The sequence below is a fragment of the Molothrus ater genome, chromosome 2 (genome assembly GCF_012460135.2).
Source record: "Molothrus ater isolate BHLD 08-10-18 breed brown headed cowbird chromosome 2, BPBGC_Mater_1.1, whole genome shotgun sequence".
Classification (NCBI taxonomy): Eukaryota; Metazoa; Chordata; class Aves; order Passeriformes; family Icteridae; genus Molothrus; species Molothrus ater.
The window spans coordinates 65,596,644-65,885,001 of record NC_050479.2 but is presented as its reverse complement, the minus strand read 5'-3'; the positions used below and the strand labels follow the sequence as shown (position 1 = coordinate 65,885,001).

At 37.6% G+C, this 288,358-nt stretch overlaps 2 protein-coding genes across 10 annotated transcripts; both read right to left on the bottom strand.

Annotated features, from left to right (window-relative positions):
• Positions 1-98,035: 98,035 nt before the first annotated feature.
• POSTN (periostin) lies at positions 98,036-129,192 on the bottom strand. 8 transcript variants are annotated; one of them, XM_036390679.2, is made up of 24 exons: positions 129,040-129,192; positions 127,464-127,562; positions 123,659-123,723; positions 122,267-122,424; positions 121,484-121,648; positions 120,532-120,678; positions 119,505-119,646; positions 118,714-118,926; positions 118,416-118,550; positions 116,805-116,953; positions 116,127-116,263; positions 115,259-115,389; positions 113,534-113,664; positions 113,263-113,365; positions 112,822-112,889; positions 112,225-112,270; positions 110,078-110,125; positions 106,868-106,963; positions 106,192-106,281; positions 104,510-104,587; positions 104,014-104,094; positions 101,837-101,923; positions 99,785-99,826; positions 98,036-99,261 (listed from the first exon to the last, which is right to left on the bottom strand). In XM_036390679.2, the coding sequence occupies exons 1-24, from the start codon at positions 129,159-129,161 to the stop codon at positions 99,221-99,223; spliced, it is 2,574 nt and encodes an 857-aa protein (XP_036246572.1). In that variant the 5' UTR covers positions 129,162-129,192; the 3' UTR covers positions 98,036-99,220. The 8 variants fall into 8 exon arrangements, with proteins under 8 accessions (XP_036246572.1, XP_036246539.1, XP_036246581.1 ...); XM_036390646.2 differs by lacking the exon at positions 101,837-101,923; XM_036390688.2 differs by lacking the exon at positions 110,078-110,125.
• A 17,627-nt stretch (positions 129,193-146,819) lies between these two features.
• On the bottom strand, positions 146,820-278,876 carry TRPC4 (transient receptor potential cation channel subfamily C member 4). 2 transcript variants are annotated; one of them, XM_036385845.2, is made up of 11 exons: positions 278,377-278,876; positions 227,862-228,266; positions 207,292-207,810; positions 183,411-183,747; positions 171,571-171,710; positions 163,368-163,681; positions 161,488-161,683; positions 159,673-159,867; positions 151,525-151,566; positions 149,670-149,759; positions 146,820-149,379 (listed from the first exon to the last, which is right to left on the bottom strand). In XM_036385845.2, the coding sequence occupies exons 2-11, from the start codon at positions 228,237-228,239 to the stop codon at positions 148,663-148,665; spliced, it is 2,928 nt and encodes a 975-aa protein (XP_036241738.1). In that variant the 5' UTR covers positions 228,240-228,266; positions 278,377-278,876; the 3' UTR covers positions 146,820-148,662. The 2 variants fall into 2 exon arrangements, with proteins under 2 accessions (XP_036241738.1, XP_036241747.1); XM_036385854.2 differs by lacking the exons at positions 207,292-207,810; positions 227,862-228,266; positions 278,377-278,876 and having other exon boundaries at positions 183,422-183,525.
• Positions 278,877-288,358: the final 9,482 nt, after the last annotated feature.

The window sequence follows — 288,358 nt, the reverse complement described above, 5'->3', positions numbered from 1 at the left end:
CTAATAAGACCAAGAATGGGACACTGAGTGCTACATAAAATGTTGCTGCAAGTAGGAATCCTGAGGTGCTTACAGCATAAAAAAGACAGATCCCACAATTCAAACATAGGTCTCTGTGTTTTAAAACTTATGAAGTCATTATCTCACAGTGTTTATTACATGATCCAATATTGTGTGATCTGTGTGCTTATAGGGCATAATGCAGTCCTAAACAGAAAAAACTGTTTATCCCAGAAACAGCAGAGCTGATAATTTGATCTACTCCTCAGATATCTGAAGTTTCCCTGTCTGACCTATTTTGGCTAAAATATGTATGTGTATGCCATGCAGTACATGCCAAGTGGCTGAGACATCTAGATCTCTGTTTCCTACTGCACACTGATGATTTGTGCTAGTTTATTTAGTTCTGACTTGTCCTGAGCAAGATGGACGTGCAATGTGAGGATAAATCAGCTTCAAAGAAGGAACAATAAGTTCAAGGCATCACACCATGTATGCACATCATAAAATGAATTTGCAGCATGCAAAATTAATCTCGGGCCCTGCTGCAAGTTCACAGGTTATAAGCATAGCCTGTAGAAATATGGAAAGTAAACCAAATGTATCCTACATGTGTGGAAAGCACAGCCTATGAGTTGTAGTCACTGTTTCAGGATATTCATTGACTGTTTGACTTGGACTTCTGGCTGCTGAATTAAATAAAATAATAAGCAGAGAATCCTGACTTTTCTAGTCCCAAATTACATATTTATTTGGTCTTTGTGTTAAAAATTAGATAATTTGAAGATAACTATTGTCTGTGCCTGGTACTATCTACCTTTTACAAAGATAACTGCCTTAGGATTGACTTCACAACACCAAGCCTGACAGAGTTCAAGAAACATTTGGACAACACTTTCAGGCACATGGTGTGACCCTTGGGGACGGTTCTGTGCAGGGCCAGGAGTTGGACTCCGTGATCCTCATGGGTCCCTTCCAACTCAGCTTATTTTGTGATTCTTTAAGGAGAGAAAGTAGTTGCAATCTTACCTTATTAGGCTGTGTGATGTTTTGCACAGCTGGCTGACTTTCCTGGCTCTGTTAGGGGATGTAAAGAACCTAATAGTTCATTTTGTTCCAGCCCTTAGCTCTTAGCTTAGCTCTAAGGACAAGTTTCATGCTCTTTTTATCTGTCTTATGTTTATCTGATTACAGGAAGGAGATTAGTAGTTTGTTTCCCACACATATCTTGGAATTTTTACTCCATGAACTACTAAGATGGAGCTTTACCATCTCTCCTGTGTATTCTCTCACTTTAGCTTTAAACCTGTGAATCTATGAGCTTGAATACTTCCAGCTCATGTGACCTCTTCAAATCCTGGGAAAATGCACCAGATTGCTCTCTCAATTCAGCCCCTCTGTAGGGCTGTGGGTCTGCCGGTGCTAGATGGCAATCCCATAAATCCCTTCTAGCCCTCTGAGCTGGCATTTTTTGTTGTCCTACTTGGCCTTTAGCTATCCTCTGGCTGGTTAAATAGCTGTGGTGGCTTGCAACCATTTGCCAGCCCAGCACCCAACCAGTAGTTAGTTTGCTCTTGCATTTGGATAGGGGAGAGGGTTGGAAAGACAGGAGCTGTAAAGCTTGTGAATTGAGATGGAGACAGGAAAATAAATTACCAATTACTGTCAGGGGCATGAGCAACTCAGCATGGGGAAATGAACTTGATTTATTGCCAATTAATAGAAATATTTTGTCGCTGATTTGGGTATGGGAAACAAATAAAAAAGACACACTCCTCCTTTCCCAGGCTCACCTTCCCTTCAGACACTACTCCTCCCTGCCTTTCCATCACCACAGGTTGCATTCAGTAGTGCCTTCAGCCAGACAAATAGTGATGCAGGATGCAAGTTTTTGTCTGCATGTGGAGGTTTCTGTTCAACACTCTTCCTTCTATCTCATTTCCTCTGGGACTCTTATGGGCTGCCATCCTTCAGGTACATCCTCTCTGCCATGGAGCATCTCATCTTCCTGCTGCCTCTGTTGTATCTCTCTGATTCTGTTTTCCTCTCACTGTTTCCTCCTTCTCTTTGTCTTCCCTCTTCCTCTTTTCCTCATATTTTGCCCATTCTTTAATGTGTTTTTCCTGGGGCACAACAAACTTGTCTGATGGGTTCTGTTTTGTCCTGTGATGAGTCTCTTTTCCCAAGGGCAGCCCTGCAGACCCTCCTCTACCAAAATCTCAACACTGGCCCCCAGGACACAAGCCACAAGATGCCTTGAATGCTATAGAAGCAGTCAAGATTTTTCATGTGAGAGTATGGAAGAAATATTCTGACAGAGAGGGTTTTAATCACAGCATGAGGAATGGGCACTGATTTAACACCTTCATGCCCAGATGTGGTGCTGGAAAGGGATCAAGCATCTGCAGCATCTTATGCCTCTCAGGACAGTCTGGTCATCAGCCTGTCCCATGTAAGTGGAGGCAGTTCTGTTGTTTTCCACTGCACCTCCATGAAGGCTTTGTCCTCTGAGATGTCCTAGAAACCAGCATGGTCTCTGCAACTCTCAAAGTATCCCATGGTATGTGTTTGTTAATTTGCACAGAGGTATGTGTAAAATAAAGACATATACATATTTTCAAACAAAGATAACATACAATATGAAATCTGAAAAACAGTGTGCCATAATGACCCAGAGTCTCGCCCTGTGTCCCACCCTGGGACACTGAAAAGGGATATGAGGTGAAGCTATTTTACCTTTTGCATTACTTTTCATATTTAATAGTTGGATAAACATTTTAGAATAAATATTCAATCCAAATTGAACTCAGTAACAACAAACCTCATTTTAAAGATGTAGTGAATTTCTGACATTTGGAGTAAACATTACAGAATTCAAACACAGACTTGATGTCTCCCTTTAAAGAACTGCTCCTCCAAAGCATTTGTTTTTAATCATCCTGCACTGAAGTCTACAATTAATAGCAGAGATGCTGTTTTTTAATACTCAGTTTTATATGCAATATTGCTTTTCTTCTCTGGAACCTTGCACACAGATTTTTTTAAGTATGTTGTGTAATACATAATTTGCCAGTTTTCTGTCAAGGACAGATGATTTGTTAATCACAAGTTATTTTTTGAAATAAAATAAATTGCTGCTGTTGTGTCAAACTGTAAAAATGTCTAGGTTTTATTTGTCTGAGAATTAAGTTTTAACAACCTATGCAATTTCTACACTCACTGAAATCCAGTCTACACTTTAATGTCAATTTTTTGCATTACTCTAATTTCAGTACCAAATATTTATTTTCTTCCTGAGAGAAATTCTAGCCTCACCCTTTCCATCTGGACAACTAGCAGAAGTGTAAGGTACATGTGGAATGGTATGAGAAAAAGTGTCTTTACTTCAGCCCATGTAAATCATCACTGGCCAGAAGGTGGCTGGAGGAGCACTACAATCTCTTAGCAGAAGTCTGCAGTTAAAGAATGTCTTAGTTTTTAATGAGGCTTTCAGTTCTATAAGGAACTGGGATGAATCCTCATGTATTTCTTTTTCATGTCTCTGACTGAATGGAAAAGTACCCTCAGGGAACATTGTTACAACCTTCATTAAATTTTATAAAATACATCCATGAACCAGGATTCTGGGACCACAGACTCTGAAATCAATTCAGTCTGGAAGACATGTTCATATATTAAAAAGCCCATATTTTTGGTAAAGTTTTGCAGAACTTAGAGCTAAATCACAAATGAAGACAGATTTTTATTTTACATATGTTTTGTTACCACAAACTATAGACAATTTGTTTGGGTCAGTGGGAAGCAGAGAAGTAGAAACCTAAATAAGGCCTGTGTACTTCAGTGTAGTGAGTGACTGATATGTTCATGGGAATTCAAACTGGGCAGAGTTGAAAATAATCAGGCTTTACAGAAATACTTCTCCATAGGGACAGGTAGCTTGAATTATCCCAGTATAATTTGAAGCTGATGACCAATCAGTTGGCCACAAAAGGCACATATACACTTTCAAGTTTTTATGCTCTCTACTCTTTCATCACTGCATGGTTCACATTGCAGAATTGTGAGTTTAAGGTTAGGATTACCTCTGCAATGGGTCAGGTGGAATGGATCCTGACAAAACTACCCATGTGCAAACTAGGCAAGGATCTCCATGGAAAGCCAAGACTGTCCAGCTGGGATCTGAACTTATTTACTCAGGGAAAAGAAGCTTCTGGTTTTAGGGTTATGGACAGGAGGGGCAATTTCCTGTCTGCAAAGGTAAGTTCAACAACAAAGCTTAGAATTTTAGCCCATCATTAGCAGATATCTTTAATAATCATCTTTTTCTAGGTTTATATACATATATGTTTATATAGATTTTTAAGAGGTGTTGCAAAAACACTCATTAAAGGTAGAGGTTTGCCTTTCCTATTGTCTTCCATTTCTGATTTTTTTAAACTCTGCCCATTGTCTTGCTACAAACTGCTTTGTTTTGTTAGGAAGAAAGGGTTTAATTCATAGAGTGCATTGTGGGTAGTTCATCTATGGTTAATACAGGATCACTAGTATTTCATTTGTGTGCATGGAAACCGTATAATTGAGGAAAGTTAAAATACAAACACAGACAATTGTGTCACACAAACATTTGAACTGCAGGAAAGTATTTTAACAGGCCACAGATTCTACATGCAGTTAAAGTGAATCCAGCAGCCTTAGAATCAGTAGAAAATAGCACCATTAACCAGCACATTTCTGCCAGAATAATTCAGTTAAGCAGTTGATTAAATGCAGTATTCATGGGATAGTATTCCTTTACTGGTAAATGGAGCAACTCACCCTAAATTGCAGGACTGTAAAACAACTTCATGATCTTATGAATGCTTTATGTGTCATAAGCTTTATGTGTCATAAGAAGAAAAAAACATTTTCAGACAATGATGATTATTCATCTACTTGTCTCAGCTCTATTCAGATCACGTGTAGAGACATTACTTATTTACTAAAAGCTTACAAATTGTTGTTTGGAAAAAATTTCTATGTGATGGGGTTACTGCTGTTTACCAAGTCCTCAGCACCTTTTAAGGCCCTAAGAACTACCTGAGAGTGCTCACAGTCTCAAGCAAATGTGATCAGAGAAATTTGATGGAAGAGGATTAGCCCAATCCTGTTAATTTGCTTTTGAAACAAGTCAAAAAGCTTGGCAGACACAATGGTAGGGATAAAGCACGCTGATCAGACTGCCTCTAAGAGGCTATTAATGTATTTTTCATAACCAGGATAAATCTATAAATAAGAGGAGTGAAATTAAGAGGTAATGCCAAGAATTTGAGCAAAAGAACTTACTAAAAGCGGGTACTGTTACAAATGAGGAACAGGAAAAGAAGCTATGGTTAGGGACAATGTAGTGCTCCTACAAAAGGTATCAGATTCTGAGCACATGTTCTGTTGTAGAAAGCAAAACAGAGCATTCCAAACTAAATAGCACAGGAAAGAATATAATGTCATCATGCTGTCATTCAGGAGGAAAGTACTTCAGAAAAGTCTCTTAAAATAAAGAGAAAGATGTCCCTCAGTGGTGCAATAAAACTAAGTGTACAGCATTTTCTAGGACTCCATAAATTAAAGAACTTGAAGAAAAATAATGGGGAAGTGAAATGACTGAAAAGAAAAAAGAAACACAAAGCCACAGTTGGCAATGGCAGCTATAAAAAGAGACTAAATAGTGGAGGCGACACAAGAAAGAATCTTCCTAGGAACTATATCTTTGTCTGAAAGGCTTAACAAGCCACACTTTAGGACACAAACAGGAGGGTAAATAACCAGAATTTGAAATGTTGAATTTCTGCATCTCCTATGAAGGATTAAAGTCTTTCTCTAAGAAGGACTCATGCTTACCACAGAAAAAAAATGCTGAAGACAGCAAAATTACAAAGGTGACTTTTTAAAGTTTCCACAAAAAAATGCATGTTAACTCAAAATGCCAAGCACCTCTCATGGGATGGGTTTGTCTGCTACTTTTCTTCTCCTCCTCTATATTTTAAGGCTTAACTGCATAATGCGATGTTATTTCATCATGTATATTCAGGGGGAAGCATTTGCCTTTGGATCTGCCTTTCTTAGGTAGTTGTCACTCCTCATCTGTAATGCCAGAACAGACAAGGTAATAGATACCAACTTTTTCCCAGAGCAACATGTCCCTTACACAGTATGCTCCTACTTCTGCCTTGCACATACTTATTTTATTCTCTGCTTCAGCTCCACAAAACAATACTGGCTTGAAAGTAAGTTTAAAAGAGATTTTTGTTTTGCAGTCTACAAAAATAGCTCGTTTCTGTGTGAACTTTGGATGTCTTAATATCTAATTTTAATCTTGGTGTCTTTTGCTTTATTGTAGCGATCCTTGATCATGACTAAATTTTCAGTTTCAGGAAAATCTGAGAGGTAGAGTTTCATATGAATAATATCTAGGGTAAAATTGAAAAATTAATTCAAGATCTTATTCTCTCAGATGAATGTTTGGATCTCCACTTCCAATAAGCTAAATAGCTGAAGGATATATTTAATTCTGAACATTTTTTAGAAATAATTCTATTTGAATTTCTTTTGCCAGTAAAATAAACAAAAGCAGCCCTCCATCTGCATGCAATGCCTAAGGGATTCTTTTATAGCAGAAAGCTTTTAATGGAACTCCATCTTGAAAACATTGTATAGAAAAAAATTTCTAGATTGGCCAGCAATGCTCATCAAGAAGCCTAGCAGAGTTTTGCTGGACCTTTGCAGTCCCTGTTCCCAGAATGCTCCCTTGCCTGCCTGGGCATGCGTGTCCTCTGACAGACACCCTATATGCCAGTGTGTGATTCTCTGAGGCTGTAGCACATTCCCTGGAAAATAATCATCTGGATACACCCAGTAATTTTCAATGCATATCCCTTCAGACAATATGTGTCACTACCTGTCTTCCCACCTAAATAAGCTATTCTGTCCTTTGCTCAGGCTGCTTTTTCTATTCAGTGCTGCTTGTATAATGAGACAGGCCACATCAAAGCACATCTCCCTGCTTCACTGAGCTGAGTTTGGGAGGGGCCCAGATTAAATGGGAAAAAACCCACAGATGACAATGTGAGTTTTCCTGTACATTTTGAATTATCCTTTGGTTTATTTTTAAAAATCACTAAATTAATAGACAATGAAATGGCCTAAAAAGAGGAAGTTATCTTTTCTCTATGACTGCTGCTTAATGCTCAATTCTAGTTACGAATTTTTCATAGTAAGCACACATCCTGTCTTTGCTCTCAGATTCATCCTTAAAATTTAGATCTATTTTGTACTGTCTCTAGTTACACTTTCTCTGTTATATCTGGGAACATTATGTTGCTTGTAGCCATCATACAGGTTCTTTAGCCACCTTTATAAGATGAGGAGTGATTGTTCCACAGCTAATCACCACAGTGGGAAGTAAACCTATAAAGTCACTCAATCTACTGTTCTATCTTCTTTTCAGAACTGTAAGAAAACATGTGGGGAGGTGCTGATCTCCTCTCTCTGGTGACCAGGAAGAGGTCACAAGAAAATGGAATGAAACTGTGTTGGGGGAAGTACAGATTAAATATAAGGAAAAGGTTCTTCACTGAGAAGGTGGTCAGTCACTGAAACAGCCTCCCCAGGAAAGTGGACATGGTACCAGTCCTGTCACAGTTCAGGATGTATCTGGATGATGCACTTAGTCACCTGTTGTAATTCTAGGTAGTCCTGTTAGTACCAGGGAACTGGACTTAAGGATTCCTGTGGGTCCCTTCCAACTTGGGATATTCTATGATGCTATGATTCTTGTAGTTTCTAGATTTATGAAGATTCTTGGCCAATAGATGGAATATAGAAGTCAGCATGTCTGATGGGGAAGAAAAAGCCAAACCAAATTTTACAGTTCTTTCTCAAGTACTGTGCAAAACTGGGGTCTGAGAAAAGTTCAGTGCTGGTTAGCCACAAAGCAAACACCAGCTTCTGAGAAACAGATGGAAACGGCACGTGTGAACTTATATGTTTGATTTATATAAAAGTCAAAGGCTACTGGAAAACTTAATAACAAATAAATTTCCTAGGTCACTCCAGCTGACCTTGCTTCTGGACATGAAGTAACTTCAGGCACCAAGACCAAAAGAATCTCATGTTCCTGCCAGTTGGGCAGGGACTTTTGGACTGGCTTCCTGAGTTGATGTGCCCAGACTCTGCCTAAACTGCACTTCAGGAATTTCATTCTGGTTTGGTTTGCATTGTTATTGTTTCAAAACAAAGATGCAAGAGATGTCTTTTGTCTCTGGCCCTGCAAGTCACAAGGCAGACTGTGGAAGAAGGAAGAAAACAACTCTTGCTCATGCCTGAAATACTGATTCACCTAAGCTAAGTGATTTCTTTCTGTGCTGACACTTAACAAAATCTATTTGGAGAAAAAGCAGCATAAACCTACTGATTTGTTGTGGAGTGATCCTGTTCTTCTTGAGAAAATGAGTAAAACATTATCATGGAGAGGAGAAAATCACTGGAGAGTCATTTAATTCTCTGCTTGAGAGCCTCTGATGACACTGAGGGACAGGATTGAAAACAATTGGAACATGATACAACATTCCCTGAGCTTGTCCTAACAAATAAGCTCCAAATCCTAAAAGAGTAGCCAAGTTACTATGTTTGTTTGCTGCCACATTGGACCATAAGGATGCTGTTGAGAAGCTGTTGGTCTTTTAAATACTTTCTTCGTTGTGTTCTTCATTGTTCTGGGACAGCATGGGCAATATTTCTCAATCACCAAGTTCTTTCCTTAAAATATCTTCCTCTTCCTCTTCCTCTTCCTCTCTTCTCTTTCTCCGTCTCCTTCTTGAAATTATTTTCCTTTGGCATTATGGATTTTTCTTCTGCAAAACTAACCCAATCCAGGAAGTGATCTGTCTGCAGAACTGTTTGCTGCAGGTTAAAAATCGATACAGTCATGCAGCAAATGAAACTGTACTATCATCTTCTCTCCATGAGAATGCCTTTTCTTCACTTTCTGAGAAAGAAACAGGATCAAATAAAAACTTTGCATCTGAAAAGGGAAAAAATAAATGGGAGAAAATATGTATGTGGTCTTTTTTTGCACTCAAGACCTAACATTAGAAGACAAGCTGTTCTATTTTCAATTTGTATAGGCATATTTCTGTATAATTCTAGTCATAATGAAAGTGGAATCTTGCTTAGTTAAGCAGAAACATACACATATACTCATCCACGGAGATTGGTGGTTATTTTGCTTATAAGAGATATTCTCCTTAAATGTCCCTCTTCTTCAAATTCTGGTGTTTCTCTTTTTCCCCTTGTGCAAAGCATTTTATTCCTGCCAGAAATAAATCTGACTGTGTCCAAATTTATATGAATCAGAGCTTGGAAAATACACCAGTAGTTTTACTGTGTCTCTTGAACAGTGTCCATGTGTTACAAAGTGTTTAATAGGGTACTGAGGTTTGTTAATTTCACTTTTATTCCAGTTTAAAAAACCACCACAACAACCATTTCATGCATACATAGAAGATCAGTTTTCCATTAGCCCAAAGCTAAACAGTTTTTTCTTGAAAATTGTAAAAGCAATTCCTATCTTCTACTAACAAACAATGCTATCTTCCCTTTGGCAAATCATGCCATAGAGATTTCCAGTATTTTGTGTAGCATAGAAAATAAACGTGTTGACATATAAAAGCAACTGTTTCTCCTATTTGATTTACTCTTTTTTTTAAAGTACAATAAAATGATGCTGATATGTGAGCTTGGTAAATTAAATTGATAATACAGATTAATGTCTCCTTCTAGTCATTTTATCACATATATTGTGGCTCTGGCATTTTATTATGTCTTAAAACATGCATTTTGATGAAAACATCAGACTTTGCTAAGGGAAAGATGAACAGTACATAATTTACTTTACACCTTTCCTTTTTTCATGGCCACAAGCAGTACACAAAGTTTATATACTCCACAGGAAACTTTAAATTGTGCTTAGATGGACCTAAGTCTATTACTTACAGTGCCAACTTTCATTTTTAATTAAACTCTTGTATAAATTTGTGAATTTTGGTTTATATTCATTTATGCTGTAGTTCATAGACAGCATTTAAAGACAGTAGACTTCTTTCCAAATTTCTCCAATTAAAAATAAGATGATCCTGTCCCTCCAAAGTTAATTAAAATGTTCATGTTGGCTTTGACTTGTTGTTTACTGAAACCTGAAAACACATGCAATGTCATAGCCAAGTAGTTATGTCCATGTGGATTATCATCCTTAAAACTGAAAGGAGTCTACTGAAGTAGAAACTACAACATCAAGGAAAAGGCAACACTTTCTGACTTCCATCATAGAATTTTGGTTCAGAAAATTGTGGAACAGTATCAATGGTTCAAATAAAACTTCTAAGTGCCATATCACTTCAAAAAGCCAGTTTTTCAAAAAGCCAATTTTTTAAAAAGGGATGAAAAGAAGGAGCTGAACAAATAAAGTTTTGTTTCTCTGTAATGCAGGATTTTGAATAATCAACATCAAAGTGAGCTGAATGGCATTATTTTTTCCTGAAGAAGAAGTGTGTCTGATTATGCCACTGATTTTCTTTTACAGCTTTATTTTTACCACTGTAGAAATAACAGAAAATCAGACTGGAAAGTATTGGAATTAAATCCCAAAATAGCCGGTTGGAACGTGCCTGGGCTTGTCTGGCCCTTGCTGCTTGACCAAGGGCAGCAGCTGTGGTGGTTTCACCTCAGAAACACCTTTGGCTGGCTGGATATTGCAGCTGGGCGCTTGGGACAAGTCCAGGCATGCAGGAGCTCAGGTTTGCCTCTGGCAGAGAGGCCTCAAGGCGAGGTGAAGGAAAGGGGTTGGTTCTGATGGAGGGTTTCCATCCAGAGCTTTATTCCTGGCCCACGGGCCTCTGAATCCAGCAACAGCTCCAACAGAACCAAGAACCGCGTGGTTGCTGTGTCTTTTAACCCCAGGGAGAGGGGGAGGGATGGGGTAGGGATCCCACCAACCAGTGAGGTAAGGGGGGGAAGTCTCAGAGGACAAATGGCACCTGGATGGCCCAATGTCCCCAGGGCTGAGAGGCATCTTTTGAACTTTGCCAGTCACACAATGCCCTTTCTGGAATGCCAAGATTGACAGACAGCTCTCAGCAGGAGGCAAGGGGAGGGGAAGGGAGAGGGTATTGGCACACCTGGGGAAAGAACCGGGATAACTGAGACAGGCTGTTACATCACACCGCAACAGGAAAGGATTGACAAAGGTGATCAAATCTAGTCACTCCTGAAACTGTAGACAGAGGAAAAAATATCCCCTCACACACATATTTAGTTTTATATTGAAACTAGCTAGATTTATTGTCCCTCATGCTAGAAAGATGCTGCTGTACCTGTTCATTATGAAACCTCTTACTCAGTTCTTCCATGAAAGAAGTAGGGATATTTAAATGAAACTTTCAATTTCCTATCTCCAGCTAAAAGAGATGTCCAGTTCATCCCCATGTGATGGTGTGTTACTGTTGCCCAGTAGCTCCAACACTGGCTGTCCATTTTGGTGTTTACTCCCCAATGAGTCTGCAGGAAGAACCCTTTCTCAGTTATCTAAGCAAAGCAGGCCAAGCTCATTTAATCTCTTTGCATAAACCAGGAAAGGGACAAGGTGTGAGTGACCATCACAAAGTTCTTCTCTTCTTCTGTTCTGATTTGAATTAATTCTGCCTGAACAGAGTCTGATAACTGGTCTGAAAGCACAGCTTGGTCTACTGTTCAAAGCAGCAAGGATATTTCCTTCCTCCATTAGAGGTCACAGAATCTCATGCAAATCCCAGTCAAATCCAAAGAATATCAGGAAAAAATATCACCAGGTTAAATAAAGTTATTCTGACATTAAAAGGGAGCTGAATCCACAATCAAAGTAGTCTCTCCGGTCTGTTGATGAGGAATTTAATTTTTTCAAGCAGCAAATATCAGGAAAAAAAACATCATTGCCAAACATAGAAGCTGTGAAAAACATGACTTCTAAATTTAAATGGAAATTGGACTGTTGAGGCTCAGCATCTGTTTACTTTTGGCAAAATAAAATACTGGACTGATGCATTTTGCATTTTATTCCTGTAGATTTGGAAGAATTAGAAATACTTTTGAGACTTCACAGTCAGGAGTGTTTTCATAGCCCAGCTTTCAAGTTAAATAGACACACATTTTGAAACATATGTTCACATTAAAATATTCTGAAAAATGACAATGACGTTCACAAAATCTAAAACTGAAAACAACAAGCTATTGTTAAACCTAAGTACTAAGAACTCTGCTAAATTCCTTACCAATCAATTGGCATGATCAAGCTTTTTCCCAAGAAGACTCATTCATGACCGATCAGATTCTGGATTTATCTTTCTTACCAGGCATTACTCCAAAGAGATTGAGTAATTTTCTTTAGAATTTGTGAGAGAAGATATGTTCATCAAGGGAGAGCATAGTAGTGACTGTTAAAGTCAGTTTACTGAGGGACTTTCCAAAACCACTCAGATTCATTCCAGTGTCCTGTAGAAGCCTTGGGCTAGGTTATTTATACCTGTAACCACACGCTAGTAAAGTTTCCATATTCCTGCTAGCTCTAACAAGGGAGTTTCAATGAAACACAAAGACATTTCTTTATGGAAGAAGGATTCCTGGTGAAAGAGTGTAAATTATGTTTGCACTGTTGCAGTGTGATGCCATTTCCTGTTTCACCTATCCCAACCCCCCAGGTGTGCCAACCTCTCCTTTTCCCTCCCCCGTTGCCCTCCTGCTGAGAGCTGTCCATCAATCTTAACATTCCAGCAGGGTCGTGGTGTGGTTGGCAGAAGTTCAAAAGATGCCCCTCAGGTCCAGGCTCATTGGCCTGTCCAAGTGTCTGTATCCTTGGGCCTTCCCCTCCTCCCACCTGGTTGGTGCCTCACCTGTCCCTTCCCCTCCCCCTGTCCCCAGGCTTAAAAGGAGACGGGACCATGCGGTCGGGATTCTGTTGGGAGCTGTTACCAGATTCAGAGGTCTGTCATCCTGGAATAAAACTCTGGATTAAAACTCTACAGCAGAATCCTCTCCTTTTTCTCTTCACCGTCCCCTGAACCTTTTCCACCAGAGGTAAACTGAGTTCCTACCATGCCTGGACTTGTTTCGAGTGCCCAGCTGCAGCACCCGGCCAGCCAAAGGTGTCTCTGAGGTGAAACACCACAGCTGCAGCCTTTGGCCCAGCAGCAAGGGTCAGATGACGCCAGGCACATCCCACCTGGACATATTGGGATTAAAATATTCTATATTGCACAATAACCATAAGTGTGTAAGTGGCATGTGTCTTTTAGATTTGAGTTAAAAATACAGAAAAGAAAAATCATTGTGTACACAATTAACACAAATCACAGTTCTGACTGCTTTGTTTTGAAGTGAGTGGGTCATTATCCTCACAAATACATATATCCCTTTTGCATAATTTAAAATTGTATGCAATTTATTTCTATGAAACTTTAAAATATCTCTCTGCACCATATTGTTCCAGTCTTCTCTCTTGCATAGAGGAAAGAAAACAAATATAGGGTTTTTTCAAACTGGAGCATCTGTGAAAGGTATTGACACCATTAGCATCTACAATTTTCACTTCCTAGTGAAGAGCCAGTCTTGAACTTCCAATACTAAAGATCAACTGTGAAAACCTCAAATCAATGGATAGACTACTATGTGAGAAAAATGAGATAGTGAAATTTGGCAGGAAATCAGAAATTTTTCAAGTTCATAGTATTTTTTTTCCTTCCTGTTCTTCCCCCTGCCTGATAACCAAATAATAGAGCAAAATTTCAATGGGCAAATTATTTTCTGTTATACTGCTGGAAATATAGAGGGTCAATACTGTCATGGCTTCATTTGCTTAAGCCCCTCTAGAGCCACACACAAAAGACTGACAGAAAAAGGCTGTTGCTGAAGGAGCTGGGATGCCCTCCCAAAATCTAGATTTGGCAATATATTTTTATTCCATCTCTGAAGTAGCTCAGAAAAAACAGGTGATTTCTACAAATACTTACAGTGTGATTGAGAGATAAAATTATCCCCAGCATAACATTCAGCTGTTCTTTGAGGTATGTTTATAGATTTTACATGCCCAGACACAGAAGATATTTTCCAACATTCATGCCTGATCAAGTCAGAGTTGGTCATCTACTGAATGATTTGTTTTTACTTGATTTACTTTCATTTGGATGTGCCAAATAGTCTCCACCCAGATAGAAATCTTGGTGTCACAAAAAAAGTGAAATTCAAAGGCATGTGAGGAAGAAATGTTTTATGCACAATTGCCATTTAAAAAACATACTTAGTGATTATTTGGTCTTTAGTGAAACCATGATCATCTGCCTATGCTTAAAAACTAACCTGTGCTTAGAAACTCCAACAATTTCTTGGCAAATGGACTGACATAAGAATAATTTTATTCTTGCAAAATATTGCTTAGAAACTCCAACAATTTCTTGGCAAATGGACTGACATAGGAATAATTTTATTCATGCAAAATATTGCAAAGCATAAAGAAAAGTAATGGACTTTTTAATTTCTTCTTGAAATTATATTAATTACATTAATTCTTAACACACCCTTGAGATCCATTAGTTGTATCAACAGTATAGTATCTTAACTGGAATGACACTTTTACTAACAAATATACTGTTTATATTCCAAACAAAAATTTAACAGCTGGCACTCCAGAATATTGAGTTTGTAATGCAGGCAACCAGGCTCATAGTTTCATCCACTACTTTCCTCACAGTCTGCTTTTTTCATTTTTTTCCTCCTTCCTTGGGTTTTAATTCTCTTTGGAAATTAGATAACAGATGTAGACCGTGGAGAAGCCAATAGCATGTGTTGTTGCTTTCCTATGCATAATCCATCAGTGCTTTGTCTGTGGCTGATCAAAAGTGATGGAAAACATGGTAGGAGATTTTTATGACAAGCAGAAGAGTCATGTAGTCCAACAACGGCAAACTTGTCTCCTTTGAAGTCTCCAGAACTTAAAAATGTGAACAGTGTCACTTTTCCAACCTCAAGCTGGAATCAAAAACATTCAACAGGTGCTCACCACATTGAAGGACTCCAGGTCAGGTATTTACTCTACCCCCCTTCTGTAAATAAAAATGTTTAAAGTTGGAAGGCTTAATTAATCTGGATCATGAATGAGTAATCAAACTCAGCATTGAGGTCTCAACATTACTTTTAATGATCAGAATGATATAAAGCAGCTAGTGAATTTGGCTTACTTGATTTAGTGAAAAGTGTGTTTATTTCTTATATTCTGTGAACAGCTGTTGGTACATCTTATCTCTCTTGCATTAATAGCTTCTGCCTTTAGACAAAAGGGGAGCAGCACAATTTCAGTGCCTAGAATTGTTGTTCCCATATTTCATCTCCTTTTCTCCTTGCAGGCAGCATCAGAGTAGTTGAGTTGTCAAACAGTGATGATAAGTGCTGTGAGGTTCCCAGACAGATATTTCCAGTCTCCAGATTTTGGATTATTCTGGTGAAGTTGTTCCCTCCAAAGAAAAAGCACCAAATTGAGACTGTTCTACACTTCACCCTTTGAAGACTGGTTTCTAAGGTTTGGAGCAATAGATTCAGTTGCTTGTAGAAAGTAAGCATTGGAAGGGGATTTAAATTATTCTCTCACTTGTTCCCCACTTTACCACACATATCCGGAGGGCCAGATTAGCCCTTCTGTTATTTCTGACAGATGTCTGGGAAATGCCCAGACCCTTGAATAATCTGCTCTTGTTCGTTCATTCATTCATTCATTCATTCATTCATTCATTCATTCATTCATTCATTCATTCATTCATTCATTCATTCTCTAATTGCTGGATCACTTCTACTTCTGTTCATTCCAAATTCCTTTGTTTCATTTTTTCTGAAGTTTTGTATTTTTAGATATATTTGTTTATTTTAAGCCTCAATTTTCTCTCCCTTCTGATTTTTTTTAAAGTTGACTTTATCCTCACTGTTTTTTCGGATTTTATATCAAAGGCTATATTTTATAGATTGCTGATGATTTGTGCCAGTTCTTTTAAGAGATTTGGTGCTCCAAGGAAGGGAATGTACACCATTTGAGACCTAAGCACCACTGACTCATGTGGAAGGACTTCATATTTTAAACATGTGAAGCATTTGCCTGTTCAAAGACTCATGATGAGGAGTTGTCTATAATTGTGCAACTGGTTATTCTATCCATTTCAGGGCTTTGATTTTGGTTGTTTAGAGTTAAATATTAGCTTTTTTACAACACAGATTTCACTTGAAAAGGTAATTTTGAATTCTGTCTCTCAGTTTGCTTGAATATGTGAAGATGTGACTCCAGTGTGTATGAAGGTTTGGTGTGACCTAATTGCAGCTTTCCATAACAAGAAGTCTACAGGAAAGATGGAGAGAGACTTTTTACAAAGGCATGCAGTGACAGGACAAGCGGGAATGGGTACAGACTGAAAGAGGGTAGATTTTGTTAGGAAGACATTCTGAACTGTGGGGGTAGCGAGGCACTGACACAAGTTGCCCAAAGAAGTTGTGGATGCCTCATCCCTGGCAGTGCTCAAGGCCAGGCTGGATGGGGCTCTGAGCAATCTGATCTAGTGAAAATGCCCCTGCTCATGTCAGGGGCTTTGAAACTGGGTGCTCTCTAACATCCCTTCCAACCCAAACCATTCTATGATAATCCACAAATGTACAGTGTATACTCCAGCATCACTAATGAAAATATTAGTACTACTAAAGTTTGGAACGGACATATTCTTCCCTTACACACTTTTGGGGATGTCAGCTGAGACAGTTGTCTCCTTTTGCATATTACCTATCCACAAAGTTTGTTAAATTTTTGTAAGAAAAAATAAGTTATTCTTGACAAATTGACCTTGGTGGTTATATAATTCCTTGTTCTCTTTTGCTGTTTTTCTCGAATTTGGTGTTAAAGCAGCTGGCTTGTTAATCCTTTATTCATTCATTTCTCACTTTTAAAAGAAAACATTTGTTGTCCTATTTGGGTTCAAAGATAAATGCTAGCAGCTTGGGGTTTATATACCCCATTTTTAAAAGTCTGCTTTTATGAACTACATTGGGCCCAACCAGCTCCTAACTTTCTTAAATTTGCCCTGACATTTCTTCTTCCTGGTTTAGTTACCTGTTTGCCAGTGCTGCTAAAGGTCAACACAATGACTTGGTCAGAACTGACAGGTGAAGGCATAAAACACTTGACCAGTCTCAGAATATCTCACCTGATCTTCCTACTGAGTAGCAGACTGACTCTTTTCAGCTTTTTTGCTCCATAGGGTATTAATCCCTTTTGTGTCCTTTGTTGAATACATCCCTTTTCTTGCCTTATCTTTCTGACCAAGTCCAAGTTATTACATGGCACCAGTTACACATCCTGTTCGAACTTTCTCCATTTCCCCTTTCCTTCTTACCCTGACATAAATTATTTGAATGAGAATGAATTTCTACATACCACAGGGAGATTACAAAGATGTTTCAAATTCACTGTCTTGGAGACAGTATCTGTGTTACAGTAACAAATCTTACTCAGAACACTTCCAGACTATAAATTATACATGTCTTTGATCAGCAAAAATTACTGTAGAGCCTGCTAGAGATTACTGGTGTCTTGTATAGAAAGGCATGCTCTTGAAAAGTTGGGAAATAGATTTGGCATAAAAAAGCCCTGGTTAAACAGGGGAGGATTTTTTTATTTGTTTGTTTGGTTCAATATTATTTGCCAAGCATCTCAATTCAAGTAGAGAGGATTATGTGAGTCTGTTAAATGTTAAGTAAATATTTAATTTACTTAACACCCACACATATTCTGTGTGATGGTCTAATTTAATAGTGTTTCATTTCCTAAATCTACATCCACTTTCAAAGGCGTCAATTTGAAGTCTTTGGGAAGTTCTTTTTTAAAGTACAAAATATTTGCTAAGTCTTTCAACTTACTATTTTTGATTCCTATGAAATTACTTTTTCCTTATAAACATTATTTCCCCCACAAAATCATTGACATCTGCAGGAGATTTTTTGTTAATTTTCATTAATTATATTTACTTTCATAGTTTTTATGTTGTTAGTTTCCATTCTATAGAGCTTGACTAAGGAAAAAAAAGTTACTGTATTTATCATATGCTATTATGTTTCTTTTACTTTATTTCTCTTTTTGTTTAGCAACTCAGCAAGATGTTTGCTACTTAATAAAGTAGTAAAGGCTTGAAATTATTATCAGTTCATTCTCTGTGAGCTAGTGAGGCTTTTAAAGTTTGCAATTGAAAATCCATTTGGTAGTACCTGAGCCTTTATTCTTAATGTTATATGCTCGATAAGATTTTTAGTCTCATCAAGTTGTCATCCCCCCCATCATTCACAGCTGGAAGCAAGTGTGGAGCATCATTAGTTGAGAGAAATGAATTTGGTATAATGTGCCCACATTCAGCAATATGGCAAGAAAGGGTAGTGATGGGTAGGTCCATCAATCAGAGGGCAAACTCATTATAACCTGAGAAAACACGAAAGGAATTTGACGTCTGCTGTGGCACACAGAAGACAAGAGGACAAGCATAATAAGAGATTTTCAGTAGATCAAAGTTTGTAGCTTTTATAAGCTTATACCACTGGAAAATGATTGCACTTTAGTCTGAGTAAGCAGGAGCTCGTGTTCATTTAGTTATTAGGAGTATTTAGATCTCATTCATTCTATCCTGTCTATCCTTACAGATTCATTTTGTGTTTTGCCAGCTACTTGAAGAGACATAACCACAAACCATTTGGTCACAGGCTGCTTTGAGCACCAGCCTCCTTTTGTACAGCTCCAGCCTTAATGATAACTGTGCTAAAAATAAGCATGAAAATGACCCCACATGGTAGCACAATCACTTTCTTGGCTGCTAGTTAAAGCTGGACACATTTATCTCACACCTTGAAATGTCTTGCCTTTCCAAAACATTCATCTTTCTTGGACCTGTTAGCATGTGTAATTGTTTAACAGTCACCCCTAGATAATGTTAAAAAATTCTGATCTAGAAATAAGTCCCACTAAGAGACAGAACTGGATCTGAAAGGGGAAGGAGAATCACACTTGGGAGGAGGTGACAAAGCATGGCTCTTACAGCACTGTGTGTGCTGTGTGGAGCTGTACCTACAGAGGTAACTGAGACTGGGTGAAGAGTGGGAGATGCGGACTAGGGGAAATGTGGGCAAAACGAGAAAGGAACAGAGGAGAGAAAGGTAAAAGTGAATTATTCCATGAACTGCAACTGAATTACAACAGTATTGGATTAGACCTATTTTGTGATGAACTCATCAAGTAATGGAAATGCTTTGTTAAAATCAAAGCTCTCCAAAGGTTATTACAGACATCAGTTTTCCATGTCACAGTTCTGGAGGTTTGTAACTTCTCTATACTTCCAGAACCAAAGAAAGAATCTGCATCACTTAAAGTCTGTTTCCATTACCTTTACTCCTTATAAATTCATTTGCATTGTTTTTTCTCTCTGGGCTCTTGTTTGTCTGAAGCATTCTTTGCTCTATGGAGTGTGTAGGAATAACAGAACGATGAGATACAGATTGCTTTCTTTGGATTAGTTATGACGCCTTTCAAATTATTTTATAGAACTTTTTATAAAACTTTCACTTCAGCAACAACTCTTATTTTTAGACTAAAATATACCATAGAGACCTTTTCTGTAACTGGAAGTGAACTGGGGTGCTGAACACTGCCAACTTTCCAAAATCTAAAGAAAAGTCAGGTACATTACTTGGCTTGTCCTGATCACATAATTCTTCTCAGTACACTTTTAAAGAAATTTCCTAGGAATACGTTCTACTGTGCCATAAATCTTAAAGTTATAAAAAGCCATTAATTGATCATGGAAGTAAGATCGTGCAAACTATGGAGAACAAATTTGTGTAGGCAGGCCAGAAAAAACAGAAGAGGGTGCATGCAATTTTCCAGATTTTGCATTTTCACTATTCTACATAGTACTGAAGGATGTGTAAACAATATTCTGTAATGTGCACTGGTTTCCAGAGCTGCCTTTGTGCTCTGAAATTATTCAGAAGAATATATGACCATTTCTTATCTTTTCCCAGATTCTGCTTCCTGATTGTTGCTCTGTTTCACTATGGATTTATTTCATGATTCTGCTGACATACTGCATTTTTGGGGAAAAAAAACTGTTTGCTGAGCATTATTAATGCCATGGTTATACATTTCCCTCAGGGGCCATTAAATGTGTCAGTAAGACATGTTAGAGACTATAGTCTGGTGTTTGACCTGCTTAAGCAAAGAGATGGCAGCAATGGATTACTTGATTACCTGTAGACTTTAGGAAACCAGCTGATGTAACTTTTAAATATTCTTGCTGGAAAAAAGAAGAAGTGATGAAAGGAGCATCAATTTTTAATGGAAACTGATAGGTCATATTGGCAAGTGGAACTGAACTCAAAGGATTCGACAAATCAATTTTTGCCATTTTTTAAGTGGCCAAGACTTGGTCTCTGGCCTTTTAAAACAATGTTCTTATATGATTAATAATCCCAATGGCTTCTGATGGGTGGCTATGCTGAAAATGAATGACCAAAAATTATTTTTTTTTCCTGAACCAGGAAATTTAACTTATTAAGCATAGGATCAGAATATTTGCCAGCATAGGTGACAAAACCAGACCAGTTTCCGTGCACTTGCAGACATCTGAAGACTGATGCTGGTACAGAAAAGTTCCTATCAAAAATAATGCTTGCAGAGAATTAGATCTCTTGGACAAAATTATTTGTCATTGTTTGGTGTTAAAAGGAGTCTCAGCTGCAAGCATCCTTGCAATGGTGTCTTCAGCTTGATGAGGTGAGTTTCACAAATCACATTTCTGTTCATTTTTCATAACTCAGCTGGTCATGGTCCTACATTACCAGGCAAGGTCATACATAATTGCTTCTTGTAGATTCTCTAAACTACATAAAAAACATCTAAATATCCAACTTAAAAGAAACAGTCATGCTTCTATTGACTGGTTATAATTAACTATCTATGCACTGTTCGATCAATTATGTAGCAGGAGTGGCCTTGGAATCTCTGTTAGACTACAGCCAAGACATTTATCAGTACGTAAAAGCATAAAACTTGGAGTAACCCAGCAGGACCTACTGGGTAATTTGCCCAATGTTTCTACCTGGAGAACTCCTGTATCAGCCAGTCAAACATTTCTGAAGGTGGTGCAGAGTTCAATCAGTCACCTATTTTTTGGTTGATCTATTGCCTGAGACCAGGCCCTTATCTCTTCTAGGCAGATAACTAGCTGGAGAGTTCCTGGACCACCCAAGAAGTTACTGGCTTGGATGCACTGGATATATACACAGATATAATCCCAATGCTCAGCCAGACCAGGGTTGCACCTAAAGAGAAGCCTTGAATTTCATGCTCATAAATCACTGGCAAGTTGAGTTCCATACCTTTTGACATTTGTGTGAAGTGGGAAATGAGTGCTGTGAAGGCTGAACTAAGTGTAGCTTTATGGTTGTCCTTGTGATGAAACTATGGAGTAAAAGAAACAACAGTAGGTATCAGAATATTTATAATGGGGGATGGGGTCCTTGCAACCCTAAAATAAATCAAAAAGTGCTGAAAGGCTGGGGCGTGACTGTGGGGTAATTCAGAGGAAGCCAATAGGAGCTTGGGGACTTAGTGGACCTGGTGACTCTGGCGGGCTGTGTTTAAGACGTAGTAATTACCAGGTTTAAGTGAAGTGAGAAATAGAGAACAGACTACTTTGTATCAGCCACAAAACTTGTGACCTCAAGCTGTCTGACTCAAAGCCAGGGGAAAACTCCCATGGACTCAGTGACTTTTTAGGAGTTCTTGTTTTATTATATAAACAATGAGAGCTTGGTGCTGAGTCTTTGCACATTTCACTGCTGAAAATATTTTGTCAAGTCCAGCAGTCTGCTTCCATTCCAGAAAATTACCCTAATGTTTTTTCTTTTTGTTCTAATAAAACTTTTTCTGCCTTTAGCTGAAATGCTAAGGGGAAGCATCTAAATTTGTTAGTGTAGTCTAGAAGGAAGAGCAAGTAAGATAAGATGGATTGGTATCCTGCCCACCAGTACAAATGGGAAATGGCTCTCAGTAGCTCATGACTGGGCCCAAAGATATTAAAATAAAACTTGGCCATGTTAGAAACTTCTGGTGAGTACATAGCAACACTTTTAAAATGATACAGAACTTCAAGAGACTAAATATGTTGGCCATCATAGGTAGGCTTCTGTCAGCCTTCCCTGTGCTCCAAAGTCAGCAGCTTGACAAATATAAGTAATAGTCACATGGGGTAGAGGGTTGTCTGAGTCACAGGCATGTGGATGGACCATGTGCTTTTGGTTACTAGCTAACTTGATTTCTGCTATCCAGTTGGCCCATTTTCATTAACCAAAGTTGAATCCTGTATCCTCTGCCATAGAGGACCAAACATCTACATATGTTCCAGTTTCTCATGACAGTAAAAGAAGAAAAAAATCCAGTGAAAAATCATATCCAGCAGACATAATTGAATAGGCCTTCTGCCTTCCAGATTCATATGCTATGCTCTCCCTACATTGGAAGTCAAACAGTTTTTAGCATTCTTCAGCAGCATGTCTGTACAATCAAGGGCAAGATTTTTGGTCCATTGAATTACTTTAATAATTTTCTTTTTGCCCCTAGCAATAGGCAGAAAGAAAAATAACACTGTAATTTGCATTTGTCTACATCAGGAGTTCAAACTGGAATCATAATCAACACAGAAGCAGCCATTATGGACTTAGAGAGACTCCCTTTCCATATGAAGTTTAGGAGTTCTATTTCTAGCACTTGACTGTGATGCAGTATACCTTGGAGTTCTTACCTAGCACAAGAGGTGCTTGCTTGCAGGTCTGTGTCAAATATTGCACACAACTGTACCCAAAGCATCTATGTCATTGGAGCACTGAACGTCCCTGTGCTGACTCTGTGCAAGGGGGATGAATTTCAGAATGAATGAAAACTTAAACAAAAAGTGAATGAAAACTGTGCTGCCTTTTACAAAAAAACCCTGCAATTTCTTCCATTATTTTGTTTTTAACTTGAAAAAAAGCAACGTTTTCAAACTGAGAACCAAAACAACTTCTCTTTCTTAATTATGTCTTAATACCCACTCCACAGATTTGTAATTTCTGCAGGTAACTTATATGTGATTGAAACACTGAAAGAACTCTTCCTTTCAGGAATTCTCACTGGACCTATGAACTCAGCAATTATGTTTAATACTTTTCTTTAGAAAACCACTTTTTTTTTTTTTTTTTGACAGGCCTGGCAGCTTTTTCCACCTTTTGGATGTATCCAGTGCTCCAGAAGGCCTTGATTTGCATGGGTGAAGTGGAGAAATTTTATTAACTAATTAAAAAAAAAACTCTAAGGAAAACTTGCAAATTTTGAAGGAGTCTTCTGTTAATTTTTGGTTTTCTCTTTTCATCCATTTAGTTTCCTGCTTAGTTTCTAATAATTGACACCTATTTTGGATAATTTAAATATTCATATTCATTTATTTTTAAACAATGAAGACAGGGAACTCAAATAAATGTACACAATACTCCATACATGAAAAAATTTAAAGCAAGACCGACAGTTTTATCGATTTTCCATACAAGAGCCTGCGCTACAAAATGAGGATTGCTCTGAAGAGATATTGTTTCTATACACACAGACACAGAGAGCAAATAAGCTATTGTTCATTCCTTATAAGAATATTCAGGGAATAAAACTTCTGATACTTGGGTCCAACCTGTGCTCATTGAGTTTTTTGTTCTGGTGGTGTTCAGTAGCTATATTGTATTTGACTCCATTTTAGAGATGTAATGCTTATATGAACTGGATCCCAACTAAAACTTCATATTGAAAGATCCCTCGCCCTATCAACTGCCTCTCTGGCTAGTGGAAGTAGAAGTTACATATAGACTATTTTAGCTGTCTGTATTTTATCCAGGTCTGTTTCATGTGTTGTTCTTACACCATGAATGCTGCTCCTGATATTGAGGATGAACTGTATTTTTCTAAGCCAAGGCACTAAATAAGGGCACCCTAACATTAAGGTTCACTTACTAAAATAAAAGTGCTTATTCTGCTTCACATCCTAACATAGAGGTTAGCAGAGTACAAAGTGAAGAGGTGAGGTTTACTTTTGTCTGTTGAGGTGACTGAAGGTTAGAAGAAGTCAGATCATTGTAGTAGGTGTCAGCATCTATTAGAAGAGGGATTACTGCTGAAAGCCCTGGGAGGTGCCTCATTTCTTTGTGCTGTATTTATCAGTTTCCCCCTGCCCCCAACCTGCAACTAGATCTACATGAGTAATGAAAGTGGGAAAAGGAGGCATGAGCAAATAAAACGAGTAAATATTTTCTAAAACAAAGGGCAGCGGTCTTCTTCTTTACCCTTGGGCTAAAGCAGAATAATCTAAAAAATGCCCCAGAAAATCTGAAGTGGCTCTTTAGTTGTAACCACCAGTGGCAATGAGCTGCTGTGGATGCAAAGCAGCTTCCTGAATCTGCCAGCACCCATCTGAGGGTAAGCAGAAATGTCACTTAGAAGTTAAGAGAGATGTTGTTCTCTTTGGATTGACATTCCCCATTTCAATTTTTTTTCCGGTGTTTTTACCATGTGTTTCAGGGTGATGAGAAGTGAAGAAGTCTACATTTTCAGTCTGTGATGTGTCCTAAATCCTGCTGGCTCAGGGTTTTTATGTGTGCAGACAGTGGCAAGACATCAATCACAGCAGCTGTCCTGCACCAGTCATTGACACATGGAGATATGGGAGGGTGCTGATATAGACAAGAACAGGGAACCATTGCTTATGCATCCAGCATGAGATCCTCTAGCTCAACAAAGACTGAAATTCAAATGCTGGATGGTTAACTCAGTAATTGCATATTTTATACATACAAAGTGTTTTTAAAGATGTAGTGAATAGTATGGAGATTCTGTGAAAATATCACATATACAACTGTTCAGTAAAAGTCAGAATCAGGGAGAAAAAAATGTTCAGTTGTGTGGAAAAACGGGCAATAACTGTAAATGTGGTATCTGCTCTGTGAACTCTGATCTGCTGAGGTAAAATGCTGGGATAAAGGAGAGTGTCTCCTCTCTGAGGTGCTGCATGGACTCCTGGGGTCATGGGTTCAAGTTGTCTTGTTGCTCTTTTTTCTAGGACCCAGGATAGTCTGTGACTCAGTGCTCTGAGTAGAATGCGGGCAGTCAGGATAGTTCAACAGTTAAGAATGAGGTCTGCTAATTTCACCAAGATCCCGGGATACACTGGAGATTATGTCTTTTAGAGATATCCAAATAAAACCCAAGGAAATGGGTTAAGTTTTGTGTCTGAATTTGTAGATCATAGTTTCCTAAAATGAGAAAAACTTAGTGCAGTGGGTTTTAACAAAGCAATCCATAGAAAATACCAATTCTTGACTTCGACAGCTGAAAATCACTCTCTACCAATAATACAGGACTATGAAATTTATATACATGGATTTATATACATGGATTAGTTTTGTGTCTCTAATTTAAAGATTTTTAGAATTAATCCTATTTCTTTGGCTTCTTTGCATTTGGCTGCCCATATTTCAGTCTTTTTTTCACACTCTGGAACAGAATGGAGTACACTGCCTTCTGTGTTCATGTGTGCTGGCTGAGAAGTGTCAATGTCATTTTTCTTATCCCATTGAGACTGGATGAGTTGAACCAGAACTTCCTCAGAATTTTCTTATATCATTATTCATGTAGGATGGCTGATAATAGAAGCTCCTTTCCAGAAGGGCCAAACAGGAAAACAAACCTCTTTGCAATTATGCAATGCTCACATGGGAAAACCAAAGCCCCTCTGTTTGTGTTGCTTCTCAAAGCAAGGAAAAATCCATCCACTAAGGGGAGATAAAAGTCTCTAAAATTTGCATTATTAACTGGAATATTGTTTAAATTCAAAAACAGAACTTAAACCAAAGATTTCTCAGTAAAAGTGAAATATTTTTCAGAGAAGTGCACATGCTTTAGAGAAAACTGTTTTTCTGCCAAAATAAAAAGCTCCACCTAATAAAAGATTCCCACACTTAATGATTATTCCTTTTTGTTTCACTGTCTTGCTAAGTAAGAACAAAGCACTAAAAAAGCATGACATGAAACTCTTTTTCTTACAGATCACAGTAGGCATGGGAAAGGTAGGCAGTTGGCTACTGATAGCAAATCATTATGGAGAAAAAAAATCCAGTTATTCCGTCCACTTTATAGGGCCTGGGAACTTTTGCTGAATGCTGCAGCTGCTGAAGGACTGGAAGGTGTCCATGGGAATAGAGAAATAGTTTCATTATCAACTGTATCTTTTCATAGGATGCCTTTGAGTTAGAGCAGCAAGAGCTAGCCTATCCTTTTGAGGTGAAATTCCCTTTTTCTTTTCAGTTCTGAGGTCCACAGGCATTCTGAGGTGCTTAAATTTGCTTTGTCTTTGTGTCTTCATTCAGGTCCCTCCAGACATAACATCATGATCAGGAGGATGGTGTCAAGTATGTCTGACATTTTCTCCCATTACACTGTGGTTGAAAGCTGAGGAACCATTTTGTGCTGGATGCCTGCTCCAGGGAAAATTCTGCATGATAGCGCAGCCTGCACAGCTACAACATGAAATACTCTTTATGCCTGGAAGCAGATAGCAACCACGTAGTTTATAAAGTTCCCATTGTTGTAGAGTCAGAAACAAACAGCTGCACTCTTTTCCTTTGAGACTTCTCCAAAAGGAAGGAAAATGATGTTCATTTCACCATGATGGGTACACAGTGATATATTCCCATTGGTTCCAATAGCTGCAGTATCTGATATCTTTCCCACAGAATCAGAAAATGCTCACCTAGGCAAAATTGCAACCCACCACTTGTTGAGAACATCTGTGAAATTAAGATAGCAAGTAAAAATTCTGAAAGGAGACTAAGATGCAACAGCAACAAAAGGATTTGTGAGAGAATTAGAAGCAGATACCACAAGTAATTTTCGCCTTCTCCACAGTGGAGATATTGCTTGAATAGAAACAATTTAATCATTAAACCTGGCTTTCATCCTTACAAATGCTTCAGAATATTTCTAAAAGACTGTTCTTTGAAAGCACTGAAGTATAAATATGGCATCCAGAGCAGATGTGCAACAGTATTTTTAAATGTGGACATATTTGTTTGTCATGTGAAAAAATGGGGGAACTATATCACTGCTGGATGTAATTTATCTGCTTTTAGCTTTGACTACACACAGGTGGCACAGACACCCTGATCCTGTCTGCTGTTGAAGTCTCAGTCACCCACTGAAGTCAACAGGAGTTAAAAGTAGTGTCAAGGTTTGTCTGAGCAAAATAATAAAGATTATATATTGAAATGTATATGTCACTGTATTTTGTATATATTATTTATAGTAAAATATTTAAGGTTAAATGTGTTTATTTCCTAGGAAAGACAATGGGAATTAAAGTGCTGGATAGTTCCTAGATGTTTGTCTGATAAGATTTGTGTTGGGCTCTGTGCCCCTCCACCTCCACCGATCTTAGCAGAACAGAAATTCAGTATTTCCTGGAGTACGGATGTTTTATTACCCCATATTAATATATGTCTTTAAAAATGGTGGGAAAGCTGAAAGTATTTTCAGCTGTATCAAATTTGAGTAATATCTCATTGCTATGTAGACTATAGGGGAATTGAACTTGAGCCTGCTGGAGTCAGTGGACAGGCTCCAGCTGAATTAAATGGGCTTTGGTCAGATCCAGAAAGGCAGTAGGGAATTGCAATCAGACAGCTTAAACTTATCATAAGTTTGTCTTGGAAATTCTACTTAGAAACGGCTGTCTCATCTGCACACAGAAAGACTCCTCAACTGCTGTCTAGTAATAGATGCTTTCATTTTTATAAATGAGATAGATATATATATAGATATATATATATATATATATAAGTGAGATAAATATAGCTTTTGCACTCAGTGTGATCTAGGACCTGCACTAATCCTAAATGTGTGGAATTTGAATAATAACAGCAACATCTTCACTGGTGTGACATTCACTTTACAGACTTTAAATGGCACTTTGACACACACAGTGGATTTGGACTGGTTAGAGTTTTAATTAAATTATAATTTAACAGACTTTGTTTCATTAATGTTTACCAAAAATGTGATCACAGCAGGAGCTCTGAGAAAGATAATTACTAATCACCTCTAGTGATGCTATTGCTTTCATCAAACATGTTTTCAGAACACTGTATGGCTTTCCTCGTGCTGTGGAAGTGTGAAAAATGTCTTGTGCTTTTAAAATCTTTTATTCTAGGTTTATACCTACTTTTACTCTCATGTTTAACTTAGACATGGTAATACATTGCAAAACAAATGTAGAGAATATTCCCTTTTTTTTGGTAATTTAACTCAGTGTTTTTCTGAAGGTGGCATGTGCTAAATGTAAATTCTTTGTCTCAGTTCTAATCAGACTCATTTTAATGACATTAACTATTGTAGAATCTTTCATAAATATGAAAAAATCAGTCTACTTACTAAATGAGTAAAGTTTTGGAACAATAAAAATAATAATTTAAAAAAGCAATCTTGCCTCAATTAAATTTTGAGTGTATGTAAGCAAAAGGGAAGGAAGTAAGAAAAGACAATATGTATTAAAGAAGTTTTATCATAGTTCAAGATACTAATTTTTTCCCTATTTAATTAAAAAAAAGAAAATATGTTCTGTCTGGTTTCTATACTTATTGTGACTCATAAAATAACCTAATATTAGGTAACTTTTTCCTTTGACTGTCTAATATGAAAATAAGAATGGGAAAAGAGTAGAATGGAATAAAGACAGTAACACCAAATCCAGGTTTAACACGGTAATGTTTAAAGTTTAAATATCTTACATTTAGATAATTTTTATTAACCATAAAGGTATTTTTTACTATTTTACATCAGATATAAGGTTTTAAAATAATTTTCCAGGAGTTCATATCTATACCACATTATATTGCACACAGATGGAAGGGTGCTGCAAATATTTCTTGACAGGTGTTTAAGATATGTGGCTGGTGAGACAGGACCTGCATTGCTGATGGAGAAGACGACCTGTGATGATGGACCTCCCTGTGAGGGGAGATTTTGACTCCTACACCTTGCCAGTGTATTATTCATGGCAGCAGTGCTGGCTTTGGAGACAGGGCAAGTTTGGCATGGCTGGTCTGCAGGATACGCAGCGAGACCACAAAAGATGGGAAATAGATTTCTGCCTGCCCTCACTGAAGCACAGCTTTCAGTCGGCAACCCTTGTGAAGGCTTGGTTATCTCCATTTTGGTGTCCCTTGCAGGACAGAATTTGCTTCACAGATGCAGTACAGGAGCTTTGGTGTTTAGCTGCTGGGATGCTTTCAGATATAGGTCATGGATTTCTGCTAAGTTTCACCTGTCACCCTTTTCAGAATGAATCTATTTAAATCTCTTTGGTTATAGATTTTTTTTTTAATGTGTTTGGCCTTTTTATTTTTTTGTGTCCAGTAAAACTTTTTCTGCGGTTAAAGCATTAATATCATCTCCCTCCCCTTAGACTCTTTGTTGCCCAGTAAAAAGTGAGTTCATTCTCCAGTTTTTACTTCACTAAGGGTGTTTATATTTTCCTTAAGCTATACCCTACTGTCTAAACATAAATTTTATACTTTTAGGTCTTTACGTCTGTCAAGTCTGGTAGAACTTGGACCAATGTATTCAAAAATTTGAGGTTAATAGATATAGAAAGAGATTATATAATCCTACTTTTTTTTTTTTTACCTAGGAAAACAGGTTGGAGAAGTTATTTTCTAAGCATTTTCAAAATGATGAAAGGGCAGTTAAGATTTTGAGAGAGTTACAGCAAAGTTTGCATTTCTTTCTTCATGTAGTTTATAAGAGGCACCCATAGATGCATACAGGTCATCTTGTAGATGTTTATGACAGATGAGAGAAATTCAAACTATTACAACCACATGTCATTATGAGGATTATTTTGCTTCCTTCCTGTTTTTCTTTCCTCCAAACTGTGTGCATTTTAAAATCAACAAAAACTCACTGTGTCCAGAGGGAGAATTAGTTGCAAGTGAACAGTTTGGGACAGGAAGACCACTTTTACTTTGGATGCTATTTCATTCACAGCATGGGAACAAAAATATATGTGGGGACGATGAAACAAACTGACAGATTTTTAGCTTCACCATTTGCTTTTATGTGCCCTGCTTTTGTTTAGATTAAGCAGACTGGAAAGCTGTTTTGTACTGTGTATTGTTTTCCCCATGGTAAGCTTTGGGAGACATTCTATGTCATTTTCTTGGGTGCTGCCACCCATGATGATGCCTACTTTGAAGTGTCATCACTCCTAAATTCAGCAGCGGCAGCTTTCCTTTTCCTTTGGAATACAGAAACTAATTTATCTTCTTAAAGAGCTTTTATTAGTTCTTCTGTCTCACACAAGAACAAAATGTTTTCTCAGATCTCTTTCATTTTCACAACCTATGATATTTTCAGCCTCAAAGCCGTGTTAGGGATATCATTTTTCTCTCCTGACTGTGTAAGACACTGTGGGGCCATCTTTCTAAAAGATGCCCAAGTCCTACTAGAGAGGTAAACTCTAGTTTACCTTTTAAACTCTTTGAGGGACTAGAAAGCCAATAAGACAAAAAGGGAAACTATGCAAAGATTTTAACTGCAGACCTATTCACTGGACCCAAATGAAGGCCAACTAATGAAAAGAGCTCCTGTTCTTCTATAGTCCCAAGTATTTTGCCTTGTGACTGCCCCCTCCCCTTTTTCTAAATAATACCATGTCGGATTGATTGAGCTTGAGAATTTTTCACAGTTTAGATAAAAATCCTTGATCCAGGTGGCTGCAGGGTATGCATACATCACAGTGAGCTCACAGTGACAGTGACCAGCATATTTTGAAAAACTACAGTAACCCGTCTTCAAATGATTAAGTAAAGCCTTCAATCCTTTTTCACCTCCCCTAGATTCTTATGTAGGCTGACAGCATCATAGCTCCTTGTTTATTTTAAAAAAATTTATAAAAAAATTTATAAAAAAATTTAAATGTTTATTTAAAAAATGTGCAGGTAACAGTCAGTGCTAATTACAGGCTTTGCAAAAGTTATGGAAAGCAGGAAGGCCTTTAACTCTTTATTCTAACATGTCTTCTTGTCAATATAGGTGTGTTCTGCAGAATTTTCATGTCCAAACAAGCATGCTGAAATGTGGACTCTTTGCCACTTTTCTTTTGGAGTATATCAGTACCTCAAATCTCCTTTCAAGGAAGTTGTTCCTGGTATTGTGGTGAATGTAAATATTTATCAAAGTTTCATACCAGCACTTCTGATTCAATTGTTTATATTGGCAGCCTCAGAGATGACTTTGTATTTGAGGAGCTGGTGATCTTGAACAGGCTTTTTCTGCTTGCTGGTTTGGGCACTGTGCTCAGAGCTGGGGCAGCTGCTGCATGTGAAAATGCAGGTGGGCACCGGGGACCCCCAGGTGCTGTGCCAGGGGAAGCAGCCTGATCTGTCAGGGGAAGTTAGCTGATTCTGCTGGTTATGCAACAAGAGCACTGTGGCATGGGAGAGAAGAGTGACCTCTCAGTGGAGGGAATCTGTGCAGCATGCAGTTGGATAAAGTTCCCCGGAGTCCGTCTGATGCTGCACAAATGAGGAGTTCCCAGCATGTGGAGGGATGGAAGATTTTTCACTGCCTATAGTACTATTGCTACTCATATTATGAAAACTGCTATTGTATTAAGCCATTTTTTGTTGGGCCTTTCTTGTTGAGATCCAGAAAGGACCCTAAGGAGTCTCTCCCTCCTTATTCCCCCACCACATGCAGAAGTCTCTTTTAACACACAAATATATTTGCTGCCTCTCCATTATACTGCAAGTTCATCATGATGTTATAAAAAAAAATGGGTGTAAAAACTGAAGACTTTGTTTCTTGTATTTTGACCATTTTCTAATTTGCAGACTCTCAGAACTGGTTAACTTTCCTAGAAAGCCTTCTTTCCCTTTATGGGGAACAGATCTGATAATTCAGTGCAGTCTGATTTTTTGTTTTCTGTCTCCCTGTCTCATGTTCCAGCAGTGTCTGTTCTCCAAGATTTCCTTTCATTAGTTGAATTATATGGCTATAGTATACCCAGCAAAAACTTCCTGGACTGTTTGACCTTAATCCAGCAATGTGGTTGATGTTAAGAATGCAACTAATCCTAGCAAAATGAATGGAGCTATTAATGAATTTAATCGTGTTTCCAGGTGAAAGCTGGTATGAATTATCCTGTTGCTGTCATCCCATGCTACTTGATTGTGCAGGCAAAGTGCTAGAATGAGCCAGCCCTCCAATGTAAAATTTTATTCACAAAATATCCTGAGCATAAACTAAAAGGGATGCCAAAAAAGACCTTCAAATATAAGAAAAATAAAGTGAAAGAATGACCCAGGAGGAATGCTGGGGCACATTTTTGGTATCCATACAACCGAGAAGCTTAAGGTATTAATGAAATTATCTGAAAAGGCATCTATATCCAATAATAGGGGTTTTTTTTACATAAACTCCACCATGTTCCAGATAAAATATTCTTTTTATCAAGTTATGTAGCACATTTACCATGAAATATAGTGTTTTAAGATGCATGCAGCTAAAGGTGTAACACAGAATCATAGAATGGCTTGGGTTGGAAGGAACATTAAAGATCAGCTAGTTCCAAGCACACTGTCTTGAGCAGGGACATTTTCTGCAATACCAGGTTGCTCAGCACCCCATCCAACCTGGCCTTGAACACTTACAGGGATAAGATTTCCACAAATTCTCTGGGCAACCCGTTTACTGGAACCCTCACAGTAAAGAATTTCCTTCTAGTACCTAACCCAAACCTACCCTTTGTCAGGTTAAAGCCTTTCCCTCCTGGTGCTTTCACTACATGCCCTTGGGAGAAGCCTCTCTCTTGTGTTATAGTATTTTCAAGGTGTGCTGGGTGAAGAAATGGATGAAGGGCAGGCAGGGCTCAGAGGGCTGTAGTGAATGGGATATCTGTTAAAGGGTCACCAGCAGCATTTTTTCAGGGGTCAATTCTAGGGTCAGGTTTGCTCAATACTTTTAAGCAACAATCTGGAGGCAGAAGTAGAATGCATCATTAACAAGTTTGCTGATGATACCAAACTGGGAGATGCTGTTCACTCTCTAGACAGACGAGAGACTGCAGAGGGATCAAGATATTTGGGAGCATTGCGAAATCATTAGTGGGATGGAATTTAACAAGAACAAATGCCGGATTCTGCACCTGGAATGGAGTGATGCCAGACACAAGTGTAATCTGGAAGACGAATATCTGGAGAGAAGCCTGACAGACAGGGATCTGGAGGTGCTGGTGGATAGCAGGCTCAATATGAGTCAGTTGTGAATTTTATTGCATGTTATTACTAGTTATTATCTAGTGTAAGCTGCCATCTGGGGCCTTTACATGAAGAACTAATGAATTTGAAAACCATAACACATGAATGGGGTTAATGAAAATAGAGCTTTTACAAATCTCTCCTACAGACCATGTCTGAAGTATATGATTAGCTTCTCACAACTACACAAAAATCTGTATCAATTTTGTTGAGTTTTGTTTTTGTTAATGACTGTGACCGATGTCTCTGACTAAATCACCTTTCAGTCAAAATGTCTACAATGAAAATGTTTTTGGTAGTGGTGAAGAATAAGTAGATATTATCACCTTTTTCTCTTGTATCTAAAGATATTTTGCAGATCTTAACAGCCAAAGAAAATTCGTGCTAATACAAACATTTTTATTCTATGAGGTAGTTTTGTTCTGCAGAATTTTTCTGACTGAGGCTGATTCTAATAAAGTTGATTTTTGAGAAACAGTGTCAGGCAGCAGTAAAAATAAATAATGTACTGTTTGATTCAAATTCTATCTGGATGCAGGCTGTTCCCAAATTCTTGTCATAAGTAACACCATCCAAAATACTGGTCCTTGCTTCTAGTCATATTCCAAGTGCTTTGGATGGTGTTGGAGTGAACAGTGGTGACTCATTTCAACATAGAGTCATCAGCTGGACCTGCAATTTAGACTTCAGGAAAGCATCTCACAGATGCCAAAGCCACATGTTTAGTTGATTAATTTATATTTGAGGAGAGAAGACTTCTTTGGAACCCCAGAGGAATTGTCTTCTCTGTTTTCTCCCCTGCATCCTTGCGGCCCTTGTGGTCCTTCTGACAAAGAAGAATGGGACACACCTTTGTGAGCTGCCAAACACTTACTAGCCTGGAGCTGGACTCCCTACTGTCCTCAGCCTATCATGAGAAATACAGAAATATGACCCAACAGATTTAAGCACCTTTGGGAAATCTCCATATAAAATAGAGAAAAATGCCTTCCACAAGTGGAAACGATCTTCCTTTTTTAGCTTGTGAACTGCATTTAGTGCATGAGCCCGTGGTGTGTTCCTTGCTGCAGGGTACTGGTGGCATCTTTATATAATCACTGTGAGGGTGATATATAAGTGTACACCTGGATGGAGCAGATGGTGATGTTGGAGATCTGCATATTTTGTGTATGCCTCCTTATATAAGGCTGATGTAATAGGATTATCCCATCTCCAGTTTCTTCATAATTTTGTTTCTGAATGCTGGTGCAATGCATTTGAAAAGCTGTTGTTTTGTGTCACCTTCTGACATTCTATCCATGAAGGGATGAGATTCCATATCCAGCATTGCAAGCCACCTAGACTCTCTCAATTTTCTTTCAATTTGCCGTGAATTACAACTTTGTATGTATGACAGCAAATTAGCACCCACCCAGTCTAATCTACTCTGGCCTGAAAATAATTTTCAGTAGAAATAATACTTCTAATGAGAAGAGATATGAGACTTGTAAGGAGCGGTGGATTCATTGCTAACTAAGTACATCTTGGGATCAGTTTAGAGTGAGAAGGATACTGGTCTAGGCTTTGATCTTGACTGCATGTGCCATAAGACAGGCATATTTTCCTCTTGCCTCCTGAGAACCTGACTAGGATTTGTCAGAATTCACACTTCTGATCATGAATACAGGAACTGTAGCCTTGGTAAGGCAGTGAACTATGTCCTCTGACTGAATTGTCCTCAGCATAGTGCAAAAGAATGTAAATAATATTTTTTTCACTGAGGCAAGTGGCAGCAGACTTGCAGTCTCTTCAAAGTGTTAATTTTTTTAATTGTCCTTTTTAATACAGAGCCAAACACTTAACCTGATACACTGCAAAAATGACAGATGGTCCTACACAATTTTGCAAGTGCAAAAAAAAGTACATGATACAGTGCTTTACTCAAAAATTGCTTCTTAATTAAGACATGCAGTAAGATTACTGTTTAGTTAAATTCCAGGTGCCCCAGCAAGCTGTGTCTATTAGACATATGTCTCCTATCTAAATTGACTTGAATGCAGATGGAAATTTGGAAACATGGAATTTCTTAGAATACTGTTTTTCAGTTCAAATTATTAGACTGATGTCATTCAGGGCAGACTCAAATACAGAGTATTGAAGTCTCTAAGGAATAGAAGTCTGGCCTTTTCTAGTTAAGACAGTTCTAATCATACCTTCATCAGTCATCTAAAATTTATTTCTAATGACACTTTTGAAAATGAAATAAATAATATTTCAGCATACTTTAAAAATTATTTAATAATTTAATGGAGGCATTAAGAACAGCTTGAGCACAAAGTAATGACCATGTGGACTGGAGAAAAAAATAACAGGAATGTGAAGGGGAAGTGTGCACATTGGGAAGGTTTGCAGACTCATGGTTGGATTGTAATTTACTTCTCACACCACTTTGAGAGAGGCTAACCTGTAGCAATCTCTTCACTGGCTGCTGTTTGTAGCCACGTTTGGAAATAAAATCAACATTTGTATTTTTACATATAACAATACTTTGCATGATAATGAAGCAAAGTTTCGTTTCAAAGTTTCATTCTCAAAAATGAAGAGAAGTTTCATATGCTGAAGAGTTAACTAGAAACACTTTATCACTGGGTGTCAAGGAGTTTTTTTTCACTTGCTTTCTTACAAACATTTATACATGATATATCCTCATATCCTCATAGCTTCTCCTCCGCTTTCCTTATTATAGCTGCTATAGTTAAGGTATGGGATTTAAACCTTAACATTACAGTAAAGGTTTTATTAACAATCACTCATTAATTACTTCAGGTACAGAAAAAAAAAAAAAAGCTTAAATTGAGGCTTTGGGCTCAAGAGGAAATATGAAAGCTTTGTTACTGAATTTTTGGTTTGAGTTTTTCTGGACGGCAAAAAAATCTGCTTTTCTCTAGTGTGCCAAATTAATTCAAATTGCCTACAGTGGCAAAAAGAATACAACAAATAATTTATACTAATCAAATAGCATGCTTTAGCTAGCTCATAGCTATGCTGTGACACCCTGTGATATTTGTCTACCTTAGAAAATTGTCCTTTCTTCTGTTCATTACTACATATTAGGCCTTTGTTTTTATCATTGGTGCAAGTGCCACTTGAAATTTAACTCTACAAGTAGATATAAATCTTCCTATTGATAGTAATCAATCTGTTTCCATTTAAGTCTTTCTCTTTTTTTTACCTCTTAACCTTTTTCCTTTTGCTTCTTCCTTTTCCTTTTCTTTTTCTCTTCTCTTGTAAATTTAGGTAGTCTGTAAAGATATAGACTTAAAATAAAGTCTTTTGCTTGTCAAAAAGAGAAAGAAATTTTAGAAATTTTTAGTTTCTCTAAAATTCTTTATAAATTTTCACAGTTGCGTAATTGAATTTCTCGGAATTTCTCTGCACTCACTATGCTTGTAGGGAAGCAGAAATATGAAGAGATTTTGTTGATCTAAGTGTAACAATTACTGTAGATGTATAAGCTGTTTCCCATCAACTGATATTTCTAATCCCTCTATAACAATGAAACTTTTTTAAAAGTTATGTGATAAAGATATTCCCTGGAAGTTTGCAGGGTCTGTCTGTGTCACCATAAGCTATGGTGCACATCTATGAAGCACAGAAACCTACAGACAACACAGTCTTCTGTGTAATCTGCTGGAGGAACTGGAAGAACTTGAAGTTTGTTATTGTTGTGTACAACTCAAACAAATAGCAACAGAATTGTTAATTTTTTTAATCCAGAAAACAATAAAGCTGATAAGCTCCGGCCATGTCTAAACTAGGTACTTTCATTGAATCTTGCAAGTCCCCTGTGAAAAAGTTGGCAATATTTCTAAGGTTTGGGAGAAAATAAGCAGGGAACAATTTAAACATTAGCCTGATTGAAAGATGTTCTGGAAATTTTCCAGGAAGTAAAGAATAGTAAAAAATAAAACAGTCATGCATAAAACTTCATAAATTATTTACTGAGAGATGAAATTTCTCTAGAGGCTTCTTTGATGAAATAAAGCAGTTATGAGAGCTTGGTCACTTCATCTTATGTGGGGCAGGTGAGAGATTGCTTACAGCTCTGTGAGGAGCTGTTGAGAAATGTAGCTGAATGCTCAAAAACAAAAAGACAAAGTTCAGAGCACAAAATTCTGATGTTCATCTTATGGCTGTGGGTTGCATAGTTGAGCCTATTGAAGTACATCTGAAACTGTTTATCAGAAAGAGCTCTGTTAATTGGTTCTACACCTTTTGGGTCCTAGTGTCATACTCTGATATCTAAAAATATCTTAAAATATCAGTCTTAAATTATGGTCTATGTGGTTCTTCAAGGTTCAGAATAGCTTTTCTGTCTCAGTTTGAATATCTTATGCTTTCTGTGTAAAGGGTTCTTGTTGTCAGCAGTATCTCTTTCATTTGAATCTACTTTTAAATTTTTCTTTTCAAACAGAGGTTTGATGGGATACTGAGGTCTACATTTAAAAATGGAATGCTGAAGTAGTGCCACTCTAATAATTTAGATTTCTACAGCTGGGAGGAAGCCTTCTGGTTTGTTCTATCTAACAAGGACAATTTTATTATTCACTTAATAATTTTCAGTCAACATGTAATTATAGTGGTTTTGTTATTCTTGGCAAGATATATTTCCCAGTCTGGCCTTATTCTCTATTCTAATGTGGTGCTTGTCAGATAATTTGTTTTCTAACATGTTAGACTGAAACATTCTTCAGAAGTGGTAAATACCATTCTATTACAGAGGAGATTGTTCTTTTTGAATATATAAAGTCAGGACCATACTACAGGGTAACAGTTTTGCTCCATGCCTAATTATGCCAAATGGTTTGCATTCTGGGAGACACCATCAATGTTAAGTTTAGCCCATTTCATCCATGGAAATTAACTATTACTCTCTTAGTTTTTAATCCTCTAAAATCTTAATAACTTAATGGCTTTCTTTAATACTGGGGAGAATATAAGTAGAAAGGAGGCAGGTGCTGTGCTTGCAGATGTAACCACACACTTAAGGGCACATTTTCCTTCCAGCTGTGCAGTTTGGCTGGCTGGTGTTCTGTCCAGTGAATCTCTACATTAGGCAAACACTGCCTGCACTTTATGAGAGTCAATATCTCTGTCTCATTTCCTCACTTACTGTGGCTGAAGGGAAAGTGGACCTAAACTTCAGCCCAACCAGTGGTGGATACTTTTATCTATTTTGGATTCCTTATGCATTTAAGGTATTATATTTCCATATATGCCAAGTAACAGTTACTCAATTCTACAGGAAACTACAGAGAAATCATACTACAAAATTTTCTTGATAATACATACATAAACTATGTTAAGTTGACCAGGTTAACTGTTCAACTAGACTTCTAACTTGCTCCAGGGAGTGGCCGAAACAAGGTATTTCAGATGCTGAGTATTTTTAATGTGCATTTAAGGAAAAACACTTTTTCTGTCTCTAGTCAATGTAGAGATAACCTTATTCAGTGTATTCTAAAATCTACGTTAAATGTTAAATTCCTATCTAGGGTAAATATTTATGCTATTACATTTGTCAGCAGAAAAAACCCATAGATCCAGGATATTTTTCTTTACATAGGAAAAGAAAAGCAATATTATGCACATTTGCTTCAGAGTAACACAAGTCATAATCTGGAAATTTTATCTCAGTTGCTTGCAGAGTGATCCTAAATTATTAGTTAGTCCACATATTTACTTTAAGATAACTAGAGTTAAGTGAAATGAATATTAAGTGAGATAATCCTTAGTTAATTATTCTAATCTAGTAATTGGATTAGCACTGCAATTCTGAGTCTGTTAAAACTAGAACAAAGATTTAATAAAGCAGCTGATTACAGGACAAACAAGGAAAGCTTGCTAAGAGGTATTCACAGGGTTGTTAAAAAGTTATAGTGTTGTTGAGGTGGTAAATCCAGCCAGGTACATGGGAAGACCAAAAAAATTAAAACAAAAAACCATCTAAATGAAGGAAATATATTGTTATTGAACAATATATTAAAACTAAAGAAAATGTCTTTGTTCCATATTTTGTAGTGAAAAGAAAATTAAAATATTTTTCTCACTCACTTTCATCAGAGTCCCTGGTGAGATCCAAACACAAGAATAGATCTCTGACTTAAAACATTCTTTCATATTTTCTGCCTGTATTCCTTGGGAACTTTTACTGCTTGAATATATGCTTTGGCTCCATTCCCATTAATGAATATAGGCTAAAAGACTGTCTGTGTGTTTCAGAACAGAAAAAGCAGGTTAGGTATAGATATAGATTTTAAATTCATAGTTCATTTGACCTTTTAGCCAAACCATGCAGTGGCAGTGACAGAAAGTCTCACAAGTAACCAGATAAATCTCTGTAGCTCTTGTCCTGAAATGGAGAAGGACAATATGGAAAGAATTGCTTCTTCTCAGACTAGCTCAGATTCCTGTCTCAAGGCTGAATTAAGCACTAGGTAGACTATAACAAACTATAGAGATATAGACTCATCAAAAGTTTCAGTACTTTGAAAGGAAATTTTAAGGATTACCTAATCTAAGCCCTACCTTGGGCAGGGACAGCTTTCACTAGATCAGGTTGCTCAAATCTCCACTGAAACTTTGACTGTTCCAGGGATGGGGCATCCACAACTTTTCCAGCTAGGCTTCAAAACCTGTAAGCCAGGCAGATATATCAAGAGACCTGCATGGATGAACAAGTTGGGATATTTCAGACTGATATTTCTCTATTTGATAAATATTTGAATAAAATTTTCACCTGCTCATTTAACCTAATCTTCTATGTTCTTCTTTATCTAATGCTGTAGCACAGGGAGCTTTCTAAAATATATGTCAGTTTCAAGGAAAGAGCATAAAAGATTTCTAATTCCTTCTTCATTCTCACTACATCAAAGACTAAAAAAAAGGGTCCAGCCTGACAGCACTGGTCTCCCTAGACAACTTGCAAATATCATAATACAGAAAAAACCTCAAGACCACTTTTTTATTATATTCCTATACACAGCCTGCAAAATTAGATACTGAACTGCTTATTCCACTCTTTTTACTGAGTGTCGCGTCTTTCTGTACATTGGTTCGTCTTTAACAGACACAGGGAAGAGATGACTTTACAGCACCTCTCTCTAAATTAACATTTATATCTCTGCAGAGGTCTGGAAACACAGAGTGTGCTAAGCTGCCTGTAATTTCCAGCTTGGCAAGATGAGATTTTTTTTGTCCATTTGTATGTACCTGTTAGACTGGGCTAAATGCCTAATTTCTGCCACATCTACAAGTCACCATATGGTCAGCACATGTCATGGAGTCATCTCTGCGGGAAACTCAGGATTGTTTCATACATCTTGTAGCTCTTCTTGGAGGAGAAAGAGGGAAGATTCACAATATAATAATATCTTTTATCCCTCTATATTTTCCAAGAGGTCATAAGATGAGTTTGGAACTGTGAGCTCCTAGTCTGAGTGACAATTCAAAAGAAAAATGTTAGGAAAAAGAAACCATAACTTTATTCCAATGTGAAGATACACACACCCTCCTACTGATTTCCCATTCTCACTGCCATCTGCAAGTTGAGATTTTATGAAGTATTAAATCATGAAAAAAAATATATCTGACACATACACCCTCTTCTAGAAATGAAGGGCCAAATTTTGATAATGAAAAATAGAGTTGCAATATTGATACTTAGACAAAAGCAGTTTAAAGGAAATATGTCAGCTTACTTTGAAAAGGAATGTTTTTATGTCTTTTTTTCTTTCTCAGAAAAGAAAAAATAAAGAAGAAGCTTATCACATTATGGGTCTGTTGGGACAAAAAACCCCTCAGACTTGGCTTGATGAATGTAATGTTTTTCAAACCTGAAGTGATACATCAACTGTGTTTTCAGAAAGACAGTTTTTACTAGGAAAGCAAAATTGAGCTCATAAGTTGGTCTCTTGCATAAGCAGTGCTGATTGCAATTTATATCAAGGATGATATTTACACCTCTCCAGCTGGGTTATCTAACAACACAGATTCAGTGTCTCACCTGGGAAAATTCCTAGTTTCATAAATCCCTGGCCACACAATTGTAGACATTTCCGGGGACACACTTGAACTGTGCTTTATTGAGGTGTAAAATTGTGAGGAAAAAGCAAGTTTCCACTGATTGAGTAAGCTGCATGGGAGTTAAATGCTTTCCTGTCCCATTTTACCTTTAAATTCAAGTGTGAAACACTTTGAAAATGGATTTACTGTCTCCAAACACATTGTGAGAAGAGGTCCTGTTCTGCTTCCTTCAGGGGGTTGAATACTGCTTTGGTGTGTCTGGAAATCCTAGGAAACAGTCTAATCCTACCCTCAGGAGGGAAACATGATCCTGGAGGCCATACCTTCTGTACTTGTTGATACTTCCCTGGCTGCTGGCCCAGCTCCAGAGCATGCTGGCAGGAACAATATTTTGTTGTATATTTGCAGTATTTTCTAAATTTCAACAAGGAGATGTCCTCACTTTGGCTGCTTGCATGTCAGATCCACACACTCTATGTGAATGGCACCAGTAAGGACCCAGAGAAGCTGACTTTAGTCACAGAGTACATTGTAGTGGTGCAACCCTCCCTGCTTTATTTTATTCCCACTAAAAATTTTCTCTTAGAAAACTAAATAATCAGCTGAACCTGAGCTCAGCTGCTGAATGGGCAAGGATGCTGCCACTGTTGGGTGGATGGTGATATGATGATGATCATATTATTCTTATTCTTATTCTTATTCTTATTCTTATTCTTATTCTTATTCTTATCATCTACAACAAAGTTCAACTTCTAATTAAGTTACCTGATTAATTTAATTTATACTATAAGGTTTGATTTATTAATGGGTGGGTTTCCATGAAAGAAATAGGAAAGCTTTCTCAGTTGCAATATAAAGACATTAAGCAGACACAAAGCATATTAGTGGTAAAGTCAATATTCTCATGTTAAATACCTCCTCAGGTTTAAATAACGAACTGCATACTGTCAAGGAGGGCACTTCCCTTTTGGAGTTACTCTATATTATTAAAATCGTGAATATTCCTTGATTAGTAATTATTTAGAGACACTATAAAGGTGAATTAGTCTTCCCAAATATCTGGTGACTGCCCTGATCACTGCCCGGTTTTGGGTTGTGCTCTATATGAGTAATCAGTACATTTCAAGGGTTTTGGTTGTTCTGTGATACAGAATGAAACTATGCAATCCAACTGAAAACATTTCTTTCCAATCTGACAAAAATTAAGGTATTTTCTGACTTTGGTGCAAGTGTTCCTCACTTGTCCCCATGTAACTAGAACCAGGATCTAGCTCTAGAATGGAAATACCAGATTACTATAAAATCTGAATATCCCCCTTTGCATGGAGATCATGGATCACCACCCCAGTGGTGATCTCACAGACATCTAAAGAGTGAGCTTGGTCCAAGTCCTTGTGCTTTATATTTCATGTTAAAAGCCCTTCACTGAAACTATGCAATGTGGAAAATATGCATTATTTAGGTATACCCTGACATATGTGACTGATTATGGTTATTAGCATATGTACATATTTGCAAGGCAAACGGAGCTTGGCTTCAATGATACGTGTCTTCTGATTTATTTTGTAGGTGTACTTTTATGCTTTTTAGTCAAATGTTTATAAAACCAGTGATGAATGGATATAACTTCACCAGTTTGAGCATTAATCCGACCAGGACACAAAAAAGCTGATTATTTAGTTTTCTAAGAGAGAATTTTTAATGGGAATCGGATTAGGCTGTGATTTTTCCATCACTACACCTATTTATTAGCATAGCAAATGTTTTCACAATCAATATAGTCTTTCATCAGTAATGAATGGAAGCAAGAGAGGCTTTGCCACAAGTTTTTCTACAGGTTTCAAGTTTACTATAAAGTTACATCCAGGCTGATACATTTGAAGGTTTATGGTTTAGTGAATCTTTTCAGTCATTTCTCAGGAGTAACTAGCAGGTATAGGCTGTTACCTTTACTATTCATCACTTACGACAGTGCAGACTAGACTGATAAATATTAAATTAGAAAGGTCTGTTTACATCCTCTAATACTACAGCTATCTGTGTAATTTGTCTGATCTCCCTTCATTTTTCCAACTGTTAAAAAGGCTACTCTAAACTGAATGTTTTGTCTATTGGTGAATGTAGAAGGACACACTTCCTCCAGGGCAAACTATTTCAGGCAGATGAGAGGAGGTGAATCATTCCACTGACTACTGAGAAAGCCTGAAAAATGAGGTCAGGCAAGACATCATAATTTTGATAAATAAATAAATTTGAATTCTGCTTTAGAGAGGAAAGGCAATACCTTTTATTAGTGCAGTATTTCTAAAGCCTTGAACACAGGATGGAGGTGTCCATGTACAAAGTGAAAACTGGATGTACTCAATGTTACTCCACAGTAACTTGCTCCAGAAGAAAAAGACCCCAACCCCATCCTTGGGAGCATAGCCAGAAGTAGCATTTCTATATTTGCACGTACTGAAATAGTAGTTTCAAGAGGTGATGTTTCTGCCAAGCATTTTCCCTTGTGGAGCAGAAGGGTTCTTTTCCTTCACTAACCTCTTTGTGTGTTCATGGTTAAGGACAGTGCACCGGTGCCTACCTAGATGTGACACTGAGGTTATGTATGGTAGCAAGTTATTTGTTGGTGCCATTGACTTTTTCTTACATTGTTAAATTTTGTTTTTATTTTAGTGTGTCAGTTGCTGAGTCATGAGAGAATGTTTTAATCTGTCTTCTGTGCAATTTCTAATTTTTCAGGGTTTGAGGACCCTAGGTTTAAGCAAATAATGGGTCTATAGAAAAAAGTCACACCTTTCTTTGTCTTACAAAGTCAAACACTTGGAAACACTTTTCATCGGACCTTGAAAAAGAGAAGGCAGATCAAGGTGCATGCCAGTCCACAGAGAGGTAAGAAACAAGACACTGTTCTTTTATCTCGACACAGATCTCTTTGCCTTTTGGTCTCTGTGATTTTTCCAGGATAATTTACTTTCAAAACACCTACACACATTGAGGGGTAGGATTATGGGGAGAAGAGCATTTGATCTTGCTTTGTGCTAGCATGAGCAGAGGTGACACAAGCCTACCCCCCCACTTGACTGAAAGGCTGATGGAATTGGGATAGCCCTTCAGCCACACTGTCCCACTCATGCATACATGCCTTTCTTTGGAATTGTTGTTGTCTTGTGCTTATGGCTGGATTGTTGTACTGAAGCCATTTCTAAGATTTTATCCATTTCTAAGATTTTATACTTCTATCTTTGCTGTTCAGCGTGCACACTCTTCAGCTATTTTGGCACAAGTTTCCTCCCAAAGCAGTGTTGATCTTCTATTATATTCTATTTAAAATGTAACTGAAACAACTGCAAGTCTGAGAAAAACATAGTTCATAAACTTACTTGAAAAATAGGGCCAAACCAGACATTTTCTACAATCCTTGAAAAATTCTGGTTTTGATCAGTCAGTTATTACATTGTGATAATACCAGTTAGCAAGTACCAAATACCAAACCTTGTACTCAGTTTTGTTTTTCATGTTTCTGGAGGAAGTTAGTAAGGATGATGAAATGATATGCCTCTTCCCAAGTCTAGCTAGAGCAAACTGTTTGGATTAAGCTTAATGCCATGATTTAGAACTCCTATACTGGCTGTTTTGTAGAGAAGTTCTAAGGGTACAACTCTGTGAAAAAATAGCAAAAACTCAATTTCCTGTGACCCTATGGGTCCAGTGCTTTGAGAGGTCATAAGTTTCAGAGCTGTTTCCTCTCAGTGCTTGCCTATGCTGTCTGTGTGTTGATGAGACCTGTTGCTCTGCCAGAAGAGAATTCCTTTGTCTGAAGGTAGTGCTGGAATTGGAGGTCCAGCCCTAAGCCATCTGCTTATGAATCAGCTTCTCATATTGCTCCGTTGCTCTTTTACCTCAAGTGGTATGTTAAGCCTAACACATGTTAAATGGTGATTGAGAGGTTTGCTTTAATCCTGAGTTAATTAGGTCCCCCCCTTGCCCCGCAGACACTTCTGTTTGTTTGTTGTAAGTGTATTATTAGTCTGTTGGCCAAAGGAGCGCTGCTATTCAATCCCCTCACTGCCTCAGTGAAGTAAGGACTTGAATGTGTTTAAACTCAAGGCAAGCCTGAAAATGTTGACAGAAAAGGAAAATAGTTTGAAGAACTCCAGTCCTCAGTAATATTCCTGTTGTATGGAAGTAATATTCCTGTTGTATGCCTGCCATTTAGTATGTCAACCACCTGGTCCCATACTGTGGCAAAGGATTGACCTCACTATACTTGATCTGGCTGCTACCTGAGACACTGTGATAAAAATATGCTTTGTAAAAAAACCATGAAGAAACCACCATCAAGAAACATGGAAAAACAGTGCTGTTTTGCAACTCTTTTAAAAACTCCTTAGGAACATGAGTTACATAACACAGAGCAAAATTATACTACCAAGTTCTGATATAATATGCCGACACAGAGAGGAAAGATACAAGCACATGGTACAAACCAGAATCTTGAGGGAAAAATCAATCTTTGGAAGCCTCTTGATTAATTTTTTTTTTCTTATTATGAATAACTTTTATTCCTTTTTTCTATTGCAATGACATGTGGAGAGTTTTTTAGCAATTTCCCTCATTGTGGATTCCTTTTTATATGGAATGTAAAAAAAAGCCAAACAAACCATGGCCTATATATGTCACTTGGATTTGTATATACTAGGAGAGATGAAGAAAAACCCTCCTATAATGACAGAAAAATCACTCAAGTCAAATTCATAGACAATTCAGACAATTTGAATATAATTTAATGGAAGAATGAAAACTCAATGTTTTAAGAAAGAGTAATTACAATGTCCTGCAATTCATTACTCCTGAAAACATGGTAGACCACGACTAAAATTTTGATAATAGCTCTTTATAATTACACTTTTCTTTCCATATTATAACTTTTGCTGGAGTAGGTACTAATAAAGTTTATGTCATGCAAATGTATGTTGAAAAATAAATAAGCCAACCTTAATTACACTTAATACTGTTTTTTTTACCATTCTAATCAGTAGCCTGAGATGCCTTTGTTGTGTTGTATACTGGCTTGTCCATATCACACAACCCTTAATTATATTTTCAGTTGCTGTGAAATATGTGGTAAAGTTTTATGTTTTTAAAATTTATTTCTCTCCCACTTCCAAAGCACACACCTCTAATTATATCTACCAGTCCATAATTACAAGAATATATAAAAATTCCTGCATGATGCAAAGATTTTCATGACAGCATATGAATGGATATCACAGAACAAAGCAATAAGGGAAACAAATGCATTGGTAAAGTCTCTAGCTATGCAGTTTGACCTTTTCTTTAAAATCAGAGATTGATGGGTTTTGTTTTGAAATTGATAATTTAAATATAAAAAAAGCAAGTTTCAGATTCAGAAAAAGATGAATTTAATACAAGAGTTTTGGCTCTGTTTTTTCTTTTGTTTAAATGTACTTTATTAACCCAGGCTAACTACTACCTTCTTGTCCTTCTTAAATTCAGAAATGGCTTTTGAAGGGAACTGATAGATATGCAATGTGAATGATGATGGAAGCAGGACTAAATTAAGTTTTGTCATGTGTTCCTGGTGCAATTCACATCTTTAGTGTGATTTCAGAAGGATTTTAGGAAATGTGGGTATAAAGGTGGCTGTCTTATTTCTGTGTCATAAATGAGGCCAGGAGATAGATTCCTGTGATTACTCCATGTAAAATAGCCGAGCTTCTGGATTCAACTTTCACAAGAAAACTATTGTTTGTAAGAAGTTCTAGGTGTACTTCAGACACCTATGGAATCAGGCAGGTTTTTTCCTTCCTTTTTCTTTACTTAATAACAGAGGTTATAGTCTGCTTCATTTGAACCTGTTGATCATTTGAAACACGAGCTGAAGGTTCATCCTTGGATCTGTGAGATGGCTTGTCAGAGGGATGGAATTTCTGTTGTAGTATACAGAATCACTGAATGTTAAGGACAATTGTGACAGGTATGAACTGTCATAAAAATATTTTGTCTGTGGACTGGATGGATCATATATTTTTCTACTTGGGCATTTCCCTGTTTAAGTAGAAATGGTTTGCAAAGCACAAAATTTAAATCTACTCTCTTCCCACCAGCAAAATTAGAAACATTTTTTGGTAAATCCCTAAGTAATTCAATGACACTTAAAAAGCAGTTTTACAGGGCAGTAAGTTGTTTAAAAAGTAAAGTACAGATAAAATAACCATTTAATTTGATAAATCACCAACACAAATATTAGCTAATTTTCAACTGGGTATTCTAATTAGATCCAGGCTTCTAAAAGCAGGAAAAGAACAAATAACAGTACTAATGTAGGGTAACATTCTTGTTCAATTACTGAAGAAAAGACATTTCATAGGATGAAAAGTGAGGTACTATTTGCTTTTTTCCCCCACTAGTTACTCTAATTTGCCTTTGGTGTTACTTATCCTATTTATTTTTAGAGACATTAGAATTTATGTTTTTTTATTTTTCATTTTATTTTTCTAAAATGAAAGAAAAATTGTATTATCACCTAATTTTCAGGTGATAATACAATTTTTCAAACCTTCATCTGTTTTTACGCTGTGAGCCACATTTACAGATTATGCATTGCAGATTTAGCAGTCAAAGACCATGGATTAAAATGTCAAGTAATGTATGTATTTCACCATCTGAAATGGTAAGTATATACATGAATGAGTATAATTGGCTGATAATTTGATGAAGCAAGCAAAGCTGGATTCAGATGGGTCATCTTTAATCCTCTTTAGTTTTAGTACAATAAGGTGTTTTGGGGAAGAAATAAATAATTCAGAAAATTATATCATTTTCAGTGGAGTCCCCATGTGGATGGTTCCCCTGAGATCCAAAGGAAAAAGAAAGAGGTAAGGAATCAATGAATCATCTTCTAAATTTATTCTTATAAAGTTGCTTAAATCATCAAAACTGCAAACTTTTACTGTCATACTTAACTTTAATTGCATTTCACCTAGGATATTGAAGCCATATGTCTCACAACACAAAATTTAACCGCCTCAATATGATGTTGGAAGGAATAATTTAGAAAGGGGACAGAACTCCAAGTAACTATTCCTGTTAATCATCAGAAGTGTTTGAGAATAATATTTACATTTTCATTTTTGCAGAACATGTGAAATGATCCTTAGGCATCAAAAGCATGAAGATGCATCATAGTTTGTAAAGCAATACAGTAAAAAGATCCTGGAAATGATCCCTCACCCCTCACAAAAATGCTTCCTGTAAACAAAAGCATGAAGAGAGGGCATTACCCCAAAGCAGGAGAATATTTGTAATTAAAGTTACTATTCTATTTCTTCTTAAGTTATAGCCTGGAGAAATAAGCAAGTCTCCCACAAAAAAAAAATTAAAAAAAAATTCATTCTCCTTATTAACTGCTAAAGCTTGTATGAAATCACTAGCAATATTAATAAGAAAAGTTCTTATAACCAATTCTATAACCAATTCATTGCTCTTTTGTAGACATTTAATGCAACATTTTGAGAAAATATGCTTCTGGTGAGCTTGCATTTTAATAAAAACCACCCCAATTCTTCTTCCAAAAAACTTTGTATCACAGTATTTAAAGAAAGAGCATATTTTGAGAAAATGCTTGAAAAAATATTAGAATTCAATTATGATTTTGCAAGATATATATATATATATATATTTATATATAATTGTCTTAATTTTCTAAGTTGAAATATGATCTATTTTTTTTCAAAACTTGTTTCTGTGTAGGAGAAAAAGGTCAATTTTTTTTCTTTAAAAATAAAGATGTTGAATTATGAGATGTTTTAGTCATCATAGAAGTGTTTCTAACCGTGGGTTTATGGGTAGCTGGTGTTATTGTTCCCTTAGCTTGTTCAAGGGATATAAATAAGGACTAGTCAAGGGATATAAATAAGGACTGTCCATTTTACATGAGAGGATGAACACCTTGTGAGTTGCTTCCAGCAGAGACAGAGGAAGCCTGCAATGCTAACTAAAACTCATTGTTGCTAAAAATTTTTATTCAGATAACCCCCAGTGGCAGTGTGATAGAAATGTGTCTAAGTGTGTGTTAGAAAACAACAGTGACAGCAAATTTGTAATTTTCATCAGTGTCAAAACCAAAAATTAAATGGCCTTGTTAGACTAGAAGGACTAGAAGGATAAGACTGGAAGGAAAAGGAGCTTATGCTATAATTTTTAGCTAGTATGTCTTTCCTGATGGTCAAAGAGAAAAGTTATGGGGTTTATTTCCTTTGGTAAAACAACTGAAATTTACAGGCCCAAAAGCAGTTGACTCTGTTTACTGGGGACAAGTGAACTCATGCTGATCCAAGTTTTCTGTACTTCTTAGTCTAATGGGAATCCATAAAACAATTAGGGCCTCTTAACCTCTTTGAAGCCAAGTTATACCAGTTACATGGTGGCAAAAGTAGGAATGCAAGGCTATCAAAAGACATAATATGAAATACTAAAAAATCAGTTGTTTGTAAAGGAATGAAAACCCTCTTAACTAGTTTTTAAACCAGTTCTTGAAAGTTGAGAAAATGATGGTACTGTCATCTGTACTTTACCATTGGGAAAACAGAGTGGAGTAGAAGTCACTCATTGCTTAATTGTAATAATGGAAGGAATTTTAAAAATCATTATTTTAAACCCTCTGCAAACAAAGTCTAAGTCTTTCTGCAACTTGGAGTAATTTGTAAACACAAATTGTTAAACAGAAACCTTGAACAATCTTGAATTATTGGAAAAATACAACTCTGAGGTTGGTTTTCCTTGCTAATTTTTAGCATTTTATTATAATCAGTCATCTGAAAACCTGAGATGCACTGCAATAAAGTCCTTTCATGTGGACCACGGAATACCAAAAGTCAAAGTATTGCACTGGAATGCTCATGTTATTCTCCAGTTAAGCCCTTTGTGGGGTGTTTATTGCAGATATTTGTATTGGATACTGCAGGCAATGTTCTCTTTTCTTCCATCTCTGAGTCGCAGATGTTGCCTATTTTGCTTTTCAATGTACCATTCTCCTTTTGGGAAATAAGAATACACAGCATTTCTGGCTCTATGAGAGAGAGCAGTTTTCCAGTAAATGAACAGCACATAGGAAAAAAACAGTATTTCACTTTCTCAATGGATAAGCAGCAAGATCTTTCCAAAATTATAGCTTAAATTCACAGAATTACTTTAAGTTTGCAGAGTGGCTGCTTGCCCTAAGACATGTTGAGGTAATGCCAAATGCCAGAGTACTTATATACTTTGAAATAAGGTCCATATTCAACAGACTGCTGGTCTTTATTTCCATATTTACTTCCAGTTAAACTAGCAGAAAGATGGTCTGAAATAAGTTTGGAACCTCAACAATTTGAACTTGTCTGAAAAATTTCATTGATCATATGTAATGGATTTGTTCACATGTTCTTACAACTGTAGAAATGTATTTTGGATATCACCTTCTGGTTAGGTGGAAAATTTGAGATGAAACCTTTTATTTTGGGAAGAACACATTGTAGTTGAAGATACCATTTACTAGCATTGTTAAAAGTCCTTGATGCATATCTCCTGCCAGACTGGCTTAGACAGCTGTTAAAGGATTTGCCCAGTGCCTATGGAAATGAGTGGAAATAATCTCACTGTAATGGTTTCAGTAAGTTTTGCTGGTTGAGTTCACCACCATGTTATTCAGTACCTGCTCACCTCTGCTTCAGGCACTTCCTCACCTTGCCACATGTTTTAACTTTTCTCTATCACATCTATGCAACAGAGAAAAAAGAAAGGAGTGTTAAAACAGGGTGGTGAGCTAGGAACAGAAATGAATCATTCAGTGCCCTAGTACTCTGCTGTGGAAATGCATTGTGATTGAACACAGTGGAATAACTTGAGTAAGTGGTTATGCCAATGGAAAAGCAATACAGTGGGTCTTTTTTAGCACTTAGGAAAGGTTTTTAAAAGAAGCTACTCTGGATTTTTGGCAGTTCAATAGGATTTTGCCATAAACTTTATTTACATTTCCTCTGCAGTGAATGGAGAGCCTGGAAATAGCCTTTCTTATTGCCAAAAATATGTGAGTATTTGTATATAGATGTAGTAGACTGAACAACATGTACATTAACGATTAAATTTAATTCCTGATGAAAATCTAGCTGTACTTGCCTGTGATCACTTGGCATTTACTGAGTGAGGCTTGTTAATGATTTCCATTGTAATCACACTTCCACTGGTCCAGCATCGTAAAAGAGAGGGGTTACACAATCCTGTACCACAAACAAGGCTTTATCACAGGTTGAGGAAAAGCAGCTGTGATTTTCCGGTTCTTGGTTAGAAAATCTTGAGAAGAACCTGACTGGAAAAGGGAATGAAATGCTCTGGAGGAGCAGAAGGGATCATAGAATAGTTTCAGTTGGAAGGGACCTTTAAAATTACTCTTCTCCAAGTCCTCTGCAATGAGCAGAGACATCTTCAACCGCAATTAGCAGAGACTGCTCAGAGCCCCAATCCAAGCTGACCTTGCCTATTTCCAGGGATGGGCCATCTACTACTGCTCTGGGCAACCTCTCCCAGTGTTTTACCACCCTCATAGTAAAAATAAACAAACCCTCACTTTTTATAGCTAACCTAAATAGATCCTCTTTCAGTTTAAAACCATTATGCCTTTTCCTATCACTACATTTATTTCTTCTTGTCAAAAGACCCTCTCCAGATCTTTCTTAGGGCCCCTTAAGGTACTGGAAATCTGGCATATGAGTTTTATACATCAGAAGACAGTCACCCATACTATATAATTGTATATTTGGCCAAGGAAGGGAACAAGACAAATCAGAATGATAAAAACTATATTTTCTCTAGGACCATAAAATAATTCCTAAAAAAAGTTTGCCTAAAACTCAGCTGAATAATAAATCCTTTTCCATATGGATGCTGGAAAGGGATTTGACAATGGCTGGCTCAAGGGGACAACCACCAAAGCAAGTCTTATGTTAATTGAAGGGAATTTGCTTAAAACTCTCTCAGTATTAACCTATTTATGGAGAGTGACTTATGTGGGCCTAATTCCAATATTTTACAGCTTTAAAGCAGCTTCAAAGAACTTCTTGTGTGCAGTTAATAAAAAAATTTGAGATTTCTATATAGACTACAATGGGCAATTTTATTTTGCATAATTACACTACTGGAAAAATAGCTGGTTTTGATTTGGAACTCACTGAAATAAACCCCTCCTTGTTAGGGCTGGACCTGCTTCTAGTCACTTCTTCTACAGAAATGAGATTTCTTTTCAAGTGTGATTGATTGGCAGTCTTTGATATTATGATTAATTAAACATCTCATCCAGACTCCTAAAGGTAAAACTCAGTACAGCTTCAGTTAATCTGAGGATGTTGATGGAGAGTTGCTATGGAAGCACTGGGATTATACATTTTCTTTGTGTATAAACCATCAAGTAGAATTACAATGCTGGGGATATTAGGCAATTTTATTCTGTACAAGCAGACAGACGAGTAGTTTGTCTACAGCTGTTGGTGATATTGTACAAAAATTCAACCTTCTCTGAATTCCATTTTTATGCATGCAAAATACATTAAGTGAAAACTCATTTGAATTGAACAAGAAAGAATCACACTTTTTGTTTCTTAATACCAGAAATGCCCTGTTTGTTTTGTATACCAGCTGTTTTCAGTCTTAAAGGGAAAGAGCCCATAACTTGCTGCTGGTGCCTGGCTGCAACAACTGCTTTTATTTTGTACCTCAAGACATAAAATAACAAATAGTTAAGGATAAAACATTGTAATCTGCTGTGTTATGGTCAGTTCCACGAGGAAATTACATCTGAAAACAAAAGGCAAAACCTCTACCCTGAAAGATATACCAGTCCCCATCAATCCCTTCCCCTCATTTGACTCACAGGATGTGACAGTATCTAGAAATCATCTGTTTCCAACTTTTTCCCACCTGCTTTTCAATCTGATGCAGCAATATACTTCACAGTAGGAAAATCTGTCTATCAAAGAGAGCTCAAAAGAATTCTGTAAACCAGGTGACTGTTATAAGTATTGAAGCAGGACTGTGAGAAAATGCTTCACTATCCATGGCAGGATTTAAAGTTCCTTATGAAGGTTACTAATTTAACTGTCTGTGCTTTGATGGCATGGATATACTTGAAGTGCCATCCCACTAAGTGCTATATTTTTGGCCAAGTAAAAAGAATGTAAGTATTTCAGTTATCTTTGATTCATGTTTTGAAGGTTTTGCTGATTTTTTTCTGGGATAGAGCTAATTTCCTTCACAGTAGCTGGGATGGAGTTGTGCTTTGGATTTCTTCTGAAAATAGTGTTGAAAACAGGAAAATATTTTAATTATTACTGAACAGGGCTTACACCTTGTCAAGGCTCTTTCTGCCTCTCACTCCACCCCATCAGCGAGTGGGCTGGGGTGCACCAGAAGTTGGAATGGGACACAGCTTTGACTGCTGATCCCAACTGACCAAAGACATCCCATATCTTATGGCATCATGCTCAGTGTATAAAGCTGTGGGAAGTAGAAGGCAATGTTTCAAATGATGGAATTTTTCTTCCCACATTCCTATTACATGTGATGGGGCCCTGCTCTCCTGGAGATGGATGAACACCTGTGTGCCCATGGCAAGTGGTGGATTAACTCCTTGTTTCACTTTGCTTGCGTGTATAGCTTTTGCTTTGCCTATTAAACTGTCTTTGTCTCAACCCATGAGTTATCCAGTTTTTACCCTTCTGTTTTTTTCCCCCTATTCTGCTGAGAGCAAGAGTGAATGGCTTAGTTTCTGGCTGGGGTTAAATCATGACAAAGGCCCACTCAGGTCACAGGCACTATGGATGACTGGAGTTACAACTAACCACAGTTTTGCTTTCCTAATCTTTGAAAAACTTTCGCATTTTTCCTTCCAACATTCTATAAGCATTATAACTCTGAATATGGTTCTCATGTGACTGTCTTGTTTATGTGTTTCTGCTTATCTTCTTATCTGGGCTTGCACAGACCTCTAATGAATTTTTCCTTTCCTCCACAACACAAAGCCTCAACATATGTTTGAAGGGGATAAATAATATTGACATATTTCTTTAGAAAAATACAGAGTTAATTTTATTAGCTTTGACATGGCCATTGTTTAAGAGGGATGTTATTTTTAGTTCTTCCCAGTCTCATGGACCCTGATTTATTTTCTGGTTTACTGGAATGCACCCTTGGACATAAACTATAATAATACGTGGAAAACCTGATCTTTTCTGAAAAGGATACATAGCTGATTTGTCTCTGGTTAATGCAATTTCCCATCAAAACTTAAAATATGTAAAAATATGATGTTTCATATTGACATAGGATGGATTTTTCTGACCTGCTCAAATATATGAGGTACATCTCTCACTGAAAATAAAATGAAACCTCAAGCCTGTTAATGAAAATTAAAGCATGAAAATGATCCATTTTAAAATCATGTTAATGTTTATTAGATTTATCTAATATTTTTTCTATTATTTTAAGATGAAGACTATTGTTCTTTACATCAGCAGCTGATAAAAGTGATCATGTCAAAGGAATTTAGAAGTAGGAACATTTATTTGCTTAAAGACACAAAGCTGATAGGAAGGCAAGGAAGTATCAGTCCTGAAAACAAAGATGGAAAATTGCTAAGGAGAAAGCCTGTATCAGGTGGCAACTGTACACTTCATCTAATATCAATGCCTCTGTACTTCAATCATGATTTTTAATAATCAATTTCTTGATGATATTGATAAGACATAAGTCCCTTTACTTCATAAATCATTGAGAAATCAGGTAGGGAGTGTTCATTTCTGCATTACACACTCTTGATATACTGGGATGAGGGGGGAAAAGGCATGATCTGTCCAGAAGGCAAATCCTTCTTGGTGTCAGGTGTAGAATTTTAAAATAATTTCAGTTGTGGAAAGGTCTGCCACAGATCATCCATGTTCAGAAGCCTGTGCCCTGTAGGTTTGGCATGCAGCTGGCAGGAGAAAGAAGAACCTCACCTCAGCTCCCATCCCCATCTCTCTGGCCCTGAGAGCTCTGTAGCCACTTTTGGTATGACCACATTTGCTCTGGCAGTGTCACCAGTACCTATGCTGGTGCTCAGAGAAGGATGGCCATCCAAAGGCCTCTGCACTCTTTCTCTGCCACCCCACATGTGGGTTCCTAGCAAGAAACACATCGGCAGAACAACAGGTCTAGAACCAGACTCTATTCCCTGTAGCAGGAATTCAAGGCCACACCAAACAAAGCATTCTGCTGTAGCTAGCACAGGCTTATTTCTTAAGAAAACCTCCAAATCATAGGGTGATTCAATATAAAATGAGATTTTCTTCAGTGCTTGTTCATCTTCTGCCCCGTTTCCTGGTATGCTGCAAAAGAGGTGCGCAAATGTGCCCTTTCCATCAGGGGAACATGTCCTTTCCAAGTCAGTTAATACCCTTAACAGGATTTGAAGATGAATTCTGGGTACAACTGCTTGCTATATACACAAAAGTCTTTGAGTGAGCTGCTCATTTAAGGGTGTTTTGAAAGTTGTTGGATTTACAAGAGGAAGAACTGAGACGTGCCCACATGGCGTTTGACACGTTTTTAGGTAAGAAAAAGTCTGTACATTCAATTTATTTTCCACATGCCAAGAACTTTGATATCTTCATGTAAAATAACAAGAAAGACATAAAATATGAATTAGTGCAGAAGAATCAACATCTTTGTTTGCTCTCCTCTGGCCCAGAAGTTGACTTAAGTCATCTTTTCCCATTCTTTTTCCATTATAGAAGTTCTACGTGTACACATGTCTCCACATTTGCTATTGACATTCATGATACTCACATATGGCAGTCATTAACTGCTGCAAAAATGTACCACAGTTGATTTAATTATTTTTCTAGAACATTACTTGAGGAATTCAGGTACAAGCACACGTTCCTAGAGGCACACTCTATACTTTGTATCACCTTCTACTGAGGAAAAATACATACTGAATTTTGGAAATAAAATTATATACCTGACATGACTGACTAAACCACATCTGATGAATTTCTCAATGGAAACATTAAAGGCAGACTCAGTATTTTGCAAGCAGACAGATTAAGCTGTAGTCTTGCAAAGAAAATTAGGGAAATATATCAAGCTCAGAAAACTGGAGGGATCCTAACACTTCCTGATTTCAGAACCAGTTCACTGGTACACTATGCCACTAAGAAATACTCTTTCTTTGTGTCTTTTGACATCAACCATTTTTGAATACAGGTTAAAATATGGCTTTCCTGACCCATCTCTCTGGATTGTCACTTACAAGATTCTTCTCTATCACCAATTTTAAAGGTCCACCTTTATGGGTAAAGATCATACAGTTTTTACACAGCTTTTGAACGAGACCAGTTTCCAGGACTTCTCTTCCAATAACATCTCCCTTTCTCAGAAAAATCCTCAGGATTACTCTTGCATGTCCTAGACTCCTACTTGTCCATATACCTCCTTTTCTCCCTGCACCTGATCTGACCCTGGAACTGAGGAATACTCTTCAGCTGATGCCACAAGACCCTTGGCTAGACTCTAACCCCTCTCTAAACAAAAACCATGGAATATCATAACTATGTAAACAGAAATCAACACTGCAAATAACTCCCCAAGGCCAGTGGGAACTTGGCAACATGATCAGCCCTTTGTCTGGATAATATTGTGGTCTTCTGGGTAGAGATTAATTGATACAGAACAGCAGAATCCAGCCTTGTATTTTTTTCAAGTTGGATTTCTACAAATGTTAAGTTAAATAATGCCTGTACTGATATGGTGTCTCATTATGAAGAAACTTCCTTTGTCAAATTTTTTCAGAATTTGGACATATAAGGTCCATATAACTAAAGTGAGGTAAGAAAACTTTTAAACTTCAATCACCTGCCTCTGTCAATCTGAATATTAACTCTCTAGTGCAGTCTTGCTGCTTGAGCTCTCTGTGTATTTGTCAGAGAGTAAGAGGTAACTCCGGGATTAGTGAGAGATATCACAATTTTCTTTCCTTCTGTACTTCCTTGTCATAAAGCAACTGTCCACACTGACTTGAACAAAACTGAGATGCTGTCATAGTAAAGTTTAATGAAAAAGTGTTCGTGGATTTTGACACCTCTTAATGTCATTGTCATTCTGTCAGAAGGGAAATTTATGCGTGCCTGTTAGACGCATTTATTCATTTATTTCACATTTTCAAAATGGCATCTTTCACAATTTTTTCCACAAAATCTTTTTCTCTATTCCAATTAGTTCTAATAATGTATGGAAAAACACAGACAATTCTAGAAAACAAATAATATGACTTTTCAGTGACTGTCTCTAATATGCCTAAAATGCTACATATCTATCTATATAGACATAGATATTTCTATTTCTATCTCTATCTGTATCTATTATTGATAATTTGTCAACAAAACTAGTTTTTATGGTTATCTAAGTGGAAACAAATGTTTACAATGTTCCTGAAAATTCCTGGAAACTGGAAGAATTTTTTTATCCCCTTTAGGGCTGGTAATATAGTTCTATGAGTTTATAAAATACTTTGTTAGGCCAGTTTACATTTTGAAACTCCCACTTTGTTGCCAAAAGTTATAAAAATAGTTCCCAGTGTAATGTCAATGATTTCATTCATAGCAGCTATGCAAGAGAACACCCACAGCTCAGGAGGGCCGCTTCATGCAAAATGAGGTCTTCAAAGAAAGTACACAGATTAACAGAGGAATTGTGTGCTTGGAGAGGTGTGTGCTGGGCTGGGGAAAAGCTGCTCCACCCTGAATGTCTGCTGTGGTGAACATTTTATCCAAATCTGCTTCTGGCAAAAAAAAAAAAAATCATTCAACTAACCTGTTATGCTAGAAAAGATTCTGCACTTCATATACAACCAAGGAGCAGTATGCATGTGAAACACTTTTCCACTCATTGATAATTGGTAGGGCATGAGGTAGTGTAGAGTGTATATGCATGTCTGTATATATAGTATGTATTGTATATATGTGTATTTCTTTTTACCACACAGTGCATTAATTAGTAGATTGTACCATATATTAGAAAAAAATATAGTTATATCTGGAAAGCTGAATGACCTAAATGGGAATTTCTCCAAGCTTGTAAAAGCCCCTAGAACTTAAATAATAAAAAGGAAACACTGAATTCACCCTGAGCTGGGTATAGATTGTGGTTTCACTAGTATATCACTACTAATCATGTCATGAAGCATGTTTATGCAGAGAAGGAATGACTTGTTTGTATCTCTTCAGTTGCTTTGTCTATTTACTCAGAGTATCACTAATGTTATGACATGAAATATGCTTAAAACAACAGAAATCACAAATCATCAACTTTCTAGCTTCTTTTGAAAAGCTGTTGCATGTTACTTCACTTTTGCACTGAAATGTGCATGTTTTGAGTTAGTTAAAAAAAAAAAATCATTACTGCTTCTCTGGGTCAGCCAAGAAGCAGAAGTCTGTGTCCAGCTTTCCTGAGGGTGCTGCTATTTATCTTAGAGATTTACAAATGTGTCCAAAAAACTCCCTTCTTTACAGCACTCCCCAAAACACGCCTGTTGAAACTTTGATTTAGATTTCAATTTCAAAGTTAGTCTAAAAGCAAACTTAATGCTGGCAGAAAAGTGCAACTGCAAGTTTTCCACTGTTCGTGACAAACAGATTTTGTTTTCATTATGAGGCTGCACATGTACACATGGGAAAACGTTCAGGACTTTCACAGGAAACAAGAAAATTACCAAAGGAGGCAGGACACCTTGAGAGTGTCCTTGAGAGGTGTTTGTGCTCCACCTTTAGTGTCACAGCCCTTTGTGGAGAGGGGCTGTGTGTTGCTTTCAAGGCCTCAGCATCCATTCTTGCAGTGACCATGGCTAGAGTCATAGTACCTCCTGGAGCAATATGGCATATTACAATAGGATTTATGGAGCAGCTCAGCTTATATTTTATCCTTGCTGCTTCCCAAAATATACAAACTGTAATTTATTTTTTTTCCTGCAAGCCACATAGAGATTTGCCTCACAGGACAGTAAATCTTCAGGTTTTTTAAGGCATGTCCTGCCCTCACCTCCACATTTGTCTCCTCTGAGGCCTCAGTGGGCTCATGAAGGGACTTAATTGCAAACACTGCAGGTTGGACTTAGCATGAATTCCAAAACCAGATGCTATAGAAATACATAGTAGGGGACATATTTCCTAAATAAGGCCTTCTGCTTGCCATACACTTTTGCCTTAGACAATAAGACTAATGCAGGCTTACCCACACTCTTTAGAGTGAAGCATTTTGATGCTTGTCCCAAAGAGGAGTAGGAACAGCACGAAGGAAGGAGAGGCATTATCTGAAATAGTTTTATGTTATGTGCTCACAGGCAATGTAGGGCAACTGAAACAGAAGGAAAAGAAATATTCAAAAATAGGATGTGGTTGCCATTAGTCATATTCAGCAATTCTATCATACTGTAGTTATTTTTCAGATTGCAGTGGTCACACTCTTGAGGGCTGATGATAAAAGAGGAGCAAGGAGAAAGAACGGCATACACCACTAATGTAGCTAACACAGAGATGAAGTGGGCCAAGCCAAATAGATTTGTTTTTAGTTATATAAGGGTTATATAACCCTTCTGGTTATATAGAAGAGATTTTTGTTTCAACAGTGAAAGGAAAACAGTAAATTATTAAATGACAGATGACACTGTGAAGCCTCACTCCTCCATTTACTCCCTTGATTAATGGTTTTGAAGTACTTTAAAGATCCCTAAAACCCTGTCCCTGTGTGCTCTAAAAAACCTATGCACATGTATAGCCTGTATATCCTGGCTGCTGCTGATTATCAAAGAATCTGTTGCTGAGAGTGAACATTAGATCTGATTACAAGAACAACCCTTTTGTTCTGATTAATTAGCAAAATATGTACAATAACAAGAGCAAAAATAGGCAGCAGTGAGGATTCCCAGCAGATTCATGCAGTGGGAGGACTTGCTTAGAAGTTGCTCATGGTATCATAAGTTATTTGCAAGGCTTTGTGTGCTATTTGTGCTACATGCTGGGTGTAGCAGTTGTTGTTGGGTTTTGTTGGTTTTTTTATTTTGACTTTACAGAGGCTGTGTTTCCACATGTATTTCTTTGGTGACCATACCTGGTTAAGCAGTACCTTCCATCCCTCCGCCATGCTTTGCACAACCTCAGAATAAAAAGTTTCGAGGGCAATTTTCTGAAGTGGATTGAGAAGATGATCCAGCTGAAGACAAAACAATTTTTCTTCCCAGCTAAATACAGTCTTCATTCCAGTGAAAATTACAGTTCATTAACCAGCTCTGCTTATATAGCCCTGACTGACATGCAAAGAAATGTGCTACACAGGCAAAACCAGCTCAAGCTAAGGTCATAAATGCACAGCATAGCCCCAGGAGAGTTTCACCCCTCTTCCCTTGCCCATAGCCATTTATTCCTTACTCCTCCAGTGCACTGGCACCGAAGTTAGGCAGATTGGTGAGGGCTCAGGAAGCTGGAAACCAACTGAAAAATGAATGGGCAGTTCCTGATTTGGCTTCACTGAATTGTAAAGTATGTGCCAGTGTAGTTTCATTGTAGGACAGACTACATTTAAGAGTTAGTATTAGACTTTGACATCTAGGGGCTCTTACACTCAAAGCTTATACATGCACCAGCTTCCCTCCCTCTCTTTCTTGTCTGAATAAGGCTCTTAATTCCCAAGCTGCAGGGTTTATGCAGTTTTGAACCTGTCCTAAATTATGCATAATATATCTTCAAAGTCCCCACAACTAGAAATTTTTCCTTATTTGACAAATGAAGTAATCTTGGTTTCAGGAAAAAATCAGAGGATATTAGAGATGACAGAGTTGTATTAATATATTGTCTGTGGCCTCTCCCACACAGAAATGCAGAAATACTGAAGAAAAACAACTGACTGGACTCGCATATGTTCTTCAGTCAAGAAACCAAGTAGTTACTGTGTGTTATGAGGTCAGAAACATGTTATTGATGGTGATGAACAAATAATAACCCACCTCGTGGTCATGGATGATTTTCTTGGTATTAAAAAAAAAGAAAAAAGAAAAAAAAGGCAACATGTGTGGTTTCTTTTTCTAAGGAAAATCAATAACCTGCATTTACAGTATTTCCTAGTGTTCAGCTTGTCTCATAAATTAAAGCCATTAAATGTTGTATTTGTTACAGTAATGTTAAAATATTTTATTCCTTCTGTCTTCAAAAAAACTACATGTGTATTTTAGCAGTTATTATTCTTTCTCCTCTCACAATTGTAGTTTTTCAACATTTCCATGCAGGCCAATCTTTCAGACCACTTACTCTCTTCTAAACATTTGCAATTACCTTCCACAATTAATTTACATGTTTTATGCAATCTTCCACTCCCAATTATGTTTTATCTCAAGTCTAGCATTCTTTCTGCTTTCAAAAGAATGATTCCTCAACATGTCTTTTTCAGACCTCTGCACGTATATACATGATGTTTTGTAACAACATGGGTGCTCAGTTTTGGTAGTTGAATCCTATCTCTTATGCTTTTTTGAATTCATATAGACATGGAATTTGTTCCCAATATATATTTCATGTGCCTGAGTCTTCTTTCCCAAAGTGCATTTATTGAATTTCAGTTTAAATTTTCTGAGCATGTTGGCAATTTGTGAACAGTATTTCAAATTCTGTGTCTGTTCTCTCTGATACTGGTATTATTGCCTATGTTCAGTTAATGTTCCTGAATTCAGCAAACACTTTCCCTGATTTACAATCCCTGCAAATAACAAAACCAATATGAATAATGTCATAAAAAGACAAAATGGTGGTCTACATTTAATGATTCACTGCTTAGATATTGCTATTGCACTTATAGAAAATTATTAATTAGTCTGGTGACTTGTATTTTCATGAGGACTGATACATAAATGGAAAACATAAGCACATACTTTGCATGTAGTATCTTAATACTGCCTTAGACAAATGGTCTCTAAGGCCTGGTGGGACAACACATTCATCTTCTGGTCCATGGCATGTCCAGTGACCTGTCAGCAGTGATCTCCCACATAGAGTAGGAATGGCTTTAAGCCATGCATTTTATTTGTTTGTTTTGGCAATTAAAATACCATCTCCACATCAAAGACACTTTATTACTGTTTGAAATTTCCAAACTTTGATGTTTGGGTAGATATTTAGAGCCAAACCGAAAATGCTCCTGCCTCTAAAGACTGCATAATACAAAATCTATTCCAGTAAATTATTCTTTGGAATAATGTGGTTTTAAGTTGTGTTTACTTTTGAGAATCTGATCTGCACGAATGTGGTCTCCTCATATACCTCATGAGAGTTCAACTTTGTTCAACACATGATGGGATGTTAATCTCCATCAAAATGTATACCCAGAGCTCTTAATCAGTCAGGGCAGTGACAGAAATCATGTGTCATGGTTTTGCCAGCACAGCAGCAAGTACAAATAAAAGTATTCTCATGGTCACAGGAGAAACTTGTCACTGGGGTAAGGATGAATGTAAATTGTAAAGACTGGCAACCCAAACAAAAGAACCCATGTTCCTGCCTGAGTTAGAGATGGTTCTAAGATGCTACAGAAATGGGTGCCTGGACATGCCTGGATATTCCATGGCTTCCCCAGAAGATGGTGAATCTGATTCTGAGGTTGAGGCTCTGTTCTCCCTCTTGTCTCCCATTCTTTATTCCACTGATATTTTCAGAAGCAGCTAAGAACCATGTGTAATTTCCAATGGGATTTCAAACTGTCATCACTTTCCCATTACAGGGACCTTTCTCCAGCTAAAAAATTCAAGCTATTGCAGGAAGTGGGGACCTGTCTCACTCTTTCTCAGCTGTATGTACTACAAGATATGTGTAACAGCTTTTTACCATCATCATGCAGGCACAGACAGGCCCCTACTTGGTTAGAGTTCAGAAAGTCTGATCCATATTCCTGCAGATTTTTGGTCACAAGTCTTACTCTTATAAATCCATGAAATTAAATTATTTTAAACATATTAATTTTGTGTTATTAAATAAATGAAAAAATATACATCTATTCCCCAAACTGATTTTAGGAAGAAAGCTGAAGTGAAAAAAAACAAACCTTTATTTTTTTCAGACTGTTCTCATTTTTCTCTAATATAAATGAAAAAGATTTGCACAAAAAGTCAAATATCACTTTTCTTAGAGAAAGATACATGATTGGAAATGTTCTTTCCTTCTTAAAAATTGGAGGAAAAAATATACAGGTGTAAATGAATAAACACAATAAAAAAGTTGCCTTAGTTAGAGAAACTAAGTTAAATAACACTAACCATTGTCTGTGGTAATTTTTTTTTAAATGGTACCATTAGAAAAGCTTTGCTGTCTGTAAAATTCATTACAATGAAACAACTGAGATTCTTAAAACAACATTTTATATATCCTTTACTTGAACATGGATGCACATTACTGCTATTCATTTCAGCATTAAAACGTTTTCTCAGGTGCATTGGTCAAGCAACAGTGCCGAAAGACATCATGTGGGGAAAAATTAGGGTAGACACTTTTAAAAAATGTCTCCTGACATTTTTTAAACCTCAAAATTCCTCTTGAAGGAAATACAGGCATAGATGGTAGTGGGCATCCTATAAGAATGAAATTATGTCAATGAAACATAAGTCATTGTCTTAAATAAAAAGTTGGTTGCATTTCTCTTTTTTTCAGTTCTTTCAGTTGAAGCCAATTTTTACCACATTATTACTTGTCTAAAGTAGAAAGAAAGAAAGGTCTGTTTCACGTCTGTAATGGTTTTAAATTTGCTTACTTGTCTGAAAAATCTTTGTGTTTTAAGTAGCTATGTACCCACATTTCTTAGAGAAAAGGAAATCCATTAATTGAAGACACATTTCACTACTGCATTTAACTTGAAATCTAGCTTTTAAGTGAATGAAGAAAATAATTTTTCCTCTACTATTCAAACTTTGAAGCAGTAGCCAGGATAGTTGCTCTCAGTTAGGAGTAAGCATTGTCAGATCAGCTGCAGCCTGTGACTTCTTAAACTGTGTGCTGGTGACTTAAGACAAATGTAGAGTAGCAGGGCAGGTCACAGCTGAAAGCAAGTAACCTAACCTCATCAGTGGATAGTTACCCACACCTTCTGCCAACAAGGATTCAACTTAAAACTGAAGACAGGAAAGCCCCCGAGCATTTATCAAGAGGCAGCTGGCTGAATTTAGAAAGCTCTAGTTTTTAAAGCTTGAACTTATTGGTAATCAGCTGTAGTTTCCTAATGCCATCATTCCTTGACAAACCACCCAGGTTACTACTGAACTAGGGTACACAACTATATTATAGTTTTGATTTGGTTTTGCTGATTTCATAAGATTCCTTCAAGGAAATATAGTTGTGAGTTTATCCAACTTCAGTTGAGCCTAAAGTTTAATTCAGTGGAGAATTAGCTCAATGACATACCACGACTCTGGATTTTAAAACAGCAGACCTAGAAGAATGGTGTCACCTGAACTGATAAAGCTAATGTTCTTAATTTTAGATGAGCACTGAGCAAGGATGAAATCTGGCAAGAAAATCTGACTGGACAGCTAACCTTGCCAAGAAGAGTATCAGGAAAAAGGAAAGGATTTACAGGAAATGCGGGTATGAGTCTTTGAAATCAGGATATCATAGCATAAATTGAGGTATGAGTCTTTGAAATCAGGATATCATAGCATAAAATTTTGCATAAATTGCAAAAATATAATTGCAAATTAAACTTTAAAAAACTGTTAAAGTTCTGGAGGTCACCTTACCATAAAAATGATTGACCATTTCTGACACAATGGTGATAGGTAGTAAAGTAACTTAGTAGCAACCCCCAGATTAGCTGACTATTTGACTCATTTTTTGAGAGGAAGTATAACATTGACTGAGAGGATAACACTGGGGAGAGAGGAACGAAAGTGTGACAGGAATGGTAAGTGATGTGAGAAAGGGCTGTACCGAAGCCCAGCCCATTTTTCCCCCTGGGGAATGTCAGCTCCAGGATTTGCAGTGAAGGTTCTTATAAAATTTCTCTCTGGCTGCAGGTACATATAGCAGATACAGGGAGAGAGAGCACTGTATTAGATTTAAAAGCAGTACTAATGCTTATAAACAGAAAAGGTAAGGAAAAGATCCAGGCAATTGCCTTTGGGTTCTTTCTTTTTCAGCAGCATGAAAAGATTTAGGAAACATCTTGAAAGGGAGAGTAATTAAAACATGAATGTTAAAGGGGAGTGTCATTAAGGGCAATGCATATTTACCAGAGTTGTATGTGCCACACTAATCTGAGAACTCACACTGATATGAGAGTTTATTTTCTGGGCAAGAAAATGTAATATCTGTGTATCTATCTGGATTTCTTTAACACATTAGGTTGGGTGTTTCTTGAAAAATTACTAGTTGGGTGGAAATGATGTGGATAAGCACAGGAATTTTGAGGTAGGTGATGAGCTGGCTGAAGAGAAGATAACCACATAGCATTTTGAGATTTCAAGGCCCCTTTCTTATGGCTCACCTTTCTCTGTTTCCATTGGCAAACAAACGTTAGAAAACATATGCAGGAGACATATTCCTTGTAAAAGCATTCTTTGGGAGGATGTCGAAACTGCAACATCTGGAAAGAAACTGTGGCTAAAATGAAAGTTCACATGCACATAAACCAGTAACAAGAATTTCTAATGTGGGAGTTTGAAAGTTTTCAGAGCACAGTAAAGGGTTTAAATGTTCAATGATCCATCAGTGACTTCTGACTTAGTCAGCAGTGTTAATGTCATGCACTGTGAAGCACTAAGAAGGTCACATTTCATGTCCTGTGGTCAGGTCTGGCTAATGTCTTTTAAAGCAAATGAGGTTAAATTACAACAGTTTAGCAAAGGGCCATTAGTGGTACTAGAGGCATGGACAGCTTATGCAAAGAGCAGACAAAATAACTTGGCTTACATGGGAGAATGAAGGCAGGAATGAGACAGAGTTGTTCTTCATAGAAACCAAGGTGGGGTAGAACTACACGAGTTGAATGAACCATGTCAGTGTAAGTGAGGTTGGTGTGACTATAAATTAAGACAGGCTGGGTTACAGAAGAGCTTTTGCCTCCAGAAGGAGGAGGTTCTGTGACAGCCTTCTAACACAAATAAAAGGGGGCAATAACTGTCTGCTTGCAAGGTGACATTTTATACCTTCCTGAAAAGTCCTGAGCAACACCACTCTGTGATGCTCTATGAGGCTGAATTCAGTCTCAATATACAGCATTTCCCTGTGCCTTCTGACTCTGAAACTTCCTTGGATTTCAGTGCAGATTTACATTAATCTGCAGTATCAAAGTTTAAAAAGCATTTCTGTTAACTGGAGTCATCCACTAGTGAGAAAATTCTAAAATTCTTTTCAGCATTTTGCTAAATATTTTCCTGAATAATTGTTTTCATATTTTTCCTAAGGCTCTTAAAAAAGCCCGTACTGGAACAGGCCTGATAATAATTAGGGAATTAGCAGAGTGTTATCTGATGAGCTGCAGGATTGCACAAAACAATGGAAATATTTATAAGTTAATGTTGGGTTTTGGAAGATATATTTTTGAATTTTGAATTTAAAAAGAGCTATGATGGTGTTTTTTAAAAATACTTAGAAGACAGCTACTGAACAGAAAGGGGGGCTAAAAATAATCACAGTTATTAGAGTGAACTGAAGCTGCTTCAATATTTTCTTTATAAAACAGTGTTTGAATAATCTTTGAAGTAACAATATAAGGTATTGGTCTATTTTAATTCTTTGTAGGAAAGATAGGAACATAATACTGCTTTTGAAATCTCACATTTAACTTACTCAGACAGCCCTGAAAATACTAAATGACAATTCATGTTCACTTTTAAAATTCAAAACTATGAAATCATAAATTTTTAAAATTTTACCCCAACACTTGCACATCCAAGATTTTGCAGATCCAGTGTGGGCATGTCCTGAGCAAAATATATCTCTGAACTTTCAGTCTATAATGTGCTATGAACATTGTTTTCCTCAGTGTTAAAAAAAATTTATGGAAGTGAAGGAATTGAATTTTACTTCAGCCTGTGGAAAAATGTTTGGTTTTGACATTTCAACAACATTCATTAGAACAAAAAGCTCCACTTTTTTTAAGATCCACGGATTGTATCAAAATTTGTTGAATAAGCATTGGCAATCTATATTCTGGCAAATAAACACTACAGAGGCATGTGGGACACATGTGCTTGTCACACTCTGTTATTACAATGCTTCTTGTAGGGCTTTTGGCTTAGGTCAGCCCAAGTCACCCAGGTAGTCCAAAACTTGTGGTTTGAGAAACAGCATGGGTCTAGTGACTTTTCCAGTTTGGGACAGCCTTAACAATCTGTTCAGTTGTGATTCCATACCACTGGAGCAGTATCAATGTCAGGGATTGCTGATCATGCTCCATTTACTGCTCTGGAATTAGCAATCTAAATTTTTTATTGCTCTGTCAGCTAAAAGGCCTTTACGCTAGCAATGGAATAAAGTTCCAACTCCTGTTTTCTGTAAACAAGCAGAGTATCTTTTCTTTTCTTTATGTAAATTCTGAGATAACAAAGAATAAAATTAATTCTTTAAATTAGTACCCAATTATACAGTTAGACTTCCAGACATCTCAACTGCATAAAGTTGTTGAAAATTAGAAGATGCTCACTAAGTCTCTGTAAATTGCACTCTCCTGCTGACTGCAATGAAAGTATTTCAACTAATACTATCCCAGGATCTGGACAACACAAAGCATGTCATACATGCACCTTTATAAACTTAATACAGGTAGTGAATATTTAAGTCTAAGTCTGAAAAAGTCTTATTTTGTTTTCTTTTGTTTGGCAGTGAATGATAGATACAAGTAATTGACTGATGGGTGCCTGCAGAATGCATTATGTCACTGCAAAGATGATGCGATCAACTGCTGGTTTTAAATAATATTCAGTGAAGGTTAAATAATATTCAGTGAAGTTTCTTTCTATGTTTACTTTCTTGATTCATTGCAGCGTGAGTACACATGCAGTCAGGGACTAAAATGAATTTTCTCTTTTAGGAGCTTTTGAACTCTAATCAAGACTGAAAAAGCTGAAGTATTCTGTTTTGCTGGAAACTTTGTTCTGATAGCTCACATGTGGCATAGGAACCACCCCCTCTTAGGGTAAAAGGTACAAATTGGTTACAGTAAGCATTTGTTTATCCTGGTTTTGACACACACAGAAAAAATGAGTTATTTAGGTATTGCCTTCTTTTTGGATTGGAATTTTACTACTTCTTTAAGCAACATTTATGAAGTAGATTTTGAGATATTTTCAATTGCAAAAATGTATTTGGGAGCAAATATGGCAAACAAACCTCAACTATTTTCCAAGGTCTCTTCGCTAAAATCCCTGTCATCTGGTGTTTTGCCACTTGCTTCAGTGGGCCTGGAATCAACTTTTGCTTTACAGTCCACAGAACTAGGAAGACCAGAAATCTTAGTACAGCAAACAAGCTGGTAGAAAGCTCAATTTGAACAACAATTTCAATTCCTTTAACATGGGGTGAAAAAAAGTCAAAGACCTTTATTTTCATTTTTTGCCGATTTTTAGTACTGAATTGGGTAAAAATTTGCTATGCGCTTTTCAGTCCTCATAGCTGGGTACTGTGTTGCATCCACATTCTGCTCCTCTCAGAAAATTGTCTCAGATTCTTTAATGTTTTATGAGGGAGTTTCGACTCAGACTAATGAATGTTTGAAAGAAGTCAGCCAGGAGATTCAAATGATGGAAGAATTGTTGACAGTCATGATGCTCTCTTTGAGAAGATAGGGAATAACTCCATCTAGTTTCGAGATGACATCCACTGATGGCAGTTTTGTGAGGGAGCAGCATTTTGTATAAAATGAAATCTACCAGGGGCTGTGTCCATGGTGTGGTATTGGATTTCAGTTCTCATTGTCTGTATAATCCATGGGCTGGATTAAGAATAATCTGACAAAACAAACACCAAGTTTTGGGGTTTTTTTTGATTTTTTTAAATGTGTCTCATTTTCCCAGCCTGAGTCACCGAGCAGCTGCGTAGGCCATTGCAGCAATACAGGAGCAGCTGCAGAGCAGACATGAGTGAGGGAGGGGGAGAAGGAGGAGGAACCAGGGAGCAATGAAGCAGGTACTGCTGTTGAGCAGAGTTGTTACTCAGGCTCTGGCTCCTAGGAAGAGAAAGGAATGTCTGCCTGGAAGGGCCTGGCAGGATGCGCTCTCAGCTGACATGGCCTGGAAACCTGTGTTTCCACAATTCCATAGCCTCCACTGACTACACTGAGAGCTTGTGAACCTCTTCAGTGATGGACACCCTCACCAAAACAACTGCAAAGAGGTGAAGAGGAGCCTGAATTTCATACTTCATGTTTAGAGAGCCACACTTGGATCTATAACCTGAATCCAAAGGTGAAACATGTTTTGACTTGTGGCCCTTCACTCTTGCTAGAATTAGTGGGCTGGAGTTGTATACTTTTTAATATGGTACGACAGGAACTGTTAGTAGGGCTTGCTGGATATACAAATTTTCTGATCCTGGCCCCAGTTTCTTGATGCATTGTGTGGGTGCTGGAAAACTATCTACCATTTTTACTCTGCTGCATAAAAGCTCAAAAATGAAAAGCTCAAAATGTCTAACGAGAGGGAGACACACCTTGATGGGCAGAGCTGTCTCTATACAGAATATCTCAAAATTGAAGGGATCTGTAGGAATCATTGAGTCCACTATTTCATCTTTCAATTTCAGGTGTCTTCTTTAAAAATGTTGATATTCTTCAGTGAGACTTGGAATATCTTCCAGCAGAAATCCAGTTTCAAGAAAACATGATGTTTTGCCATGTATCAATCAGCACTCAGTGCAAGAAGTTTGCTCAATATGCAAAGAAAAAGCTGTGAAGCTTAATTTGTGGTAGAGCCAATTACTTCATTTATTATCTTAAGTAAGGGAAAATGGTGGCAAATTGCAACACACAAAATTCAGATTAAACATACAGAAAAATGTTCATTTCAGGAGGGATGTAGAATCTCTATTGTCAGAGATTTTCAAGAATTTATGCAAAACCCTGACAGACCTGGCATGGTCTGGGCTACAATCCCATTTTAAGCAGGAGATTGGACTTTGCCATGTCTAGAGATCTATTCCAGGCAACATTTCTATGGTCCTGCACTATGTTACTTCACTTCCAATTGCCTGATTTCTCTGGCAATATCTGAACATCTTTTTCAGTACCCATTATAATATTTGGTCTTAATAATTTTGGAAATCTTGATGTTACTGTACTCCATATGAATAAATATGACATTTGGGAAAACTTCCTGTAAATTCTAGTCAATTGAACAGTTATCTAGCAGTTTTTGATCTACGCATGAGCTTTTGAAATGCAATTTGTACATTAAAATTTGTGTCCTGCCTTATTGCTGGCATGCTCTGTATCTGAAATCCATGAGGTCTTCATTATGTTGAAGAATTGTAGCCTGTGGAAATGAATATGAGTGTTTTTTAAAAAATTCTGTCTGTAAAACCTTGCACCTTGTACTTCAATGGTATTTTTCTTTACCCATGAGCTTTTGAAATACTTTTTGAAATAGTATTTGCACATTAAAAAATTTCTACTTTAAAATCTATTATGCAAATAGTTCCTTTCATAAAATCAAGAAAATAGAATGTTAAATATGTACAGGAGTAGTTGCCAGATGGCTAGAGCAACAGTCTGGAGCTATTAAATGGAAAACACTCTTCTTTATTAGTTCAAGGCAAAAACGTATCTGTTAGGCACAGCCCTAAGTCAGGTATTTAGCCATAAAACACCTCCAAGTTCCCCAAGAGACAGTCAGGAAATTACCTTTAATCCTATTGAGCTGAGACACGTCTGTGGTTAGGTTGAGAGAGAGAGATGTACCTTCCTCTCTTTCCTACTTCTGCAATCTAAAGCACAGCACAGTTCCAGAGGGTGGGGAGGGAATATCTCTGAATATTTAGTCTCAAATTCTCTGGCTTTCTCTTCTAATTTATTGCACCCTTATGTAAGAACAAGTTAGTAAAAATTTTTTTATCTTTCTTCTTCTTTCTTCATTATTTTGTCCTAACTTTCAATTGGCTACCTTGAAGCTGTATCAAGAGAAAGTTATGACATAGAAATAATCATGGCATTATTGAATTAATGTACATTTCTTTTAGATCAATGTACATTTTATTTACATTAACTTGTTGTCAACCATGCCAAATCCTTATATAATGTTCAAAACAGATCATGTGCCTTAGTAAAAAATGGAATAGTCAGATATCATTTTAAACCTCTTTAGATGGAGAAGATTTAAAATGTTTTTCAAAACCACAGATAATTTTTATGGTGCACCATATATTAACACAGATTTTTTATAGCATGAGTCACTAAAGAAAAATAATCAAAACCTGCCCTGACCCACTCGTGAGCTACTGAGGACTGTTCATGCACTGTGTAATGCTTTATTGAAGAGAATGTCAGAAATAACTGAAGCAGCACAAGTTTAATGATGTAGCTGATTATTTGTACATAGTCACTTTTCAGTGAGATGGTACAATAAAAATATTAGGGCACAAATTAGTTTCAAGTTGTAATATTACTTTGAGCAAATCGGCATTGCAGATGATTCAGTTGTCTTCCAAAATGCAGTTCATAAACCCCTCCAAAGTGCCTATTTTGAAATTAGAGATTAGCCCGCCTTCTCTGAAGGTTCATATAATTTCTTTCCCTTAAGAAGATTATTACTTTTCCCCTCTCTTTTTTTTTTCAGAGGCTGCCTCCTAGTCATCTATATCCTGCACTGTTGCCTGACACTATTCTGCTCCGAAGACAGATTCTGCTTTTGCTACTCTTCAGTAGGTTTTATTATCTGCAAAATTGACTCTAGATGCATAATTATTTTCACATAATATGTAAGTGGGTATGTATTTATTAGAGGACTGAAATTAGACCAAATCAATCTACTCTGAAGGCTATGTCTATGCATCAAATAGAGGTGTGGTTGCAATTTGTGCTAGCTTTAGTCAAATAAATCCTGGAAAAAAGATAATAGTTCAGGTTTCAACATAGACCAGCATCCCAATGGGCTTGGACTGACTCTGCAAACATCTTTGGCAACAGGGTATATTCATGCATGCTTGTAGAACCTGGGCAGTATGGAGTTAATGCATTGCTATGCCTCAAACATCAATGGCCAATCAAGTGGGCAGCTTAGGACAGGACGTGGCTGGACAGGGGGGCTGTACAGAGGTATGGCAGCACCTTTTTGGGGCCACATTCTCTCTCCTGGTTCATGGGGACTGCACAACATAAAGGACAGTGCAAGTGCAGAGGTAGGGTCAAGAAATGGGACTGCACTGAACACCAGAAGTCAATCCAGTAGGCGGGATCGACACCACCGAAAGACAGTCCATGGACAGAAAGGTCCAGAAGAATGGACTGCTCTTGCTACTCATTTACATGAAGAGCAAGAAACCTAATCCCAAGAGAGAGAAAACTTGCCCTCAGGACCCTGGATACCCTGTTGACTGAATCAATGGACCCAGGACTGGTGATGTTCTTTCCTTTCCTGTCTCACTATCTGATGTCTCTTTCCCACTCTGCTTCTTGCCTCCAACTTTTTATTCTTTTATTTCTCCTACTATTAGAAGATAGGCACAAAACACATACCAATTTCCATGCCAAGTGTGTAGTTTGTTAATAAAACTTAGTGAACTTGGTTTTTTTGGAATCCTTTTGGTTTTTGCTATTCTCTTTTGACCATGGGTATCCATGCATCTTGGATGATCCCGCTCCTACTGTTCGATGTAGGAGTGGGATACAACATTTTTACTGGATTCATATGCAGAATGACATATCAATCATTTTTGAGCAGGGACATCCTTAACCTTAGAGTAGTAATGTTTTCATAAACTTAGAGAAATATTGCTTCTGGGTAGATGATATTTGCATACATGTAAAATTTCTGCCAGGTAATTTCCATAGAAGCTTCTCACAGTCACACAATACAGGATGAGCCCAGTGACTGAAGCACAAGTTAAAGAAAAAAGGAAAACATTTCTACAAATCTCTTTAGTGCTACTTTGCAATAGGCCACTTTTTGGTGCATTGATAAGCGCTTTATCTGCTGATTGCAATTTTTGAGGGTTACTTTGCTGATTTGCCTTCCTCCTTTTGAGCTTCAGCCATCTGAACCTTCTTCATGCACCTCAGGCAGAGGTTTCTGCCCCAACATTTAGAGACATAAACAGTTCATTTAAGGCATGGCATGAGAGAGGGTAGGCAGGAATGGATGCAAATGTAAGCCTCCTTCAGGCTTTTTTAAAAAGGGAATTCTCTTCAGCAGGAGAAGGAAATCTCTTTTCCTTTTTTACAATTTATTTCCATTCCATCTCCAGATGTTTATGTCCCTTGGGCTGAATATTGAATTGACAATTTGTGTGACTGAACTAAGAGTTAGCTGCCCACAAAATTCATTTGAGAGAAGGAAAAATAAATATTTGATTGGTCTTACAATGAAAAATAAATAGCCTTCCTCTGAAATTGGGGACTGAGTATTCTTTCCAGTTGTTTTCCGAAGTTTAGTATTTTTGCACATTACAAGACAAAATCCTGCTAATTTCTAATCCTGGGTGAAATTAAGATTTTAATTATCATTTTAGAAATCATAGATATGCTTGTTCTGAGGTTGGCTATACAATGGCAGTAGTAGTAAAAAAATAACTTATGCATTTAATATTCAATTAAAAGAGTGCTTTACTAGTTTGTTTTTTTTTTTTTTTAATAAGGCTGCTAAGTAAAATGTGCCAGGGGCATGCATTTAGAATACATCTACCTAATTAATATCATATTCATTAATTTCACAGTACAAGTTTATTTACTGGGATTACTAATTCACTAGTAAAATAGAAATAGAGAAATACAAATAAAAATAGACAAATAATATAAACAGAAAATCCTCACAAAGTTTCAACACAGGTAGTTATCCACATTGACACTAAAAAGGACAAATAAATGAAATGAGACAAACTAGAACATTGGCATCACAACAAAGGAAATTAGCAGACACAGATGACACAGGGAGGTGAAAAAGTCTGGTCTAGGATTTCAATATCACTTCTGTGTAAACTGAGTCCCAGAGCAGAGTGATCTGCTCTATGATTACACTCAAAAAGAACAGGAAGTCAGAAGGTGGTTTCACAACCCAGCTTAAAGTACATTCATTCCCTGACACTGACTTCATCTTGTAGGACAGGCTGTTGTGGTCCCTGTGGCTTTATTCCAGCCCTTGTTTTTCTCATGTCTTTGATGCCTTTGTCAGCAGCAAGTCTTGAGGTTGAGGATGCACCAAGAGAAAGGGTGTCAAAGAGGGAGAGCATGAGGGGCAGCAGCTTGTGTGCTACTGGTATGGCTGGGACAGTAGCACAGTCCTCAGCCTTTTAAAGGTGGGCATGAGCAGAAAGTCTGTTACAATACCCATAGAATTTCCAAGGTGTTTAGAGCAATGGCAGATTCAAATACATTAAAGAAACCTCTTGGCTGATCCAGGCATAATTTTTTTAAACTGTCTCATCAGTATATTTATCTTTTTCACTTTTAGGGCACACAGTTCAGAAAATAAAAGAAGAAAACAAATCTGTTTTGGTCTGCCTGTTGTGCTTAAGAAGGAACTGGCAGGTCTTTGCTACCTCCATGAAATGGATTCCATGATCTCTGCAGATAGCCAGCTACAGGCCTTTGCTCCCCTGAGAATTACAAAGTCCTTTCCTAAATCCATCCTGTGGCTCTGACTGCTGGTAGAACTTCTTGGCACCCTTGCAGTACCATTACTGTGTCTTTCTTTTTCCTCCCCTTCCAACTGCCCCCTAGTTTTAGTTTCTCTCCACAAAGAAAGAACCTAGTTCCTTCTCAGTTTTCTCATACTTTGTTTGCTTTTTAAAAACCAATTAGCCAATAATTTTTCCTGAATGTCTTATTACTCTGTACTTTTTATTGGATCATAAAATCTGCCTATTGTTTTTAATAGGAGAATCATATATATTACTCATTTTTTAAAATGTTAGTGATCTTCTGCATCCTAATCTGCCACTCTTCTGCCTAGTCATGTATCTAATTCCTTCAATGTGTTTTCCAGCCTCTCAGTTTGGTGTAACCCACAACTTTATAGAAATATTCTATTCTTTTCCTAGATTTCAGGAAGTATTAACCAAACCCAGTAAATGTATTTATGGGATCCTAAGAGAAATGTAGCAAGCACTTCAGGAAAAATAATAGCTAATGGCTTTGAGAATCACTCTTCAAACATGTGTACACCTTGTGATGATATCCTCTATTCCACATTTCCTTGGCTTGCATGTAGAAATTTCCGCACAACAGTGTCAAAAGACTTATAGAGACAAAATGTCAAACAATACCATGTGTTGGTTTTCCTTTACCATCTACCATGAGAAAGAAGAGAATTATTTCAGTGGTTGGAAAGCACAATGGCAAATAGGGTAGCACAATGTGATTATATATATTACACTCTTCATGTTCTGTTTTGTCCTGTCATTAGAGGTCTGGGGGGTGGATGTTGTTCACATTTGTTAGACATATGGCTTTATTTAACTATGGTACACCAGCAATTTCAACTGGATGGTGTATCTCCCTAATCAGGAGTGGCCTGATGCTATTGCCTAGGCTGCAGGAGAAGCCTTTATCCAGTTAATCCTTGTCACTAATGGGAGGCTGCACATGATACTATGAAACTTTGTCCAACATACCTTCTGCAAATGAAATCACAAAAGGGTTTCCATGCCGTGAGTGCAGAACTAGGCAAAAAATTCACCATGTAGATTACAGTAAGAAAAATTAGTAAAGACCAAGGACTGTACAAGAAGATGGGAAGGCAGCATTGTTTCACAGATGCAGCTCAGAAAAAGAGAGCCTTTGAAGTATTTGAAGCTACAGTAAATTTTAAAATAGAAGTCAATTTAGAAAGCCCCTGTCATTATGATAAATAATCTTGTTTTCTCAGTGTCTGCATTATCTACATGAATCTGGATTTGCTGAAAGTACATCACACCAAAACTGGGACTTTGGGACAGCAATTTTTATTATTTTAAATAAAATTTTCACTGACATAACTGTGCTGTGCAAACTTCTGTTGCTGCATTGTTCATGAGCCAAACATTTTTTATTTTACTATGTGTTTTCCTGCTTCCTCATCTGTCTCCCAAAGTGTTACAGCATCTCTTCTCTTCAAGAAAAATAAAAGGCAAGACAGGTAATAAGCCCAAAGCCAGCAAAAAGGAGGTCATAAACCATAAAGTATTTTGAAATTAAGCTAAATAGGATCACACTAGTATGTGAACATCTGCTACTTGTTCCCAAAATACTCTCATACACAGTGGTGTATGGCAAAGACGAAAAAAGGAGAATTTAGAGAAATTTTTTAATCTACAAATCATAGTAGCTCCAGAAAATGATTTAGTGACTATGACTCCAAAGACAATACAAATACAATGCCAGTTGTTATTATCATTATGGAAAGTAACATCATGTTTTACAGCTGTTTGGAATGGAGCATGAAATGGAAGCTAGGAGCAGAGCAAGGACCCCAAGCTTTCCATCCTCTTCTTCGGCTGCATCCCTTGCCTGAGAGCAGGGATGCAACTCCCCAGGGATATGTCTTGAAGTGACTGCCTCTTAACCATTTTCTGAAGGGCAAGCAAGCCAGCTGTTCTGAATACACTCCAAAGACTCCAAATATTGCTAGGATTTTTGGACACTTTAACTTGCTTGATACCATGCTGTGCCATTTTCCAGAGTGCTTTTCAGCTAAGGTTTCTCCACCAGCAGGTGGGTATCTGGTCACACTCAAAATCCCTGGGCATGCTTGGCTGCATCTCTGGGTGCTTGGCACATATCTGCATGGTGTGCCAGGCCGTGGCTGGGTAAACACAACCTGCCTCTGATCAGAGGGGTACTTCAGCCCGACAGGCCAGCTGGGCTGCAGTGGGACACTGCCGCAGATCTGCTGAATCTGACACTGCCACACTGAATCTGGCCTGTGCCCAAATATCCACAACTGTGGAACCAACAGGCCATTCTTTAACCCCACTAGATATAGTTTGAAATACCTCTAAAAATAGGGTGTGGGAAGCAAACACAGTGCTGTTACACATAAGACTGATCAAATCATAACACTTGAGTATGATTCAGTGTCCAAGGCCATGAGCTATTTCATGTTTCTGCTTAGTATAAGCTGTCTGCCTGTGAGTTCCACCCACTTGCTGTAGTCACACTGAAATCATTCTTCATTTACTTCTAATAATCCTTTTAGAATATTCTTCTGGAATGTAGTTCCTCAAACACACACAGCATAAGTCTTCAATAATTCTATCTTTCATAAGTTGTTTTTTCCTTTTTTAAATTAGAAATGTTTCTGCTATAATACTATGAGGAACACCTTTCTTCTTAAAACTGAGTTGAACATTTCTTAGCCTTCCTTTATTAGATATAAGTTTAAAATATAGACTCCCTCTGATTTCCCACTGGTATGTTGTCCCCAAAGCAATACACGTCTTCCAACAGAAAACAAATAAATCATAATTTAACCCGAGTACAGCCTGCCATCTGGTTTTGCTTTGCACAACAAATATTGCGTTTCATTTAATTTTTCTACCCTTTATATATTCTAGTAGTTTATTTGTCTTTAACTGTATCCACATTTAAGACTGATGTTTCATATATATTTTTTTTTATCAACAAAGACACCATTCAATCTCCAGAGCTTCCTTGTTTCTTTCTGCATCTGTTTTTGACTTTGGAATCAACTTCCACAAGACCCATAAAAAATGTTCCATATTGTTCCAGTACCCCACTTTTCCTTATATTCTACACAGTTACCAGGTCACTGCATGTGGTTGCTGTTGGTTTTATTAGATGCAGTTTCATATGCAGTTGCCTTTCTGCTCCATAAGGCCTATAATATTATGAAAGATAATAATGAAAGATCAATAGATCTTTCCCATTCTAAAACCATCTGTATGCAGAGATGGATCTTTTTTGGATGCATTCATACAAGTAATAATTTCAAACCTCTAAATGTCCAGGTACTGTCCAGAAGGGGATAGTCACTCTATAACCATTCAAAATAATTTGAATTTTTTATCAGGGTTCTGCTTATCTCCCATTCTGCTGCAGTGTTGCTGCAGCTTGGCAATGGCAGCTGTTTGTGACATGTAATGATCTAATTTTATTATTTATTAAATATTGTTAAAATTCAGAGATCAGATTGGACAAGAAATTTTGACATGCATCTAAGGAAGTGGAATGTGTTTCCTGAAAATTTTATCAAAAATCTTATCATCAAAACTTCCAAAAATTTGTAAAATTAATAATATTCTGGGGTGTTGTGAGGTGACCCAACACCTCCTAGAGGCTGGATACCGTAGTGAAAGAAGCAAGGTGACAAAATATTGGCAGGGAAACTGAGGGTGCTTTGCCCTGGCATCTCTGCCTTACAAAATTCAATTACAACGTTGGTCATAAAGCTCAGGAAAATTACCTACAACGAGTACAGCTGCTTTTGAGGGCATGGTATAGGGGGTGGAAGATAACATCCCTCTCTGTTTTAATGTACGTGGAAGAGGTGCTGCTCTGCTTCTTGGCTATCTAAGCACTTCTGTGGCAGTGGAGCTAGGTAGGCTGCCAAAGAATGGGAAAGCAGCAAGGACACATTCCTACCACTGGATTCAATACCAGTAAAAGGGAAATCCCTGTGACTGGGTATGAGAAAACCAAAAACTAAATAGGATTAATGAAATTAGCATGCTATATGAATTTTGTGTATGAAAGAAACTGGGTCTAATGCACTTAATTTTAGAAGTTTGTTATGTGTATAGCTTGCACATATGAATATTCTACTACTAGCTTGGGATTTATGGAATGGATTCCCAGACCCTTTTCAGTTCATAAATTAACACACTGGACTGAGTCCAAGCAAGTGCTCTGTCTGAGTTGAAGCTCAGTGCCTTTAGAGAGGACTCGTCAGCTTTCTGGCAGGCGCAGCCCTGGCCTCGCGCTGCAGTGCTTCCAGGGGTCACCGCTGCAGGGCAGATCACACAAATACACCATCCCATGCTTACTTTTCTGAACAGAGGCCTTAAGCACAAGGGTACAGAATATTCTGTAATGTGTAATGACTCATGATTTATTCCCCCCCTCCTCCTTCTTTTTTGAAAACTTAGTATTTTGCAACAAAGCGTTGAGGAGCTGCTGTACTTGACGAGTATCAGGAGGAGCTGTGTAGATCAGCACTGCATTCAACTGGGAAGGGAAGATTTTCCACAACCACTCCTTTATTTTTTCCAGGTTATGCTGAATACCTGGAAAATACACCCAGCCCAGTGGGGTGTTACACTCATAGACTGAACCAAAGTATTTTCTTTTGCCTGCTCTCTTTCCATTACCCTGTGAACTTTAAGACATTAAAGCTTCAGTAGAACAGGTGCAAATTGCCTCACTCTAGCAGAGGAGGTCTGATAGAAGCTGCTGATATAAACTTCTGCAGACTGAGGTGAAATCCAGGTCTTTTCTTAGTAAGGACAATTGCTAGGTAAGAGATGGCTGCCACCATCATGGTCTTCCTTTCCTCCTTCTAAAGTTTTAAAAGAAGAAACGTCACTATTCCACCTTAAAATCTTTTAGCCAAAACACATTCATAATTATCAGACCTAACAGATCAGGTATATCAGTCAGCTTAAGCAGATGGACATGTGGATTTCAAATGAGTGATAGGATAGGTGTCTGTGTCTATATAGTTTACTGAGCTCTGAAGTGTTTCTGGGACTATGAATCCAGATACCTGGATCTTCAAAGTAAAAGAACAAATTCTTTTACAGAACCTGCATACTTTTAGCTTTAGGTGATCTGACCATTGAAATGGCTTTTTCTCAATCACAGCTTGGGATTTATGAAACTAAATTTCCATTTAAGTGTCATATTAAATGCATAAGCCTCTTCCTGGATTTTAGCCAGTCTCCAGGCTAGGAAGCTATTTGGCCTAGTGGTTTAATGGGTATCTTGCTGTGTGAAAGTTATCAGCATGCTGTAAAGCAGAATAAGTAAGCCAAGTTCTCCCAGTTTCACACAAAAATTTCCTTAACCTCCTGAGGCCCTGTAACATTTACATTGCTGCAACTTGGAATTTCCCCCGGGAGTTAATTTTCTTTTGCAGGCTAATTTACAGCATTTCTTTGATTAATGGCTAGGGAAGAGCTGATTACTGTATGCTAAGGACGTATATTCATGCTTAATGAAAATGGTAACAGATCATGGTTTGAGACTGTGAGAAAGTTATAACAAGGAGGGAAGAGGTATGTTGTTAATATCCAAAGCCAGCCCCATCATGCTCTATTTGCATGGCTCTGCTGAATGTGTATGTCAGTGATGTGCTGGGTACAAACTGTTACCTCTCAGAGTTTGCTTTCAGTGCTCCCAAGGAATGGGAGCCCTGAGCTCAGCTGTGTAAAGAAATGGCATGGAATTTTATTTCTGGGAAAGCATGGATCTCACTTCTCTGCAATGGGCTGTCTAAAGGTTCTTCTGAGTAAAATGTCAGCATAAAAAGCTTCTGACCTCATTCTTACATGGAGTTATGATTAGAACATCTGAAGCTTACTATAGTGTAGATAAAAGATACCTACCTTCCACAGCTGAAGGAGCAGATTTCCAATTGGTGAATTTTAAATATGTTCACCAATTGGTGAACTGTTGAATATGACTGAGGGTGATAAAAGGAAGAAAAGAAATGTGAAAAACTTGTTGTTTCACTAGCTTGCTGCTTTGCTAGACCTGCTGAAGATTAGCAGTGTCTTTGTGTGATGGAAATACTGAATGAATATTTTTATATTCTATAAAGTCATGCAGCAGTTTGCAGTGGACTGGCAATCCTGGTAAGCTCACACAGGTGTGACACTGCCAGACACTTGAGCTCTCTCCAAATGTATGTTTTCTGAACTTGTCAATGCAAGACACCCAGAGTAAACAGGAACAACTTACATTTACAGTAGGAAATATTCTCTTCTCCAGGCTGAACTGCCCCAATTCTCTCAGTCTTTCTTCAGAGAATAGATGTTTCAGTCCCTTCATCATCTCCTTGGCTCTTTGCTGGACTGTCTCCAGTATATCCATGTCTCTTTTGTACTGAGGAGCCCAGCACTGAACCCTGTTTTTTTTGATTTGTCTCACTTGTTCCAAGGAGAGAAGGTTCACCTCCCCTGACCTGCTGGTGATGCCAATTGTTAAGTAAAAGCTGCAGTATTTTGGAAGGAATTCGGTGTGATGTGTCACATTGACTCAGATGAAGCGTTGGGTCTTTTGGGTGTTTAGAATACTGTTTGGGTGTTTAGATACTGTTACTGTATCACAGTAGAGTCAGCTATGGGACAATTACCTTGCCAAGACTGAGGCATCTTGATCAACTCAGAATGTCAAAAGCTGGGGGACTAGTCGATTTGTAAAGCAAAGCATTACTGTGCAGTTTAGCAGCCTCCAATACTTAGCAGGAGCTTAGAGTGGAGGTAGGAATGATAACTGCATGAAGGGGCCTAGTTTCTGTTCCAGCACCATTTTCCACAAGTGAACGCTTATGAAATAGATGGTTGTTGATCAGGAGTTCAGTGTTACAGGTGCAGTGTGAGCCAGCATAGAGACTTCTGAGATATATTATTAATGTTTCAGAAAAGGCTGGCAGGCAATGCCAGTAACACAAATATTGTTCATTACACTGTCATTAGTTCATTCTCTTTTGATGGTATTTGGAAAAGGGTAAATGCTATTTTTATCACTCTTTAAATAGGAAAGGAATTTATTTCCTTGCTAGTAGTACATAGGAAATGTGATAATATTTGTAAAAATACTACCTTATGAAAGGTTAGAATATTTTTAAAGTTTTTGCCTTTGAATTTTTCAATCTAGACATAAATGTTGAATTATAAATCTTGATTTAAAAACCTTCTGGAAAATTCAATGATGTGATTTTATGAATCATAAGTTAAATATTTTTTGTAGATAATTTCTAATGAGAAAGGATTGTGTCCTTTAGTGAAATGACAGTGAAATATCATTGTCTTTCACAACTCTCTCTGAAACTTTTGATGCTGAGCTGAGGCCAGTGTACTTAAAATGTATTTACATGGCTTTGCATCCAGAGATTTGCTCATTCTGTAGGTGAAGTGTCAATTAGACTATGATGGGACCACCAATGAATTCTTGGGTGAGAGACTGAGTGACTATAGTACATAAAACTGTACTTATTGTCATAGAGTAACATAACTTGTTTTTTTCCCAATAACTATTGGACAAAAAAATCATTATAATATAATTTCACAGTATTCAGATTTCTATAAGTTTGTGTAATTGGGTGTATTCTCAAAAGGTATTACGAAAATGCAGTTACATCTGTCCTAATGATTAACGTCTGGCTAGCAATCTATGTGGAAAATTTTTTAAGGAATAAATCAATATAAAACACATATCTTCTTATTTTCTTTGCCAAATGAAAAAGTTGAAATAGCAAGTCAAGGTTTATCAAGAGATATCTGATAAGAAAACATTTCATTATTTTTAGATGTAATTTATTCACATTTCATTCCATTTCATCAATTTTGTTCTGAAATTTCATTTCAAAACACCAGCTGAAAGATCCAAAAATGCTGAGATAAATGTTTCTTCCATTTTTAATCAAAATAATTCTGTGAGCTTTACATGGGTTAACATACATGATTAATAAAAATAAAATAACAAAGTTTTGGTATCATATATATATTGTTATTCTTCTGAATATATTTTCCCCCTTCCATTAAACATCATTTTATCTTCATTAATTTTGTTCCTTTGAAGTCTTAAGATCAAATCAGTGATGCAAAGATTAGCTGCTCAAACTACAAACACATAGAGATAAGAGATCAAAATGTTCATGAAGAATCCTAACAGCAGTAGGACAAATGACTCATGATGCTTTTTATATCCCAACACACTCTAGTATGGAATAAATGGGACAGAATTGTTGGTCTGAGAATTACAATAGATCACCTGAGATGTTTCGGTTGTTTTTTTTTAGAAGGCAACCAATATTTCTGAAAATAGTTTTTTAATCTTTATTGCAGTTTATGCTTTCTTAATAATCACCACAATTTCAGTTAAGAAAATTTAACCTGATGGGCTTCACATGAACCAGAATCCAAACCAGGAGTGAAGAAATTCAGGTTACATATTTATCTCTTTTCTTTCTTTCATTTTCTTCAACAGCCTGAGCTGGGAGTGTACCATTTAAATTTTATTTTGTAAGATGGACATTGGCTTTTAAGACATTTCCCTGCTCTTCAGCTGACAAACTGTCAAGTGATTTGAAAAGTACTTAGGTACCCAAAACTGGAAAAATTTCTGTGGTACTCAGTGCTGCAAAGCTGGAAAGACTGGTTCCTGGCTCTGGGATGAGAAGTTATAACACTGGACCCTACAGGGGGAGAAGGGATCTGTCTGGACCAGGAGGCCTCAGATTGATTTTATGTTTACCCCATTGAGAGACATATCATGCAACCTTTGTTTTAAGCTGGACACGAGGATGCTGGGTGAGCAGGCTCCTCAGTCTGGAAGACATTGCTAATCCTGCCTGTGGTGTTTCCACAGTTAAATGGGAGAAGGCAGCTGCCCACCTGGGGCAGGAGAGAGGGATCTGCTGAAGTTCACACCTGCTGTTTTACTCACCAGGTCCTCTGGCTCTGCAAGTGCTGCAGCTGAAACCTCTTCCTTGAATGTGAGAAAATCCAGGCTCTTTGTGTGATTTATGGGATTATGTGAAGCTATAAATCTTCTGCTACAGCTAAATGCAACAATGATACTGTTTGTATAACGATTTGCGTCAGCTTTGCTTGACCACATCTGTGTCAATGCCGAATTGCTGAAGGACTGAGTAATGGCTGTACAGAGAGCATGACTGAAATAACACCAGGCTCCCTGGCCACCAAAGGGAACTGCTCCAGCTTCCCCTGGTTCTCAGGGAATTACCAGAATTAGTATAAACAAATCCACGAGAGCTTCAGTTAACCTCAAACGAGGTGACATCCTTAGAAAAAAAAACTAAAATAAACCCCCTAAGGTTTAGCTGGCAGAAATGTCCACCAGCAATGTCCAGATGACCTTTCTGAGTGGAAGAACACTTCTCTTCACAGGATAGAGTATACCCATCACCATTAGTGTCTGGACCAGAATGCCAGACAAACATCAAGTGCCCATTCTCTTTCTTCAGTAGCAAAAGTAAATTGAAAATTCTTCAGCACTTTTAAGACTTGAGTTTTACTTCCTCGCTTCTGAATTTTGGATTGGCACCAAAAAAGGAAATACTTGACTGCTGTCAGGTGCTCTATTTAGATTTTCCACAGCTGAGAATAAAACTGCCAGAAAATGTGCAAGAAATATTATACTTTGTGAAATTTACAACCTGTGTCTGTAAACTAATAGACATTTGGATAAATACAACTTTTGGAAGAGCTTTAGTTTTAGAATAAATGTTTGGCCTTTACAAGGGATGTGTAGGATCTAATGGGTGCATGCTAAGACCAGCCTTTGACACAATCAGCATATTTTCACATGGTCGACAAGCTGCCCATATAGTACCTAATTGCAAAAGAAAAACACTAAGTCTGAGACTGAATGAATGCAGATTATTTCAAAGGCATGTCAGTAAAAACTTCTACATAACACGCTGTCTTAGGGTTTTTCTACGCTATATGTGTCACATCAGCAAATTCTTTTCAGAACATTATATAACTTGCAAGAGACTTGTGGAAATGGTTTTTTTTTAATGTTTCCCTTTCCTTGTATCCAGTAAGTCTGTTACCTAGAAGAGAACCACACATTTTTAACCTGAGTTCTAATTGACCATTCTCTCAGTTATGGTTTTCTTTGTTATTTACATGTGCTTCCACCAGAACCTTTCCAGGATTGCAGTCCTTTTCTAGGATCATACTGAATGCTATGAAACCAATAGGACTGAAAACTCCTGTTTTCTGTTTTCTCCCTTTTTAGAAACACTTTAAATGTTCCTGAACTTCCTTTCTCCAATAAATTCTTCAAGGTAATAAGGTAATCTCTTTTTATTCTGAGGTTAGGTCAATTTCTTTTATCTCCTAGAATAGTATTCATCAGATACAACCAATTAAAAACCATTCGATTCTCCAAGTTTTGATTTGTTTGTTTTGTTTTGTTTTGTTTTGTTTTGTTTTTTTCATTCCACTCTAGAGAAAGACCTTTGCTCCTTGTCACTGGAGTTAATTTTGTGAGCAACTGGTCTGACTTGCCTGGGGAGCACTATTGCAAGGGATTCCAGAAAGCATTAAGCTGGTTGGCGGTTTTCCCTTTCAGTGTTCTGAAATTACTTTCTTATTGAATTTCCTATTTTTTCAAGATTAGGTGTAATTTGTACTTGTGTTGATCTCTTTACTTCCCTCTATGATAGTGCCAGCTCTTTTAGGTAATTTTTCACATTTTTATATTTCATTTAACCACACTGTTACTTGTCACTATCCAAATCATGGGAGCAAAATACTGCTCTGCAGTTATTTAACTTAGATCTTCAGAGCTTCAGCTACAGCCCATGTGTTCTATTGTGGTTTTTTAACCACATGGGGAATTGTCTTTGAGAAAAGAATAGAAACCCAAGGGGTAAACAAAATTATTGATAAGAACGTTAAGAGTTAAAATGAAAATCCTGAACAGTGAAGGATTTATTGGCATGAAATAACATATGGCAACAAACAGGGAACATGCTTTTAAATGCAATTATTGTACAAAACTCCAAAATAACATCTCAGTAAGCAATTTTCATGACTTAGGGAGCCATGAAACCCAAAAGAGGCAGAACAAATGCAACAAAGCATTAAATTGCAGTGTTATTATCTGTCATAATATATTTGCCCTGTATCTTTAGGCCAGCAAATACACACACACACAGAGGAAACCAAAAACTGCTGAAAACTGCCAGATTTGTCTTTTCAAGAAGCTGAAAGATGATGATGAAAGTATGTGAAGTAATGAGAGTTTTTTAAGGACCCAGATGGTGTTTAAAGAGCAGTTGAAGGTACTCATCACATTTCATAGCAGTACTCCCGAGAAAGATGTGTGCAGATGTTTTGTGTCACTTACCCTAGAAGTTAGAAGTTTAGAGGCAAGGAAAATGCTCTGTGAATGTATGACTTATGAGTCCTAGTGCTTGTGGCTTTCTCCCATGTTTTTTTTCTCTGAATAATCATAGAATCATAGAATTATAGAATGGCCTGGTTTGGAAGGGACCTTAAGAGTCATCTAGTTATAATCCCTCTGCCATGGACAGGGACAGAGATCAGAGCTCCATCCAGCTCCTGATATCTAATCAAAACCTACTCTCTTTGAGAATAATGAAATGTTTGAATTCATATCAGAAGAATCACACTGGTTTAGGCCTGCCTGGAGAAGCAAACTGTACACTTCAATTCAAACACCTTCACTGTTAAAATAGTCAAGACATGTTCTGTCTCTTTGATCTCCTGTGATAAGGAAGACTTAATGACTGATCTAAGTAAAAGTCCTAAATAAGAAGTAATGAAAGAAACGTTTGAAGCAGCAAGAATCTTTAGGTCACTGACAGATTTTTGTCTCTTTCCTAGGAACTACATAACTGAATTTTTGGCACTGAAATGCATGTTTTCATGAAATGCATGAATTCACTGAAATTCATGTTAATAATTAAAAGAATACCAAAGCAAAATACTCCACCAAAACAAATATACAGCTCATAATGGCTACATGAATCCCAACTTTTAGCAGATAAATACTTAGCCATAAATCTTTTAGTCCTGTTATGTTCTCTGACAATGTATAAATAATTCCAGAGAACACTTCAGTGCAGTTCAATGCAGGATTTTAGAATGTATAATTCTAAAATGTTAAATTATAATCATTTGAAACCAAGTCATTGCTTTCAAATTCCTTTTGTGGCATGTAAGATCAGACAACTGGGTTGATATCAATTTACCAAAAGAGTCTAAAGATGGAAAGGGATTCATTAAACAGAACAGTTCTATCAAAGTGTAAAATTGTGCCACATATGGTGACAACTTAGCTGTCTAAAATGCAGAACAAAACTAAATTTTCTCATAGAAAGTTTCAATTTCATCGGGGAGAAAAAAATTATTAATTCTGCACAACCCCAAAATATGTTGGCTGAAAAACTCCCATGACAATCTCTCCTGGGAAGTGAGTACAGGTACCTCACATGACTGTGCTCCTGACCCAAGGCCAGGAACATAGACTCATAAAACCCACAAAACATTGAAACACAATCCATTTCCATCATCAATTTTTGATGCCTTCTCAGTGAATACTTTACTGTACATTTCACTGCCATGGAGACACTGTGTGTAGTCATTTGTAATGAATGATTCTGCCTGCCATAGAATTTTCTGTCTTCTGCCGTGACAAGGGAAAAGAACCCTGAGGGACACTATTTTCTGCACATCTTAGGGACAAGATAATGGACAGTTGTGGGAAAGTATGGAAATGAGACACTTCAATGGCCTCAGGAATCTCCAGAGATCCCTGCTATCAGTCTTTGATTTCTAAGAGTTGGGAGGTTTTTATTGGCAGTAGCAGTAGTAATAATATTACTATTAATTTTGTGATTTTATAAAAATATTAATTTTCACACTAAATATTAATATTTTATGAAAAGGAAGAACTGATAAACTTCATCATAAAAATCACACTTAAAAGATATGATCAGAAAAGAGGGGAAAAATAACCTTTTTTTCTATATAAATATGTTAAAAATTTCTTGGATGAGTGTAAACACACGTCCTTTTCCCTTATATGTGGCATATACTCTTTTAGAATAAAGACCTCACTTATTTTAAATGGTTCATCATTTTCTTTAAATAAGAAGGCAAGCAGTGTCTTTTACACTTTTCCTCTTTAATAAGATAGGACAATGCACAAACCAGACATAGTCGTAGTTTTTCCTCATATTATATTTATATGAAGTAATTGTATCAGTGACACTTAAGCATTTTTTGAGGCTTTGAAAATTTATTATTATTATTATTATAATTATTATTATTACACTGAAGGTTATACTCTTAACCAGAAATAGCAGAAATAATACTTCTTTTTTATTATTTATTATTATGTGTATACATTTTATTATGTGTTGGCTATATTTCTTCATCTAATTGAAAATTATAAGCACTCCCTCAAATGTTTTTACATTTTTACAGCTAGTTAAAAATTGAGGCTGCCTAAATGTTTTGACAATGAAGTCTAAATACCAAAGATTAATTCTAACACTGGATACCTTAAAAGACTTTAATGATGATAGTCAAATACTGTGCATGCTATGCATCAGGCTTACACTCATTACAATGACTCTTCCTTTTTTGGGTGAAGAACACTCACTCAGGCTAAGTGAAACAAAGCAAATTCCCAATTTAGAAACATGAAATATCCACTGGGTAACTCAAGTGTTTTTGTACTTACTGCAAAGGAGACTGAATTCACTATTGTGAACTTCAGTCTTGCATGGATTTACCCATGGCAGAAAGCCTTATTGCCAGAAGTTAAGGTGCCAGAGAGTTTTTTGTGTTCCAGGGTGTCAGTGTATGCAGACAGAGAATTCCCAGGGTGACTGCACCAGCAGCTGCTTCCACCAGCTTTTGGAAGTAGAATATTTTTGGAATGGTTGTGTGAACTTGTCTGCAAATCACTGAGAATTGATACTTCAGCCAGCACCACCATCAGTGCATTTTCAGCTGAGACTGCTTGTGCATTGAGTCTCAACTAATTACTGACAAAAACCATAATGATTAGAGCAATCTAAAAATCTTGAGACTGAGATTGAGCTGGATAGAAGGAACATAAATCTTTCCCAAATGAAGCTTGGGGAAGTAGGTGCAGCTTTAGCAATGGGACTTCCCATAATATAACCTGCCATAAAGGATAGGATCACAGCCATAGTTTCTATTTCCTTTGCTTTTGTTGCAGTATTAAAAATTTACCCTGGGAAAAAAAAAAACAAAACTTAAACCTAAATCAAACCAAACAAAACCAAAAACGTAAGCTAGGGTAAATATTATGCCAGAGTTTTCTGTTATTATGTTGGAACATTCCAACATGTGTGTGAAGATTATAGTGGATCATCTGTTTGGTCTCTGTACTGAGTGTCTGGCTGACTGCATTATGGTGTGCCTGGAAGTATCCCAGTAATCAATTGAACATCATGTCTTCATCCCTTTTGCTAAGAACTCATAAGATTCACCTAACTTTAGATCAGGCTCTGGTTACCTAACTTCAACTGTGTCTTACCACTGAGACCCTTGCTTTCCTGATTTTGTGGGTGGAGAAGAATTTTTACTGTGTGGATTCCAATTTTTGCTCTTAAAGCCTTGTTTCCTTGCTTGTCCACACTGGCTTACTGAATTCATCACCTCACTGCCCTTGCATACATGTACTTGGGTGTTCTTCTGTTGGAAAACCTGAGCTGGTGGGATGGTGGTTTCTGTAACTGCCCCAAATGTGCCCCCAGGTCTAGAAAGCTCTCATGGGTTCTCCAGTTCAGTATGATGTTCCCCAAAGTAAAGCATTTCTTAATTTTAACAGCAGAAATAAGGCCTAGTATAAGTGAAAAGTGCCAGGGCAACCATCTGTTGTGTTGAAAGCTGTAATAGAGAGAAATGTTTAACCAGGGAGGTCTTTGCTGCCTTGTGTAATTGTTTGAACAGCCTTGTGGCTGCTCTTTTGTCAAGGGTGAACACCAGTGTTTTCTGAGCCTGTAGCTTTCTGACTGTTGATAGCTGGCAGCCATGCATTAGGGAATGAATCTGCTCCTGGGACATCATGCCTTCTGAAGACAGGGATTGTATCCATGCTGTTCCCAGTCAGCTTCCTTTGCAGTGGAGTGGCTCATCCACACAAGTGCATGAATCCAAGCCTTCTCTCAACCCTGCAATTCTTTGGTCTGTGCCCTGTCCAGAGTGTCAGAAGTAATGTGAAGTGTGTGTTTCAGCCTGGCACAAAAATGTAGAGTGAACTTCCATGGAAAGGTTGCATCCAGTATTTACAAACTGGTAAATATCCACGTGTGTCCTGTGATGTAAATATTGTGAGTTCACTTAAACTGGTTAAAAATATATTTTAAAACTTGGAAATTATTTACTGTCAAACTGCTATGTATATCTGATGTGACAAAAAGGATGATGGGGTTAAGTGGAAACATAATTCTATGAGTGAATTAGCTGGGCCTGCTTTAAGGAGCTCCAGAATGCTATTATCCAAAATAGACTCCTTCTTTCTTAGATGCAACATCAGTAAAACAGATTCTGCTGTTAAACTTCTGCTTCAGTCAGTCGTTCCCTTGAAAAAACCCGTGAATACGAGTAATTTTCATCAAGCTGAGTTTTAACTAACAGCATCTTAGACCATAACCCAGGTGTTCCATTCTCCACACTGGTATTTGAAGGCCAATAACATCTGCAGCTTCATCTAGGTGATAGTCATAACTGCACACTTTCCTTTCCCTGGATACTGAGACACCAAGAACCACAATCTGTCTATTTGCTGTAGAGCAGATGACAGGCTTAGGTACCTACTTTAGTTTCAAAGTCCAAGAGGAGAGTGATGTCGATCCAAACCACCCATACTTCAGGACCTCTCATTCACAACTCCCTTTGTTGCACTTAGCAAGTGCTGGAAGCAAGACTGTCTCATGTACCAAGGCACTGACACCATGTGTTTAAAAGTTTTATTCAGATTCAGAATCACAACTCCTTCTCATTAGGTAATTTAATAAATTATAAGGGGAGAGACAGTACCAAAAGAAAAGAAAAAGGTTATGATATAATCCTACCTCCACCGAAATTGACAAAACTCCCACTATTATCTGCAGGGGTGATATCTTCTCCCAGATTACCTCCACCTACTGTCTTTGATGAAACAGCTGTTAATATCTGTGTCCTAGTAATATATTCTGCATATCTCAAATTAATCATACAATGTGACCTTTACATCTGGTACTGGATCAATTAATGAGTGCTTCAATTTCAGCCCTGATGAAAAGCTTGTGTAGATGTAAGATTGTTGTAGTCATAGCCATTGCCCTGAAAAAAATCTCTTATTTCCTGTACATTGTTGAAATGGCAAGGAGAATAAAAATAAATAGTGGTATCATAGAAGGAGAATTAAACAATTAAATTGCAGAAGTCAAAGTTTACCACATTAAATAGTACCAAGAAATGAACATAGAGGTATATCTAACTAGGGAAGAGGTTTGTTTACTTGATCATGATGATCTTGTGTTACATGAGAGTACTTCTAAAGTGCAGGGCTTGTGCATGACCTGCCATCACCCTGATGTTCAGCTGAGCCTGGGTCATACAAGGATTTTCCCTCCACATTGTGGTTTCCCTGAGGGGAAGACATGGCGACCAGAGCAGAGAGTGAAGCCAGACTGGCTTCTAATAGTGCCTCATCACCCATGAATGAATAAAAGAGAGCCCACGAATGAATGTACAAAAAGCCTGGTTTTTATCTTCAACATTCATTACTACTTATGTGGTAATTTTTCACTGCAAAAATATTTTTAATAACATTCACACAGAAACCACAAAGAGTTAGATCATAACCTCCAATATGATTATATGGCAGTGTGGAATTTTGGACAAGGTGAAAACAACTTATCCAAAAGAGCTGTTTAGCAATTGGTCTAGGATCTTAGTGCTAGAAGTGTCAGTGTATGGCATTTTAATGACTAAACTTATTTAATGATTAAAACAGAATTTATAATTGAACTACCATTTGAGCAGGAGGACAGTCTGTGATTAATGGCATGGTTGGCTACTTTAGCACTACTGAGCCACAGGCTCATAGGTAGCGTCTGACTCTGTTTGCTTGTATAAAATTTAGAGGAGCTTTTTTTTCACATGGCAGTTCAGCGTGACTGGTTGCTGTACTGGCTAATTTAAACCATACTATATAGCTGGGCTGCAAATTTTGACATTTCCAGCTGAGTTCCCAATTAAAAAATGTGCAAAACTATAGACATGGTAAAATAACAAGTGACTGTGTACATGGCTTATATGGACAGAGGAGACAGGCACATTCTGAAGATTCCCATTGAACAAACTGAAGATGCACACATAGCTTATTTTCTGTCTATGATCAGCTAATACAGCCTGATTTTCTCTTGTCAACTCAGTTATCTGTGCTCCTGCTCACAGATAATTCTGGATTTCTGAACTTTGAAACTCAGAGTCTGCATGCCAAGAGCCAAACGAATTGAAATGGTTTCTTGATTCATGGGCAAAGCCCTGGTATCATGGCTGCCAGTGGATGAAGACTTTCAGACCAGTAGGATTTTCAATGATGAAACTGAAAAGAATACTGAATTTTATAATCATCCGCTGTGACACTCCTACTGAAATAACTTTTCTTGATTCATGAGGAGCATCAACAATTACACAAAATAGTTTTTCATTGCATGGTGTTGAAAAAATAATTTGATTTTGGGACAAGGAGGGAAATACTTAGAGGCATTTCTAGTTCATAAGAAATCATTCACAAATGTGACTGAGTCTCTAAATAATTTTTAGAGCTCTAGTTGGCCTTACTGGAGTAGTGGATTTGGACCAGATGACCTCCAGAGGTCCCTTCCAACCTTAAGCATGTGGTTCTGTGATTTCATGAACCACACATCCTGAACGTATATGGCATCGTATGATGGCAAAAAAAGAAAAAAAGTCACAGACCTATGAGATCATCCACAAACTAAATCAAAGTCAGTAGTTAATTCAAAACCAAAAGAGTTTTTCAATTGTACAGATGTTTCAGGAAAATATGAGTGAGTGGATTATTGTCACATTAACAGGGATGTTCATACTTGGTATAGCTAAAAAAGTTGTCATTTCTGCTGAAGAACTACTTGGTGGAGTATGTCTGCCTTATTTGATGGCAGGTAAGCCAGAAAGGGAAACAAAATATAGGAAAGTTGCTCTGAAGACATTATGAGAGAATGACTGTGGGAAGGTACCACATATCTGGGTAAAGCATTATGGACTGTAATAGTGGGAAACAACCCAGGCTTGGCAAGTAGACTGATAACATGATCTAATAAGACTTTTCCATCTGTAATGTCTCTGATCTCTAGCTGGAGAAATAAAAAATACACATTTGATATGCAACTGTTTTGTTCCAGACTTCTGTTTGGATTGTTGCATGACATATCCCTGGCTCATGCTTTTTAGAGTCCTTTCTGAGGACTGGAGGTGAAGGAGAGTATACATTCAGGTATTGTGGTGGTGAAGGAAAGTATACATTCAGGTATTGTTCCAAAAGAGTTGGTGATTTTTTTACACACACGAAGATACATTATCTTGGCAATGCTCCTGGGACTTCTGCAGGTTTGTACAGGAGGCAAGGGTCTTGCACTGGTTATATGCAATATTCCTCAGTTCTTGGCATCATAGGATAAGCTTTTCCAAAGATAACCTCATCCCTATCCAATTTCATATGGAAATTCAAAATAAAACCCCCAAAACAGCAGCAATATACTTATTTTAAAAAGTTATCTGCCAGCACTCCTCTTTAAAACTTGTACTTACTGTATTTCCTATCTCTGTCCAGCTGGGATCCAGAAATGAGTTATCCTTCTTCCCTCCCTGGAAAGAACAGACTTTCCCAGTTATGTCTCAACTGCTTATTTTTTTCTAGAGATGGAACAAGAGGGCTCAGCAGTCTCCTCACCACTCCATCCATATCTTCAACCACCATACAGGCACTTTGTAATCATGGTCTTCATAGAAGACAGAAACAAGTCCTACTAGGTCCTCCAGACAAATTAATCTGTCTGTAGACAGATTGATCTGTCTACCTGGATTTACTGTGGACCATGGTGACAGAGCAACAGGCAGGCACCTGAGCTTTGGGGGATTGCAGGGACACTGACAACCTTAATAGGTCATTTTCTCCATAGTCAGCAACCTGAAGAGACTGGGGTAAACTTCTGCAAATCATATCCCAAATCACTCCTGTCTATGCCCCTGAAAACATCTCTGTCTCTTGCCAGTACTCTTTGCAGTGATGGATTTTTATCAATTAACAAATGTGTTGTTTTAATTCTGTTTAGTGTTACAGTCACATCACATGGCTTCAATGTGCTCTTGATTCAGGCCACATCTTCCACTGGTTAGAAATACAGCTGTTCCATGTGAAAAATAGGGCTGCTGGAAAAAACTGTTAAGTATTTCCTAAAGAAAACATTAAAATACAATTGGCCTAGCAATTAGAGGTATAAATGCCTGTGATCCAACCCAGACATGATTAAAACAGATCTTAAATGTATCAGCAGGAGGCATCCTGAAATGAATTAATATAAAGCAGGAATGCATAAAGCAGCACTCTTCCTATCTTAAACATCCAGCACACCACGACCAGCAGCATCTTCTATTTCTTAGTGGCATATCCCTCAGCAAGTTTTCAGATGACTGCACAGAGCAGGTGCCACAACAGAAGGATGGGATGCCATTCAGAGCAACCTGGACAAACGTGAACCTCAAACGTGAGAACCTCATGAGGTTTAGCAAGTTTAAGTGCAAAGGCTGCACCTGTGTCAGGCATTGGACTAGGTGGTAAAAGAAGCTGAGGACAAAGTGATGGTAGTGTGAATGAAGGCTGCATGTGCCACTGGATCTAAATACACAACCAAAATCTCTAGTTATGTTTTTACTCAGTAGTATAGATGAAAGATAAAATCAAAAGTCAAGAAATCAGAGCAGATAGGAGATGCATCAGATCAGAAAGTGAAGCAAGAATGTAACCTGACACATGAGGACCAACAAACATTATGATCCAGAGTTTAAGTGCTGACGCCATTCCTCTGACTTGCACATTCTGTCATAGAGGTTACTTTTGTTTAGCAAGAAAAATATCCATAAAAGAAAGCTTGATGTCTGTGGTATTTAAAGGATGCTAGTTAAAACAGCAAGGAAGGAAGAATTTTAATCTAGCATGACATTAGGAATAAATTAGTATGGCTGTAAAGAAGACTGAAATGTCTCCTGAATAGAAACTGCTTCTACTTCTCAGTCAATAACATGCTGGGTTCCTAATGAGATATTGTCACTCTGATCCTAATTACTTGTGCCACACAGAATTATCCTCCCCATATAGAATCTGTAGCTCATCTTTTGTGTCTATCACTGAATGTTTTAATTAGTCTTGGTTAAAAAAAAATGTATATACTGAATCTAATTTTTTTTCCATATGTTAAAAAAAGATTAATGATGTACTGTAAAACAACCCCTGTCAGTATTGAGAGGCTTACGTTTTCTTGAGATGCTATAAAAAGCATACCTTTGGAGGAAGGGGACACAACAAGAACCTTGACACATGGGGTTTATGCAGAAGAGAAGTGGAGGCAAATCTTCCTTTAATGGAACATGAAGCTCTGTGCCACAAGAAATCTTAGAAAATCTCACATGATCCAATTACACATCTTATGCTACCACTGAGAATTCTGGAACTCAGTACTGAAAGGAATCAGCTCTTGCTCCATCTGAGTTGTGCTTAGGCTTTGGTATGCCTACTCAGACCTTCCATCTGGGATTGGTGTGTATTGGGTCTGAACTTTAGACAGTAAAAGAATTAAATACAATACAACTGATCTCTAAGGACAACTGTCCCTACCCGCTATTTTATTAGAGTACTTTGTGGACAAAAGTGGAATTCTTGAATTTAGTTTTGTTATTCCAGGTTTTCTGAGAGACAAATGACATGAAAAGAGCATCCTACGTTTACATTGGAGATGGTCACTTGCTAAGCACATTTTCAGTTGTCAAAATGGAAATGGTAAAAAAGCCTTTCCTCTCATTTTTTTTTCAGATTTCACACCATTTTCTTTATAAAGGAATTAAATAATTCATTTTATTTTACTTAGATCATCTTTCATATTTTGTGATCTTGTAGTTTATTTCTGTGCACTTTCTGCTGGCAAAACTGAAAAATTTGGAAACATTGACAGTTTAAAATTCTTCTGAATTAGTTTTCATACAGGATATCAAAGAAGCAGAAGAAATGCTTTAAGAATTCCATCACCAACTCAACTGGACATTCCTGTTTATAAATACCTGAGAGACTATAAAGAAACACAAAGTAAAGTGAGTGCTCTATTGCTAAAGAGAATTCTAACTTGGTAGTATGCTAATCCCCTAATTAATTAATTACATTAATTTAAATTGCTTTGAGGTGAGGGGAAATAAATAGGAGGGCGGGAGAAATTGTAAGTTCTCCAAATTTGCTCATTGGTAAAAGACTGTCTGTGTCGACACAGAAATGGCTAAGCATATGAAAAGCAAATGAAAAGAACATGTTGTTTTTCTTTCTACACTGTATTCTGGAAAGATTCCTGTTCAGATAGCTAGAAAAAGCCACTCTACCAAAAGAAATGTCACTGTTCATTGTAGCTGGGCAGATATCTATTGTGGTCTGAGAAGGACTGAGAGGGATGATCTATCAGGGAAACAAGTTTTCATGGAGGAGTGCCCTTAGTATACTGTTGTATTTAACTTGTATTGTATTATATATTACTATTATATTATATATTACTTATTATTAATAAATTATATTGAAGGGTGAAGTATGAAATGTATTTTAATGAATACTAGATGTTTAAAATTTTATCAAAGCAGAAAACTAAAGTTATGCTTTGCCACAAATTCACACATTTATTCCTAATTGAAAAGGTAAAATCCTTTTAATTCCTAATTCAAAAGGTAAAATCCTGAAAAGGTGAAGACCTACCACAGGATAGGTCTTAATCAATTTTTTGCTATGATTTAATGACAATCAAATGTCCCAAGGAGAGGTGACAGCTTCATCTTTTAGATAGTTCTAAGAGCTCTGGTGTTGACCTAAAAGCTTTCTGGCTCTTGCCAGGGTTAAAAGTTGTCCTTCCATTAAAGCATTATCCTAGTAGATACTGAGGTTACCTTGGTGACATGTCTGATGGCCCAGTAAGGCTGCACAATTTATCAATCCCATTCTCAGATAGCTGTACTTATCAAGGAGCAGTGTTCAGGGAATGTCCTTATGGAATTAGGGAAAGTTTTCATTGTTTAAGGAGAATGGTGCAGTTTAAGTCCATTAGCATGTGCTAAGTAAGAAGGGGAAGCATTAGTTTGCTTCTGTGAAAGCATATTTTGCAATTACAAGTCAAATTAAAAATCTTAAAAATACTTAGAATTTGCTTTGCTATTAAAAAATAATTACAAATGAAAGCAAGCACAGTTCAGCCAAATTCTTTATTGAGTACTTGTTTCAAAACAGAAGTAGAAAAGCATGTTAGACAATACCTCTGATATTTTGGTCTGCAAAATTAAGGAACTTTGAACAAGTTTTTCTACTCCGTGAATAATTGTCTTTCACCTTTTGTTGATAAAGGCAGACAACTTCCATGAGTAAAAAATTAGAGTGATAAAATTGACATAATTTACAGAAAACTCCACATTAGTACCAGACATTAGCTAAGCATGTTTTGATACAAAAGCTTTCAGACCTGGCCTCATTTTTGACGACCTTTTTCCATGCTGAGTTAACTGTTTGCATGCATTTTATTTATTGCTTTTATAATCCACTTTATTAGTTGAAAGAGACATTTAGGGAAAAATGGGAAAACACTCAAGAATCTCAGTATATGTATTGTTATAGGATTCCTTTAATGGGAATGTGATTTCTTATAAATAAAGAAGTCAACATGATCACTAATACATTGCAAGAAGCTCATAATGTTTGCTTTTTTCCTTTTTTGAAGAGCTTCCATTAGCCAAGTTACTAGAAGGTATTTGGATATGCAGTGCAGGACAAAAAAACCCATGATACATTTAATATAAGGCATATTTGTTTGCTTAGGAAAGGTAACATTACTGGTATTACAAATTTAAACACATGATGAATTTTAACTTACAAAAGCATACAATACTACTGAACCAAAAGTGCTATGTTACCGTCTCATATTTCCTTAGATTACTATAAAAGTCACTTGAGTTGATTCTTTTTCTTTTTTCTAGAAATCATCTAATTTCATTTATATTTCTTATTTATTGGAAATAATAATAATAAAAAAATACACTCTGTATTGTTCCCTGCTCATTTTTAATCAAATCCTGCAAACACTTATTAACCAGCAGAAGAAAGAATCCTGGTTCTAACAGAAGTTTTTGGCCTTGCAGGATCCCACCCTTGATAGTTCTTACTATCAAGAGCAGTAAAAGCACCTCCAATGGATTACTCCTAGTGAGCACTGTGCTGGCAGCTTCACATCTTTTTGTGGATTCATGGTTCAGTTTACATAACGTCATCAAAACAACGTCATTTTCTAATGTTCTCATAAAAAAAAAAAATCCAAACAGTTCCTCTCAGAGACCATGTTGTTAATTTGTAATTCTGTGAATTCTGTATTGGCAAGCTTTTAGGAATGATCTAGTCTTGTCCTCCTTCTTGCTCCTCCTCCTGCAAAATATGGAAAAAGAGCTCTAATTATTATCTCTAATTATATGTAACACAGTAAGACTATGTACTGTATTTATTGTGAAACAAACATGTGAAAAGGAAAGATGGAGCCTGGAGCTGAATATGTCTCTCTTGTGCTGGCAGCTGTGAAATTAAACTGATCTTTCAGCTTCTTCTTTAATCAAAACAACATAGATTCTGAGAATTATAAATCTTGCTGTGGAGAATCCCAGAGTGACATTTTCCCATTGTTAAGACTCCAAAATCAGACTTCACTTTGATTGCTTTAATCTCATCTGAAACACTCTTTCAGTAAAGCACACAATCTAGATTGTTTTCAGATAACAGAAAAAAATAATTAGCAACTCCAGATTTTGTTAGGGGCTTTTTAAAACAAAAATATTGTTTTTTCTTTTGAAATCTGTATTTTTGGGAGCCTTTTTTTCTTCCTGTCCTGACTCTTAAGACAACAGAAATAATATTTTATATGTGTTATAATGTTTAAATGTATGGCTTTTTTTACCTTGTGCCCGCCTGGCTGGTTGTGCTTTCCGTGCAGGTGCTTCTAGAAAACAGAAATATTGCAGTCAGAATTTATTTGCTGGAGCCTTTGAATTAAAAATCATTAGAAATATGGGAAACTCATTGCTGACTTTTGAAGTTTGTTCATTAAATTTTTCAGTAAATTAAGAATTTTGTTCCAGAAGCATGTTGGCTTGATCACCTGAAATATGAATGCTTATAATACAATTCCCACATTTCTCTCACATGCATTAAATCTTAGTAACAGTTTAAAAGTATTTTTGCATTTTGAACATATGAATTAATCTATTATCCACACTGATCTTCCACAGATGGTTACATGCTGTAGTCAGGTGCCAGGGCACTTTGCCCATGCTCTTCACTCATGAAACACCATGTGACAGTGTGTCAGTGAAGTACAAGCTCAGGTTAAGGCTCAGGACTCAGTCTCGGCTTTTGGCAGTAGATGTCCAGGTCTGCTGCATTGACATTGCTTCAGGAATTATTCAAAAGCTAAATGCTTGGAACCATTACAAGATATTGGCCACATATCCAGCTATGTTTTGGGCTTGATTTGTAACTGCATTGGGTTCCACACTTAAGGTTTAGTTAATTTTCTCAGGCTTCTGCTTTTAAAGCTGGAGCAGAGCAAGGTCTATTGGATAGGTACTAGCCCCATTAGACATATCCTTTTTATTTCACTTATTCAGTGAAACTATGGGTGTGTTTTCCTTTTTCTCATCAAATCTTGAGACTTTTTTTAACCAGATATCTCCTCACTGGGAGAAAGAACACATCCCAAGCATAAGAAATAGTTCCTCTGTTACCAGCACAGAAATGTTACTGCAGTAATTTTTCCTCCTTTACAACCATGAAGTGCTTGTATATTCACTAAAAAAGCTGCAGCCAGTTCTCTTTTCATCCTGATGTACAGGGTATATAAATGCATAGCCCTGAGATGGAGGCTTGGCCTCATTCCAGCTGAGGCTAAACAGCGGGTATCTGCACCACCATGGCAGAAAATTCCAAGCTCTGCACTGCCCTGACAAGGACAGAACACGGTCCATCCAAAGGATGCTTTCCATACTTAGGTGCTGTCTGTACAATTATGCTGTCAGATAAGGCTTGTGTTTACAGATCACACCCATCTGTCATTTTCAGGCAACAGGAGACTCCCCAGCATGCCTTGTACTACTCAGCACTGAAGCTGTACAAACACTTTGTATAAACCTTCATTACTTGACACAGACTTCAAAACTAAAAAGGCAGAAACACATTAATTTCATTTCATTGTCCAAAAGACATATTTTTCTCCTACGTATTTAGTTCAAAGGCTGACAGAAGCATTATTCTGCATTATTAGAATTAGAAAAATACATAAATACAAAAGAAGCCCTAAGCAAATTACTTCTTAACTTTGAATGAAGATCATTAAACAATGGTTGTTAAAGTCGAAGAACAAATTGCTGGTACAAAGGCAGAGTGAATTCTATTTGGCTCCTTTTGGACCTTTATTCCATTCTGGTTTTTGAAATCAAGAGCTTTCTTCACTTAACAACAGGACAAAGGTAGAGAAATTCCAAGACCCTGTGAGATATTTACTCAACCCCAGAGGATATATTCCCTGCACCCCACCCATTCCTTCACAACACTGAGAAACCCTGGCAGCAGCAGATCACATTTACACAGACAAGAAATAACTCAATTTAAAAGCAACTCACGTGGTCTTCTTCTGTATGTGCTGCTTAAAGAAAAGCAAATTTTTTATGGCTCATGTTCCTTCAAATGTTTTACCTAAGCTTTGTGGTTAGGTATTTCCTCTTGTCTACTATGCCAAATCTTTTAGTTACTTTTAGCCACAAGATAAGCCTCAACATTTTTCTTTGCAACATCAGTTAACGAATTCTTTTCCAAAACAACTATAAAACACTTCTTGCTAAAATTCTGTCTTCAGACCTAATAATTTTTATGAATAGATACTGTAAAACCTCACCTGGAATGATCACTTTGGACAAAGCAGGTCTTAGTGATACTGAATTTTTGACAAACTAACCTTCCAGATGAACTTTCTTGATTTCTCTCTCGATAATCTGTGGCTCTCCCTCAATTATTTTAGTAACCTTGGTGTACTCAGTTCCAGCTATGGTAAGCATCAAAAACAAATGAGTTAAATCTGGCATAGCATTTTTCCATATGCAAGGAGCCCTCATTGGAAACAATGTCATTTTTGGGCATAGGTGTTGCAGGCTACCATGCTATTCATGCCATAAAGCATGTTATCTCTAGGGATGAGTCATTCATTGCAATCTTGGTTTAAAGTTCTGCTCCAGCAAAGACTGCTAATTGTTTTTAGCAGTTCTGGATGTTTTATGAGCAGAATTAAAGCCCATACGAAATCATTCCTTTATTTAGACAGTAATAATACATATTTTTTGTGTCAGTACTCAAATTCAAATGATTAGGAAATTTTCAGTAAAAAATAATTTTATGTAGACAAGAGGGCCATAAAGCATTATCACCAACAACCCTAAAGCAGCATATGTGTCTGCTTTTATTGGCTAAATGTATAGTAAGGTATTATCATGGCAGCCAAGGGTAACTGACTGAATAAATCATGGAAAAGACAGAGGAAAATCAAATTAAAGAAAAAGACAAGTCTGCCTACTTGGTCCATTCTGTAAAGCAGGATGCTTATGCAAACTAACATATAATAGCAAGGAAAATAGCAAGAATTCAAGAGATAATATTGACTACAAATTTCCTAGAGAGAAACCATCTCTTTTCCATACACCTATATGCTTAAGATGCATCTCTACAGATTACACCTATCTAATTGTATATGTCTGTATCTGAAGGTGATTACAAGTACAGTTATAATTGTTCGATTCTGGTATCTGACTAGAATTCTACAGATAAGATTTGATCCTGATTCTTTTGGACTGGTTTAAAGCAATAGTGCAGTACATACAGGAATTTTCTTGCTGCAATTTTTTAATTTCCAGCTTTTCTTTTAAATAGTTAATCCAGAAATAGGCATCTCCAGAGAGCAAATCTTTTCACATAGCTGGGATACTTAGGACAAAATGAAAAGCCCTCTGAAGTTGCTGTTTCTGTCCAATATTATAGGTGAATTCTGGCTTAGGTCTGTAAAACTAGGACTCAGATGTTTGAAACAGACAGAATTACAGTCAATGGGAGTCATAGCCATATCTTGGCTTTTCTCTAAGACTAGCTGTGTTATCAACTAACATATTTAAGTTTGGTGGTCAGCTGTTTCAGCTGTTCAGCCATCAAGAAATTTTTTACTTGACTGAAGTTTAAGTCACATCCACACAAAAGTGCTTCTGAAAGACAATCAGATTTAGTTCTGTGAACTAAATGTGACTGTAAGTTACTTTACTGGAATATAACTTTGTAACTTACTGGAAAGTTAACATAAAATTAAATGGATTAATTTATGTGAAGAGAAACATCTATCCATATTTTTGAGCTTCTGACTCAGGATCAAACTAACATTTACAAAAAACGTATCACTTAAATTCTTTTTTTATTACCCATTGCTATTATAGATAGTTTCTCTAATCTACAATAAGCAGAGAACATTCCAAATTCATAGATAAAGATTAATTCATAAGCAGAAGTTCTTTCACTATTTTCTACAGCTACTGGTTACATACTGCCAAAACTGTTAGAATGAAGAGAGCAAGAAGGAAAGATAACCATTCCTTGGAATGCTGTATTTGAAGAGAATTAAAGTTAATGTCTGGATATCCATCACCTGTAAGCATTTAAAGAAGATGTTAAACATGCCTTTAATTATTAACTTGAGGGCAATGAACATTCATTTCTGAAGAACTGATAAGTAAGATGAATTTGGCCAGTTACAATATGTTCCATTTCATAGTGTTTTTCACAGATTTAAATTTATTAAAAATATTGGAATAAATCTTCATTGCTCCCCTGGGTTTTAATTCAGTAACCTTTTAAAGACTGAAAAAAAGAATTTTTTTTTTCCTGTGATCAATGGCATGAAAAATTTGATTACTCAAGCTTTGGTTCTTACTGCCATTTCACAGATATCTGGCACTAGAATATAGTGTTCTATTTTTTTTTCATTAAAATTCCACTTCTACTACATCAGTCTTTAAAATGTTAAGTTCAACATATCTGAGAGGGGTTTCAGTTATCATAACCTGTTGCAAAAATGTTAGTTATAATTCTCTAAATTACCTCCCTGCAGAAGTCTTTTGATTTCTTCATCTTCCAGTAAATGACCATCACCTTCAATAAATTTGGTCACTTTGGTAACCTCTGATAGAATACAGGTTATGGCAAAAAAGTTGATTTACAAAAAACATTTGGCAATCCCACAAGAGCATATATAATCATGTCATAGCATTGTTCTGAATTTAAAAATTTGTAGTTAAAATTCATGTTGTGGTATCAAATGTCACATAAACACTGGAAACACCATATTATATGACAAACATAGCATGCTATATAATAGACTGAGGCAGCCTCAACTCTAGAGCTGACTGAAATATGAAGATCAAGGACTCAAACCAGAATTTTACATTTGAAGGGTTCTGAGGGTTAATCTCTGGGTAAGATTTTGCAGTATAAACATAAATTCTTTAAACATAGAATATCCACTCAGTAATTACTTAAGTTATATATGTATATATATATATATGCTAAAGAAATGAAATAAAACAAGCATACTAACCTTCTTCAAGGATTTTCTTTAACTTCTCTTCATTGTCTGAACCTCCTGCAGTAATTCTGGTATATTTTATTTCAGGCCCTGGAAGAAATTTTATAAGATAGTGGGTTTTATCAGATATAACAAGTTTGTCCTTTAAATTATATTTTCCTATTTAATTCCTGTGGTGATTCCATAGTTTACATGCCGTAGTCTGCGTATATAGTAAGTTTTTTTTTTTTTACCATTTCCAAAATTAAACAGAATGAGCTTTAAAAACAGTAGTTAGAACTAGTCCTGAAAGTAATTAGGCAAATTTGCCATAATTAGAAAAATTAGCTACTTACATTCTTAGAGTAAGACGCAATTTTAAACTCTGTTGTATTAGATCATAGATCAGATATTTCTGCAGTTCATTATTAGTCTGAATTGACTAATGACTAATTTATGCAGTCCATTATTAGTCTATTGACTGTTGCAAATAGACATTTTTGCTTTTATTATTGCTATGAATCATTTGAAGACTTAATATTTGAGATTCCTTTTCAGTTTCTACAGATTGAAAATGAGATATAGCTCTGAAATTCTGGCATTTTACACTCTATTTAGCATTTCACATGGGATATTAGTGAAACTTGAATCTGAGAATGGAGAAAATTATATTTTATTCATCTCCCCCTACAATTTTTTGCCAGAAAATAGTCCCAGGTTTATTCATAAACCACTAACGTCTTTCATTCAGTTATTTTCATTGTAGTAAAAAGTTGTATGATAATAACTTAAGCATGATTTTTTATTTCTGTCTTTCTCAAGTTACTTTTGTTGAATTTCAATATTTTCTAAATAAACTGAATATTAGGACTTACAGCTAAGTCAAAATGTTGTTATAACAATGTCTTTTCCTTACAAGCTCTCTAGCAGAAAGAATTTTAACAGCAGCATTCAAACTGATATTTGCACAAGGTGATCAAAAAGTGTCAACAGAGAACTCCATATATCACCTACTATGCTTAAGTATGCCTCACTCTACTCATTAGTTTCTAGGATGCTTAAAGAAATAGCTACGTAATAGGTCAAATACAATTGAAATTGGCCAAGGAATTTGGAAGTTTTTGTGTGATGAAATCCAGGGATGCATATTGATTTTATCTTACATTAACTTTATCCAAGTGTCTAATTTGTGGATGTCAGATCAAGTCCCCCAGAGAAGTAGAGATCTTTTTCTGAAATGGCTGTCAAGAGAGCTTGGGATGACATGCAAAGATAGGCATCTACACATTCAACATCTATGTTTAGTAAAATGAAACCTTCCTGGAGGTATATAGTCCAGAAGTTCAGAAAAAATGAAAAAGAAAATTATTTCCTTCTAAAGCAAAGCAGAGTACAAAAACACAATAAAAGAAAAGCAGTCTCATTCTGAAATGGTAGCAAGAAGGTAGCAGAAGTAGACACTTGCCAAAATATGAAAATAAAAATGAAAAAAGAAGACAAATTTTCATAGTTTTGCATGCTGTTAAAATATTGCTGCCGTTTATGTATATGTGTGTGTAGGACATATGGCCAGCTTTACAGAGACAGTGGGAAGTATTAGGGAAAATTCAACTGTCAAGGAAATGCAGTTTAGGCACTAGGATAGAACTTATGATATGTTACTTTTGTATGCAAAGGTGGACTTTACTAAGAAGGAATATCTCAGTTTAATTTACCTTGAATAATTCTTTCTTCTGTTACTTTTTTCTCTGTCACTTCCACAGGTCGTCCATCAATGATTTTGGTGTATGTTTTAATAATTGGTTCTACAAGGATTTTTAAATTCAAGGCATTAATCAAGTGATGAACTTTCAAGTGTTCTTTTTGAGATGTGGAAACTGACTGAAGCACAGAAGGAAATGCCATAGAATATTTTATGAAAAATAAAAAATGTTCAGAGATCAGGAACTAAATCTACTCAAAATTTAGGATGATTGTGTGATTTTTCCGTGAAAACCATCTTACATGTGAACATCTCAATGCCCTTAGCAAAGAGAAGGCAAGGTTTACCTCTCTTTCTGACAAAATTGCCTTTTAATCACAGAATCACATACTACATATTTGATTTCAGGACAGCAGTGAGCAAGTAATTCTTGACTGAGATATATGTCAGCATGCAGAGTATTTCTAAACTGTCTTGACTGAAGCTATGGAACACAACTAAGGAAAAAAACCTCAATATTTTGAAATGCATGAGAATTAAAAAGTATATGATGCAATTAAAGTTGCAGCACTTCACAAAGGTCTTTTTAAAAACAGAACAGCTGTCTAACATGAATCACCTAGATAATGTATAAACTGACGGGGAATAGTGAATGCTAATGCAAATTGAGTTGCTGAAAGCATACCAACCTCCATGAATCACTTTAGTTATTGTCTCCCCTTCCCTGACTATTTTGAACTCAGGTTCCCCTTCAATTAATTTAGTGAGCTGTGTGATAGATGGGTCTGTGACACAGGAAAAAAAACAACATGTTACAAATAGTCATAAAATACTTGTAGTATTCCATGGGGGTGAGATGAAGCTTGCATTTTCTCTCCTTACTCTAGATAAACCAGATTATTGTAATAGAGGGCTGCTTAAATCTGAGAGGTTATTTGTGGCAACATTTACAGTCTTGTGTTTTCTCACACAAGATCTTAAACAAAGATTATATTGTACACTTACTCTTTACTTATTTTTTGTATATGATATTTTTAAAATTTGTTGACAAGTTCCAGGCAATAAACCAGATCATCAGCAGCAGAAAGGAAGTATTTTTCTATATATCTTGGTAAGAACATTACTCTGCATCTTTGCAGATATCTTACAGCTATTGCTCCACTAGTGATGCAATCTACAAAGCTTTTAGTTTTTTAGTTATTTTTATTATTTGTTGCTTTGGAGTTTCTTTTTTTTTTTTTTTGCTTTGAGGTTTTTTTACATGGCTTTTTTTTTCCTTTGTATTTAAGACTTGGCCAGAGGTTACGCAGATTTAAAAAAACCAAACAACCAAAAAACAAACTTTTGAGATCAGCTGGAATGGCTGTAAAAATATTTATCAGCATTACTGGATATCATTATAAGGGGTGAGGTAATTTTGATCCAAATGTATCTCTGTCTGACATGCTAAAGCAGGAGATACTAGATAATTAGGAACATACCATCAATTAGCAGTAATAATATGGTTCTTTTCTAATGAATGCTGTGGGACTCCTTTTACTAAAGAGGCTGCTATAAAAAAAACTTTCTTTATTCCTTATTCAGAGACAGAAACTTAGCATATTCCATCTTTTTTACTTTCCTTAAAAATCCCTTAAATACCTTTATATGAATTTTTGTAGAAGGTGTATTGATTATTTTTTCCATAATTGCTGATCAAGATTTAACAACAGCTTTTAAAGATGCATGCCTCCTGTTAATTTTTGCAAACAGTCAATATAGGCAACCTTCAATAATAAAAACCAAAAATGTTTTGGGTTTTTTTTCAGTAGCAAATGATGGCATCGATTAGAATTTAGAAATAAATAATTCAGATTAAATTATATGATAGAATCATAAAGATTACCTGTTATTATAGACCTCTATTAATTTACTCTGAGTTATAAACAGCTGAACAAGCCCTCATTTCTTTTATTTTTAACAGGTCTGAATGAAAAATATTTATAAATATTTTAAAGTAACTGTCTTACAAGACTCATTCCCTGCTTCTGTTTTAAACCTGGAGGAATTTTTTGCATGTTGAGAATCTATTAAATAGCAATTTACATTGATAAAAGTGATGAATATAAATGAAATAATGTAAAAGTTGTATTTATGAATATTCATAAACGCTTAATTTTTACATTTCTCAATAACTGTACCTTTTCATGTGATTGATACAGCAGATGTGTGCAAACCAAAAGGTGAAGACATAGCCAGCTATATTGCCTAGTCTAGGATCAATCCTTTGTATATTTTATCTGTTAAAATTTGGGTTTCAGTCAGCTTTAACTCTACATCTGTTTAATCTTTAGATCATATACCTGCTCAAGTACAAAAAATGGAAGAACAACACAAGCAGAAAACGCTGAGACAGGAAAAGGCACACATCCCCCTCTAAACTTGGTGGGGAGAGATGTAATTATTTTTTAGTGGAAATTGCCCTTGCATCATGATGTAGGAGAACTTCCTGACAAAATTAGCATTTAACTTTGCCAGCTTTTATCTACAGACTGTTGTGGATTTACATGGTTCTGATGGCATCTGCCGCTCATTACTGTTACTGAGAAAGCTTGGAAGTGACAGAATTGGTTTTATTTGGTCTATATCTAAAGCAATTATCAGCAGAAAGGCTGCACTGGCCAGAGATGTTTCCCTGGAGTGTGTCCCAAAGCAGAAATACTGTACTGGAAATGGAAAGGAGTAGCCCTTCGATACTCACTAACTTTTTTTTTTCTATTTGGTGACTAAAATTTAGTTCTAAATTTGACTATGCAAGTGCTCAGACTTTTAATATTTCATAAAATATTTCATAAAATATTTAATTTTTTCACTTTCATTTTTTCTTTAAAAGACAATTTTATTTCAATTAATTTTCAACTTCTAAACATCCTGTAAATCACCTAAACAACATACTCTGTCTCTGGGTTTAGCAGAGCAGAAGAGGTACTTTCAGAGAGTGATTCATCCTCACCATAGTAAGATTTCTAAAACAGCTTGGATGAATTACCATATGAAATAATCTATCCATTTTTATTGCACTGTGGATCTGATTTAATGATGGAGACTAGGCAACAAAGATCGGCATATATGTTAAATGGCCTCTAATCCTAAATGGGATGAAGAACAGACAAGCTCCTGAAAAAGTGAGCATTTGTCACTTCTTCTGGAAGGAAATCCTCCCAGAAACACTGATTAAGCAGTCTAGATAAAATTCTTTTCATGACATTTTTAACTGCCTTTCTCAGTTGAGGGAAAACAAATTCCCTTTCAGCACTTTTATTTCAATGGGAAACTGGATCTCATCAGCTTTACTTAAGTTATAAATCACAAGTGATTTTAGCAGTCCCATCCCCACATTTTTTTCTCTTCAGTCCCATCACTAATCTTTAAGTCATGCTTCTGTATGGAGAAATAAAAAAAGCTAAAAATAGGGTAGCTATTTTCAGGCATCCAACAGATATTGGTAGTTAGAACTGATTGAAAATTATACGAAAATTAACCAATTTTTTCCTTCAAAGTGTAAGAAACATATCTACTTTAAAGTATCTGTTTTAATTAGAAAAAAGGAAATGTCTTAATTGAAAAAAAAGATGATAAAATAAATGGTTTAAAAAAATATTATTTAAGTTTTTTTTAAATACCCATAGAAAAAGGAGAAAACTCATTTGGGGAGAAAAACTATGGATAATCTTTTTGTACAAAATATTTCAGTCAGTTCTAATTGCAATATTTGTATCTTTGCTTTTCCAGCAAAGTACTTAGCATCCTGGAGTTGCTGGGTATAAAATGCATCCCGTTAAAGAAATATATTCAAGATATATTCTGAATATGTATATGAACATATGCAGAAATATATATATACCACAGGCCTCATTTACCTTCCTTTGTGATGATAGGCTGGACGTTGCTTTCAATTATGTTAATTTCTGAAAATATAGAAAATGGAATATACAGTGCATTCCATTCTTACAATTTCTTTGAGGCAACCATCACTTAGATTTGGTCTGCTCATGAGGATGTGGGTAAAATCATAGATATTAATGGGTGGAAGAGCAACAGAAAAGAATCTAGAGTATGAATCTTGGTCCTGGTTATGAAATGGTGATCCACTCAGGTCACCTGCAGAGAGAATCTGCTGATATGGTATTTGCCTTTTATGAAACCCATGGGTCATGGTACCCATGATGATGTATGGTACATAATGGAGAGGGCTTGTACAATTACCCACACAAAATTTTGCACAATTCCCTGACATGCCTTATGGCTAAATATTGCCCTTTTCATTCAGGAGTTGATCAGGCACACACAGGAAACATTCAGAACTATAGGGAGAACATCACAGAACATTTGCCCTTGGAAGATCAAGTTGTCCACCCAGGACAGACTCACGTATTCATTGAACACCTCTGATAGTGATTTGTTTCATACCCATCCACTGGAGAAGCCCACACTGATAGGGGTTCCAGCCTTCCCAGTCTTTCACTCAACTGAATCTACAGCTACAGCTTTCTAGGTGTCCACATTGACCACTCCAGCTTAATTTTTGCAGGAACTGCTTCCTGTGCTGCTCTCACTGCCCATGGAGGTAGAATCATAGAATATCTCAAGTTGGAAGGGATGCATAGGGATCATCAAGTCCTTCTTCTCCAAGGAGAAGGAAGACTAAGCCATATGACCAAGGATGCTGTCCAGAAGCTCCTTGAACTCTGTCAGGCTTGGTGCTGCGACCACTTTCCTGAGGATCGTGTTCCCTTGACTGACCATCCTCTGGGTAAAGAACCTTTTTCTAACGTCCCATCTGAATTTTCCCAAGGCAGCTCCATTCCATTTCCTCGTGTCTTGTCATTGGTCACCATAAAGCAGACCAGCACACTGCCCTTCTTGGGGAAGGCATGGGTTGAGACGGGGTCACTGCTCAGCAACGAGGTCACCTCTCTACCTTCCTTTATCCAAAATGAACAAGTCAAATGTTCATAAATTCCTCAAAGTCTTGACCCCAAGACCTTTCACCATCTTCATCACCCTCCTCTGGACACTGGGCCCAAAACTGGCTCCCAAAACTGTCCCAGCTCGAGGTGAGGTGGCCCCAGTGCAGAGCAGAGTGGGACAATTCCCCTCCCTTGCCCGGCTGGCCATGCTGGGCCTGATGCACCCAGGACACAGTTGGCTACTTTGGCTGCTGGGGCACTGTTGACTCATATTCAACTTGTCATCAAGGTGAATTACTCTGTTTTTTGTTCCAAGGGGTTTTAACTTCAGAATGTCCATTCCAAATTTTCAAAAGTCTGATGGGATGGTTTCGATGGGATGGTTTCACTTTATACTGTGAAATATGGGTAGGACTCAATCGGAATTTAGTAATTTGTCTAAATTCATCTTTCCTCACAAGGTTACAGTAGGAACTTTGTCTTCCAACACCTTGTTTCAACACATACTCTATCATAAGAAATTAAATGCACATCCTGAGAAAAGTTGCAAGGGAGTTAAAAGGGGTATTTTTTTTTACATGTACTCTCTAAAGAGGAAATATTCTGAGCAACTGTTTCCCATTCAAGCCTCATATTTGCACATATGGGAAACAGGGTCAAGAGGTACACTCTGTCCCTCTGGAAATATTTATGGAAAAAAAGTATCTCAGCACACAGACAATGCTGCATCCTGGAGAGTACAGCACAATGCTACATCTTAGAGAGAGATACAACTCTGTTATGCACCAAGCACTGAACCTTGGCTAAAAGCTGAAAAACAATCTTTTCCATATGTATCTTGTCTACCCCAAGAGTTTAAGCAGCTTACTTCAGGGTTACTCTCCAGTCACACATCTGGAAAGGGAAAAATACAGTAGCACAGCAGCCAGAAACATTCTACTTTGAGACTTTCCCTTCCTTTTCTTCATTGGCACATCTTACTTTCCCAGAAATTGCTTTCTTCTTTATTGAAAAAGAGATGCACAATTCCAAATTGGAATTGGCACCACTTAAAAAGCAATATTCAACTCATCTGGAAGTATTTAAAATGAACTTACTGTAAAATGTCAGTGGAATCTCTTTGAAGGTACTGTCACGAACAAACTATAAAAACAGAAAAGAAATTTATTTAAAATTTTAAAAAAGTAGCATTTGCCTTACAGTTTCCTAGTGAGTGTAGGTAGGATTCACTGCTTCATTGACCTAAAAGTTAGGTGATGCTATTTGTCTAGGTTCTCTCATTCATTGTTGAGGGAGAATGCAATCTCAACAGGATAGCTGAGATAGACAAGGATGCCTACTTTTCTTCACAGGGTATTGAGGCTGCTGGCTTTAATGGCATAAGAATTTAGTCACTTGGTATTTTTTTCAAATAAGTGATTTGTTTTCCAAGGGTGAAAAAGTGAACTAATGAGAAGATTTGGACCAGTTCACACTGTTGTTATCCAGATGCAAATATTCTACAATTATTTGGCATTGAAAAACATAACTGTTGAGTGCAGGGTATAATTCATGATTATATTGGGATAACTGGGAGCTATTGAATGTGTTGTCTGCTGAAGAAAGGAAGGACCAGAGAATTACTTATGATTTATAACATGCTCAGTTACACAGACCCTGCCAGAAAGACAGAGTGATAATTACTAAAAGAATACCTTAATTTGAATGTATTTAATCAACTTCTTCAGTATGGTGAGCAGCTGATCATTTCCAACAGGCAGTTCTGACAAAAGAAGCAGGCATAAGAGGAAATATGCAACTGTGTGCATTTTACTTTGATTTACAATGATCAGGAGATGCAGTCATTCTCAAACACTCACACAGGCGTGTACTCGATATATATTATTCCATATCAGCAGAAAAGGTAGTCTTGGCTAGTCTTGTCTTTCATATACTTTACTTTCATAAAATTTCAAAGTCTTGCTAAGGTTTTAACCAAGGCTCTTCCACAAAATGAGCATTGAGGTAAATTTTCTGTTTCAAATTCCACATAGGAATTGTATCTTTAAACTGATTACCTTTTAAAAGTTATTGCAGTTACTGAGCATGTAACAGATTTAAAAGAATGGGTACAAATTTCACGAAATAATATTCACCTGCTGGATATAGGAGTTTGTCAATGACATGAATGACACCGTTTGTTGCCATGAGATCGGATTCTCTTGATTTCAGTTCATTAACCAGAAGAGTATCATTCACCTGGTAAAGCAGCAAAAGAGAACCCAAGTTATCAGGGACTTGGGCTAGAAAAAACCCCCAAACCCTATTGTAACATTTGGAGAAATGCATGCCATTATAATGTGGATAGACATGGAATATCAAATCTCTGTTACAAGGCTGTAGCGGGAGACATTTTCTATACTTAACTGTTTTCAAGTAGAGTTTGCCTCCTTGGATGGTTTTAAGAATATTTGTTACACCAGGCTCAAAGCCACTTCCAATGAAAACTCCTTGTGTCAAGTGGTAAAGAAGAATATTCCTGAGAGCATTTTTGTCCCCTATGTAAAAATAAAGAAGTAGGAATAAAATTAAATGGTAGAGGATTGTTCTTTGTGGAAATGCTAAGGATTCACATACACTTGAGCTAGAACTAAACATAATATGTATGAAAGTACCATGAACACATACAATTTGAACTTTTTAAAATGATGACAAAGTAAAAAATCCCAACTATATGATAAAAAGGTACTCAGAACATAATCACAAAGATCCTATGAGAAATCTTCTACAAAAAATATAAAAGGGGTCAATGGAGCAATTAGTGCTGAGTTTGTCTGTTCTTATAGAGGACAGAAGCAGCCTGGAGAATTCAGGCAAGGGGAAACCATCCTATTTTAGGGAAGATTTCCATATTTCAAAGTTTAACATTCCTATGTGGGATAAAAAGGAAAAAAATTCCAATATTTTCAAGACTGTCTTAAAAAATATATATATTCTCTAGCTCAAGTTAATATCCTGATAGGGCTGTCTGAGTCTATGGAGGTTGAGAGTTATAGGATGGGCTGCAGAAAAACTCTAACATGCCCAGGAGACAGAATAGCAAGCAGAGAAACTTTAAAACACATCTGTTTGCCATTACATGGAATATTGACAATTAATACTAGAATCACATGCTGATAGTAGTTGTTATTAGGAGTTCCAGCCTTGGTGAAACTGCAATGGGAATCTTGTCTGGTCATATTCCTTGCCTGATATCTCTTTCAGTGAAAATTTTCTGGTTTTTCTCTGTGTTTTGCTCTGATCACTGACACTACTGCAATTTACTTCACTACTGAAATGCAATTAATTGTCTTCTTCTTCCCAGTAAAATTAGCACTGATATTTTGTCACTGGGCCATTCATGGGTAACATTAAGTTCCATAAAAAGCCTAAAAATGGCCAATCCAAAGACTTTTGTAAAAACTATCAGATTACTTTTGTAACTATGCCACTATAGTTACTGGTGAAAATAATCCATGGTTTCTATCTTATAGATAAACAAAGTATTTCAAAGTATGTCTTATAGATAAAGTATTATATTTGCTGAAAAGCTATATAGTATAAGGTTTAATCTTTATGGAGAAAGCAACATAATAACTTAAAAGAAAACCAAGACAGAATTCTAGAAACCAATCTGGCACCAAAAAAACCCAACTCTGCTGTAAAAAAAAAAAAAAGAGGGTGAAGGAAAGCCTTAAGTAACTGAGTCACAATGATAGAAAAAAAATGGTGCATTAAAACCCTGGAAATGCAGAAGAGCAAATAAAATTGTCTTGTTAACTACAGAATTAGTCCATAGTTAACAAAACAATTTAGTAGTCTGGACTTGGACAACCTCAAGCTCTGAATTGAAGACAAAAATAATGGAAGCAAGCAACACTATGGAATAAGATATTGAGGAGTGAAATTTAAATTTAAATGTCAGGTTGGAGGTTTTTTTCCAAAGACATTTTCTCTATGCCCAAGAAGGAAATAATTAAGGGGATTCCTATGACCTGCTCTATGCAAAAGGTAAACTGCTTCAGCAGACAGCTTTGGTGTAAGAGGTGCATTAGTCTCCTTTCCAATAAATTTTAATTTGCTCGTAATTCCAGGGTTTTTTTGGTCACTTACTTATCAGTATGTCCTTGTCATCATCTGTCAAACCTTTAAAGGCATCATTAGTTGGGACAAACAGAGTCCACTGTCCAGGCTGTGACAGAACATCATCCAAATCTGCAGCTTTCACCAGACTGAGGAAAATGCTGTTTAGAGCAAACAGACAAACCACAAATACATTTCATTGAAATGCGGTATAATTGGTCCCGGTACTTAGTTCTCCCATTTTTTTCCCCAATAGTGTTTCAATTTTCAAACACTTCCACTATTTCCCAGAAATAAAGTAGCAGACAGAGGAAAAATTATTTGAAAAAAAAAATAACTGCAGGATCAGAGGAGGATTTGTTGAACACAAACCCTTGCAGATCAAACAGATAAAAGGAGGATGCAAAGGATTGTTCTTGCTTTAGGAGTATTGAGATTCTTGCAGAAAAGGGACAGAAATAGGTATGATTGTATGATAAGTATGATTCTTGCAGAAAAGGGACAGAAAGGTATGCAATCCTGCTGCACCCACATGGAATTGTATCATTCATTAATTAAAACTCCAGAGACCATTGTATTTATAGCTCTGGATGTATCACTCAATTCCTTCTGTCCTGTTACTCCTCTCATTCTAGTGCCTTACAACCCTTTGTGCCATAAAAAAGCATTCTAGCATTGAGTGTGGAAGCCTTTTCAGCATACCGCTGGAAAAATTTCTCTTTGCCCACATTTTTCTTTCCTTTTATGTTATTTGTGTAGTTAATAAACCCTTCTCTGCCATCCCCACTCTCAAAGCCCCAACAACTCACATGCTCACAGTCCAAAACTTTTTCTCAGACCAGCTGTGCTGTGTATACCCTCTGCAGGAAAATCTAGTTCTGTCAGTATTGCTACTCACCTAAAACGCTTATCATTTCTCAACATTTCATGCAAACTCTTTTCTGCTGGATTGATGATCTGTCTGAAGATGTGAATAAAACCATTTCTTCCTTCTTTGCTTCCTCTGACCATGCATGAATTTTCAATACATACAGCCTTATTGAAAGAGAAACAAATGTAGCTGTTTACACAATGTTAAAAATAACAACCATATGTATTTCCTACAGTCAAATTGTGTGGTCTTGCCAGGAAATTTGGCATTGCTTGAGTATGCAGAAATAGCAAAATCTATAATAAAATAGCATGGTGCAAATATTTTAACACTTGATTTGTGTGTGTGTGTGCTTTCCCTTGAGAATGTTCTTAATTAGTTTTAAAAGCTAGCTTTAAAAATTTGTAACTAACTAAACACCCACTTTGAAATTTTGTTGCATTTTCCCAAAGAGTTCTCCATGCAGACAAAGCTCGGATTAAGATCAGATTTTCATTTTTTGATATCTTAAAAGTTGAAGGATTTTTTGCTAGATAGTCATAATGGTAAATGTTGGGGTTTCATTCAGCTTTGCCTTTTATTAACTTCTGTTTTCATAGTTGGATGCATATTTTTATTCATATTATAAAATATGAATAAATAAATAAATAATATATATATGAATATATATAATATATATATTCATATATATTTTCATTCACTTACTGTGCGATACACAAAGACTCTAAGTAGTTTTCCTCCAATTGTTTCCAGCTCTTGTCCATTGTACAGTTCATTGAGCCCAACTTTCACTTTTATAATGTGATTCTGCAGGATTCTTTTAAGAAGACGTTGATCCAGCCTTAAGGTGTCATCTACAAAGCAAATTAGATATTAATGTATAGTAATTTATATAGTGAATTTTTATTCAAATATAGTTAAAAGAATCTGGAAATACTGAATCTTTCTTTGAAATGCTTGAATTAAAGCATGGACAGGTCTGTGTATACAGAAGACAAATTGTTTTGACCATTCTTCAAGTTCAGTCAAGAACTTTTGACACAGCCATGATTAATTACTATACCTAATATGTCTGATGATTTATAAGTGGGTCTGCTCCATCTTCTGAATTACTGCTATATTTTGTATTAGAACCAGTCCTTTCCACATGTGCACCTAAAATCTATCCAAATTTGCTTCCTTAGTAGTAAGACTACACTCTAATTCTTTGAGAAAAGGCAAGATATCCATGCTGCCACCTCCACAAATATACAAACACCTGTTTTACGATATATTTATATCAGTTTCCCTCTGCTTTGATGTACTGAGAAATAATAACTTTCTTGTCTTTCCTGAGTTTAACTTGGATAGAGTAAAATTTCCTTCCAGCAGGTCCCGCAGTGCTGTCTTTTGGGTTTAGTATGAGTATAATGTTTATAACACACTGATATTTTTGTTGTTTCTGAGCAGTGCTCACCTTAAGCCAAGGACATCTCAGTGCCTCATGCTCTGTGAGTGGCCAGTGCACGAGAGGCTGGAAGCATCAAGTCCAGGACAGGTGACCCAAACTTGACAGAGGGATATTCCATACCATAGAATGTTGTGCTCAGTATATAAACTGGGGGAACCTGGCTGGGAGGTGTCAGTCAATGGCTGGGCATAGGTCAGGGTAATTGTATCATGCATCACCTGTTTCTCTTAGGCTTTAATCATACTTTAAAAAATTATTATTATTATTATTATTATTATTATTATTATTATTATTATTATTATTATTATTATTATTATTATTATTACACTATTAGTATTATTAATATTATTATTTTACTTTGTTAAAGTTATCAAATAGCTCTTATCTAAGCCTATGAAGTTTTATTACATTTTTTCCCCCTGATTCACCTCCCCATCCCTGAGTGGGGGAAAGAGGGGAGTGATCAAGTGGATGTGTGGTACTTAGCTGTTGGCTGGAATGAAACTACTGCATACATTTTCTGAGAATAAATAAGTTTTGAATCTAATGGAAGTAATGTAAGACTAAGGAAACTGGCAGTTTATTGATACCTTTCCATTCTTAAAATCTTTCTGTGTATATTTTGTATCTTATTATAGTGCTACTATTTCCATTAGCAAATGATATGGGTGAAAGCAAACTCTGCAGCCTGGTGGTTAGGCTTGTTTTGTATTTCTACAAGGTATGTAATTTGAAACGATGCAGTCATTCTATTTATCTATGATGCTCTTGCAGTGAGACTTAGAACAAGTACTGGGCGTTATTTGGAAAACTGTCAGGGTAGCGTATATACTGGTTTATTTTGACAATCTTTTAGGGCTACTAACCTGAGAAAGCACCATTCAGAGGTGCCAGGAGAGTGTATTGGCCTTCTGGCCTTAGAGAAGATGCCAACCCTAGCTGTGCCACCAGGTCCGTAAATGTAGTCTGCTGAGCACCCCCAAGCTCAATGACTTGTTTGGCTGCAAATAAAGAATTAAGAAAAGGTATTTTAACACACAATATCTTCCTATTTCTGATTTGGATTCTCCATGCTTATCCAGAACTACATATCTGAGGGAATCTGGATAAGGTTATTGAAAATATCTTCAGTTCAACAAGTTTTCCATCAGTCACATCACTGACCAGAATCAGGAATTAGCACTTGATCAATGAGGTGGATAACGCCATTGCTTCTCACAATATCTTTGCGTTTCACCATTTTCACTCCATTCACAGTCAGACTTTCACCATCACAACCAACTTCAACAGTGTTTCCTTCCAAGGTTTCATAGACAGCTCCCCCTGTGATGGCTTCAGAGCACTGGAGAGTATTTAATATATGGAACTTCACAAGAGCTGCAGAGAAAAGAGCAGGAATTTAATAGATGTAGGTGTTTGGACACATATATGTATAATTTACATACACTATTTTTAATTAATTTCACTCACAGATACTTTATTTAAATTTAATGATACTGTAGGCCTCTAAATCACATTTTTGATCAAAATTATTTGGCATCCCTTATATTATTAAAAATATATTGGTTATGCTACAATCTGCTGGTCACTGCATATGATATGCTCCAAGAGGACCTATGAGTACAAAACTCCATAGGCTATGCAAAGGTATGAGAGAATTTTATATTCAGATAGCCCTGGATTTCTAGGGACAGGAATGTCTATCAGACCTATGCAGCTGAACTATTAGTAAGTCAATGTGCCTATATTTTCACAGTTCCCTTTAAACTGTTTTGGAGATTAAGTTTTCAATGACTTTCTATCCTTAGGCAAGTGGAAAAATGAGAGACAGAAGGAATAACTCCTCCTACACACATGAAAGTAGAGGTGCTTCATTCCAGAGCTATAAGGATAATGCATTTTCTGCCTCCTGATCAACTCAAACATATTTCTTGTTTGCAAAAAAGTTTAAATACCTTCAGAGGCCACCTTGTCACCCATGATTCTTTCTAAAACTCCCCTTGGAAGTTTCTCAAAAGCTTCATTAGTAGGAGCAAAGATTGTGTAATGACCGGGTCTTCCAAGAATATCCATGACACCTGATGTAATGGCAGGAGCCTAAAATATAATTTTTTATTTAAATGCTGATTATTTGAAATATTACCAGAATGCATTATCTGTCTAATTTTACCTCATGCCTACAGATACTTGGATGCTAGACTGAGATCAGTGTTTTAAAAAGATAGATAATGAATGTTACAGAAAGATGAAAAAAATAACTGACAGAGGAATGTTTTTAAACTGAAAACCAGAAAGTATTGGTTTTTATATTAAGTTTTTTCAAAGATATTAAATATTGTGGTTGCCTATAACTGTCATGAACTCGATTTGAGGGATTCAGAGGATCTTCTCCACCTTTATGCCTCTCCATTTAAAATACCTTTTTGTATCATATTTATTAAGGAGATGGAAGATAGAAAAGGACAACAGTTATCTGCAAAGCAATGGCATATTTTTTAAAATAAGCAGCATGAAATCCCATTACACTGTGGAGACACATTTTTTAGAAGATGGAAAAATTAGAAACTTGGACAATTTTTAACCATGCTTCCTCTATGCAAGAAAAATCCTTCTTATGTGCATCTACTGACTCTATGAGTTGGGTTCTGAAATTTATTTGGTGTCTTTACCATTTTTTATTATCCATTTTGAAATTGTTCTTATTTATCTAGCACCAGAATCTGTAACTTCATGCTCACATTTCATTTTCTCAGTGCTTGAAGAGAAGACACTTTTTAGGTACAAGGACACATTCCGTCCTATTGATGTTGGCTTTTTAAATAGCTAGGTTTGCAATATTACCTGAAGCTCTTAATTTAATTTATTTTTTCTCTCTTACTGAGCTAACACCTCTTACTTCCAGGTATCGTAAACAAATAAAAAAGGAATTAAAAAAACCCTCCTTAAATAAACAGAGAAGAGTTTTTATTTTTGTCCACTTACTCTAAATGATGAAAGCTCATCCTCAAATTCAATGAAATCTTGAATGGTATTTGCAACAGAAGTCAGGACACGATCAACGACATGGACAACACCATTGGTAGCAATTTGGTTGCCATGGATGATCCTGGCACAGTTAACAGTGACAACCTATATTTGAAGAATCAAGTAGTAGAAGATTAAACAGTAATTTGATCACAACCTTGGAACCTGACTCTCACAGACTGGCAATGTAGGTAAATTGTGTATTCACTGCTGTAATTCCAATTGTTTTTTTCAAAATTTGAAGTAAAGCCTTTTAAGATTTGAAAGTTTGACTAAGCTTCTGGAAAGATAGCAGCAGATTTATTCAGGTTACATTGATTTCATATTCATGTTTAATTTCTTACTGCAATTATTCTGATTTCTTATCTGGCTAATATGTTGGTTATACTGGTTCTTTTTAGCAATAACACCTGTAGACAAACAAACATTTTGATGGATTTAAGACAACAAAGATGAGTGACTTAACTGGGATGTTTCTTGCATTTATAATTTTATTTTTTTTTTGCCTAGGCAAATAATGGATGTGTGTTTCCTACAACTTTCAATGCTCCTACCATGGACTCAAATTCAAATAAAAGATCTGTGTAATATTATTTAGCAAAACTGTAAAAATTAATAGTAGATTTTGCTGTCAAATTTATGACCATGTATTTTGACCACAAAAGGCTTTGTCTTTTATGAAGAAAGTTCATTTTCATTTGCACTTTGAAGCATCACAGTCTTTACTCATCCTTTCTTAGTGATTAGTCTACAGAGCAGACAAAAATTCTTGAAGAGAATATTTATTTTTCTCAGTGGCAACTGACTTGGTGTATGGTAAACTTTTGATAATATATTTTCTTAGTTATATAAGGAAGTAAAGGCATCAAATAAATAAATGTATTAGGGGGAAAAAAGAGAATGGACTTACCCCATTGGGATAATGGTTAATAAACAATTTCTGGCCATTATACATAGACACCAGGGTCATGCCATTCTTAAGATCTTTTGTCAACATGCGCTTGTTTAACATGTGGTGGTGGAGAGAATTATACAGTTCAATATTTACATTGTCAACCAAATTCCTGTGGGTTTCCTGAAGAAGAAAAGGAATTTAATCAATTACAAGCTTCAAAACCTCCTGCCACTCAGAAAGATGTATGTATTGTTTTACCTTAGTATATGCTTTCAACATATACTCAGCATCTGTTAGGGAAGACGACTTTGATGCCTATAAATCTGGCTCTACTTAAATGATCTTTAAGTCTGATTTGCTCACAAATGGAAGATGAGTCATCATCACAGTCAAATCATTAGAGGATCTTTAATTCAATGTTTATTTAACTAAAATCATTACTAAAAGAAGGACACCTGAATTTCTGACAGTGTACAGCCATACATCATGCAGCTGCTGGAATTCCTAGGAGTTTCCCTGAAACTATGTTAAATAAATTAATAATACTAATATGTGTCATGCAAGTGCTTAAGTAAGAAGAAATTACAGTTGCTTAGTACTCCTAAAAGTAAACCCAGCTTCTCTAGTTTCAGAAATGTACATTAAAGATGTAGATTATTTCATTATTACCTGTATTATGTCCTTCTATGTCTAAAACTTGACATTGTTTCCTATCTAATTTATCCCACACTAGCTGCTTCAGCTAGAATGTTTAACTCATGCACGTGCACACAGACACACACACACACACACACTTACTGAATCTAACTGGTCCCAGGCTTCATTGCTTGGTGCAAAGAAAGTGAATGATCCTCGTCCCTCAATCTCTTCTCTCAGCTTTGACATGTCAGAGTAGCGCTGTGTGGTGGTAGCTCCCACAATACCAAGCGTACCATATACATGATCAATTGGAGCAACTAAAATAAACATGAGGAAAGAACGCTGTCAACTCTTCAGTTTATCACAATCAAATTTTCTTTCTGTCTTTTGGATGCGTAATAGCTCTGAAACTGTTTAAGTCAGAATTAAACAATATGTTTAGGTTAAAAATTTCATTGTCAGCATGCTCAAAAATCATCTAAGCACATCTGCTTGCTGTTCCTTTTTGTGATTTTCTTAATGAAAAATTAGATCAAACAATACTGAATATTGTAAAGTTTCCTTTAGAAGATCTGTTGTATTTTGTATCAACCCAACATGAAGGAGAGAGGCTATCCATTTACAATCACAAAAATTTCAGTGGACTGGGTCTCATTAAGTCACAATGGACCAGAATTCTTTTCGTGAGGCCTCTTACTCTTCCAATGTCTGGTTTATGCATATCCTGATTTATCCAGCGAGTAATGGCCATAGTCTCACAGTTAAAACATGGCTACATGAGAACAGCATTCATCTCTCCTAATTTTAGGCATCTAGAAGTGATACATTTGCATGCAACCTAATGGTTCTTGGTTCTTTTTATGGTTATTGTGAAGAACAGGTGATTCTAGTGTGTGACTGATTTCATCCTAATGTCAGCATCTGAAGGGAGATTAATTTATCTGAACAAACTGAACTCTGCATTATTGAACATAACAGGATCATCTCAGTTACAGGGATCAAAAACTATGAAACGTATTCCTTCTCATACTACTCTTGTCTGCTGCAATTAGTTTTATTTTTACAAAGAAGAATAACATAAATAGGAGAGATGCAGAATTTCTGTCTTCATCTGCACTCTTTCTTTGATAAAGGCTATAGGACTCTTTAAGTAAATTAGATTCAAGTTTTTTCAGAAAAAAGAAAATACAAATTTAGATATGCTCCACCGTGAGTCCTGGTTTTCTGACCACACTGATATGCTTCAGACTAGTCTCAGATTTGATGGGAATAGGAATTAAAGCTCTTCTTTGGCAGCTTTGGGAACTGAAGACACTATCATTTCTCACCAATCCAGAATCCGGAAGGAGCTAAATTCAACCTAAACTTTATGATCAAATTCAATGCTAGCTAATTTTTAATTGTGCTTGCTGCATGCAAATGAAGCTGTGCATTCTTAGGCAGTACTTCTTAAAAAGAGGCAATCATTTCTCATGCTGATCACCTTTGAAACTCTGCTGTAATTTTAATTTTTTCCATATGCAACTTATCTATAAGAAAATAAGCTTATACCTGCAGGACATCCCCTTGTACCATCCATCTTCATATAGCCAGGACAGCACTCATATAAGACAGTTCTATGGATTCAGACAAAAGCACCATTAAATAATATGTAGGAGAAATAAACTAATTTTAGCTAAGTCTAATTTTATTTCTATTATCAATTTTTCATTGCTAGCACATACTCTCCAGCATTTCAGCCTTTTTTGTCATTCAGCCCTTTTTGTATTGATTACAAATTGGTCATATTTTACTGAATGTAAAGTTTTTGAATTTAAAGAAAGACTGACATCATTAAAATAAAATCCTGGTCAAAGGGTTGTGAAGGAAAAAGACAAATTTAAATGAACAGAATAGAAATTAAAGTGAGAGAAGTACATGAGGTCACCTACATACTGGTTATAGGAATTGACAAGTATTTCAGAGAAGGTCCTGTGCATTGTATGGAGATAAAAAGTGGGATAAGAGAGCCTCTGTTCTCCAAGGAAGAATTTGAAGAAGGCCAGGAATGAGGAAGAGAACTAATTAAGAACAGACATAAAACTGGTTCCAGAGAAGGAAGTCACTAAAAACTGGATGGATGGACTCAAGGGAAAGTTCACAGGTAAATGTAGTAAGGATGAAAACCAGAATACAAGAAACCAAACCCAGGGTATAAAAAGTTTGTCATCACAGCACACAGAGACCTTAGCATTGCCAGGGGCCAGGAAATGTTATATAAAAATACTCTAATTCTCAAATACACATAAGCTACACAGAACAGCAAAACAGGGCTGAATGATGATTCTATAATGTAATGTTCATTTTAACATTGTGTTTCTTATGAGATATAATTTCTTCTTAATTTTAAACAGAAATAAGAGTTCTACCATTGACCTGTTTGAAAAATCCTCCTCTTTTACAGGAAAATGCAAATTCACTAAAGTTATCACTGAATTTTGGCTCCTTGGAAGAAATTTAATTCATTACACTTCAGATATTATTTTTCAAATTATCTTACACTGTACAGTATATGGTACACCATAATGACATTACTGTTTTACACAATATATTTATTTTTATAGGTGTGGCTGATGCTGGCAATTCAAAAGTTCTGAACACTCATTCCTTGAAGTTTTTTACTGGGCCTTTAACCACTACAGTTCATTTTTACTTAGCAGAATCTTTGGTGGCAGCTGAGTACATTTTTCTCATGTTTCATAATTTAAAGCTGACAAAAAGTTAATCACAACCACATTAAAATGAACAACTTATTCAAATGAAAATTTGGACTTAATATCTTCAACATTCAAACTACTTAAAGAGATTTTAAAATAAAGTAGACTGGAAGAAAAATAATAATAAACAGCATGATTGGAAAAGTAAGGATTATCATTCCATAAAAGAGAGCAATCTGATAGAGGTGGTGAAAATTATTTCTTTATTAAACACAGTCTTTTATTTCTCTGTGCTATGAAAATATTTATTATCTATTCCTTCACAGGCATATACATACATGATATATTCACCATGTACATATTTTCAACTGAGAAACTATATATTGAAAGTATTTGTATAGTTCTTTTAGTACATCTCTTCCTTTAAAGCAATTCATTAAAGGCTGTGTCTTGGGAATGCATGGATAGCATGGGCTACAGATTTTTAATATAATGATAAACCTTTTACTCTTAGTCCTTCTTGCATCCTTGCAAGAAGCTAATAATAAAAACATAATAATCTGATTATCTGTTAAAAAAAAGTGTAGCAAAATAGGAATTAAAATGTTCTCCTAACTGTGTGAACTGCTTTGTCATGAGAAAATATTTTTTCCTCCCTTGCAATAGAAAATATTTCCCCCTCATCCCATGGGAAGCTATGAAAGATTGCAGTTTAATTAGCTTTTGGAAAAAGGAAAGAGGCAGCTGAGTTATAAGCATAGATTAAGACATGGCAAGATAATTCTCATACCACATCCAACAATGATACAATTAATGAAAGACAGAAAATTGGCTGAAGAACAAAGGTAAGAAGAAAATGCTTCTTCAGCCAAGCATTACAAGATCAGTGACTTTTTTACCACGTATCTTATTATGCACAGCCCAGGCTTCTTTTCAGTTAGCAAGTTCCTACTTACATTATTCATATTCCCTTACAGTTTTCTGCAGTTAGAAAGTTCCTTAGCTGTGCCCAGAATGTAAGAAAGATGGGATGGGAGAAAAGAGGTTTATATGGAGCATCATCCCACAATAAAGTCAGAACCAGATAAAATTTGGTGCAAGATGCAGTTCCTCAGTACCACCTGTGTGTAGGCAGAGCACACAGGGGAAATGCCACCTCAGACCAGACCAGAAATTATCCTCATATGCATCCCTACTGGTTCAAAAGAAGCCTGTGGCCAAAAGCAGAAAGAAATCAATTATTCAGCTGAGAAACCAATGATGCATTCTTGAGGTTTTGGTCGGGTTAGTTTCTTTGTCTTTGTTGGGTTTTTTGTTGTTGTTGTTGTTTTTGTTTTGGTTTGTTTGTTGATTTTTTGGTGTTGTTTTTAAGTACAACATTGTCCTGACCTCATCCAAAGGAGTATATTCCAAAGGAAAAAGACAGAACAGCACTACCTTAATCCTTGTTATTCTTGGCTAACAGAGCCAGTTTTCAGTTTATTCAAATCAGCTCTGTGACTCATCTATTTCTACTTCTTGCTGGCATGGAGATAAAATACTGCTGAGAAACAGTGGAAAGACTTTTGTTCCAACAAATGCTGATTTAGGAAATTTGTATGTTACACTTCCATTGTAAATGGGAATTGCACATAATAAAAACTTTCAACATTTTATAGACATAAGTTAGGGAGGACTTTTTAACATGGAGATATTGACATGAGATGAGCTGTTGTCCTTTGGGTTAGCATTCTTATTGGAGAAGTCTCTTAGTTTTGTCTGTGTTTCTGGGTTTAGTATGCAGAGTATAAAACTCATTAATGGCTAAGGCTAAGTTACAACAGATGCTTTATTATAACCACAAAAACCCCTTAAACAACCGTCAGGAGTTCTATGACTCACCTTATTCTCACACGGATTCTTTTTCTCATTTAGCCCTGATCTGTGAGTGCTTGTACAATGGTAGGGGGGTAAAAATGGAAGGGGAAGAGCAGGTGATAATTTTGTGTACACTGTCATGACCAAACCCACCCAGCTCCACCACTCAATGTCTTTCTCTGGTTGGCTGTATTAGACTTCTTGAGGCCTTGCACAGGATTTCTGTAATATTTTACAGCTAACATTCCTCCAAATTCTGGTCATGAGGAGAACAAAGTCTCCACGTGACTTCAGTTCGATGAGTCTAAACTGCCTATTGCTTCAAACTACTTTTCCTAACACATGAAGTTATCCATCACTTCTTCTGGAGCTTTGAAAAGTAATGAATTCCCTCAGATTCATTCTGAGAGTAGACTTTCTTTCATGGGAAGACGTGACATCTATCTAGGAATAAAACCACAGAAGTAGGTTGCTTTCCAAAACTGCCTGTGAGAATATTCAAGTTCCACTGTAACCATTTTCAGGAAATACCTTTCTTCCCAATGTGTCTGCGGTTAGAATAAAATTTAGTGCCAAAGTTGTCAGTAGTATGGCAGACTTTACTGAAAAGGTGAAGTATTTTGGATGACTTGCAGTGTGCCCAGAGAAGGAAAGGGGAAGTCAGTATTGCAATGCCACCTGGAGGAGAAGTAAAGATTCTGACATAAACTATAAACAGTTTGTCTGTGAGAAAAGGAGTTTTCTAATCATACATTTTATTATCTCAGTCAATAGAGAACAGTTTGGAAGCAGAGCATACTTACGCTTTCTTTCCACAGATGGATTGCTGGTACCAGTTTCTGCAAGTGCTGAAGTATTTCTTTTTTGTTCCCATAACTTGCTGAAGAGCACAGACATTTGGGCTATGGGTGCAGTGAGAAACATTGTAAAAAGAAGTTTTCATACATGAAAAAATTTACATGAAATAGTAGCAAATAGTTTTCCTGTCGAGTAACAAATTAACTCCTGGCTTCATTTCCCAGGACAGGTGTGTTTTGAAGTAGCCACAGTGCAAGTTCTTGGGGCTGCCCAGCTGGATTACTTGGCAAGTCCACCCTCCCTGCAGCGACAGAAGCTTCCCCTTCATTCTGGTTTGACCCTGTGTGTCTGATGGGCAGTGATCACCAGCTGTGCCCAGGCAAGTCTTGATACTCATTTCTCCCTTCCCCCTGTGAAGTGAATTACCAGACACCGGGGACCAGTGAACACCATGAGGCTCTTTTCATTAAAGTTTTTGTCTTTTACACAGCTGTGCAGCTGAAGGTCGTGGGGAGATGGGGAAGAAAAAGTGCCTTGTTCTTTATGTAGAAGGAAGCCCTGTCTTCTGTAAATCAATCACCTATTCTGATTACCAACCATTTTGAGTACCGCAGGCACCTAAATAAACATTCTGGGAATTACTGGGGACCAAAGGGTAAATTGGCATGTAAATAAAAGGAGTCACAGGCTTCAGAGGAGGAATACGTGTTCCTTAGCATGGTGGTGTACAAAGATGAATTTCTTATGGTCAAATTCCATGGAGCAAGGGCATTTCATCCCTTATTTTTATACTTCTGCAATTAAAAAAATTCATCAGCTCAGAAGTTAGAATATATACTTTACATCACTGGGAAGCTACTGAGCTTCTTTATTTGAAAAGCTAAAAAAAATTGGAAAAGCACATGTGTGTAGCAGGCAGTGGGAAGACAGGATGGTAAACAATTCTTATTCACAGAATGTTTTTTCTTAAGAAGACTAGAGGAAAATATCTTTAGGCACATGTGTTTTCCTGACACCAGCTGTTCAAATTATTTCCATGTCTCCAAGCAGCCTGGCTTGTAAGCGTTGCCTTTTGAAAGCCCTGCTGAGCAGCTTGCTGCATTGCTCTAGTGGGAACAGAAGTTTCACAAAGGATTCCCAGTATATATTCCCACATTAGAAAACATTTAAATAGAGTTAATGGTTTTCATCAGGATGGAATAAAGAGAGCAAATACTGTGGGTAGCTATCAACTCTGCAAAAGTTTGAAAACACATAAAAATTTCTGATCTCCCATTACAATACTTACAAACTGAAATTAATTTTGGTGATTCAGAATCATATTTTATTCATTATGAAGTGGTGATTTTAGATTTCTTTCCATTTTATGAAGTTCAACAGTATTCTGTCTCCATTCAAAACTCTGTGTAAAGCTTTTTATTCAGGAACAATTATTGTAAAATGAATTTTAAAAGAAAATTCTACTTGAAGGACAGCAAAAATTCATAGTGAAAAATTACATGTAATATAATGCTAAAAGAAAGGGGAGAATAAAGATTAACAATCTTCTTTTTAAATTAGAAATAAAAGCCAGTTACTTACCCCTGGTCGCGTGCCCTAATTCGACTGTGAGTTAAAATCTTGTCATAGTGAGCAGAAGCAGCTGCTTGTTCAAAAGCAGACAACAAAAAAGGCAAAAAGGTGAATAAGAAAAAGATCTTCATCTTTAGTCCTTTGTTGCTTCTGGCAAGTCTAGAAGAGAGAACTGGCAAAGGGTCTGGAGAGCTGACAATTTATATACATGCTAGAAGGTGGTGGGAGGGAACCAGAGGATCAACCTGAAACTTTGTACCACCCCCCTTAGAACAGCAAACAGATCCTGCTGCCAGCTTCAGTAACCTAAATCAGTACCCTAATTAACCGTATAAATAATTTCTTTTAATCCCCAATTGATTAATTTCTTCCTTATTACAGAAGGCTTAACATTTTATTCTGCTGACACAACAACAGAGAGAGTTTGAGAAGTTTAGACTTTGACTTATGGTTTAGTATTTATAGCACTGAGGCATCCAGAGGTCATGATCACTGCGTGTGGTTTTATTCAAACCCAGAGGAAGATGTTGTCTGTTCCCATACGAACTGCATTGCTTTCCTTTGTTTTCCATGTCCTCACAGTTATCAGCTATGAGCTGTTTAATTAGTGAAGTTGATAGAAGTTACAAATACAGTTGCCAATAACCTGAAATAGCATTTTTGTCTTGAGAAAAAAAAGCCGTATTAACACATACTCTGATTATGAAGTAGTCACTCAATCAAATGCAGTATTAATTTAAATATTCATTTTCATTTTAATGATAACAAGTACTGTTACATAATGCTTTCATTCAGAGCTTTATGTAATATTTGATTACTTATTATATCAAAATCACAGAGTATCTGAACATTTGCATGTGTACCTTTCTCTACTTATTAGTTGGTCCTTCAAAGCCTCTTGGAAAAGGTAATGGAAATGGAAAGCCTAAATCTGAGCTGTAACTGAGGAAACTGAGGCAGAAATGACAGGTCAAATCTTCTATGAAGGGATAGTCTTAAGGTTCCAGGGGCAGCTTGTGTGTTGACTGCAATCCAGGAGTTTGAAATTTTCATGCCAAGGGAAAAATTCTGCCATTTATATAGTTGTGTTTGCATAACACTTCATGGTTTCTAAGATTAAGAGCAGAGACATTTAGTTAAATGGTATGTGGGCTTCTGTTCTATCATGACCTCTATATACCCAACTTGCAAAAAACTCAAGATAGCTCATGGAAGTGTCAGTACCTCTTGATGTACGAACTCCATGCCTGAAACCTCACTGACAGATCCACTGATGGAGGTGATGGGTCAACTCTGTGATTTCATATTACATGCTTTAGGAGAATATCACTGCTGTCCTGATATGCTTTTTATTTCTTCCGGGTCTTTGCAGCAGGAAATACTCTGAGAAATATCACCTCTTAAGTGTCTAGCTGTGATATTTCAAGCTGCTAATTTGCCTTAGTTGAGTAGTCTTTGCAGTTCTCAACTTAAAGGTGAAAAAAAATCAGAAGATACACTGTCAAATTAACTTGAAAAACTTCAGAAAGTCCCAGAACTGTCCCAGTACCTGTCTTCTCAGGAGTCCCTCCCTCATCTCTGAGACCTCAGCATAACTCATGTTCTTCTCTTCCACACTTACCATGTAGCACCAAAAAAAAGAGTAGCAATTAATGCTGCTGCATGCATTGAGCTCTTGTTTACAGAGCTATCCACCACAGTAAATGATGGAGCAATCTGAGAGGGACACCATTTCTCTTTTCATGGTTTTCCAGTTTTCTGATTAGTGACCCTACCTCCTCAAATCTCAGAGAATCCCATTTGTTCTCTGCATTGAGTATAGTAGGCTATTGTCCAACACTTAATAACAAGCCTGGTGACATCATTATACTATATTTCATAAGGCAAGCATTAGCAAAAAATAGTAAATGCAGAGGTAAACTAAGCTGCCACCTTAGTTTTTTTCTTCCTTCTGCTAAATGCTTTGTGCTATTATATTCCTAAGTGATGTGATGTTGAAGTTCTAATTATAAATGTTAAATATCTAACTATAAAATTGATTAAAACACTGAATGGATTTGAATTACTACCATAGTAATAGGAATAATTATTACCTACAACAGAAAGAGTATATCCAAAGAAATACCTGGAATAAGAAAAAAATACGTGTTGATTTTCATCTTCCAGGACATGTAAATATTGTCAAGAATAAAGTCTAAGGTATCTGCTATTCTGAAGAGTTTATTGCATTTCTCTAGAGACCTCTAGTGGAGAGAAATCTGTAAAGTCATTTTCTGAAACCTGTGTTAATTGTTCACACTAAAAATTTATTATATGATAAGCAATTAATTTTATTATTCCTAAAGAGCATTAGTTTAGCTATTTGATACAAATTACTTGTATTAAAGTATTTAGGGTTGTGAATAACTTCTTTTGCATCAAATTGAAGCAACAAAAACATCTGTCTCTTAGCAATTTGTACCCAATCCATAAAAATGAAATCTCAACATGATAGTAATATGGTTCAAAAGAAGCCAGTATTAATTCTGGACTTAGTTCTCTCTGGTCATTTACTGCAGGACTTAGCAAAAAGAATTCTGCTCCTGAATTAAAATTGTTTTTGTTTTAAAGTTTAAATTCATTTGCCACACATTGTCAAATACTTTTTCTCCTCATATTTCCACCTTTTTTCAATAACTGAACTTATTCTATACATTATCTTTCCAAGTTTTAGCAGCACAAAGGAGTTTATCAAAATAGCTTCATGTTATTTTTCCCTGTGAGTGTTATTTCACCCAGTGAGTGTGTGACACAGCACGTATATATAAACATACATGGGAATTAAATCTCAGAAAGCATTGTTAGGTGTAGAAACACGAAGATAGCTCATAGCCATCTGAATTTAGAAGAGAAGAAATGGAGAAAGGAAGAAAGGAGGACTCAAAGTTTTCATTCTGGTGATTCAGACCTGTAGATACTAATCAATACTTTGATTCCTTCTATATTTTAAGGAAAGATTTATCTTCGTATATCCTCAGAAACTGTAAGTATCTGGTTTCAAGAAAGTCAACAGGAGCTGTAAAATCAACCTGATCTCTTAGAAAGTGCTATTTTATAGTCAAATTTTGATGGAAGAAGAAATATTCCTGAATTGTAAAATATCAAAATATTCTGCTTTCTCTGTGTCAAAGTGACACTAGAATCCCAACACATGAACTGCAATGTGCATATGGCAAAATGTTATAAAATGTAGCAGTAAAGCACGAGTTATATGGTCTGATTCCTCAGTCCCAATCTGCATATTCAGCTCAGTTACCCTGAAAAATTAAGTAGGGATTAGCCTTACTCCTCAAGAAAAAGGAATGCTGATTTCTCATCCAACAGCAGGTGATGCTCTTGGCACTGGCAAACAATTGTTTTCTTCCTTAGAGAATGAGCACATCTGATAAGGCAGCCTGCAATAAAATCCAAGTTTTGCTTGTAAAACACATGGCAAGTGTCAGTGCAACACCGAGATAAGAGCTGGGGGAGCCAATCAATAGGAGTTAAGTCATTCAGGCAGCAGCAGAATGTACCAGAGGGCCCCAAAGACACAATAGAAGCTACAAGGGTGTTTGTGTTGAGCACCACTAATTTTTTAAGGTTACCCCAGAATTAGATGGTATGACGATGAACTAGACTCTGTCAACACTCTCTGTTCTTTACTGCTTAAAGGAAAAAGCACAGACAAGCAAACAAAGAAAAACCCTGTGAGTTTGCCAGTGCCATCCAGTTTATTTAGTTAGTGAAGATGCCTCACGAACAATTTCTTTTTTTTTTTGGTTGAGGTTGAAATGACAGCAAATTGTCAGTAGTATGCATCCTAAATGGCCCAATTAAATGCTTATTCACTCTGATGGGAAGCTTTTACAAATTTCAAAGGTCATTTAAACTACTCTAGTGCAGGTAAAATTTATCACATTTCCAGTTAATCAAAAGGTCATTTATTGCAGTGTCTGTATTGTCATGAACACTAAGTAGTGCTCATATCCCCAGGATATGTATACTACACAAATGGTGGCTGTTTCGTCTGGTTTGAATTTTGTGATGGCTACTGTCAAGTTAAGGCAAAATTCTAAGCTTCTTGCTGTTTACAGGCTATATAATCCTGAATGCCATGAGCCTTTCCTGTAACAGCCAAACTTTGAAACCTAGAATATACAAGGGCATGAATCAAAAGTGTAAAAAGATGCTGGAATTTATGGATGTGGTGGTATGGTGGGTGTAAGGTGCAAAAACCATGGGAATAACCATAATTTATGATGAAAGAGATCTTTTAAATTAGGCTTTTGATCAATAACACTGTAATAATAAAAGAGCTACTTTTGCTTTCTACTAAGTGTAATATAAAACCACTTAGGAGCAGCTCGAAGACAAACAAATTCTTTCAGGTTTTATAAAGTTAAACACAAGAAAGACAGCATTCTGGAAGATGTGAAAATAAGAATTATGAAAACTGAGGTGTAGTGAAACTTTAAAGCTTAAATTCCTCAGTTTGAGCTTCTGTATGTATGTATGGAAGGGCAATGGATTTGACATAAAAATTATTTTTCATTTTTGATTTTTTTTTCAAGTGCACATGACATACCAAGATAGAGATTTTGTCAATTGAAGAATGTAGTAGTGTCAGCTGAATGTGGGAAAAGAGATCTAGGCAACTATATGAAGTTTTTTGAGAATTATCAGATTCTCAGAGATTTTGGGAAACAGAATCATTAATATTGTTAACAAAATCTAAAATTACTTCTTGTAATATTTTTTTAAATGGAAAGGATGAGAAACTAAATGCAAGATTGATCTCTGGTAAAATAATGATAAATCTTAAAATAGCTAAAAGTCCTTTTTTTTCAATTTAATAATTGAAAAAAACCTCAAAAATTAATATAATTCTATTTACAGAGATGATTATAAAACACAGTTTGAAGTCTTGAGTTTTAAGAGCTACTGGAAAGGCACAGCTCCCCCTCAAACTGAGCAGGGAGGGATTTGACCCTGGCTTCCCACATGGTGTAAAATTTCAGGCTCTCTATTTGTCTGACAATCAAGTTTGTTTACTGCACAGAGCTGAATTGAAAGTCAGAAAACCAATTCTAGACATGACAAGACATATTGCCTTCCTTCTGGCAACTACATTCCTATATATCCTGTCTGGAGACTGGGCAATTGTCTGGTATCTCTTTCCTACTAACAGCTATAGTGCATGACACAAATTTTAGGACCTTCTTAGTGTGTGATTACAGTATTCTAAATATGGGGGGAAAAAGCCTCACAGGATGGGTTCTAAATCAAGGATTCTCCGTGTAAATATTCACTATGAAAAAGTAGTTTCTTTGAGTTGGAGAAGTTTAAGACAGGTTAACTTTTCTTCCAGGAATTGAAGTATTTAATGATTTTAACTTTTAAAAAATTATGAGTTCACCTAATGTAATCAATAAATAGCTCTACTAATAAGAACTCGATGCTGAGGCATTGTCCTATACCAGTGAGACCCTGCACAGTACATAAAACAAAGGACAATGAATAAGACCTCAAATGTGGCCAGATTTTATTTTTCATATACAATGTGACAAGGTCAAAATTAAATGTTTTTGTGACAAAAAACATGTGAGTGTCTTCACTATGGATATTTTGAAATATGCAGGTTGTCTTCTGAAAGGCTATGATAGCGTGAATATATGAGTGTCATCTTTCTAAAGCAGATCATACAAACCAGGTTGAAGAAAATCAAGCCTGTTTTTAACTAGATTTCATGTAGATTCACAGTTAAAGAGTGTTCCCCTAGTAGATGGATATGACTTTCAAATTTAGATTTCAATTCATCAAGTCGTGTGAGCACATTTATTGCATTTCAAAATTTTCAAAGCATGCACAGTGAGATTTGATCTGTACTGTGTGCATCTGGATGCAGTTTTTTTGCACTTTTGCATATCAGTTTTGTTTTAGGTCCTTTCTAGAATATGTGACTTTTCATAAGAAGTGACACCTACTCTATTTTTTATTATTAATGTTCAGTTTAAAGATCATGACTTGCAAGACAAAATTAGTTAAATAAAATAATGCAGAATATAATCTCCCTTGACAAATCAGTAGATCTAATTCTGCAAGGTTAAAGAAAATTGATTTTTTCTTTGACATGGGCAGAGATTTGAGAAAAAGATTAAGGATATCAGTATTTTATTTTAGAGAGAAAATCAAACACTTCTATGTAATGTCAGATGCACAATTATTATTTCACTCGTTCAGTGAGTTACCATAGCAATACAATCCAGTGGATTTTGAAACAATTTACTTATTTTAGTCAATGAGGGGAGGGGTTATTCTATTCAGAATCAAGCTGAATCAAAATGAAAGATTTTTTTTTTAATCACAATTACAATGAAAAGCCCATAGCTTATTGATTACAACATAAGCTTCTTGATTACAAATCTGTCTTTTGAAATTAGCCTCACTTCTATAGTTAATGCATGAATGTATTGTGAAGAACCAAGAGTAAATCACTTGAGTGGTCACTTTTCATGTTGTAAGGACCATGACTTTGAGTGAGTCTTATTTATTTTGTGGTGTTTATAGAACACTGGAAATTATAATTAAATGACACAGCTCATTGGTGTGAGCTGGGATTAATGCTGGTGTCAAACCAGAGAGAAAAAGGGCAATAGTTAAACTCTGACCTTGTCTGATGCATCTTTCAGTAAAACTTGTTTAGCAGGCAGCATTTATTACAAGCAAGCATTTCACTATCAGATGAGCTCTGGCCACATTAAAGATCAATTAATAGGAACTAGACTGTAACACTGGCTTTGAAAAGTAAAAACCATGGTATAAAAGAAGCATCCATGTATGTCATCGGAAGATCAGAGATGTAGCAAATTAAAAATAAGGTTAATTAAAGCTCATGGATAGATCTGTGTATAAAATGACTGGATTTCTTATGCAGATGAACAGAATTACTGTTTGATTATTCTGTATCTGCAAAAAGATAAGTTTTATGATTTCTCATATCATGCAAAATAATAAAATATAAGACCAAATACTGTACAATAAATTTTGGATTCTGTATCTTCCCTGAAAATAATTATTGCAAAAAGAGACAAAAAGAGACCTTTTTATTTTTTTTTAAGAATAGATTTTCCTTTTCAATCATACATAAAAATTTATACTAGATTGTTTGAGTGGTTGGTTGTATCTATACATTTTGCAGACTATACCAATAAATTACATGATACAGATGATACCAATCTGTCAGATCATTAAATAAATTTTAACTTCACTAAATATGCTGATTTTTAATGCAATAATATCTAATAAACTATTAGACACATAGCAGCCAGCTCCTTAAACACCTGTACTTCAATTTTTCTCACATCATAGCTACTGAGTGCGGTAGAGTGTCAATATCAGGAAATTAAAATATTATGTGTCTGAATAATCCTGAGGCTATCCGAGCAAATAACCAGTGACTACAGTTCGTATAAAACTCAGACTGCTAACATTGCTTAGTGTTTATGATGTGGGAAAGATTAGGTTTTTAGACTCTACTAATACAAAGAGAAATCAGTTTATGAGTCTAGTTAAAACTGATAAGGGACAAAATAAAAATTAACATATTCCACTAACTTTCAATAGACATCCCATTTATAGATCACTGAGTGACAAATTTCATAAAGTTATGAGCAAATTAGAGGATGCATTCTCACACATGGGGAGAATTCCAGCGACAACTCTGTGCATCTTTAAATTATTTTGAAAGCCTGTCCCTAGAACTTCTCTGAAAAGTGATCTATTTCAAAGGAAGGATTAGGACTACAATATGCATGGCCAAAGTTTCACCTTGAAAGACTGTAAGAGAACTTATGGAATACAGGACGCTCTGATATGGGGTCAAACCTTTGTCCCAGTGGTAAAATGTTTGTCAAGAATACAGTGCAGAAAAAATGTCTAATTTGGGGAGAGGTTATCTTAGACTGAATTTCTGGGGGGGTTTTGCTTTTTTTTTTTCTCCATTTTAGAGGAAAATCTTTCTATTGAGCTATATGATCTTGATAAAGCCAGAAAAATATAAGGATTACCTCAATCAAAGAGAACATGTGATATGTATCATGTACCCCATGCCCCTGGGAATGATAGATGTTGCTTTTTTTCAAACATCTATGTTTGACACAATCATTCCTTGATATGAACATGTCACAGAAGATATATGGAGCAATACTTGGTCAATATTATGTCTTATATTACTTCACAGTGAATAATAATCCCTAGTTCTATCTTGAGCAATACTAGATAATTCTAGCATGAGTAATTATCAGTTCCAAGGTTTCTTTTTTAGTACTAGTGTGTCTAGACTCATTTAGAATTTCTTCCTATGTTCTGCTCACACAGGCTTTAATTTAGGTATGATAATTCTCCCATCTGTAATTAAATCCTGGAGTTAAAGAGCATAATAAGCAAAAAGTGGGAGAACAGCCCTGGGGATATTAAGACTGATCTTTCTTTCTAACAGATGGTGTAGGCATGGATTTTAATATTGAAAAGCATAATGCTTTACTCTGTCATTTTTAGCAGTGCTTCCAAATGCTTTGACCTTTGTCATACCATTGCTAAAAGGCACTTTAGTCCTCTTTCTGTTTCATATACCTCCCTCTGGCAGAATAAGGATCACTGAAGTGGCAAGGAAATAAACCTATATGCACTTTAGGGATGACTGTAAGACTTGCAGAGTAAAGAAAAAAGACATACAATTGAGAATGAGGCTCTCAGCATGAATTATAATCAGTCCATACTGTATTTAAAGTTGATAGCAGACTTTTAAACATACTGATAACATTTAATGAGAGCTGTTACTACATGTGGGGTTTTTGCCATTGCAGAGCAACTGCACATTCATGTTGATGCCTTGAAGTCCTGGCTGATAACATCCAAACTGGAGGGGGAAAAACCCTGAAGTCTTGAAGTGGGTATAAACATAAGATATGTGACAGACAGCATGACCCAGCGTCTGAAGCCGTGTGTACTTGGGAGCCATGTGCATACTGAGCTTAGGAAACTCCTCAATGCTGAAGGTGTCATCAGCAACAGCTTCTGACTTTGGTCTGGTTCCTGGAAATTCACACTGAACAGCACTTCCAATGTCTAATACCTGTCTGCAGAACCCCCCTCCACGGCTAATAGTTCAGGTGGAGGTTTAAGAGAACTGGGTGTTGGATCACTAAGCTCCTACACAGCACATTGCTGCCCTTCATCTCCAGAAGGAACATCATTGGGCAGAAGTGATCAAATAACAGTGGACATCTGATTATGGGCCTGCAGGCTGGGCAGTGCCAGAGCAGCCAGGGGCTGCCTTCTGCCAATCACAGCTATTTCCAGCTGGCTCCAAACTGTTCGGCAGCAGACAAGACCCAGGTCTTAAATACCTGTTCAGCAAGGTAAAGGCTGGGATATATTACACGTCCTTTTTTCTTCTTGAACATTCATAGTGAACTGTCAAAATTTGTGTAATATTACTTATCTAAAAAATTATGTTTGATACCATAAGAAAAATCTGATTCTCCTGATAAAAGATTTAGTCTTTCTTTTAATTATTTGTATTTGAAGGCAAAAGTGGATTTGCTTGGATAAATAGCAAGATGTCTTAAGGGTTTTTCTTCTCCATAAGATTTTGATTCATTTTAATTTCTCAGTACAGAGGTTCTCATGAGGGATCTTTTCAGCAGCTGCCCTGGAGCTGTATAGCTTATGAAATGAAAACAGGTCCATATATTTCAGTAAATATATCAATCAACATATCGTGCATATTTAGTTCTCAAACATTGCTTTATTTATTTTCCCATCAGAAGAGTCCCTCTCCTTTTGTGAAATGAAGAACTTCCTTTCATGAAAGGAAATGAAATCTTGAAAATGGAGAAGCAAGTCTCACAAACAGTCTGGAAGGGATGTATAATAAAAAAAAGAAAATTTGGAAATGGAGTGACTATAAGCACAATAAAACGAGGTGCATTGAAAAAAGAACCAAAACTTACCAAAATTAACTACACTGAAATCCCCAAATCAGGGAACAAAGTGAAATGAAAATACAGAAGAAGAAATTGATGCAATGAAATGCTTAAAGAGAAGAAAAAATTCTCAAGGAAAAAAAAATCTGATACAAAGTGAAAACAAGAAAAGCCAGTAGGTTGACATGAAGTGCAGGAATATCAACTGAAGCCTGCCCAATTAAACCTTATTGAAATCAGAGGACAAAGTTGGACAAACACTCCAGAAAGGAGATATGGTCAATCAAAAATGAAATTGAAAATTCCAGAAAATTTGAAATTGAGTGACTACAACAAATGTACTGAGTTGAAACGAGGTGCAGTGAAATAGACCAAAACTTGCCAAAATTATTACCTTTTAAATTGTTAAAATCTGGGAAGAAAGGGAAACAAAGAGAACGAGAAGGAACTGAAGAAATAAATTTCTAAAAAATTAAAAAACTGATATGACATGAAAACAAGAAATGCCAATGGATGACATGAAATGCAGAAATATGGACCAAAGCTTGCTGAAGTGATCTTCATTGAAATTGCAAGATTCCATTCCCTTTCCTGAAAGGAACCCCTACCTTTCAGGAAAGGGAATGAAATCTTGAAATCAGAGGACAATTGAACTAACACTCCAGAAAGGAGACATAGTCAATCCAACATGAAATTGAAAAAAATCCAGAAAATTTGAAATGCACTGACTACAACCAACTGTATTTAGATGAATGAGGAGTACTAAAACAGACCAAAATTTGCCAAAATAATTTATTTTAAATCCCTAATATCAGGGGAAAATCTAAAGAAAGTGACAGGGATAAATGTGAATTAATGAAATGGTAAAAAAAAAACAACCTCAAATTAAGTGAAAGCAAGAAAAGAAAATGGACTGATATGAAGTGCAAGGAAATGAACCAAACCTTTCTGCATTTATTCTCATTGGGATTTCTGTTGCTTTCAGGAAATGAAGAATTTCCTTTCAGGCAAGGAAATGAAATTTTGAACACAGAGATGAAACTTTCAGATACGGTCTGGAAAGAAAGTATTATCAATTAAAATGCAAGTGCAAAAATGGCAGAAAATTTAGAAGTGGCTTGACCACAACCAAATGTACTGAGAGTAAATTATGAGTAGTGAAAATGACTGAAACTTGCTAAGATTTTACTTATCGAAATCCCCAAATGAAGAAACCAAATCAAAGGAAAAGTCAGGCAAAGAAAGTGAACAAATTAAACATGTGCAAAAAACCCTTCACACAAGTGAAAACATTAAAATGGCATGGGATGACATGAAGTGCAGGGAAACAGTCAAAGCCTTGCCAAATTGGCTGTTTTCGGGGGCTAAGGAGGGGCTTTCACTGGCCATCACAGCTGCAATTAAAAGGGAGCTGAGTAGGTGGATCCCTTTCTCTTATCACCCATTCAGGGGCAGGGAGGGGCCTCCTCTGGCCATCAGAGGTGTGATTACAAGGTGGCTCTAGGGGTTTTGGTGATCTGGAGTGGGTAAGCAGCATATGGCATGTCTTTGAGGATATGGTACATCTTTTTTTTTTGCTCATGCAGGCAGGGTTAGTCATCCTTCTGCTAGTGGGGTTTTTTATTTTATGTTGGGGTTTGGTTGCTTTTGGGTTTTTTTCAGCAATACTCACCAAATTTCTTCTCTGAAGGCGTGGCTGGGCAATGGAATTGTCTGCCCAGGGAGGTGGTGGAGTCATCATCCCTGGATGTGCTTAAAAAAAGACTGAATGTGGCACTCAGTGCCATAGTTTAGTTGATGAGGAGGTGTTAAGTTAGGTCATAGGTTGGACTTGATGATCTCAAAGGTCTTTTCCAACCTCGGTTCTCCTGTGGTTCTGTGATTTTGACAGAATCAACAGGTAAGTCAATAGTGTTATGCTTCCTTGGCCATGGTGACAATGTCACAGAAGATCAATAATAAAATTCTAGGTGGCTAATGAAAATACTTTAGATTGTATTTTAATGCTGTCTTTATGTGGAAAATAGATTTTCCATGGAAATTATTTCTTTTCTGGTTTACTGTAAAGAATTTTTTCTTTTGCAGTACTAGCATCTTGTTTCAGGTTTATAATTGCTTTTATTTGGTCTTTCATCACTTACTTCTCTTGACCATGCTGGGTAAATCTTGGCTCAGTATCATACATCTGGTTCTCTCTTCATCAGCTCCAGTGTGTGAGTGTGTGGGAATATTTAAGTTTTCAGAAGTTATTCATGTTCTGCAGAAATAGAAAACAAACAAACAAGCAAGGAAAGAAGTAGCTTCCAAAATGAAGTGCTCTTTCCCCACCATACATGGTCCTTAATGAATAAACTTTCTCAGTATTTATTTCTCTGGGGAAATATGAGCCAGATTTGGGTTAGTTTGACTTCCTAAAACTCTGGGTGTTCGGGCCGATGTTTTGGGTTCTAAAACAGAACAAACGCTAAAAATGTTTGTTCTGTTTTAGACAGTTTAGGCTGTTTTAGACAGCCTTAACTATTGAAATACTTTCTTACATGTGTTTTATATTTATGTGCTATTATATTTTTTGTGTTATTGTTACTATTGTTTAGACATTACTGTCAAGGGCTCTATATCATATCTATCACTGGGTAAACAAATCATTATTATGCACTCTTAAAATCAGCAGAGCACATTTCTCTGTGGCTGAAATCTTCATGCTTCTTCCATGTAGATCTGATTTCAGATCAGAGCTGCACAATTCAAGGACAATAAATTCACTTGGGAAATAGAGAGTTTTAGATCTTGGAAAGTAACAGTCATGTAAAAATAATATCAGTAGAACCAGTCCTCAGATGAGGTCTCTCATAATCTCTCCTGATTTAGCATCTCTCTGTTAATGTAATTCTTAATAATTAATAAATAAAATTCTGGGTGTCTTTTAAAGCACCCACAGAAGCAACTGTATAGTTCAAAAAAAAAAAAGGAAAAAAGGTCTCTCTAATTTTACTTAATAAAAGTGAAGGGAACTAAGAATGCGGATATTCACTTCTCTAAATATCACATATTTATAAAAATGTGTCTCTTTCAATTTTCTTTTCCCTGCTTCTTTTTCTTGATGTAGAAGTGGATTCTGTTAAATTAGTCACAGTGAAAGAATATTTCCATGCTTTTCTAGCTGCATTCATTTTGGATATGGCTGAAAAAAATTATATCTGAGTACCACACGTAATTAATCCAAACAAAACTATCTTTTAATCCTAAGGACATAAGGTCAAAAGTGACATTTTATTATTTAGTCTTACTTTCTACTTTTAGAAATAGGTAGCAGAAAAATGTAAGACATTTTTATTAGTGGAGTTACACATTCTCTGTAAAAACAAAGTAATAGATAGGGAAGATATGCAGAAGAAAAAGGGATAAAAATTATTGCACTAATGAGCATCTGTGTAGGACTTTCTGAGTTTTTCTGAATATCTTTGAATGCTTATTGTATTTGAGACAAGTTGACACTTTCAGAAAATGATGCATCACCCATCTTGTAAACTCCATTTTGTATGCTAAAAGCCTAAGTCATTAACCAGAATGAGTTGTTTTGCAGCTGACATTCTCACTTGGCCACATTTAAGGAGCAGTCTGTGCTGTCCATTAAATTTATGAAAGGTTAGCTCAATGCTTTCAGATGTTCTTAGGGTACTAATTAACTACAAAACCTCATGAATCTCTAAAAACTGGAAAATCTCTGTGTTTTTGTTTTGTTTTTTTTTTTTTTTTGTTTGGGGTTGGAGGGTTTTGGTTTTTTGTTTTTTTTTTTTTTTTTAATGGGGACTGGAGTTCACGAATACAGTATTTCAATCCTATAAGATTTGCTATTACAGGAGAAAAAAAGTCTTTTTACTAGCCTGTTAAATTAAAACACATGGATTCCTAGAACATTTTTATCTTGCTCACTAACCATGGACTTTTATTGCCTGTTTAATAATTTATGGAATAATTTTATTGTGAATTTAAAAGCTGAGCACAGAAAGCAAATATAGATGGGGCTATTCCTGCTTTCTCAGTTCCATTAAATAAAAGTATGCCAGCTCTTATGAATTAACTCTTAACTCTATGCAGTGGAGGAGATGAGTTCTGCATGTGTGAAGTTCTCTTAGTAACCTTCAGACTGGAACCTTTTTGGAAACACCTGTTTTACATCTTGTACATTTCCTCTGTCTCCACTGCAAGCATGGCTCTCATACTCTTAGAATGCAACACTGAGGGTGTTGCCATCAAGAGACTTCCTTTTGAGCAAGGACATCCTCAACTGCATTGTCAAAGAAGAAAAGTGAGAGAAAAGATACTGAAGAAGCACCATGATGAACTTGTATTCATTTCAACTATCAGCTATTGGAAACAGGTTTCTAGTCGTAGAACTCCCTCTTAAATGTACAAAAGCGGCAAAGATCTCTATCAAAGACAATTATCCTGATATTAAGTGTCTGAAATTGAAAGTTGCATTGGCCCTTGAATGTACCAATGGGGTACCATGGTAGAAAAGTAGTAGGTTACAAAGAGCTAAAGGCCAGAATGAAAAGGCCACAGCAGTAATGAGCACTACTACAACACCTACTGCTGCACAGCACTCGGTTGTGAATGTGACAGTCAATTCAAGAGAGCAGAAAGTTTAATTGAAATGAAAATAGCATAACTGGTTTAGACTACAGACAAAGAAACCAAAGGCTGAAGGGGGATGAGTATAGTCAAAGCAAACAGTAGTCAGAAAAATATTATATAATTAAAAGATAGTGGCTACCCTAAAGTACAAATATGAACAATTGAAACTATTCATGTGTATAAACATTTCATAGCTATATTTAGCAACAGCAGAAGATTTGATTAATTAGGAAGAGAATTACATGTTGGGGGGACCTGTGATGAAATTGTATGATGTAGTTCTCTTACAGTTCTAAAGTCATGATGGTTGAAGTTGCAGCTGTTTTTGCTGTTTTGATATTAATGAGAAACGACCTCTGTTTCATTCTTTACACTGCTACAAATAAAGCAACTTATCATGTAACCAAAGCAGTGGTTACTGAACTTGGTTCGATGTAGCTCAGTGAGTTCAACTTCTTTTCATTACTGGAGGATTGAAATTCATCCTTAACTGCAGCAATTTATTTTGGAGTATATCCAACTACTTAACCATAAACTGTCTCAAAGGATCCCTAATCTGCTCCTGCTGCAGTGAACGTAGGGTCCATAATTAAAACTTCAGCTAGGGAAAGAGTTTAAACACAAAGTAAGATTTTCTCAACAGAGATCAGAGTGCCGATGTTGGAAGACAGATGTGCCCAAGGACATTTTACTGGCGTTATCAAAAGGTTGCTTGATATGGGAAACGGGCAAACTTTGAGTAGGGAGTTCCCTCTTCCCAGGAGTAGGTATCTAGTATTGCGATTGTTACGTGTACATTTACTAGTACTACTGCATTCACTACCACTATCATTACCAGCACTATTACTATTTACCACTATTATTATTTTTGTGAGGTTTCTCTACTCACTAAAGCTTTTGGTATCTCTTAAGAGACTTTAAAATGAAGATGGATTATGTTGTTATCCAACTTGTACAGCTATATTCCCAAAAGAATATTTGATGCTAAATGTTTTGAACTGTATTCAAAAGTTCATTGCCTCTTCAAAATATTTAGACACGATTTGCTTCTTTTCTCTTTCATGCTGCTTCTCAGAATATGATGAAATATTCATCTGAGGTTTTGACAGTAAATGGAGTGTTATAGCTTGCAATATACATATAGAATTTAAGAAGAACATATAGTAATTTCTTTGTGTCTTTTTTCTATGCTTTATTCCTGTGAGGAAGCTAAGAAAAAATTTTCCCCCTCAAAGATCAGTCAAAGGATGCCATTAAGGAAGACATTCTTGCATCAAATACACTTTAGAAGAATTTTGAAATTTCACCTTTTACAGCTCCCAACAGCTATAACTATAGATATGCATTCTCCTGGAACTAGGTACTATTTATTAAAAAAAAAAAAAACAATTTGTATTCAGAAAGCCATAGAAATTCTCATTAAATCCTGATGTATCAAAAAGAAAGTGCTGTGTGATGTGTTTAGCTCATCTCACTCAATGTAATGGTCTCAATCTATGAATGAAGAAAACAAGATTAAAACCAGCTGCAGAGCTGTGGTTACCCCTGGCAGAGTCTTGGTCTCTGGTAACATTGTACCACGTACAAATATAGCTGTGGCCTGCAGCTGGCCCACAGGACCCCATAGTCTGAATCCTCTGATGTTCTCACTTCTGCAGTGCCCTTGAGGGCCACTGAAGCATGCAGAGTCAGAAGGAGCTTTTGCAATTTTATCTTGAAGGTAAGCATGCAGCATTTGCATCCCTGGCCTCTGACTGTGAATCAATGTGAAGCACTGTCTTGAATGAATTCAAGCTGCCTCCTGTCCAGCTATGCCAAAGTGGCAAAGTCCTGCTGGGCTGTCTGTACTCTGTTTCTCCAGGAGCTGAAGAAATGAGGCAAAAAAAAGAAAAAAAGCTGAAGAACAAAGGGCAGTCAGGTGCTGTCCTTACAAAAAAAAATAATTAAAAAATGTTTCCTCAACATTCTAAGCAACCTAATATTGGTATTAAATCCCTTTGTACTTAGTCAGTTTTCTAGCTGCATGAAACATTTAACAATTTTAGGCTCTGCTTCAAAAAACTGTCCTTTATAGGGGTTCATATCCTGGTCCATTTGTATTCCTCCTATATTGATGCTAATGGAAGCTGCAGGAAGGGACAGGTAGGTTAGAACTTTTTAATTTCTTTTGGGAAGAAAGTATGCTCAGCTTTGCAAAGCTTAAAAATGCCTCTGCTGTGGCATTACAAGCTTTGCTCTGTGCATATCTTGATATTTCTTGGCCCAGGTGTCCTCTCAGAGGCATCCAGTGAGAAAGGGTTTTTTTTTTGGCTGCCTGCAAAGCATTAAAAGTCCATCACCATTTCAGTTTTGGATATATTTTGGGCTCATCTGTTATCACAGAATGAGGTGCTTATTTGGCATTACTTTTAAGTTCCATCAGGTCCTAATTACATCAGGTCCTTATTACTGTCAAGCTTCGATGCCTAAGAATAACATAAAAATAGAGCAGATGTTGATTTTAAGTATGCTTTATTTATTAGACTGATGTTCCAGTATTTGGATGTAAGAAAAAAAAAAAAAAAAAGGCAGCAACAGCCTCTTGCTATGCAATAAATTGTGTCCCCGTGGTTTAGTATCCTGCCCACCTGCACTGTCTCTGCTGCTCTGTCTTGTATCCATGACTTAGACTGATGCACAGCACAGTGGGGTCACGAAGTGATGGTGTGGCTGATATTTCACTTTACAGTGTTGGGAACTTTATGCACAGGGGAAACAGGCTCTTATGATGCCAGAATAATAGGCACAACTCAGACCTGCTGTAGTTAACTTGTTCTGATAATGGTGATGTTTGCAATACAAATACCGTGCTCAGGCACTTTCTGTCTGGAGTGAAACCATGTGGCTGGAATGTGTTGAAAGCTCTTTTGAGCTAGCACTGTCTGTTTTGAATTTGGCTAGTGTAAAGGGAGTAAGCTTAGGACTCAAAGGCATTACAAACCATGATGAAGAATGAGAAATTGAATGCAGTAGTGGGGAAGGACTGTTAACTGGCATATAGAAAAATTTGTGACAATGTGACACATTTGCCTTATGGCATCTTTGGCAAAAATGTTACAGTACAAAAAAGAACTCTCTAAAAGAGTTAACCTAATACAAATGATATGAGGGTATTCCACCATTATTATTATTATTTATTTCTTTTTATACTTTTAATAATTCAGGTGCTTTCCAGACAGAAAAGCTGCAGGCTCTGCCCCAAGGAGCTTACAATCTAAAGGTGGACAAGGAGAGAGACATGAAGGAGAGAGGGTCTACAGAGCAGTCAAGAGGTGAAGATGGAAACTAACCAAACAAATATGATTTGAACACATTGCTGCAAAGCTATACAAACTATTTTCCAATTATGACTCATATTTTCCATTTTGGTTTAACTGTATCTGCCATGACACAAACAGGTATGGAGGAAGGAAGCTTTCATCAGAGAGAGTAGCATATGTGTAAAATGGAGCTGGAAAACTCACCTTAAGTTTAGAGATGAGAGGGGTTTGCCTGGATTTCTAAGACACAGTTCAGCACCAGGACAATTTAGAGCCAGAATGACATGGCTTTAGGTCAGGCTCTACAGGTTTACATGGGATAGATTCCATCAGAAATGTAAATTCACTCTATACATCCGGAAGTTCCTTAATACATGCTAATATGAATTACAAAATCTACCATGGCAGGGCTGAGGAAGAATGAAATAACAACACCTTTGTGGTATATTCAGTGGAGGAAAGAATGGTGTTGAAAGCTAGGGGTGGTTAGTCTTATGCCAGTTGTAAAATGACATTTTTAATAATATAGGACACCAGCCAATGATTAAAAAAAACCCACAATGTTTAATTTTAAAAATACTGGTTTTAACTAAGACAGTGAGTCACTCATCAGTTATGAAAAATACTATTAGGTTTTCTTTATACATTTAGTATCTATTATAAAACACCCAATCAGGTTCCCCCAAACTGTAAAATCGTCAAAGAAACTCCCTTAAGGCGTGCCTTCTAAAACTTCTCAACAAATTGCCATATTTATTCAAGTACTCAGGGGAATCACTGTATGCTTTTTTATTCCTGGAGTATCTTTCCCTTATCAAATCCAAGTGTGTTGTAAAGGCAGAAGCTAATAAGCAGCTGAATATTAAAGTGCATAGGTTGTCCACATGAGGAAAAATAGATGGTTGAAGAAGCAGTAGCTGTGGTGATAAAGGCTTCTTGGGGAGTAATCCATCATCAATTTTTCTAAGCCACAGATATTTCTCTTCCTCTAAGAAACATTTCTACAGTCTTCAAAACTTGCAAATGCATTTCTAACAATGGTATCAGGACAGTCACACTCCTCTTGCTGTGAGGGAAAAGTTGTAATTAAATATCAAATAGACCTATTTTTCATAATTTACAGGTATTCATATTCCTTCAATAAATAAAAGAATATAATTTATCTTCTGATTCTGTATAGATTTTGACACAAGTTTCTAGCAATTTAAACAAATGATTCTAATAGCTTGACATGAATTATGCTGGCAGAAATCACATATGATTATTATGGTGCACAGAATCTTTTAAGAACCTACAAAGTTAAATAAAAGCTTACAAGTCTCTTAAGCTACTTTTTATTTGCATAGAAAAATATTTATCATAGGAGTTAACTATCATATGAGAGAAATTCCATTTGCTGTAATTGAAAAAGATAGCTAAAAAGTTTCTGTGGGTTATTGCAACAGTACAAGAATACAAGATGCTTCCATTTATTAAAAAATGTAAAACAAATCGTGAAAGCTAAAGCAGGCTACAAAACAGAAGGTCCTCATATTTTCTTTCTCTTGACTACTATGTTACAAGATCATGTGCCACAGTTGAGTACTATAAAGTGTAATTCTGCATTAGCTAATGTAGTTCTTAAAACATTCCCCCCCAAAAGCACTATGCAAAATATATATATTTGTAAATGCTTCCTCCTGTAAGCATCACAACCTCGTTATCACATAGTCCCCCTGAACAATTGTTTCCTGTTTCCCATCAGAGTCAATGCTAATGTCCAAAGCCTTGCCCAGCTGATCCTGTGGAGTGGCAGGTTCTGAGCTCTGTAACTCCATTTTCTCTGTTTCTGAAGGACAAATACTCCCCTCTTCGTGTGAATCCAAAGACTCGCTGGTGTTTTGTGACTCAGCTAACACACATTTTTTGCCAGGACTTTGGAAGTTTAATTCACAGTTCATGATCAATTCTCCCTCTTCCAGTTCATCAGTTTTCTCACATTGTTCTTCTGCCTGTTGGCGGGAAACTTCTTCAGAAACGGTGTATATTTTATTTTTACTCTGCTCCACAGAGTTTGTTTTTGATCGTCTGTGAAACAACCCAAAATTTTTTATGTCTGTTACAAAATTCACACGCTTTTGTTTCTCCTGAGTGGACTCTGACACCATCATTGCTGAGCCATTGCTTACATTATGTCCTTCAGAGGCGATACTGGCTGATCGTGGGTGAATCATCGTTGTTATGTCAAAAAGGCTGAAGGGTTTCTTCTTTCCTTTCTTGTTTCCTTCACTCTCACTATTTTCTTCATTTTCTGACAGAGAGGCAGTGTCTTTGCTCATCTTTCCAGTCTGCAAATTAGACAGCTTGCTTCCTTTTAATAAACCCAGGACTTCAAAGCGAAAGCTGGAAATATCTTGTTTTAACTCCTAAAAATTAGAAAAAAAGATGAAATGTCAGAACATCAAAGTGAATTTGACTTTTCTTTTGAAATAAAAAGAGAAAAAAAAAAGGGGGGGAAAAAGGGCTTATGTTTGGGTCAGTAATAAACTTTACTCTCTCAGTGTTGGGATACCTGGCATCTTCAAGGCTGAAGATCTTGCTCTAGGAAGCAAGTTATATGCTACCTGAATAACTAAGTGTAAGAAATATGCTTCAGAGTTTTAAAATATCTTTCTAAATTACTAAAACACTTATAAAGATAAAAATAAACACATACCTTAAAATTTTCTTCTGTCAATCCTTCCTCAGTTTTGGCATCTCTTATCATTGCTGCAACATACCTTTTAACCAGATTTCTCATAACTTCCTAAAAATATAAAGTATTGTATTAGCTTTCTTGGTATTAGTTAGTAAACCTACACTCACAGGCTCTGCTTGGGCTTTTTCATGCATTAGGAACATGACAAAAACTATACAAACCTGTTTGAAAATTTGTTTTGCTATTTGATGGAAACTACTAATGCTTATTATCCTGAGAAGGGATATGTTGGGTTTGACCCAAGGTATGTTTCCTGCCAGTAAGATCCAGCCTGGAAGGAAGCAGTTGCTGATGCCTCATGAGGAGAGCAAGTCTGGTATGGTTGTACAACTTTATTTCCAGCTATTCTCTCTCAAGCCTCTTGTGCTGTGAGACACAGTGACTCTCTGAACAAAAACAATAGTTCTAGGTTTAATTGGCTGTGACAGGTTTTCTTATGCATTTTGAACTAATGCAAACTTCCAGCATTCAAAAATCCTCTGCCAGTGAATTCCACAGTATGGAGTAAGATTCTGTTTCAGGGTTTTATTTTTAACCTTCGGTCTAGTAGCTTCCAGTGTTGTCTTCTAAGAATTCTAGAAATTATTTAGGTTGAAATAGATACCTGGAGGCTGTCTGAGTCATCTCAGGGCCATGCCCAGTCAAGTGCTGAATATCTCCATGGGTGGAGATACTGCAGCCTCCCTGAGCAACATTTTCCAGTTCTTTACTACTCTCACTGTGAAGACAATTCTCCTTACCCTACAGAATTACCCTTCCTTCAACTTGTGTCCATTTTGTCTTTTGCATTGTACCTCTAAGAAAAATCTGGCTCCTTCTCTCTAACCACCCACTATGATATTTAAGGCAGCAGTTATATTTCCCCTAACCTACTCCAGGCTGAAATCCGAGCTGCTTATATGACAGTTCTCTAACCATTGGTGCCCCCTTGCTGGATCCCTTCCAGTTTGTCAACATCTCTCTTGTGGGGACCAGACATGGCATGCTGCTCTGGATACAGTCCCACAGGCGAGGGCTGGAGGACAAAAATCACTTCCCTCAAAAGGCCTTCTATACAGCCTCACTTACGCAGTGTAGTACATGTGTGGCATTCAGTTCACAGATAAACGGCAACCACTGCTCTGTGCTCACCTTCCTCACGATTCTATAGATCCCTGTTGTACTTCCCACAGCTTCCTCTTCCTCAGGCTGGAAAAGTCCCAGCTTACCTAGTTATTTCCCATTTGGGATTCATTAACTACCAAGCCTACGGCTCACACCTTGTTTAACTTTTACAGAACAAAAATTCAAAATAAAGATGAAAATTAGTAATTGTGAAATAATAATCTAAAAAAAGTAGAAACTGAAGAAGGAAGGATGAAAAATAATTGCTTACATACAGGGGATCTAGGCAGAGGGGTTATTAAGGAAGTTATTAATGGAGCATTAAAGCTGGAGAGATGAAGAGCAGGTTCTGATGGAGCATTTCAGGTCACTGTACATATGGTCCTGATGTTTCCTGGCAGGAAGGAGTTTGCTTTTTTTAAAGGCAATCCATGTTACACTGGGCAAAATACTGGATAGCATGTTATTGCTCTTGAAAATATCCTTTTGCTCCAAAAAGAAGACAATTGTATTCTGAAATTCATTTGTTTGAACATCAAAAATACTAAGCTTGTTTGCTGAAGAGGAAATAAGTACAGATTTTATAGTTTTTCCCATTTATTTTCCTTTTCCACTTTCTCATGAAACTCTTCCATATTTTTCTTTCCTCATGAAGACATTCTGAAGTCATAGAAAAACAATGGCCTAAAGAATAACCATAGGCCTGTACCTGGTATTGATGATGTCTCCTCAAATTGTCAGCTGCACGTCTCTGAAAAATAGAAAAGAATAAAAAAATATTAATCTCTGTGGGGAAGTAAAATATTTAAGCATAGAAAACAGCAGGCCTGTGCATTATACAGTATCTAGCAAGCTGAGAGAAGAGGTTCAAAATCTGTTGAAAAATGACAGCATTTGCTCTATAGAAAGGGGAAGGCTGCTGTGGGGAAGGCAGAGTTGATTTTCTACATTTTTGTCAAAATGCTTTTATTCCTGCATCAGCATGGATGTGGTGGGGCCGTCAGGTCCCAGGCTGCAGAGTCCCAAGGTCAATGATCTGAGATGGAAGTGGAACAATGAATCATGTCACTCACTTGCACAGACTGAAGCATATTTTACTGAATTGAAAGAAGCTTGACTCATGTCAAGTTAGATTTTTCTTGGAGGTACACAGTGAAAGAATGGGAGTCAATGACATGAGTTACAGAAGGGAAATTCTGCATGGAAAACCGTCAATATGGTGGGATTTGTAAAGCCATGGCATAAGTAAGACACTTGCTATGGCTCCTAATGTCTCATTTAAGGTAAAGGTAATCAAAACCTGCACTATAAAACTGTGTTAATGAGAAAAGCTCTCCCTTAGCTCTCTGTTAAAAACACTTAGTCATAGAGAGCTGTATGGAAGAAAGAAACAGCTTTCAACACAGTATGGTGTTGATAAGGAGGGAGGGTAAAAGGGACAGTAACTCTGAAAAGGAGCAGCAAAAAGATGTGCGGTAGGATGAAAGAATTGCCCAGGTTTCAAGCAGGTGAATTAAATTAAACTGCCATATCTAAGGGCTGCCCAGAAGAAGACGGGGAAAAAAGGCCAGATTTATTTATTCCTTTGATTTCCTTTTGTCCTCAATTGCATAATGAGTAACATATCCCCATCCTCTACAATAATTATTCCTAACTGGTGAAAGAAACACAGCTTTAACTTAGACTCTCATATCTGCTGCTGACAAGAAAATAACGTGTCTGACCACTGATTGTATCTCTACAAAACAGAACACTTGACACAAGCTTAAAACAGGGGGAAAGGACATCCAAAGGACTTGTTGAAATTGACCTCAGTTGCACAGTAAGGCAGGCACAGCAAGTTATTGAATCTTTTTCTTTTTTACTTGAAAGAAATGATGAACCTTCTCCCTGTACTTGGAGTCAGTTTATTCTTCAGGGTTGATTTCTTGTTTGCAATTAATTTGAGAGATGCAGTGGCTTCGTGGCTGGGCTAGCAAAAACTAATAGAAAGGAGGAAAGTCATTATTTTCTAATCAGTCTGAAGAGCCACTGTGGGGTAGGCTTTGTACATGAGAATGCTTTCTTCAGTATTTTCCCAGATTGTGTTTCTCCATCTATGCCTCGTAAAAGAGAAAATGGATATTCCTTGTGTTTAAGGATGGAGGGATGGGCGAGCTTGCCCTTCACCAGGGCCAGAGGGGACAGTGTAGCCTTGGGAAGGCTCAAACCCTCCCTAACACCCGGACTTAGCCGGTTTTTAGAAAAAAAAAAAAAAAATTCAGCTTTCTTGCAGTTGGCCACACGGTGGAGATGTTTCATTCTGCTGAGAGAACACTAAGGGAGTCCGTGGCTAAGAGAGCTCTCAACAAGAGATCTGACTCACAGGTGAAGGGAAAAACAATTTAGGGTGTAATTGAAACACACTTCAGGTAAAGTGAATAACTCCTAAATAAAAAAAATGCTGATTTTTTTCTTGCACAATACTTCCTGCAGCTGCTGTCTATTCTGCTTTATTTTACAGTGAAATGTGAAATAAATGCATAGGTTCAATTCTGTATCTGTAACAAGAGCTATCTAGATACCATTTATCCTTTTTTTGCAGCCAATTTGGAAACTCCCAGAAACAGAGGCTGTGGCTTTTCCCCTTAATGTAATGCCAACAAGTGCAATTTGGGATAACTATGTGAAAAGATTTATGTAATAATGTGTCAGAACAGTTCTACTGCACTTAATTGTTTTCAATCCATACCACCAAGATGCTGAAAGAAAATTAATTTAATTGTATGTTTGCACACACATCTACATACCTCCTCCACAGGGAATTACACATAACCTATCAAATTTATTATCACCAAATATTTCTCTATTTCTCATTTAAATGTTTAGGTGCCATCTCCAGTTCCCAATCATCTTTTGCTTCCTTTTGAAAGTAGAATGAATCTTTGCCGAAACACATCTGAAAACCAGGCTATTCACTAGAAATAAAATGTCATTAACATTCATATTTTCCTTATTTAGTTCTATATAGTCTTTACTTAGTTCTCAGCTGGCCTGCTTTTCTCTACTCAGTTATAGTCTAATTTATGGTTCAAAATTTTTTTCAAGTAACCATTGTTCTCTGTGCATGAACAAGTTGAAAATTATGACTGGCAAAAGGATGAAAGTTTAATTTTACTAAAAATAGTAACAGGCTGGGAAACATGGTTATGCATGTTGAATACAATAATGAAATTGAAGGGGATGCTGCTGTCACTTTCCAAAAGGGGGCACTAATATCCTTTAGGAAACTTTAATAGTAGCTCCACTAGTAGTGGTAATTATCTGATCCTCCTGTTTATGCCATTGCTAGCAATTTACACTGTTTGGAAAAAAAGATCTCTTTAGCAGTCAAAAGATTAGTAAAATTGTATTGCTTATTTTGATGTGTTTTATTAAAATTATATCTTTTATAATGGAGGAATAGAAATCCAATGCTTGCACTTGACCTTAAACTTCTTAGTGATAAAGAAAATGGAAATATTGTCTGAAGCTGTGGGATATATTCCTCATCTTGACTAGAAGCATCACCTTTAAAGGATTAGAACTTATCTGTGTTGACAAAGAAGATTCTCCATGAAATGATTCTTGGCTATACCAGGAACACTCCAGATTATTGATTTCCACACCAGATGGAAGGCATTATTTCTTTGCTCAACTTTCAATAAGAGACATTACAGAGAAAATACAAAATGTTTACACTGACTTGGAAATTGCATCATTTTCCACTAGGTGAAAAAAGAATAGGAGAAGGGAAAAGGAGATTTTCTGTGACAAATGATAATAAAATCGTGTAGATTGCTCGGAAAATGGCATAAAATTCTGTATAGTTAGAAAAGAGGCAACTGTTTATCTAAACATCAGATGCAAAAAAAAAAAAACTGAAGCTATCTCTGTCAATCCTTTCAATTTTCACTTCTGAAATACTTAAAATTATAGATGAAACACTTTTTGGTGACTGATCAGATGTAAAGTAGAATATAATTTGAGGAAAGCAGTACTGTTTGTTCTGGTGGGACTAGAATTTCTTTTCCCATATATATTTTTTTTTTTCTGAAATACAGATGGCCAACAGCATCAGCCATAAGCCATAAGCCTTGTGCAGTCAGGAAAACCTCAGCCTAATTAATAGAATTATATTACTAATCTGGCTTTTGCAAAGGTAAGCTAACAAAATTAATAGAACTGATACAGATATAGATATAGATGATATAGATATATGTGAAAAGCAGCACACAAGCATGCACTTACTTCAGAATTTTAAGTGCAGGAGATAACTGATAATAGCTGAAGAAAATGCTGCATACCTGGGATATGTCAAAATGACAGAATAAAAAAATGTGCTGAACTCTGAGTGGTAGAGGAGCTCTGTCTGATTCATAGCAGAGCTGAAATATCAGTAAATCACATGTACCTTCCTGGCCTTCCTTCAGCTGAAGCTGTGGCTAGAGAAGCTGCCATCAGCATGGCTGGGCACCGTGTTGCTTTGGAGAAAAAGCCTCTCCCTTGAAAAACCTCCCCTTGACTTCACCCCCCACTGCTTCAGCTGTCCCTCTACAACAAAGGACAGAAGAACCACAGAACTGACATCCAAGGAAAAGCAAATTAATTGCCTTTTTTTCAGAGGCACCTCACAATGCCACAGACTGTATTCTTGCCCATGATAGTTATGTTATAAACAGCAATGTAGATGATCCTCCCAAGCAACCATGTCCTACTTATTTTTAGTGGCATTTCTCTTCTTCCTATGGGCCAGATAAATCATTTCACTACAATGTGAGCTGTAAACTATCCTGACCCTCAACCTTTTCTTTACACATTCTGCCTGCATATACTGAACTCTCAACTGTAAACATATATTAATTTTGCAGTGGATCCTTGACTCAGTCCTAGTTCATGATTCCTGGCTTTTTGTTATTGAGGACTTTTTGCAGAGATTATGCATAATCCTTGCCAGCTCCTTTCTGTCTATTATCTATTTTGTATCCTCTAGCACTGACTCACTCACTCTTTGGATGCACATTATTGCTTTTTCTACTGGAAAACACCATAGTACGTCACTGCTGATTAGTGCTTCCTAATAGGAAAGTTAACATTTAGAGATTTCAGAACAGAATGTTTTGAAATCTGAGCTCTGCCTTACAGACAATGTGGCATCCATCCATCCGTACAGCAAATATAAGAAAATCATATATATAGCATTTTTTTTTACTCTCCCAGACCCGGTTGTAGGGAAGGAGACAGAATTTATAATGCAGGACTCAGTGAAAAGGAGTAGATCTCAAAAAAGCTTATCTTGTAGCTCAGAAGCCAAAGTTATTACAGAGCAGATACAACTGAGCTGAAGTCCTCTGAGATCCTTGAACAAAAGGCAAAGAAAACTCTTCATTAACTTTTGGTTGAAAGGGCATAGAGGTCCTAAATTTAATTTGTGTTGTAATTTGTGGGACAATTGAAAAAGTTCTAGGAAATCAAGGCTGAGCTGTGGGTATGGGAAGTTTGTCAGAACCAGAAAGAAGTGCTTTTCCTCAGGACAAACTATGAGATCACTGTGGTGTGCCCATTTGTTGACTGATGATTTTACCTCTTGGAGGATGTCCAGTAAGCAGCACCTATCTGGTGGTTTGCATCTATCCAACGTGGAAATAAGAGCACAGAGTGCATATGCATATATCATACTCCATTTTGGAACTTGGGTGAATAACTGGGTCTGGAAATTGCAAAATGTTCCAAATTCACATAAACCTAATGGGGCTTGTGTTATGCTGAGGAGTTAGCTTGAAAACTTTGTAGTTTGATGAGATGCCCATACTGTGGACTGAATCTGCCCAGTCAGCCACAGCCACTCACTTTTTTCAGGGAGCTGGAAGTGTGGTTGTCATGATGGCTCTGCTGGTAAGCTCTCTGCTTCAGAGGGGTTTCGCTCTAATTCAACTAAGAATAGTTCAACTAAGAGTCTAAGATTCAACTGAGAATATCTATTCTGCAGGGGAAACCAGTGATGTATATGGGCCTACTGTCCCACAGGGATTGCTTTAGGGATTCCACTTTCAAATAATTAAAAAAAAATACAAGAATCAACTAAAAATGTCCCACATCTCTCCCTCACTGACATCCTCCATCCCAAACAGTTCAGTAATTAGTGGTTCACATTCAAATCATAAGGAAGCTTGGTTCAGTTCCTTCTCTTCTCCCAAGAGAGCATCTTAGCCCCTGCAGTATCTTAAAGATCCTGAGAAGGAAATTTCTGTTGTCATAGCTTTATGCTTGGGGTAAATAATTAGATATCCACTGGAGAATAGAAGTAAATCTGGGTCTCCTCAGCCCAAGATATTTGCTTTAAATGGCACCTGCTCCTTTCTTCAAAGAGAAATTTTATCCTGGAGCTGAAAAGTCTTTCCCAACAAAAGCTTATTTGAAACTGAAATATATTAATTTAAAAGTTTGATGTTTAGAGATTTTGGGGGATTTTAACTTAAAAACAAAGAGAAAATTCTTTGAAAATATATATTTTGGAAACATATTTTTCCAAATATTTGGAAAAATTCTCAAGTAGCATGGTGCATAGACTCCCTATCCTTTGACCCTTTGCTGTAGCAGTTTTCCCAAATCTAAGATGTGGGTTTCTTGCAGGTGGCATTTATGTACCCTAGCAGGAGGTAGGTGCAGGAAGCAGACATGATCTTTCTGAATCCTCTTCCTCATCATGCCATTCAGCATAGGGCTGGGAGCACCCTGTATCTTTATTACTCCCCTTGTCCAGGAATGAGTTTACTCCCAAATCTGCAGTTTGAGACGGTAAGAAAAAAAAAAAAATTCCTTATCCCAGATGGAAGGTCTGACAAGAAATATTGTCCTGAAAGTTTAGCTGGGCTGTATAAGGTTTTTCTGTCTCTGTCTCAGTCAAACAGAAATACTGTGTTAAGCAACCCTCTGCTATACACTGGCATCATACCATTAATTTTAATATCATTCTCTCAGTTTACACTAGCTAATCATCCCTACCAAATGTTTAACAAATGCCTAGAAGCATTGCCCACTCCCCCACACACATAAGTACATCACTCTCTCTCTTGACTTTTTCTTTCTAACAACATCTCATAATTTCTCCTTCTGTTGGTCTCTGCATTTACTTTTTTCACTTCCTATATTACACAGAGATGTTTTACTCTTAAGATTATTCACCATTCATGCTAGTTAATGTTCTCTTTAAAATTTCTATATGAATCATTGTTAATCTTTCTTAACTTAATATTTTTTTCAGTGTGTTTCTTGTCATCCATTACTGGTTTGTTTCAATATCACCCTCATGTTTATTAGATTTTTTTCCTGGCTGTTTCTTTCCTATATGTACAAGTATGACATCAAAATGAAACAGTTTTGCTTCCACAATTTAGATACTGGCCAACAATATCAGTATATTGCAATAAGCCTGATTTGAAGCTTTCTACAAAGAGGATGAAATCAATTTATCAGCATATTAATTGTGAATTAGTTTTATATGTTACTTTTCCTCTTTACCATATATCTGTACATGCATGTGAACTTGTTCCTCCAAGTACTTCTAGAGATTAAACTGCATTTCAGGATATGACAGCAGAATAGGTAGGAAAAACTTATTATTCACTTATCAAGAAATAGGGAAGAAATACAAAGAAAAGATTGATATAGAAATGGTCCATCAAATAATTGTATCATACCCCCTGACTTCTTTGAAATGGATGGAATTTTTTTTTATAAGAATCAATAGCACAAGGACCATACCCCTTTCTTTTCCCCCTTACCCACATTTATCTCCCATACTCCCACTTAAATATTGGCTGAGTTCCTGACAGACTTGAAACATTTATATTCATCAAATCACTATGGTATAAAGAAAATGCCATTATCCACATCTTCTCCCAAACAGTATTCATGCTAGAGCTGGCTAAATTCAGTCTAGTTACTGAGGTACTGACTCGCTCATGGGAAATGAAGAAAACATAACTAGAGAGAATTAGCTGTTGATGGGTTAGGATGTTGCCTGAATATTTGCATTGACATTATGGAAAAAGTGTGTCACCGACTGAGGTATCTCAAGTAGATGAAGTTAGGAGGGAAAAGTTCAAATCTGCTTTACCAGCTGCATATACCAGAGAAAGTAAGTAGCTGAGATATTACACAGGCATCTGCTGAATCCAGGTGCAGAACTATTCTTGGTCGCCTTGTGTGTCTTTTCCCCTCTTTTTTTTCCCCCTAGAAATGTCACTGCTAATCGGCAGTATCAGAATATGGTATGATTTCAGAATGGGATTCTGAAATATCTCTACCTTTAAATTCAAGAAAACAAGTCCAAGTAAATGCTGTCACCTTTGAAAAATTTTTTAATGGGAACAGCTTTTGGTAAAAATGCTTTTATGGCAAACTCATTTCATATCATGTAGAGAGACAGAGACACAGAGAATATCCCATGATGAATACTTCATACATGAGTCTCTGGTTCATGGTATTCAATTATCCCTGAGCTGTGAAACTTGAGCTAGGGATTAGCAACCAACAATTCTGACAGTGACAGACAAGTATACACATTTGATCTCTTGTTTTTTTTATTGCTCTTAGTCTTTCTTGAACTATCTGTAGATGAAGCACAGTCATGGTTCATAATTTATTGTACAGGGATATGATGATGCTTTCTCTTCAAATACATTGACATGAATGTAAAAAGTAAACATTCTCTGCTAGAATAATTGTCTAACTCATATGCACATTACTTGACAGGTCAGACTCTCTATAAAGCTGAGAAAAAGTCATCTATATAGCAAAGAGGAGGACTACAGACAGAGTAAACCACACAACTTACCCCTATTGTTCCAAAACTTTCAGGCTTTCTTCTAATTTTTTTCTTGCAAAGGTGTCTCCATAACCATTTGATCAGATACCACAAAGACTTTGGGCTTGGTATGACATTAAAAGGAGTGGGCAAAGTTCCTCCTTCTTCAAAGTAACTCATCCAGAGTTTTGTTCGAGCAAATTTCCACTCAATGTCTGCATGATCCTGCACACAAGAAACACATCATCGACATAGATATTGCTGTAATTAAGGAGGCGAAATAAACCCCTAAAAAATCTGAAAAAACTAAAGCTAGAACAACCTTGAAATCCTAATGAATTGTCTTTTTAAAATACTGCCATCTTTTGACAGTACATCTTTAACACAAAGCAAAGCTGAGCTGCTTTACCTCAGTAAGGAGATGTTCGATATGTAAAGTATGCATCTACTTATAAGCACTTCTTTCCCTGTTACAAGCTGTTAAATTATTGAAAGTCTCTCAAAAAACAGAAAGGTAATTACAAGCAGAGAAATACTACATTTCTGGAAGAAGCAGTTTGTTGTAATAGCAGCTCACCATTATTCTGCATAGATCAGTCTAATTATGCTGCTCTACAGCAGCTGCAACAAGTCAGCAAGGCTCATGCATTTTCTTAGAAATTACCAGTCCCCAAAATTCACAAATAGGTTATCCAAGAAATCATGAGGCTACTAAAGCTATTGAGTGAAGTATCTTTTTTTTCCTACTACTTCAGAATTCAATGTTTGGAATAGGTTGGGGGGTAGGTTTTTAATTTTTATTTGAAATTTCATTTCTTTTGGAACCTATATAGCATTGTAAAATCCTGACATTTTTGGGAAAATGAAAGCTAAAGGCCATGGAAAGATGTCTAAATCCTAGCAGCTGAACAAGAAGTTTAGATCACTAATGTTAGATTTGGATAGCCAAGAACCTCAGCTACAGATCTAGTCCTGGCCATACAGTAACAAAAGCAACAATTTACAACTTGTAGCAAGAAAAGTAAGCACTAAGTTTTGGTGAGTGGTACTATGTTGCGATCTGGTTCACTAGACTCTGACAACTAGAGTTATACAAACACAGGTGGTCAGTTTTTATTTTGTAGAAACACTTGTAATTTCCAGATTGGAAAAAAGGCATATTTATAATCTTAAGACTGTGAAGCTTTCTGTTGTTTGCTTTCTGCATTATCATATTTGAATTAAACGCTGATATGATGAATCAGTGTTTTTTTCTCTTAGTCTCCTTAATAGACAGTTTAGAAATAAAACTATGCCAATCGCTCTGGTAATGACAAAGACAGTTTTCATTGAAGGAGGAAACAGGACGCTTGAATGAGAAGACATGACCTTTAGTTTGAATAGCTAGTGTCCTTGGAACATGGGCACCCAATTTCTGTTAACTGTATATCCATGTCAGATAAAAAAATAAAACAGCAGCCTTTCAAATGATAATAAATATAATGTAGTAAAAATGAAGCAGTGACAGAACAATCTGGGCAGTTTTTTCTAAGAAGAAGTCCTGCACAGTGCAACTTTGGCAAGGCTGTAGCCCACCTCACTTGCCAGAAGCATCAGGACACCCTCCTCAATTCATGAGCTGGCTTCTTCACCTCTTCCCCATCTGGTGTGGGGAAATTTCACTCTACCCCGTCCAGCTTGGGTCTAGTTTCTTTGTCCTTCCAGAGCAGTGCCAAAGAATCAGAGTAAATTGCAATATTTGTCCCAATGTCCTGTCTGTGAAGTGTTTTACTGCCAGAAATATTGAATGTAGGAACAGAGAGAGGGTATATATTATAAATTATCCAAAAGTAAGAAACAACTTACAGCAATGAGTTGATAAGAGTTATTCATCATGGCTATTAGCATGTTGAGTAGAACAACCAGAGATATTACATTATAGGTACCAAACATGGTGGCCCCAACAAATTCAGTGAATTCATGCCTTGCTTTCACATTGGTCACATAGAGATTGATGAGTCCAAATATAGACCAGAATAATGACTGCAGCGTTTCAAATAACCTGAAAAACAAAACCCAGAAGGAATAGCTGTATAACAACTACACATTTAGTTTTCAGATTGTTCAGTTCCTCCCAAAACACACAAAAGTTCTTGACTTGACTGAGATGAATGACACTTATCACAATATAGCCAACATAGAGGGAATATCTTTCTAGTGAAACAATGGCCCAGTCTTTCAAATCTGGGCCCTCTAGATATACAATACAGAATCTATAAATAAGCCTGCAAACAAAAGGCTGAATTTGTTCAAACTTCAGAGAGATAAATATAGTTTCAGAGATGTCGTGTTGGACACCTTCTTTTGAAGTACTTTGACTCTTTGCTTTAATTACAAGGGGTAGAATAAGGATCCAAAAGTAATTCAAGTATGATTGTTGAAAGAAGTATGGTATCCTCACATTGTGCAATTCTAGTTTGTTGAGAGCCACTGAGATAAAAGGAGTTGAATAATTAGAAAGGCTTTATTATCATTAGCATATGTTTTGTTTTATGAAGAAAGGAAACATAAAAAAGAAAAGCATGCTGCCCTCAAAAGAAACTTGTGTTTTTATACCTAAAACATATGATATTCCCTTAGAGAAGTTTGTACAACATCTAGGAATCTAGTCACAATAATGAACATTAAAAAATAATCCTCTTCAGCTAGATATATTGAAAAATTTACCTTTTTTTTGTTCTGTGATCAGCTACACTGTAGTGTCATAAGAATGGTCCTGGTTAGATTGCTCCTTGAAAGTATGGAGCACATAAAGCATCACATTTTGACATGACATCACCTTCTGACACTAGTACCAGTACTCCTCACTATTTCCCAGATTAATATTGCTTCCCTCAGTGCTGAGCTCTGAAAAATTTCTGTGTGCTTTTCTGTTCAGATCACATAAAGTTTAGACCTGCATAAGTGTTATTAATATACAACATAAATAGGCTGTGCCTGAGGAAAGTTACTTGATTAAGATGATATAAAGGCTGCTATTTTTACAAAGTTATTTCCTCTAAGAAGGAAGCCATTGGTAATAAATATATATTTTTGAAAAGCCTAGGTACACAGAAGTTAACAGGGAACAGACATTTATAGCAGTAGTTTGATGCAGGTTGAAAGGTGAAAGACAAGAGAATTAGTATTAATTTGGCAGTGTTTGGTACTATAGATGAACTAAAAACTATAATGAAGTAAAATTGATTTTGAAGTGAAAGAAAAAGAAACAGTTTATAATAGAAATTAGAAATTTGATTGTTTGGAGTAGAGTCAGTAGAATCTGGGACTGCATGGTTTTTTTACAGCCTATCGTATTTTCAAGGAATCTTCATTTTTTAGAACATCAGACTTATTTAATGCCCACAGGTAGACATGGAAGAAATGCAGAGTGACAGCTGCCTGGATGGGCAAGGTCTGAACTGGTGACCTTATGCAACTTCTAATCTCATTTATCCTCTTATCTCTATTTGATCTTTTATCTTTTGAGATATCTTGAATTGTACAGACTTCACTGTGGTATGAGATGAACATTATTAGAGTGATGAAATGTTGGGTTTTTTTGCTATTATTAGGGTAACATTAGATGTGTTTGTCAGGACACCACAATAATACCAAGAGAAAACAGAGGTTCTTTTCTGTAGACAGCTTCTAAGTCATTAAAATATTTGGGGAGAGGGGGAGGACAGAAATAAATAGCTACTTACGTTGAAAATGCATTATTCTGCTTTTCACATCGTATTCCTTTGCAGTTGCCAGGTTCATTTGTCTCATAGTAGAAGTACAGCTGGTTCAATCCATTTGCAAAAGCAAGCAGCACAAGGCAGTATATGAAGAGAAACTTCAAAATGTCCAGCAACATTCTTCCTAGAGATATCTGCAGAGGTCCCAGGTGAGAATTTGCAGTGAATAATGAGATCAAGCGCAGGGAGCTGAAGATGTTTGCGATTGCAAACAGGGCCTCAGCCACCAGGGTTGGATGCCACATGTCCCAGCTCTCCCGTGGAACTAACCCACTGTACTGAAAACAAGCAGAAGGGAAGAAATTACTCCTCTATTTTGATGCATAAGCAAGCATGTCAGTTTCTTTATAAGCTGCTCAATTAATTTGCAGATTTCACAATAAATTTTCACAGTAGCAAAAATTTTCACAGTTTAAAAATTCTGACACTGCAAAAGGAACAGTTTTGAGCACCTTGCTTTTTAGAATTATAGAAATTTCCAGCTGTACAAGCAGGTAAATTATTTCTTTGAAGGAAAGTGCAGGGCTGACAGTGATGGATAGAAACCCACAAAAGCTCTGGCAAGTAGGAAGAAAACATTCAATCACCAAGTAAGTATATCAATTAATCACTAATACTGGACCAATGATGAAAAAGATGTTTATTAATGAACCATGGCAAACTGCTTATGTGTCTCATTATCAAAGAGTCTGACCCCTGAAACTGTGACTTCTGTTCATGCTCTACCAAAAAAAAAAAATATTCTTGAAGAGGAAAGATATTTGAACTGAGGATTAACTACTATAGCAGACTCATTATTATTTATTTGGACTCATTAATCTGTTTTATAGAACATATCAGATGAGAGAATCTATGCTAGGAAGCCCTCTAAAAAGGGGATAATATATAAAGCAGATTTCAAAGGGGGACTATGGTGTTATCTGTATTTACCTATTCTAGACCATGCACATGCACCTTCAGAGCTGCTGGGCATGCCCTGAGCAGTAAGGAAAGGGACTCCATGTGTCACTGGGGCCAGATGACACAACAAAAACAGGCATCACAGCATTTCACCACACTCACCCTACAAAGAAAGTGATCACTGTCAGAGTGGTTCAGAAACACCTGAGTAACAAATGTTAAGTCTGTAGGACCTGATCAGATGCATCCCAGAATCCTAAAGAAACTGGCTGACATGGTTTCCAAGTCACTCTCCATCATATTTGAAAAGTTTTGTCAGTCAGGTGAAGTTCCCAGACTGGAAAGAGGAAAACATTGCACCCATTTTTAAAAAGGGGAGAAATTAAAACTTTGGGAACAGCCAACCTGTCAGCCTCCCCTCTGTGCCTGGGAAGGGCATGGAGCAGATCCTCCCAGAAGCTGTGCTAAGGCACGTGGAGGGCAGGGACACAATTTAAAGCACCAGCACAATTTCACCAAGGGGAAGTCCTTGCTGACCAACCAAGTGGTGCTCTATGATGGAGTGACTACCTCAGTGGACAAGGGAAGGGTTGCAGATGTCATCTGTCTGGACTTGTGTAAGGCTTTTGACATGGTCCCTTGTGACAACCTTCTCTCTAAATTGGTGAGAGATGGATTTGATAGGTGGGCTGTTCAGTGGATAAAGAACTGGCTGGATGAGTGCATCCATAGAGAGATGATCAACATCCTGATGTCCAAATGGATGTCAGTGACAAGTAGCATCCCTCAGGGAACTGTACCGAGACTGGGACTGTTTAGCATCTTCATTAATGACATAGACCGAGAGATTGAGTGCACACTCAGCATGTCTGCAGATGACACCAAGCTGAGTGGTGTGGTTGACATGCCTGGAGGACAGGATGTCATCCAGAGGGACCAGGACCAGCTCAAGAAATGGCCCCATGGGAACACCATGGAGTTTAACAAGACGAAGTGCAAGGCACTGCAACTTGGTCAGGGCAGCTCCCAGTATCAAGACAGTCTGGGGAGTGAAAGGATTTGGAGGAGATGGAGTTGAGGTGCTGACAGCCCAGAAATCCAACCATATCCTGGGCTATACAAGAAGTGGGGCCAGAAGGCCAAGGGAGGGTTTCTATCCCTCTACTCCACTCTCGTGAGACTGCACTCGGAGTGCTGTATCAAGCTCCAGCATCCCCCGTACAGGAAAGACATGGACTGTTGGAGCTGGTCCAGAGGCATACAGTGAAAATGGTCATAAAGCACCTCTCTTCTGAGGAAAGGCTGAGAGAGTTGTGGCTGTTCAGTGTGGAGAAAAGGTGACTTTGGGGAGATCTTGTGGCCTTCCAGTACCTAAAAGGGTAGAGATAGACTAAAAGGGTAGAGATAGTACCTAAAAGATAGAGATAGACTTTTTAATAGGGCCTGTAGCAATAGCAATGAGCTAATGGTTTTAAACTGAAAAAGGGTAGATTTGGATTAGATATAAGAAAGAAATTTTTTATGGTGAGGGTGGTGAAACACTGGAACAGGTTGCCCAGAGAAGTGGTAGATAACCCATTCCTGGAAACATTCGAGGTCAGGCTGGATGAAGCTCTGAGCAGCCTGACCTAGTTGAAGATGCCTGTGCTCATTGCAGAGGCACTGGACTACATGACCTTTAAAGGTCCTTTCCAACCCATTCCATCCTATGATTCTGTGATTCTACAATCCAAACTGTGAAAGGGAACTGGGCATTGTTTTGGACACTAACAGTTGGCACAGGCCCCACACCAGGGTTTCTCTAACCAACTGGGATTGCATGTGAAAGTGTCCCAGTGCCTGACAGCAATCCCTGGAACAATGCCATTTACTCATATACAAGCAGCCATAGCAGCTTTGTTTTTGGATTTGGGGATGAGAACTAAAAAACTGAAAAATAGCCCATTAAAGAATTAAGAATTACTCAGCCTTACATTTTGTTCACCTGTGATATTTTTTCTCTACAGTGCAATGAATTTAATCTAGACCTAAATTTCTACGCTGGAATCATAGATCAGTACTCTCTTCATTGGACTATCCTCTCCCTAATGATTATGCTCATCTACCCCATCCACTATGGCTCTTTAATCCAGTTCTGATTGATTCAAGTTCAGTGATGAAAAACAGGCAGTAGAAAATAGAATTTAGTTACTGGGGACAACACCTAAGAGATAAAACGAGAATAAAAAGCAGAATAAATTATTTTCAGTGTTTTTGAGAAGAGAGAGATGAAAACTCCTCAGCATGATTCCTATAATGGCTTTCTTTGAATAATATTTTACTGCACATTACTGCAAATTCTCATGGCATGTTAAAGCTCTCACAGATGAAAACTGCCACCTTTTAAATAACTAGGAATAATTGTCTGTACAAGCAAAGGTTGGTACTGGACAGTGTAGTAGATACTCAGATTAGGGAAAAGTACACAAGCTGTCTTGGGGCAATAAAGTAAAATACAGTCATGGAGAAATGTGAAGAACATTCAGGAAACTGGGAAGAGATGGAGTTTTTGATAGAGAATCAAAAGCATCAAACTGCAGACATATTTTAGGTGAGGGCAAGTAGTGGCAGATTCCAGGGAAATTACAGATGTGGGGGAGTTGGGAGAAATTGAAGAAAATACCCTTCAGAGAAACACATGGAACTACAGGACACTGAACAAGTATAGCACATGATATACCAAGACAAGAAGAATCAAGTTGAACAAGTCAGGTGTGGAGAGCCTTATCTGCACTCTGCCACCTACTCTTACAGTCAGCAAAGTGAAATGAGAATTTCTAGAGTAGTGGGAAAGCAAATATCCCACATAGGTGAGTTGCTCTTTAAGTTTCTCATTTTCTCCTCATTGATTGTAGGGGAAGGGGATAGACTGTCTTACAGCTGCAGTCTGGCAAGATGTGTCCAATGCCAGATTTTCTAGATGAAATGATGTTAAGCAGAAAGGTGAGGAAAAAGGGACCTTGTCTGTGATGTCGTGGATTATGACACAAAACTGATTTGTTTGAACATTCAGAAAAGATAAAATGACCTTTAATTTGTAAAAGGGAAATCAAAGGCACAACTGTGATATTTCAGCATAACTGACTTCTTTTTTTTGGGCTCAAGGGCTTCCTGCATGTTTGGATAGAATTCAAGAGGTGTCACTGTCGTAAGCAGAGAGTCATGGCTTTTATTTTAGTGTTGAAGAAACATACTTTAAAAGACTGTAAATACTTGGTGGAAAAAATTGAGAAAGGTGAAGGCCTGAGAGATAGGTTTGGAAATTGTCTGGAAATACTAACTGCAAGAAGACAGCAAACAATATAAAGAAAATAATGAGTATAAGAGGTCTCTAACAACAAACCCCTGTTGAATACACTATTCAAAGCAGAGGATGCTGAAAAGGAATCTAGAAATTATAATAAAACCCCTACATAACAAAGCAGCTTTCATGTGAAAAGGAAAATACAGAAGAGTAGCAAAAAGACTAGGTATACTAAATCCAGGAACAGTGAAAAAGAAAAAAAATATATCTTAGAGTCAAACCATGTAGAATTGAAGCATTTTTTCTCTCACTCATGTTTGTTGAAGTTCTTCTGTTCTACACAGGATAAATAAATTAATATTGTTCTAAGGAGTGGAAAATGGTAAAAGAAAACATTGCAACACTGAGTTTGCTGTAAATCATGATGTTGATACTCTGCAGTCCTCTATTTGGTGACCCTGATGAATTTCTGTCCCCCCTGGAAATGCAAACACAACCTTTTGACATACAACAAAGCCAACCATCACTTAATTTGATTAAATAACACCCATTATTGGCTCTGTGGTTGAAGGAAATTTGCATGGCACATCAATGGAAAATTAAGAAGAGCAGAAAACAAATTGAGCAGCATATAAACAGTAGAGTTTCAAAGTAAATATATGATGCTTTTGCAGTGTCAGCCAGGGAATACAAGGTAATAATCCCTGATCCTTAGTCAAAGGAACTAAAATGCAAATTCAATATCTGAACCATTTGTGAGAAAAAAAAAGCTGAATGATCACTGTTTTGCCATTAAAACAAAAGACATGAACTCTTGATCTCTTGGAAGCACCACAGGAGATTAAACAGACATGTAGATCAGGCTACTTGAATGTTTAATGGGCTGTTGGACCTCAGTCTAAGATGACCCTCTTGTTTCTGGTTACAAAGAGACAAGTTAAATAATATCCATTTCAGGAAAATTACTTTAAATAATTTCCTGAAAAGTCATATGTAAATGTGAGCTCTTCCTATTTTAAAATGTATGTGGCACTCTTTGCATTCATTATGTGAAATTTCAAAGCATCAGTAGGAAGGGGACCTAGCAGAGAGCTTTAGAATGGTAATTACGCCAAGGAATAAGGTCCATAATTTCTCAGGGGTGGAGAGGTGTTTATCTGCCTGTGTAAATGGACATTTAGTCTGTGAATCTGATAAAAATACCAATCAAAACAAGTTTACAATGCAAAAATGTAAGAATATGTTAGCTTCTGCAGAACTGGTGGCAGGAGAGATATATAATCTTATTTACTCCTTAAAAAAGTAGACCCGACACAGTGATCATTAAGCCAGTAAATGTTGAGGCAAATAATGTACTTTAGCTACTTTTCAGAGTTCTTGCCCTGAATAGGAATTTCTTTCCCTACAAGATCTTCACATCAGTGGCTTCTCATCAGCAATATGAGATTGTATGTGATTTTTAGCAGAATTGGAAACAAGCACCACTAGGTCCAATGCTCAAGTTTAACAAGTATTTAAGAGAAAGCAAGCAGATTCTGCACTCATGTTGGCACTGCACTTAATTTTACATATCAAAACAAAATACATTATATTCAAAAAACGTAAGAGGAACCATTTTTTCTTAGCGCACCTAAAAACCCTCCATAAAAACAAATGTGTTGCTTAAAATCTGTCATCTTGTACTTAAAAAAAATATAACAATGTACTATAGATTATGATATTTTTACGGAGGAGAGAGCATTTTCAATGGATACACTGGATAATTTAGGAAGACCTAACATATGGATACAGAGACAATAAACCATAGGTCATTGAAAATTATAAGATGTCCTTATTTTATTTGAATACTGGCAATGAAACCAGTTACTTTGAGTTATCTTAGCAGTTCTCTCATCCTGAAATTATATGCTTTGGTGAATTTTACATTACCCAAACAGCTACTCTAGATAATATCCATCTACTTAACTACTGCATCAGTAAGAGCCTTAAATGGGCAATAAACACTATATTTTACTCTAGGAATATTTATCACACAGGAGAGTAGCATGGAGACACTCATAATTTTATTCAAGGTAGTCAGTTAAAATGTTTTCTTGGGTGGCTGTAACTGATCTGTAGAAGATAGAATAAATCTAAGAACTGACCTTACATATTTGGTTCAATAAAGACAGAAGAGTTGTAACTTAGAAAAACGTGACTCACAATGCTTAGGAAAAGAAAATTAAAGTTTTACATTAAAATATACTGGTTACATTTGGCATCCTCTCAATCTCATCTGGCATAGTGGCAAGGAACTCTGTTGTAAGCATTTGAAGGAATGTGGCAGGGTATTAAATCACACTTACATTCCTCTGTTCATTACTTCATCATGTGTTTCAGTTGACTAGCACAGCTTTTGTAAGCACTGTATTCACTATGATTAAATTGTACACACTAATTTGGAGAGTAATGGATGCACATTATCCCAGATACTGTCACCTTGGAATCTGATTACTAATTACTAATAAGCAGAAGCCATTTTGGAGATGAAAGGACTATAATGTCTTCTAATCAATATTATTCTGAAGTGAATAATTGGCCATCTCCAATGCTTTAGAAACATTTATTTTAAATGAACTGTGTGCTTTGTTTCAAAGGACAGTGAAATGACTATTTATTTTCTAGTCATTTTATTATAAAGCATCTTTGTGTGTAAAAAGATATTTCATTAGCTTTTAAATGACAGTTCACCACTCTTTGGAGCACCTTCCTCTTTCAGGCTCCAAATTTCTTCGAGTGAGAAGACTTCCAAAGGTTTGCAGCCAGAGATCCAGCATGTCAGAAACCTTTTGTCAAAGAAGGCTGATGTGTCAACACATGACCCGGGGTGGGGTCGTTGTTCCTCCCTGCTCCTGACTGGCTGGCACACAGACCTTTGTGACCAGACACAAGATGATAAAAATTAGAGTTCCTAAGCTCCTCTATGCCTGTGGCAGGGCTGCAGCAAGAACAGCTGCTGTTTAAGGAGAGGAAGTCATCACTGGCTACTTGATGGCTCTCTCCTTGTCCCAGTCAAAAGCATCTTGGCAGAGGAGGGACTCTCCTTCCACGCACACAGAGTAGTACTATTGCAGCTATAAATTATTGCTGGTGGCAGGGAACTTGAAAAAGCTGAAGTACAATGCTGATCCCAGTGGCCAGTAAAAATGGGCTTATCTCTACTTGGATGTGGTAAGAACTCTATGACAAATGCTAAAAAATCCTTATATTTCCTTTCATATGTGGTTTCCTTGCACTATAGATCATTTTTTGCTCAAAATATCTCATTTTATGAGGAATTTCTGTCATATTATTTATTCATGTGGAATACATACAAAATGTTCACAACAACATGTTCTATGCCTTTGGAAAGAAGGGCTGTTCTGCTGAAAGATACTTAAAACAGTGGAAATATAAGACTTTTCAAAACAAGTCCATGAAAAGAACATAAAAATGAACACACCCAGCCTCAAATGACCATTTTATCCCTTTCAGTTTTACTTTTTCATGTTGCACTTATAATAAATTTTCAAAAGAAATTAAAATCTTGCTCTTTAGTTCCCTCCACCAATTTTGACTACATATTTTGCCAGTAGACCTGTCTGAAAGTTGTGTAAAATTGTCTTAGGGGCAATAATTTCTCACTTAAAAAGTCCAAGATTAACATAAAATGCAAGCATTATAAAATATTACAGGTAATTTTCATTTCTCAAGAATTTAACAGTATGACAGTTCAGGACAAAATAAGAAAACATTGCACAGGCCAAGGAGAAAGAAGTATAAAACCCAATATTTTGTTTGCTCTTATACTTTTCTAGTTTCCTGTCAGTGCTGCAGAAGATTCACAGAGCACATCATACATCTCTTGAATTGCTAAGCCTCAGGACCTCCAAACACAGATGAAAGATTGAAGAAGCCTGATTTAATTTATCTTTAAAATGTTGCTGATTTTTATTTACAGTTTACCTTTGAAAATGCAACAATTTTCAAGGAGATTGTTGCCAAGTACAAGGAGTTCATTACAAAATCCATGAGGTTCCACCAATCATGAATGTAGTCCTGTAGTCCACCATCCCACATCTGTTTAATTTCACCCCAGATAAAACCTGCAAATAAAACATAATTCATTAGGCATGAATATTAAGTTTAAAAAGGCTGTGACTATTCTAGACACTTAACTCATGATAGATTGATTTTCCTTACATCTAGTGTAAAGGGAAGGTGCAGAAATGCTCTAATTTACACATCCAGATAGGTAAAATTTCATCTTTTTGCTATTTCCAGAATCAATTTGTCACACAAAACCCCCACAAAAAAAATCTGCTTCTACAAGGACAATTTCTTTGGTTTTCTTGAATCTCTTTCTCATTGTATCCTAAAAAGTATAAAAAGGGTCTTAAAATAAGTTACCAGTGTCAACTCAGTCCTTGGCAACTGATGCAATGTATTTCAGACTGGAAAATTTATGACTGCAGGTCAATCCAACAGAATTTATTTTATTTGGAACCCACATAATAAGGAAGAGAATTTCTATTGTTATTCTCAATGCTGAGCTAAAGTCTCCCTTTTCCATATGAAAGAGTAGTGTCTCCAGAAGAAAGTCTTTTGTTGACACCTTCCTTTGGGACATGAAGCAATTGAAACTGTTGTCAGGTGTGCAGAGCACACGTTGTGCTAGGCACAGTGAAACAGAAATATTCAATCGAAGTGGAAAATCTTGCAAGTTGTCTAACATGAACTTGGTTTAACAGCTTCAGAGACAACTGTGTGGAGACTCTTTTTAATGCTATAAATATTAAAACCACTCTGAAGAAGATATTCCACATTTCTGTATAATATGTTAGTAAGACAATACAGTACATTTAGATGCACATTTCATGTTATTATCTAAAGAGATTTTTTGATAACAATAACATTGCAACTTTTAATTTTTCACAGTTAATTATTTTCTTGTACGAATTTCTTACTTTGTCCTCATTAGAGGGGCAGAAATAATGCCGATCCCTCACATATTGGTGTTGAGATACAGTAAATTCAACATGTCTTTTTTTACCTGCTCTTTTAGAAAATGATAAATAGATTTTGAGCAGGGGCCTATAGAGTTCTGCATTTCCTTACTATAAGCTTAATTCTCCTTAAACCTGAACATTTTGTTGCAGTCAGTCTTCTGGCTGACTGGATTGAAAACTTGTGATTTTTCTCAAGCATGATCTGTATGAAGTAATCTCTGGCCTACTCTTGTTTGTGCCAGGTAAGTTTTTGAATTATTACAAATTAATTTTCCAGTGTATTGGCTTAGTTTCTCTGTCTCCTGATTGCTTTCAAAAGGAAAAGTCTCCTTCCTCACTAACTTCACCCTCAAACCTCAGACACATGGTCCCATCTGGTTTATGTGTGTCATCACTAATAATCACAAGCCTCAGGAGTATCTGAATCACCTGATTGATCCAGCAATTTTTATTTCCACGAGATTAATTTTCAGCCATGCCACCACCACGATTTCAGCATTCTGCAGACCTGGGGTAACACACTCTGAGGAAGGACCTCACTGGGAACATGTAGATAGGAAAGTGGAATAGGCCCATTTTATTGCCTTCAACAGTCTAGACAGGCTGACTGCAACTCTATCTGTAGTGTATCAGATAAAACTAACCCAGAAAGTACAGCACTGTTACAAAGTGAACACATTTTAAAGATGCAATCAATTGTGCTGCGTAACAGTGAGAGAGCAGCTGAACATGATTGCATGGCAAGGGTCAATATCCTCTAACAGCACACCCTGCTACACTGCTGTTAGCTGCCCAAGTGCCATCACAAAGGCAAAACACTTGCACAAGGCTACTAGGGCAGGCTCCTACATGCCTGCCCATTTCAGCCAGTGAAATGACTTAATCACTTACTCTTCAAGATCTGGTCACTTGTGACATGCAGTATGGCATGGTGACAGCAGATCTGCCTCCCCCTTCTCTCCACAGTCCTCTCCAACCTTCATCACACAATCCATGAACTTGCAAACGTCCCTGCTTGCTCTTCCACTGCCTTTTGGGCATAACTTTTTAATTCCTAACCATCAGGTCATAAAAGCAGCTGCTTTGTGTGCTGCTATATCCCCTCAAAATTACAGACACTGCTCTGAATCACTGCTGCTCCACGTGCATTATAGCACATAAAAATCACCACATCAGGAGAAGACCTGGCTCCAGGCTCCAAGCCAAAGTCTGTGTAACACAGATATGGCCCCTAAGTCTCAGTGTCACAGAACAGTGCCTTGCTTTTTTCATTTAAGGAATTTTTACTTAAAAATTTCAGGATCTTGACATTGGCAAGACTGCCATGGTTCATTAAGCAAACAGCTGCATTGACAGAAGATCCCCAAATAAAAAGGCTTTGCAGAAATCAATACACACATTCATAGAATGAAATAAACTTTTTTATGACTTATCAGAGTTAAGGATTGGCTTTAAAATACACTTTGAAAAGACAGCAGTAATAGGTTGGGATGCAAAATAAGATGAATGCTTTAACAAGAGGCTTTAGGTTAATTGAAGTCTTCTGCCAAGATATTCTGTGGTTCACAACCAGACAAGATGTGAACTGACACAGACTGCAGCAGGGCTGCTCTCTGTAAGCCTGTTGCTCAGTATTGTATGCTTTGATGGCACTGCCTAAAATATCATGGGATTGTGTACAGATTGGAAAAGAAATGCTGAATAATACTGCTGTACTTGATCTGTTTTGTGAGTGAAAAGCCAGACTGTTTTTCCAAGCACTTCCTGGGCTTCAGAAAAAATGAAATGTAATTTTAAAGTTGACATTAACAGAGAAATACTGACCTATTATAAAATAGTGAAGAGAGTATATGGCTGTTGTAAATTTGATCATTTTGAATTAGAAACATAATTAATCCAAGCTCCCAGCATTTTGGAAGTCATTTGGCAGCTGAAAGTTCTGAGTATACTTTGACATTGTAAAGGTGGTGGTTCTAATTATTTTTTTGGTTCAAGACAAATTTAATGTTCATTTTGATGCATGTTCTTTTTGAACAAATAGTAATGGAAAACTATAAATCTCATATTTTTGCTGGCTGTAAGAGAGATGTGATAGCTTGCTTTTCTTACCAGCCAAAGCATCTAAATACAAACTCAATATATAAATACAGTTACTGAGATCCTATGTGACTCCAGAGAACTTGAAGCTATGCTGATGGACAGATGGATTTTACATTTGTGAAAGACACACAGCCCACATATGCACAGGAGAGCTGCCCACACATGTATTTTTGAAAGCAAATCTTGGTACCAAGTCCTAAGGTTGATTGCTCAAATTCACAATTGCAGGGCAACCTCACCATGACAGCTATGATCAGAGTCTTTCCAGCTACCAGGTCTCCATGGCTAGGGATCCTTAACAGGGCTCATCTGGAGCAATGAATGCTGGAAGAACTGGACTCTCTAGAGTTCTATAAATCCTCCCAAGTGTGCGTCAAGGGCTATCCTAGAAAAGTGTTCTCTGAAATACCAGAGCCTTTACACAAGGCTGAAGATATCTCTAAGGCCTGGTGAGCTTACATGATGAAAGTGTTCTGAACAACAAACCTCAGGGATTCCCAGCTGTGCTGTTTAGGTTTCATTTACCACAGCCAGAGGCCTTAAAATATTTTGTAGATCTGAACTGTATCTTTTAACAAGAAGGAGGTGTTTGGGGGGAAGAATTCAGACCACTCTTACCTCCACAGGTTCTGACACAACATGCCAATTTTCTTCTGTTACATTCATTGGGAGAATCAGGAAGATACTTGGAAAATTTACAGGGATTTTTTGTTTGGTGTATGTTTTTTTAGAAAAATACATCCAGAGATCAGAGCAGAATTATTTCTGTGACCTTGTACACTTTTCTACTTGGAAGATTAATGGATAGCTGGATAGTACCTGATTTTATTATGAAAGGAGGCTTTAGGGCATTTCCAAACATGACCTGACATGACAGAGGAGAAGATATGCAGTGACAAGACTGTCTAGTAGAGGCACTGCTACAGGTAGGAAACAGATACAGAGTCCAGGCACTGTCTGATTATTAATGTTCCAAAGCAGCAACATTACTGCAAACTGGCAGAACTCATGTCAGAGCTACACTTTCAGCAGCAAGGAAGCTGACATCTCGACAAAGCAAAGGGGACACTGCCAGCCTGCACACAGGTATTGGGGAAAAACTGCTAAGAGAAACCAGCCAAAGAGAGGGAGCAGATCTAATAGCAAGAGCCTTTTAGGCAGTCAGGCTGGGGACAAGTTGCTTGCCCAAACCCCTCTTTTAGATCCCTGGGAGGAAACAAGAATCTCCAAGGCAATAATCCTGTCATCTGCAGGTGGATCACTCTTCCCACTGGCTGAAAAGGAAGCCATGGAGGATCAGGCTTAATTAAAACAGATGTCTAACTTCCAGATGACTGCATTTAGCTGAAATAATTCCACTCAGAGCAGATTTCACTATTTTAGCTGGATATTCTTTGCTATAGTGTGTCTCTTTGCTCCAACCGTGTCTTTCTCATCTCTTCACATCAGCCAGATTTAACACCTGCCTCTTAGATCCTCACCTATCCATACCATGCTGTTATCATTTATTGCCACTTGCAAGGAAATTATAAACATTATGCATCTCTTCCACCTCATTAATCAAGGATTTTAATTAAAAAGTTGAGGGTAAGACTTTCAAATACTTGCTGCATTGTTTATACCCACATATTGGAGCAGTAAAAGAGAAATAAAAGCATGGGTATTTTGAAACTGCCTGAGACGACAAAGAAAAATGTAATAAACGCTTACGGGTTTAATGGGATGAAATAGATAAGTTCAGGGCAGGAATCCTGCAGACCACAAAGGGCCCTGGGAATGACAGACACCATGGAGAGGTTTTGTAAACCATTGTGAATTGTTATACATGCAAACTGATCAACTGCAACCATTTGAATGAAGTCCAGTTTGCCTGAAGCAAGAAAGGAACTAAAATTGATCAGATAAAATGAATTTGGAGAAATGAAATTAATTTGTGAGTTAAACATTTTTTGCAGCAAAATTTTCTGAACATTAATGAGAAAAGTTGTTTCTTCTGATATAAACCCCACATATCATAAGTTCTATTCAAAGCAGCAAAATGAAAATACATCTTAGAAAAACAAAAAGCACTGAAATAAAAATGTTCTTAGAAAAATAACATTTCTCATTAAAGTTCTTATAGAACTTTTAAAAAATCTTTACGAATTTAGTAATAGATATCTCATACTGCATATGATAAATGTGCAGATACATCAATAAACATACACTGATAAGATTTGCTTTTATTTTTGACTTTTATCTATAGATTTTGATTTTGAAGCTGTATTTCCAGTCTTGAAATCTTTGCATATTAGATTCTGAAATGTCTTTTCAAAAGAGTGGACTTGCTTTTCTTTTCATAAATTAAGACTTGCAACTTTGAGCAGGGCAGCAGCTCAAAACTGTTACAAAAATTCTTTTCCTTTGGATGAAGCCTTGGGTTAAACAAAGTATGTTTTAGTGCTGGCAGACAACTTCTGCTTAGAAAACATTTTGCTTCTATCCTGTTTGATCCTTTATAGCTACCTAGAGCTGTAATTTTACTCTTAAGGAACACATCTCAGTCTCATGCAGAAGAAACAAACAACAAAGAAATAACTTCCCTCTGAAATCCATTCAGAGGTGTTTTGGGTTCTAAGGAAAAAGCTTAGACACAGCCTGCCTAAATTCCTATGTTGTACAGAAACTTGAGCAACTGCAAAAAAAATTTTCCAGCAACTGTGGAAATTCACAAAGATTTATGCCATCTCTAAAACACTGCCTTTTGTGGAATTGTGGTTAAACTCTCACTGTGAACAATAACATCAAAATTTGTCAGGGAGATATGAAAGGCAATATCCTGAACTATGTTTGGGCTCAAAAAGTTTTGTGGATCCCTTACTAACTTTGGCCTTACCTTTCCCCCAAAAGGTTGGTTGCTCTGTGCTATTTCTGTTCCTTACCATTAAGTGATGGGAAGCAAGAGGTTCCTCGGGGTCAATCTTTGCATGCCAAGATCAACAACTGCCTTTTACCATGTTTCTTGGAGAACATATTTTTGCTGGGCTGTGAAACCATTTAACTGACAAAATCAACTTTGCTCTGCTATGTGATGTAGAGTTTTTCACAGATACAAGAAGTGAGACAAGCTGCTAATGATCTAAAGCTCAGTGAAGCAAAGGAAAGGCCTTCCAGGGAATTCAGTGAGCATTGATGAGGATTGATATAGCTCTTCTGTTTACACCTGGGCTGATGAACTGATCTCTGCTGAAGGTATATGAAGGTAACAAGAGGCACCCTGGCATAATTCAGGGGCTTCCACTCTCTGGGGCATATTTAATTAACAGAGTACAACTATTTCAAGAGAACATCGGCAAAATCAAACACACACCTCTGGCTTTCCCATGGGTAAATACCTGTTTGTGAGGGGAACAACTGTGCAGTGGGTCCTGTGTCAGATCAGGTAAAAAAGTGGGAATGACGTGGCCAGAGGCACCATTAAAAGTACTTCCCAAGGAAAAAGTTAGAGCATGGTACTAATACTGCCAAGGTTGTAAGCTTGATCACTGTATGGGCCATTCACTTAGGAGATGGTCCTTGTGGGTCCCTTCCAACTCAGAATGTTCTGTGATTCTGTAATGCTGTTGTAATCCACTATTGAAATTGCTGGTTCCACAGAGCTGGAGCCAGACTTGTTCTAGAGGTGCACATTAGGAGGACGAGTGATGGTTGCATGTTGGGGTATGGGATATTGCTAATAGGATCAGGAAAAAAGTCTACCAGTTGTTAGACACAGGCACCGTGAGAGAGAGACTGTGAAATATTCATCCTTGGGGAAATTAAAGATCTGACTGTACAGGAACCTGAACAATGTGACCTGTCTTTGCAGTTAGCCTGTGTTTAGCAGTAGTTTGGATTTAATGGCCTTTGGTGGTCATTATGTGCATTATCCTTCCTTAAAAAGAAGTTGTGTTCCTGCTTTGTCTGGAGTTGTTTTTCTCCTCTGTGCTATATATGTCACTACTGGTTATGTACTGTTTCATCTTGCCAGCCATATTACTCTCTATATCTGCTCTCTGAAACATATCAATTCATACCAAATGTTTAATTTTTTACACAACACTTTCTTGACCTAATTTAGAAGATGATGCACAGTGTACTTGCCCCCTCTATGATCAGTTATTGTGAAGTGTCATGCTGTGCCATCAGTTTGGATGTACATTGTGCCAAGGACTGACAAGACTGTACATTCCCATACATCCCACCAGCAGTTTGCTAACCACAAATGTTTGCAATTTTGCACAGTTCCCAAACATCCACATTCTCTATAGATTCATGTACTCCAATAGTATAAACCATTCTGACAAAAAGGATAGGGAACATGTTGTTCAAGAGATACAGTAAGGCTGTATTCCTGCTCCAGGCAGGCTTTTGAACAATGCAATTAAAATGAGCATTTAAATATGACCATAAAAGAGCAAAAAACTCATCCAAAGAAATTGCCTAAAAAATTTCCTTTGCTACAGTCACCCTGAAAAACTGGAAGGGAGCCTTTTAACCACAACTACTGAACACTAAATTTTTCTATTTGATGCCTTTCTCCTCTGAATTTTGTAGCATTTGCTGGTGAAGCAAATGCCCACTGTGAGGACACTTAGTACAGTTCCTGCTAGGTTTGAGGCCATGGTTTAGGGCAGAAGAACACCTCTGACAAACACACAGGGGTCAACATCATCCTTACATGAGCCGCGGTCAAGGCACACTGAGGGTGAGGTAGGGTCTTGTTGGATTTCCCCTCTGAATCACTGCTATAATGCTCAGAGGACACAGCAACTGGATGGGGAACATGATGATAGAAAAAGCTGTTCTTCCTCGTTTTTTTCCCAAGATGATACTCTTGATTTTCCTGCTTATTTTTCCAATGGTGATGGATTCTCAAGTATATTAAATAGGCCTATGTTTCTGTAGTGTGTACCAACAGCCAGTAATAAGATGACAATTAATTTTCTTTATGAGCCAAAGCCTGTTTCTTATTTGTTTAAGTGCAAGGACAGGAGATTCTGACTCTTCTTACTGAGAATTTTTTCCACAACTACTTCTTAAGGTTATGACAGCCTTGTAACACTGACTTACTGTTCCACAGATAATTACCACATACTGGAGCACCACTTGCATAATCATCTAATCATGTAAAAGACAAAATTAATGCAGAAGTTTCCTCAAGAGACTTTTAAAATGTAAAGTCGATAGTCTCCATGGAAATGTAGCCCAACACAAGTTTTCCCTCTGAGCTTCCTACTCTAGTGACACTTTTAATTATGTGCTAATTATGCACATTTAGCCTTCTATTACATAGTAGTTGGCAAATGCTAATTACTATTTGCTCACTAGAGAGCTCAGGTTACTATGGACAGTCTTGAACTTTTTAAGCTGCATGAAATATTTGTGTCCTGGATTACATGTTGACGACAAACCTGCAACAGTGAGCTCTTCTTCCTCTCTGAATATTAAGAGAGATTGAATTAAAATGCAAGCTACAACCAGAGCTATCTGAACTAAGAAAAACCAAAACAGTTCTATTGTGTAAAATATTGATAGTTTTGACATACAGTTGCTGCTGCAGGTCCCAGAGAAGAGCTATAACCCTAGAGCCACACTAGTTTTTACTTAAATAATAATTTTTTTTGTTTACATCCAGAAAATGCTAAAGTACCTGTATGTACCTCAGCTATAGTCTCCCCTGAAGAGTGCTTCATTTACTCTTTTTAAGGTTACTGCATAATTTTATGGTTTGAAGAGATTAGAAAACAAACTAAATTGCAGCCTGGAAACAAACCTTAGCTTATTGATAGGAACTTAAGAAAAAAACTAAGTTTATTAAAAGATGACTAGACTACAGTTTTTATGTATGTGAATAGGAACATAGCAGGGTTTGGCTGCGATTCATTCCTTTAGAAAAACAACCACCACCACTGAAAAAACCAACCAAACAAAAATCCATCAAAACAAAATGAACAAAAACAACCCCCTCAACAAAAAGCAACCAAACAGAAAAACACAACATGAAAAAGACCTAAATATACAAACAAAAAAGCTGAAATAGACGTTTATCACATGCTGTGAGCTGGAACGTCCTGTGGAGATGTGTGTCTCCTTCAGTGGTACGGGGAAATCAGGTGCCAAATGAATTGCCTTAAATTACGATGGGTGAATCTGAAGCCTCATTATTTGGCTGGGCTAAGGCATTACAGCAACTAAAAGCTGAAAGCTGGACACAGAAAATGTGAAACTGGAACAGGAAACTGCTAGTTAGGAAATACTAGAGATCAGTGTGCAAAATGCATTATTTTGGATGCAAGAGATTTTGGAAGGTATGGCTTTTCTGAACAGCACAGTCTAGACTGACTACAAGCTATTTAACCAATGGTGTCGAGACACTGATCTTCATCCGTGCTCATGAACTTTTGTTTATGGAAGTGGCTCCCTTGACTTGATCTGTACTGCTTGCAGATGAAGTGTTTGTTCAGCACAGGCATAATCCAGCCATATGAGTCTATGCTGAAAATATTAATGTTGCTTTTAGAAGTGATAGTTATCTTAAACACCATAATTCTCAGGGTTAATGGCTTCTTCAAACAAGTTCTTTGAGATGCTGAGTTACTTAAACGTCTTCCTAAGTAAACAACTATGTCAGAGGTTGAGGGCATTAGAGGTTCTTCCTCTTCCCACTGAGTGTTTTTTGGAGAGGAGCTGGTCACTAAAATTTTTGAATTGCCTTTACGACAGAAACTAGCTCTTGCCCTTCTCAAATTGTGCTCTTTCTTTCATCTCTATTAAAAGACAGGTTAATGACAAAATCCACTTTGGCATGTCAAGGTCTGTGTGTCAGCTGTGCATTTGTTCTTCTTATCCTTTAGCCTCAGGATACTGTGAAAGCTGAGTAGATACTGACCACCTGCTACTTTGGAAAGCCAGAGAGAAAAGGTACTAAGGTACTAATATCTCCTCTGGGCATGGCACAGCACAGAAGAGCCTCCTGCTCCTCCTCAGCATTGTAGCATTTATTTCTAAGGAGCCAATGTGTAAAGATAATAGGTTTTATATTAGTTTCTCATTTATTGATGGTAAAATACTGGGAAAATTAACTGGAGGAAATTTTCTTTTAATATTTTAATGTGAATCTTGCTTACAGAACTTAGTCTGACTTGTCTGTAAGAAGTATCAATCTAGACAACCTCCCAGACTGAATAATTTCTTTGCAATAATCTTAGATTTTGGCTGTTTTTTAATGTATTAAAAATATTTTCCCAGCCCAGGAAAACACACCTCACAGAGAAGGCTGGTGGTGAGCACTGCTGTGCTACCATGGGGGAAATCCCAAAAAGCAGCTCACTCGTGGAAGGCAGGACTTCTGACAAGTGACGACAAATAAGCATAGACAGGCTTTTCAGTCCTGCATGCTTGTTTTAGAAATAAAAAGCAGATGTACACCTGCCTTGTGCTTCCCACAGTGCTCTTTCAAGGTACATGCAGAGAAAAAGCCATTGAATTGTTGTTCTCCAGAATAATGGGCACAACCAGCTAGTGTATTACAAATTCAACAATGTATAGTAAATGATATAGGATCAATGGGGCCAAAAGCCTTGACAGTTATGTTGCTCTAAAGAAACCCACATGTTTGGGAAAAATGGAAGATACACAGTATCTTAATGAGAAGCTCTGGGGGAAGTAATGGTATCAAAATCCCACCAAAGTTTCAGAAATTTTTGTGCAGGTACCTGTTTATGTGATGACAATTTTAATGAATATACCAAACCTAAATTCTTGCAGTCAAGACTTCTGAGTCCTTCCTTCTATAATTTTATTTTAGACAAATATATTTGCCCTGACCTGGTCCAACTTGTGTTGATTCTAAAAATAAGAAAAAGGGGAGAGACCACAGCACACTGAGAGAAATTACCACCTAGAAGGCAGGCAAAGTTAGGGAGCACCTAGATAATACTAGGATCACAGGAAGGATTACTTAAGGATGACAAGGCCCACACAAAGCAGGCTTTCAATAATCCCAGCCCAAATATTTATTGTAAACTATAAGGATAGAGAGGTAAGTTTTTTTTTTCCTATTTTAAAAATGCTACAGAATTTTTGCATTCTTTCTGGCATAGGACATTTGGTTTGAGTTGAGTGACAAATTCTTGCACTGAAAAAATATTCTGTGCGCGTATTTTAATGAAAATACTCACTTGAAAATGCTGATCAGCACTATTTGCAATAGGTGCATCTGTCACTTAGAAGCATACTATAGGTGACTAAGGTTAGTAATAACACTACAGAAATTAAATTATGCCTCAATTCCCTACATGAAAAATCTTTCTTGTAGTAAAAGCATTCTTTTTAAAAGTAGATTAGCACATTAAAAAAACAGACACAAGAACCAGGACAATTTCTGGTCTGGAGAGAAAAAAAATAATTTTTCAGGCTACTGCATAATCATAGGAAGGAATCCTTAATATCTTTTGTTTCTTCTCACTGTAATCTATGACTCTGGATTTTCAAACTCTACTGTTTGTCTACACTGTCAACTACTCTTGCTAAGCACTGGAGGAGCTGGACCATCTGCCTGCTTTGGTAGGTTAATAATTCATGACAGAACTCTGCTGTATCCTGCCTCAGGAACGCCTGGCAAAACCACAGTGCTCAAAATACTTTTCACTGTATTTTCTTTAGTAATACATTTACCCAGGACCCACGGTAAAATCATCCACTCGACGATGGTTGGAGGGGGTCCCTGCATGCTGAGGTCTGACCTGTCGATGTGCTGAGAGGCAAGCAGCAGCAGGAACAGAAAAGTCAAGTATGATGCTGTATGGCAGATAAATTTGATAAATGGCTTTCTGATGAACAGCCCCAATGGGCTTTTGGGAGCTATCAGGTAGCACACAGAGAAGACTGGGAAAAGGAGTCCTATCACAACACATGTCAACATCTTCACTGCCCAGTGTCGCCTCCGCCATCCAGGGAACTCGTCGTACCAGCGGGATGCGAGCAGCTGCTGGCAGTTGGGCTGAGCAACAAACTACAGAGAGAAGAAAGGAAGAGAGTTAGTTTCTTGCTATCTCTGTGAAGTTTTTTATTCTATGTATCTTTAGTAGATAGAGATTAAAAACATTAAAATAAATCCACAGCCTGTGCAATCTCACTCATACTGATTGTACCAGTAAGACAGGGCTGGGTCAGCCTGCCTTTCCTTCAATGCCAAAAGTATAGTTAGTGCACAGAAACATTTACTTTTCACAATAAAGCTTCCCTTCTGTGTTGGTTGAGTACACAAGGAGACAACAGATAGCTAAACACATGGACTTCAAAACCTGACTTGAAACTGAAAAGCAAGCTCACAGATACTTCTTATTTAATCAGCAACATTTGTGGAGAATTCACAGAACATGAGGTAGAAACCAAGGAGCACAACTGAGGTCTGCAAACAATGAAACCAGATTCCACAGCCATGAACAAACTGTTCTCATTATGTTCCCTGCTTATTCTCTAAAAATCAGGTTTACATGCTTTAACACTGACAAAACTTACAGATGCATTACAAAATGTTTACACAATGTGAACTAAGCACTAGCATTCCCCAGTGTGTCACTAACCCTTGGCAGGATACACACCTATCCTGTGCGATACTTTTTGTTACCATTATGAGATTTTATGTTTTGGAATATGATCCTTAAAACTGAATTTCACCAAAACACACCAAAACAAGTAAATATTTAGTATTTTTCAGATAGCTTTTCAAAGAAGTATATATCAAGGTTTTTTGTCATACTTTTCTTCGATCACTAGTCCCTACTTCCCCATTGTTTTCTTTTATAAGGGTGACAGAGTAGCAGCACACAAGAGTTGATATAAAAGGCATAGAACAGAAGCAAGATATGTATCAAAGAGGGCCAGAGCTGCATTAAAAAAAAAAAAGGAAAGAAAATAAGCATTTTCCTCCTGTTACTCTGGTGGTTTGATGCTGGTTGGATGCCTGGTGCCCAGCAAACCTGCCCTACCACTCCACTCCTCAGTGGGGGAGGGAAAAAAGAGAAGATAAAAGTAAAGCCTTGCGGGTCAAGATAAGGACAGGGAGAGATCATTTACCAATTACCATCATGAGCAAAAATAGACTCAACTTGGGGCAATTAATTTATTACCCATCAAACCAGAGCAGAAAAATCAGAAATAAAATCAAATATTAAAACCAGCTTTCTCTCACCCCTTCCTTTTTTCTAGGCTCATCTTTACTCCTGAATTCTCTATCTCTACCCCCACATGGTGCAGGGAGATGGGTATGGGGGCTGTGGTCAGTTCCTCATGTAGTCTCTGCCACTCCTTTCTCCTCAGGGGTAGGACTTCTCGCACTCTTCCCCTACTGCACTGCGGGGTTCCTCCCACGTGAGACAGTTCTCCACAACTTTCTACAACATGACTCCTTCCCATGGGCTGCAGTTCTTCATGAGCTGCTGCAGCTTGGATCCCTTCCATGGGGTGCAGCTCCTCAGGAGCAGACTGCTCCATGGGTTCTCCATGGAGTCATAAGTCCTGCCAGCAAACCTGCTCCAGCTTGGATTCCTCTCTCCACAGGACCACAGGTCCTGCCAGGAGCTTGGTCCAGTGCAGGGTTCCCAGTGGGTCACAGTCTCCTTCATGCATCCACATGTTCCAGTGTGGAGTTACCCAGGGGTGCAGGTGGATCTCTGCTCCACCATGGACCTCCATGGACAGACTGCCATACCATGGTCTTCCTCACCAACTGCAGAGGAGTCTCTGCTCTGGTGCCTGGAACACCTCCTCCCCTTCCTTCTCCATTGACCTGGGTGCAGAGTTGTGTTGCTCACACATTCTCACTCTCTTGTACCCTGTCTGAAATTGTTCCTGTGCACTAACTTCTTTCCTCTTCTTAGATCTGCTACCCCAGAGGCACTACTATGACCAGTGATGGGCTCAACTTTGGCCAGAAGCATGTCCATCTTGGAGTATCTGGCACTGAACATAGGAGAAAGGGGGGAATCTTCTGGAAGCATCTCACTTAAGCAGCCCAGCTATCAAAATCTTGCCATACAAACCCAATACACTCAACACACATACGTGTGTATTACATACATACAGTGGATTAAACCGTTGGCTGAATAGTTTGTAATGCTATGCAGAAACTTTTTTCTCTTATTACGAAATTGTATTTTTTCACTAAATAATTTCAGATTTGAACTCGAATCAAATGCACCTATTTTGGGATCTTACATTATCTTGATAATACTTATAACCAGAGGAACCAAGTTCCTTTGGGGATGAAAAACAGGTAACTCCTCAAATTGTTTGTAAAATCACTGGGATTACTACTAGTAAAAAATGCTCTTTAGATTGGAATGAGATGAGAGTCAGCATGTATTTTCCTATATATGTCTGGATCTTGTCAGAATTGATTACTTCAGCCATATTCAAACCTGGTGTACATTAATGAAATGTCAGAGTCTTTAGCAGAGACAAATTTGCCTACCAGGCACCAGCAGTGAAGCTGCCTCTGATTGTTGTGAAAGATAAGAAAATTTATTTCTACTGTAAGGATCTTGAAAATAGCCCTAAAGAAGAGCAACAGAATGTACTCCTCCTTTAGAAAAATGCATTCTCAAGGTTTCAGGTTGTTTCTTTCAAGGTAAAAATGTCTGGAATAATAGTGTATGTGGTCAGAGCAGATGGTTTCAAAGTTATGCTTTTGCCAAGTTTATTTTCTCTAAAACATTTTTAAAACTTAATTAGCTTGAGTAGATACAGATAGGTGCTTTGCTTGACTAGTGAAAAAGTGTGAGTCATTCCTCAATAAAATATTTTTCTCTTTTTGCCCCATAGAATGCCAGGTCCATGTTTGCTTCCTCATCTTCATATCATCTTCCTATTACTAAAGAATGGGAAGATATTATGAAAGAAATTACAAAGCTCCTCACCTAAACTAATCAGTGCCTAGGTTTTGCCTGTGCCCCTTTTCTAAACACCCTTGGCCACCCTCACAGTGTTGGGAGCTATGTGAAGAAACAGCTGCCAGTAGCTACCAAAGCCTGGTGACAGATATAGGGGACCTACTCCTTGCCAAGCACATCTAAAAAGGAATTAATTTTCCTGTTTGCAATGTAGAGAAATTTAACTAAAAGGCAGGAGTTTTTCCAATGTCCAAATACTGGGCTGCCCTGGGGCTGGGCAGAACAGAACTGATGCAGAGTTACCTCATGCCATGAGGAGATCCTTGCTGAATGCACCATTTGGAGAATGCTCCACAATGGGGTGGGTGCTGCATTGCTTAGTTCTAATCTTTAAACAGATTAATATGCAAGTGTTAATTGCATATTAACACATAATGTCAGTGTTAATAGAGAAAGCATTTCTGACCAGGTTTTAAAAAAATGCCTTGTCTTCTAATACCCATATTAGATTTTATAGTCTTGGGAATGTGTGGTTAAGGTACAATGTGTCAAGGATGGTGTTCTGAGGCACAGGAATTTTTTTAGTAAGTGCAGAAAATTTTCAAATCCCAGACACTGAAGAGATGATTTTTTAAGTAATATTTTCATAAGAAATCAGCAATAACTTTTCTTGAAAATATGACAAGAGAATTCTAGCACTGGTTGGCTCCTCTAAATACAGAAGAAAGCTTGCACAGACCATGCATTTGGTATGGCTGGAGTCAGAGGAAGCAGCCTTGGTAATGTGCTTTCAATTACTTGCTTGACACAAAATACATAAGAAACAACTAATGGTATGGTATGGAGCAAGCATAAAAAATATTATGTCTGCATTTAAAGAGCCGTATTGCATTTGGAAGCAGTTCTAGTGCCACAGGCAGAGGTTTATAAAAGAAAACACAACACAGTTTGTTTATCTACAGATGATATAATGCATTTCTGAAAGGTCTAAATATTCATGCTGGTGTGTTTTAACAACACATTGGCAAGGTTGGTTAGTAATGTCCTGAAACAACAAAAATATCTGGCTCTTCACTGAAGACTCTTCTTTTTGGTTCTGAGCCTCATTTGCCGTATAATATTAACTATGAACCATTCCAAAGTATTTTTTGGACATTTGGAAAATTATCCTAAGTCTCTTGCTGAAGTTTCTTTTAAAGTTTAATTTATCAATGAACTGTATGACATTATTAAAAATGTCCAAACTAATTCTCACAGATTTCATTTTTGTGGTCAAGAGATTGTCTTCATATGCTGTGAAATACGGTCAGTAGTTATACCTACATTTATTACATTAGCTAAAAAATGAAGGAAAGGTTTTAACAGGGAAAAGTTATACTCTGATGGAAGAGAAGTGTGCTCAGTGGTGAGCCCTACAGTCTTGTTCTTCATCTGCACAGGAAAGGTGAGTTTCTCCCTTCTGGTCCTTGTGGAGGACCAGAGGAAATGAGAGGAAGGCGCTGTTTTCATGCTTCATAAGTAAATACTTGAGAGCATACAGGGATTGCAGGCAGGAAAACCTTCCTGGGACTCACAGTGGAAATGCTGCCCATGTAGCCTGTCTCAGAGACATTACTCACAGGTAACAGTTAAATAGATCAAACAATTTAATCTGTGATTAATGTATTTTATTACCGATTCCAAATTCTTATTATACTCTTAATTTATCCACTGAAAAGCCCTTCACTACATTAAAAAAATAAGGAAAAGGTCTTAATGAAAAAATTCTCTGGTCAATTCAAATTTATACTATAACTATTAGAAACTTTTCTATCAGAAAGGACGAGTAAAAGGGGATGGAAGAAAGACATGCTCCAGCATAGAACAATTCCCATATAAATGGATGGCATTACATATAAGATGATCACATATAAATGCTAAATAGACATGGAAGTTCCCTGATGAACTTGGAGATAAAAAAATTAAAAACTATTTTGCACAAGTATTTTGTGACTGGCAGAAATAGAAATACTCGGTGACATTAATTTGCCAGTTCTGCATTGCCTATGCAAAATATTTTCACTGTAGTATAATTTTCTTCCTTAATTGGAGAGATTGGAGGTATTCTTTTACTATTCTTGAGTATCTTTTGTACTGTCAGTATTATGTCATTTGACTTTGATATTGTCTCCACATAATTAGCAATCAGCAAGTTTATATTTTCACATTATGATGGCTTCCAGCAGTTTGTAATTACACAAGGGATTTTGCTACATGATTATTCCCGATTTCACATCTTTAGCTCCTTCACAGAGTCTGCCCATATGAAAATGTTCTGGTATTCACTCTCTCAGTTGTCATGCTAGGAATTGGCTCTTCCCTGAGACCACTGAAAAACAGAAATTCACAGCACCAACAAAAATAATCTGGTATAAATAATAACACAGCCTGATTCTAGTGTTATCCAAGCATTTACAGAATACAGAATTTAATTTTCACTTCTGATTAAATCTGTTTTTTTTTAAATACATCTCTCAGTAAATGAAATTATGAAGAAGTAACAAAACTGAATCTATTAACTCTATATGGTCTTTAAAGAAATAATAATTTTATAAATAATGTATCATCAGAATATGTTGTTAGCTCTTTACTGTACTACAATGTTACCTACAAGTATTTATTTCATTGTATTATGAAATACAAAAAAATATAAAAAACTTCCACTTATAACAGGGTGCTTATTTTTACATTTATAAAAGCAGTCTAACAAAATCTGAGGTCCAAATTCAATTCTCATTCTGACATCAATAGGTGGTTGAGTATGTTTTATAAAACAGGATGTAATTTGTCATCTAGAAATGAAAGCTGTCAAAGAAAATTTGTTTCCTTTCTGACATAACCAAGGGAGTTATGCTGTAGCCCAAAGAACTATGTCTGATAGCATTCTCTAAAAGATGAATGACATTAATGACTTTTTTTGAGGAAGAAACAGCTGAAAACATTTATCACAAACTTTCTTATTAATATTTTTTTGAAGCCATAGCCAGATTCTCTGTTGTGCTGTGCTGCAGTGCCATTACAGACACACTGGTAGGAAAGGTTTGCTCTGGGGTTTGCTGCTTTGTCACACACACCTCCCAATGATTGTGATCCCATTTGACAAGACTCAAGCTCAATTGCTTTTTCTTTCTCTAGAATACTTTACTTTTAATATTTTAAAAATTTTCACAGATATTTAATGAAAAGTTAACTCTTCTATTTAGTTTAACTTCAAATTCACATCAGTATTTTCTATCTATTGCTTGTGAAAAGCATTGGCACTAATGACAGATTCAAGTCTCAACCTCCCTAAAAGGACTCCTAAATTTGGTAGATTGTTTCTCCCTTTAGAGATGTCACTGCATATTCTTTTCTATATCTTCCCCCAAAGGCTGTAATTGAGAATTTCAGTGCTTACTCTGTGAGGACTGCTTCATTAAGACAAACAACATTTAATTGCAATTTAAATGCTTTAATGTTATTGACTAGATCAGCTCTACATTTTCCTTTCCAAAAGCTAGAGACCATGTTCTGGATTCCTTTGGGTATAGTTATACTGCGTGTTTTCTGCCTCAGCCCAGAAACCCTGATTCCTGCAACAAATCCTATTCTCAGGTCCATCCCATCTAAATGTTGTGCCAGCTGGAGCAGACCATCTCAATAACCATGATTCCTGCTGGATGCAAACAACTGGTCAACTTTTACTCAGCTCTATCTGCAGCTGTGTCCTTAAGAGGACCAGTGAGCTCACTCCGTGTCATGGTTTAACCCCTGGCTGGTAACAAAATACCACACAGCTGCTCACTCACCACCCAATTCCTCTCAGTGGGGTGGGGGAGAAAATTGGAAAAAAGTAAAAAACATGGGTTGAAATAAGAACAGTTGAACAATTGAACTAAATTAATATAAAAAACAAAAACAATAATAATGATAAAGAAAAAGAGACGGGGGAATAAAACCCAAGAAAGACAGGTGATGCACAATGTGGTTGCCCACCCACAGCTGAGTGCTGCCCAGCCCATCCCAGAGCACAGATTGGCCCCACCTAAGCAGCCTCCCCCAGTTTATATACTGGGCATGACATTCTAAGGTATGGAATGTCTTTTTGGCCAGTTTGGGTCACCTGTCCTGGCCATGCTCCCTCCCAGCCTCTCGTGCACCTGGCCAATGGCAGAGCATGGGACACTGAGATGTCCTTGGCTTAGGGTGAGCACTGCTCAGCAACAACCAAAACATCAGAGTGTCATCAACATTATGGTCATACTAAACCCAAAACACAGCTCTGTACTGGCTGCTAAGATGAACATTAAATCTATCCCAGCCAAAACCAGGACACTCGGGATCAGAGCACCAGATGACACCACCTTGTATATGATCAGGGCAACCTGAGTCACATCAGATCCCTGTAGCAGAGCAAATTCACAGCACAGATGTCTTCATCATAAAATCCAGAGTTTAGATTCCTCTCACCAAGAACAGAATACAATTCCAGGGGTTTTTATTTTAATTTTTCTATTTTGTAACTTCAAATATGAGGAGGAAGGAAACAAAAGTAAAATAGAAAAGTAAAAACTGAAATGCTTTCTTAAAAGGATTAATGACATTGCAGCTTTGAGCATTTAAAATTTCTCATTTGCTACATCAACACAGGCAGAAGCTCTTACTTTGATTCATGACTACTTCTCAGTAAAACGAATCAGTACAGAAAAACCCTATTAAAAATCTATTAAATAAGCCAAGACTTATCTATAATTGCAGTGATTCTGATTAATTGCTTAGAAAAGGCAATGGCAACTAAAACTAGAATGCAGTTGTTAGGAACCAGCTGCGCATGAATAGCTTTGTTAGACTTCCCAGTGGTAAAGGAAAATGAATCTGTTATTGGGCTTTGGGATGATTGTGTAAAATAGCTTCAAACTTCAAAATTATGATGTTGGTATAATACTTCTAGCTCCCACACTGGGAAAGTGTTAGAACCACCATAATTCAAGACATTTTTTTTGTAGGGAAAAACAATTACAGAAGCCCTGTAAGTTTCTGAAGAGAAAATAAAATATGAACTTACTTCTGTTATACTGAATCTCTGTTCTTGCACACCTAGCTGGTGTATTTCCATGCATAGCAAGCAAATAATAAAACCAATATTTCTTAGTAAAGTCTTACATTTGAGACAGAATAACCCTGTGCAACAGTGCAAGCTAGAGTTCATGGTCTAGGGAGTAACTTTGCAGAAAACACCTGGGGACACCAGTAAGAAAGAAGATAAATATGACTGGGCACATATTTGATTAAGTCTTTATCATTTCAATCCTATTACTCCCAAGGCATTCTTCATCCACCTCTGACACCAAGTTTCCCTTCTGTACCAATAGTTTCTAAAAAGTACACTACTTCTCAAGAGAATAGAAATAGTGGCTGATCATTCTCTCAGTATTCATTCTAACACTGAATAAACTGAGACTATAAACACATTTTGTTTATAAATTCAGAAGTTCAAGTTCATTCTACAAGACCAAAATCAATATGTATTCTAAAAAACTTCATATACCAACACAGGGAATGTAAAAAGAAAAAAAAACTCACACCTCTGGACCAGTGAGCAATTAGCAGTTAAATCTTGTTTCCAGTCCAAATCATTCTATGACTCCACTTTTCTTACATTCAAGTTAGTTTTGTGTCCTGTATTGGTAAGGCCTCCAAGCCTTAGCTGGTCAGCCAGAAGGGGTTAGGATCCAAGATAGTTACAGTTCCACTACAAGATTAGTGAGTTCCCTCACATACAGAACATTCTACCACTTTGTCTACATCTGTAGCTGCCATATTGCCAGAAGGAAAAGTTGCAAACTAAGACACCAACCTTTCAAAATTCATGAGGGAGCTGCTCATGTTGAAAGCAACTAAAGCACAGAACACAGTGAGAGTTTAATTGGAGAAAAATTAGCTAAGAAAAGTTTTGAGTGAAGGATGGGTAGGAAAACAACCAGAACAGCTAGAGTCTTCCTCTGGGAATTGCCTACTCATGTGAGAATTTTATTGGCATCACTGGAGACTGCCCTATTCCTCATTTGCTCAGCTTGTTGCAGGGGCCAAAACAAGGTAGGTGTCATTCTTAGTTCCACTTTCCTTTGTTTACTGTCCTTTCAGATTGGAGCAGGGTATTGACTTATTTGAAAGAAACCTGAACACAAAAATTTCAATGCCTTCTTTTCTTCATTTTCAGGCTCTTTGACTGTTTCTGTGAAGAGAAACCTTGGATCAGTGATATTTTGCTGCACTATTAAATATTTTCTGTAAAAACAATGGTAATCACCTCCCATTAGCGCCACGCAAATTTAGATTTTATTTTACTCTGTTAGCTTAGCTTTATGAGGTGCCATCCTGAATCCTCATGTGAAAAATGGATATTAAGCATAACTGTTCTTGATTCCATGCTTATACTGTTCTAGCCAAGAGATAAGAGATTTGAACTCCAAGGTTTCCCAGTTTCTTTAGAAGTGACTCTGTATGATGTGAAGCTTGCGTGGAACTGAAGAGGCCAAAGTTCCTCAAAATCATTGGGAATCCAGTTCCTGGAAAGCATAACACTCATTTGAAGGCTGACTGAATACAAAATTAGAGGGAGACAGGAAAAAATAATAACACAGACTGATTTCAAAAGCATTCAAGCTAGATAAAGAAATAAACAGAGTATTTTTCTGTTGAAAGATCTCTATTAATGGGCAGATCTGGCTTTGCAGTTTCACAAATACTTAGGAACAGAATGTATATAGTCACTTAATCTGCTTTTCTTTCTCTTCAAATACTTTAATGCTTTTTATCTTTAGGTTCCTCTTGTTTAACTTGGCTGTGTTTTTATCTAAGAATGTTGAGAGCTGAGAAATCAGATTAATCACCCAGTTCCTTCACAAAGACTAAACTGAAATAAAAAGTCTTTGGCAAGGATGCTCAATGAGCATTATTCTGAGACCATTTTCAGGAGAAATGCATGTGAGTCTCTAACAGATGCATGAGTTTTATCAGTCAAGTGCATCCATGTGTAGCTTCTGCAGTTTAAACACAAAATATTAATTTTAGAAACTATTTCAGGGGAGTATAAATGCTTGCTTCAAAGTCTTGCTTTACAAAAGCTCTTTTACACCTAACAATAGGTTGTGGTTGAAGAAAATTACCTTCTTTTGGGAACAGACCTATGAAATGCTGTGCTTTCATGTAATGGGAAGATACCTACTACAGCCATTAATGAAAATCTGTATCTAGCATCTGCCAGCCTGGATAAATGAGTACAGCCTTGGATAGTTCTTTCCTCTTATGAAGCTCTGTAATTTGTGGCAAAACATTAGAGTTTGGTATCTTAAAAAACCTGGAGTTACTCTCACTGTTATTGTAAAGATGTTTGAACACTGCCTGTTTCTTTCACAGTGAAGAACCAGAGTGAGGAAGGAATCAATAAAGAGCCAATTTTAATTGAGAATTACATAAGTGTCACTTTTAAGGATGTTCAGGCCTCATCTACACTGAAAAAATCAAGTGTCTGAGACTGAGCATTTGACCCCACTCATCCCCACCACCTATTATCTCTTGTCTGGCTCCATTTTTTATTTCTCCAGACAGGTCTGTGCAAGGCAAATCTGCAACTTTTTGAAGCCTGAATACAAATCCCTTAGCACCACTCAGTCATCCCACCAGGCTATGGTCTGCTTGCATTTAGCATTACAGACAACCTTTCAAAGTCCAGTTCTTTGCTCAATATTTTATTGATTTTTACATTATACATTTCCTGTTAGACTGGTATTTCTAAAACTCATTGCATGCTTCTAGTAACTAGATAACTTAGGGGATGTTTCTGTTTGGCCAGATTCCATAGCATTCTCTTGTGGAGATAGGGCATAATACATTGGCTTGTACTACCAGGTAAAGGAATATATTTTCTTTTAAAGTTTGGAAGAAAATGGCCGTTTGTTAAAAGCTAGAGGTGGAAGAAGAATATGTGGAAGGATATAAACAAAAGTTTTTTCAGTCCCTGAAGGTCTGAGGCTGCATTCTTCCTTGACAAATCAAAGGCAATTTGTTCACTGTCAGAGAAATATACTTCATAGGCTGTTGTCACTGCCTGTACGTCACATGCCCTGGCCTCTGCTCCAGCAAGTCATAAAGGGTATATTTCTAAGAAAGAGCCATTCTTTAATCTTTGTGAAAGATACTAGTACTCTGAAGAAATATTTTCTTTTGCTTTTTTTTTCTCTCTTCTGTGATGTTTCCCAATCATATACATGAAAGCTTCATTCTTTAAACTGAAAATTTGAGAGCCAGCGATACATTAAAATTAAGAATAAAGAAACTTATTGTACAGTAAAACATAAGTGAGTACAGAGAGGAAAAAGCCCCAGTAAACATAAAAAACCCCTTTAGCTCCTCAGTGACATCCAATTTAAATTTAGATCACATGTGTACCTTTATCATCCTATATATAACATACAGGATTTAACAAAATCAGCTGGGTTGAAGACTTCTGCTGTGGTCCACAGAGACCATTCCTGAGCTAGGAACATCCTGAGCTAATGCTATCATCAGTCATCTTTTTCTCCACAAAATCCAGCCTGCATCTGTAAAGGTGTCTTACTAATATAATCAAACACTGTAGTCAGGATGCAAAACATCTTCTGTACCACACAACCCTTTTAAATTTACACCCAAAATACCTACTTGCTGAGGTTGTGGTGGTGAGACTCCAGTGTCTCTTTATTACTTACTGCTGCCCACTCTGTGCCAGTTGGTACCAACCCTGACAGAATCCATAACTCTCCCAAATCCAGCCTCTATCAGCACAAAAAAAAAAAAAAAAGGTGATTTCCTCAGCACTTCAGCATACAAATGCTTCAGTGAGAGGCTGAGAGGAATGGCAGCCAAAAAACTCCATACTTCATAACTAAACTATATAGTAAGCTAAATTATATTGTAATTGGGCGGGGAAACAGCTGCAGCATTCTCTAAGATTTAACTGCAAGCTCCTTTACTGGTTCATTCTAGAACTTCAAAGATAATCCAACACCAGTGTTTTAATCTGGGGAATTTTAGAAACTCCAACAAGGGATCTGATACACAAACCCCATAATTCTCCAACCTTGACAGCTCACAATGGTAAAACCTCACCTCCTCTTTAGAAAAAAAGGACTTGGTGGCAGATGTATTATCACTACTGCTTGGGGAAAATGTCTTTCTTTCTCTGAAGTACTGAGTTGCTAAGCTTGTTATAAACCCCAGCTTTTCCATGAAAACTGAGGGAGGATAGAAGCCAAAGGACTCAAGCCTAAGAGAATAATATTTATGTTTTTATTGGCAGAATACTTATATTGGCAGTGTTACGATGGGTCAATTTACATTGACTGCATTTGTAAAGGAAGGAAAGTAGTAAGGAAGGGAACTTTTCCTTAATTTTCTTTTTAAAAATTATAGGATAATAATCTTCACCTAAATGTTTTGAAGTGAATAAGCACATCTGTTGAAAAGCTAGTCTATGAAGAATAGTATAAATTTGCTAAATAGTTCACTGATTAATTATGTGGATGATTTCACTACTTTTTTTTCTGATATAAGTATCTGTGTTTTTTTCCTGTGAAAAGAATATCTGCAAACCAAACACTTGGTCATTCTATCTTCTGATGTAATAAATAATTTTATAGTGATCCACCCTTTTCCTTCCTCAGGCACCTGAAAATTCATATTGCTTGATTACTTCAAACTCATTGAGCTATTTGGGAAGTTAAATATCCCTGGAGTACTGCTGCAATATTAGTAAGAACAAAAATACTGTTTCTGAACCCTTAAAATCTATTTAGGGCTTTTTTTTATGCTTTCAGCAGAGATGCCAGGTTATATACTGGCAAACACATATGAGAAAGACTAAGGTTGCCAGATTCCTTAACACCACAGGAGAAGAAAGGCAAGTATGTGTCATCCTCTGTACATTCGATGACAGAGACTTCCCAGCACACCGGCTACAGTGCGTATGTCCCCTCAGCTCCTGTCATCAGATCACAGAAAACCCAGTCTAGAAGTGACCTCAGTGGGGAGTGAGCTCCTTCTTTTGCTTTGCACGCCTGAGTGGCTTCTGCTTTATTTATTAAACTGCCTTTATCTTAACCCATGAGTTTTCTTAAATTTAATCTTCTGATTCTCACCCCCATGCCACTGGGGGAGAGTGAGCAAGCAGTTGTGTGGTGCTTACTTGTCAGACCTGGCTGAAAGTTGCACCAGAAAAGCAGGACAATCTCAAACCAATGTAGCCTTAAGTATTGATAAGGTCTTGTTTGACCATCATTTGTGCACTGTAATTTGCAGATCATACCTGGAATGATCAGTCTGAAAAGAAAAAGTGCTCCTCTTGCCAGGCTACTTTTGTCAAGGTTTAGTACAGAACAAGGTTTTTTTTTTTTTTCATAGCCAGGTTAGGAAGATATAACCTTAATTTACTATGAAAATGATTATTTCTCCTTATTTAAGTGTTATTATGCTACTTACTTTTAATGTGATTTGACCAACATATTTTTATTGAGAATAAGGCCACATGCATTGAAAGAAAGTATTTTTTCACTGTATATCAAAGCTTTATCCTTTATTTCAGCATTTTGACTGATTTTGAATAAATTCACTAGAGGTTTCAGCTTTGGAAATAATGATGAAGAAGTGTCTTAACACAAGTGCAATCTTGCAGGCTGTCATAGCTCTTACAGTTCTCTCTTGCAAAACTTTCCATCTGATCTTCAGCATCTTTATGTAAAATTGAGGATTTTTCCCTTAGAACAAAACTCTGAAATGCACCTTTGCATCACGCTTACTTCTCCAGGCAGACCCTTAGATCATACAATGCACTAGAAGTGACTCCTGTAAACAGATTCACCATTTCATCTTAAAGGCTTTTTTGGGTCTCAAAGAAACAGAATATCAGGACTTAAAAAAATAGTCACTGTTAGTTATCTTCCAGAAATTATATGTAATTCTTTTTAGCCTGTATAACACATCTAGTTGTCCTTTGTCACCTCTAAAATAATTGCAAGCAAGATAGGTAGTGACAAAAATTATTTTGTTCTCAGATGACCTGAGTTGCCTGGAAATGTCTGTCTCTTCCCATCAATGATGAAGGAACCCAAGGCTGGGCTGCTGACACAGGTACTGTAGTTAAAAACCTGAGGTTATGTGGAATGAGTCAGAAACTCACAGCACAAGCACACTACAGGAATGGCTATTTCTAGTTTCTTTCTGTGTGCTATTAAGAAGGCAGAAACAAACACGTGAACTAATTTTATTAATAATGTTTCAAACTGTTTTACATGATGTTACACTTTCAGCTTGTCTTAATGTCAAATGCCATGTAACCAAGTCATGTATTTTTGTGAGCTGCTGCTAATAAGCTGCTAATAAAGCCCTTAAGGATGGCTATTTAGAACAACCTCTAATTTAAACAACTGCATTACCCTGATAATTAAACATTATTGTCATTTATGCTCAGCAAGCAGAGTAAAATATGTCCTCTCTATCCACCTGAAAAACCTACAAGCCAGATTTTGTACTTGACAAACAGAGCATAGGCATGTTGTACTCTGTGGACCGTCAGTAATTTCTACTTTCTGAAGATCTTCATTGGTCTTCCTCTCCCACAGATGTTAAAGACCCTCACATTTATCCAATACTACTAAGGAATGAAATACACTCAAAGAATAAAAGCCATGATTTGATGTAATAACATAATAACATAGCAGGTGATGTTCACCTTTGGATTTCTTTCTTCTCCTATTCATATGTATTCACCTTGACTTTTCACTGTTCTCTGAAACATTCTGCAAAATCCTTCCTTATCAAGTCCTTTCTAGTCTGCAAGTGCTCACCAACATGTGAGACTATTTTCTCCATAACAAAAGAGTTTTCAATTTTTTGAAATCTTTTCTTAAAATATCTTATTTCTGTAAAATAGGATCTCATTAACCAACCCTGAAGACTATCATCCTATTATTTATAGAAGAAAGCCAAGTATCTCTGCAAGGAGGACTTGTTGATAGTTTTGTGTAAACATTTTCCTTCCTCTTTGAAAAATACCCTAGAAGTTGAAATGCCAGCACTCAAAATTAAACCCTATATAACTTTCAAAATGCAAGTTTCCCTTTGTCAAACCACTGTCATATTGAGCATTTCTCCTAATTTTTCTACTTTAGTTCCTGGATCTGGAAAGTTTAGAAATTAATATTCTCTGCTCAACTGAATAATATATATAGATCTGATCTCTTTGGAGGCACAAGAGTGAGTTCATCTAAGAAGCATCTGTTTTTCTCATAAATCTTTTGTTTGACAATGGGTGCACATATTGATGGAGGCAATGGATGAAGACACCTTTTGCTATTTTATCTTGATAGCTAAGGTTTACACTAAATGAAGGAAGGGGTACGGAAGGAAGTGAAGATTCCTCTGCGGACATCTGGTGGAACAAAGAGAAGATAGATTAAAAGAATGAGGAGACAGGTCTAAAACAAGTTTGCTTTGGCTGTCTTATTGTTCAATAAACACTCAATGAAGAGAGCCAGACAATGGAAAAAATGTCACTGCAACAGCATGTAGAAGCTTCAGTGTCAGCATGTTCAAATGTGCTTCAGTCACTCTTATTTTAAGCCAGTTAAACCTAGCACGGGAATGGATTAGTTAGATTTTGGACAGAAGCAGAGAACACTTTGCGCCATGGTCCTCAATCTATCCCAGGTTTGTAGGGAAGCTTGTAGGCGCATCAGCAGGGACTCCTTCAAACCAACTTCTGCCGCTGCCAGTCTCAACAGAAGGGTTGTGCACTGCTGGTTAGCGGTTTGCACTACTGGTTTTTCCTGTTTGAGGCAGATATCCCAGCAACATTTCTTTTAATGAAGATGCAGAAAAGCAATTGAAATGAGAGATTTCCACTGTACTTCATTAACAGAAAGTTTCGTCTTTGAGTTAATTACTTCCATCAAGTGTTTGAAATAAAAAGTCGCTGATCTTAGTTCATTAATAGTTTAACTAGAACAGTGATGAGAAGGTTGCAATCTGTGTGTAACATATAGCATTTAAAGGTTATTGATGACTCCTGAGACATCATTAATTACTTATTGCCGAAATTAATTTCCCCTTATGTGGGCTCTGTGCCTACAGAATTCAAGTCTCTGTTACAACAGGGTAGAAATTGCAGTTGATGCAGTAAATTATCTAACTTGTTTATACATTTTCAATGCCTAGTGAAGTAATTCTTCTAAATGAAGCACACTGTTTCCTTATCCAGCCACAGAAGCAGAGAGAGATGTCTCTGGAATGAACTTAGACGTCTTATCTTGAACAGACAGGATCTCCCTCTGTGCATACCTCTGTCTATTGACTCTATAAGGAATTTGTTCACATATTCTAGGAAAATTGTTTCACCACAACTAAATGCTGTATTAAGCAGATGTGACCTGTGATTTAGGAACATTTTTTCCTAGCAGCAGTAAGTACATCTTCCACAGGGATACCTACATCACTGCTTGACTAAGTGACTTTCTTCTATAACAAGGTGAGAATGAGGGAAGGCTGTTGATATTGGCCACCTGGACTTCAGTAAAGCCTTTGACACCATTTCCCACAGTGTTCCTCCTGGAGAAACTGGAAGGTCATGGCCTGGATGGGAATACCCTTCACAGCTTAAAAAAAACTGTTCGGATGACTGGGCCCAGAGAATGGTGGTGAATTGAATTACGTCCAGTTGGTAGCTGGTCACTAGTGGTGACCCCAGTGCTCAGTGTTGGGGCCAGGCCTGTTTAGTATGTTTATCAATGATCTGGATGAGAGTATTAACTGCACCCCCAGTCAGTTTGCAGAAGACACCAGGCTGAGGAGTGTTGTTCTGCTGGAGAATAGGCAGGTTCTACAGGATCTGTAAAAGCTGGATCGATGGATTGAAGCCAATGGCATGTGGTTCAACAAGGCCAAGTGCCAGGTCTTGCACATTTGTCATGACAACCGCAGGCAGTGCTACAGGCTGGGGGCAGAGTGGCTGGGAAACTGCCCAGTGGAAAAGGATCTTGGGGTGCTGTTCAACAGCAATTGAACACGAACCATGTGAGTGCCCAGGTGACCAGGAAGGCCCTGGTCTGTATCAGCAATAGTGTGGCCAGCAGGATCAGGGCTGTGATTGACCCCCCCGTACTCAGCACTGATGAGGCCCCAAATCCTGTGTTCAGTTTTGAGCCCCTCCCTACAAGAAGGACATTGAGGTGCTGCAGCATGTCCAGAAAGGGGAAACAGAGCAGGAGAAGGGTGTGGAACATAAGTCTCATGGAGGGGTGGCTGAGGGAACTGGGGTTGTTTAGCCTGCAGAGTAGGAGGTTGTGGTGAGGTGGAGGTCGGTTTCTTCTAAGTAATGAGTGATAGAATGAGAGGGAATTACCTCAAATTCCACTGGCGAGGTTTAGATTGAATGTTGGGAAAAAATTTCTTCACCAAAAGGCTAGTCAAGAACTGGAACAGGATGCTCAGGGAAACGGTTGCGTCACTATCCCTGAAGTATTCAAAAGACATGTATATGTGACACTGAGGGGCATGGTTTAGTGGTGGACTCAGCAGTGCTGGGTTAATTGTTGGAATTAAAGTTTTTTTCCAACTGAAAGGATTATATAACCAACTAGAAGAAGGCTCTGTATGTGTAGCAGATAATCTACTCACCTAATTCATACTATTTAACAATCTGTGAACTTCTTATCTATAAACATGGAGACTTTTACATGATTTACAAAGCAAACATATGACCTAGTTTAGAGTACCTGACTCTAGCATGGAAAAATGTTTGTCAAATTTTTTGAGTGCTATAGCTGAGAGTCTGCAGAAATGGGTCTTCTGGAGACATGGACCCAAACGTGTATATATCACTCCTCTCAGTTATGCCATTCATAGACTAAACATGTCTTCCTTTGGTGTCAAAAATGTCCAAATATTTTCAGAGTCTGGTTTTTGTGAGGTTTTGTTATTTTTTACATGGAGACTTCTGAGTGCACCTTTGCAGCCTTTTGACAAATACTCATATACACAGTGACTTGCTACACATGGCCACTGTGTTTCTGCTTATGTTTCAGGTGTGGGCTAATTTTAAACACAGAACAATCCTTAGATGTTGTTTTTCCAAAGTCATTCCTGCTTACAGAGTCAGTAGTTCATGTTTTTGCATCTGGAAGACTTTTATGAGAAATTCATTATAATTAAACATTAAAAACATTATTAAGAACATAGCAGCTTTTCATTTCAGTAGTTTAAAATTATTTTTCTCTAGGAATTGCTAAAACAGTTTTGAAAATTAGTAATTCTTGCTTTCTATCATGCCTGCACTGGTTTCTGTAATAATGTGATATGGATAATATTAACTATAAGAATTTAATTGGCAAACATGTCAAAGTCCAAGTGGATTTACAAGTAACTGCAGACAAACAAAATCCTTTATTTCATTGAAATGAAGTGTTTAGACACCGACATGAAATAACAGATTTGAAATGACTAGGCATGTTTTCATTGAAAATTTCACTGAATTTTTGACATTATTGTGAAACATTTTCATTTCACTGAGGCTGTATTTTGCATAGAAAACTAGGAAGAACTGATGATTCCTTTTTAAAAAGTCCTCTTTTGAGCAGAAGCAAACAGATGGTTTTTATTATCAAAACCAAACAACTTTTTTTTAATCTTTCAGCATCACTTTCCTAGAAACATTGAATTGATGCAGGAAATCTGAATATCATATTATTGTATTTAGTATTTAAATTTAGTTAGAAGCTGATTTCCCTGAAACATTTTCCCTGAAATTCTTCTAATAAGGCCTGAACACTTGTTAATTCTTTAAATAAATCAAATTGTTGAACCCACTCCCTTTTTCGCTCTGCCCTTTGCTAGTACACATTCTTCAGCTGCTCACAACTCAGAAAAAACAGGTCCTACCCCTGGGGAGAGAGAGCATCTAGAGCTCCAACTAGAGATATTTGGGAGAGTTTTAGTAGTTAAGCAGCTGCATGTCTAGTAAACCGGGAGAGAAAGTAAAATTTAGAATTTTTTAATCAAACCTTTAAAAAGTTAATTCAGGATTAGAAAAACTTTAGAAAACTTAGTTCTGGCTTCTATAGATAGGTGTCAACATGACACATAACCCTGGATGGAAGCTGGATAAACCACACGTTTACTTCAGGTTTTTTAAGATAAAAGCAGAAAAAAGCTTATTAAAATCTTTCCAGACTGCTAATTTGAAATAGGCAGAATTTAACCTCTTTATATCCTATTTACAAATTTACCAGAGATTGTGTATTAGTCGAGGAAGAGAAAGATGATCAGCATAACCTAAGAATGGAAAAGATTAACAAAAAGAAAAAAGTGAACCCAAACCAAACCAGCCAGTGCTCATTCAAGAAGTGAGAGAGAAACGCTCAACAGTTACATATTTAAAATTTCCTATTTCTTCTGTTTTGATATGAGAATGTCTAATAACAAAGCAAAATGAGGCAATACTACCAATAATTATAACCTCATCCTGTTACTGTATTTGAGCTTATACAGCCACAGCTTAAAAGAAATGGGACATTTAGCATGAGGCAAAAATGAAACAGAGATATAAAAGACCAGTATAAGTATTTAAATCGCACTGGTTAAACTTACAGTGAAACCAGATCATACTGATTCAGCCTATTAACCTCCCCTTCTTTATTTCACATGTAAGGGAAAATTAGTAAGCATTGTAGTAAGCACTTTTTCAAATTTTTGTAGTTATATGCTTAACACCTAAACAGATCCAAAGCTAAAACAAAGTTAACTGAATAGTGAGAGAAACTGGGTTTTTGCTCTGATATCTCTTTTGAAAACGCTAAATATATATGACAAGAAAACACACATTTTACAATGAGTGAAAAGATGACTGTTTACTAATCAGTGAAGAGAGCTACTATTCTCTTCTAATTGATTGAATTGCTGCACCAGAGGTTTGCAATTAATTTGAATTCAGATTTGCTTGTGAACCACACAGAGGGTTTGGGATTTGCCTTCTACATCCTTATGTGGAGCTGCAGTTAATTCAGATAACATTTTCATTTGGTTCAGAAACCAGGGAAACTTATTTCTCACTGCTCATTGTGTGCTTAGAACCTACCCCAATGAACTTGTGGCAGCCTTCATAAAACCAAACTCTCCCTTACTTGAGACAATATCAAACAGGTAATTGGACAACAAAATGTCTGTGTGCAGTGCAGGGTGGCTGTGTGACTTCAGGGAACCTTTCTTTGTTTGCTGTTTGTAGCCCAGGCAACAGTAGGTGTCAGAAACAGGCACCACAAGCTTCTTTTCTTACAGTAAAATGGCACCAGTGGTGCAAAATGAACAGAAAAAAAAGGCACCTTGGATGGTCTGTCCCATGGGCTATGCTACAAAACCCCACATATTCTGGCAGATACTCTCCTGGTTCTGCCCCATAACTCTGAACAGATAGTATCCACAGTCTTGCCAGACATTATCCTGCAAGGTAAACTTGAGACTATAAATCTTTCAACCTAATTAGTTATTAATAAAGAAGACTGATGATTTTATCAGGGAAGTTTCTTTGTTGATAATATACTGTAGGTTACCTCTGACTGGACTCCATGGAATGAGAATCGATATCACTGAGATGCCTTCTGACAGCACATGAATGAGAATCACAGTATTATGGCAAGTGTGAAAGGAATGGAAATGCAGAGATGAGCAACTTTCACTGTGGAGAACCTCAAATCCAGTTAGCATAATGCTCTTGGTTTGTGGAAGGCCCACTTCAGCAGCAAAACGGAGAACATGGAGAGCTCTAAAAATGAATGTACACTCTCAATTTCCACAAACACAGGGTGACACCAGGAGCTTGGAGAGCACTACACAAAGCACTGCCTAATCATCTGAATTCAAGGGACTTTCTCTGTTCATTACAAGGCATTTCTAAATCTACATTTCAAGCATCATGTCATTTTGGAAAGTCCTCAAAAACTCTGAGCTTGGTAATTTTCTTTACTCATGTTTGACAATTTTCATTTCTTTACACAATGAAAATTCTTCACCATCCACTTCTTTGTTTCCACAAGTACCCTAAATCTGCTGTTCTACACCATCCAGTGTCTTGAGATTAAACCAAGGTATGTTACCCAAAGACCACCACACCCCTTTACAGGACTTAGTTTTAATGTTTGCTTGCTTAAAATGCCAAAAGGAATCTCTGCTAATAATTTCTGGAATTATTTTCAACTTTAAAGGAAAATAGTAATACTTAACTCCTGAGCACTTAATCATAATAACAGTGTAAAAGGACACATGCCTCATTATTTTGTCACTTTTAGCTGCAATTTTTGGACTGAGACTGGACATTCTGGACAACCAGACTTGATTCCTTACTTGTGGAGCTCTGACCTCAGCCCCAGTATGGCATTAGAATGTTCTTTGGTAACAGCATGAATAAAGGCTGAGATTTTAGGGATGGGTTGTAAGATAAGAGGGAAAGACAATGAATTCTTAGCTGTTGTGCTGTTTTGTTGTTTTGTTGTTTTGTTGCAGGAGAGGCATTTAAAGCAACAGAAATAGTCATCGTTAAGTCTGGCACAGTATCATCTGAAAATAATTTATAAAAGCAGTGAATATATTGCCCAAAACACTGTACTATCAAGAGCTCCTGGCTGGGTTCCAGTGCCCAAGCTGAAAGAATCCCCTGACCCTGGAGGCTGCTGGATCCAGCCAGAGGCTGTGTCTCCTGTAACATCCTGAACACAAGAAATAGAAAGAATCTGATGATGTATTTTTATCATGATCTTTATGGATCAGGACAGCTAGAATCCAAGCAACTGTTATGCCTGAGATAAGTTTCTTGAGCTAAGAGCTGCACCTACCAGAATACTGTAGTAATGATCAGAAATAAAATAGCTGAACAGTTAGAGAGGCAACTGTTTGCTTCAGCAACCAGTATGGAAATAATTGTGGAACACATTTAGTAAACCTGGATTTTACTTCAGCGAGAATCAAATGGTAGGGATAGTGGGAAATTTTTACAGAAATGCAAAATGTGTGTAAAATAGAAAAGATCCACTGATTTGGAATTGTTTCACTAAATCAGTATGGCCTAATGTTTTCTATTATGAAGAATCAATTATGTAATAGCTGTATTATTGCAACTTAATTAGGCACAGCAATCAGATGTAACTATAAAAAACATTTCACCCTACATATGCCTATCACTGTCTCTATCTCAAATGAAAAAAAATCAAGTTTTGTGTTATGGTTTAAAAAAAACTAAACAAACAATGAGAGGTCAGAATTTTATTTCAATGTATGAATCCTTGCGAAAACAGAAGTCCAAGCTTCAGCTTCTTATATGACTGTAAGACAGGACTAGCATTTAAAGAAATAGAAATAATGGTTGTTAAATCCGGCAAAGTACAATCTGAAAATAATTTATGAAGGCAGTGAATATGTTGCCTGAAACATTATACTATAAAACATAAAATTATGCAATACATTTTATGAGGGGAAAAATGCTTATTATAAGACTTATGAAGTCAGAGACCAATTGAGATTTTTTTCCATCAGTACTTCAGTAGTTCCCTACCTTCACAGTAGCTTCTTAGGATTACTAAACTATGTTTCAAATGAACAAAAGAATCATTAAATGTTTGGTTATTATTTCTTCAAACCTTTCTAACATATTTAATAACACATTTACTATTATATTTTGCAGAACAGAGATTTAGCAGTGATATGATTTAACACAGAAGTTTTTTAAGCATTTGCTGTAATGAATATGAACAAATACTGAATACATTTGTCTTGCTTATAAACTTCCATAGCTCAGCTGACTTGGTATGTACTGTTTTCCCAATAAGATAATACAACATATTCTGACATGATGATATGCAGGGATTAGGTAAAGGTTTGGAAATATCATGGGAACTGTCTTCCTAACTTATTTTTGTGTCTTGCTTCTTTTGCTTTTGCACACACAAAAGAACCAGAGTACTTTTAAAAATATATGCAGACATCCTCTGATTCCAATTGAATGTACACATTGGTGAAGCAAATGTATGAACTTTTAACTGCCATGGATACCAACACCCAGGTATTTCCATTTTGAATTCTTTATGAAAGAGAATCTGAATGCTAACATTTTTGGGAATCATCCATGGCTATGAAACTTCTGCTTCACTATCTGTAATAGCTACTTTTTGAAGAAATATCTCTACAGAGGTACCTCTAGAGTGTGTTTAAACACAGCTGACTTTTTCTTTCAGACACAGTCCAAGTTAATTTAAAGTATGCTTTATATATTTCTCACTCTATTACTGAAAGCACTTCAGAGCACAACTGCTGAAGACTATGTCTATTCAGGTGTAAAAGAAAAAGAGTTTCATAGAATTTGTGCTAGAAGAGAACATTTTGAATTGTGATACTATCAAACTGTAACAACTATTCAAATTCATCTAATTAAAGCTATGAAAAGAACAGAAACCTAGTAGAACAAAAAAAGAGATAAGCAAAAATTTGTCTCAGTAAAAGGATGTATTTCAGGCTCTTATCTATCACATTACTACTACTGAATACACTCAAATATTCTCCAGCACACTCACCTCTTTTTGACGGTACTTAATTGCCAGTTTCAATCTTGCAAGATCATTACCACTTTGTTCTTCTATCAAGCTATTATCATCTCTGTAATTAAGAATAATTTCCAATTCCCTGGAACTCCGTGTCTGATCCAGGAGATCTTTTGCAAATTGCTTGCATTGCCGTGACAGTTCCTCATACTCTGACTTAAACTCATTTTCGACTTTACTCAGTTCCTGCAGCTCCCAGCTCAGTTGAAAAGCAGTAAGGAAAGGATCCTCACTGGATAAAGCAATCAATGATGGGCTCGCCAGAGCCTTGTAGATATTGAGTCTGGAGCGAGAGTGGCGGAGGCTGTCCACATCTGAGCTTGAGACACATTCGACACAGTTACAGCGCACCTCGTGTGGCCTGGGCACAGACACCCCCTTCTGCACCAGGAGCTTTATGATTTCATAGTTGTTGGTGTGGGCAGCCAGAATAATAGGTGTGATATCCGGTGTAAATTCTGAAAACTGCTTGTCCAGAAGCACTGGTGGCACCTGTGAAAGAAAGCAAAACCTCTTACAGGCCCCCTCATTGAACAAGAGTTATAGAAAATTAAGCTAGAAATGGTTTACTGGGTAACACACTTACTGCTGGATCTTTGTTTCTGTCCAGAGTTGAAGGAAACTCTTTAAATATAACAATTCAATTAGCTAAGATAGTGTCTTTCCAGTTCATGAATTGCTATAAACAGGGTGTGATACTTCACAGAACCTGTTTATACATAAACAACCCATGGACAATGATTTATTGGAGCAAATTATTAGATAAACAAGGACAAGTTAGACACAAATGCTCCTCCCCAGTCTCTTGAGGCGAGCAAGATGGAAACTTTTTCTTGTCTCTCATTGGTTTATCTCAGTTTCATAGGGAAGAAAATGCATGGGGGGCATAACTGTGAATCTCTGAAGGAAGCAATGACAAGGACACAGGCAAGTTAGATTTAGAAAATAAAACAGTCAAGTAAATGAGAAGAGTAAATGAGAAGAAAATGAGTAAATGAGAAAACAATGTGTTTTCTTAAAGAGAATGTTGAAAATAAAGCTGTGTGGAGAAACCAGGATACTTGCTGCAAAGAGCTTAATGTCTTAAGGCTCAGTTCTACATTCACCTGCACAAAGAAACATACTCTGTTTATAGAAAAACAGGGGAGTTAGTAGAAAAAATGTTCTCAGAGACCATTTTTAAAGCCTCTTCTGATATGCATTTCTGTTTTTTCAGCCTTCTTCATCAGAAGACTGTAAGGTTTTCCATTTTAAACTTGTCTCTTTATTTTACACTACCACACTCTAAAGCCTTTCCCAGGTCAAGACAATTTGTTCAATTAGTATGACTAAGAATGTGAGCGTAATTAGCCAATGCCAAATCAAAAAAATGATATTGGCATCATCACTTACAGACTGACTTTTGTCCACAGCTCAATAACCAAGTACAAACACAATCCACAGAGCACCGCAGTGAGGTGCTCTGAGGGATGTTCTTTCAGGAGGAAGAAAAAAGGAAAACATTTGACTCAAAGTTATCTGAAGGCGAGAGAAACAAATGGCCATCACAGGGAGGAAAAAATTTTTGATGCAAGTCTCATAACCATGACCTCACTGCCAGGTGGAAGAAGCACAAGTGGAATGGGAGGGTAAAATGGGAGTGGAAAGTCAAGACTGGAGATCTGGCATTCAGGACTGTAATCACACATCCCTAGGGAAGCAAATCTTCCTGGCCATAGCATATTGCTGACCTTAAGTAGCCGTGCCAGATTCTGAGAAGGTATGTGGAGTCAACAGGCAGAAATCCCTTTTCTCCCCTCTCATGCACTCAGACATGGTTTGGCATTGAGTCAGGCTGGCACTGAGTTTGTTTTAGCACAGGACCGTGGGCTGACTGAGCTGGCACACCCACCCTCATGGTCCTGTGCAGAGGGTGCAGCTATCCTCACAGGCAGGTACTCACAACCAGTGGTTCTGAGCCAAGCAGCTTCTGTACCACTTCCCTTCTCCTTGCTTTATTCTGAGGTACAAACAGTGTAGCATGTGCAGAGAAACACTGCTTAAGTAAGGAACCCAATTGAGAATATTCTGAAGGTATATAAGGATGGAGGGAACACTTGGATACAAGAAAAAACAGAAGCTCTGTGTGCTGCTCCTAGTCTCAGCCCCAAAACCACAACTATGGATATATGACTTCCCAGAGGACACTGTGGCTCTGCCCATGCTGCTCTGTCAGGTCTCTTCCAGGGTACCTCTGGGACATCTGTCACCTCCTGGCTGGACACTGCACAGAGCCCACCTGGGGATGCCCAGGTGCCCTGATCACATCATTATCCCTGTGCAGTGTGAACTGGGCTTGAAATCCATGTATGTTTTCTCTCCCATCTTTGGTGTCAGCGGGGGAAGTGAGACCTGTTTCCTACCACAATTCTCACAGGTTATTGCCGTTTTAGATTTGTCTTCTCTTTTACTTGCATATTACATAGGAAAAAAAGAGAGCACTGTGTGCACACAAACACACTTGCTATGCTCTCTAAATTAGTAGTTTGGTCCGTGATTTTGAGACTAGAACAGCATGAAAATGGTGGTAGAGATTCAAACTTTGCATTAGTAGAAATGAGATTTCGGGCAATCATAGAGCTGAAAAGGTTTACAGAGAGGCATGTGTTGTGTTCTGACAGTGCCTGATACAAGCAGTGAGACCCTCTCTTGGCCTCAGGTTTAGGGTACCAGAGAGCGAAGAAGAAAGCTGCAAGGGCAGAAAACTCAAGGTCAGAAAGCTGTAACTTCAAACTCACTGACTGCTCAGAGTATAACTCTGTCACTTCACATGTTACTAGTTTTTTACTTTCTGACAGTACTGAAGTAACTTTTGCTTCAAGCCCTGCCAGAACTGAGGGCTGTCTTAAACATATCATCAGCTGCAAGCTCTGAAAAATTAAGACACAGCCTCAAATGACATGGCATTACAGCGACTGACTTGTACATGGGGTCCATTTCCTTACAAGCTGCTTGCTTTTTCTCATAGCTTATCAAAACCTTTCATCTTAAGCTAACTCAGATTCAAGGATAATGCAGACATTTTGGAATTCATTTTATCAGCATTTAACCAAATATAGAAGTATTTATTACATCTTTTCAGCCATAACTTACAGAAACATTTAAACTTAAAGGGCAAACCCTAAGACTTCCACTTGAATTACATCATGACTTTAATCCCTGATCCTTTACCTTAAAATTAAAAAAAATAAGATTTTGTATTAATTTAAGTGAAAGAGAGAATATCGAAATAATAAGGTCAAATTACTCCCTCATCTGAAGCAAAATGAACATATCCTTTGAACTTATCTTTGGAGTAATGAGCACTCTCATGGCATCCAGAAAATTTCAACATCTAATGGCTGACCCAGAGTACTTGCTCTTCAGTTATCAGACTTACAATGATTTTTTCTTTCAAACTACTAAAAATAATTCTCTTTAAAGAGAACCAAACCAAATAACCAGCACACACTGATATTAGCCACACACTTGGAAGCCTTGACAGAACTCTCACAGAAAACATTTGAGTCTTCCTTAAATCCTGGAGGATGGAAAGGTACTAGGTCTTTCAGTCAGTGCCTGTGACTTCTCAAGGCTCAGCAGTAGTGTAACTAATCACACATTTTGGAGTCAGCATGCTAAGTTGGAGGCTGCTTAAACTTGGCGAAGTCAAATAATTTTTGCCTTCTTACATTTTGTGAAGAATTTCTACTTCAACACTATTTACAGAGCTGAACATATATATATTTGTTATGAATGTCTATGTGATTAGAAAAAAAAAAACCCTAAACAGAAAAAAAAGGATAGTTCAAAGTCTGAACACTTCGGTGCTCAAGGGCATGAGATTTTTTTGTCGCATTTCTTTTCCCTGCACTCACTGTAAGTGGGAATGAGTCAGTCTGGTTTGAATATCTAACAATTCTTTTAGATACCAAGTGGAATGGTCCTCTTCAATGTGTTTATGTTCCATGTATGGTCTGTGTGAAGACAAGCTCTTTTGCTATGACAGGAAGAGAAATCTAGGTTAAATTAATGCCAGTTAGGACTGAGATGTTTTCCTGTCCCCATGACATCAAAGGAGAGACCGATTGTTGATGATCTCTTAGACATCCAGGAAACAGAAAAATATAACAGTCAGTTGGAAAACAAAAAGTATAAACTCTATGTGTGTCTTTTTCTCCATCTAGATTTCTCATAATAGCTCTCATTACTGCAATATCTCAACAGAGAGACTGAAAACTACAGTCCATTTACCTGCTGTTTAGGTGCAAGAGCTCAGAATCTATGGAAATCTATTTCCTTGGGCAAACAGATAGGTTCCCTGACTCTTGTCCTTGTTTATTTATTTGCAATTATTTTGTCTTTTGTTTGAAAATGAAAGAAAATCCCACTTGGTTTTAGGCAGTTAGGAGAATAAATTTCTGAGTCATGTCCATCATGACAGCATGATTGGAGGAAAAACCTAAAGCAAAGGCAAAAAGAGAGTATATGACAGATTAGATGAATACGTATGCCATGCAGTACCAGGTTATATAAGGAAATTAGTCTTATTAAAGTCTGTCATCAAAGTCTCAGCTGCTTTATCACTAATTCTCTATAGCCATCATCACTCAAACATCTTGAAAATGCTTAAGAAAATGCATTTCTGTACAGCCCACAGCACATGAGTTATGCCTATGCATACACGGTTCCATGCTCTACATTCTGCTTTGTTGAGTTCTCCTCTTTGGTTTGTTATTATTGTATCATTATTGTATCACCTGAAATACATCCAGGTTAAGACAATGGAAGCAGTTCCTCTGGGAAAGGTTCAAAAAGTCCTCCTACTGCAACTCCTTTACCATGGACTAAGTCACCAATAACATCCAGATACACTGAATAACTTAGAGATATTGTGTCAGGATAACTTGAAATCAGTTGTCACAGCACCAGAGGGGTCCTGAGACTCATGTTGAAACTATGCTCACAAGACCACACAAACAGCAGGACTGCGGTGGTGGCTCCTGATTGTCCCAAAGTGCTTTTTCCCACCCCAGGGTGCTCACTGTGCAGCGTACAGCTGGATGCGAGGCAGTTGTACATCAAGGATGTACCACAGGCAAGTGGACGGAAGAGGCCAAGCCGAGCTCAGGGGCAGCATCATTTCCAAGCAGGGTGTGTGACACTAGCCATGCAACACCCATCTGGTACACTGCCATTGTCTGCCTTCCAGAGGCAACTTCCCTGGCCTCACTGAGAAGGGTTCTACCTGTTTATTGTCCTTGAACTCATCACATTTCCTAATGATAATTACCACACTCTTAATCTGCTAAGTGTTGTCTTTCATTGGTTAAAATTCTAGTTTTAAATGTCTAGTTTTTTTCTTTTATGTAGGAAACAGACACATAACAAGTAAAAAAGAGGGTCTTAGGCACTTTAAGCTGACTAATAACTAAATAACAGTCTAAGGACTAAATGCAAATATTTTAGTAATATTGTAACTTCTTAAGAATGCATACTTTCATAATGCATACTTTCATATTCAGTATATCTGGATGTTTATACTTTCATAAGATTTAATTACAAATTCAGTCCTTTAACATTTTCATACACACATTTTACCTCAGGACTGTCAAGACGCTTAATGCTTGACTTCCAAATTTCTTTTCTCTGGAGTCTAAAGTAATTCCAGTTGTGAATTACAGCCAGGTAGGTATAGCAAAAAATAATAATGAAAAATCAGATACTTTTGTGTGGACATTTTTTACCAAAGTATTCCAGATTTTTTTTTTGTCTATCTTGAAAAGTTCCTTTATTCCAATATTTCCCTATGATCTAACAACAAGAAGGTTCATTCCCACTTTTTTCCAGATTAAATTATTGTGATTATACTATGTGATTATGACAATTCTAACTATTAATTTTACAAAATGTTCCCAATATTTTCCTGTGAAAATATTATATTTCATGTCATGCCGGAAAGATGCCTAGCAGAGAGGAGCTCTGATAAGCAACCCAAGATATATATCTAATTTTATATAGCTGAAATTGGGTAAGGTAAACACTCCCCTTAGCATGGAGCTCAACATAACTTGTTCTTCAGACACAAGCCATGTGCTAATAGCTCAAAACTTGATTGCTGTGCTCATGCTGGTACTGACCCTCAGCTAGCCAAAGCTTGTGCCTCCTAACCTGCATGCTGGGATACAAGACAGGCATTTTTCAAAAAAACTCCATTCATCATTTTTGCTAGTTCTCCAGGATGTGTGAAAGAGGGTATGAATAGGTAATGCTGAATGTGTTACCTTAGGAGCTTGCTTTTAGTCTGTCTCCTCCTGGTAAGGGGGGAAAGGCAACATTCTTGCCTCTGTGTAAACCCTTCTCAATGTACATCACATGTCTTAATATATTTCCAAGGCTCAGGCCTAAATGCCCTCATTTGGTAATATGAATCACTGTTAGCAAAGGATCTCTTCCTCCCACTTAGAATAGTGTTTTATGTAATATCATGTCCATTTATTTTGCTGAAAATTTACTTTCAGCTTTGCTGGGACATGACTGGAACAGGGATGTTTGTAGTAACACAGAATCCCTGTCAAATTTAAGGAGGCTTCAGTAGTTGCATTTTTACAAGTCTGTGAATTTTGAACAATTAAATGTACAAGTTTGAGCTATTTTCATCCTTTTTTTTTCCAGGCTCAAGCTGAGTTTACAAAACCTTGGATGTAGGTTTTTTTTTTTTTTATCAGCTACACTTAACCTACCCCAAAGATGTGAGCTTTCTAATGCTTGTTCATGCTGATCTTATTACATCTGAACCAATTTGTGTGTCACAAGTGTCACATCATGGACTGATCACTTCCAGTCTCCATGACAGCCACATTGCAGAAAAAGCATTAATGTAACACATTAAGGAAAAGAATTTGACCAATCTGTTTCTAAAGCTCTGCAGTGGTGGGTGGATATGTCACACCATTTCCTCACAATGTTTCTGATACTTCATATGCTCTACCTTTGTGCAGTTTAAGCCCATAAATTCTTGTTCTATGAAATGTGAATACAGAGAATATTTCATTTCTTTTCTTAGTTTCTGTTTCAGATGTGATTCTGACTTTTGAACAGTAAAATGTATTGTGCAGTCTTTTTGTGTTAGTCTTGTTTTAATATTCCCTGCAGAACTGTTATCTTAATTGTTTTCAATTCCAAGACATACTTGGTTGATTATTTCTGCTCCACTTGGAACCTTACATTTTTTCTTACTGAACTCTTTTATTTTTCACAGAAATAATTACTTGCTTGCCAAAACATGAAAGCTAATTGTGTCCTGCAAAAGCCTTGAGATCCCCCCACGTTGTCAGCTGTCTCCAGAACTAACAGGCCCTCTATTTCATCTAAAATGTCATGAATAATTGCACTGATAGGGCTAGACCCCTGCAGGACTGCTCATTTCACCCCTCTGTTGAATTTATATGTCCTGTTTCACCATGTACTGTGGGCAACTCCTGTGAGTGTGGTTTTCTTAGACTGTCTTTTGAGTGACAGTTTATGAAATCCTACAAATCTTGAGCTATATGATATGCACTGATTTTCCCCAACATACAGAACTTGCTATCTGGTGATGAATGATAATTATATTGTTATGACAAGCTTTGTTCCTGACAAATCTTGGTAGACTGTTATTCATGTCTATGTTTTCTTCCAGGTGCTTCCAAGCAGAATGTTTGACTATTTTCTTCAGGATAGTCCCTGCTGTAAAAAAATATAGATTTCTTTTATTTGAAAAAAAGAGAATACAGAATGGAAAGGGAATGCTGTAAAATTAATTGATAGCAGTTTCCAGACAGAAGCAGAGGAAAAGTTACTGGATTTGATAAGTTTGGACATGAATTTGTTGGGTAGAACTGATGTCAAAGGACTTCAGTGCTTTTTTTTCTCTCTTTTTTTTTTAAGTTTTTTTTTTATTTGTCCTCCCTGTATCTCTGAAAGAACTCTGATCCAAAATACTGCCTGTACATCAAATTGCTCATTTCCAATTAATGTTTTCCTGTGAGAATTATGAGTGAATGGATGTGATGTTTCATCAGTCAATGCCAGTAGCTTGAGGAAGGGTGGAAATTGCTTAAAAGTAGACACTCAATAGAAGACTGCAAGGATATTTAGAATTTGTTTTCATCTATGGAACTTACACTTGCTCTCTCCACATAAAATTTTTGAACAGGTAAAGGAGTGTTTCTAGTAGGAGTTCTGGGTATTGCTTGACTGCTCATAATGAAGAGTGACAACAAAAAGTTGTTTTGCTCAAGAGACAGTGAAAGAAGATAAGTAAAATGGTTTGGAAAAAACATGAGAGCCGAGAAAGAAGAAAGATCTTATTATGGAAAGGATTAAAGAGGAACTTGAATTACTTATGTCCATCATGATAAAGCTCATATATACCTCTCTCAGAGTTTGCATGATGAGTAAAGTCAATACTAAAATTTCCTGAATGTTCAAGGTAGATCTAGGGGGAGGGCCTTCCCATTTGAATTTATTAAATGGATGCACAAATAATTTTCCCAAACACAACATGGTTCATAAAGACAAAATCATTTTAATGAACCTTAGGTCTGATATTCCATTTCCTGAGAAATTGTGTCTCCAGTCTGATTATTAAAATGTGGAAAAGATCTTGTTTTTCCTGTTCATTCTTCTTGTCCCAAAATGGCTCCAATAGTCAGCTAGAGAGGTGGAAAGAAATTGGCTTGCTTCGACAGTGAGGTTTTCAGAGAAATGTCAGAACAAAGGAGTTCTTAGAATCTAAGCAGAATCCTTTGTTTATCCCTGAGCTTCCTAGATCTAGAAACAAGAAAAGCTGTCCCACTGGCTATGGAATTATAAAGATAGTTTCTGAAAAAGAGCTTTTGCAGAAAAGACAATAACAGATTGGTGGCCTCCCTTGGTATCAACAAACTGTTTAGGAGTTACAAGAGTCTCAGAGGGTGGGAATTAGCTAAATGTCTTTGCAGCTGATTGCAATTATTTAACATTGCAAAGTAATTTGTGATATCTTCATGGCTGAGAAGTAAATTTAATATTTGAGAAAATTAAAAGGGTTGTACTCACAAAGAACAAAGCAGGGAACAGGCAAATTCATGAGACACAAAAAATGTTTTCTCTATTTAAAAAAAATAAGAGAAAGTAATACAAAAGATTTTGGCAGAGACAAAGAAACCTGTATCTTAAGAGGATGCAGAGGAACTTCACAATAAGCTGTTTCACAAGTACATTATTCCCAGTATTTTTTTCAGTTGTCTGTTATTTAGCAGTAGCTCTACATTTTGAACCATACTGTAAATTTCCCATATTTCACAGATGCAAAACAGAACATTTTTTCTGAAGTATACAGAGGCTCACACAACTATGCTAGGATGTGCTGGGAATGAAAGATGTACTTGAGAGGTAAAGGACTGAAAAATGAAAATTATTACAGGTTGATGATATTCTCAGCTGGATTCTATTCCTTAACAGTAGACATATTAAGATCTTCCTGGTATACAAAAATCAATTGAACAATCCTCCTGCTTAAGAGGTTTTGGGAACCTGTAAGTAAACAAGAGAAGATTGCTAGGAATAAAAATATTCCTTTTGAATTCCCACTGCAAAGAGGTCAAAGGAGAAACGGGAGAGATGTGCATTGTTATATCCTGCCCGACACCTGCCCTCCAGTGAGAGACCAGAGGCAGAAGAGTTAGTCAGAGGCATTTAAGAGTGCATTGCTAGAAGGAAACCTTTGAAACTGATGGCAAGGGGAATGTATTGGTTCAAACCCCTTAATACTCCTTGTTTCAAGTTAGGCTTATCTTAGTATTGTGTTCCTCTTCAGTTCACCAGTTGGCTGGATTTTGATCTGTTCAGATCTTACACACATGGTGCATCCATGAATAAAGAGTATTCTTAATGTGCTTTAGAAATGTTTAGGGCTTTTTTTTTTCCTTTGAGCGTATGTAAGTATATTTTTGTTAAATTCCGGGCATGGTAGTAAGCAAAGACTTATTAAGGAAAGGTCTAAATGAGCAAGGACCAGGGATGAGAAATTTAATCTTATCAGCCAGATGGCTTGTACATACAGTAAATGTCATAAAATAAGTTGGTAGCAAATAAAATGGTAGACTTTTGCATTTTCTGCAAATATTCAGCTGTATCTCAGCAGTACTTAATATGAAAAGATACACTTTGAGGGTAGATATTTCAGGTTTCTTTTTTTTATTTTCCCCTGCCAGAAGGCCTCACACACTCTGACAAGCCTGCAAATTTAGATAATATTTTATTACCAGCTCTCTGTAGTGTTTTAGTAGCTGAGTTGAGGGGAGCTAATTTTGCCTCCTGCCAATCTGGGGTGAAGCTATGGAAGATATGGATCCTGGTACAGGCACAAGTACAATTGAAACACTTCTGTCAGTGCAGTATGTGACATACATACCCTCTATCCAGAAAACAATCAGTAAATTGACAAGCTAAATTGGTAGCCTCCCAAGACAAGTCAGATCCTGTTATCACATTAATGGGCTTTGTCAGTCCATTGTGACTTTTGAATTTGTTGGATTGCTCCATCTGGGTGTTAACAGAAATATAGAAGAAATGTAGAAGAAATATAAGAAATACTAAATTCCTTCAAGTTTCCCAAAAGATATGGATGTTTGAGATTTGAAGAAAATTCTGAAGTGTAAATGCAGCTATGTTACTAGGCACCAAAGAATTCATACAAAACCAGGATATCATGAGTGTATCAGCCTCTTCAAAAGCTTTGATGAATGCTCATAACATCAAAAAGAGGAAATTCTATCATGATACATGTAATTGGGTGAAAATCAGATTTCATAAATTTCACTGCTCACAGAGAAATTTGGCAAGAGATGCCCTGTGACACAAGGAAAGATAATGGTGGGATGTGGAAGACTATATATGAACAAGGTTCTTGACAGAGGTGTGTTTTCTAAATTTTCCTAGTGTTTTCCCATGGCTGAAGGTTTAAAAAGTTATTTGTTTTATAGATTATTGTGTATGATTGCATGCTTGACTCCCAAAGACTAATGCTGACTTTGAAAAAGTCTGCCAAATTCTACTCCTGCATTATTTAAGAAGTATCTCCACAGGCAAGTTTAAGGTAGCTGCATTTGAGCATAGTGGCTCCTCATAGACAGAACTCTAAAATGGTGGCTCTTTGAAAATATTTTTCAGTGGACCACTGTTCAGCGTTGGATTGCCTGAAGGTTTCTGCCCATCAGAAACTGCTGTGCCTTGAGATTTTTTCAACAGCAGGTGGTCCTGTTCCTAAAATATTTCCTATGTTTGTGCACTGGGCACTGTCAGAAAAAGGATATGTTGCAGATGAATATACAGGAAGGTATTTATCTTTGTATTTAAACACCTAATGATAATTCTATATCTGAATTGTTTTTAAGCTTCTATTATACCCAGGAAAATCTAGGGCTCGTCTCAGTTGCCCACAGGTTCTGTGACAAAACTGCAAGGCCACAACACATGTCTCACAGATATTTTAAGATGCTTCATATTTCACTTACCCACTACATGTGAGCTACTGGGCTGGGCCCCTGGTTGATATAGTGAGTGGAGTCCAGAGAAGTCTTTTTCTTAGCTTACAGCAGACACTTGGTATTTGCTCAGGAAGTCCTCTTGCTCATCACTGACCTGACTGGGAGCTCAGCTGTCTGGCTTATACGTAAGGAGTAAATGGACTGATTCAAACAGCACTTTGCTGCTTCAGACACTCTAGAGAATGAGAGAGACCTACACAGACATGACATGAGACCTACTGGAGGATGTCCCTCCTTTGCAGCACAGGCAGGGACAGGCAGGACACATCTCTGCACAGACTGAGCTCCACTGCTGCCTTGCCTTCAGCTTCAGGCATCTGAATGGGGGGCTTATTTCCACCCCCTTACATACATGTCTCTGTATACATACATTTATATATAGCACATATTTATACAGAGCACAGATCTCAGTCTGGGGCCAAAATATTAACTGTTCCCTGAGAGGCCGATCTTAACAGAAAAGATACTGGATTTTTTTTATATTGCTCCTTTAATGCTTATAAATTTGTTAACTTCCTAAGTTAAATTACACCACCAAATGTACAAATAATTGGCAATGGGGATTTCTAGGCCTTAGAAGACAAGACTACCTCAATTAAAAAAGGTTGTGTTGGTTGAACTTCTCACTCTTAACAAATTTATACTACTGGCCTCAAAGCTGATTCTTAACATTTTTTCAGGCACTGAAAGACTGCTAAAATATTTAAATTTTAACTGCAATCTTTGGAGTTGATGAGTTTTCAGGAAGTGAAGGCAAGTGGGTTTGATGAGAAGGATGCCTGGCATGGAGGCTTGTGAAGATGACACTACAGGTCCACTGACAGTAGAAGGCAGAAATTTTGGACATCTTTTATTTTAATTTGCGTTCTGTCCCTATTCTGATTGTAAGTTTGGCAGAGTGCTGTAAAGAGGGGCTCAAAAAACATGAAAAGAAGGAAAAAGAAATCAGCACAGAAAATGTGACTTCTTGAAGAAAAATCTGACTTTTATGCAGACCCTATTTTTTAATTATCTTTCTAAAGATTTGGAGTTTCTTTTTTTTCTAAAGGGTTTGATTTATTCTAGACTTTAAAATATTTTTGATAATCTGTACTCATCTCCTCATGATAGAAAAGTACTTTCATTTCTAGCATGACCTTCGAACAAGAAATATGAAAATGTCAGCAAATAATGACAGAAACGTACTCAATATTTCTGAATCTGTAACACTTCAAGTTTAGGTGGAGTGTCACCAGCTGTCTTTAAAATAAATCTGTGTTTGTTATCATCAAAGTTTTCTGGATTTCTGCAAATTGCTAAACCAGAGGAATAGATTAACAGCAGGGAAAAGTCGTTCTCAATAACACTATCTTCCAGAAACCTATCTATAAGGATCCTGATAGTCAGAATTTTTCTTTATGTAGCCACTAAAAATTGGCTCATCATTTTGTACAGGTCAAGAAACTGTCATGTTTCCTCATATTTTGTCATTTGTCTTTTGGTATTGCTGTGGAATATGATGATTTAGAATTTGTTACAAGGTGATGGGTGCATATTGTAGAACACATTGCCTACCTTTGCCTACCTCAATATTGAAATTGCTAGCAGCTCTGTTGGGTGGCACAGGCATACCAGCTTCTGGAGTATTTCCTTAGTAATTGTCACAGGTTTTTCTACTCATCCACCCACCTTAGCTCTGATGCATATAAACACAGACAGTTTGGGTTTATTGCCAAGACGTAATGGCATTTATGTGCAACTTTTTCTGAACTTGAAAACAGCCAGCAACCTTCTTCAAACCCAAGAACAAAACTTCTGAAAATGCTTATCTCCATCTCACATGCAATTAGTCAGCTCCACCCTTACTGTGCACCTGTGCTACATGCTGTTTTCATGTGCCTAAATGGTTATATGAAAGACTGACTAGTTTTATCCATAAATGAAATATCCCCTACACAGCCTCTCCCATTCATCTATCAACATGTCAGAAAATTCTAACTAATCAGACACCACTGGGAAAAAAATACTCATCTACCCACTCAGGCAGATAGCAGTGTAAAGAAACAACATTTTGCCCTCACGTTCCACTTCAAGAATGTGTACTTTCAGACAAAGAATCTCTGCAATGCCTCCTCCATACTCATTACTAGCTAGACTGTCATTAATCACAACATTCGAAAAAGACATTTCGTTCATAAATTTCTGTGGGAGACATTTTCAAAACAAAAATGATGCTTGAATCTCAACAGGCAAAAACTACCCCAGAAGAGATTGTAACTGGAATTTTGCAAAGTTACTGGAAAAAGAGGTTTAGATTAGGAAACTACCAGGCATCATGCAGTGATCATAAAATCTTTCTATCTCTTCTTGACCAATATAACTCCCAGTTCAGTTACTAGGGGAAAATTTGAAGGAGAATTAAAAAAAAAAGTCAGGTTTAACATTTATGTAAAGTCTATTGCAGTCATGTTGGGCCTACAACCTGTATACATTCCTTGGCCTTCTCCAGGAGGGCCCACTGTCACCAGGAGGAAGTACAACCCTGACATAGGAGCTTTCCCACATATATACCATTGGGCTATGTGGAAATGCAGGACTGGGAAAATTATATTCCATGTGACTTGGAAAGAAAACAACGGGCCAAAGCTGCCTAAATGCTCTTAAAACACATTAAGGGAGACTGAGACTGAAGGTAGGTTAAAAGTGCAGCTCCAAAGCAGAGCATTGGCTTAATCTCAGGACACTGGGACTCCTCAAAGGGCAATTTCAAGAAGTCCAAAGATACTGAGAGACATTAAAAGAACAGAGTGGGTGATGTGGCCACATGGAGGGAATCTCCTAGGAGATAGGAGCTCTGTCAGTCCTGATAGGAGCTTTGTCAGAAGAGCAGCATCTAAGCTGCCAGGATTTCAGGAATGGAAAATGACTCTTCAGGCTCTGTGCTACTTTCATGCTGCTTCCTGACTTTTCCCTTTTAGACTTTTTCTCTGTTTCTGGGAATGCTGCCAGACTGAAGGCGCTTTGCCTGCAAAGCTGTCTAGCTTTGTTGTCCATGCCCTTTCCCAGATAGCTTAGGTGAGTGCCTGAACATCCACAGAGGAGTCTGTTCCACTGGCCTAGAAACTATACTGTACAACATCCTTTACACTTCCTCACACAGGACCATTCCCTCATCCTGGCTGTTCTCTTACAGTCTTTCATTCTCTCCAGAATTACTTAGCAACTAATTAAAAAAAAAAAAAAATCAGATGTTGAGACACATTTTGGCAAAAGATCAGTCACTTTTTTTTTCTGATGAGAATTACATCAGCAGCTTCAAGCAAAAGACAACTTGTATTCTTGTCCTCTTCTTTTCTACCTTCCCACACTCCAAATAATTATCAGTCAGACATGAGTCAAGACTGATGAAATATAACTTTAGCCTTTGACAGTAAAACAATGCCCTTTCTCTCCCTACCTCCCAAAAAGTCCCAAAATAGCAAGCTTTCCTACCAATCACCTGATAACTCCTCCTGTCCAAGAGTTTACAATGGCTGCTAGCACACTGAACAGCACATAAATATCTCAGCATTTGCCATCTTCTTACACATGAATTCTCACCTCACCCATCTCTTCCAGATGCCATTCCTTGTTACAGCATAAACCCACAGCTTGCTGTGGTTATCTCTGCCAAAAAAGGTTCACCTCCTTCCTTTCAGTTCTTTCCCTACAGATAAAGGCTAGAACATATCATACCTAAAGTCTACCATGACCAGAGAGAATACTAGAGGGCCCTCCATACTGATGAGGAAGGGTTGCTCACAGTCTGTCTGAACAGAAAATGGTAACCTAAATGCTGAATCTTTCAGTCCTTCAGAAATGTCTCTATACTTAAAGTTTCAGAGGTTTGGGTTTTTGTCTCTTTTAATAAATATTTTTTCCCAAATATTTAGACAACTAATGGAACTCACCCTTTCTTGGGCCTTTGAGAAATTGCCAGGAAAATCCATGAAACCCAACAAAAAAAAAAGTTGTACATGCCATGGACTTGCATTTTTAGAGGCTGACACATTGACAAGCTGAAGCCTGGCTTCCTGGCTTGACTTTGGCAGAGTAAGTAGAGGCAGGGCTTTTGCATAAAGTAGTTTATGATGTGACTTTACTGCTTGTCCTGGGAGAGCAAAAGGTCTCTGAGTGTTGCAGCATGTGGATATAGTTTATTTTCAGCTTCCTACTTCCAGCACTGTGCCAGTGATTTCTACTTTTCTCTGCATGTAAGCCAGGCACATATCACAGGGATCACATCCTCCCTTATCCAAAAGTTTTCCTTCCTCTAGCAATTCCCTTGTGTTTGCAAATGCCAGTCTGGCATTAGCTCAGTATTTTGTTCACACATCTGCACATCTATCCCTAGAGTGTCCACCCATTAAAAATACCCTCAAGTATCACAAGACTGACATACAATAGTGAACAGAAGGCATAAAAGCACTGTCATGTGCTTTATTCTGCTAGTCAGACAATGCTGTAAGCACTGCTGTCGGGTTTCCAAGCCCTAAAGCAAGTCTGTCAGCTAATACAATGCCACATGGATTCAAGTCTAGTAACTGAGATTTCAGCTTCACTTATGTGATTTGCAGCATCCTTAGAAGGCAGCTACACCTCTGCTTCAGTCTTCCCTGAATATACACAAATATTTAGATGGTCAACCCCCCAGCTAATGATCATAGCCTGAGTTCCCTAAGCAGTAGAGCATACTATGATTTAGATAAAGGTATTAATTTTTTATGCTGCCTAGCCCCCAGCCCATCTGTGGATGCTGCATGCAATTTAAGAAGACAAAAATGTTTTCTGCAGATACTAAATTTAAAAGAACAACTTTTTTTCCCCCCCTCTTAATTTGGCATTCAGCTATCCATCAGGGTAAGCAACAAGTGACTTGGCAGATAATTCAGGACATATGGCTTTAAAGAATGGTAATTTAAAAGTACTTGGACAAGTTTCCTCAACTCATTCACATTAATTTGTGCTATTCTCTTTTACTTGTGCTCTAGCAGCTGGTACAGATAAAGAAGTATAGAAATATAATGAATATAATGCAAGTGACAAAAAACCCCTTTCCTTGTGTTAGATTAATGTATAGTGCAAAAACTTCTCTCAAAAACTGAGAAGCAGAAGGAGTTCAAAGACAATTCAGAACTGTTAAACCTACATCATCTGTACCTCATCTGTACCTCATCTACCTACCTCATCTGTCTGTAGTCACCAGGTGGCACCAGATGTATCCATACATTGGTAATTAGGCTAAAACCATTGTAACCTATGTGGTCTTGGAAATGCTGAGCCCATCACATATGGCTATTAGGCAGAGCCAGCAGCTGAATGATCAATAGACTAGAGAGTTTAGATGTAACTTTAACGAGATCTGAACATTGTTTTATAGTTCGGGGGTTTGGGGGGTGGGGTTGGTTTGTTTTATTGGGGTTTTGTTAGGGTTTTTTTGTTATTGGAGTGGGTTATTTTGATTTTGTTTTGTTATGGTGGGTTTTTTTGTTTGGTTTTTCTTCTGTGTTTATTTTTTTGTTTCTTTTAGGAGAAAGTGTAAAGTAGAGATCAGTGGCATCTGCTAATTTGGAGATGTTGGTTATAAAACTTTTCCAAAAATGCAAAACCAGATTACTTTAACTAAATGAATTGATTCCTGGTTAGAATTAACATATTGTTACATTTTCCCCCTTTTCTTTTGCAACACCTAAAATGTTTAAAGCATTAAGTTTTGGAGGATAACCAGTTCTTTTAAAAGATACTTTTCAGCAGTCCTGAAGAATTGTAGCTTTCTGTTGATACAAGAGGACATTTTCTTCTAGATTTCTGACATTGACAATGAGAACTTGAATTATATAATAAATTCTATGCTTAAAATTATTTCATTTTACAAATATAGCTACATTATTGTACGAACTGAAGCTGAAATTAGCTATGCATCATACATAGGATATTATCTCATGAATATAAAGAAAAAAATTAGTAAGAGCTAATTCATTTACTTGTGAATCATATCAGGTTTTTTCCAGAAATTCAATGTTCATAACTTTTTCACTAATTAAATATTTGGGAAACTGTTTCTTGTGCTTGGAAGTATTTAGCAAGGTGTTTTTCTTTCTATTATTAACTGTCTTCTGTAGAAATAAAACTTTTCATCAGGGACCAAAAAAAAAAAAGCCAGAAAAAAAGGGTTGAGCCTCACTGAATCGATGGCAAAACTCCCACTAACTTCAAGGGGCCAGGATTTTACCACACATGACCACACATTCCCTTATTCAAAGAAGGAAAACCAAACAGCCAAAGATATCATGTTACTAGAAGCACAGAGTCTGAAAATGAATCATTGTCTAAACAATATATCAAATATTTACAAACACCAGTAATCAAAAAGTAGAGTTGTAATTTGAAATAGTTTCAAAAGAAACTTGAAGGGGGAAAACAACTTGAAGGAAGAAAAAATATATAATAGAAGTACATAATTCTGAGTATTCAGCTTTTATCTCTTTATTGCATTGGAATGATTTTTCAGCCAAAAGGTACTTTTTTATTATACTAAATTCATTGTGGCATTAGTACAAAAATGCCATTGGCGTTTACATCCTCTTCAGCATGCCATGTTCCTAAAAATGAACCAGTGTGATTATCAGTGTATTATTACACACCTGACACCCATAGAAGCTTAATTGTTGTTGGGATCCCCAGTGCATACAACAGCGAACATGTGTAAGCAACCTATCAGTTAAGAAGCCATTTTTATAAGCACTGGCTTGCATTCAGTGCTTGCAGAGGTAACGGGCAAACCTAGGCTTAAACTGACACAAAAGGAGATGTCTCTGTTCAAATGATTCATTATTCTTCTTCACACTTTACAGTAAGACCCCCAGCAAGTCCAACCAGGGAAACCAAGAAAGCATAGCAGGAGCAGTACTCTTCACTCCAACCAGCAGTGGACTCTGGCACTGAAACAACATGGTTAAGCTTCAGCACAGAGAAAGATCCTCTAGACCGGAGCAAAGCAGTTTGTGAATAATTTAACATGGTAGTATTCACACAAAAAGTAAGCTTATCTTTTGTCTGCTACAGCATGATGCTCACTAATACAAGTTTGACTGTTTATATTCAAGCATTTTCATTACAGCAGCTGTGGCCCATACAAAAATGTAGCCCTGAAAGTCTAAAGAACAGCCTGAAATTTAGGCAGCTCTTGTAAGGTGAATTTCTAGACTCCCAAGGTCAAAAAGTGATTTATGATGTCTTAAAACAAGTAACTGATAAAGACTGCAGGAGGAGCTCTCCAGGGATCACCATTTTTTTCCATTGCTAAGGGGAGCCCACGGAGCCAGACCAGAGATGAGACACACCTTTGGATGGCTACCATCAAATGGCATGAACTTTACCCTGCCAATGGCAACTTCCACTATAGAGGCTGCATAATGGAGACACAGGGGTTTTAACTGGTTTGGGATGGGGCTGTGCACTGATCCTTCAGGCTCCTGGCACACTGCACTGAGAAATTCCTTTGTGCTGTATCCTCATCTGCACTATCAGTTCAGATAGTGCAGTGTTTGTCTCATGAAATGAGACAAACATCATGTGAATATAGTTTTCTTCCCTTTCTCTGACATAAATCTGTTGTCATTTTACAGGAGCTCTGCTTTTACTATCTAGAAGAAAAGGCAGGCACACACATTTGCAAGAAGACCTAGTATCTCTTTCTTTCTATAACAAAGGAGCGTAGAATTAATGTTATTTTATCAGCAAAAATTATACTTTTTACCTATTATCTTCAATTCTATCCATGGCAAGTATATTATACTGTAATTTAAGTATATTACATGTATTATCTGTAAAAGGGCTGTAATAATTTCAACATACTATTCATTGAAATACACTAATAGAGTACCTATAACACAAGAAAGCTGAAATTGATGAAAATAGAGTACAATAGTATAACTACTTTTGAGGTTTCTCTTCCTAGAAGAGAGTCCTAGGAATATCAGAATGTATGGGCTATGTTATCCTGTCTCCACTATTTTCTTAAAATTAGAAAGATTTGCAAGAGGCTAGATATTTCCCAGAGAGGTCTCAAAGCAGTTCAAGGGAAAGCAGAGTAGGTATCAGATCATGAATGAGACTATATGTAATGATTTTTTCCTTTGAGAAAAGACAGGAAGAAATGGAGAGAAGTTTGCATTTTTTTAAATTGTACTTCATAGGATGGATGACTACTTGAGACAGGACTGAAGTTCTGATGAACTGGGTTGTGTCCACCAGTTTTGCCTCTCTGAGTTGGGATATGATGATCTCTACATGGATGGGTTAAAACATTCATTGACTTATATGGGAGTTTCATAATTGATTCAAAGGGACTACATATTACCACTACTATTCTCTTTGGAATTATTTGTTTCTTTGAATGATTGAAGATTTCCCAGCCATATCTGCAGGAATAATATTGTGATTATACAGAGGGGAGTTATGAGAAAGACAAAGAGAGACTTTTAACCAAGGCCTGTAGTGACAGGAAAAAAGGCAATAGTTTTAAACTGACAGAGGGTAGGTTTAGAATGGACAGAAGGAAGACATTTTTTATAATTAGGGTGGTGAGACACAGAATAAGGCGGCCCAGAGAAGTTCAGGGTGTCCTGTCCCTGGAACTGTTCAAGGTCAGGTTGGATGGAGCTTTGAGCAACCCTGTTTAAGGAAAGATATGTCTGCCCATGGCAGGATGTTGGAACTAGACTTGAAGGTCCTTCTGAGTCAAAACAATTTCTGACTGTATGATGTATAAATGTAGTTGAATACAATGCATGCAGCATCAAAGTAATTGATTTTCTGATTTTAAGTACTGCATGCAAGGATGATGTTTTGTTTTTCTTTTTCTTACTCCCTTTGCACAATTCTTCCCTTTACATTAGACCAGACTATAAACTCAGAACATCCTGCACGTACCTGCTTCTCTCCACTGGGTTTCTTGTGATTTAACAGCAGCTCCACGGCTCCAACCACCTCCTTCCGTATGGCATGCAACAGAGCATCTCCCACATACACGTTAAAACTTAAGAGCAGCTCAATGAGCTCAAGGTTCTCATTTTCAATTGCAATTAGGAGTGCAGTTCTGCCCAGGGGATCAATGCAGTTAATATTGATCTTGAAATAAATTTCTGCCTCCTCCAAGGCTTTCTTTACACTGGCATAATCTCCTTTCTCCACGGCATTCAGGTAGGCCTTCTCTGAATGAGACAGTTCGGATTCTGCCCGCACAATGCGAAGAGGGATTCGGTCTCTGTAGGGAGCATTGACACTTCTTTTGTAGTAGAACTGGGCCATATTTTATGCCATTCTAATACTTTGTCTCTGCAACATGAAAATAAGGATAAAATCAGTAATTGAGCTTGGGGTATGGGGCACCAAATTAATATTTGCTGTATATACATATTTAAAACTCATATTAGAAAGCAATGTTGAAACATTTTTTATCAATAGAACATGTAAGCAAAAGCGGAAGCCAAAACACTGCTTATTTGTAACATACCAAGTAAAAGCATATCTGTCAGAATACCATTTGCTTCTTTGCTTTTTTTAAATCTGTGGCAAACAAGAAATTATATGGTACAACATAGTTTATCACCAGAAGTGTTGCTCCATTTCATCCTTAATTTCTTCATTCAGTTCTGCAAAGACTTAAAGAGCACAGTTGCCTGTCTCAAACACTGTAAAGTCCACAGAAAGATTTTGCCATGGAAAAAGCACAGAAGGGTGTGACAGGATGGTGACCACCCCAAATCTGACAGAGGAGAGTTCTGGTTAGCACATCCTGGTAGGTGCATCCAGACAAAAAATTCCCAATGCAGCACACTATGTAGAGAAGCAACTGCTCATACACATATGAATGGTCAAACGAAGATCACCCCAAGTTATGGGAAAGATGGCATCTATGACCACCAATGATCACCAAAACCTCCCTCTACCCTTCAAATATGCCTCTGCGGGTAACTTGAACTTGGACTGTAAGATAAACCACTACTACAGGGACTTGAGGTAAATTAAAGGTGGTACTATTTGTCCAAGTGTTGTCTCAGACCTAGGGAGAGATTAACAAAGCCTGGGGAAAAGAATGCATCACTGATAATGGACAAAGAATGTAGAATTTACGGGCCACAAGGAAAGGCAATTTAAAAACTGTGTTGAAATCAATTCCGATTGCGTAAAAGGTAATTCCGATGGAGAGATCTTCTCTGACATCCTACAACAACTTGTGTGTTGCTTGAGGATTGTGTGTGGACAACTAAATACAGTTTTTACCTCTTTACATCTAGTCCTGCTCAAATACCCTGACTTTTCTGTGACAGGCACAGACTGCACAGCTCAGTGGTAAGCTTCCCTACTAAGATTTTGATTCAATCTCATATGCTATTAGAAAAACATTCATATAAAATGTTTTTCTAACCAGAGCTCACTAACTTATAAATTAAAACTCAGAACCTAAAAGGAAAAACAAAATCCATAGGAGATAAATTTCCAAGGACTGGTAGATAATAGTCACAGTTTTGATTCTGAACTACTTAGTTCTAAACTAGAATTAATACTGAAACATAGCAGCAATAAAACAACTCTAAAGTCTTACATATAGTAAAGCATATGGTGTCTATGGTTTTATTCTGTGTACTTTATTCAAGGATACTTTATTCAAGGACTTTGCAAAAAAAATTCGTTATAACAAAATTATTTTTCCTGGTTCTATCTTCCACCTGGGAAAAAAAAAGAAAAAAAAAGGGAAAGAGGAAAGTGGGAAAAGAAAAAGATTGACCTCAAAGAACAAGGTCCACAAAAAATATTTCCCTCTGCTGTTCAACTGGAGGTTGAACACCTTATTAGAGGAAGAACTGTAGCTTCTTGTAATTTTTTCAGTTGATAATGCAAGCTGCATTAACTCACTGCTTTTTACTCCACTTTTTTCAGTCATTAAAACAAAATCTCTGTTGAGATTCTATAGCAAGCTATAATGCATATTTTTATTATTGTGAGGTTTTCATTCATCAAACAAAAAAGTCACTAAACATAGTGAGGAACATAGTAATTATTCTGCTCCCCCTTTCTTAAATAGTGTAATGAGAGATATGTAAAGGCTGTTACTAAGTTGTTTTGTTTGCTTTCCAGAGCAGATCAACATGGCTTGACATAGGCAGGAGAAGATAAAGAAGATACGGGACAGACAACTCTCTGCCACATCCATATACAGGAGCTGAGGAATTGCCAACCTTTGCAAGCTGTTTCCCAGTTCTCCCTACAGAATGGTATCAGCCTACAGTCTGGACTACTAGAGGTTGCCCAGTCTGTGGATTATGTTCTGTTAATCTCAGTCTAAGTAAAATAAAGCTCATATCCATTGCACAGTTTTGTACCCCTGGAACAGATATCAGATTCTTAATGCACTGTATTTTTTCAATTTGCTTTTCATTCTTTCATTTCAAAACTGCAAGTTCAAGGAGGTGAAAATTTTTATGTTCAGATCAAAATTAAGAGACATAAATATAGTTCACAAGGAGGTATCTGCAAGAAATGTGGACTGTCATATTCCATGGACAGCCACAGACACTTTGAGTTTCATAGCCCCGTTCCCAAACTCAAGCAGATCGGGTGCTGGATGTGAAGGGCATCCTGCCTGACTCCAGCTGCCACCTGACAAAGACTTAGGTCTCGACACAGGCTCTATTTCATATCTGTCAGGCAGATATCAAGTTAACCCACAACAATGCACACACATTATCCAGTTTTTTACTATTTACAGAGTTCCCCAAGACCCCGGAAGAAAACAGAGAGACTGCTGCTGGGGGGTTAATGCTAAAGGCTTCTCTCTCTTGAAAGCACATGAATAAAAAGATCATTGTCTCCACATTTCTTGTGAGAAAAACCATGAATTAACTTGTATCAATGAAATTGGGCATCAGAGATGTTTATTGTAGATGAAGACTACAGTCACCTACAGATGGGATCTATCATGATTTAATGAGAATGATTTGGGGGTTTCTTGTTTCTTTATTTTAAGTCTGATGAAGATCTTTTTTTGCTTCACTGTAAGCCATGAGGAAAATACTTGTTGGAACTTTTTTTGTTTACCTTTTCATGATTCTTGAGTAGATCTAAATTTAATTTGTCTCTTTCAGAAGAGACATATTAAACACACATTTTCATTCTTTTAAATAGCTGCGCCCCAATAATCTCTATTTGTTGCCTGTACCAATTCTTGAAAATAATTACCCATAAATAAGGTTTTGTTTTAAGTAAAAGTCTATGTTTACATGTAATTAGAAACTAGAGATTGATTGCTGATACAGGATGGTCCTGGAGGGTGATACGAACATCAAAGATAATGGTTCCATGGCTGTTTACAAAAAAAAAAAACCTGTTTATAATTTTATCTAAAGGTAGATAGTGTTGTGTAACAACTGTTACTGTGCTGTCACATATAAATGCATGCATATGACATTTACATGGAGCTGTAAGACCTAGAAACAAACCAGCAGCAGTACAAAAGTTTCCAATAGCTTTGAACATCTCTGCAGGAAGAAGTCTAAACAAACAGGTCAAAAACACAGGGCCAGTGCAAGAAGAATGAAAGAAAAAAAGTTATGGTACAAACTTATGAAAAGTGTAATTATAGTTTCTACAGAGTTCATATACCTGACACGTAATAAAAATACTTCAGAGAAGAAATGAAGACAAAATAACTTTATATGGTGCTTCCCTCTGTGCAATGGAAATATCAGCAGCACCTGAGCAGGAGAAATAGATAAAAGAAGGAAATCATAACACTTTGACAGAATAGTGATTCTTATGAGAAAACATTTTTTTCTTAACAGTCAGTTTTGTTTGCACCTGCTACAGACCACTATTTCAAATTACGTGGGACTCTTTCTTTCATATGTTGTTTTTCATGGAGGAATGGTAACATTCCACCTTCTTTGCAAACCTTTACCATTTCCACTCTATTATTATTTAATAATTGCATATATCCTTAGAAAAGTTGATGTTATTAATTTTGATAGTCCTAAATAAATAATTGGATTTTTTTTCTGCTGCCGTATCATTGTGTATATGTACATATACATGCATATTTTAACCACAGGCACACAGATATTTCCCCTTTAAAGCTCAAGAAAAACTGCAATCAGATTTCCTTGGCATTTATTCTACCATATTTGCTTCCTTTACATATATAATCATATCCTCCCTATTTTTCCAGCGGACACTGACTTGCACTTACTTTGCTTGCTGCCCCCTACCCCAAAACCAGGTGTGAGAGGGAAATTGGAGTGAGCCATCAGCAGGCACCAAGGGTCTCAGTGACAAGCCACTCGTATCACTGCTCACAGATGTACTGCAAACCTTCCAGAGACAGAGAGAGACCCCAGTGAGGACACATTTCCTTCAGCAGATGGGAAGTGGGAGTGATACAGATATGCTTGTTAGTATCCACATGTGCAGCTTCTGAAATCCTCACTGACACAACCCTTCTAAAGACACTCTATTTCCAATACTGACCACTGTTACACTTACTATAGCATTACAGTATATATAGATAGATAAATATAGCATTATCCTATATAGCTTCTTCTATATAATCAAAGCACACTTATGATTTTGCTCATGAGTTTTTCAGACTATTTGCATTAAAAAAAAAAGCAAAAGTGAAACGTCACATGTAACTATGGCATCACCCTGCTCAGAACCCGAACGTTTATGACAAGTGAATAACATGCTGATTTCTCTGATCTTCTGAAACTATTATATATATTTTCATGGCAAAGGAAAGTTTCTGACATTTTTTAGGTTGATGAAAGTATGACATTTTTCCTTCTAAAATAGATCTGTGACATACCAGCTTTAATCTGACACAGAACGCTATATGATACACAGTAAAAATGATGTTCAAAGAGAATTTTGGAAAGTAAGACTAGCTCTGAAAAATCCCAGTCCAAATGAAGCATAAAGTTTCTTCTCTGTCAGTCACCAGAACAGACTGTTTCATTTCAACAAGAACAAAAGAAATGCAGATAAGCCTTTGATTTCTGAACCCAGCATTAGTCCAGATACTGCCTTATAACCAAATGCCTAGACAGCAACTTTAACATGCTCTAGCACTGGGGTCAACTGGATAGGCTGTGTCCACACTGTTAAACATACTTCACCCCAAAACAGGTCAGCTGAATGAGAACTGTCTTCTGAGGATAATTTGGGGTCCAGGCTAACTCCTACACTGTGCCTGGAAAGTGTGTAGGAAGATAGAATTGTATTGAGCCAGCAGTTGGGCTGATTCCAGGGACTGCTCGAACAACTTTGGCTGCAGGTGATGGAGTTTCACTGATCATGCCTGCCTTCTAGCACTGTTTATTTTGCAACTGTTATAGCTGGCAATACAGTATGTAGGGTCCTTACCTGAAAGGAATTTTTCATTGTTAGAACTACAGTTCAGATTTGAAAGCTGACAATAGCAAAAGTAGCAATTTGAAATTTAAAATTTAACACTGATTCACACATGCAGGACATAAACTGAATAACTCAGTATGGTGCACGTTCCCTATAAGACTGCTAATTTGGAAAAGAGCTAAACCTCTTCATTTTGCTCTGGTCTAAAATGCCTCATAATCAAAGTTTCAGTAAAGCAAAGAACATGACCTAGTATATAGCTGTAGTGGATGATGGGAAGCAGGCTGCCATGTCATCTGCTTACAGCTGTTCTGGCTTCACAGTCAGGAAGGCAGGACATCAGCTACAAAGAACAACTTTAGGCATCCAAGGTACAATGGTTATATGGTGGATTAAACACCACCAGCATTTTATATCAGCATCTTAAGAGAACAAGACCTAGGAAAGTCTGAGTCTGAGACACTGAATGTGTAAACCTTTCATGATGTGACACAGACTACTTACTTTGATGTTTTTTTGTAAAAGACAGGATGCAATTTCATAGCATTGTCGGGGGGGTGGCGGTTAAAGCATGGTCCTTCATATATAGCATAAAGATGGTCTATAAGTTTACTTAATGCCTGATGGGAGGAAACTTTTACCTTCTAGGGCTGATGTTACACCAAATATTAGTTGACAATGATAGATTCTTATAACAGTGACCTTTAAAGTCTACAAGACTACTATCAGACTGGAGTTTGAGAAATATCAAAATAGAAATAAAAGACCATTGAGAGACATTAGAAATTATTACCAGATCTTAGAGGGGTAGGATGATTTGGGGTCAAGCATACAGTACTGCAAATTTGCATATTTCTTAAAAGAAGAGATATTCAAGAACTTGGTTCTTCAAATACACTTAAAACTAAGCTTAATTTCATTTACCCTGTGGGCAAAAATCTGATAGCTCACTCATGAGGAAAAAAAAGAGCATCATTAGGTCACAGAAGTATCATTAGAGGACAATATTAAATTAGTTCATCTTCCCAGTTTATTTAAACTAGAAAAAGGTACTCTTCAGAAAAATACAAGATGCACGGTTACCTCTTGCTGATGGGTAGCAGTAGGCAAATGTCCTCAGGAATCCGTGGGAATGACCTTGAAGCTTGAACTATTTGTTCTTGCCCAGAGGGAAATAGTGACGTGTTTAAACCTGCCACCAGAGCAAAGGAGAGAAAAACTGCTTGCCCCTGACTGACATGAACTTGTTCTTTGAAATGATGGAGCATGAAAGATGCGAGTCCAGCCTACACGCAGTAGGCAGCCAGTTTAGGGTGGGAAGGACAGGGAAGGCAATAACACAGATAATGATCTTAATGAGTGACTGCAACATCCAGTTGAGTCGACCTTCCTGTCTCCTTGGCTGGTGTTATCCTCCGGGGTAAATTCAAGGAGCTCTCCAAAACAGTTTTCAAGATAAAAGTACTTCAGTGTCATCTAGCTACACAGAAGGCTGCCTTCCAGCATTTCCAAGAGTAGCACTGACCTAATGCCCTGTGGATGTGATCCTGCAGCAGCCACACAGCACGGCAACATTTCTCAGGGGACACAGGGAGTGGGCTGTCCCTGCTCATGGAAAGGGTGGGTGGTCTTTCTTCAAATGAGAAGAGGATGGGAGAAGAAACCTGTACACAATCTGTTCAGAAAAGTGTTGGGCAGAAAAAGTCTGACTGAGCAAGTTCACTTGAGGAGGAAAGAAGAGAGGATCCAGATTAGGTTGGGAAATACAGGACAGGAGCATTACTTGTGGGAATTATGCTACAAGTAGCAGTGACTTTTCTGAGTTTCAGGGTATGTTTTCACACAGAACCACATGTCTTCCCATGCTTCCTATGATGAAGTACAAGGCAGCATGCACTTTGTCCAGAAAAGGGAGAGTTTGGGCAGACTGCCCAAATACTTTTAGTAAAGACTTGTAATAAAAACACTCCTCTGTGGGTCCATTTTCAGATGTACAAGCTAAGCCAGCCTGAGGATAAGTTAAAACACTTTTCAAGTATTTAGGACCAACAGAGAGCCAGCTGTGAAGAGATTTGTGTTCATACATATATCCTCACATAAGCATTTTAGTACTGGCTGCTGCCCTCAGAGTGTTATGTGTATTTTGTGGGGAGCCTTGAATAAGGCTGAACTTAAAAAAAACCCAACAAAATAAATAAAGGCTAGTTAGGGAAAACTGTTCAAGTTTTGGAATTTATTGGTCTTTTTCCACCCATATCCTTTGTAGTTCTGCCCTCACACTGCTTAGAGACACTTGAGTTGGTGTATTTTAATAATTTTACTAGAAGACTTCATGAAAATAAAATCAGGAAAATTTATTATCTAATCTCACCTACCATAGTAATCCAAAAACTCAAGTAAAAAGAATTATAATGTTCAATTAAATGGAAATCAAACTGACATCAAAGCAAAACATTTAAACTCAATAGCAAAGAATTTAGTTAGTTAGACAACACAAAATATATTTATACAAGTCTATAAGAAGATGATCACCCATTGGTAATAAACCTTAATGAAAGAATTTAATTGAAATCAGTCAAATGTATAATTTGGTTGGTTAACTTGTCTAACAGTGAAACTATTTACTATCTGGATCAAAGCCTGACAAAAATAATAGTATTTTTTTTCCTCAAGACGTTGTACACTTACGTGATGACTAACCCCTTCCTGCCCTTGTAGCAATAAAGACTTCAAAGTGACAAGCCCTATTTGCCAGAAGTCATAAAATGACAGTTTCATGTCACTAAGGACCTTTAAATGTATAGCACAGAACATGCCCTAATGAATAACTTGACAAGGTATTATATAAAGCTTCTAAAATCCAGAATAACAGTTCCTTCCAGAAATTTGCCTGCATGGCCACATTGTCATTTCTACATATGCCCAAATAACAATTCAGGATTAAAAGTCTCCGGCTAAATTCCAACAAGAGTGAAAGATATAAATAGTAACAATAAGAGAACTCTCATTGCTAGGGAGTGATGGCACCAGAAAGCTGTCATGTGGATTCCCTGGCTGACAAAAACATATCTATTACAGTACTCTATAGATCTGTGACCCAGCAGCAATTATGTGAGACTTGTAATAATTCAAATACTTTGAGCACCCTTCAGGAAGTTTGTATATTCTTGTGTGGGAGAATGTCAGAAGAAGGTACATCACTGCATTACAACATAAAAACTTTAAAAATAGATCACCTGAAAATCTGAACAACAAATCTATCTCCTCAATACTTGAACTTTCTGAAGGATTATATAATGTCTCTTCTCCTCAATAATGAAATCTGCTCCCAGGCATATAATAATTTCAGCATCTTATTCATAGAAAAAATACATTTGACTGATAAGAAAATAGGAAATAATTGATACAGAAAACTTTCACTGTGAAAAATGCATCTTGTCAAAATTTTCAACTGGCAGAAGATTAATTCTGCACTCTTTTAGTCAAGGTTTTTACTCATCTACTTTAAAAAATAATCATCCAGATTTATGTCTGGAAATAGCAAGTAAACAACTTCATTTTGAAGCACCTGTGTTATGCTTTCTTCATCTTAAGCCAGAGTGTATAAGTTCATCTAAACACAAGCCAGCCTAACTTGGATTCTCATTGTAGGAATAACTCCCTGGCAAGACAACCAAATAAAAGCTGAAGAGAACAGCAAGTAACATTAATATTTCAGGAAAATGACAGTTGATAATCAGAAACCCTTTGAAACAATATTTTAACTATCAAGAAGCTCAGATGTTATGAGAGATTCACAAACTTAAGGATTACTATATGTACCTCATCTGAACTCTGACATAAGGCAGGTTGAGGGAAAATCAGCATGGCTTCCTGGTCCTGAAAAACCTGAACTGCAAAAGGCTTCCTGAGCTACCAATTCCAGCCTCTCACACAGGCAACTTTCACCAACAATCTGTAAAGATCAGACTCCTTGTCAGAGGTAGCTGGGATCCCCCTGCTTGACCCACTGCTACTGTGAGTGGTGGTGGACAGACTCATTCCTCCAGCATGACAACTGCCTCAGTCCTAAATAATGTTCAGCTGTTAAGGACTGCTGACAGGATTATCCTTCTTCCAGCATAGCTGGAGAAAAAGCTATCCCTCTTCAGACTTCATTTGGCCAGGCTGCATAAATATGTTTCCTTTACAACTCCGGCCTATTCCTTGCACATTGGTGCCACCTGAAACACCCCAGGATGCCATATCTGTCCCCAGTTGCCCTCCTGAAAAGGAACAGATCCCCTCTAGCTCTTATGTCACACCCCAAACCCTGGTAGCCCTAGGTATTTAACTAGAAATAGATGTCTCCAAGTGGTCAGCTGAACTGAACCTTCAGACTCCTTCTGTGTTTGCACTACTCCTTTGCCACACCACTTTTTTTGAGTGATCAAAGTGTACTTTTTACTCCAAGACACACTTTCCTGCTTTGTACTATTTCAATAATTCTCCATCTCTTGCTTGGATATTTTACTTGATTAAGTTCCAGACCTACAATCACCTTGTTCAAGACTGCATCATAATCATCAACCTTTAATCTGCTGATAACCCATGCTCTTTTTTTCCTCAGCTGTTTTCAGTCAAAAAAAAAAATCTGATAAAAGGAAAAAAAATCCCTTTTCAAAATTATTCTGTAAACACTCATGTAATTTGCACTTTTAGCTAGATTAGAATAACCTTTTGTACTCTGCTTCCCGCAATAGTGGAATAACTGGTCTCAAGGGCAAAGCAAAAGAAAGCTCATAAGGCATGTACCTAATTCTGCAATGATGCATATATATAAGAACTTCTCTTCTTCCAGTAATCATCTTCATTCCCAGAGCATGAGCTTTAGTCAGTTTTCTCTACTTAGATGTATCACACAGGTCTCTGCTTCTGTTTGTTAGTAGTCAGTAAGTCTTTGACTCCATGACCCCTTGTAGTAAAAAATGTCAAATGTTCCCTGTGAACATCATGAACTTTGTATTGGAAAATTTGTTCTAAATATACCCACAACCATTTTATTTTATAAAATAGGTGGAATATAAATATGAGCATTTCCTTCCTTCCTTCCTTCCTTCCTTCCTTCCTTCCTTCCTTCCTTCCTTCCTTCCTTCCTTCCTTCCTTCCTTCCTTCCTTCCTATTTGCCAATAAGGCAAAAACAAAGGCAATTATTAAGTGGCTGAAAAGAGAAGTATTTACTGTTTACTCTTCTTTCCAAGTGAGTTGAATGACACCCACAACTGCCTCTTACTGGTGAATATAAGAGGTAAACGTTTTAGATATTAACCACATCCAGTAGTGCTGTACCTCGATGCAACTTACCTAAATTTAGACAGCCTACTAAGGTTTCTAAGTTGGAATGTATTTGTCTTGATCTCTTTCTAGAACTAGCAGAAAAAGAGGAGGAAAATCCTGCTGCAAGCAATTCAATCAAATTTCCATTTCTTTCTTTTGACTGACACAGCTGGGTATGAATCTTGGCCTGAGCATGTGCATTTGAAGAATTCTCTGAACCAAAGATGTTCAGAAAGTTCATTTTGAAAATAAAAAACCTGAAAATAAGAAATTGCTTTTGGTCAAAACCAAATGAACACAAATGTACAAAGGAAGACAGACCCTACCCTGATTAGAAAGATCAGGAAATCTCCTGATATGCAGGTGTCTGTCACTGTTGTAAGCCAGATACAGCAATAATGCCAGTTGTGCCTGCAATAATGCAGATTATGAGACAAATTTGTTTTGGAAAGGTGTCCCTTTGCAGGAAACTTATTTCTTACTCTAATACCCTTTTAAGTAAGAATACAAATACTGGCACATAAGGGAGTGCACCATGAGTTGTGGCACATGTTCCCTTTCAGATGCTGTGCTGTGTAACAACATATCAAACCACTGCTAGCCACTAGAAATCTCATTAAATGTCCAGAGATATTAAAGAAGATCACAGATATTCTGGGGGTATATATGTACAATTCAGTATAACTGGCAAGGGAAGTAATATGTACTTTTCCTTGAAACTGGTTGTCTGAGAGATGAAACTGACCCCAAGCTACACAAAGAAGTTGAGCTTCAAATAGATATGAGGAAACTGTGAACATTATTCCTCATTGTGCAGGTGTATCCTACACTCTCTGTGATCCCCAGCATGCTGACACTGCAGTTACACACTGAGTGTAGGAATTCCTTTCAAACTCAGGTGCTAGTGATGGAGCTTCCATTGCAATTCCATTTTTTCTTCCAAAGATGAGAGTATATACAAAGCTGAGCATAACCCAAAGATAAAACCAGCTGCTAGTAACAAGGCCACATACTTCTAGTAACCAATGTTGATGCTGTGGTTTGAAAGTAGTTATTTTATTGGCTCCGTGCATCTACTAGAGTATCATTGTAAAATACACTGTTTAAAATACTAATTTTCTGTCTAAAACTACTTATAGTTGATACTCTAGCAGATGCATGGAATCAAAAACAATGCTTGAAATCTAACAATGACTCTGTTAGAAATTCAGTGCACAGGGGATGCATTAACTAAATAAGCATCAGGTTATTCTGGCCTGACAGTAACATCTTTTCTGAAAGAACAGCCTAGCACACATTCTTAGAGCAACATCCCCTCCAGCCATTGCTTCCCTGCTGCTGAAGTTGTGTCCTCGCAGGGACCTCCACTGCTGCCTGTGGTCCATGCTGCCCCCCAGGGCTCACACCACCTGCCAGGCCACCCACAGCCAGCTGTGCTGGACACTGCTCACTGCTGAAGTGGGTTAGGGCCCTGATGTTCTAGCCACTACAAACACCAGCAGTTTCTATTCAAGGAAATCTAAAATTATGGCATTCTTTCCATTGGGAGTTACAGATTCAGACATGCAATAACCCTTAACAAATAATCAGGAGCTGTTAACATAATACCATCCATCATAAAAAGAGTTGATACTAGATACTATTTTACCAGTGCTCTGAGGAGAAAAGTCAGACAAACAACTGAAAATAATTCAATTTAAAATTAATTTTTGTGACTAGAAAGAAGAGTCCTTTTAGGAATGATTAAGAATCAAAATGTTCAAAGTGATTTTTTTTCTTACAGCAGCAAAAACTTCAGACTGTCAGATATCAGGGATAGAATGTTACTGAAATACGGATCCCTCAGTTCTCTACACTCACTGCTTGGGACAAGGGGGAAAATTAAATTGCCATTGGTACATAATGTGCTTGAGTGCTCACTTAACACTGGTTGTGTAAGGAGAAGCTGACTGAGGTTTTAATATTGTTCACAGTAACAATTCTCATAGTAAAACAAGCTATTTGTTTTCCAGAGGTAGAACTGTTTCTAGACTAATCACACTCATTTGCTTAAATACTAAGACAAATGGGACTAATTCAAGGGTAGTATAATTTAGACATTGCCTTTACAGAGTAGTTCCAAAGCTCATTGCACAGTGGCATGTCAGTGAGAACTTAATCAAGCTAATTGTCTCAAAACATGAGGTCAACCTCAAGGTAGAAATACCAGCTGTTAATAAAACTCTTCTTCTCAGAAACAATTACTCAGTTTGACTGAACAAGAGTATTTGGCTCCTGCATTTTACAGATACCAGTAAGAGTGAAAAATGTCCACCAGTTTTAGGATTTTGGCTTAATAACTTATGGGACCTGGCTAGAAAAAAAATTGTAACATAAAAACAAGAGATGGGCAGTGGATCACTCAGCAGAATGTGTCCATGGGAATATGGTAAATAACACCGAATTGAGAGTTACACCTAGTGGCAGTGGACCCTAAAAGTATACTCTCATTTATTTCTGAAAAGCAACCAACTGTTTGGATGAGAGCTGTGTCAAAATGCTGTATATATTTGACAATCATTTACTGGCAAGTTTTTGGCAAGTTTTTGCTTTAGGCAATCTCATGTCCTTAGACTACTTCTTTTGGGAGAGTAAAACTGTGGGTGGCATTCAGTTCAGGGTTAAGACACCTACGTTAAATGTCTAAATGTAGATATTGGCATTTGAGATAAGTCCTCAAACTCCCTCTGTTGCCAGTGGATAACCAGGATGGGATTAGTTTTCTAAACAGAGAATGACCTTTAAGATATCCTACATGCCTGAGACATCCTTGGGAACTGACCAAATAGAAAATATCCTCCTTTGTCCACAGGTAGAATCCCAGAAGGCTGCCATATCAGATGTCACTTAGACACATGCCTTTTACCCAACTTCATCACAGCTTTAGTCAGTAAAAGTAACAGCACTTGCAAAGTGCTATGACTTGCCTTAGGGATCAACATGCCAGCCAGCTCCAAGAGGTCACAGACTGTTTTCTCACCCAGCACACTCATGGACACCTGCATGAATACCCTGTGTGGGCCTGGATACAAATCCCATATGGTGAGCAGAATTCAGTTGCCTGAATATTGTCTGCAGGGCCACAAGATGATACATTGAGGCTACAGATATGATCTGGGTCAGGTGAAAGCCATGATAGGCAGGGAAAGGGTTGCCTTTAGGGAAGCTATCATCTGCCAGGCTACGCACTAGGAGGAGCCCAGGAGCACACAGAATTTAGATGTCTGCTGGGGAAGGAAGAATGGAGACCATCTGCTTTAAGGCAGCTGCGCTACCAGGGGGTTGCTGTCAAACTGCTCCCTGGCTGTGCACTCTATAAAAAAGCCATGCACAGGGGCAGAGAGACAGAAAGGAGCATGTCTCTTCTTCCCATGGTGTCAGAAGGTCAGCAAAAACTGAAAATTCAAGGCTGCTGGCAACATTCAGCATTGGATGGGAGATGTCTGTGCAGCTTCACCTCATTGCCTGAGTGGAGTTTGCCATGCACTTTTTGCTAATAATAAAAAAATCAAGAATGTCTCCCATTAAATCAATATGTGAAGAGAAAATGAAGATATAAAGCATTAGCAGCCATCATTTGGCACAGATGAGGCTGTTGCAGGCACTGCTCCATTTTTGGGACAATCAAAGTTTTGCCTTGACACAAAGTGCTAACAGGCAACCAGGTGTTATCATCCCACAGCTTGATACCCTGTTACTCCACATTTGAGCAAACGTCAAAGCCCTTCTGGGCTGCCATCTGCTTATTTCCAATCTATGATATTTCGCTCACTACTTGCCCCAGTAGAGATATATATTGCTAGGGTTAAATCAGGGTTGCCAAGACTTCCCAATAATTTTCATAGATACATGATTATCATATCACATTAGAAAGGCAAAACAGCACAAAACATAAATGATGGACACATATGCATGTATTTCAGCACTAGGAGAGAATGTTTCACAGTCCAACACACTTCACGATTCAAAATGCTTTCCAGATATTTTGCTGGTATTTCACTTTGCTATCTCACACCCCATTACTTCTAATTATACTCAACCCTGACCTATTTAAGCAAATTTTGCTAACAGCCTGCTTATTGACAACCACTCATCTAAGTTGTTTTCATCTACGATATCTATCAGCTAGAAAGATTTGGGGTGAACTGGATGTATATTTGCCTTTTGCTATGGGACAATGGGCAAAGCTTTCTACTGCAGTCACAACTTCTAGCTGTCACAATTTCAGGGGTGACAGCATCAGATGGCTTCAATATCATGTCTCATCCCTGAAGCAAGTCTTTATCCTAACCTTTTCCTTCAAGTTCTTCAACCAACTTATTTTATCCATACCTCTCCTCCAAAAAATCAAAAAAACCAAACCCCCTTTCCCCCCAAAAAATCCTGCCCCGCTAAACCCAAACCAGACTAAACCAAAAATAGGAAGTATAAAGGAAATTAAGCCAGATTTCTTGAGAACACTGTTAGTAGGCTATCTGCAAAGCTTCAATTTGTGTCAGGTGAGAAGGTAGAAGTGAGGAATTGAATTGGCTGGTGACCAGCTCTACTTCTACAAGTCCAGTCTGATTTGATGAGAGCAGATGAGCGACTGCTAAAATAGCTAATCTCTGCCACATTGCTTTTAACTGTGCAAAGCAAGGCTGATCAAGAGCAACCACCAAAGAGGAAGCAGGAGCAGGTGTACCTGTGCCTGTGTGACATGAGCCCTGCTGTCTCAGCTATATTCTGAAAACCACCTGCTACCACACAGATCTGCATGTGACAGAACCAAGGCATAAGGAAGGCATAGTCTGCTTATTGAGACTTGCTTTGTGCTCCCCAAAAGCATGTGCAAAACCTGAGTGGGTCACAACAGCACACTGGAGCTTGAGCATTATTTTTTCATGCTGTCATTCCTATAGGAATGGATAACACTGCATCTGCCTCAGCAAATATCACAGTGCAGTAGGAGCAGAGCTCCTTGCTGAGAACCCTGTACTTCAGGTGATGTACCTCAGATGAGCTCTATCCTGGTCCAGCAAGCTGAGCATTAGCAGCTGGAGTGTGGCAGGAACACACCTGGACTCAATGATCTGTCTTTGGATCTTGTACAGAAATCCAATCCACAGGCTCCAGGCCTCTCTGCAGTGCCAAACAAAGCTTGGTAGTACAGGGAAAAGCAGGAGGGAAAAATCACTTAAGAGGGTACTTTGATGTTATGAGACTAGACTAATGTAGATGCATCTACAATAATTCAATTTCTTGTTTTCAGTTTAGAAACTTTTGTGCTGACATAAATTGCTCTGATCATTAAACACCTAAGAAAGCTCTCCCTATCCCACTGGTATTTGACAGAATTGCAGTTATTTCCAAGCATCCTGGTGGATGGTACATGGAGTTAATTTCTTTGGAAGATACACCTAACATAATCAAGGGAAGGGTTCAGTTACCTACATGACAGCATGAACTTTAGTGCATGACTAAGTTCTCTCTGTGTTGAGTCCCTCCCAACCCCAACCCAAACTGTTCGATAATTCTACGATTTAACCTCCACTTCTTTGTGAAAAGACCCCCAACCCACCCCCTCACACTTCTTCACAGATCTAGAGGAAATTGTTATTCAAGTAAGACACTCAGTCTTTCTCTTGAAAGTAAAAACATTATAATCCATTTTTAAGAAAATTACCTAGTATCATTGCTTTCAAACTAGAAAGACATGTTAATCTTGATGTTCATAGAATGGTTCAGTGTTCAGAGAACTTGGTCAAATCTTGAGCAAAGCATTCTGAGATTGTTTACAGACATATATTCTAATCCCAATGTTGTTCTGAAACATAATAGTTTTCAGTATTCTTTCTGAATTTTGCCATCGAAAAAGAAATTCAAAACTGACAACAACAGGGAGAAGGGAAAAGAGCATGATGACAAAAACTAGTGCTTAGAGCCTGAAAAGAGCCAGTTCTCAGTTCTGCATTCAGGACTGGCTAGAAACAAAGGCACAAGAGATAAAATAGAAACTTTCTGGTAGGCCTTTCACCAAAGACAAAGTTAGAATCGTAACAGAGGATTGTAATAAGAGTATGCTCAAATTTATTACATGGTCTACAAATTGAGAATATGAACTGAAAATTACAAAGTAATTTTTACCCTATCAACTTTTTGATTATCATTTGCCATAGCAAAATGTTGTTCTGCCAGTGCATAATGTTAATTTTGAACATGTATTAAAAAGAATTTAGACTTATGCTTTCTATGTATTCTATAGCACAGATCAAGTAAGCAGAATATGATAATTAAAAAAAGAAAAGTAATTCTATTTTGGATGATACTACAGACTTTAAAAATTATAGGTCTTAAACGCTATCCATGTTTTGTACTGACCTCAACAAGTCAAGAGCGATTTGTCTCCAGCTGCTTCTTTTTTTTTTCCCCTTCTTGATAGAAAATAAACCTCTGTGGCTGCTTTTCTAATTTTGTAACAGTTATGTATGATGGACCAATGAGTCTAGAATACTATGGGCTTTTTAACTATTCTTCAGAAATTCTGCAAGTCAACATTGATAGTGAAATATTGCTTCATCTAACAGGATGAAACAAAATTATTTTATAAATATATGTGGAGAAGACTCCTAGGAACAATAGTTGAGAGATTTCCAATTGCTCATGTTCATCTGCAAGTCAGAACCACCTCTGCCATCCAGGAAATTGTGAGAGTTCCTTAATTAATTACCACAAGGCCTTTTTAGAAGCAAATCTGCTTAACTGTTACCACTATGCTGAGTGTGAATAAAAATGCTTTGTATATTCTTTTTCTTAAGGCAATGTTCTCCACACATCACCCAAAAACGCCTAAATAGAGCTACACTGTATTTTGAGACTATTTCTGATTATTACTAAAAGAAATCTAAAAAAAGCTCCTCACATGAGAGAGAGCTTTGTTCTTCTCAAATCCTTGCTTCAGAAGACATGGCGATATGATAAATTGCAAAGATCATTTGGACTAAATACATCTTCATCATGGATGTTTCCTCTGAAAATACATTCATAGTACTTGGATCTTCTACTTGCATATTTTACAAAATGCAGGTGGAGAATAGAGAAAAAGATGTCAGATAAAGGGGATCTGAGATATTTCCTGCGGCTTAAACAACCTTCAAAGTGAATCCTATTATGACTTTTTTAAATAGTTGGACTTTTGCAGAATAATCAAACTTCAAGGACTATTTCATCACACTTTCAATATGAAGTTAAAGGGAAAAGGCTGTCAAGTTGCAATAAGTTAATGTACTGCAAATAATTACCACGCCTATAACACCATCATTCTCTATCTTCAACAAATCAGTTGCCAAGTGCAAAGTTCTAAGCTTTTGTCAGTCAGCTGGTAAATAGTTCCAACTCCTTCACCCCAAGCTTATAAATAAAAAAAAAAATGTTGCTAAAATAAGATGTTCTGAATTACAACATCCACCATGGTCTAGCCAACAAACAAAACATACCTCCTTACTTATATAATTGATTTTGTTGGAATACCTAGAAGATAACACCTGAACCACAAAGCAACCATAGTGGCTGTTGTACAAGATCTTTTGGAATGTAATAGAAAATGTAAGGAAAAGCAAACAGAGCTACATGTGCCCTGTATCACACACTCTGCCAGAAACCTGGAAAAAGGTGAGACATTTTTCTGTACTCTTCCTGCTCTCTGGACATTAATTCACACTCAAGTGTACCCAGGGCCACTGAGTTTAAGAGCATAACCAACTTATTGGTTAACATATTTCAACCAGAGTGAGAAGACATGGGCAAAGAAAAAAAATCTAACCATGAAAAGATGACAATGTCATGAGTATCAGTAAGTTTGAAAGTGAAATGCGTGAGAAACATATTAAAGTGACTAAGGGCAGTGGCTTCTCAAGACAGACATAAAATGGGGCAATTGTGAAAGCTTCCCTTGTCCTGATACTATATCTTGACTTGCACCACGACAGTCAGCTTCATCTTTGCCCATGACAGTGAGATCATCATTTCTAACTGGCATGTAAACTGTTGTGGAGGAATTCCTCCCACCTAAGTTTAGTTGTCTAAATTTAGTTGTCCACAGTAGTCTTAGTTAAATTTAGTTGATTAACTAAGGGGAGTCCCCCTGTACAGTTAGTGCAGTGAAGCAGGCTGCTACAGATTCCTCATATGTACATCTTATAGATACTTTCTTTAGGATCAGATTAATTCCTCCGAGACCTTGTGGGCTACAAGGGAGGCTGACACTGATTTGTTTGGATTTAGATGTGCGTAAATGAATTAGAAAGACTTTTAGTATGTCATCCAGAAAATGGATTTAGCCTACAAATTCTTTCCATGTGGGGCACATGAGTTAGGAAAGGCAGCAGGAGACAGTTTAATAATGTATTAAATGGTGTTTGGATAGATGGCAATTTAGATCTGTAGTACACATATTTATAGATTTAGAGTTGTCTTGCACAATGGAATTAATATTAACCTTTATAACAACTTCAACAATTATATTTGTAAAATAAAAAGTGTGGCATGCCCAGCTTTTACATTTGATAAATTATTTGTAAATTAAAACTTAAATAAAATAGGTCTTAGTTTAATTCATCTTCTAAAGTAGTTACTGTGAACCTTGACACATTTTATCAGTTTTGTGAGACTGCAATATAGTTTCTTCAAGAAAACTTTCTTTTTATCTTCATCTATTATAAAATGAATTTATATTAACAACTATGAGTGAAATGGCTCTGGAAACTTATTATTCCCTTTTTTGTTAGTTGAACATAATGTCCTTGGTACAACATGTAACCAAAAATTACAGCATCACCATAGGACAATGTCAGGCACGTTGCAGAACTCAGATCTAAAAGGGTACAATTCTTGGATTTTAGATCTTTCATTCATGCCACTGTGAAAGTCAGATGTCAATGTTTTGAGTTGGTTAAGGACCATGGAATGTTTTGCTTCTCAGCTTAGAATATTCTTCCCAAGCAGCCGCAGGGTTTGTTCTGGGGCCTAAATCAAGACTCAAAACATTCCACAACCCTTTGCCTTGTAAACTGAAACATCAACGTCTGCCCCACATATGACCCTTCCAGAAAGAGGGCACAGGGGATGAAACATCATTACAAGTGTTCTTACACATTATTTAGGAAGAGCCACCTTCTACCAACACAGAACTTTTAAATAATTAATTAGATTTTAAAGCCCCATACTTTTATTAATAGGGCTTTCAGCTAGCCTGGCTTAGAAAGAACAAATTCCAGATGTCAGGTTCTGCAAATTTTGCTTTTATTTTTGCAAATAATTTGGCCATGAGAGCAGCCAGAAAGCAGGATTCTCCAGACCCTCTACTGCAATTGAGTGTGCACTACAGCTTTTAAAACCTGGTAAAGGGAAACTCTAATTTACAACCTTTAATTTCACATTATTTCATACAGTTTGTCCAGGACACTTATCTTATTGGAGACAGAAGAAATAAGTTGTTACTAGAAACAAATACTTCACTACTATTTCTACCACCATTTCCTGTTTTTAACAATTATATTTATCATTAGGCTTTGTACTTCAGATTGTTGCTTATGTTCAGAACTATTTCTTTTCTATTTTTGGATCTGATCCTTCAGCACTAAACATTTCATTCCCACATCACTGCCTTAAAGAGACAGTAAGAACACATAGGAAACTACAAAAATAAATGTTTAGAAACAGCTAACCTTGCAGCATGTAACAGAACCTCAACACCTCTAATATATCACAGCTTCTTCCTTGGGGATCCAAAAAAAGATCATGGTCAACCATGTGCCATGTATCCTTGACAATAAGCTGTGAAAACAGCTGCTTAGTACTTAGTCCACTGCATATTTCCTGTTTGGTTTTCAGCACAGAAAGCTCTTCCACAGACAGACAATTCATTAGGAGAAGCATCTACCTCTATTAAAGCAGGACAACACCACTATTGATTTTATGATGAAATTCTACTGAACAGCTAGTTTAAATTACAAGATAGCCAGTAATGGATTGAGAGCATTGATCAACAATGAGAATGAGACCAGACTGAGACAAAGGAAATGTGCTCAGGAGGGAAGATGTCACTAATTCAGGACTGCAAGGGGTCAGAGAGTGACCCGGACCTTCAGAGAGGGGAATCATGTGATCCACTGCAATAGCTTGGGAAGTTCAGATGCCAGCACCCAGGAAAACCAGCTGCAGAAATCTAGCAGAAAATGGGTGTAATTCACTGCAGGCTGGAGAAAGCATGGAGAAAGAAAACGTTTACTACCAGGAAGACAGAATACAGTGGTTTAGGAGGAAAGCACCAGAACCATCACCAATTTCCTTCAGAATATTGCACCCTGGACTAAATATGCTTCATAAAGAATGTGATGTGGGCTAAGTCTCATGCATCAGGGGACTTTCCATAATAATTCCAGTATCCCCCCGCAACGATGTAATGTATACCAACAAAAGCACTTGTCTATTGCCATACCATTTTTAAAAGTATGCTGTGTTTACTGGTGAGTATGGCCTCTCTCATCCAGCGAAATGACCTAAGTATTTGAGGAAAATATTTGAAAGATATCTCTCCAAGGCTAAGCAAGAATGTGGAATGTGTGGAATGATTGAAGGCTTCAAATTAATTAAAGGTTTTCTTCCCTCTCTGGATGATGCCAAAATTCTTTACTTCTTGTCTTTATTTGAGATTGTTGTGGGGCTTTTTTAATGAATCAGTGACACTTACTCACTGACTGCACATTGTACATTATCTCCAAATGCTCAAGCATTTATATAGCACCTCTACTTCAATAGAAGAGAAGCGAAGGTTAGTAAGTTACTGGGAAAACAATAACCGGAAAGCTCAATGATGTGGAAATATCTAATTAAAGTTGGAGCAATAATCTCTGCTTTGCTGATTTCCTTTGTATGAAAGAAGAGAAAAACAGCAATTGTGATCTAAAATAAATAGCACTCCCAGTAGCCTTTCTGAATGAAGACACTGAAGTTGTGTTGGTAGGCTAAGAGTGGATTCAGTCCTTCATTAATGTCAGGAAGCACCTATTGTCCTCATGTTGGGTGGTGGGAATGCCAGCACACTGCTGTCCAGCTCTTTCCCAGGGATCCTACCAGTGCCTAGGTAGTATATGTAGATGTCATGTGAACAGTGCATGGACACACATCTTCTTCTCTCCTCTGTATTTTGGTCAGACCTATGTTTGCTGGATTTATTTGCTGTTATTGACTCAAACATGACCTCCAGCTTGTGATATGAATATGTAGCTCCTCATGATGTAGAGCAGGATGCAGCTGAGCTTGAAAAGAAATTGTGGAAATAAAGGAGGATTATCAACACAATTCCAGCTTGCAGAGACCATAGCTGAGACACAGTGTTGTCAAATCTGCCAATAAAAATAAACTTCTTTCTTGGTATTTTTTTTCTCTCTTTTTCCTTCTTGGGCTTTGAAATTGGTGAAGGGCCTTGAGGGGAAGCTGCATGAAAAGTGGCTGAGGTCATTTGGTCTATTCAGCCTGGAGGAGATTGAGGGGAAACCTCACTGCAGTTACAACTTCCTCATGAGAGGAGGAGGAGGGGCAGGCACCGATTTCTTCTCTGTGGTGACCGAACTCAAGGGATAGGCCTGAAGATGTGTCAGGAGAGGTTTAGGTTGTATATTAGAAAAAGGATGTATATTAGAAAAAGCCACCTAGAGGGTGGCTGGGCACTGGAACAGCCTGCCTAGGGAAGTGGTCACAGCACCAGCCTGACAGAGTTAAGAAGCATTTGGACAACGCTTTTGGGCATATGAGGGCACAGGACTCTTGAGGATGGTCCTGTGCAGGGCCAGAATCTGGACTTTGATGATCCCAGTGGGACACTTCCAACTCAGAATATTCTGTGATTCTATGATTCTTTGTTGCAGTGTGATGCCATTTCCTGTTTCACCTATCCCAACCCCCCCAGGTGTGCCAACTTCTCCTTTCCCCTTTGCCCTCCTGCTGAGAGCTGTCCATCAATCTTAACATTCCAGCAGGGTCGTGGTGTGGTTGGCAGAAGTTCAAAAGACGCCCCTCAGGTCCAGGCTCATTGGCCTGTCCAAGTGTCTGTATCCCTTGAGCCTTCCCCTCCTCACACCTGGTTGGTGCCTCACCTGTGCCTTCCCCTCCCCCTGTCCCCAGGCTTAAAAGGAGACGGGACCATGTGGTCTGGATTCTGTTGGGAGCTGTTACCAGATTCAGAGGTCTGTCATCCTGGAATAAAACTCTGGATTAAAACTCTACTGCAGAATCCTCTCCTTTTTCTCTTCACCGTCCCCTGAACCTTTTCCACCAGACGTAAACTGAGTTCCTACTTTGCCTGGATTTGTTCTGGGTGCCCAGCTGCAGCATCCAGCTGGCCAAAGGTGTCTCTGAGGTGAAACACCACAGCTGCTGCCTTTGGTCCAGCAGCAAGGGTCAGACGAGGCCAGGCACGTCCCACCCAGAAATAGTGGGATTAATATTCCATAATTCTTCATGTTATTTCAAAGTTAAAGTTTCATTAGATAATTTGTTCTTACATTTCCCAGTGTAGCTACTTGTTCCACCTTGGTGTAGCTCCAGGCACGGAATATTGCTGCAGACAGAGCTGCAGGAGCTATTTAATTTAACCTCTCTAAGAGATGAGAGACTGTATAACAGATAAATTGTACTAGCTAATCCCTGCTATCTTACCCAGCACAGAAACAACCCAAGGAAATGTTCAAGAAAATAAAGCTAAAGTGAACAGACTGCTGCCTGGGTACTTTCTTTCTCTCCTCCTCTCAGTACAGAAAACCTTCCACTCAGAGGCACAGAGCCCTGGCTATTCCGTTTCCTTGAAATCTCATGCAAATTTAGAGCAATTTGCATTCAGTTTGACTCTCACTACTCTGTTTATCTTTTCTATTATTTATAATAAAGTAATTTTGCAAGAAAATTTAATAATATGGAAAGACTGTGCCAGAGGTGGCAGCTTTGCTCCAGCTGCCCAGAAAGCCAGCCTGAAATACGCAGTACTTGAAATAGCCAGTTAGTCTGAGTATTACTTGGCCCATCTCTTCTTTGCAGACTTCCATACTTAACATGTTTTATGTCAATAACTTGTAACTCAAACTACATAAAAAATCTGTCATCACATAAACAATTCAAACAGCTAATGAATGTGCTAATCATCTCCTACTAGATAAAGACTATTAAACAAAGTGGTGCCAACAAAAGAAAGGATGAAATCTGCATGGTGAAATACTAACAAAGTCTTTTAGTTTGGGGTCATTATTTAATGACAAACCAAGGCTTTGCAAAGGATGAAAATGCCATTTTACAATGGATTCCAAAGTTTTGAAATTGAACTGTTCAAAATTAGACTATTTCAATATAACTCAAGAAGATAAAATGCTGAGAGATGGAAGTGTGGGAAGAGAATAAATTCATTATTCAAAAATTTTTTTAAAATTACAATTTTGACACTAATAGTGCATTTAAATAATTTTAAAATGAAACAAAAAATCAAATAACTAAAACTTTCTGGGAAATTGTTCCAAAGATAACTAAATGATTATTTCAGTATTCTGGAATAATAATCCCCCCCAGAAGCTATCAACCAAAAAAAATTCTGATCTCATTTTTTCTGCTAAATGCTGGATGCAATTTTAATCTGTCTTATTTTTAGTATCTCTTGGTTTTACTGACTTTTATTTAACATTCCATTTAACATTTAATTTAACTGAATGAAAACTCAAGAATCTCATTAGCAGAATTAATTATGTTCACTATTTTTTAACTTCATGTTTCAGATGCAGTGAGGTAAACTTTTTTAACTCTTCAGTTCTAAGCATACAATATCAAATCCATGGATACAGAACCTACTGTAATATAAACTACCTGAAAAAATGTGATCACTGAAAATGCTTCTACTATACAACAGGTCTGCATTCCTACTGGATTATTCATATTTTTATATTTCTATTTGAATAATTATCAATATATTTTATATATATTATGCAAAGTGATGACATTTCTGTTATGGATTACATATTTAAAGACAAAAATCAATTTTAATTATGTTATAAAAGATTGGAATAGAGACATTAAATAGATTTTTGGATCAGAACATAAAGTTACAAATACAGTGTATGTGATTTCATTAAAAGCACTGACATAGTCATTAATTCCCACAGATACCAAATTATATTAAAAGAAATTCCTGTCCCTCACATATTTCCACACTAGCTCTTGCAAGGAAGAGCTTGAATTTTTTTGACAGAGTAAGAGAAATGCCACATAGAGATTCAGGGTTCTTTATATGAAATATGCAAATAGCAGCTATAAAAGATTAAGGTGATCTTCATAAAGCACCCTCAGGCAAGGTTCATTGCACCTTAATGGAACCAGAATTTTTTTTAAAGTCCCACATGCCCACGTTTAACTGAAGCCTGAAGTAAACCAAGAGCCAAACCATGCAACACTGATTCATTTCCTCAGTAGCTGTTTCACTCATGTAAAGACCCTCACACAGAAGATAGAATTAGCAAGAACCCAGATACACTGCAAAAGACACCACAGCAGCATCACTAAATGACCTCCATAGCACAACACAAGAAATGTTGGTTCAGGCCTTATTTAGGAGTTTACTCACTAATCTATAGTGGACCATCCCACTCACACAAGCTGAGAGGCTGGAGTGAAACCATTTGAAACCTCCCCCTAAGTCCTGGGCTCCAGGCACAGAAACAAAGACAGAACTGGGGACCACACTGCTCAGGTTTGGCCAGACATGGCATGTGTCCAACTGCATTTCTGCTTGCTCAGTAGTTCTATACACGCAAGCCATTGTGTGACTTGTCTTCCCTGGGTATTTTGATCTCTAGAATACAAATGAGGTTTTGATCTTCCTTGGTGTCCTGTTTCTTGTCTACTGAGGTGGGTAAAAAATATGCTTCAGCTGCATTCAGCCTTGTACTAAGGTAAGACAGCCGTAAGATTTATGTATTATTTTCTCTATCTTTGTGTATCTTTATCTTTTGGGGAAATAGACAACCACTGGGACAGGTCTAGAGTAGAATAGAATAGAATAGAATAGAATAGAATAGAATAGAATAGAATAGAATAGAATAGAATAGAACAGGAGTATTTCAGTTGAAAGAGATCTCCAACAATCATTTAGTCCAACTATCTGAACACTCCAGGGCTGACCAAACGTTAAACTGTGTTATTAAGGGCATTGTGCAAATACCTCTAAACATTCCCCACCAGCAGGAACGCAGAGCACAAATTGCCAAGCATATTGAACTGAGAACAAGGTTTTCACACAGTTTTTGCTGACAGCTGAGTGTGAAGACTACTTTTTTGTTTGGTTGTGTAGTTTTGGTTTGCCTGGTAAAAATTTACCTCAGTTGTACTTTGGTTTTCATTGCCTGAAGGATAGCTGAGGCAGCAGGATGATGCAAATTGCAAATCAGCTAAATGAAAGCAGGAATAATACACAGTCTCAGTAAATTCAAAAGTATTTTCACAGAACATGCCAGCAAAAGACAGAAGTTTTTTCTCACAGTTACTGCAAAGAATGTTAAAGTCAAACCTTATCTAAAGGTAAAATTTAATTAGGAATGACACAGTTTTATATTACATATCGAGGATTAATCACAGAGAAGAGAGAGAAGAGCAAATCAAGAAACATTGAAAAAACTTGCTACATTTTCCTTATTTTTTCCTAATTTGCTCCAATATTGCAGCTCAAATAAAGGTATGATTCTAATATTTTTAATTGCACAATACTTACTGGAAACACTTTGCTCTAATAAGTGACATTAGAAAAAGCTAGATGTTTCAAAGGGAAAACCTGTAGCACTCATTTTAATTTCATTCCTATTCTCGTGATTGACAGGAAATTACTTTCCTGTTTGTGATATATGGCAGTGACATTCATATAAACACTGAAGTAATGTGACAGTGATGACTTCAAAGCACAGTCAATGCCAGATATAAATTCAGCAAGGTTCTACAGTCTGCTGTAACTATTCATGAAAACACGATAAATAATGAAAGAATTATAGTACTTTGTTTTCTAGCAAGTACAATTCTGGACTTCACAGCTCCTGTGAGAAATCTTAGAAAACAGCTGTAAATAGAAACAATAAACATGCTTAATTTCAGGTCTGTCTCCAAGTGTATGGCACCGTTGTCACTGCTACAGCAGAGCCAGTGGGACATCACACCCTCCCCAGAGAGGCAGATCACTGACAGCAAACCTCACCTGAAATTGTTCCCTGACTGAGGGAGTATCTCTCTTTTACAGATGAAGTCTGGGTCTGAATTTTTATTGACTTGCACTGTGGCACCAAGACAGCTGATGGTTCAGGGAACGGGACTGAAGTCCTATCTCTGCTGTCGGTCTTAGTGCAAATGTGAAAGGGAAGATTAGCTTTTGCTTAACTGAAAGTGTTGGTCATCATTCAGATGAAGAGTCGCCCATGGATTTGCTATGTGGAGAAGGGGAGGACAAGGAAATCTGTCAAGAGCTGCCCATCAACAGCTCTGAGACCCCATGCTTCTTGTTACACCATGAAAGGGCCCTATCCTTCTCTTCCTCCCTCACCCCTGTGGAATCTCCCAAATCACATCTCCACAAAGAATCACGGCCCTTTTGGCTCCCTTCACCCTCAAAGCCTACAAGATATTGATCAGGCTATTTTGCCATATTCTCTTGCATTTAAGATCTACAGACACACTTGGGCATGCAGTGACAGGAAAAACAATTTAATACTAGCAGCAACAACCGAGGAAAGTAACTATTACCTGGGAAGATCTGTTTCTTTAACTTTAAAGAACTTTAAAGACCAAATTATATTTTATTACAAGACTTCACCAGCCACACTAGATGAAATTTGAGAAACACAGCATCATCTTACAAGAGGCAGCAATTCTACAGCTATCACTAAACAAGGTTATGTAGTCCAGACAGTGCCAAAGCAGCTTCAGAAAGAGAACATAAAAACAGAATTCTCCAGACTTACCAGTTATGGAAGAATTTAAAATTGCCTATTTAAGACCTGTGCTTAGAATAAATATCCACCTCTCTGGGATTTTAGATGGAACATGATTTTATGGATTTTCATTATGTGTGTGCTGATGTGTCAGAATGAGCTTGGGAACCATTCCTGGTTGGCTCAGAGGGGAGACACTAACTGTGGTGGACAAGGCAAAATGGCTCTCATGGCTGTGTGTGGTGCAAAGTGGAGCAGATGTGCTTGGGAGACAATGTCAGTCTGGAACACCTCGAATGATGGACCAGCACTTTTTATTTTCCTGATAAAGGAACATGGAAGACTACCAACTACCAACTCAGATGCTAAAAGCTTTTACTCATCCTACTCAGTCAGGCTTGGATCTCTTCAAGTTTCCATGACCACCGTGCCCACAACAATTTAACAAACAGCCACAGCACTGTCCAGAGACAAATTCTGCAAATGATCTGTAGTGAAGAAGCAGGGTTTTAGATAGCTGGATCATGATTCAGGGAAACAGAGAGAGACTGAACAAGTCATGAATAGCTCTTCAACCATGGCCTCCCTAGGACTCCTCAAAAAGTAATTATGCAGCTATGCCAACAGCATTTGATCCTACCCTAACTAGAATTTCATCCATAAAAGCCAAATGGCACCCTAGGACACTGTCCTACCAAGCATCATTTCCTCAGCTGCTAAAGCACTGACTGGAGAAAGCAACAAAAGGAAATCCCCTCCCAGCAGGGAAACATTCCTTCCTCCACTTCTCCCAAAAAGGGAAAAAAGAAAACTACATCCTTTTTCAGGCCAGTAAGCCTAATGTTTGCCAGAGTGTTTGTGTGTTTCCTATTTTATCTAAACTATGTCTGTCAAAGTGAAGGACAGGTTTTGAACAGGAGCATGGCACAAAGAGGCAGAGCCTTCTATTGACTGTATCCTTGAGGTAAGAATGGCACACAGATTCCAGTTATCTTTCTGAGAGTCCCACACAAGCAGGACATCTCTGGCCCGAGTGAGTTACCTCAGCGCAATTTTGTGGGGCAGTGTTCATGAGACTTTGGGGAGAAATGCTAAGGGACAGTGGAACTGAAGCATTGCTGGGGACACCGCAGAAAATGAACACTCTTACTTTGTTCTTCTCTGCCATCTCTTCATTTGCTTGCACATAGCTGCTATAAGTAGGGCCAGTGATTTTTTTGTCTAAAATGGCACCTGTGATAAATTAAATTTAGAGAAGGGACATCAATATGACTATAAATAGTAAACGTATTCTCACAAAACCAGTCCTACAGACAGACCTAGAAGACTATCTTTGATTCAGCAAGCACTCTAGCACTTAAATCTCAGTGAGGTTTAATGGGGTTTAACAGTATTCTGAAGACTCTGCCCTACTAAGTGAAGTTGTGAATGCACAGGGCATATAAAAGATTGAAAGTATTTGGCTTATGGAAGGCTTACCATGTTGCCTGGAGTTGTACCATTTTACAAGAAGCAAACCTCCAAGGACACCATTATTTCAGGTCATTTTGTTGGCTACATCCACTTACAAACTTTCTCTTTCACTTCTACCATCACACCCTGCCCTACACAAGGATCTCAGTTAGACTGAATAATACATTCCAGAATTTAGGTACAAAATTATGTATAAGATGTCAAGAAATGTATTACATTTTCAGATCCTTGAATGCTAAGTGATATAAAGTATTCAGTGGAGAATTTTTTCCTGTGCATGTGTGGCTTATTTTTGTAAGCCACCATAAAAAAGCAATTTCTAATATAAATAAAAGCTAATTTCATATGAAATGCAAGCAGTGAGTGCAATTAAAAGGAAATAAATGCATAGTCAGTGAATCTAACTTTGGCCTCTCTAAAAAAAAAAAATTTGTGGAATTGTTGAACCTACAGATCACATTACTATATATTATTCTTTTCCTCCTCCTTAAGACATTCATCCTGAACTACTAAAAGTAGAGGAGGCTCTGAGATCACTGTGTACATAAACTAACTCCCAAGCACTTGTTTAGGAATGAAAAATATGTTTTATTTCCAGAAGAATGGCTCATACCCTCTTCACCTCCATTCAAAGGGCCAAAAAGCCACAGATACTGTGAAACTGAGTAAAAGAATTCCTGCAAGCAGCTCCACATCACAATATTCCCACTCATATACAGCCACAGTTGTTCCTGTGCTGGTGAGAACATGCTTATGTAACATGCTTGGGAGAGACTCTTAGGAAGGGGAACAAAGGATTTCAGAATAGCTGTACTTCTGCTCAGTTACCTGGTGAGCAAAGCATCGTGCTGGAACTCAAGATACCATTGGGTGATACTGGGTGAGTCACGTTGCCCAGTGACTCACAGAATTAGGATTGTGAAACTGATTTTACCTGGGACAAGAGCTGCATAGAGAAAATGTTACTCTCATTCCAGCTGGTGGAAAATATCCCAATGTTGCCCTTGCTGAACTTTATGAAGAAGCTGCAGACTGACCTGATTCAAAACTCAAATCCAAGTCAACATTCACAAATTAGAAAGCCTTTAGGATGAAGGCATTGGAGCTATTCTTATAATCATCCAAAATGCGCACAAACATACTGGTCTGGATCAAAAATACTTGGGCTACGTATTAAAAAAAAAAAAAAAAAAGAAAAAAGGTGAGCTCTACAGATCATATTTAATGTTATTTATCAAAGTTTGAAGCTTCTGTTCAGCTACGAATGTTTGTGGTCATATGAGACCACCCACTGTGGCCACTTTGGAAGGCAATATTTTGCTTTGAAACACTGCATACATTGTATGGTATTTACATATGCCTCACTATCTTGGGATAATCCTGGATTCATCAAGAGAGGGATGACCAGCAGGATGAGGGAGGTAGTTTTGCCCCTTTAGTCCGCTCTCCTGAAACCCTACCCTGAGTGCTGCACCCAGCTCTGGGGTCCCCAGCATAGGAAAGGCATGGATCTGCTAGAGCAGGTCCAGAACAGGGCTACCAAGATGGTCAGAGGGTTGGAGCTCTCTTCTGTGATGACAAGCTGAGAGAGTTGGGATTGCTCAGCCTGGACAAGAGGAGGCTTAGGGCTGACCTTTTTGCAGCCTTCCAGTACTTAAAGGGAGCTCAGAAAAAAGCTGGAGACTGATTTTTCACATGGGCAGATAGCCACAGGATGAGAAGTAATGACTTTAAACTACAGGAGCGTAGGTTTAGATTTGGTATTAGGAAGAAATTCTTCACTTAGAGGTTGTGGCACTGGAACAGGTAGCTCAGAGAAGCTATGGATTCCCCACCCTGGATGTCTTAAAGGCCAGGCTTAGATCAACCTGGACTAATAGGAAAGTGTCCTGCCCCATGGCAGTGGGGTTGGAACAAGATGATCTTTAGGGTTCCTTCCAAACCAAACAATTCTGAGATTCTATCATTATATGAATTAAACAAAAAACACGTAGAGGTTTTCAAAATTACAGACCAGATGCTCTTATGAAATGTTTGAAACAATTTTGGATCTCAAGCGAAAACATGCAGAGATAAACAGATATTGGAGGTAACTCCATGCAAGAAAAATGCTGGCCTTCTGTAAGAATGGTTAATGAAATGAAGCTCTACACAAAATTAATGTATTCTCCCAGACTACTTGGATGGTTTCAATTTCATAAGCCAGCACTTCCCTTAGGAAAATAATTTCAATTAAAAAATAATTCCTTTTTTTTAGGGAAAAATTAGGAGGTGTGTTCTGGTACTTAGTATCACTTGTGTGAACAGCACAGATGTGATTATTTTCAAATAAAGCTGTGTAAATTTTTAAACTTTTTCTCATTGCAAGCAACCTTTTCCCACATATTTAAATCTGCCTTGGGCTAAAATATCTAGAAATTTTGTCCATAAAAAGTAATTGTCCAATGTTAGATTCTTTAGCTATATACAACAAGCCATGTAGTACAATTTCTAAAAGTTGGCTTCTTGGTTACACTATGACAACCATTTTGCAATTTTAAGTATTCTTTCTTAACCAAAAGGGAATAGTATTTATTGCCTATAAATGGCAGAAGTAGCACCACCCACATACTACAGTGCTTACTATACTGTTCACTGCTGTAAGTCTGCTACAGTCTCTGCTTTGGAAGTAATCCCTGGCAGTATTTTTTATATATATGGTCTTTCAGTTCTTAACTTTTCTGACCACATACCGAAAGCACTACAAAAAATCCAAATTACAGACTCATGGAAGATGAGATCATTGAGTCCCACCATTAACTCAGCATGGGTTATGACTATTCCTTTTGGTATTTTTTCTTTTTACTGCCGGCAACATGAAATGTGCAGTCCTACCATATTCATCTGCAGTTTTCATTTCCTTTTATAAAGTATGAGAAGTTTTTCCAAGGCAGTAGTTATTATTTACACCATGGAAATGCATAGTCTGATAATGAGAATGAGATACACGTTCATCTCCAGTAACATAAGCAGTCCATTTCACGAAGAATGACTTACTCCATGGTCTGCCACTGTTATGAGTCCTGCTGGTTTCCCTGCCCTCTTCTTCCCTCTTCTCTTCCAGTCATAGCATTGACATTTATGATGAGTGCAAACAGACCATACTTGGCAATTGCAATATCGAGATGCCTTGCTTGGGAATACATTTCCAATGTCTGCCTCTGTGCTTTGTTCCTTCATGAGATACACTTCTAGCAGTACTAATGAAGCAGAGTGGTCTATTTAGTCTGGCTGATAGGAATTCTTTTTTCCCCTGTTTCTTTATGACTCACTCTTGATTCTCATGCATGAGCTAATAACTTATATTGATAGTCCAAAATATATGTGTAAATACTTTTTCATCCCAAGCAGCCTTAAAATGGAAAAATGCTTACTTTTAATTTTACACCAATTAATAACTAAAAATTTTGGATGTCTATTTCTTTATTCATGTTCATAAAACTAGATAAGATGTAACTCATCACTGACTGATCCCTCTGTTACAATGTGTTTTTATTAATAATAACTATGCCATTAGAAAATGTAATTCTTGAGGATAAACAACATCTGCTTTGGACCATAGTAGGTAGGTACAATGACATCAAAAAGAAAAGGAAGAAACTGGTAAATCAGAACTGAGACCTTTTAATTGGAGAGACATTAGGATGTAATGTAAGAAATTCAGGTTTTGAACTTGCATGAGTTTAGGGGAGCTAAGCCTTGCGCTGCAGTGGGTTTGCATGACAAGATTTTCAGGGGGATGAGGGGAAACCTCTGGGGTTGCTTCTGTGAGAAGCTGCAAGAAGCTTCCCCCATGCCCAACAGAGCCAGTGCCAGCCAGTCCCAAGACAGACCCACTGCTGGCCAAGGCCAAGCCCACCAGTGACAGTGGCAACATCTCTGAGAGAATATATTTAGGAAGAGGAAGAATGGCTGCACCACAGCAGCTGGACAGAGGAGCGAGAAGCACAGCCCTGCAGACACCAAGGTCAGTGAAGAGGAGCGGGAGAAGGTACTCCAGGTACTGGATCAGAGATGCCCCTGCAGCCAGTGGTACAGACCATGGTGAAGCAGCTGTGCTCCACAGCCCTGGGAGGTCCATCAGGATGCAAGAGACCTACTTAATTCTGTGAAGAAGACTCACGCTATTCCACGGGTGGATGGATGTGCCCAAAGGAGGCTGTGACCCTGGGGGAAGTCTGCACTGGAGCTGGCTCCTGGCAGGACCTGTGGTCCCATGAAGAGGTGAGCCCACACTGGAGCAGATTTCCAGGCAGGACTTGTGACCCTATGAGGGATCCACACTGGAGCAGCCTTTTCCTGTAGGACTGCACCCCATGGAAGGGACCCGTGCTGGGATAGTACATGAAGGACTGCAGCCTGGGTAAGGACCCAAGTGAACCAATGCAGGCTGAGTCTTTTTCTTTCTGAAAGAGTAATGCAAATGTGTGACATCCCAAGGGTTTGCAAAGTTGTCAGAGAGTGTGATCTATATCAGTAAGACCAAGATGCTGAGCACTGCTGGAATCAAGTGAATATTTCAATCCCATATAAAAACATATCAAGAGCAGAATAAGCTTTTCAGTACAGTGGCTGAGCAAAGAACCCAGCAACACGACAAAATGAAAAACACAAAGTGGTGCTCGGTTCAGATTATACAGTGACATGAGACACAGACTTTGTGGCAATTCTGAACTACAAGATCTCTAATGCTCTGTCGCAGAGAAGCACGACAGAATCAAATTATTTTTGTATTGCTTGTAATTAAAAATCCATTATAATACAGTGAAACACCTTCAAGTTTAATAGTTCCTCAAAGTTTGGAAATGTATTGACCATGGGCTTTCTGCCTACTCAGGCGTCCCTCCACTTTGGCTGCTTATATACAATAGCAAAGATAACACCTTTCAGTGCTAAGGAATTGACATCACTCTTTGGCATGAGCTTTCAAACATTATTCTGGTGAAAATGAGAACTGTACAAGCCCATGGGTTATGTTTCTGTCACTGCCAGCTGAGGGGAACCTGATTATGAATGCATAATTATGAATTGTAAATTTTCAGGTAGATATGAGAGAAACGAGATTAAATGATGGCTCCTATACCCAACAGACAAAGCGGAAATACAACCGAACACTTAACCTTTTTGCTAAAGAATCTCTGATTTATTTTCTGTGGATGTCTTGAAGAGAAACATGTACACTTAAATTATAAACTTAAAGTCTGAAGAAAAAGAGGGATTTTTACTTTGTGAGATGTGTAATTAGAGTGAGAAAGACAGAAAAGAACAGTGGATTCTGCATGGCTCAGTGAGTAGTCTCCCAACTCTTATTTTCAATATTATATGACTCAGTAAATTCCTATTCTCTTAAATTCTACAGTTCCACAGCCTGAGATACATTTTTAACAAACTCAGAACAACAAGTTCAGCTGGGCAGAGACTGTGAAAATTCAAGAGGATAACAAAAGCTCTTCCACAATTTCCATTAGATCCATATGCTACAGTGAGTAATAAGCAGAATTTTAACACATGTACAGGACTAAAGGACTGATTATTAGCATTAGCAAGCATTTCTACAAGGTAATGATTCAGGTTTTGCAGCACTGTTTGATCTTCATTTCAATTAGCAGAATAAAAGTTATCTTCCCAGCATTGAAATAGACTGACATAAACAAAACACAAGACATTTTATAAATCTTCTTTTCTTGTCTATGCATAAATGAGTTATAACCAGTTACATGCCTCAGCTACCTCTGCCAAGTTGGCTTCAGGAAAAGAAGACTACTCTGTAACTCTTATTTTATAAAAAGGGACAAGACAAACACTTTGGAGTCATGGTTCCCAAAAGCTGAGATGAATTTTCTCTAATTACCATGCCCATTTCCGGTCAAACAGAATTTGCTTCACTCATACTAATGCAAATGTGTATGTGTCTGTAGTTTCAGGGTGGCATACAGGATTGAACATGCACTTCTAGGCTCCTTATCTCAAAAAAAGGAGCCAGTAGTACTGGAAAACCTTCAGACAAGAGCAGCAGAATGATTAAATCTCCAGAAGACCTTCCAGAAGCAGAATGACTAAATAAGGTACAAATCTTACCTCTGTGAAAGAAGAACAGATGGAAGGTATAATGCAGGTCTGTGTAATTACTGGTGACAAGAAAAGGACAGACATGGATTATTTGTTCATTGGCTTTTCGGATATGAGATCCAGAAGCAATCAAACAGGCAGTAAGAGTCAGGTTCAAGTAAAAGAAAGAGCTGATGAGACTTCAAGCAACTACTTGAGGAATTCATTGCTGAAAGATTGTGAAGATGCTAAAATTTTCTGTGGGCTACATAGAAGATTGCATGACTTGGTGAAACAGAAAGCCACAGAGGATCGCAAAACACAGAGAAACTGTATCTGACAAAGAAGGGTCCTGCTGAGTCCTACAGCAAGTGAAGGTACTCTGTAGCTGTACTTCTGTCTATAGATACACTTTTTTGCCACTGTTAAACACATGCTACAGAGCTTAAAAAAATCGAGATGCAGGCAGTAAGACTGTGGCTGTATTCAAATCAGTTGAGAAATTTCCCAAAACATCAACACAGCTTATTTTCTTCATTTAAGTTATTATCTTCCAGATTGTAATCCACTACAGTTTACAAGTTCATTGTGTTACTTCGCACAAGCAATGGGATTTACAGATCTGATACTCAGCAAATCAACACTTTTTCTAGAGGAAGTACCAACACAATTTTTACAGAAAAACACACAAATTAGCAAGATCACTTGACACTTCAAACGGTAGTCTTTCAATTGATTTTATTTGGAGAAAAAAAAAAAGAAGAATATTGTTTTCATTGCCTAGCTCCATCTATTTGTTCCAGTACAGTATATTTATATTCATTTTCAGGGATCTGTTCCAACTCTTCCTTTGTTTGGAGTCTTTTCTATTTGACTGCCAAGACACTGTGTAGCTCTTGGTCTGTGTCGCTTCTTATTCAACAGCTAGAGAAAATTAAATACCCTTAAGAATCTTATACCACCCAAATACATGAGTCATTTGATTCTCAAAAGCTGCCAGGACTGCTACAGTTCAGCAATTACATCCACAATACTACATAGCTGACTTTTGGTGTCACTCAGATAGTGTTATTTAAGGCTCCAGTGGTATTATCATACTTTGTTTTCTCTGTGCTTTCCCAGGAAATTTTAAGCACGTTATCATGTCCCCTTTGATTTCTTTCTAGTGAAGTCTCCAAAATGGTATATGGTAAAATGTTCCATCCTCTACTGCCAACAGCCCAGCAAGGCAGTTTGTCCCACCGCTCACAGTGTCTCTCAATCTTGACTGTTGCTAAAATATCAAAGGCATTACAACTGCTCAGTAGTTTGAGTAATAACACAGCTGAAGTCAGTGGCAAAGCAAACTTTGACTTAGCTAGGTAGGCTGGGATTGAGGAAATGATAAATAAGTTAATTACTATAGGATTTCTGTTTAAATGTCAGAAAGCAATGAAGAGTTAACATGTGTATAAGTACAATAGTACTGCTACACTACAGGTGCAATAGCTATACTTACTGTATAGCCCAAAAACTGCTTTTTCTCAAATTACTAGTACCTCTTTCACTAATTGGCACTAGGAAATGACAGATAAAGTGATTTTTGTACCTTGTTGAATCACTGTGATAGAGCTTTACTGTACTATTCAATCTTAAATCTTCTATTTGTAGTGATCCCTTTCTCCTTCAGCAAACCATAGTTTATCAACTTCAAAAACCTCTTGGAAATCTTTCCAGTACTCTTCTATTCCCTGGTGTGCTTCCTCCTAATCTGTGTGTTTTACTTGAACAGTTTCTTAATTTTTTGTAATTAAACAGCTGTTAAACCTTCTTTCAAACAGATGTTAATTACTATTGCTTTCTCATCGCATCTCTAATCCAGTTTATATCTTTAATCCTGTTGCAACTTCTTTACTTTTTCTAATATTTTTAAATAAAAAATCATATCTATCTTGAAATAGATATGATGGATATGTTCTCTCCCCAGTTTTAGCATTATAGCAAAATTGCATTCATGTTTCGGACCACTACTGAAACCCCATACAGCGAGAGAGGAAAATGGGAAAGATGAGGATTTCAGTTGCTACAATTTTTGAAACTTCAGCCCACTCATGAGGAACAGATCCATTTTCAGTAGTCCAGAGATAATAAGGTATGATGAATTAGGATCTTTTGCTTAATAAAGGACTTTCAGAGGTTGTTACAGTCTCTTGTATACTTGAATAAAGTTATTTACCTGAAGAGAATTATTCAGTTTATTTGTATTGGCATTCAAGGCTTAGCCATCTGGAGAAGAAACCCCAATTCCCTCAGGTTTGTTTATCATCCAGCACTAGGACAGACCTTGTACAGTTTGGGGGGTTTTGTACAACACAGAAAATAATTATGATTATTAAAACTGAATATATTATTATAAAATAACAATAAAATAAGCACCAGGCTGTTAAAGGAGAGAACTGTGAAAACATGTCTGTGAAAATTCAACACCCAAGCAATGAAGAAATGAGCTGCTTTATGGACCTCAGCAAACATGAGTGTGGACTTTATTCGTTCTTCAGAACAGCTGCTACTGGCTTCACTTAAGCTTGGAAATCTATTTTGCGTGCAGCTTTTGGCCATCTTCATTTCTGACCTGGCAGCCCAAGTCAAATCCTTGCATTCCATTATTTTTCTCTTGGTAGCACTTAGCACTTATCTTTGATCAAGGAATTTTCCAGTTCTACTATATAAGTTACCAGCTAGCACTGAAAGGAACTGGATAAATTATCTGCAGATGACAGATAACAATAATCAATGACTCAGAAGAAATTCAACTTTTCTGTGTGACAGTTCTGAAAACTTTAAAATATTCTTTTAAATGCATGAGATCTAGAACTGAAAAGTAATTTCTGTGGACCAGTTTGTGACTGACTCAAACATGGTTACCTAGAGAAGTCTAACAGATTGGCTGGTTTTGATCTCTCCAGTACTTTTACACTCAGCCACCCTGCACAGCTACTTCAAAGGTCCAGGCAAAAAAAGAGGGCAACTTCCTCAGCGTTTTGTAGACAGGCGAGTGCAGAGACTACTGTGGGAGAAGGAGACAGGGAAGATGGGGCGGAGGCACCCTGGGAGGATTCTACTGTATAAACATCAACCACCTGTAGTTGTAGTTCACTCCCTCCTTTCTGGAATATTCCCTGTTCCTCACTCCCCCATTGGACCTTGTCACAAGACCACCCTCTCCCCACATTTCTATAGGTGTACCCCCGATCACCCCACCTTGTCCCCTCCTCTGAGCCCCCTCCCCACTGGTTGATTTGTACCCCAACCCTGCCTAACCTCTTCCCTTTATAAATCCAGGTGCCACGCCGGTTCGGGGCTTGAGCTCACCCGGGCACCGGCGCTTTTGAACTGCAGTTGTATCCCTGCTTCCCTCCCTCCGTGGACCCTGGGACAATCCTCAAATAAACCCAGTTGGGTTTGCACCGGTGCCTCGAGTCCTCCTTCTCCCTGGTCATGCTCTCGGTATACATCCGGGACTGCGCTTGCGGTGGACGGGGAGGAGCCGCTCCACAGGACCCACGAAGGAGTGATCTGCCCGCACCCACACAGGAGTTCCCTGCGGGGGGAAAAACCCAGCAACTATCAAGAGGTTTAAGACAAAAAGATGTAATCTTGGCTATGTGTTTCCTGTTTTTACCAACAAAAAAGGTTCATCAGGGATTTCAAGTTACTGTTTTTCTGAATCAATCAACAAGGACCATATCCAGGTGCATGTCCCAGGGCAACTAAAACTGTCAGGCCTGGATGACATTTTCTACATTGGGTTACATGATATATGCTGCTTACCCTGAAACCCCCTTTTTCACTGTGACAGAATCCTCCTCCTCTGTCCTCACAATGCTTCTTGCACTCAGATAAGGAGATCACAAAACACAGCCTTCTGCCACTGTACTGACTCCTTGTGAAACATCCAGCAGGATCCTGAGAGATCACATCACAGAATCATAAAAAGTATGGGTTGGAAGGTATATCAAAGATTATCTAGTCCCAGCCCCTCTGCCATGGACAGAGGATGATGCTCACTAGATCAGGTTGCTCAAAGCCCCATCAAACCTGAACACTTCCAGGGATTGGGCATACACAGCTTCTCTGGGCCATGTTTTGTTTTTTATATTATGCACACTTTGGTCTACAGACTCAAAAGCAGGTTTCCAAGGAGGTTTAGAAACTGTGTAGCACAAGAGTACTCTGCCTCCTTTCAGATGCTTTCCCTGTAATCTGCAGTTCACCTAAGGTTCAGTTTAAAGTGTTATTGTTAGACTTTCATTAATCTGATTAATAGATTGCTATGCTTTTAATTGCATCAGTTATAGCTTCTACATAAAAGTCTACCAAGAAAAAAAATTCTTTCTGGATAATAAACAAAATGAAAGATAATAGATTAGTCCTAGTTGAGCTGTATTTGCTACCAGACTTGAGAAAAAATTCCTTTATAGGAGCTGGGTCTAAGTTTGCATAGCGTCAGAGCTGTCAGCTCCATGGACAGAAGTCGCTGGCCTTCAAGAAGCCTCCACTTCCTAGGAGTCTCTAAATTCACAAGAAAAGTAACTGCCTCTGAACTTTCCATGTCCTGGTAGGTTGCCATTAAGTGAAGAGCTCTTCTCTGTTTGGGGTGGCAAAGAAGCCATACTTGGCCAAGAGCTGGACTCACTCACTTAGTTTTTAAATCTTACGAACAAGTGTAGAGAGATAAATACTCCTGGGCAACGAGATACTGATAGAACTCTGTGTGTGCTCACACAAGACACACACTTCAATAGGCTGTATTAGGCTGTATCAGGCTGTATTACTGAACTCTGGGTAGCTCTTCTCTCTCAGTCAACAGAGCAAATATTAACTTTTCATGTGTGTCAGTTACACAGTGCAAATAAATATTTCTCTCTACATGTACATATCCATGTGTTGTTCTCTCATGTGTGTATAAAACTCTATATGCATATACATACAAAACTGTAAGGATCTAGAAATGTGAGAATTTTGGCACAGAAATACAATTGGAGCATCCATAATCTTGGAAATCATTCCATTATAATACAAAGTCTGGTTTCACAGTTGACATAAGTAGAAGATAAAATGTTAAACCCATGTTACCTTATGTTCAGTGAAATCTATGGGATTTACTGAAGGTATGAATAACAGCTTGAACATACTGAATATATAATTGTACACTAGAGTTCTGCTTATAGTAGAGACTTTCAAGACTGATATTTTTTCATTTGATATACTATAGACTTGAAACAGAAATACGTTTTTGGCAATTCTATATATTGCTGTTCAGAATGGCTCCTCAATGTTTTACAAAAGATTAAAAAAGAAGTTTGGTTCAAAAACATGCCATTTCCTACTTGATTTTCACTCTTAAAGTCAATTTCCCAGCAACAAAAAGATGCAGGAATTCTTATAATGAGATACAGTGAGATTTTAGACCTTGTCAGCTACAGCAGTATATTTAAAACAAAGATTCACTGCCTCCCTCCATCAATATTCCATATATATGAGTCTCTAAACTACAACAGAAAAAGGTATTTAGACAGAGAATGAAGAAAATTTTATATTACACAGGACAGATGCTGGCTGCAGCTATGGCAATAATTACGAACAGATTTCAGGACTACATATTTTTCTAAAATACTCAACAATGAAAAGATTTCAGATTAGATTCTCCACAACTTGTAATTGCATTGACTGCATTAGAGTGGAAAAGTCAACGCAATGTATTTTTCATAAACTCCTAAATTATTGAGAAGAAACAAGAAGCTGTCAAAGCACTATAATTCTCTTGAAACTAAGGGGACAAATTTTCTAAAATTACATCATCTTTACATATGTAGGATTGATGAGAAGGCACAATTGCTTTATTTTGTATTTTGTAAAATTTCACATAAGAGTGGTGCAATTTCGAATAACTTTGACCATTATCACCATCTTAAATTCACTTGTGATCTTAGAATTTCCCTAAGACCAAAGAGCACACATAGTTGCAATGTCCGACAACTAAATGCAAATATAAATGAAAAAGCACAAAGTTTTTGGGATTTTAGGAACATTTACAATATGCAAAAACGGCTGAGTGAGTTTTTGAACATGGCATCTTTGGCTACAAAATGACCTTCTTAAATGACAGCTACTTATAAAACAAAAGTATGTCATAAAAGGAGTTTTCTCAGGGAGTTATGGCAAAGGAATGGGAGATATTTTGAACAATGAGCTGAACATCTGATCTAAGGTCACACTTCCAAGGGAGAATGAAAACATGCAACATACAAACATCAATTGCTAAAGAGATGTTAGTTTGTGCATTATTGATATTTTTCTTTGTTGTCATATATAAAATGTTCACCTGAACTTTCAAATTGTACTCTAAAATCTGGATTAAGGAAAATGTGAAAATGTCTCATTCTGAGAAGAGGAATGAAGCTAATGCTTAACAGGAAGCACCTTCTGAAGCTGCTTTCAGTAGAACACCAGAAATTCTTTATGCTTGAATACTTTCTTGAATTAAGGTTATATCAGAAGGAATTATCTTATTTCTTAAAATGAATTCCATCATGTTCTGGCCATAAAGCATTGCTATCATCGGTGGCGGATTGGATTAGGTAATTTTTACTGTAGGCTTTGTTTTTCAGCAATGGGTTTAAGAAAAGAGTGTTAAAATGACAGCAAGTAGGCAATTCAGTAAGAAAACACTAATGGAATAAGATGGCTAAAGTATCATGTTTCCCCAGCACACATGTTAACCAACCCATCATGTTTTCAAAAGAAAATCAAGCCCTTAAAGATGTCTATTATCTAACTGTCACTGGGAGTATCATGGGGAAGATGAGCATGAACTGACCTACTTGAGTGTGCTAATGTCTCTCAAGTGTCATGGTCTTCATTGTCCTCTATTTCCCTGATTGCTCTGAAATGGCAACACTTTTTGTTTTGAAATGTCAACTTATTTCTATCTTCCCCAAAGTCCCACTCTTGCCCTTGCTAATTTGCCCAAATTCAGCAAACCTTGGTTTCAGCAAAAGCCTGGTTGTAGATTATCACTGCGCAGAATCACTAATCAGCAATGACTCTTTCTGAAAACAAGGATCCTGACATGTGGAGTTTGGGTAGTGCAAGACACTATGTCCTAAATTATTTGTTTCTTGGGTGTTAATAGCAATGCCCTGAAGAACTTCAAAGGCTCTGAGGACTAACCAAAAAAAAGAGTTCCTTGAACATATCTCATCAGACAGACTGACAGACCCACACGAAGGTACTGCTGGCCCAAACCTCTCCTCAGGGACAGCTGATTGCTTCTTTCCCACATACCTCAGTGCCATTAAAGCCAAATGAAATCTCTTCAGTCTCAACCAGAGCTCACCTACAGCTTTGGGACTTAATGTACTGAGCAAGTGAGTTGGAAATCTGAAGTTAATAAGAGACATGGATGAATGCACAGGAGCACATCAATTAAGGCAACACTGGTGAAACCCCCCACTAAGGGTGCTAAGCAAGGAAATACCCTGCTATGAGAGTATGCTTCTTTAACAAAATAAAAGGACAGAACAGATAGATGACATACATCCAGATCCTAGGCACTGGAGAATCTTTTAAACTATAAAAACCTCTAAAGCTAAATCCTGTCTGCACTTAATCCAAAGGAATTCTTCAGATGGAAAAAAGTCCCCACTTGACCTAAAGCCACCACAAGCAGTAGCAAAAGGAGGGTGGTTTCTAGGAAGTGAGTGCACAGTGGGGATGAATGAGAAATCCTTCTTTGATCCTAACCCATCCTTATAAAATCCAGCTTGTGCAGACAAGCTAGTTCAGTCAGTCAGTGCAGCTCTGAGGATGGACTAGTGGCCAAGAACTGAAATGCAACCCAGCTCACTGAGCATCCCCTGCTTCCCTCCTCTGTGGGCAAAATCATACTGAAAAGAAGGGACTTTCAAACCCCTGTTCAATCTGCTTGGTTTAAGTATTTTGAAAAAAGCAAATTTTAATTACAAAAAAAAAAAAAAAAAGAAAAACAGAAAGAGTTATGTGGAAGTTTAGTTCTACATAAAGACACTGCAGCAAAATAAATGTAATCATCTCAAATCACATCAGTATTTGGTACAACTGGCCTCAGTGCATAAACAAATATGCTCAAAGTTACTATCACTAAGTTAAACAACAAAGAATAAAATATTTTTATGTAAGTGGACAGACAAAAATACTATTTTGTAATTACTCTGTAGGAAGCATGATGCCTTCTATGAGAAAATACAAGAGTAGTTACAGACTAGGAGTTAGTGCAAATACCTGCCTACATCATCAAGTTGAAATATGTGATCTCTGTGTCATAGGTACCAGGTTCCTTAACAGATTAAGAAAAATTAGTGCAACACATTCTTCATATTAGACTTAGGAAACTTTATTAATCATTATGTGACACAATAAAGTACTCCAATTTAAAACACGAGAAATAAAGCCGAGACACATATTCACTAAGCCAGGAATCCAAAACACTGACATCCAAGGCTGGTTTGTCATCCAATTTTCCTTCATTACAAACGGGAAGAAATGCATTCCCTGCAGGGCAATTAATTTCCTTCAAGATATGTCATATGAATCACCCTGTGAAGTTACCAAGTTCTTTCTAAAGGCAATACAGACTCAGAGGTCTGATGCTACAGTGTCTAGATGAATTCAAAGACAAACAGTTAGTTACAGCCTTTGGAGTGACAGTTTTGTAGCTAAGAGGCTTAAGGAAAATTAGACAACTGCTCCATAGGCAACATGGAATTGGTTTTATTCATGGCCAAAATTCCTGCTGTAGGGTATCTGCTAGCTAGTTAAAGCCACTATAGGGAAAGCTCACGTGGTGTTGCAGGTATAAATGCACTACGGAACACACCACATTTGAAAAACAAACTCACTGTGCCAGCATAAACAAATCCAAGGGATTGACTGCAGCTCTCATAACTTTAAATCATTATCATCAGAAAGAAATGGCCAGTACCTCTCCCAACCTAAAAAATAAAAAGTTGTCAATATAAACAAAACACAAATGGAATATTTCACCTATTTTTCAGTGGAAGATAGGCAGGATCCATTCAGCAATCAGTGCTGAAGAGCAGCAAAAGGATTGCTTCTGAAGTGTTTAATAATAATGAGCATTTCCACATGAACATCACTTAAAACTATTTCCTCACTGAGAGATAATTTCTGTACTCAGTGGACTAAGGTACACTGTGGTGCTGGCAGTGCTGAGAACATCTGAAGAAAGAATCTGTTCTTGCCTTCCCTTGGTCCACAGATACAATGTGTTCTCTCTGGAAAAGTCACCTTGCTCTTGGACGAGGCAGGATGTGAGCACCCAGAACTGTGTTTCTTCCTTTGCAAGAGTCCAGCTGACACTCCCATTTTCCTTGGCAAAACTAGAAGCTGTATTTCAGCTACTCAACCCATCCACAAACTCCTAAAAATTTTGACAACAGACAACAGGATGTTTAAATTATGTTGCAGACATCTGTTATTCCTATGATGTCAGCATCAATATCCGGAAAGTCAGCAGGATCTTAAGATGCCTTAGAAGAAAACCAGTGTCCATTTAATGTCTCCTCTGAAACTGTTTGTTTATTTGTTTGTTTGGGTTTTTGACACCACTAGAGTAAGGCTGATCTTGCCTTACTTCGCCTGTATGAAATTAAACAACAATCAGCAACAATAAATACCTGATTTCTTTCCTCTCAGGTATAAATTGGATAGATCAGTTTGCTTATGGGAGGTTTCTGTCTCTCCAGTGACTATACAAAGAATGTAGGTGGATGGTGTTCACAATTACAATCACATTTGTGGGACCTAGGTGAAAAAAATCCCACAGGCCTTCACTGCTAAAATCCCTTTTTAGAGCTTTTCAAAATTTACTATTAATTTTTTTTAATTGAAATTAGTATATAGAAATGTACTACAGGTAATTTCAAACCAGACACAATATGACCCTCCATCTTTTGCTATAATCCTATTGCTCATTCCTTTACTCAAAAGTAGTAAATTGGTCTGGTTTACTTTTTATAATGGAAATGAGAATAGCAAATCAATGCATAGAATACAATACTTATTGGCAGAGACAAATTTAAAGTATATGAATTTTTAGAAGAAAAAAATATGGAATATCATTTTCACTGAATGTAAATTTGGTACTCTGTCTTCTCAGTCCAGTACTCTCTGGCCTGACATCAAACTGCTAATCAGTTAAAAAATAAGCATCTCCTAGGCAGAATGCCTCCATCTCTCTAGGAGATGTGAGAGGTAAGGAGGACTGAGGCTCTCAGGCCAGGCCAACTTCTCACCATACATTTTGGGCTGGATACAGAGCTGCATTAATGCCTCATTCATGCTTTATGACCAGGGTTAATAATCACCCCCACTACTTAACCATCACTGAGAGAGTTTCTGGGTTCTTTGACAGCAGCTGCCTCTCTCTGACAGACACGACAACCAGACACCTGAGCTGAAAAGTGACAAAAATTTTAGTTATTAAGTAGTTATAATTTAAGTAGTTATTATAGAGAGTTTGCATAAGACTCTCTGTTCTGAAAAATTCTGGAAAGGAAACTGGATTGCAGAGGTGGAAGCTGGCAAACTTCCAGAAGATTTGAGTTCATGCTATTTACAGATTTTATAAAAGTTAGTAAAGCAGCTTGGAGCACGTGCATGTGTATGCATGGTTTTGGGGTTTTTTTAAAAATGTATATTTTAGGTTGATTATATCAACCATTTATCCTGTGTCTACTGACCTCTGTGCTTATTCAACCTTTATGAAGCACTACCACAGCCTGCTCTGCACAGCTGGGATTCAGCAAATCTATCTTAAGAAGGAAGGTTCCTTGTCTTGGCGTTTGCTGCATGGTTAACAAAGAGAGACAGTCACCTGTGGAGTATGCTTGTTCTATTATAAAAGAGATGACAAAATACAGAAGATGGTTTACTCTCTGCTTCAGCCCTTCTCTTTCCAGGAAAGGAAGACAGACACTCCAGGTTCACCCTGACAGCTGGCAAACAGGTATTCCATGTCAGTTCAGGGTTATCAAACGTAGCCACAACAGGTTAGCCTGCACGCTACAAGATCTATGGGAGGCTGGAGTCCTCCCAGGTGCCAGCTCTCAGTCAAATGATCCATCCTTTGCCTGACCAGCTGGCACCTTCTGATACCAGTGTTAAGGACATGAGGAGCCCAGGACTTCCTTTGCCAGTAGGGTCTTGGGTATGAACACAGGTAACACAGGCTTTCTGATTCTCTGAGCCAAGGAAGGATGTACTTGTGGTCCTTAACACTGGTATCAGACCCGCTCTAAAAAGCCAAAACCAAATGGAAAGATCTGTTTATCACAGAAAACCAGCGTATGCTGAGCTAGGACTGGAAGAGCTTAAGGGCACCACCACATGCTCAGGGGCTGTCCATGCACCAGTGGTGGAATAGGAGGCCTTTGCCTCCTGAGGAAAAGCTGCTTGATCCTCAGAAGTTTCCAACGATATGTGGAAAGCATCTCCAGAAGAATCCCATAACCTCTTTCCCCAAAAAGCCCAGTGAAAACTCTTTCTCTATTTACTGTTCCCTTTTCTACCCAATGCATAATATACCAGATAATATAATTATAACATTCCAATGGCTCATCTGACACACACAAGTATGTCAGAAGCTTTTGAGATTAATATATCGAGCACAGACTCAGTGACCAAGAAATTGCAGAAACTGTCACGGACTTCAGAGATTAGATTTGACTGGCTCATAATCTTAGACAAACCTACAATTCACTCAAATTTAAGGAAGTTCTCCTGTCCCACTTCAGCCCATATTTGCTGAAAAATATGTAAAAAAAAAAGGAACTTTTATCCAAGGTTCCCTTTAGTTTTTGTCTCACATCAGTCAATATGTCTGTTAAACCAAAGCAGACGTTTGAAGTGAGAAGGAAAACCTCAAATGAAACCAAAACAGCCCACAACTCCAAGAAGAACATGATGTAATAGTGAAGTAATTTATTTGTTACTTTAGTCTCTGTGGCACACTAAAAACCTTTTAACTCCTTTGAAAACGTCACTGTACAAAGAAATTGTCTTATTTTTAATTGCTTCTCTTTTGACAGTCTTAAATTCTATTTGACTGAAAGGTGATGTCCCTTTAAAGGACTTCTGCATGCATATCTGTTACAGAAAGGTTTAATTTGCTCAGCCTTCCCCTGTATTCACTTAACAAAACTATATTAATTAATATGCATTTAATCAGGAGATTATTTTTTTTTTCCCAGCAACAAATCACAGTGGACATGAGGATCCTGGCACCATTGTTGCTGGTGTTACACTAACACTATGCTATACTACTTAAAGAAGTGTCAGTGTAATAAAGCAAGGGCAGTGTGATAAAGTTTGTCTTACCCTTCTCAATGATTCAGGACTTATAAAACAGATGGTTTCTGGAATTTTGTTTCATCACAAAACATGGTGATGGAAGACTGATTTACACACAAAGTTTTACCTTCAACCCTCCTTCAGTAATTAAGAAACATTATATTTGCAAAAGTAACAAGAACATAACCCAACACAACTTAAAACTGAATAGAAAAAGTAATGATAAATCTGAGACTCAAAAAGCCATTACATTTCTGAATAGAACAATGCTCCATCTATTTTTATCTGCTTTTTCTTTTAACAGGTTATAACAGAGTCTTTTCTTCCTGCTTCTATTCTGCCTTTCTGTAAGATAAGTTAAGGGGACATAGTCATCATTTTCAAAATTAATTCAGTCCCTTTTAACACTGACTACCAGCACCACCAGAGGCAAGCAGAGATGCCACAGAGGATTTTCCTTGTTGGTTTTGCCATCTCACTCCAGTGAATCAAATCCCAGAAAAAGCTGACAGATTAAACAGTGTACTGGTATGGAGACAGGTCTCAGGTCTTTGGAGGAGCAGTCATGCATATTTTTCCTAGTCAATTAAGTCAGGCAATAAACACACACACACACACACACACACAAAGGTGAAAGCCAATCCTTTAACTGTTTTCTCTACGTGTGTCCTTCAATATACACTTTGTGGTCTCTCCACACTGAAGAAATGCAAGCCCATTGTCACCAAGAGTAGAACCACATTGGTTAGGACCCAACATTTTCAGTAGATAAGCAAAGCTATCTCAAAAAGAAAATCAAAATCATACCAGATCTGTAGTGACCTCAATTTCACTTAAATTTCAGCTAGCAGTATTTGCCTCTAAATAGCATGAGATAAGAAGAAATTGAATTTTTTTCTGGAGCTATTTTAAGGGCAATGACTGCTATACATAGATTCAGAGTAAGTGGCTGAAGTTAAATTTAAAAGACAGACATATTTTTGTTTTCCTGTTTCCAAATAGAGTCTCATCTGTTCCTAACTCAGAATAACAGAGGCAAAAAGAGAAAAAAAACCCCACAGTAAAGAATGCCATCATCCTGCAAACAAGACTAAGGCCTTTCAGTGTAGAAGGCAACACCAAAGGAAAACCATGTTTGGCTTCAGCTATTTTGATATTGAAGGATAAAGCTTATTTCTGAGTCTTGTCTAAAAAAGGGGTGTAAATTCAGGTCTTCCAGAATTTTTGCTATTCTAAAACAGGTCTAAAGGACTCTTACTGGTGCCTGGCTTCCCTCACTGTACACAAAACTATTGCTTAAGTGAATGAGGTTAATTTATGGAAAATTCAGTATGCTTGCACAGAAATCCTTGCTAAGCTATCCAGGTGTGGGTTTTGAAGCAAGTAACATAAACACTGAAATGCTCCATATCTATGCAATACAATCAAATTTGAAATTTCAAGCAAAGTGGACTTAAAGGTACTGTAATACAGATATTTAGTGTGTAGAACTTAAACTATGTCCCACGCTGTCTATTCTGCATTCTAAAGAAAATCTTTACATGCACTGTTTCTTAGAACTACTTATTTCTCAGATGAAACCAACATGCATCTCTGTTACCTATGTTTTTTAATTTTTTTTCTTTTTTTGTGGAGTACTCATTCTCTGGAACAAAAACACATAATAGAAGGTGTTTTTATTTACTTCAACCTGAAAGGTATTATAATGTTGGAAGAGCCATCTCACAAGTCATGCGTAGAGAAATCTAAAATTCGGTTGCCATGCTAACAGGAAGTCACGCAACTAAGTCCAGTAAAACAAAAGTGCATAAATGATGCTTTCTGGTAAAAACAGAGAAATATTAGATTAACAAGTCTTTAGGTTTTGACAACTGTAGCCACAACTACAGTTGCGTGCCTTGGTAGAGTGCTGAATTTCTGTCGGCATTTAAACCTCGAAAGCATCAGCTGCTTCTTCCCAAGAGGACCACAGCTTCTCTCCCTTCACGTCAGGCATCAGGGCCTTGCCGTGTAAACCCCAGATGGGGATGAACCCACCAGTCCCTTCCTCTGCTCCAGGAGCCGTCCCATGGCCCACTTCACCCTGCTCTGCTCCTGCCGCCTGCACCTCGCAGTCCTCCAGGTCCCTCCTGGGGGCTGGCAGGACCCCCGCTCTCCCTGGAGGGTTCCTGCGGACTGCGCCGGCGGCGAGCGAGGTCCCCTCGGGAGGAGCCGCCTGCGGGGACCCCGCAGCCGCGGCCGCCACCGCCGTGGGGACCAGGGGCGGTCCGCGGCGCGGCTCCCGCACCCACCCGTGTGCGCGACATGTGAACTCCCGCCCGGTGCTGCCGGGGCCGCGGCGCTCTCAGCGCCGGCAGCAGCCGCGGGGGCGAGGGTGGAATGGGTGCGGAGCGCGGGTGGCGGATGCGGAGCCTCCTCCTGCCCCGCGGAGCGGCCCCCGCCCGCTCCCTCCGGCCCCCTGGGCGCTCCGCTGTGCTGCAGGTGTCACCCAGCGACCGAAGGATGCGGCTCCCCAAGGCAGCGGCTGCCAGGGAAAAATACGTTTATTACAAACAAGAGGAAGAAGAGATCCTAATACTCCTCTGGACTATCACCAAGGGCCAAGGGCGCGCACGATGTTGCTTTAGGCTGCTTGCGTCGGCGCAAAAAGTTACCTTAGACAGTCATAGGCACTTCTTTTTGCAGAGGGTTAAAAAGGTAATCAAAGACTCAGAAAGAGGACAGGTCAAAGTTGATGAGGACTTACTTGGTTTAGCTGTTTGCGTTGACAGCCGGCATCTTCCGACAGTAGTTCTAACAGGTCACATTTTCCCATGGAAGTTGCACCCTTTTCAATCCCGTTTGCAAATTAAATCCCTTCAGAACGTGTTTGTTTTGTTTCACTGGCTGTCGTCCATCTCAGGCACTATCCACATTTTTTACTTTATTTTCTCCATATTTGCCAGACATGCAGGCACTCTCGGACGCACGCCACGAGTCAGCGGGTGCCCATCACCGCCGCCCGGGGGACCGCGCCTGCCGCCGGGTTCCGCTGCAACAGATGAGAGGCAGGTACTTCCCCGGTTGCTTAGCGCGGCGTCTCCTTATTCCCCCGGGAAGCCTCATGCCGGCTACGGAAAGTAACAGCTCCTCCCGAGGCGGCGGTCCCCTCCGGAGCGCGGGCTGCGGGGCGCGGGAAGGGGGGAAAGGCACCCCAATACCGGCGGAAGGAGCGCGGACGGGCACACGCCGGGTTCCTCCGTCCTCGCCGCTGCGCTCTCTCCCAAGCTGGCCGCAGGCTGCGCCTCGGCGGGCGCTGTCCCGCCGCCCCCCGCCCGCCCGCCCGCCCGCCCGGCCGCCGCCCCCGCCGCGCTGTGCCCGCGCCCGCGCCCCCCTGCGGCCGCGCCGCGCACCGCGCCGGCTCCGCGGGGCTCCGCGCACGCAGAGGCCGCCCCGGGCGCTCCGCGGGGCTCAGCGGAGGCTGCCGCGGGCGCTCTGCGGGGCTCACCGGCTGCCGCCCCGGGCACGGGGAGGAGCGAGAAGGCGCCCGCCGGGCGCTGGAGCGGGGCTCGTCGGCGAGCCGAGAACGCGCACCGCTCGGGACCGCTCGGAGGCAGACGCACCAAGGAGCAGCCTCGACTCCGCGGAAAGTTCGCTGTTACATCGCTCCGCATCTGGGAAAGCCCTGAGCCGCTCCATGCAGCCGCGGTGGGGCTCTGTGAGTCCGCCTCCGCGGGGACCTCGCCCGGCGCGCTCCGAGCCCGAAGCCGAGGCTCGCTCCAGGTAGCTCGCCCGACACTCCTTCCCGAGGCGCAGCAAAGGCTCTGCCCTGGTTCCGCCACTCGGCGCAGCCTCCAGCCGGGTGGTCCCTGCCCTGCGCGGCCCCACCTCGCCCGGTGCCTCCGGGTCAGCCCGGCCTGGACGCTAACGGGACCGAGCCGGGGCCAAGACTGGTAATAGAGGAGCAGACGGAATGAGGCTGCTCAACCCCCAGTTCCCCGCTTTACTTTTCCTTTCCCTAAAAATTTGTGACAGAACTTAAATGCATGAGCTTAGAAATAGTAGGGAAAAGATACAACGTGCAGAGACAGAAACGCATAACAGAACATCCATGTCTTTGGACATGTTTGTTTGTTTGTTTGTTTGTTTTGGGATGATATAATAATACAAAACAACAACAACAACAATGGTTATTATTATTTGCGGTCTGTCTGGACTCAGCCCCGCGTTGGGGTCTGGACACGATGCGCGCAGGGGCCACCTGCCACCATGTGCAGAGCGTGCCGTGCCCGGGCGAACATCCTTCAATTCCGGCTCACTCCTGCCCCCCGGGAGGCTGGCTCCCGCCTGGCACGGCCGGGCAGCATGCCACCGGGTTCGCGCCTTGCCTGTCTCTATGGATGAATAGCTTCCACCTGGGGGCTCCGAGAGAGAAGCGGGGTGAAATAAGCCCAGGGCAGCACCGGGCAGGGCCGAGTCTCAGCGGGGCGTGCAGTGCAGCGCAGGCAGCCCAGCCGCCAAGAGCCCCTTGGCTTCCTGCACCGCCGGGACGGGAGTGTCCCTCGAGCTGGGTTCCACCTGCTTCCCTGGAGAACACCGAGGAGTGAAGTGCTTGCCAAAGCAGACAAGCCTGAAAATGTCACTACAGCAAGTGTGAAGGAAATGCCAGCCACAGCACGCACTGTGAGAACGAGCACCAGACCACCAGACCTCCACGGGCAGCAGAGGTGATGCAATTAATCTGCATTAAGCTGCGCAGTGAAAATGCCAGATGGATTCTGGCATCCACATTTGCAGCATCAAGTCTCTGAGTTGGACTGCTATGAACCACTGGCACATGTATGTTAGATGTGCCCCAAGTTAGGCACTGCTGGGATTTCAGCAGAAGCATACTGCCTTTGGGGACCTGCTCAGAAAGCAGCCTCATCCCACCGGGCAGTGTGCAGTACAGGCAGGCTGTAACAGCTGTCTGCGGGTCTCTTCCTAAGAGATGCCAGAGGAGCACGTGAGATCAACTCGTGTCAGTTCAAATACAGATCAAATACCAAAAGCAGCTGCTTGGAAAGCTGAGCCAGTCATTCTAGTAAGCACACATGGATGCATGCAAATGTTTGTGTAGACCCATACATGCATATCCACACAAAGGCAAGGAGAGAGGGCTGGGTAAATAGAGGCACACGTGAGGACCAGAGAGGAGAGCCTGCAATGGCTGCTCCATCAGATTTCATTGGAATTGGCAATGTGAGCACATTAAAATGTTATTGGAACATTTGTACCTCTCGTGCAGGCTACCAACAGCACTGGTGTTGCTCTGTGTTGCTACAAATTGGAAGTGTAATCACAGCTTACTTTCAGAGGCATTTCCCAGAGCAGAGTGCTTTTTCCCCCATAAATTTCCTTATTAGATCATGAGAAGCCAACTTCTGTTTTGAGTGTAATATTTAATTTTTCACAAGCAAATACCTCTATAATTAACAGTATTTCCTGTGCCTTTTTATGCATATTGTGACATTTCTACTCTGCAGGGGTGAGCGCAACATGGCACTATCAATATGTTTTACGTTTTCTGGCATTTTACATATCATAACCCATTAGCAGTCTCCCATGGGTCTTCCCAAGTCTTCCCAAGTTTATAATTCCTTATTAAACTAATGTTCAGATAAAATCTCTGTGGTATTTCTCAGATGAGAATTAAGTAAACAAAATTTTACCTCTGTTTCAGGACAGTGGAGTCAAGATCCTTGCAACATTTTGAGTGCATGCTAGTATGTTTTATTCTCAACATGTAGCTAGCTGCCAAATGTTTCTCGGTAGCAAATACTGTGGCCAGGAGAGAGAAGTAAAGGGCAAAAATTAAACATTCTGTGATACCCTTATCACATATTGAGGTTTTAGGGGTGATAAACAGCATGATTGGGCCTTCCTTTAATCTGCTCATAGTGTCACACCAAAATAACTTCCCCTTAGGGCCTTCTCCATTTCTACCTCCCATGTTACATCCTCCTTCTCAGAACATCTACCGACACATGCCCAGGTGCCGATCGTTTTCAATTCTGCCAAATCTTGCATATCCAAAAAACCAAGCAGACTGGGATTTACCCTTCTCTCTGCAGTTTGTGCAAATATCAGTAGGATATATCTCTTGGTTTTATTTCATGAACAGAAAAACACAAGAATAAGACAGCTTGAAAAATAAGATAGAGTTGGGGGATTTGGGAAATACTAATTGATTTCAGCTTCTAATATTAGAGAGTACAGGTAAGAGCAACAGCAGCAGCTGTGATTCAGTATAACTTTACCCAGATCAGGTAAGCTGACTTGGCTCATTATCTTTAAAGAAGAAAGGAAAAAGCAATGCAGACATTTTAACCATATTTACTCATTCGGTACCAGGTAAAAGGAATTTTTATGTCTCAGCTCCTTTTCTTTATGTGCTAATGAAAGCTTTTATTACAAGCATGGACATTTAAGAGATTATGACATTTTCTCCAAGATGGAGATTTATATGCAAAAGAAAGAATCTTATACTAATTATTTAAAATATTGTATTAAATTTATTAACAATTATTTGTATTTTTTATTAATTTGGAATAATGGAGAAAGATTTTTCTCAGACTTCTTATTATTCTCATTTAATTTTAAATGGGCTTCTACCAATCTATTGCTCATTAGCAATGATGTAAAATCACAGAGTACAAAAGTATCTCTTGTTTCAGTTTTTTTCTATGTAGATTTTTTTCTATGTTTGTTTTGGAGACTGCACTTTTACACAGAATAAGGCTTATAATTTTTTTCTCTGTATTAATCTAATTCATGATATCTGTAACAAGTTAATTTCATTAATTCTATTGTTACAGACCCTGCAGTTCTCCCAGACAGAACTCTGCGAGCAGCAAATGGTTCTTGCCAACCCACACCAAGCATTCCATACTATTAAGTCTTTTCTTCCACATAACTCAGTGTATTACCATTTATGTACTTAAATACCATTAGAGAAAACTCAAGTTTCTGAGACTCTAGAAAGAGAGATTGTATTTATTGACTGATAGAAGAATGTGGATTCTGTGAAGGAAGATGGGGGATCCCAGTCAATATCTTTCATTTTCTATGAAACATTTATTGTCAGAGATATCATTCTTGTGAAGGTTTAGTGGGGTAAAAGGGTTGTGAGTGAAGAGAGAGACATGCAAGGAAAGGAAGGAGAGGAAAAGATGTGAATAAATAGTAACACTTTCTTTTAAACAAGCAAGTACTGACCTCAGCTGTAGGACTCTTTCACTCAGGTTGTTTTTCTATGCCAGACTAGAATCTTGAAGTATATTTCTTTTGTGTTTGTCTTTAGTTGGTTTGTTGTTGTTTTGGGGTGGGGTTTTGTTTTTGGTTTTGTTTGTTTGTTTTCATTAAAAGGTAAAAATAGAAAAACAGAAGCAAACACAAGGGAACGACTAGAAAAAATATACAATATTAATATTTGGTATTTTCTCAACCTTAATTTCAGGTCATGACAAGAAAGTTCTTGTCTGACTTTTTCTCAAGACTTTTGAGTTATTAGGTAAGATATTTGGGGTTTGTATTTTAATACAGGGAAGAAAGTGGCTTAGGTTTATTGACAGTTAAATTGCTATTTAATTTTATTATTGCAGTTTACATTGGAAGTATGCAGAATTCTATGTAGATTCCCATTTTATTACTACTTAAATCTCAACAATTCATATTTTTGGTGGAAAGCAAGCAATTAAACTTCTTTTATCTGCCTACATTTGTCAGTTTCACAGAATTCACATCTGTTATTTTCACTGACATGCTACCAGCTCTTTCTCCTTTCTTCTAACCAGAGTTTTTGAATGATTTAAGCTTGTTTTTCTTACATCAGAGAGTAGAACTTGGTGCAATAAGGTTCACTGCTTTCTTTTGCAATTTTTTAATGAATAGTAGAACAACATTACTGAAGTTTTTGGTGTTTTTCAAAGTAATTTAATTTTTATCCTCTATGATTATTTTCATGTCTGTGCTTCCCAGTAAGCACTTATTTTCTGTCAGAATACTCGGCTGTTACATTTTGAGGTTTTTCTGGCACAGTCTTTCAGTGTCAAGTTTTAGGAAGGAAAAGTCTAATGAATCAAACCCTGTGCTGGAGTGGGATGTGCCTTCAGACTAGAGACATCTAAATTTAGGTGTACACATTTGAATTCCTAAGTGTCCTAAGCTCCCTGTAGAGCCAATGGAAATTTATTCAACACAGTGATGGGATCGTAGAGAAAAGTTCGGCTTTGAATGTGCATTTTGACTTCTGGGTGAGCTCCATCCTATCTAAGCATTATACTGAACAGGACAAACCCCAAAGCAGAGGTGCCTTGTGCTGGTGGAGGTTCCTAAGACTATCCAAGATGCCTGTAAAAGGTGAACAGATAGTTTTTTACCTGCCTTGAATTGCCTTGCCAAGGAAATTGCCTTATAGGTTATCTGTATGTTTCTGTACGTTAGACCAAATATTCTGTGAAATTTTATAGGTTTTGGACACCTATTCACAGCCACCTGAATCCACACTACATCCCTTTTGTCTCAAACAGGAGATCAAATCTCACATATAAACAACACCGGCATGATAGACACACAGAATCAGATGTTTGAATCTTCATCCTTAGAATAACACAGCAAAATCCTTAAGATAGCAAAGTTTGTTGAAAAAGAGTAGAAAGTAAACCTAAGGAATGATCCCTTTCTCATTTTTCTGAAAGAGCTGAATACTTTACCTGTTTTTATGGGGGTAGTATCCTGGTAAAAAACCTGAAATCTTGGAAACAAGTGGCATATATAAATCAAGAGAAAAGAAAACAAGAGGCAGGGTTCCAGGGAAGCTAGCCAGAGATTTTAGGTATCTTTAAGTATGTGGAATAAACAGAAAGAACGAGATGTCTTGCTACACAAACAGAGCTATAACTTAATCAGCAAGACAGAGACTTTGTAGGATAAATCAAAGGATTGGAGTGTTGATAGAGAGCAGTACAAGCTGTTCAAGAAAGGCTGGGAAAAGGGGAAAGCAGCATTGCATTACCAAGAATGTGTTTATGACTCTTTAAAGAGAAGGCAGATACATCAAACATCTCTAAGGGAACCAAAAACAAGGTTTCAAAAGATTGGTCTACCTCAAATCAATGTGGAGAAGATTGAACATCTTAAACACACACAAATAGGAGACATTTCTTGGAGCTGTTGTTTTACATCTTTAAGTGGTAGAGTTTATATCTAGATTTTATTCGCTCTTAATGGTGTGAAACAGCTTAGAAAGACAAGATGAAGGCCTCAATATCTGGTAAAAGGGAATTCGAAATAACAGGATAGAGAACAGCAGAGAACAGCACTTCAAAAAAAGAAGGTGGTGACATACTTAGATGACTGGTACGAAAAGTCTGATGATTTTAATGGAACATACTCAGAGAGAGAGAGTCAGCCATGAGAAACTAAGTTGTTGCCAAAAAAAACCCAAAAAAACCACAATATTGGCAAGAAAGCTAGTAGACATTCAGCATGTATTACCAGGAGTACAACATGTGAGAAACTGTTGTTTTGCTCTAGGTGAGCAGAAGTTTGCATCAACTTCAAACCTCATGTTTGACAAAGGTGTAAAAAAGAACCTCCTGCAGGGAGCCTACAGGTCAGCATCATGGATAGTGGAGTAATGTGATCTCTCAGGAATATTTCAGCTGGGCTTGTTCTGCCTAAGAAAAGATACCCTTATGTTATGTCATATAGCTTATAGTTGTGAAAAGGGAAGTACTAAAGAGACAGCTAACATATTCATCAGAAGTAGAAGTAGTAATCAATTTTTCATCTTAGCAAGGAATACCTAAACTACACATAAGTAGGATGTTCCTAACTATAAAAAGTGTTAAATACTGGAAGATTTCACATCTCCTGGTTGTAGAAAGTTGTGGAATCAAAATCTTGAAACATATGAACCTTTTTCTAAGAGTAGGGGTTTTTCTGCTTAAGGATTCTCTAAGTGTCTGAAATGAGATATTTTTTCTCCAAAACTTAGTGTACCCCTTTTTATCAATGATATTTTTGGAAACTGAGTTTTCATGCTGTTAAGAAAGACATGCAGCCAATCTGTTTGCACTCTCAGATGCCATTTGAACAGCGTGATTCAACTTCGGAAGCATATGTAGCTTAAGAGACCAAATACAGTTTCTGTCCTGGCCTTTACATCTAAAAAGGGTGATTTCTTCCCTTTGGACAGAGTTCTGTAAAAGCCAGGAGGGTACTAGAGCATTCCAGTGCAGGAATTTGGCTTGTGTCCATTGTGGTTTAAAACAATGGACCTCAAATGAGGAATTCAACTGCCATTCATTGACAGTCCTTTAGATTTCTTAGGGTACCCCAAAGGTCTAAGTAGGTGTAACCCCAGCCTAACAGCAGGTCTGCACCCACCCAAAGAGCAGGAGAGATATTCCACTGTCCAGGAGCTTCACAGAGCCTAAAAAGACACCAGGAAACTGACTCCTGTCCTGAAGGTGCTTTTTGGTAGTTTTATCACTTCCATATTTTCTTTCAACTAACATTGTGATAAAGCATACATATTTTTTTCCTTAACCTCTACGTGGAACTCTTTTAAATTCAAATCACAGATTAATTACCAAAGCTTTCAAAAAAAACATAATTAGTCTTCTCTCTCCACCAGACAAATACATCAGTAATGCTTTTAACATCTGGGAAAGGGAGAAGTTTTTTAAATTGTGTGGCTTTTACAGTATATTAGTGATCTGGCTCATAAAAAGGCAGAATGACAACAGTTCAGCTTGATGGTGGGTTGTGTTGAAAGTGTGTAGAACCTGAGAGCATATAAAATTCACTCATTTTGCAGACAGGCTCTCGAGCAAGTAGGGGATGGCAGATAGTCAGGCTTGAGTCATCACTTCTCTTCCTGCCTTGTAAATACTTCCTTTGTGCTGTTCCTGAGACTCAGTTTTCTTCCTTATGATATGACAACCCTCTTTCTTTATCACTCCAATATGACTATGCACTCAGGATCCAGGAAGAAATCATAAATACCTGTAAAACCATTAAAGACCCTGTAAGTAGGAAGAACAGTTACCATAAGAGGTTTGCTTAGAATGGATGCTGCACTGATTCTGCATTTTGAATAAAAATAGTTGATCTCTTTTTTAAAAACTGTTTTCATTAATGTAAAGTATTGGAAGTGGATTATTTATATGTATAAAAGATTACTTGTAATAAGACTTGCTGTGCATATTGAGACTCACTAATAAGAATAATGGCTATGTATATTTGTTATGGTGTGTTGATGACATTGAGAGGCAAAGGGTATCAAGAAGATATCAAAGGATGTTTCAAGATTGAAGTTGCTTTCCTTTAACAGTTGACAACAATTTCTGTTGCTGTACCTTTTATGTTTTTATATAGCTAGGCAAATATAAAGAGAATTGACTCATGTTTTTATTGTTACCATTTTAGAGGTCTCTGGTAGCTTTCTGATTTTTTTTTCTTTTGTCTGTGTGACAGCACAGTATGAAATTGGCTTCCTGGATTTTAAAGTGCTTAATGCAGTCTTTAGCTACATTTCTAATATTACATTCTCCAAGTGATGTTAAACTATGACAGAAACTTACTTCACATTTGATTATGTGTAACAGAAATGCAACATAATTTGTTGCATAGATTTCCAGAACATTGCTTAATGATTAATTCTGAGAGACCGAGCTTCTATTTATCCTAAAATAAATAGATACAATTCTATTCCCCCGTTATTCCATTGTGTTGTATCCATAGTTATTAGCTGAAGAGAAGTGGCAGAAGCTGGGCAGGGCAGAGGGAAGAGCAAGCACGCCGAGGATATGGCTGTGTTGCTGTACACTTCAGCCCTGAGGTGTGGAGTTTTGGGCGCAGGTTTTCTGCGGTGTTTTCCAGCCAAGAAAAAGCCACTGGATGGTGCTGTGGAGACAATTTGCAGTCGTGGCACAGACCTGCAAGGTGCCCAGCCTCTTAGGCTTCTGCGTGAGGCATGAGAGAGGCTCACACAAAGAATTAAATTTACCCTTCCTTTTCTTTTATTTCTTTTCTGACACGCTTTATGGAATTCCATGGTAAATTCTAAGTCAACGATTAACAGTCACCTGCAATCTTATTACAAAACATGTATCCTATTTTTGTGTGTGTGTGTGTGTGAACTTTTTATTGAAGGAAACTGGTCAAGACTTTATGTAGGTTCAGTATCTTTTTCTGGCACTGCATTCACAATAATATAGACATAAAGCTGTCTGATTTATTTGAAGGTAGTAGAGCATGTCCTCTCTCTGTGCATTTTATGCAGGTATGTATTTGTGCAGAGAGCTTTAGCCTCTCATCACTTGATGGCTGGCTCCATGGGAGGGAGGGGAAACAGCTTAGCTCTGTCTGTGCCCTGCCTCTGGTCACTGCTGCCCTTTCTGTGGGCAGGGTAATTGATCTACACAGGAAGAGCTTCCTTTCTATCAGTGCTATGGTGGGATAACTATGGTGGATCAAGAAAGTAGACATCTATTACAGTCAGACCCCAAAACCTCTGTGCCTCAGGATAATTCAGCACTTGCTGCTTAGATCCTGCATTAATGGGTGCCTTCTAGCAGGTTCTAACAACTTCAGTGAGATCCACGTCAGCAGGTGTTAAACACTACAGTACAAGTGCCTGTATGAGATACTTTCTTACATACTGCCACACAGCAGCTGATGTAGACAAAATGGTTAGGAGA

Coding starts and splice junctions, on each gene's coding strand:
- TRPC4 (XM_036385845.2), bottom strand. CDS start 228,239: ATGGCCCAGTTCTACTACAAAAGAAGTGTCAATGCTCCCTACAGAGAC. Junction 159,868..161,487: donor ACTCTTATCAACTCATTGCT/GTAAGTTGTTTC, acceptor TCTTGTGTGCAG/GATCATGCAGACATTGAGTG. Junction 149,380..149,669: donor TGACAGAAGAAAATTTTAAG/GTATGTGTTTAT, acceptor TCTAATTTTTAG/GAGTTAAAACAAGATATTTC.
- POSTN (XM_036390679.2), bottom strand. CDS start 129,161: ATGAAGATCTTTTTCTTATTCACCTTTTTGCCTTTTTTGTTGTCTGCT. Junction 104,588..106,191: donor AGAAGAAAGAATTATTCAAG/GTAAATTAAACT, acceptor AATTTCTTCCAG/GGCCTGAAATAAAATATACC. Junction 104,095..104,509: donor AAAGAAAATCCTTGAAGAAG/GTTAGTATGCTT, acceptor GTATTCTATCAG/AGGTTACCAAAGTGACCAAA.